The sequence below is a fragment of the Pleurodeles waltl genome, chromosome 12 (assembly GCF_031143425.1).
Source record: "Pleurodeles waltl isolate 20211129_DDA chromosome 12, aPleWal1.hap1.20221129, whole genome shotgun sequence".
NCBI lineage: Eukaryota > Metazoa > Chordata > Amphibia > Caudata > Salamandridae > Pleurodeles > Pleurodeles waltl.
In genome coordinates, this window is record NC_090451.1 from 533,380,221 (window position 1) to 533,668,578 (window position 288,358).

Sequence of the window (288,358 nt, forward strand, 5' to 3'; positions counted from 1 at the left end):
ACACAGATCGCATTTTGTTCTACATAGTTTGGAAATACACACCTCTTGGCAATTTCCTAGAGAGAGAAGCATAAACTGACTCATTACCCATGGTTATATTCATAGTAAAACAAAGTGGCTGATGTTACCTTTTTATTGCAAAACCTAAAATCGATCTCGGGATTTAGATTACCGTTTGTCATTGGGACATCAGAAGTATTAGGTGAAAAGTTGACAACTTCTCCAAAGAAAGACCGGCAGGCGGCTCCCTAGCAGCAAAGTCAAGACCTCATGGGGGCAGAACCCATCTGCAGGATTCAACAGGCAGACAGAGGACTGGCTGCCAGGCTTGCAAAAGCAACGACCTGCAGCCAGCACGACCCTCTCCTCACAATATGAGCAACATTGATGGGGTCATGCACAAGTTCTATGCTCAGGGGCTGCTCACTGATTGGTTGATGGTGGGCAAGTAAAAAATAAAATAGCAACCTGCCACCTCTGTGTTCATCTGTTGGGCCACTCATCTCCTTTCTGAAGTCACTCGTGGTGGTATCTGTGGCACAGGAAAACTAAAAAAAAATGAAAGGTGCCTCCCAAATACACCTGCTGCAGTCTGTCCGGCAGCTAAAGTGTGCTGTTTGTTTCACTCTGATGAGAGACCACGTGGTCTAGGACGGACAACCAGACCTCGAGGCTGATTCTGGCTAGATCTGATGCCATGGGCAGGTGCAGAAAGACTGCACAGACTAGCTGCAGCCAAAATGACAATTTGTGACACTTATACCAATTAATTTGTCAAAGGCATGCTTCAGAGCAAGCCAATGTGAGCGCACTGGCAGGCTGTTTATACAGTGGAGGTTCATCTCTGGAATTAGCGTACCTCCTGGAGAGTGATGCCAGGGGTGCTCCATGCGTAATTAATGCATTTTAGTATGGTGATGCGGACACCAGTTCTAAAATGCGTTGGTCTAACGCCTAATGCGTTGTACTTGACAGAGCTGGCTGCCACTCCCTCCTGTGATCCCAGAATACTTTTTTTTACATTTCCTTATTAGCATGAATTGGCTTGAACTAAGTTTTACACAGTCTAAATAAAAGAATCTTTCGTTGTCTAAATCGGGAGACTGACACCTACATCTGCAGTATTGGCATACATTAATAGAGCATACTTCTTAACTAATGACATAATGAAAACAGGGTTGAAAACAATATTATTTATTTTTTACTTCTGTTAAAAAGTTAGACTTTATTTGTGCCAAGTTCACGCTTGGCATTTGCTCAGTTCCTGTGGAGCTTTGCATTATTTCTTCTGCAATGCATTCAGCCTCTTATCGTTGAGTGGATGTCCTCAGCAGCACAAGTAGCCCACAAGCAACAGCAGGCATCCAACGTTTATCTGTCTCATGCGTGTAGTGTTTTACGGTAGTGGACAAACCTTGTGCTGAGGTTGGGTCTGGTGGCTAACGCTCGTTACGGCAATAAAAATGAGCCAGACATGGTGTTCGTTGCATAATCAACAGCAGGCAGGACAGCCGTCTTTACTACCTCGCTATCTGTCTGTCTCCTGCCCTGCCTGCAGGCACACTTTATTTTATACCCCGATCTCATGTGACCGAGAGTCACTCACATTAATTAACACAAAGGCAGGGGAACTAACAAAATCCCCCACTCATTCCACGAACCAGTTATGGTAGTGCCTGCAACCAGTTGCGTCACTGGTGTGGAAAATGGATTTCTTAACTTGGTGTGAGGGCTCTATTTTATCTAACCCTTAAACTCCATTCTGTATATGTTACGAGTAAAATAGTATGCCTTCGGCATCTGTACTTCTTTCGTTTCTTAAAAATGTGCTGGTTTCTCTTAAATGTTTTCGAAACTTTGCAGAGGGCCTAACCGCCTCTTGTTCTCAGAAATGTTATTTCTATGCTTGAACATCCTGTTCTTGTGGTTCAACGGTGTTACAGGAAATGTTTGCTTGAATGTGTTTGGAAATTATGACGCATGTATAGTGTGGTAAAGTAGGTACTGCAATAAGACATAGGAAGGGGGGAGAAGAGGTCTGTTGCACTTGGCCACAGAGTGTCAGGAACACTCTTTGAGGGCGACCTGCTGCAGCGAAATAAAATGCTATCTTGAAGCCTACTCCGTATCCTTGTATTCTATCTTGTGGACATTCAGCCTCCTATAAGAAGAGGCTCGTAAATTTATTTAACACTGGCGCGACACTACATTCCTCCTTAAAACAAAACAAACATTTTTTTTAAACACAACATAACACATAATGAGAAATAGTGTCAACTGGGCTCACACCAGATGTTCTCGTAGCTTCTGCGAAGGTACCGATTTTCTCTCAGTCTGTATCTGGTACACATAGATCGGGTGGAGTGATCTGCAGTCTGCCAACCTTGAAAGCTTGCTCCTTGACAGTCTTGTTCGAGGACTGGACTCAGTTCGGGGGATGGAGATGACAGAGCTGGCAACTAAACATCGCTGTCATCGGAATTCAAACTGGGACTAGACCCCTGGATAGATAGATCACTCTCCCACGGGGGCGGGCAGGACGGATGGTGAAATCTTTTGAACACTGAGATGTTCCGAGTGATGGTGGCCGTCCCTCTCTGTGAAACGATCATGGAACCCTGTCAGCGAGTGTAGTGCTTTCCTCTTATCTAGTTTCTAAGCACTAACATAACACACCAGAAATGCACTTCTGAGGTCAAAGAAGACTTTTATTGTTGTTAATTCTTCCCCAACCCCAATTTTTATGTATGACGAATTAGTAGCTTTCAAGTCCGCGTTAATCAAACAAAATATATCAGTTTGCAATATACACAGCAGGTTATATTTATAAGATATTGAATGCAAAGCAAAACAAATACTTCACCGTGTGGGAACTATCTACAGCTTCATCTTTCTAAGGTCTGCAAGCTGATGACCCCTGTCAGCCGCGAGAAAGAGATTCATCTACCCACACAGGATTGCTGGCAGCTGGCGCCAAGCTCCAGCACGAGGTCCGGCAGATTTGAATCTGACCCTCTGCAGCCTGTTACATTCGTTACAAAGGTGTGCCCCCTCCTCTCAGACCTGGGAAACTAAGCAAGCCTTTTGGAGACTGGCCAGGTCTCCAAGACTACTCCTGTTCCCAAGCTCAAGCAGAGAGAACAACACCATGTACCCTCTCTTATCAGGTCTAGTCTACTGTGAGAAAAACATCTTGGTTCTCTGGTGCAAAAACACAGCTTGGAAAAATACAGCTTGGATTCTCAACTGCAATGTCTAACTCCACGTTAAAGGCAATAGGCAGCTAACCTAGATATCAAATGCAATATCTAGTGTCATGTCAAAGCCAATAAGCATCTAAGCTGAATACAAAATGCAATGTCTTATATCATGTCAAAGCCCATAGGCAGCTGAGCTGAATACAAAATGCAATGTATAATATCATGTCAAAGCCAATAGGCAGCTGAGCTGAATATAAAATGCAATGTATAATATCATGTCAAAGCCAATAGGCAGCGGAGCTGAATACAAAATGCAATATATAATATCATGTCAAAGCCCATAGGCAGCATATCTAATAGCATGTCAAAGTCAATAGGCAGCTAAATTGAATACATCATGTCAAAGTCAATAGGCATGCAATGTCAAAGCCAATAGGCGGCTAGACTGGATACAGCATGTCAAAGCCAATAGGTAGAATACAGAATGTAATGACTAATGCCATGTCAAAGCCCATAGGCGGCTCAACTGAACAAAACATACCATGTGCTACTGGTGAACATTGAGCAACTAATATGCGCAGTGGTGAAACACAAAGTCATTGGTCAAAACAAACTCCATCAAATGGCAGTACAGCGAGTGATTGTCCAGGGATGTTCCTCAAATGGTAGTCGGAACTTACTACCTTGGGACTGATCCTTGGGGAGCACTAAGCTCCCAACCTCCTTGGCAGAGAACACATATCCAAAAAATTGCAGCCTTGGCCTCAGAAATTGGCACTTCTGGCAGTGAAGGGATAGACCAGAGTTTTTCACTGTTGTGAACTCATCCAAGATGTTGGCCATGGATTTCTGTTGCACTTCAAACGTGAAGGTAACAATGCCAAGTTCTACGGCTGCTCGGCATCCTAGAAGCATTCCATGGCCACGTTCCGCAATGTAGACTTGTGTCTCGATAGAGCAGGGTCCATTGGTAATAGTCGTTTTGAACTGACCTCGCAGGGCAATTGGTGCTTGTTGTCCATATGCATACACCTTGATTGTGGCTAGTTCGATTCTAGTGGTCGGGTTCATTTGGTCATAAATATCAGAAGATATGATATTGATGGAGGCGCCGGTGTCAATGACGGCCACAGTAGGGTGCACACCGACGCGTATTTGGCAGCGCGGTAGGTGCTGCGATGTTTTCATTGCTTTCCCGATGGCGAAGATGGAGTGGACGGTATGTTGCTCATCATCGTTTATATCACTGATTCTGTCTGGAGTGTTCTGGGCCATGTTGACGTTAGCTGAGGTCATTCATGCTGTGCTTGAACAGCATACTCTTGCAAAATGGTTGATTTTGCCACATCCTGCGCATTGCTTACCTCTGGCTGGGCAATTGGCAGGTCGGTGTGTAGCCCCTCCACAGTACCTGCAGTTTCGGGATGATGGATGTGCAGTCTTGGATTTTTGCTTGGAGGGTGTCCGCATGACGGCGTTGACTGGTTCTTCTTTGATGGGTCTTCTGCAGTCAACTCTTGAAAACCACGTGGCACGAGCACAGCTGCAGGACACTCGGCCTCCACGGGGTTTCACGGAACATGGTGGGTTGGTATGCACTTCGTTGCCAGTGTAGTGTTTTACGGTAGTGGACAAACTTTGTGCTCTGGTTGCGTCTGGTGGCTAACGCTCATCGCAGCAATGAAGATGAGCCTGACACTGTGTTTGTTGTATAATCGCCAGCAGGAAGGACAGCCGTCTTTACTACCTCGCTATCTGTCCGTCTCCTGCCCCGCCTGCAAGTGCACTTTATTTTATACCCTGATATCACGTGACCAAGGGTCACTCACATTAATTAACACAAAGGCAGGGGGGCTAACGAAATCCCCCTCCCATTCCAGAACCAGTTATGGTAGTGCCCGCTACCAGCTGCATCACTGGCGCGACACTACACATGCGCACCCTTTGTTAAACAGAGACCTGACTCATGAGTCCTGCTTGGGCATGTTTTCATCGCAAAACAGAATATACTATGACAGCCCATAAGTATTAACACCTCCTGAAAGTAAAATCTGAGAAATAAAATGTAATATTTAACTCTGTGGCAGTTAATATTATAAGCAAGCAAAATAAATAAAAGACAGACATAACTAAAACGTAGAAAAGTATAGTCTTCGAGTATGCTCTGCATTTTGCGGGAAATTTCATGTAAAGCTGAAAACATGCTTATTATTGTGCTGGCCTGTATGACATGAAAAAGACTAGTCCAAGATGGCCGTTTCCTTCTCGGGCAGCCCGCCGCTCGAGTGGTGGGCGTAGACCACGCCAGTCCGCTGTCTGTGGCTGCCAGTAGCAGGGCGCTGTGATGGAGAAGGAGGGGTTTTGAAGGATGAGGAGCAGCTGTGGCAGAGCAGGCAGGGAGCCTGGGAGCAGAGGATGGGCAGTGCCGTGATCTGTGCAGGAGGCCAGCCTGAGGTGAGCGTGCGTGCTTGGCATAGGCTCGGTGGACGCTGCAGAGCCTAGTGGCGCTTGGGTCCAGACCCACGTCGGAATGTAATGAGGAGTGCTTATACCTAACACAGACAAAGAAGAAACATGCACATGCAGTGGATAATTCTGGATGAGAGGCGAGGGTCGCTGGGGGGCGGGTGCAGCGCTTTGATGCAGCTACTGTCTTGACAGCAGCACCTGGGAGAGCAGTGGCAGCCCTTTTATACGGGCTGCATGCGAGCTCCTCCTTGGGAACCCTCCCGCTTTGGATCCATTAATACCCACTATGATTGAGTCAGGGCTATGATTCATACTCGGGAGAACGGGCGGCGAGTGATGCTTCCAGGTATTATCCTTTCAGGAATGTGCGTCGCGCTTTTGCTCTTTGTTTTGTAAAGGGAAGATGCATTGTCTTCCTATCGTGCTATTGCTTATACTTTACGTATGATTAATTCTCTGAGGTACACATGACCCCGTGGATGGATTATCCTCAAGGCTTCCTTTGGAGCGCCTTACGGTGCATCTGCATGACTCAGAGCTGCAGTTTCACCAGTTTCCATCCCCGGAGGGAAATAAAAAAATATTACTAAGTAGACAATATTGTGCCGTCGCTTAGCAGACTGGTTACAAAAAAAACTAGACTCTTTTTCAGCCTAAAGCAGCCACCGGAAGACTGCTGCTATACTCATCCCTCTAGGCAGACCCCAAACCCTCCCCCCGCGCCACATACTTAACAAGGGATCTCCAGACTGATTTCATCCCCTCACCCGAAGGTATTCCCTGACCCACTCTACCTCTTTAGTATTTCACAGCAGAGTCGCCCTTCTCCCCCAAGAAAAATAAACTTCCTTTACAAAGCTCAGCAGAAACCTCCTAAGACAGCCCGGCTGACTTTCCCCATCTTTTTCTAAAGAACCGCTGACAGCCCCGCCCCCTCCCCTCACAAAAAGCATCTCCTGGCGGCCTTCCATCCTCACTCCCTACTGCAGCCCCTGGCACACTTGCGCCCCCTCCTCTATTCCAGTGAAACCCCAGCAATCTTCCCTTGCTGTCCGCTGCAGGAACCTCCCTCACATGCTCTTTTACAAGCATCCATTACCCAAAGGAAATACTAAATATACTATACAAGTAACCGCGGCCGGCAGACTGCCACCCCATTCCCTTAAAAAATAATAAAAAAAACAAACTCTAGTAGAGTCCACCCCTCTGCCATACCCGCCCTGGTGCTGACATCGGCTTTACAGAAGCCAGCACACTCTGTACCCTGCGGCCATACGTCTATATTACATACGTTTCACTCTCACCCTGGGGCCGCTTTTAGAGTTCTCTCAGGATGCAACTCCTTGGCCCCGCCATCACTTAGCGGAACCGCCAGCGAGGGCCGACAGAAGAGGGCTGGGTCCTGTCACCGGAGACGGCTGCTGGGGGCATTAGTGAGGGTGATGGAAAGGCGGGGTGCAGCTTTAATGTAATCAGCTGCAACTAAAACTGCCAAACACGCTTAATGACTTAATCCCCATCTGCACGGTTCGGAGTCTGCGCGCCATTATTTACCCTCGTGCGTTGGAATTTTATGCAGCACCGCATCTCGACCGGTTAATGCGCCTGCTGCATAGAAGGGGAATCGTTTCCTTATAACATTGCGAATCCGGGTGAGACCTAGTCAGTGGCTCATCTTAGTCGTTAGGGTATTTGCAGTGTGTTCTGTTTGACGTGTGCGGATGAGTGCGTGAACGGGAACCGGCACCTGAGGTGATTCGGGGCGTGGCGCGTGGGGCACCTGGATCCAGTAACTTGGCGGAGGGAGCTTTTTGTTGCCTCGGCCTCAAGGTGGCAATGATGCACAGAGCAAGATATTTCGGGTACACGGTACATCCTTTTTACACGTAGACGCCCGGCTGGTTATCTCTGTGCAGGATGCGACACCGCATCTAAATGTAATGTATCCATCCTGAAGCTACTCCCAAGTCCTGTGTGCACCACTATATAAAACCCCAATTCCCAAAATAAACGTCTCAAATGTGTTTTTGAAGTGTTTACTGCGATTTTTATATGCGGCTGATTCGTACAGACTTGGAGACTGGGGGACCGGAAAAATCAGTTCTTTCGGCCGGTATCAACAGTAACGGACGTGTTGGAACCTGGCATTTTTTTAACACTGGTTTGTTGGTTTCACAGCCAACAACATAACCACTGGCTCAAATCACACATAAAGTGGGGTACACTGCGTTTTTGTATGAGAGATGTTATTTTGAGGGATGGGGAACAAATGTCTGACTATCGCTGATAGAGACTCTGAAGATATAATTTTCTTCAAATAAGGAAGAGTGTATTTATTTGCCCTTCGCCTCCTTGTTTCGGATCCCATTAGAAACCGTAGAGCCGCTGTCTAAATCCACTCTAGTTATTGTGTATACATTCTGATTCGCACGGCTTTACGTGGGGAGGGTCCCTCCTGGTCCAAGACCCGGCAGGTACCGAAAATTGAATTTGAAATGGGTTTCTATGGATACTCCATTAACTTTACTCTTATAAAACTGATCGTTTTTGCAACAATATCTGTAAAAAAAAATAAAAAAAAATAAGATAATATGTCAGTGAGCTATGTATGTATGCATACCTTGTTTCTACACTACAAACCAAGCCAAAAGGCACAAAGTCAAAGACCAGCATAAAGGCAATGAGAAGCAGTAGAGAAACCTGGGGTGTGGACGGTTAATACACTGTGAAGTAGTGTACTTTAAAGAGGCGAGTTTTGAACTCTTTCCTAAATCTGAGGGGTGGTTCTTGTGGATACAGGGCTTTTGTTCCAGATCCAGGGATGATAGATGGAAAAAGCTTGCTGTCTTGTTTCTTTTTTCTTTGTTATACTCCTTAGTCCACAGTCTCATGGTGTCCTGGTGCGGGTGTGCAGAGAATCTTCAGGCATGGTGAATCTGTCTGCAAGATGAGCAGGGGTGCTGTTAGTGATGGCTTTGCAAATGATGCAGCAGGTTTGTAGATGGTGTAGGCCAGCAAGGGAAACAATTGGAACTCCCCTCAGGATGGGAATGATGTGATCCTATTTTATTCTGAGGTGTCCTGCAGCGTGATGGATGCCCCTACTGGGTGCCAGTGTTGAGTCTGGGAGACCATGGAGTTGGGTTTAACCACCAACCAGATGCAAGAGTACAAGTGCTTAAACAGCAGTTTTGTGCAAGCAACTGTTTTTCTTTAGAAGAGAGAGCCGGTACCAGGCTATATTGTTTTTTTCCATCAAGGCGTTCCTTGAGAGTGAGGTTATTGTCCAGGGTGAATCAAACTGACTTGACATTCAGTCAACGTCAGTTTCATGTTATTGAACTAGGTTTGTACAATAGTTTTTTTGTTCTTGGCAAATAGCAATTTCGTCTTGGTTGGGTTGAGCTTCAGGTAGGCACTTTTAGATCTGTTTGGATTATGTGCAAGCGGAGTTTGAGATACTGGACGTCTGAAGCAAAGCAGACTTTCAAGCAGAGGTGTGTGATCGACATATTGATGAATCTGAGTAGAGCACCGAGTTTCTCCATGTAGAGGTTGAAGGTGACTGGAGATAGTATGGAACCTTAGGGAACTCCACAGGTAATGGGGACTTTTGTGACCTGGAGATGCCCGTGTGAATGAGCTATTGTTGGGTGCAAAGGTAGGAGGAGAACCAGTGAAGGACATTGCTGGTGAATCTCATTCAGGACTTCACGGTGTGTAGGTGGGTGGGATGGTCAAATGTGTCAAATGCAGTTTCGAGGTCCATCAATATCCAGAGGCAGGCATCATCTTCATCTGTGCTCATGAGTGCATTGTGTGCGATGAGTAAGGTAGAGGTCTCTGTGAAGCAGTGTGATCTGAAGCCAGAATGGTTGTTTGGTGGTTTCTGATTACAATTCACACAATTTACTTAATCCTGCATTCCCCTAGAGTATTTTCTTTTCCCTGGAAGTTTTTTCATGTACCATATTATCTTGCATAGTGCTTGCAGTGAACTGTGACAACTCTTGGTGTCTGGGATAGGTGAGGTGGTTGATGGGTGTTAATAATTGGCCAAGGTTGGGAGCTCTGGATAAAGATAGTGCAAGTTTCTCACATTTCCTGCCAGTTGGTCATAAAGGTGTTCAGGATATATGTTCATCTAAACCATGGCATGCTCTGTAGAGCTCACAGAATAATGGCCAAATGTGTTAGTTATTGTGATTGTATGGGAAAGTATGTGAAGGAGGTACAAGGCTCTCGAAATATTGACTGGGCGAAAGAAAATGCAGTACTTATAAGGGAGGGAGGGTGTAAGTAGTGTTTTGGGTTGTGGTGAAATGAAGGAGAGAGTGAAAAGATGCACTGAAAAAGTAAGGTACTGCATGAGACATGCAGGTGGAGCATTTCAGAACAAAGTGGGGAGGAGAAAGACGTCTGTGTCTAGGAGCAAGAGACTGCAGAGAAAAGTGGTGCAAAGGGGAGTAACTGAGACACTACAAAGACCACTAGTTAATTCACAAACTCATGTTTTTTAGAACAAAAACGTTTTCATTTTTAATTATTCACTACAAAATTATTATTTCTCATTTATTTGTTGCTACTTCTACTTACAAGCGCTGACAAAACCAACAGGTCTGGCTTGTTTCAGGTGCATGTCTGTTATGTATATGTCCGTATGAAATAACAGAAATCTCAGAGAGGCACCAAAATGCAGACCATCTGGCACAATCTAAGCAGCGCAGGATTTAATTTACGTGTTTTAAGACGCAGCCTTCATTACATAGGCTGCCTGTTGGAAACGATTCCTAGTCGTGCTTCTTCAGCAACGTCCCTGTGAGAGTCCCCATTTCCTTTTTCATACCACTTAAATCCTTGGTCTGGGCAATAATAACATTAGTTTATTGGAAGCTGCATCTGAGCAGATGTAACTGCGCAAAATGGGTTTAAGTGGAATGGAAGCGATGCCGTGCAGTAAGGCCTCTTTTTTTTTTTTTTTTTAAGAGCAAGATGATGCAACTTGCCATTTTGTAGGGGTATGCATGCTCTAGCACTGAGGCTTACCTATAAATTGATACCAGCGCCAAATTCAGTTTTATTTACCTATCTGACATGAATTGGTTAAACAAAAAAATAAATAAATAGAAGTGGAGCAAAAGAGCTTTTAAGGCGGCTTGGAGGGCAGCAATTTTCTTCTTGGTCCTCTGCAAAAAAAAGCAGAAAAAAAATACTCTGTGGAGGAGAGGGGGATTCGAGTTGGAGAGTGCGAAGCAATCGGGAGTGAGTGGGGAGGGGGAAAAGTATTATTCTTAGGGGAAGCACATGAGCAAGAATGCATCTGTGGGTGAGAAGCACTCAAATGAGTGAGCGTGGCATGAAGGGCGAAGGGGAAGCACATGGGTGAGGGAGTGCAACACGGAGTGCGTAAGAGAGGGTAGAAGGAAGCTACACATGAAAGGCAGCTGGAAAACACATACACTCTCATGGAATGCTTAACCAAGAAGAAAAACGTAGTTCCAAAAATGCAAATAGTGGAATGACACACAGCAGAGGTACACGTCTGTCCACGCAAAGCAACAAATAAAAAGCAAGCTGGTGAGTGACAAGTCAGCCAATGGTAGGCAATAGGTGGTCTCTGCAAGTTCACAAAAGGTCTTTAACAACCAGACAACTCGACCTGAAAATGATTTGCATTGGTGAACCTCATTATATACTTAATAGCTGTGATAAACCTGGTCAACCCTAATTCTCACCAGAGTGACAGCACTTACAGGAAACCAAACACTTAACACAACCAGGAGAGGGCATGGAGGAATTACACCTTGAAACAAATGCGGACGTATTCATGCTGTAGCAGAGCAACGGAAATGAGAAGCAATGCACAGGAAGAGCAGCAACAAAATGTTGTGCACAAAGGTAGCTGGCCAGCAGTCGCTTCCAGCGTGCAGAACTGTTGCTGTCATCATATCGTCTGTTAGTTAAATCGCAGTAACGTTAACATATTTTGGGCAAACATGATGGAACCTAACGTTTGCATATTAGCAATTACCTGGTTTTAACATAGCGCACTTCAGCATGTTGTATGCAATGTATATAATTATTACCCACTTCGATAGCACTTGCTTTATAGAGTTCAGAAGAGGGGTTGCTGCGATTCGAACCCGTGACCGGCCCATCGGAATGTTTTCAGGGGTGAGCCGTAATGTCCTGCTGGGCTCTCCCGCCAGCTATTAGGAAACGCTAGTAGGTTTCAAGCAGATGGAAATGCTGTGATGAATTATTTTACAGTTGGACTTTTTATGGCCAGAAAGCACAATTTCTCCATGACTGCTTCTGAAGTTTGTTTTCAGGTGGTTTAATGCTGTACTTCGCAGCAAAATGAGATTCGCATTTGTACCACAGATTTTGGACTTCACAAATCCTGACTGTAGGAAATAGCACGCCGGTGGGTATTGTGATGTTGACAACGGTAGCAAAGCGCTATTTTCATTCTTTGCTTTTTTTCAGTATTAGATGAAGCATGTATTGCATGCCGCCCCACGGGAAGTCTTGCAAGAATAGTTTATGATGCACATTGCATATTCTTTTCTTTAATGTCTACGGAACATTTCGTTGTTCCTCACTTAAAAGAAATATATTTCCACGATAACCAAAACCTTTGGAAAAAAGTTAACGTAATTTTGGTTTAAAACACTGATGAGCGAGCTTCTCTTAAGTGTCTGATTTAGAAAAGGACGCCTCTGACATTTCCCGAAGTAAATGAAGGAGGCAACGAGCTAACTGTTAGATTTTGTAAGAAGATCCTTTGACGGAGCTGTTTTGTTTTGCACAATTCTGGAGCTGTGTCGTTGGTGTGTTCTTATATTTTTTGGGTGGTTCACTCGTTTTCTTCTTCGGCCCTTGCTTTCATTGATTCTGTGTGAGGTCCAGTGAGGTAGGTTCCTGAGCTCAAGTTTTGCTCTGCCCAGCAGTATCCAGCCTAGAAGCAGTACTGTTGCCCCTGAAGATGAAGCAATGTAAAGGAGCATCCCGACACTCCCAGCTGAAGAGGGAAAAAATACGATCTCTCCATCCAGTTACTTTCCAACATATCTCATGCACTCCACCCAGCAATATTCCAATACACCTAAAAAAGAGACACCAATATCGATGCCTCAACATGTCTAAGGAGGGAACAACCAGTATATTCCTACCCACCAATGTCCTGATACACCACCCTTTCAGCAATATCCAAACATGCTGAAGGGAGTAGGTGACTTGTATGCCACCCATCAACTTCTGAACATCCATAATAAGGAAAAAAACACGAGTTAATTCTCCATCTAGAAAGACAGCATACCTAAAATAAAAATACTCAACGTGTATATTCCTACCCAGAAATCTCTTACTTTATCTAAAGTGTGAAAACAATCATGTAACTCTGCATTGAGCAACATCATAAATTAGGTAGAGCAAAACAATCGGTTCATGCCACAGCATCCCTAGAGACAAGGGAAACCAGCAAATACATTCTGGCCAGCAATGGTCTGGCATTTTAAAGAGACGGCACAATTTCATCTTGCAAAATCCCATCATGTTCAAATGGAGAAGTCAACCTGCATGACACTGAGAACTTCCCAATGTACCTAGACTGAATAACTGATCCATACATGCTACCCATCCAGTAAACCTAAAAGAAAGCATATTTAGCGAAGCCAGTAGAGCAAGGTGTTATTTTTTTTTTTTTTTTTTATTTTTTTTTTTTACAGATGAGTGCATTAGGAAAGGGAAATGGGGTAAAACAATACTGCAGGGGAGAAGCAATATGGCAGGTGAGGTGAAGAAACAAAACGATGGAGGGGGTAGAGAACACAAGTGAGAGAGCAACACGAGTGAGGGTGGCAGAGTGAAGCACATATGGTGAGAGTAGGAGAGAGAGTGCAACATGGGGAGGAGAGAGAAAAGCACAGATGGACAAATGAAAACACATGGAGACGATAAAAGGAAGCATAGAAGCCAGCTAATCAAAGAGATGGTAAAGAGGCTGTGTTGTGTGGGAGGGACAAACACAATATGGAAATGCTGAAACAAGGAAAGCTATCCAGTAGAAAGTAAGCAAATAAGAGTGACAGTAAAGCCAACCAATGGTAGGTTACAGGCAGACTTCAAGGCCTTGTTTGTTCTTGGTAAGCCCACAATATGCCTTTTGTTATTGGACCACTTGCTCTGTCTGGTAGGCTTGACCGGAAAAAAATTCACGTCCTGGGTACTGAGTCTCATCTACCGAGAAAAGCCACAGCATATTGGAGAGAATCTGCATGCACACTCCCACCCAGCAGTATCTCAACACACAAAATTTAAAAGAAGCATCTCCACTAAGGGCCGTCCCACCTTAGCTAAACAGAATAAGCATTGGCAAAGCCAATAGGTTTTGCCTTTTAAACCTATAGGCTTTGGCATTTTCTATGCTGATGCTGAAGCTGCGCTGTAGCGGCAACGATAAACAAACCTGAAAAAGAGTGATGAAATGCCATATGGCAGCTCAGCAGGAATATGTATACAGCATGACGTAGTCACCATTTTATTTATTTTTTAATATTTACCACACCAAGCTGGCAAACACAATATTTGGAGTGGTAATTTACAAAAAAAAATCTAAAGGTAAGCAAATGCGCTTTTGCAAAATGGAGTGGTCTTCCAGCAAATGGCAGTAGCCGGACTTAAAAAAACAACAAAAAAACATATATTACCTACTGGCGCTAGCCATAAGGTAGTTATAGTTGGTACCTAATTCCCCATAGATGAAGCATTCTTTGTTTTGCCAGTAACTTGATGAATCTTGATGACATTTTCAAAACTTGTACCCTGAATACTTCAGCTGCTGTGTTGAAAGTTTTGGGATGGTACATCCAGCTGGGGCTGAGAAAAAGGTTGGGGTGCGGATCACAAAAATGTGATTTCCCTGTGCAATTTCCCATAGGTATTTTGAACAAGACTACAACCCGAACCAATGAAGTTAATGATGCGAAATTAGGCAGAAAGCTAAATTTTGATCCAGAAAGATCTTTTTGTGATTTGGTGTGAATCCGTTCAGTAGCTTTGGTGTTACTAAAGGAAACAAATATGTAGGTACCTATTGTCGCAGATCCACTGCGGATCCATCTGTGGGGGATCTGCAGATCCTGGGTAAAAGCAAGGCCCTAATTGGCTGGCTGCAGCCTGACAGGAAAGTTGTGACGACCCTTTTTTTTTTGCTCTTAGGCCCAGGGAGGGCAAAAATATAGTGTAAAAACAAATGAGGGATCTGGATACAGGTATCCTGACCCAGTAGGACACATGCAGTGATTTCTGAGGGAACTCTAATGTGCAAAAACGTGCAATTTCTTTCCCCCCCCCCCCCCAATCTGCAGGTCTACCTTGGGGCTCACTGTGACAGCCACCCCATCCCCAACACCCAGTGTAAATGTGTGATGGATCTAAGCCGTGCACAGCAGTACTTATATTATTGTACAGTAATTATATATTACTTTACGTACAAAGACATCCATTTAAAAAACCCAAAGGTTACAGGGACGTTCTAGTTAGGTTCAGGTTTTATGCACACAAAACTATAGCAATTCAGCAGTTCTAGTTATACTTACCTGAAGAAACTATAACTCGTTCCCGAAAGTAACTTGAGGCTGTGAGTTATAGTTACTTAACATAAGTATAACTGCTGAATTTCTATGTTTTTGTGTGCCTAAAACGTGAACCTAACTATAACGTCTCTGCTGTAACCTTTTGTTTTTTTTTTTAAGTAAAAAAATAAAAATAAAATTTTATATATATATATATATATATATATATATATATATATATATAATCATTATTATTACTTTTTTTTTATTTTTTATTATTTTTTTAGGGAGAGGTGCAATTGAGGAGCGAGTGAGGGGACCAGGGGGGGCGATGTAAACATTGGGGGGAGAACCAGGATGAATGTGAGGCAGTAGTGGAGGAGCTTATGGAGGGGGGAGAAAAACAAAGCAACAAAAATTAGATAGGGGACGCAAGTAATGGGAAATTGAAAAAGGAGGTAGAAGTACGGAGCGTGCAGGGAGGGGGCTTGTTATCTGAGTCTGAAAGTGGCACATAAGCACGAAAGCACATGCGCACTCCAGTGATAAAGAAACTAGTTCTGTGAATGTGAGAAGTGGAAGGGTGCATGGTATGCAAATAAAATGAGCTAAAAAAAAGGTCTGTAGACAAGACCTAAAGCCAACATTTTCATTCCACATATAGAAACACCACAATACATCTAAATACTGAAAACCAGCACATACAGTCCCACCCAGCAATATTCCCATCTTACCTGAAGGGAAAACTCTCCCTTACACCGCTAATCAGCAAGGTCTAATCTTAACTATAACCTGCACATCTCATTCAACAATGTCTCATTTCTAATGAGAAATGTAAACTTACTTGTAAATCCCCACCTAGCAAAAGTCTGACTGACCTGTCCTAAAAAAAAAAAAAAGAAAGAAAGAAACTGAGTCGTACATCTCCAACAACTATTTTCGGAGTGTATCAATCAATCAAAGAGATTTATAGAGCGCGCTACTCACCCGTGAGGGTCTCAAGGCGCTGGGGGGGTGGGAAAGGAGTAGGGGGCTGGGGGATCACTGTTCGAAAAGCCAGGTCTTGAGGCTCTTCCTGAAATGTAGGTCCTGGGTCTTGCGGAGGTGGTTGGGGAGGGAGTTCCAGGCCTTGAAGGCTAGGTAGGAGAAGGATCTGCCTCCGGTGGTGGTGTGTTTGATGCGAGGGACAGAGGCGAGAGATAGGTCGGCGGAGCGGAGGTGGCGTGTGGAAGGTCACTCTTTCGTTAAGGTAGGCAGGGCCGGTGTTGTGGAGCGATTTGTGTGCGAGGATGAGAATCTTAAAGGTGATCCTTTTGTCTATGGGGAGCCAGTGGAGGGATCTGAGGTGTGGTGAGATGTGTTCGTGTCGGGAGGTCGAGGATGAGTCGTGCTGCTGAGTTCTGGATACGCTGTAGTTTGCGCTTGAGTTTTAGTGTGGTGCCGGCGTAGAGGGCGTTTCCGTAGTCAAGCCTGCTGCTGATGAGTGCGTGAGTGACTGTCTTTCTGGTCTCTGTGAGGATCCACTTGAATGTTTTTTTCAGTATGCGGAGTGTGTTGAAACATGAGGAGGTGAGGGCGTTGATTTGTTGAGTCCTTGAGAGGGATGAGTCCAGGATGATGTCGAGGTTGCGTGCGTGGTTTGCGGGGGTGGGTGCGGGGCCTAGCGTGGTGGGCCACCATGAGGGGTCCTAAGTATTTTTGTGTGGGCCAAAGAGGATTATTTCGGTTTTGTTGGAGTTGAGTTTAAGGTGATTGGCTGTCATCCATGCGGCGGTGTCGAGGAGTGCATTGTGTAGGTTGGATTTGGCGGTGTTGGGGTTGCGGGTGAGGGAGAGGATGAGTTGAGTGTCATCAGCGTATGAGAGGATGGTGATTCCGTGGGGTTTGATGATGTTGGCTAGTGGGGTCATGTGGATGTTAAATAGTGTGGGGCTGAGGGAGGAGCCTTAGGGGACTCCGCAGGTGATTTTGGTGGCGTGGGATTGGAAGGGGGGGAGACTGACTTTTTGGGTTCTGTCAGTGAGGAAGGAGGTGAGCCAGTCCAGGGCTTTGTCTTATCCCGGCGTCGTGAAGGCGTGTGCTGAGTGTGTGGTGGCAGACAGTGTCAATGGCTGCGGAGAGATCCAGGAGTATGAGTGCTACGGTTTCGCCCATGTCGACTCCGGATCTGATTTCGTCGGTGCATGCTATGAGAGCGGTTTCTGTGCTGTGGTTCTTGCGGAACCCAGATTGGGAAGGGTCGAGTGTGGTTTGTCTCGAGGAAGTGGGAAAAGCGGGAGTTGACTATTTTTTCCGTGACCTTGGCTGGGAATGGGAGGAGGGAGATGTGGCGGTAGTTGGAGAGGTCGTCTGGGTCGGCTTTGGTTTTTTTAGGAGCACAGTGACTTCTGTGTGTTTCCAGAGGTCTGGGAAGGTGGCGGTTTAGAATGAGCTGTTGATTGTGGCTCGGAGTATGGGGGCGATGGCAGGGCTAGCTCTGTTGTATATACGGTGGGGGCATGGGTCGGAGGGGGAGCCAGAGTGAATGGAGTTCATAGTAGTTTCAGTTTCTTCGTCGGTGGTGGGGGCCCAAGTGGTGAGTAGGTTGGGGGGTGTGTGTGGTGGGTTTGTGTTTGGTGGGTGCGTGGTGTGTGTAGGATGTGTGTGGTGTGAAGCTGTTGTGTATGTCCAGGATTTTGCGGTGGAAGTGATCTGAGAGGGAGTCGCAAAGGGTTTGTGTGTGCGTGGGGTCCTGGTTGCTGGCCTTGGGTTTGGAGAGCTCTTTGATGATGATAAAGAGTTCCTTGCTACTTTGGGAGTTGTTGTCAATGCGTAGGCAAAAGTTTTTTGTAAAAATTGTGCTTTGAAGAACAAGTTTGGGGGTGGGGTGGGGGAGGTGTTGGCAGTGATGCATAAAATGCCATAATCCACTTCTACATATAAACAACCACATCTTGACACGTTTTGGAAGATCTCTCAAAACACACCTGCTCCCTTACAGTTAAGAACCACATCTGCAAACAAAACCCTGACCTAACCCCCTCAGTCACTCATGACTGATAACTGCCTAAAGAATATTACTCTCTTGAACATGTGTGAAGCACCGCACAGACCAAAACAAACCTCTGTTGCAGCCTCCGTTTAACAGGATTGCCCGCTAAAGTTCGGCGGTTGCAAATCTCAATTCTGTGAGGACAAAGTCTGCTAGATTTCTGTGTAGTTTTCTAATAACACCTTACAGTTTTAAAAATATTTACCCAGTATAGCACTCTTGAAAGTGTTTGAGTGGCGGGGAAATTCACCACACAATATTTTGTTGTTTGTTTTATGGTGGCATCAAGTTGTTAATTGTGCAGCAAAATCTTTCCAATTTTGGTTGAAACACCTTTCTCCCTAGGGAGATCTGAGGAAAAAATCATGACCTGTTTCAAGACTTCAGGTGTTATTTCTTCAGTGGAGCCTACACAAACTGCGCGATGCTCCCTCAGCCCAACTGGCATGCGCTTCACTCTTCACAAAAGGCTGTAACTTTGAACAAGGCCGAGGGAGATTGGAGAGGTCCAGAGTCGGGCAAGGCACGGTCTCAGCCCAGGTCACTGGCCCTGTGCGCGGTCTACTGCTACCGCTGCAGGCCTGCAAGTCTGCAGGACACCTGAACGTATGGAGCACCACAGAGGCTTCCATTGAAAACCTTCCCAGGATGGTCCCTGTGTTGAAGAATGAGATGGGGCAGGTAAAAGACACGAGGCAGAAAACTCCATCCTGAAATTGTATTCCCCTTGACTAAGGTAATCGGCTCAATCCAAACATTAAATGCAAAATATGTAAAAGTTATGAAAGAAAAAAGGCATCAGAGGCCTGCCGATCGCACACGACACAAGCAGCCGGTTCAACTGGGGAGAAACTGTAGGCCGTGGGCATAATTCAGAGTTCGTTTGAATTAGTAGCTGGTAATTATGCCCCAGAGTAAATCTGATACCTGCCGATGGCGCCAACACACGTCTGGGGAATCGCATCTGGAAATACTTCTTCCTGGTGCATGAATCGTTGCCTCTCAGTTACCAGTTTACCTGTCTTTACTTACAAATATTAAAAGCAATGTGCCACGTGTGAGTTATTTTAGAATCTGTGCAAACTTGGCTAATCCTGGGCAACCAAATTGATAGTATTAAAGTTTGGAAAATCTGTGTTAGGAAAACTAAGGCAGTTGGCGTCCTTCAGGATCTGTAAAACCAGTGGCAGCGGGAGGTTTTAACAGGGAGGGGGCGGGCGGGAAGCACACTCACACTTTCACGCATGCACGCACATCCAATAACAACACTCATCAACATTCAAACATGCACGCACCAAACATTCATTTAAAACGATCTCTCTTTCTCTTTCTCTTATTCTTTCTCTTTCTCTCCCCTCCCCCCCCCCCCTTTCTCTCTCTCTCTCCCCCCCTTATTCAGCGTTGGAGGTCCCAGGAGGGTTGAGATTGCTGCCTTCCCTCACTGGCTGACCTTAGTTCAACCAATGAGGGAAGGCAGCAGTCCCAACTTCGTCACAGAGTGGGATGGGGTCAGTGACACTGCTGACCCCTCCCCACTATTTGACAAAGTGTCACTGATTGACACTGGCCCTGGGCGCTTCAGGGCTTAAACCTGAAGCACCAAGGTTGAAGTCAATGTGTGACGCTTTCCTTGTCACCGGGGGTGGGCCTCGAGGTACCTTTGCTGACTTGAGGCGGTCACGCCCATAGGAGCTGTGACCTCCTCAGCCCAGCAAAGTTCAGCTCAGGCAGCCAGGAGTGTGCGCAAATCGCGCCTGGCTGCCTGAGCTGAACATGAAGAGTGTCAAAAGGTGGGGGAGCTTGGCCCCTCCGCCCTAAAGGACAGTCCAGCTGTTGGAAGTGGGCCATGATTTACTTCCAAATTTTGACAATCGAACCAAGTTCCTATCATTTTTTTAATCCCTCCTTGCACAACACAGATTTGTGTAAATGGAGCGCACTCTGAGGAGCCGGTGTACATCACAAGCCTGAGAGGAGTCTCTGCCTCCATGCTGCTGGTCTCCAGGAGGACTCTACAGCGGACACAGAGGATCTCAGGCAGTGGTGCGTCCTTTAGTAAGCGGGGCTGTTCATCCCGGCTAAGCCTTCTGCAGATCGTTGATAATAGCGAGTTTTGGGAGGTGATGATGATAATCTCGTAGCCATAAATAGTCAGTGGGAAGGGGTAGGTAAACCATGCTGCGCGACTGAAAGTCCGACCAACACTGTCATGCCCTGTATGAAAGATTTGAATAGTGTGTGTCCCGCCATCGGTGTAGTGTTTACTTCCCAATTCTACCCGGCTACACTAAGCGCACGATGCAGCCATGCAGTGTTTCCAGAATGTTCTCGTCTTCCCGCTCTATCTGCCACAAACTGTGGAGTATTTCCAGTAGGTCTGCCTGCTCTGGAATATATTGCAAATGGTGGATCACTAAAGAGGCGATTTTTCACTCTTATGTTCAAATCAGAGACGTTTTAGGAGAGGGCTGAGAAAGCACTGAAGGACCAAAGTTGTGAAATCTCCTTCCAGTTTTGTATTTTCTGCTTTGCGTTAAGTGCAAACATCAAATCATGGAATGCTTTTATCGGTATGTCTGCCTTCATTCCTGATCTCATAGTATAGAGTTTGCCATATGCAAATGGTGCAGTTTTGTACAGTTGTTGAGCGTGCACCTTCATGAAGCACATACTACAGTCCTCCAAAAACACTTAGTAAACGAGCTCCACAAGTTGCACAGTACCTTGTGCTTACGTCCTTGTAAACATGACTTCACCATTGGAAAACTGTATCTGGAGCGGCAGCACCCTGTTTGAACCTGGCTAATAGGAGTTGGTGTTTCACAACGTCATGCGCTGCCCATATATCGAGTAACGGTAGGCTGGTAGGGTTCCCTTATCGACTGATAGCATGAGGTCATAGGTAATAGTAGCTGGAGCATCTTGCTTACCATGTGCAGGTCTAAAACTGGACTGGCAACTATCCAGGCTACTGGCAGCCTCCAGGTGCTCCTGCCCTCTTTTGCTCTGCGTGTCGGGAGCGCCTCTTGCAAGCACTGGAGTATTGGAGATCAGCCTTGTTGGACTTCACCTCAGGATCCAAAGTCAGACTATTTCTGGATAGTTCTGATAATGGCATCTTTTAGCAGGGTCGGAGTGACATTAATTACATTGAAAGGGTATTTGTGAGAATGGCGCTGCCTGGAATATTATTTGATAACTGTGCTGGTGTGGATCCAAGTCGCACGATATCCAACTTATAGTGTGATTTCCTGTTTCCTTCGGATGTGTGTCGGCACAGCATAGTCACATACCGTCAACTTAAAAAAAGAATACTGATCTTTCACATTATTTTATCAACTTCTGTCAACTTCTGTCCTCATGTTCAAGTTGCACAAGATCCTGTGTAAACAGCTTTATCTCAAATTTTGTTTAGGTCAAGCACACAAGCGTTCTGGCCTGTTGTAATACCTCTGTGGGCTTTTAACCACACCCACCGCACGACTATCACTATCACTCGTTCTCGGGCTTGCCTTTCAAAAATCCTTTGTTATCATTGGTAAATGCTTTACGTTTGTCCCTTCTTGGGGCAGTTTTGTTAACGCCTTGACCATCGCCCCGTTACATGGATAACTGCACATTTGCCGATATGTTTGACTGCGAGCAAACTTCTTTTTCCTTTTGTGTCTCTCCTTGGCGCTCACTCTTATGGCAGCCGTGGCACTTTGAATTTTATGACAACTGTTTTACTTTTCATTTTCAATTTATGTGGCAAGAAAAGTCCAGTTAGGAATTTACAACGCTAATAGCTTTAACTCAAGCAAACGCGAGATCCATTGCATTGCAAATGCTTGTTTAATGTAAGTTAAAGGCAAAAGACACGAACGTGCTAGTAAATGGATCTCCAAATGGGTTAGCTACGGGGAGATTCTCTTAAACTAATCTCTAAATGTTTGTAAGGTATGAAACAGTGTAGATGATTAAATAACAGAAGCGTTCTGGTGATGTAAAGCCTGGTGAAATATTGCATGTAAGATTTCCATATGACGCTGTGCAAGGACACAATTTCCAAGTCCTGGGCTCTTCTTTCACAAATAGCTGTTTTCAGAAGTGCAGGTTCTCTTGAATCAGAAGTGAACCGTGATTACAGCTCACAGGAATTGAAGCACAGTGTCCATTGTGACGTGGAGTCCTATGGTATCCTTAGTTGTTGTATGTAAATGGCATAACAAGAACCTAACCGGAATACAACAGACGGCAGTACATGGTCTTAGGCAAGCTTAGTCAGTGAGCAATACGGGAGGAAGGGATTGTGGACAGTTAATGTATTGTGATGGTGTGTTCTTTAAAGTGTTACGTTTTCAACAAGTTCCTAAGTTGCAGCACCGCTAGGAGAGTCCTGATGGATCTGTGGCATGTTGTTTGGCATCCTGTGTGCATAGATGGAAAAGACCTGCTGCCTGTTTTTTGTACACTTCTTAATCTGTATTCTGATGGGGTCCTGGCAGCGGCCGGCCGTACGGAGAAGCACCAGAGATGGTCAGCTAGTCTGCAAGATAATCTGGGTGCTAGTCGTGCTGGGAGGAGTGTTTATGCTCCTGGGATATTCAGTGCCCGAGCTGATGGATAGAGACATCTGTGTGTCTGTCTCATCTTTTTGAACTAGTCTGGCACTAAAGCTCGAGATGATGACCGATGATGACCGTGGCAGCCACCACATAAAATTCATCCCTCCTTGCTTTGGAGGGCCATGGATTTTTGTTCAGCTTGTTTGGTATGTTAGAGGAAAATTGCACAAACCCTCTCCCGATGGTGTCTTTACCTTGCTTGACATGTTTTCTGGAGGGCAACAGATTGGGAGAGAGAGCTAAAAGCCTGAGTAAAGTTAGAGGTAAAACGTAATATAAACGTAAATCTACAATTTTCATGTGGGTGTGAATATTGTACACATTTACACACGTACTACCCTTTGAAGCAACATTGCAATTTTGACAAGTGTATGAACTTGGTGGCGGAGCCATGGAAATGCAATGCACATCAGGTTTATACCCAGACAGTAGCATTTTTTGTATTAAAAATCATTAGGAATGCACTTCCATTTTAGGTGTGGCCCTAATGTACATACTCACAATCCCACACATACATATACATGCATGGTAGGGAAACCTGGACACAATTCCAAACGGTGGTGAGCTCTGCATGTGCACAGGAGTGTGTTAGAGTATGTTATGTGTTGCGGAGGCAACATATTTAAATATCTTTGTGAATCTGAACTCAATGCTCTACATATGGTAGACCCATGTTCAGGCCAGATGAGATGGCATGGCCTTTAGTGTTTGAGGTCATGGAGTGCAGAGACTGTGGAAGTGGTCAGAAGGGATCCCATTCAGTATGATTAGATGCTTCCGGTCTCTTGGGTTTATATTTGCAGGGTTTTCATTTGCTGCTGCGAGGCCGCCCATCTAGGCACCAACTGGGTTACAAAGTGAAATATGTGCTTCACAGTATTATTGTTCTGTACAGATGCCTGTGCATGATTTGGGGATACCATTTCCCATGAGTAGGATCAATTTGGGTATGGTTACTTGAAGACCTGGTGGAATCTGCCTGTCTTGACTCCGACAGGTCGAGGCAATGGCACAGCACTTTACAAACACAACATAACAAATTGAGATTTTCCTAGCCTTGGTGTCTGAAAGGCTAGATTTTATTAAAGACACGGAGGCGAGTATTATGCAGTCTTTTCTTGCTTTAATTTCTAACAGCAGCCAAGTAAAAGAACTACAGTACCCAGAAAAAACACAAACTACAACAATGACATCATAGCTGAACAGCCAATACGGTATCATACAGCAATACTAATATCTTAACTGCGAGCAACAAGTCCTCTTTTCTTGATGCAAAACTAAAGAGGAGAAGTAACAAACAAAACGGCATAGAAAATGGAAACCAAAGTCATAATGTCCATGCAACAATCTCGAAAATGGCGAAAGCGGAGTGCCTTCTGGGAGGAATAGACGTTGCAGGGCGAATCCAAAATCGGTAGGAGTTGTTCGTGTGCATCATGCCGAGCCAACACTGGAAGAGGTAGTTGGCACTGAAAGAAAGATACAGGGTGGGTTAAAACAGCGGTGGGATAATACTCGCCTCAGTGTCTTTAATAAAATCTAGCCTTTCAGACACCAAGGCTAGGAAAATCTCAATTTTATTACAAGACCGGAGGCTCATATTATGCATGTTCAAAGCATAGCAATGACTGAATCTGAAACATGAGAAATCGGTTTACAATAAAAAGTTCTAAACGTACTTTAATTCGACCAATCTGCAGACTTGAGAATATCCTGTAGAGAGGATCCTGCCCAAAAGGCGCGAGAGGCCATAGCACCTCTGGCCGAATGGGCACCGAAGGAACTTATATCAATGCCAGCTAGGGACATGACCCATTTAACCCAACGAGCCAGAGTAGGGGAAGAAACAGGGTTATGTGGTTTCTGAAAATAAATAAGTAGTTGGGAGGCAGAGGACGATCTCAAATCTGCAGTACGAGTCACATAACTTTTCAAACAATTTCCAACACATAGTTTGGGTTGAGAGGGAAAAAATTGATAATTGACACAAGCTAAATTAGTCTTTGTACGTCTCTTGACCTGGAAAGAAACACCAAGGGGGGAGAAGAAAAAGGAAGTAACATCCAACGCTTTAACGTCTGAGACACGTTTGATAGAGACTAGACATAAAAGCATGGTTAACTTGGCCGAAAGCTGTTTGAGAGAGAGCAAATCATTATTAGGCCAAGAGGTGAGAAATCGTAATACCAGATTAACATCCCACATGACAATATATTTAGGAGACAGTGGAAAAACGTATCTTACTCCCTTTAATAATTGGCATACGAGAGGATGTTCCCCAATTGGCCTACCATCGACTCTTTGATGTTACGCAGAGGTGGCAGATCTGTACATGTTAATAGTGCGATAGGCCTTACCTTGAGAGGCTAAAGAAGCCAGGAAATTTATAACTAAAACTACATTCGCTGAAAAGGGATCTGAATTCCTGTCCAGACACCAGCTGCTCCAAAGGGCCCAAGCGGACTTGTAGGCTCTGGAGGTTCCAGGGGCCCTGGCCTGCTGGATGAGTCTAGCAGCATCTTCCGAAATTCCTGGGGTTCTCCAGGACGACCTGAAATTCTCCAGGCTATGAGGAACAAGGAGCCGCTGAGAACTAATTGATGTTGTTGGCCTTGGGGATCCAAGAGGAGGTCGGGAAAGTGAGGAAGCCAGATGGGTTGATCGATTGCCTACTCCAATAGAGTTGGGTACCACGGTTGGGTCTGCCAGAAAGGGGTTACGAGTACCAGAGTGGACAGTTGTCTGCGTACTTGAGCAAGAACCCGGGGAATGAAAAGGAAGGGAGGAAATGCATAAAGAAGGGATGACGGCCAAGTCTGAAGGAAGGCATCTGTGGCTAGAGCCTGCGGATCTGGCCTCCAACTGAAGTAGGAAGGAAGGTGAGAGTTGAGGTGAGAAGCGAAAAGATCTATGGACATTTCGCCAAAGATGGAAGAAAGATGCCTGAATATTGAAGGGTGCAATTGCCAATCGCTGGAATCGTGAAGATGTCTGGAATACCAATCCGCTACTGTATTCAGCCTGCCTGGCAGAAACACTGCCTTGACTGAGATCCGACGAGGAAGACAATACTCCCAAAGATGCTTCGCCAATGTGGAAAGAATCTTGGATTTGGTACCGCCTAGGTGGTTGATATACCTGACCGCGGACAAATTGTCCATCCTGAGGAGGATGGTGCAACTTACTCTGTTTTTTGCAAAAGTGCGGATGGCAAAGGAACCTGCAAGCATCTCTAAACTGTTGATGTGCAAGAAGGACTCCTTCAGAGACCATGCGCCCCCAGTCGAGAACTGACCACATCTTGCGCCCCAACCAGTCCGACTTGCATCGGATTCTAATACAAGATCTGGGGCGGCAGAGAAGATAGTTCTGCCGTTCCAGGCATCTAGATGTGTCAACCACCACAGAAGTTCTTCCTTGGATTCGGCGTCTAGGACCAAGGGATCCGAATAAGCGAGACCCTTGTGAAGATGACAGATCTTGAGCCGCTGAAGGGCGCGATAATGTAAAGGACCTGGGAAGATGGCTTGGATAGAGGAAGCCAAAAGTCCTACTAGACGTGCCAGAGTTCTGAGGGAGATATGAGGGAGAGGTAGGGATTGACGAATCTCTTTCTTGATTAAGGATACTTTGTGTTGAGGGAGCTGCAGCACCGACCGAGTAGTGTCTATTAGAAAACTGAGAAACTCCAACTTTTGAGTCGGAATTAGGACCAACTTCTGCACATTGATAAGAAAGCTTAGGCTGAGAAGTAGGTTCTGACAAAGTTGAAGATGGTCTAAAAGCAGACGTTTGTCCTGTGCCATCAACAAAAAATCATCTAAATAAAGGATTAGACGAACCCCGTGAGAACGGAGAAAGGCTGCGACGGGTTTGAGAATTTTGGTGAAACACCAAGGTGCGGAAGAAAGCCCGAAGGGAAGAACTCTGAATTGATAAAAGGAGTCTAGCCACTGGAATTGAAGGAATTTCCTGTGTGAGTGATGAATTGGCACTGTGAGGTAGGCATCCTGAAGGTCTAATCTGACCAGCCAATCGTGCTGAAGCAGAATGTCCCTGAGATGGAGAATAGTTTCCATCTTGAAGTGTCGATAAACTATAAAGTTGTTGAAAGCTTTTAGGTTCAACAGCAGACGAAATTTCAGATTTTTCTTTTGGACGAGGAAGATGGTGCTGAGGAAACCCGAAGGGTCGAACTGGACGGGTTCTATCGTGCCTTTGGAAAGGAGAGAGAGGATTTCGACGCGCAGAAGCTCGGTTTGATCTTGGGAAAAAACTAGGGGCAGAGGAACGCAGGATTGAAATGGGGTTTGATAAAATTCTAACAGGTACCCTTGAATGGATTGAATTACCCAGGGATCTGAGGTGAGAGAAAACCATGAATTCAGAAACAGAGCCAGTCTGCCTCCTACTGGAGGAAGGCCAGAACTGGAAACACTTACCGGAGGTTTGGTCTCCTCTGTTGGCGTAGCCCCTGTGACGGTAGCCTCTTGATCGACGGGGATAGAATCTTGGTTTATATCCCGTGTAGGTCTCAAGCTGGGATTGCTGATTGTAGAAGTCTCTGTTGGCGTATTGGCCTCTGATGGAGCGGCCGGCAAAGCGACTCCTGCCTTTGCCGGCCCCGGCAAAAACCCGAGATGAAAAGATCTTTTTCATAGAAAGTTGGGCCTTGTCCAGGGAGGCAAAGGTGGACACATATTTCCCCAGATCTTTGATGAAAGAGTCCCTGAATAATTGGCCCTTAGCCAACGGGCCATCATCCTTGGAGGCTAAAGAGGCCAGTTTAGGGTCAATCTTCAATAGTAGACTTTTCCTCCTCTCAATAGATAGCTGAGTATTGGCATTCCCCAGCATGCAGATAGCGCGTTGCGCCCAGTTCGAAAGAACCTCAGGATCTATAGGACTGTTGTCCATTTTAGCCTCTTCCGCCAAGTCAAAAATTCTGGTGAGAGGACCCACCAAATCGAGGAGCTTGTCCTGACAACCTGACCAAGCTCTATCAACGCCCTTCTTGGGATCTTTGCCAAATTTGGTGAAAAACATCAGCATGTTGGGATCAATAACTGGAGTTGCCGTAATGTTATCTGGTAGTGAGGGACGAGGACACTCCGACTTAAGCTTATTGCGAGTAGCTTTGTCGAGGGGATGGCGTAAAAAGAAAGAAACCTAATCAGCTACATGATCAGATGGATATCACTCCTTTGAATTTGGATGAACCATGAAGGAAGGGTCGAATAAGGGTTCGCCGGCATGGTCAACCAAAACATGAGACACAGGGTGAACGGCACCACCGTCACTCGGAGAAATTTTACGCCTTTTCTCCAGAGGCCCACACAAAAATGGATCTGCCGATCCATCCATATCGTCATCATGACTAGAATCATCATCATCATCATCAGTGTCTCTTAATTGTGTAACATGCACTGGAGAAGGAGGGGGACCCGATTTAGAGACCTCTCGGGTGGAAGGACCAGAGGAAACGCCTTTGGACGGCACTGGGAGGGTGGCCGCACGTTTCTTGCCTTTATTAACTGGCAGTTTGGAAGAAGACATAATTTTGGAAAAGGAGGCTTCTAAATTTTTTGTGATATCTGACATGGAAACAGTCACTGCCTGTTGTACAGAGTCCTTAATAATGGACTTTAAATTTTCTTGAAAGACTTGGGAATCTTCTTCCTCAGTCATAATGACAAAGCCAGTAAAATATACTAAAATAAGTATATAAAATAAGTATATAAAGATAACAAACCTAAATCTGTAGGAAACTGGGGAAACGGGTTAAATGTGAAGAAAATGGGAGGGAGTGGCTGAAGGGGCAGGAACCAGGAAATAGGGGCGGTTACCGAAATGAAGACAGAAGCTGACTGACACCGAAAGCGTCAGAGCGGTTGAAATGAGGTGGAGAAAGGCAGCCGGGAGAAAAAACGAGCGAAAATACGCTCGAAATGCCAGAATATTAGACGCAGTGTGGGCCCTGTCAAGAAAGGTATGCCGAGTATGACAGGAATGTCAGGAATGGCCGCGCGTGTCTACAACGGCCGAAAAACGACAGTTGAAAGACGCGCTGCAGAGAGAAAGGAAGACGCGCGTTTAAGCAGGAATAGCAAACGCGCTGTTATACAGAAACATAGCACATGTAAATACTTGAAAACAGTTAGTGTAAACAAAATATAGAACAAATAATAAAGGTACTTATCTTGACTGCGAGCAGCAAGAAAAGAGGACTTGTTGCTCGCAGTTAAGATATTAGTATTGCTGTATGATACACTATTGGCTGTTCAGCTATGATGTCATTGTTGTAGTTTGTGTTTTTTCTGGGTACTGTAGTTCTTTTACTTGGCTGCTGTTAGAACTTAAAGCAAGAAAAGACTGCATAATATGAGCCTCCGGTCTTGTAATAAAATTGTATTTGTTCCTAAATCTGTAGATCTGGTAGGTGCAACTTTTCAACATCGTGGTATTTACAGGTCTTTACCATAAGTTCATAATTCATGTTTTACTGATACATTAGTAAAAAACAAACGAAGTTTGTCCGTACACATTGACGCATATGTACAAATTATGTTAAGGTGTCATCTGTAGTAATGTGGTCTTTTTTTTTTTTTTTTTTTTCGGCCTCGTCTCTAGAAAGGGAAAGATTGCCTATGAGGATGTTTTGTTTTGAATTCTGCATGTTGCTGCATCTTCACAGCACTTCTTCACCAGGTTGACTTAATGATGCAAGTTCTGATCCTTTGTTATATCAGCTGTTTCATTGTATGTTTTTGTTAGGAGAGCCAACCCTGGAGTGTTTCTGATTTGTGCTATTCCATCTGATTGGTCCCTGAGTAGGCGGGAAGAGAACTGTTAAAACTAGAAGTACCAAAGAAACTGGTGCACTGTCCGTACTAAGCACTGTAGAACATCTACGTTGTCTCTGTGCAAAGCCCTTAGGACATCCTGTGTTTGTAATTAGAAGAAAATATGCAGCAGAAAGTGAAATCTGGACCAAAAATTGAGATAGGAAGCCCATTGGAGGGGGATAGAAACCTGGGCCTGACACAGTGCTGGAAATCATGGAGGGTCTGGTGGAATAATGCATTCTCTGCAGGAATCTGTGTTCGAACCAAGGGCCACAAGTTCGAATCCCAGTAGCTCCACTGCGCCTTTCATTCTTCTGAGGTCCATAAAATGTGTACCACTGAGTTGGGTAACTCTAAACAGCTGTTAGCTGTCAACACCAGCAAGAAACTCTATTGGAGTGAAGGTGCTCTGCATACATGCCTGTTATGTTATTTGACAGAAAGTAGGTCCTTACTCTGAAGCCAGAACTACCTCCTCCTACCCCATCATCTTAAAGTAATCAGGTACTTCCAGCCATCTCCTTCTTACTGATAGTTTTGCCCATGAGCCCTTGATCTTAATACGGGGGCTTTACGTTAATCCATGTTCAGGTGGTGCGCAAAAAATGATAGTTTGTTTCTCTGCTACATATATACATACATGCCAACCCTCCGATTCAAGCGGGAGACTACCGATTTCAAGGCTTGCCTCCCACCTCCCGATTCCTGCACCCAGAAACCCGATTCAGAGTTTTGTAATACAGCCAAAAAACAAATGTTGATACCTGTAGGAAGTTGGTTCTGTATGTACTATCTCAAAGTGAGAGATAGTGTGCACAGAGTCCAAAGGTTCCCCTTAGAGCTTGATAGTGGCAAAATTAGATAATACTAATGCTCTATTTTGTGGTAGTGTGGTCGAGCAGTAGGCTTACCAGAGGGCAGTGTTAAGCATTTGTTGTACACACACAGGCAATAAATGAGGAACACATGCTCAAAGACTTAACTCCAGGCCAATAGCTTTTATATAGAAAAATACATTTTCTTAATTTATGTTAGAACCACAAGATTCAAGATTTGAGGTAAGTACATAAAATGCAAGGTACTTCACACAGGTGAGTATATAACTTTGATTTAAAACAGTAGTACACACAGTTTTGGTTAAAATGGCAATAAGCTATTTTAAAAGTGGACACTGAAAAAATCAACAGTTCCTGGGGGTGGTAAGTTTGGTTAGGTTTCTCAGGTAAGTAAAGCACTTACACAGTCAGTCTCCTGGGCTTAGGCAGCCCACCGTTGGGGGTTCAAGGCAACCCCAAAGCCACAGCACCAGCAACACAGGGCTGGTCAGGTGCAGAGGTCAAAGGAGGGCCCAAAACACATAGGCGCCTATGAAGAACAGGGGTGCTCCGGTCCTGGTCTGCTTGCAGGTAAGTACCTGCGTCCTCTGGAGCGGACCAGGGGAGTTTTGTAGAGCACTGGGACACACACACACAAGCCCACAAAACACACCCTCAGGGGCGGCCGGGTGCAGTAGGCAAAGTAGGCGTCGGGTTTGCTATACAAAGCAATGGAGGGACCCAGGGGTCACTTAGGCGATGCAGGCAGGGCACAGGGGGGGCCTCTTCGGCCAGCCATCGACTGGGCTAGGATGAGGGCCACCTGCTGGTCACTCCTGCACCAGTAGGTGGTTCCTCTCAGTCCTGGGGCTGAGGGTGCAGTGCTTGGTCCAGGCGTCGGGTTCCTTTGTTACCAGGCAGTCGCGGTTAGGAAGAGCCTCTGGATCCTCTCTGCAGGTGTTGCTGTGGGGGTGCAGGGGGGGCCGTCTCAGGGTGTCCACGTTGTTGGAGTTGCCTGGGAGCCCCCTCTGTGGCGTTTGTTGTCCAGGACTCGAGCCGGGGGCGTCAGGTGCAGAGTGTGAAGACTCACGCTTCTGGCGGGAAGTGAGTCTCTTTAAAGTTGTTGCACAGTTGCTGCTGTTTCTGAACAGTGCTGCTGTTCTCAGGAGTTTCTTGGTCCTTTAGGTGCAAGGCAGTCCTCTGAGTCCTCAGAGGTCGCTGGTCCCGTCGGATGCGTCGCTGTGCAGGTTCTCAGAGTCTGCAGACAGGCCGGTAGGGCGGGGGCCAAGTCAGTTGGTGTCTCTGTCGTCTCTGCGGGGCTTTCAGGTCAGCAGTCCTTCTTCTTTCTTCAGGTTGCAGGAATATGATTACCTGGGTTCAGGGTCGCCCCTAAATACTCAATTTAGGGGTGTGTTTAGGTCTGGGGGGCAGTAGCCAATGGCTACTGTCCTGGAGAGTGGCTACACCCTCTTTGTGCCTCCTCCCTGAGGGGAGGGGGGCACATCCCTATTCGGGGAATCCTCCAAAACCAAGATGGAGGATTTCTTAAGGCAGGGGTCACCTCAGCTCAGGACACCTTAGGGGCTGTCCTCACTGGTGGGTGACTCCTCCTTGTTTTTCTCATTATCTCCTCTGGACTTGCCGCCAAAAGTGGGGGCTGTGTCCAGGGGGCTGGCATCTCCTCTAGCTGGAGGGCCCTGGGGCATTGTAACACGAAGCCTGAGCCTTTGATGTCACTGCTAGGTGTTACAGTTCCTGCAGAAGGGAGGTGTTAAGCACCTCCACCCAGTGCAGGCTTTGTTTCTGGCCTCAGAGAGCACAAAGGCTCTCACCCCAGGGGGTCAGAAACTCGTCTCAGTGGCAGGCTGTCACAGACCAGTCAGTCCTGCACTGAAGGATTAGGTAAAATACAGGGGGCATCTTCTAAGATGCCCTCTGTGTGCATTTTGTAATAAATCCAACACTGGCATCAGTGTGGGTTTATTATTTGAAGTTTGATACCAAACTTCCCAGTATTCAGTGTAGCCATTATGGAGCTGTGGAGTTCGTTTTGACAAACTCCCAGACCATATACTTAATATGGCCACACTGTACTTGCATTGTCTAAGAATAGACTTAGACACTGTAGGGGCATATTGCTCATGCAGCTATGCCCTCATCTGTGGTATAGGGCACCCTGCCTTAGGGCTATAAGGCCTGCTAGAGGGGTGACTTACCTATGCCACAGGCAGTATTTTGTGTGCATGGCATCCTGAGGGGGATGCCATGTAGACTTTGCCTTTTTCTCCCCACCAACACACAATCTGCAATGGCAGTGTGCATGTGTTAGATAAGGGGTCCCTTAGGGTGGCACAACACATGCTGCAGCCCTTAGGGACCTTCCCTGGTCACAGGACCCTTGGTACCACTGGTACCTTTTACAAGGGACTTATCTGTGTGCCAGGGGTGTGTCAATTGTGGAAACAATGGTACATTTTAAGTGAAAGAACACTGGTGCTGGGGCCTAGTTAGCAGGGTCCCAGTACACTTCTAGTCAAGTCAGCACCAATATCAGGCCAAAGGTTGGGGGGGGGGGTAAGTGCAACAGTGAGCCATTTTCCTACAATACCTGTTAAGCATACTCCAATCTCCCTCTCCAAGAATTACCTCTGACATGAAAGGTTAACGCTTTGCCCTTAATTCTTGGGGGGTAGATTAGAGTATGTGTCAGGCCTGACATTTTATTTTTGGCAGTTTTTACATAGCGCAAACAAAAAAGGGTTTAGAACACTGTTATTGTTTGCTGTCTGCCAGTGGTTCCCAACCTCTTGACCTCTGTGGACCCCCGCTTTATCATTACTGGAGCCCGGGGACCCCCACTAAATCATTATTGGAATCTGGGGACACCTCACTTAGCCATTACTGAAAACTGGGAACCTAATCTGTTAATATTACTTCATTTTCTAAGCAGTTGCGGACCCCCCTGAGAATGCTTCAAGGACCCCCAGGGGTCCCCGGACCACAGGTTGGGAACCACTGCTGTATGTTATTAACTGCCAAAAATGACTGATTTTCTGTCACCATGCACACCCATACTACCGATTCGGGTAGATTGCCTCTGCTGCACTATGTCAGTGGGGAAAATACATTCTCCTGGCAGATTTTGTCAGAATAGGATTTTTTAATTTTCTTTCTGGAATGTAAGCAAGATTGGGGTAGTGTTTGGTGTAGAAAGAAATCCATTTCGGAGTTGTCTACTTTACAAGAAAAAATCATGTTATCTTTACTCATTAGCTCTCTGAATTTTCAGATTGGTAATGGTGACTCTGCGGGTTAATCTTTGACCACATGGGATTGCAAACCAGGCTATTGCTACAAAATCTTAAAATTATACTTAGAGGTGGGTGCACCAGGAATTGTACACAAGGATTCAAATCTGTATAAAGTGGATAAGCAAAAACGTATTTAGCCCAGAATTAGGATCGACCACAGTCTTGGGGTGTCAGCAATTTTTAAATCATTGTTAACAGCGAGGGAAATTGTCATTGTGTTTTAATTGTGGAAATACAGATATTTATTTTACCTGCGTACAGTGCTATAGAAAATTAATTACACACGATCCTAAAACCTTTAGACCGTGCAGGTCTACACAAATACAGTGAGGGAGGTGAAGCCATTCCAGTGGCAGGGGAACCCTGGAAAATGAATCGCTTTCTGGCAGGGTCCCAAAAATGGGGAACTTCCTCCCAACAAAGGTACACATGGCCTGTTCCCTCACATTATTCATGGCCAGCCTGAAGAATGACCTACTCGGTTGGTTTCGAGTTCTTGCCTTGTGCGCCTGTCTTCATTTGTAAGCAATCCTAACAACATGTTGCAAATTAAATGTTTCGCGTAACCTGCTTGCATGTGTGTTCTTGGTATGTTGAAGATGATGGATTTTAATGTATTTCTCAATTATACAGAGCACTTAAAACGCTTGGCTAGATTTTCATTTGTGCTATACAAAAACGAAAAAAGATGTAAATACGCTATAGTGTTATACTGCCTCTGCTTGCCGTTGCTTTATCTTTTCAGGGTCTTTAAAAGCTGAGGCTGGCAGCTGTGAAGTGCGTTTTTACACTGCGCAAAACACTAAAATAATTTGCGACACGTTTTTAAGCCACTCCGAGTTAAGGCTGCAGGTTGCGTGCCCTTGAAGCACGTACAAGAGACGTGCTCAAGTTAAAAAGCTGTCCTTCTGGAGTGCGCGTGATGAACACGTGCTGGTGGAATTTCACACTTTGGCTACAGCACACCTTCTGGACGGTTAAAGAAGTGTTTAAAAGTCTTGTAACGTCGACCTAAGATACTTGAGGCTTTCAGTGGTTGTGTCTGAAAGCTTTAATCGCCGTAAGAGCAAACTTCCTCCTTTGACTACTCATACTGCTATTACATGGATATAAAACAAATCATTCTTGTAACTCCCTTAAACTTCCGAACTTCTTTGAGTGATAGTCACGTCCTGCTGTAAGCTTGTCTGAAGGTCTCTTGGAACGTGAAGCTTGACTCGCCCAAAAGCCATCTGATGGCAGATGGAAGCCATGGTCTACTGGCCTGGTGAATTCTCAGTGCCTGGAGGTCATTTTGGGGGGCTTCGCAGACGAGTAGAGATTCAGTGGATTATTTACTTTTTAAGACGGCAGTTCTAGTTTTTACTGTAATTAGGAGTATTACTGTTCACACTTTGTACTGTGACTTGATATCCCCTGGGAGCATTAATATTTATGGCAGAGTAATTCTAGCTTTCATGTGCTTCCAGGGAAGTTGAGAATAACCTCAGCCTTAAATATGCATGACACAACTAAGCCTGCATGGGATTTCCTAATTTAGGCAATATTTTAAATTAAGGATTTACGTAATTGTGTTTTTAACTGTACATATTTTAAGAAGGGACAGATTTCCTGCTATCTGATTTTTGCTTTCGGCCATTTTTAGGTAAGCCTGTTGTCTCCAATTCCATCGCAAAAGACTAGAGTTGGATATCTAGCTGGTGATTAAAAACTTTTTTTTTTTTAAATGCAGTATTAGCCAAAAAGATTTTTTCGTCAGCTCCTCGTCAGTTCCTCAGCCATTCATTGGGACGCATACCTTCTGCAGGCCTAGTTGAACTATAGTACTTCCCCTATGTACAGGGAGAGGGATAGTGGGGTATGGGGAGACTTGGCCACACCTGGTTAGAAGTCAGTGAGTGGGGTTAGTGAAGGGAGACCTGGTAGGTAGGGCCATAGTTACATCTACAGTGGCTTATAACCTTAAAAAGGTAACTTCTAGGCTTATCCATGCACAGGATATCTGGATGTTCCCATTGTGGAACAGGTGTGGTCAGAACAGTCTTCCCCAATTGATATGAGCTTCTTGGGGCTCTTCTTCGTTTGCCAGCCCCTTAAGAGTGACTGTCTGGCTACTCATTTCACATGCACCAGGAGGATGCAGACTTATCGGGTCTTGGCAGGAGAAGTACACATCTTTGCCTACATGTATGCATGCACTTGCCCGTATAGTCTTTGAAAGCTGATTACCGCTTAGGCTTCACAATTAAGGAGGGACAATGAATGTTGCTGCAGTATTGAAAGGACTTCTAGGAGTATTTGAAGAAGTTACTCCGTTTCAGAAGTGAGCAGTCATTTCCAGTGGACACTCAGTTGGATGATGACTTGGAGTCCCAAATGTTTTATTTAATCGGAGGGGTGGGAATCTTGGCACAGGAAGCCTTGAGCACGAATGCTTTCTAATTGCCCCTCTGGGATGCTGGATTTGTTCCCTGTCAAGTAAGCTGATCACCAAAGACTTGAGCATTGTGTAAAAGTTCTATCTGTCCTGAGTTTTTACCTTTTTGTGCAATGGATTTCCACTAAGAGGAGCAGGGAATTTGCTAAAAATAATGCAATTAGAGGAGGTTTACAGGCCTATATTTCTTTGGATTGAACCTCAAATCCTCACCATCCGAATGACCAATGATAGTGCCAAAGTTTCCAAAACCTTTCTGAGGCACTGAACGCTCCCATACATGGGTGAATTGTCATTGTTTTTAACTGACATCGGTGCAATCCCGAAATTCGACATGTTTTGCTATAAGGTGCGTAGAGATTGTTTTTTTTTTTCCCAGCTTGTTAAACTGGCTGAAGGTATTAATGTGCGACTTTCCCATAACAGCATCACAGAATTTGTCTGTACTGAAATTGTTAGTTTGAAAGTGAGTGTTATGGAGGGAAGTGGCTCTGGTGCATTGTCAAGCTTCCTTCTTTTCTAATTAAACTGCACTTTGGAGGCAGAGCAGTAGTCTGAGGCAAGAAACCCAGGACCAACTTCCAATTTAAATGTATCTTGATTGCGTTCAGGATCTCTGTTGGTCACCAAATATTTGCATTCTGTCAGGAAGGTTGATCTGAAAGTGAAGTCTTCAGTTACAATAGATAATAGTTGAGCACTACAAAAAGTCAGTTCATACCTAACCACGTTGAAACAAATTATCTTTATCCTATATAAATTTAAAGAGTTAATTAAAAGAAAGCTTTTAACTGTTGCTGTGCTATGAGCTTGGATTTCTTTTTGGCCCACCTGTTAAACCTGGCATCCTTGGGGTGGCCGCCTTACCCTAGACTTTTTGCCTTTCCGACTTTCCCTCGTGTTTTGTTTCTGTAGCTTTTGTTGGCCTTAGGACTCTGAGCACTTTACTACTGCTAACCAGTCCTAAAGTGCATGTGCTTCTCCCCTGAAAGCATGGTAACATTGGTGTATCCACAATTGGCATCTTCATTTTGCCTGTAAGTTCCTTGTAGAGTGGTGTATCATTTGGCCAGGACCTCTAAATTTAATGCTACCAATGGGCCGGCAGCACTGATAGTGCCACCCACTAAGTAGCCCTATAAACATGTCTCAGGCCTGCCACTGCAGAGCCTGTATGTGCAATTCCACTGCCACCCTGACTTGGCATTTAACACCCCTTGCCAACCCCTACACTCCCCTTTTCTTACATCTAAGTCACCCCTCAAGCCGGCCCTAGGGCAGGGTGCCATGTAAGTAAAAAGGCAGGACATATACCTCCAGTTTCCATATCCTGGTAAAGAAAAACAATTACAAGTGGTGTGCCATCATTGTGAGGCCTACCCCTCTCATAGGCCAGCATTAGGAACTCCTCATAATATATATTTAAGTTGTAAATCCTGATCTGAGAAGAGTGGCTGGGTCATGTTTAGTATCATTGGAATGGCAATAATAAATCCTCTTCACTGGTAAGGTGGAATTTATTACTACTAATCTAGAAATGTCACTTTTAGAAAGTGGACATTTCTGTGCACTCAACGCCCTGTGGGCCTACAGCCTCCCTCCAATAGACGTCTGGCTTAAGTGGGGTGATAGTTTCACTTGTGCATTCCCTTCAGACACCCACTACGCAGGACACTCTGTCATGTCTGCATACTGATGGGTCTTCCTGGGGAAGGGGCTGGGAGCATCTCACACCTACATTTCAAAGGGTAAGGCTGGTTAACTCCCACCGGCTGTCTGGAGCCGACTGGCTTGAAAGGGGGACGTGCGCACTTCACAAGAATTTTTTTTTGGTCATCTCCCACATGAAAGGCACTTTTCTGTATTAATGGTGGGCCTTTTGACCCACTCAGGAGTACACCTCTGGACCCCACAAGACTGTGCTTCAGCAAAGACCGATGTGTGCCAGATTCACCTCTCTGCCCGACCTGCCTGTTCCCAGGAACCGCCTCTGGCCTGCTGTGCTGGCCTGCTGCCTGTTGATCTCTGCCTGCACTTTGGAAGGATTCATAAGCAACCCCAGAGTGACTCTAGGACCTGCCTGGCATGCCCTGTCTGTCCAAGGATCCTAAATCAGCGCATGACTGCCAGTCCTGACCGGCCCTCGTCAGGGTGGTACAGATACATCTCGGCCCCCTCCCGTCAGTTTGCTGGGCTGTTAACTATGGAATCGGCCCCAGAGCCATCACTCCCGGTGTCCATGTTAAGCTCCCTATACTCCACGAGGATGTGGCTACTGGATCAGCAGCGCTGCCCAGATTCGCTCTCTGACCCGGCTGAACTTGACACCTGGGGTTGCATACAATTGAGGAGCTGGCCTGCTGTCACCCATACCAGTGATTCCCTCCCCTCGCCTGCTGCTCACCTGATCCAGCGAGGCCGAGGGCTGTACTGGGGCTCCAGAGCGCCCTCAAACTCCGTGCCGGATCCGGACCTCCGCGGACTCCCCCTTCCCGCCGCTGGAGTGGGGGAGAGTGCGGCCGGGGGATCCCTACCATAAAGACCCGAGGCGAGGTCCCTCCACCTTCTTCTTTCCTCGATCACTGTTCTTTTTGCTGCATCGCAAAAAGAGGACTGGTCTTTCCCTGTAACCCCTTCCCCGGGCCCTCCAGCCAAGAGAGCGTGACCGGGAACCTCTGCCTAAAGACGAGGTGAGCGCCGCCAACACCCACCGACCATACCAAGGGTTCGAGCTATGGTTGGGGCATTCTTCTCCAGATGCTCACGTAAAGGAGAGCACGACCAGAAGATTACTGTATCACCCTAAAGAAAAGCGCCACGCAAATTACATGTGACACTGCGAGTGTGCCAAGCCTGCCGCCACTGATCAACAAATTATCGAGTACTGATCCCAGAGTGGTGTTATTGAGCACTCCTTCCAGATTATTGTTATTGAATACTTATTCCTGAATATTATTAGTCAGTACTTACTTCAGTGTATTATAATGGAGTGCCCATTTGCTAAAGTACTAGTAATTGGATTATTACTGTTTTGAAATATACCCAAACATATAAAGATCATATATATATATATATATATATATATATATACATACATATATTTCTAATACCGTCTGAAGTCCTTTTTGTGGCGGTTCCCTGGGTCACTGTGGGGGAGGACTTGCACAAATACTTTACACATTGCCTATCCAACCTACCAGGGGGTGAGGACAGGCCAATTTAGTGGTGTATCTGACTTACCCTGTCTAGAGGGGGTGGGTTCTGCTTGACTGAGGTTCACACCCTAGCCAACCAGAAACCCCCACTTCTAACACCACCCCAGACCCAATGCTGTAATGCACAGTTTGAACCCCTACCCCTTAGTAGGCTGGTGCCAGTTAAAGAGCATCTGTCCCACAACTGGATCCAGAAAGAAGTCTGCAGTCAAACAGGTGTCTCGCTTGGGCAGTTTTCTGCTTTGCAGAAGAATTGGAAAAAGAAAGTAGAGACTCGACTTTTCAAACCTCTAAAGCTCTGCAAGTATCAGTCACTGTTATGCTTACTGCCATAGTCATCACTGAACACTCAGGTTAGATTCAGTGGAGCGCAACCTAAGATTGTGACACTGACCTGGATTTGAGCCCAGGAAAGAAAACCGGCGGCACACTTTCCGAAAATAAACATGCTGTGCTACTACAATGAAATTACTACTTACACAAAAAAGGTGATGGCGGGAGCACTTGCAAATCTAAACAAAAGGCAGTCGTGCTGGGAAGCATCCCAACCACTGTTCCACTCTAGACAGGCCCGCCTGATACATTTCAGTCTTGGCCCGGTCCTCCTGGAGATAGTCTAACCTGAACTCCCAGGCGAGACCTCCTCCATAAGAGAACTCAACCAACCCAAGACAAGTTTCAGCCTTGCTAGGCCTGGTCAGTGAGGAGCAGCCTAAAGTCCCATCCAGGGAGATACTTCGAAGGTACAAGCGATTGAGGCTGCTCAGTGGGGACACAGAGTACGTACTGACCATCACCTCAAAAGCCTCCTGTCCAAGCCTTCCATCATGTAGTAAATCGTGACTACAGCCTCCATCAACCACTTGCAGGTTGCTGCAGTAAAGAGGAGCAAGGCACTAGCACTGTTTTAAAGATCACCAAGCTAATATTAGCTGGACAGTGATTATGTCTGGCTAATCAAAATAGATAAGATACTCTGATTAGTTTGTAACTTTACCTGGTCAGGGCCACTGTAATTATGCGATTGTGCGGCCGCTGCATTTTTTGCATGATTATAGATTTGCCGCATTTGCCACATAAAATGTGCAGATTAACAAAAATAAAGATTTCCAGCCAAACGGTACAAAAATTACTAAAACGCAGTGACACGTGTTCTTGCACCGTGGAAGACCCTATGCAAAGGTTGACTGGTCACCCTTCTTTCGTCCTTTACTATCTTTGGATGTTAAAATGGTACCATTGAGGTTCAACGAATGCCCTAACAGTGTAAAAATGACAAAATAATGAAGTAATACTATAACAATATGCGCTGCATAATTTTCCTTTTCATGCCGTATAATTTTCTCTACCCTGCCCCATAATTTGGCCCTCCTCTGCCACATAATTCCCGTGTTCCCTTCCGTTTCTGAACACAAGGATTGATGTTTACTCCTTCAGAAGGGGCAGCCAGGTAGGGCTGACATCTGCCGTGTTTGCAGTCCTCCGAGGATGGCTCTGCAGAAGCATTGGTTGCGAAGCAGAAGTAATTTTCTTCCATCACAGAATATAACTTCAGAAACATTATGCAGCTGCAGACATGGGCTCTTCAATAATGATGTGGAAAGATATATTTCACACCTCATGTCCCCGGGAACTGACAGAAATGCTGGAATAATGTATCCTTGTCCTTTTCAGTATGTCCTGGAAATAATTTTGAAGTATGACGTACCGGCCACTTGTCATCCCAAAGTATTGTTGCTCGTAGATGAGGCACACGGTGTTCTTTTCTGAAGAATTATGCCGCCTCCACCCCCCAAAAATTCCGTGCTGTAAATGTTACAAATATACAGAGGCTGGAGAATACAGGGAGTGCAGAATTATTAGGCAAATGAGTATTTTGACCACATCATCCTCTTTATGCATGTTGTCTTACTCCAAGCTGTATAGGCTCGAAAGCCTACTACCAATTAAGCATATTAGGTGATGTGCATCTCTGTAATGAGAAGGGGTGTGGTCTAATGACATCAACACCCTATATCAGGTGTGCATAATTATTAGGCAACTTCCTTTCCTTTGGCAAAATGGGTCAAAAGAAGGACTTGACAGGCTCAGAAAAGTCAAAAATAGTGAGATATCTTGCAGAGGGATGCAGCACTCTTAAAATTGCAAAGCTTCTGAAGCGTGATCATCGAACAATCAAGCGTTTCATTCAAAATAGTCAACAGGGTCGCAAGAAGCGTGTGGAAAAACCAAGGCGCGAAAAATCTGCCCATGAACTGAGAAAAGTCAAGCGTGCAGCTGCCACAATGCCACTTGCCACCAGTTTGGCCATATTTCAGAGCTGCAACATCACTGGAGTGCCCAAAAGCACAAGGTGTGCAATACTCAGAGACATGGCCAAGGTAAGAAAGGCTGAAAGACGACCACCACTGAACAAGACACACAAGCTGAAACGTCAAGACTGGGCCAAGAAATATCTCAAGACTGATTTTTCTAAGGTTTTATGGACTGATGAAATGAGAGTGAGTCTTGATGGGCCAGATGGATGGGCCCGTGGCTGGATTGGTAAAGGGCAGAGAGCTCCAGTCCGACTCAGACGCCAGCAAGGTGGAGGTGGAGTACTGGTTTGGGCTGGTATCATCAAAGATGAGCTTGTGGGGCCTTTTCGGGTTGAGGATGGAGTCGAGCTCAACTCCCAGTCCTACTGCCAGTTCCTGGAAGACACCTTCTTCAAGCAGTGGTACAGGAAGAAGTCTGCATCCTTCAAGAAAAACATGGTTTTCATGCAGGACAATGCTCCATCACACGCGTCCAAGTACTCCACAGCGTGGCTGGCAAGAAAGGGTATAAAAGAAGGAAATCTAATGACATGGCCTCCTTGTTCACCTGATCTGAACCCATTGAGAACCTGTGGTCCATCATCAAATGTGAGATTTACAAGGAGGGAAAACAGTACACCTCTCTGAACAGTGTCTGGGAGGCTGTGGTTGCTGCTGCACGCAATGTTGATGGTGAACAGATCAAAACACTGACAGAATCCATGGATGGCAGGTTTTGAGTGTCCTTGCAAAGAAAGGTGGCTATATTGGTCACTGATTTGTTTTTGTTTTGTTTTTGAATGTCAGAAATGTATATTTGTGAATGTTGAGATGTTATATTGGTTTCACTGGTAATAATAAATAATTGAAATGGGTATATATATTTTTTTGTTAAGTTGCCTAATAATTATGCACAGTAATAGTCACCTGCACACACAGATATCCCCCTAACATAGCTAAAACTAAAAACAAACTAAAAACTACTTCCAAAAATATTCAGCTTTGATATTTATGAGTTTTTTGGGTTCATTGAGAACATGGTTGTTGTTCAATAATAAAATTAATCCTCAAAAATACAACTTGCCTAATAATTCTGCACTCCCTGTAAAGCCTGCAATACAGTGTGACTCGGCCGGGGCAAAAAGGTGTATTTTTTTGTATTTCTTTTTATTTTGCCATTTCATGCAGAGCCGGGAGACCAATCAGGATCTCGCGTGACTTTTGCACGCGAAGCTTGCCCTCACTTTCACTTTTGAAATTGGATACTAGCCAAGCACATGTGACTCAACATATGCAATTTTGCCCAATGTTTGTGATGAGGTTTCCCCGAAATAAAAAGAATGAACTGTAATGAAGCTCATGTTCTATTACACGGAGCACAAAGTGCCTCATGTGAAAATACTTGTTTCACAAGATATCCGTCAGTTGCACAGAATTTTGTAATCTCGGGATGGCAATGTACCCCGCAGGTTAGAAAAAGGAAAACTAGGCCTCTTGTTACAGCACTCTCAGTTCCAGAGAGCTTGCTGGATCGGGCTTGTGGCGTCCCTTCTCCTTGCCCGGTGCTCACTGGCCAGGGACTACAGGGGTGATCCTCGTGCTCTGCACAGTTCGTTTTCGGTGCTCCAGGCCTTACAGGCTCGCAGCGCTAGTGCTACTGTTCCATAAGCGCTACTTTACATACTTACCGCTTCTCTTACAGAGTGTAGGAATTAAGCTTTATAGAACTGTGCCCAAGCCTTGGCTCACAGGCCTTACAGGCTCGAAGAGCTTTCCCAAATTACTCCCCGCAGCAGATGACGTGCGTTTGCAAAGCGCATAGTCATCCCATAGGGCCTGATTAACCGGGCATGAATTGTGCATCAGGTTTCCTGTCTGTGCCACAGCACACCCTTGCTCCAGTGTACCTCTTTTCACTAAATATGCGCTTCCTCGGTGCAGGCGCTATCTGTGACGGAGCCCATTAGTGAAAGAAAGCTGTGCTTGGAAAGCGCGGCTCAGGCTTCCACGGAAGCCAGGCAGGCCTCTGTGCAGACAGGGCAGACGCCCACCCACTCATCTGCAGGGATGCCTGCGGGGTCTGTGCACACCTGACGCCTTCGCATAGGCGCACAGTCGATGTGCCTCCTGACTGTTTCTTTCGCGTTACACCGCGCCTGTAAGTGTGCGGGTGCGATATCAAAGGGCTCCCCCAAGAACCCTTGTGCTCGTGCGGGTGTACATCCTGCACCGGTACAACCTATGGGACAGAACCGGCGGCCCCAGGATTGCGGATTCGTTCTGTAACACCAAGCTGCCCCAGGGGTTAAAACATTGGGGGCGTACACACTCAGTGAACCCCTGTTATTCAACTCCAGATGTCTGTTACCCAGCCCAGTGATTTAATTTAGTCACACATAGCACACACAGTAGGACTTGTTGTTGCTAAGAAAGTTCAAATCGGTGGTACACAATGTCAACCAAGGCAGCATAGACCCACCAGAACTCCAACCTGTGACCCAGTGCTTAATTTGTAAATGAAAACGTGCCAGTGCCAAAGCCCTCCACTTAAACACTCGGCTGCTGCAACTAAATGCGGGAACACGAACTACTGAGGCAGCGTAATCCTGAAGCCATCTCGGGCCTCTTCAATCCATTTAAAGCCACTCCCTGCTCCTTCAGCCCACCCTTGCAGCTTTCTGCCATCTCTTTGTGACTCTTTCTTATTTCCCTTCCTCCGTCTTTCCCATATGTGTCTTTTGCTCGCAGCAAATGCTTGAGGCAGAAGAATAAGCACCGGCCCTCAAAAATAGGCGCCGGTGCTCTGCAGCGGAAACAACAAGCACAAATTAAGCACTGCTCTGACCATGAGCTCACGACCCATTACTGCATTGGAGATTACTGGAGCACTGGGCCACTGAGCCGGCAATCTAATGAGCCACCAGACCAGATGCACAGTTAATATTTCTGTACAGAAGCTGCGTTTTGGGGTTAAAAAGACACTGGTCCTCTTACGCAGAACTTGCTTCGGGTTAGCAGGAGCCAGCCGTCTTCTGCTTGGTTCTCAGGTCTTATAGCGCTATGCCTCTCCCTTACAGGTGGGGGACCGCATCGATACCCACAAACAAAAAACAGTTCACACTGGTTTTCCCTCTATGATCCACTGCTTAGAGCAACATACTTTATGTTCACAGTAAACAAAGCAGACTGAAACCTTCCTGCAATAGAGAATATAACAATTCTCAGGCCGTATTTATTCACAACCATATAAACACGACATAAAAAACATCATCATATGTACAGTATTTCTTTTCATCCTTAAATTTCCATAATTATTTACAATATGCATCTCAAATCTTAAAAAGGAGTCATGGTGGTCCACCCACCAGGCACCTGTGGCATCGTCTGTAAACTGGGGGCCGTGTTCCCCCCCAAAACCAATTACGCTTCACAAGGCGAGACTCACCTGCCCCCTCAAGATAGAGGGGGCGCGGGCCAGCATGAAAACTGTCCCCCAATCCAACCATGCCAGAGCCAACCCTAAGCAAGGGATCCCCCCTGGCACCCAATGGGAATGATACTGGGCAACCGGGCCATACCTTGGTCCCCTGGCGCAGTCTCATCCCCCCAAATAAAAAAATTCCAGGGCCATGTAATGGAGTACCGTGGGGGGAGCTATGGACATTCGCAGTAGCGGTCGTCCCAAGCCCCTTTCCTAAACCCACAGCACCGCCACCCTGGTTTGAGCCAAAAAGCTCATGATACCGTCTTGAGTTCGCCTGCACTAGTATTCTTGATGCCAAGGTTATCCACCTGTTTTGTGCCAAAACATGACTCCTTCCCTCCTAAGGTCTTCCTAATCCTGCTATTCTTTGGGGATGGGTGGGCGGGAAAGAATTCCTCCAGTCCTCTGGAGGAGTGCGTCGATCGTCAGGGGCAGCCCAGGGTCAAGAAAACAACCTGACCCTAGAGGGACTTGAGTCCCCCTTTTAACTAACTTGGGCTGCCCCTGCTGATTACCTGGGAGCCCCCACCACACCCCCTCCAGCCAATCGGCTCACCCCTCAGGGAGAGCGCGATTTTCAAAAATTTCGCGGCAGCCACAGTTGGGCTGCCGGCCGAAACCGGTCCGATCCGGCCCGCACCTGTATTGGGGGCGCACTATGCCGTGGTGCGCGCGCCCCCTGCCCAGGTCGCACGTTTCACAGACCTGTGTCACATAGAGCTGCGCCTCGCCTGCTGTACATATCTCGCAGAGCTGTGCCTCACCTGCGTCTCGTCTCGCAGAGCTGTGCTTCAGCCGTGTCACATGTCTCGCATAGCCATACCTCACCCACGTCACAGGTCTTGCAGAGCTATGCCCACTTTTACACAGATGCATACAGGTTTACACAGTTATTCCTCTTGTTATGCAGGAAGGGCTGATTAAAACCCTGTGAGGCAATGAAGGTGAGGGCCGGCATGCACCTGCTGAGGTGGAATCCCACCACAAACCCAGTGGCGGGTGCATCTCCGGCCCATCTTGGCATGAAACTGTTGAGAGGTAAATGGGTGGAATCTGTGCAGTCTGCTCGGAGGGAAAGGAGACGGGCCCCCTGCTCCCGGCGTGACTGGGGCAGACTGTACTCGGTGCCACTGGAGCAGGAAAGGTCAGGCTAGGCACCAGGGGACTGCGGTGATGTCAGTTGCTCACCTAACCCATCTTGATACTCAGAACAAGGAGTCTAACACGTCAGCAAGTTGAGTCCTGGTATGCAGTTCTGAATTATCCAGTTTTAAGATAACCACCTCCTGAATACACGTCTGTCTGACGCACCCATTACTCATGTGGAGTAACCTTTTTTGTAGTACTGTATTTACTGGCATTTTCAAAGTTGTCCTCTCATATACCTGGCTTACTCGGCTTAATTTTCTGCTTATGTTGGTTAGGATAATCTTGTTTCTACCCCCACTGGTCCCATGCATTACATATGCAGTTAGTGATTTTTCAGAGTCTACTCTTCCCTGGCACTGGTGGCACCTCCCCACTCCCTGCCATCTCTGCCTCACTTTTTCCTTTGTGGGTCACATAGCTCGGTTTCCGGCTTGAAGGCAATCCCTTCTGTTGCAGATCTTGTGTGCTGGAGGCGTTAATAATGTACAGCGAAGGAGGGATATTGTCCCAGTGCCAGGCCAGTCCACCTTCTGTTCGGTATCACTTATCGGAGGGAGGAAGAGGGGTGAATTCAGAAAGACCCAGCATCTGTCTGCTCAGTGGGCCTCTGAAGTGATTCCAGCTTTATGGAACCTCTAGCTAAAGTACTGACCCGGAAGAAGAAACCTAGCGGGACGGGATGGAGGCGACAGGGAATGAGAAGGGGCTTACTTTGAGGTTTAATAGAAAGCTGAACTAGGGAATGCAAGAATGTCCTTGAAGCCGCCCTAAAGCTATTCTGGCTGAATTGCAAAGCGCACAGGACAATACTGTTAGAGTAATACAGACTTTACTGGCAACCACAGCTGTGAAAATAAATATGGGTTCTAGGTTTACTCAGCGGCGGTGGCCGCAAATGTCAAACGGAGGCTAATTGTTTTATTTTTTCATTTTTTATTTTTATATAAAACATACCTCTTCCTATCGCCACTGCTTCCTGCCACCTCGGTACCTCTTCTTCTGATGTCCCAGCATTCACTGGGACACCAGCACAGACTCCCCAGAAATCCTGGCCCTGCTGTCATGCTAAACTTAGCATGAAAGCAGCATCAGGATTGGTCGGAGCAGCTAGTACTGCTACTCAGACACTGCTCTGGGGTCTGTGCAGTTTCTCCAGCTCGTCTTCATCACAGCTGGGTTGGAGAAACCAAAGTGTGCATATGTGTTTGGCCGGCCTAAGATGGCTGGCCAAACATACATGCACACTTAGGGGCACTCCCTCCTCCTCCCCTCTCCCATGGTCAGCTGTACCCCTCCCTTCACATGCTGCTGGTTGAGCCAGCAGCTGAGGGACAAAGCAATAAAAAAATATTGTTTTATTTTTCAGCTCCTGGCTTAGCCGGGAGGGGGAGGGGGCTGGAGATGAGGGGACGGGGGTGAAGTGCCTTTGCCATTGCGAAGGAGCCGCCCCTGGGTTTACTGGGAAGCTGGACAGCCCTGGCGCAAAAGGGCCTACTGGGTAGCTCAGCTGTGGCAGCACTCGCTCAAGTGAATGCTCGTGAGTGAAGATGACGGACACTTGATAACGGGTCAGGGCAGTACAGAGCGTACCTTGAGAGACGCTGTGAAAAATAAATCAACATTTGAGCATGGCCTCCATTTCTTGGCTTAGTGCCCAGGAAATGGAAATATGTTTGGGCATCTGCTAAATTTTAGCACTAACATATTTTGGCAAAGTCAGGAATAGAAGTCAAATGTGCAGGACCACATCTGTTGGCAAGGTTGGTGCGGTCTGCCCATCTCGGCGAGTTACATTGCTTACCTTCTTGTGAGTCCAGTAAAGTTTCTGAAGAGCGCACACTACTTAGATTGAGCCAGATTCTACACACACTCAAAGTTTTTCACGTAAGGTACTAAAGACAGATGGAGACGGAGGCCTTTTGTCATGTTCCTGCTGCAATAGGTAGTTACTGGATAGGAAGTGGTCGATGCTGCTGTTTGCCATTGGTGTCCCAGAGACTGAGATGCAATTTTATTCCACCTGAATAACAAACTTATCCTCTTTGTTATTTTTACTTTCTGGGGTAGCCACAGGAAGAAGTCAAGGAGTCACTTTTATACTTTCCTGGTTCAGCAATCATTACATATGAATCAGGATAATGGTGATGTCTATAAACTGTCTGGTTGCCTGCTGATATCTGTTATTCTTTATCCACTAAAAGACTATTTATAAATTTGTTAGCACATCATTCTATTGCAAATGTATTATTAGGTCATGTCCCAAGTTGGACTAGCCATGCCTCTTTTAGAGGATTCTTGGCTATTTGTCATAGCCTGAACCCACCAAAGAGCCGCACCTCAATTCCATCTCATCCAAAGTGCCACTTGGGGTACCAGAAAATGGACCCACCAGAACAATCCAGACTTATATGGCTACTGCAGGACATAGCTATGGCAGTAGTGGGTTTGCTTGAAGCGCTAGGTATTGTAGTACATCTATCAGAATGCTACAAATCACTGGCAGAGCCTTGGAGAAGAACATGTCCCGGTTTGAAATAACACGTAAAGGTGAAGTGACCACAGACTAAAAATGGAGACTTTCAGGCCACAGCAGTGAAGCTTGGGAGAAATAGAGACTAGTGCTTAATTTGAACCAGTAGTTTCCGGTGCTCAGCACTGGCACTTAATTGTCAACACCTGCACTTATGAAAGTCTGCCACATGCTGGCGTTGTCTGTCTGATTTAGAACTTGCCACAACAGTGATTTATCAGTTTACTGTGCATCAAAAATGACTGATACCTGCTGCCCAAGCCATCCTTCTGGCATTGTGGGCCTGGAATGGTCTGCATTGTCTCACTTGTAGGTGTGTGATGGCAGTAGTTCTGTTAGTACTGTCATTGGCAGCTCTGGAAGGGGCAATGGGTGGTGCATACTGCAGTAGCCACTTGATGAAGGCCCCAGCACTATTCTTTTTTTTTTTTAAACAAATTAAGTACTGATCAAGGCCTGAGTCTTTCTTCAGGTAGCATGCCTGAATTCCACCTTCCTGACCATCTCTCTCACTGAAGAACAGCCTTCTAAACAAACGATTCAGTGGGGTGTGAGGGAGCTGTGAAGCACATAGGTGAGAAAGCAGCATGGAGAGTGGAGAGCAGAGACTCACAAGGGGCAAGAGACGAACACTCTGCTGTGGGAGTGAAGCAAACCAGCGAGGGAGAGCACTACCGAGCTTGTGGGGGGGCAGATGGAAGGAAGCAAAGCACATGAGGAAAATATGCACTCGGATGGAGTGCTTAAGCTAAAAGTGATTTGCTAAAAAACAGCAGTGGTAGGTATAAAAGCCAGCCAATGGGAGATAAGGTAAAGAGGATGTGGTCCTGGGAAGGCACAAGATTCACAAGCTGCAACACTGAAAGCCATTGAATAAGATGCAAGTGAGGGAAATTAAAGCCAGCAGGTATTGGCACAGCCAACAGGTCTCACCTATGTAAGAGATATTGGCTTTGCCAATGTCTTTTAGCCATGTTGCATAGCAGCGCGGCTCGTATTCAACATGGCAAATAGTGGTGTGGCTTAGAATAGAGTGGCATTGAGTGGAGTGGCATAGAGGAGAGTGGAGTGGCATAGATTGCCATAGATAAGATTGGTATTGAGTAGAGTGATATGGTGTAGAGTGGCATAGCGTGGTGTAGAGTGCAAAAGGAGTGGTGTTGAGTAGTACAGTATGGTTATAAGTAAATAAAGTGTCAATAGTGGAAGCAGATAGTTTGAAAGGAATATATGTAAAAAGCTGTATGCCTGTGCTAAAATCAGGCACTCATGTTGCATGTCCAGGAGCAATAACATTTTAAAACCAGCATTTGCAGTGCAATGGGTCTCACTTTTGCTCGAGATAGAGCTATTAGCAGCGTAAATTCATAACTGGACTTTTCTTGACACACAAATTGAAGCTGAAAAGTAACTTGACATGCTCGAGCTGATTCAAAGCGTCACAGCCGCCATGAGCATGAGCGCAAAGGAGAGATAAAAAAGGAAAAAGAAGTTCGCTCACAATCAAACATATTGGCAAAAGTTCAACTATCCATGTAATAGGGTCGATGGCCAAGGTGGTAACAAAACTGCCCCAAGGAGGAACAAAAGTAAAGCGTTTACCAATGATAACAAAGAATGTTTGAAAGGCAAGCCCGAGAACGAGTCAGTGATGGTCGTGCCGTGGGCATGGCTAAAAGCCCACATAGATATCCACACATCAGAAAAGCAGTGCTTGGGTGCTGCCAAGATTGCTGTGTTCCAAAAAGACGAAGAACCTATATGTGGAAGAACACATACTTGCTCCAGAGAGGAGCTAATGCAGGAAAGGAAGGGAAGCCTACAGGAGCTAAACAATTGAAAAATTGAAAATGAGAGTGACAACAAAATAAATGGTATACTGTGGGCAGGTTGCAAGCCCACTGAATTGTAAACAATACATCTTACAGCACAGTTCATGTGCTGTGTTGGTGAGACCTAAAACTGGTAAGCAGTGGGCAAACTGTATCCCCAGGAAGCTCTTGGTAAGCCCATAATAGGTACTTTGCAAGCAGACAGCTGTGCTTTCTGGTAGCACACATGCCAAGGTTTTAAAAGTATAAAGTGGGAGATTATGAAAAAACAATAGGAGGTGCACATTTCCACCACTGACTTCTTATATTAAAGTAGTGGCAATAGTAGACATGAGACAGAACAAGATAAAGCCATGTCTTGCTTAAAACATTGTCTGTTGGGACGCATGTAGTAGGCTCGACCTAAAAAGATTCTACATTCACCGCCCCACATATATTTGTCATTCCTTGAGGTAAAATGATCACATCTATTGTGGAAAAAAAACATAAGCTGTGGCAAAGCAAATGGGTTTCACCTATGCAAGAGTTATTGGCTTTGCCAGTGTGTTTTAGCTGTGTGGTACACCAGTGTGTCTGCTGCTCAGCATAGCTAAAAGTTATAGTTTAGAGGAGAGCGCCACAGAGTGTTGTAGAGTGGAATGGCAAAGAGTGGAGTAGAGTGTTATAGGGTGGAGTGGCAGAGAGTGTTGTATATTGGAGTGGCGTATTGTAGAGTTGGGTAGAGTGGCATTGAGTAGAGTGTAGTAGCATTTAACTCGGCAGCATCATAGAATGCAGTGGCGTAGATTAGAGTGGTGCATAGTAGAATGGGGCGGCATTGAATGTAGTGGCATAGAGTGGTGCAGAGTCAAGTGGATTAGACTAGTGCAGTGGCTTAGAGTGGAGTAGTGCAGAGTAGAGCGGCATAGAGTACAGTGATACAGAGTGGAGTGGTGTTGAGTAGATTGTTTCATAGTAGAGTGGAGCGCAGTTGCGGTGCAGGGTAGAGTGCAGTTGCATAGAGTGTAATGGCGTAAAGGGGTGGAGAGTGCAGTGGTGTAGAGTAGATTAGAGTGGCGTACAATGGATTTGCGTAGAGTGGAAGGGCATGGAGTTGAGTATTACAGAGTAAAGTATGTTGGGGTAGTGTGTATTAGCATTGAATGCAGTGGCGTAGAGTGGAGTTGTGCAGAGTAGATTGGTGTGGCCTAGACTGGAGCGGTGTAGAGTGCAGTGGCAAAAAGTATATTGGCATAGAGTAGAGTGGTACAGGGTAGAATAGAGAGGCGTACAGTGCAGTGGTGTACAGTAGTGTAAAAGGGGAGTGCTGTAGGGTGCACTTGTGTGGAGTGGCATAGAGCAGAGTATGCCTGGTATGGTAGCGCACTGCCATTGCAGACAACATATTTTCGATTGAAAGGACCATTACATTTGCACAGACATACATTTTTACTAATACAACCATACAGTGCACAGACGAAAATGTGTGGAAATTGCATCTGCTAATGTAATGATTTGTTGTGATCATATTAAAGTATTTGTTTCCAACACACTTCAGAAATAACAAAAATGTGCTTCATTTGTGTTCCTAATTCTACTATATTCTGAAATACATACACAGTTCATCTAAATGTTGTTGTGTGCTAGTAAGGAAACTCTTTCCTACCCAGAGTATCCATCAAGATTGTCGCATAAATCCTCTCACTATGAAGTCAATGAAAGAAAACCCTCAGGAAGACTGTGTCTGACATTTAACCTCGTTCTTTGAATGAATAACAAATGTGACTAGATACGAACAAGATTTACAGGCCTGTTTACAGAAAAGGAGCACTCAGAAGGATAGGGTTAGTAAAGTTTGGGCAAGAGAAGGCACAAACTCAAGCTGGACAGCCTAAAACAAAGCTAGCAAATGTAAAGCTAGAAAATGTGAGTTACAAACCTGGAATCAAATGGCAAGCAAGGGGCAGAATGCATTCCTAGAGCAACTTTCTCAATTTCCCCAAGATGTCTTTAGCTGCAACCTAAAAACTAGGGAGGCCAAACCGTTTCATTCTGTGGGATGGGTCCTAGTTGGATGGGAGCACAGCAGTTGCCTGTGCCTTTCTGCTGATCAGACAAAGCACGTAAAGGAATTATATAGCGCTGGGAAAGGAGATGTTCGCACTTTTAATTCAGGTATACTTCATTTGTACTTTGTCCGTTTACTTTGGCAGCACCTGCCTGGCATGGCATGCCAGTACGTGTAGTGAATCCCGTATCGCATTACTTTAATTGGACAGCGGTGAAGTAATCTTCAAACATGCCCTGGCAGTGCTTGTCCCAACGTGCTAGTTAGGTTCGAGCTGATAAGAAAAATGTATCTCCTTTGGGAGCTCCAGGTTTTGTGATGTGAGAACGCTTATTATTGCTCCTGCAAAGGAAACTGTCGATTAGCTGAGAGAATGTCCAGAGAACAGGCAGTCCGAAACCATCGGGTTTTACAGGTCAGTGTGCCGGTTAACAGCAGGGCCATTTTGTGTAGGTGTTTGTAAGTTGAAAAGATGCTTGAACGTATGAGTAACAGAAGAGGTAACACATTGGAGGCAGTAGGGCGTACCTTCTTCTCGCACACAGCGAAAGGTGCCTTGGCCCTTGCTGTACCTGTGTTGTATGTTAGTGAAGCTTGGTGAAAGCCTTTTCAGAGCAGTGTGCAGGGAATAGAGAGATGGTATATGGGGCCTGATTACAACTTTGGAGGAGGTGTTAATCCGTCCCAAAAGTGACGGTAAAGTGATGGATTTACCACCAGCCGTATTACGAGTCCATTATATCCTATGGAACTCGTAATACGCCTGGTGGTATATCCGTCTCATTTGGGACGGATTAACACCGCCTCCAAAGTTGTAATCAGGCCCATAGTGCCTTGGAGCTGCGCAGGGTCTGTGTGGAAGCAGCCTGAGTCCAAGGGAGTTGCAGTGCAGGGTCCCAGGGCAGGCTGCCTACTGTACCGAGGAATGTACTTGCCAGTCCGCAGAAGTGGTATTTCAGCATTGCAAGCTTCTCTCACACTCAGAAAAGGTGCAGCTTGGCCAGCAGCAGTGCAAGCTTCCTGCCCTCGCAGAATAGGTACACATGGCAGCCCCCACAGAATCCACACACAGAAGCGGCACGGTGCTGCACAGGACAGGCCGTGGTCAAAGCAGACGGCGGCGAGTGCTGCTAGTGATGCCTCACTTGAACCAGTGACCTAACGGAGCAACTGTGGAGTAAGCCGGCTTGCAGTATCATGGGGCCCATTCCATAGAAATGGTTATGTTGCGGTATGACTAGATGAAGTCTTTAATGTGGAGATTGTAGAAGCAGTGATCATTGGCCAGTCAAGTGAGGTTGTGAGCAGATGTGTCCCAGAGAGGTGCCTCCGCTGAAGAATGTACCTCTTCACTATTTAATGAAGATGGTGTATTCAGGTAAGATTAATAGGATACTGTTACAGGCCTGTTCGTCATGCATGGGACAGTCCTAGCTCAACAGTAGATTTCCATTCGTTTGGATAAAGAGTCTGTGTGGGTGGAAGGTCTTCTTGTGGGCTGGTGGGTTGTCAAGAGCACAGAGGTAAATGCCGGTGTATTGTTGGACTAATACCCTTGAAATTTGAATTAATTTGAGATTTGGGCCATTTTGTTCTTGATTAGAGCCCTCTTGCCTTTCTGTTTGTGTCTTTATTTATTTATTTTTTATTTTTTTATTTTTTTTATTAATGTAGTTTCAGCGGAGGGACCACAAATGATTTGTACCAGATTCTAAATCCTATATTTGTTGAGGGTTCTTTTATGAATGTCATGGAAGGCAAAGGTAGATAAGAGGGCATTCCCTGCCACCCCAAAGTACTGCACCCCACAGCCTGCCCCCTCTTCCAAGGATGATAGCTTATGTTGCACTTGGTCCGCAGAAATCTCCTCAACACCTGTTATGGTTTAGATTGCGCCTTCTTTTTTTGATCAAGTGGCCGTCACAAGAGAAAACTTCCAACTGTTTGCTTGACTGGTCTGCTGCTGAAGTAAGGCCAATGCCATCCTGTCCCAGAGTTCCTCTGCACCCCCTGCTGGGACTCTGCTGCTTGTCTGTACCTTTGTCTCATGAAACTTCTTGCAGGAGCTACAGGTTTTTATGGTGCATATTCTGGTGATGTCCGCCTAATCTGCTGCTCTATTAGGTTGCACCCGTTTAGCTCATGTTTGTCCATTTCTTGCTGCTTGACACTTTAGGTTCCTCTCCATCGCCTGCCAGCAGGTGTGAGTTTGCCTGACAGATGGTTTTCGCGGTGGGCAAACAGGAATTGCTGGGTTGTGTAAATGTGTGATGACGGGTTTAAGACTGTGATTGTTTTTGGAATCGCAGTGCTGCATGAGCAGTCTCGATCACCCTCGTGGGTATGGGTGGGAGATTTCGCAGTGTGATCTTTGTAAATCTAATATTTGCCTGGAGTGTTTGTTACTGGACTTGGTTTTAGAATTGTCTTAACTGTTTGTTCCCTGTGCACTTTTAATCGTGACCGATTTCTCATTTTCTAGCCATTTTTCTCTTGATCCGTGTGTTCTTTTGCTGGCGTTTAGCAGTTCGAAGTATCAGTGTGTCCGAGGGTCCCTGACCAGTGTTCGTGTGCTCCCAGCCTGTGCCTGAGAAGAACACACAGACACACCCCTCACTGCAGAGACATTTACCACAGAGCCCAGCACCCTAAAAAGAGTACAGGACATGGTGACTAGAAACTTGCTGGTCCTCCATTGCACTGCCCTCAGCATTACTCAGACGGCAAAGCTCACTTACTTGGTGTTTGGTAAAGGTAGTTGCCAAAGGGATACCAGAGTCGGAGGCAGGACTGGAAAGAGAAGTGAGTAGTCATTGATGTGCAAAGTGAGCTGCCTCACTTCAACTCAAGAAAATGAAAGCCTTATACTTCCTAACTCGCCCTTGCGTATTCTTCCCCTGTGACGAGCTCACTCCAAATTCAGGGGAAAAAACTTCCATATCCAGCCTTAACGACTGCCCTGAACTATCCCGCTCCCCGTATAACCTCAGCCTTCACCAGTCATTTTGTTCAGCTTCTAGGGCCCACATTGCTAAAAGCATCCCTGTCTCCGCCTGCGCTGCTTCTCGCTCGCAGCCACCGCCACCAGTTAAGGTGGAGCCAGATGGGAAACAGCATAGAGATCCATGTTGCCACTGGGATAAAACACCTACGGGCCGATCTTTACTGTAAGTGCCAGGACTGGTTCGGTAATGAAATAATTGTGGCACAGTGAGTCCCAGGTACCACTGCACCCCTAGTGAAAGCTGCACCCTTGGCACCTGTGGTTTAAATGTGCAGGTACTGCCCAGTACTGAGTACCTGCACTTTCCTTCATTTGAAAGGAAGTGTACCTGCACTTCTCAACACAGCAGCAATACATGTAATGGTAGAGTACTGGCACTTCTCAAGGGCAAACAGGCACTTTAACTCATGAGTACCTGCACTTCTATAGGTACCTTTGAAATTCTGGCTGGCACAAATTCGTATGCTGCAAAACGCTCACTATCACTTCTACCAACAATGTGAGCGTAAGTAGCTTTGCAGCAGGTAAGCCATTTTTCATTAGATCAAAACTATTGAATATGACTTTAGTCAGTACGGGCCAATATTATGGTAATTGGTGCATTTGGACATGACGCTTCTAAGGGGATTTCCATGAAACCTTTTAGCTTTTTCCTCTCCCTGTTTTTGCTGACTCGCTGTGCGTGGCCTTAGGACTCTGGGTACTTTCCTCCTGTGCCGTACGGGGAAAGTGCGCACGCCTTTTCTACTCATGCCGGGAAAAGGTGATTATGTTATTGGTTGAGGTGCCATACCCAGGAGTGCCCTGTAAAAAGGTACACCACATACCAGATTGGTTATGGCCCTGGCCACTAGTGGGACGTTGCACTTAGTGAGCAACCCAGCAAGGTATCCTGGCCAACATGTAATGGGCCTGATAGTGGAGGCCTGTGAAGGTGCAGGTGTTGCTGTATTCGGGGTGAAATTTTCTCCTTTGCGGCCAGTCCTGAGTAGGCCTTCTTCAACCCCTGGAGCACCCACTGGAGAGCAGAGCAGGTGGTAGGTAGAAGGCAGGGCAGGTACACAAGGGTGTCCCATGCCCTGGTAGGGGAGGAGATTGGCTCTTCCTTGAGGGTTTGCTGATCCTCTGAGTGGCCTTAGGCCCCAGGACACTTTCCCACTGTAAGTACAGTGTGAAGGTGTGCATGCGCCCTCCCTACATAAGTTAGAAAGAGGCGCATACTACTATTTGCACACTTGCACATTGGTGTTTTTGTGTATATACTGAGCCTGGCATGGCTTGTCTATATGCGCACACTTGCACATTAGTGTTTTCATGTATATACTCAGCCTGGCAGGGTTTGCCTATAATCCATGCTGCAATAGTGGATTGCAGTGGAGCAGCCTCATCATGTTTACTATCATTAGATTCCCAATGACAAACCCTTTCCAGTGGTGAAAGTGGTTTTGTCATTAATATCTTGGAAATGCCACTTCTAGAAACTGGACATTTCTATGTTCTAAAATCCCTTTTTGTGTGCCTTTTCAATTCAAGCTTCATGTCACTGGGGCTTGGGGGTAAACACATCTCTGCATTCCCAAGCAACAATAAAACTTGGACAACTGAAACAACAGACCTCTGCCATCTGAGGGACTGGCTGGGTAGATTGGAGGGAGAAGTTTTGACTCTTTTGACTCTTGGACCCAGATCATGGCCCCCACTAAAGATAAGGAACTACATTCCAGGGCCTCATGGCAGACAAGACTGAAGTTTGAGGGAGACAGCTGCAATTCAAAGCGGAACCCTTTGAACCACTCCAAACTTCAAAGGCGCACTTCAGAAAAACTAGGTGGACCACACTTCAGCAGTTTAGAGATACACTTGCAGGAGCACAGGACAGAGTCCCCGTACTGCGTGGTGCACACTGCCAGAGGAATCTGTTGTGCACAGGAGTATTTACTGTCCTGGGAAGGAATCAAGCACTCTTCCTGCATTATGGTTGGCATGGGCAAACTACTTGTTGCAGTGTGACACTCTGAAGTGTGCTCTCCAAGGGCTTGTTGGCTTTCCCCCTGTTCTGCGTGGATGTTTCAGGGACATCAAAGAGCTCCTGCGAGGGACCTACATTGTCTACTGTGTCATCTGGAGAGCGATATCTCCTGCGCGTCTGTCGTCTGCTGGATTCCCCCTGGTAGCAGAGGTGTGAGCATTGAACTTAGTATTGGACCTAGAGACTAGATTTTCCTGATGTGGGACCTGCAAAGTACAGCCTGCACTCAAGGAGCGTGGCCCTTCATCGTGGGGCCACTACACGCATAAACGTTTGGTTCATAGTGAACGGCTTACTGGTTGCGGGACTCCACGTGGCCTGCTGTTGTCGAGTATGCTGCATTTCTCTCATGCGTCAACTGACTGTACGCTCATTGCGTGCGGTGTCTGTGTCACTGGTTGCAATCCTTGGCGGTGGGGGGCGTACCCGGAATAGCGCCATGTTTTACATCATGCAGTACCGGTGAACAGATGCCTGTGTGTGTGTGTGTATGTGCACAGTTTCTGTCTGGTGCAGCTTAAGTCATTGATCACCAGACTGTTGTGCCTTATTCCAGGGAGGTCCGGAACGAGAACTGATTGTGTTCAGAAGTGTTTGGTGCCCGATGACTCTAGTCGCACCAGGTGTGGTGTCTCATTCCAGTAAGCCAAGCATTGGTAACTTTTCATGTGCAGCGGCATTGTCTGGTGCGACTCCGTCATTGAGCACCAGAGATTGTGCCTCATTCCAGGGAGGCACTGCATTGGTAACTTGTTGTGTGTAAGCGGAACTGTCTGGTATGTATCAAGTCATTGCGCACCAGATGTTGGGCTCATCCGAGGGAGGCCTTGCATTGAGCACCTTGCATCTGTGTTCCGAAGCGTCTGGTGTGACTTGGATTATTGCGCACCAGACTTTGCGCCCATACCAGGAGGGCACGAAATTTGTTAAACTCTTTGTGTGCAACTAACTAGGACACCTGGGGTGGTCCATTTCATTCCTCCTCAGACATGATGCCTCCTGTTCTGTGCCAAATTGGTAACTATCTGTGAAGTAGAGTGTCTGGCTTGACTGGTTGCCACTGTGGACAGCGTGTCCCAAGGCTACCCTCTCAATGTGTGTTACAGACAGGGGCCTGCGCCGGAAGATCGGTAAGAAGACCTCTGTGTGAACTTCTCGAGTGGGGACCAAATCTCCATTTGCCGACTGTTGCCTCATCAACCATTCTCTCCTTCTTCCCCCGTACCTTTGCCCCAGAATCTTGACTAAGTGTAACTATGTCCACGAGCAGCCTAGTATCTAGGGAAAGGTTACTTATTTTCTAACTCTGAGGGAGGCGGGAATTGGAGGGTGGAGGAAGGTTTAGGTTCAAGAGGGGTCTGCGAACTAATTTACACCTCACCTGCCGGTTGTCAGAGGACCCCATTATGGTGCTGGAAGTGAGTGCATGTGGGCGAGCGTGGCTGACATTCCTGGCACTGCGTAACAGTGATTGAGTGTGTGTGGGTGTGTCTGGGCTTGATTTCTCTATGTGACCAGACTGCCATGCACGTTGCTTACTAATATGTTTGACACTGACGTATACTGGTGCGGCCTAGGCCACAGAGCTATTCAAAAGTGCTGTAGTGTCTGTATGTATACATTGCTGATATTGTTGGAAACCAGGATGCATCCTACAACTGTTTTACATTGAATTTGGGTGATCGTAGGGATGAGTCTCATGCTTCCAACACAGTAGTATCGCATGTGGGTGATGGGAGGGAAAGTATTACTTTTCTCATGTATACATACTTCTTAGTTCTTAAGAGTGTTGGGCCTTGTACTATTAGTGATATTTCTGAATGTGATGTATGCCCAGATTTACACGATGTTCATGTGGTATTAATTCATGTGTGTGTTGAATACAAACTTTAATTACATGCAGCTCGTGTGAAGGCTCATCTGTGATGCTCAGTGTACTTATTGTATAGTCATGCCTTGCTAGTGCTTTACACATTGCCTCTGTGATAAGTCAGACTGCTTTGTGCGAAGCTACCCAAGGGTGAGCGGAGCATATACAGTGAGTGTAATCACCCACCCCTGACAGGAGTGGTAGGTTCTCCCTGGCTGGGGTCTCGCCTCAGCCAACCAGAACGTGCCACCTCCAACAGTGCAGCTGTAGTAAAAACACATTCATATATTTGTTACTACAGTGCAAATGTCAAATACCAGATTATTACCACAGTACAGAGCAAATGACACTGCTTGCATTTAAGAGTTACTTTACACATGGAAGCAACTCTCCCCAGAGTGGAGGCCTCACCCATTTGATTTTTACCTTGCTGCACAAATTCAATCACTGCTTCCTGGTTTTGGCTTAATAGCTTGCTTCAAACTACGTAATTTAAAACTGTTTTGAAAGTGTATTTGTTTACCGAAAAAAAGTATTTAACCAAAACTAGGATGCAAAGGGTTAATTTTGTTTAGCAAAGTAAAATTACATTGAAGAGCCCCGATAGCATTTAGGAGAGTTGTTTTTCTTTGTAAAATCCTTGTAGCATGCAAACTGTGAGCCAGTAAACCGTGAATATTTTGCTGTATTATGGTGCTTGTAGTTAAGTTGTTCCTTTTTTATTGTAGTACTAAATGTGCGAGCCTGTAATTATAGCTGCTGTTGCCGTTAATAAGTGTAATTGTGCCGCATTTATGGTATGTGTGAAGTCATTCCATGAGGATGAAGGGGGTGTGCGCGTGTTACATATAAATTAACGGGAAGCAATGCTTCTGTGAGTCAAAAAGAGGAATGCAGCTGTCGTCTGTTGGGGGTTGCAGGTTGTGTTCAATGCGGGACGCGGGGAAGCTCGGTTTTCCGTGGTCTGGGCTGGGGAGGGACGCGGGAGGGGCCCAGGCTCTTTGGAGATCCTAGCTTTGATCTGTCGTTAGTCAGACTTCTCCAAGGATGAGCTCACTTCCCAGGGGATTGCCTGCCAGATGTGCAGCTGTCAGATGGGGGATTACAAGAGGGAGGCACATCTGTGCCGAACGGAACCCCTCGCTCCCCAGCTCTTGGGACAGGCGAATCTGGAGCAGGCTGATACCCCTCACCGCCCAGCCGGGCCCTGGAGACGGGCAGAAAGAACTGACTGAGCGTTCCCGCCCTCTCAGACGCAGCGAGGAGACTGGCAGATGAGGGCCGCCCTCACTTCTCAAGGATGATCAGGGGAGGCGGAACAGACCTTCACACACCAGCCCGTCTCAGCGCAGCCTGGGAGCCCTCACCTCAGCTGGGCTCAGGAAGCCGGCAGGCTGCGGCCCCCCGCACATTTCCTCTCACAAGCCGACCGACAGCCGCTAGCACCGAGATAAGCTTTGTAAGTAGCATCTTTGCACGCACACAACTTCGCCCTGCTTTCATTTTATCTGATTTTGTTTATGAAAAACATAACGGGTGCCGCCGGAGCCGAAGCATCTCGACATTTGAAGTCTGAGCACGACCTTAACCCACTGACAGAATGGTATTGAAATGTAATTGCGCTTACATAGCGCTTACTACCCCGTTGGACCATTCAAACGCTTTGTGGCGAGTAGCACACAACTCCAGAAACCAATTTTAGTAGTTAATCCATTGCTCACTGGTTACTGCGGATTACTGGTACTAGTTTTATGCTGTCAAGGACCATGTCCCATGCATTTACTCCTTTATTTGTAGAATATGTAATTAAAATGAGTTATCTATGACTATCAGTGGCGGCTATGCCTTCCTGCAGATGGCTGGTGGGGGGAATAGACCGGTTAGAGGAGGTTAAGCATTGTTAGGCAGCAGTGATGCGCTTTATACAGGAAGTTGTGATCAATGAAATGAGTTTTTGGACAAATTGCAGAAATCCAGTAATAGGGTGATCTTCAGGCTAGCCTGAGGAGGCAATACCCTGAGAGGAGTGAGGTGCGCGGAGGGTGGAATGTAAGAAGAGGGTCACTGGAGAGAAAGGAGATGAAAATAACCTATAGTTTTAGGAAGGAGCAGTTTTTGATACAGAGTTTTAGGAATATGAGTGTTTTTTTTTTTTTTTTTTTTTTTTTTTTTTTTTTTAGAGAGGATGTAATCCGAGGATGTACAATTATAGGTACAAACACGATTCTCCGCATGTGAGATTGTTTATTGAATAGCACGTCTTACTCCTATGTGGGACTCCTATCCTCACGGACAGTATGTTACACCGGGTGGGAGTTTAGGTGGAAGTGTGATGTCTGCTTTGCGCAAGTGTAAGAAATATTTCCTTCCCATGGGTGATGGCCACCGAGGTGCGCTTGTCATGGTTTGGGATGCTGGTGGTGTGATGGATGAGTGTTAGAAAGATTCATTTTTATATTTCGTGACATGCTGGCAGCACTAATTAGTTCTGCGGGTCCCTCTATTGTGTTGGTAGTTTTTCTTTACATTCTCAGTCCCATTTCCTATTATGGCAGGAGGTCATCCAGTCTGGTTTTACGCATGTGGGAAATGTCCCTTTTGCAGGGAAGGGTGACTGGGAATCGGAGATGAGCCCATTTAAACTCGATTACAGTGTCCTTTATATGACTGACATTATGAGGTGTCAGTTAAGGAGATTGGCCAAGATGCACTCTTATAAATATCCGTTTGCTCTAATGGATTGGTGGTGTTCAGGGTACGTGACTGTGGAACTTGCAGGGTGGACTACGTAGGAGTCCTCTTGTGACCAGCAGTGTGTGGGAGACCCCTCCAGTTTTCACTCAGTGGTTAGTTAGGTGGGCTGCAGACTGTATCTGTGCCTGCTTGCAAGATGATTCCACAGGACATTTTATACATCACGTGGCTGCCCTGCTGCAGGTGAGGAATCAGGTATTGAACTGCTCTGTGGTATCATACAGTGACACAGATTACCTCAGATTGAGACAGGGACGGCCATCGGAAAGACTAGTCAGAGAGGCCTGTGGGGGCAGAGACCAGCTCAACTACCACTTGGAAGTAAAGATGAAGCTAGAGCCCAAGTGCCTCATTAGGAGGGCTGCACATTTTGGCCTGGTGTACCCCGGATCCCCTCCTGAATTATTCAGACCGGGGGCATAGTGATTCTGGAAAAATCTGCAAGTAATACTTAATTGCAGAATAATAAAAAATCGTTGCACACTACAACAATTAAAAGTATGTATCAGTAGTTAAAAACAATATTTTGACACAGCGCCCCTTATCATTAAAATAAACAGTTATACCCAAATAAGATTGAGTTGCAGGGTTGACGACATATCCTATATGACATGTGTGAGCTCCACAGGGTTAAAATACATATGGTCAAGCAGGGGTGTGAAATTTAGTAAAATATCTACTTGTCCCTGGGACAGGTTACTTCTTAAATCTACTTGTCTAGTAAAAAAAAAAAAAAAAACGACTTGTCTTTTTGGTGCCATGTAGTGCGGCAACAAATTATGGCAGCAATCTTAATATGTAAAAGCGCTGATAATTGCCTCCTCTCGGATTATGTCGGGGCTATTACTATAGTAGAGCTTGAATACTTGCAGTTTCAATCCCTACTGTAGCAATTCCTTATTTTGCCACCTTTCCACAGATCTACATACTGGGGCTGGAGGAAGCATTATACAATAGTTCCAGGGCTGAAATGCCTTTGAGTCTGCAAATCTATTAACTTGCATGTTTTAAGAATGTTCACCAACTCTTTTACAATCTTTTCCCATACTGAGGAAGGTTGGAAATGAATTCTTGACAGTGGCAGAAGAAGAGGTTGTTCCAGGATTGGGAAAAAAGTGGTTGGAGGGAAAGGGAACTTGTAAACGCTCAGTTTTTCACAAGAGCAGATCTACGCATGCATATTTACTTGTGCTAAAATACAGTTCACAAATATTTTCCAGGAGTACGATTTCCTGATCTACTTCTGTAAGTTCTTGTGAATTCATGAAATCCACTAATTGAAAGACCTTAACCATAGGTGCACTTTGTGACTTTCTTTAAAAATTGGGTCCCTAATTAGGTGTCTGCAGTCAACAAAGACTTTTTGTTTTTATTAAACTTATATTTCTCTCTCTCTCTATCAACTGCTTTTACTGTAAGTAATCCCATTCTGCTCTTCCAAAAGGAGACTATTGGCACACAAAGTAGTTTTGTTCAGTGCCAGGAACCACTGTGGCAATCAGTGGCGTAAAGAAATTGGCGGTCCCCCTGCAAAGAACATGGAGGGTCCCTCCCTCCAGACTCAAACAGGGCAGGTGGTGTGTTGAGGGGGCCTCTAGATGGGGGCTGAAGGGACTTTGTTACGCCACTGGTGGCAATGAGTGCTTTTTGAGACCAAAAAACTTTTTTCTTTTTGCCAGTGTTTATTACAGTGGTAAGGGTCTGGCAGCTCCCACAACAATAAAGTGTTAAAAAAGCTATGTCAAAACAAGACACACATTGACGAAACCAAAAGACTCACAAAAAAATGTGAGATCGGTTGACTTTGCCAGCGGTTGTTTGTTTTCATGCTTCCCATAATCTTGTTGAAAATGGTTACACTGATTTTCCATTCCATTTTTTTTTTTACTGGAACCACTGTCAGTAGTGAGTGTGACCTTAAAACGTTTATTTACATTGCCCACCCTAATAATGAAGGCTTTTAATTAATGAACCATAAATACAAGTTTGAACAGCCTTAATATATGGGCACACATATTCTCTCAACTGCAGACACTTCCCTTCTCTTTAAACTGGCAGCCAAAGGGTTTGTGCTGCAGGCGGTTGGGGCTACTTGTCCCAAGGACAAATTTAAACATGAAAACTTCTTTACCTTGACCCTAAACAATATGTCCCAGGCGATAGGGATTTCACATCCATGGGTCAAGAGATTAAAGCTATACCCCCAATCGATAAAGTGCACATTTTGCATAGGTTGTAATTAAATTGAAATCACCAGAGTAATTTCAAATAACAGCCACTATCACCAGTTTACTAGTAGATCGTAACCGCGAGGGTGTTCCTGTGAAGAGAGGCTTTCAAAATGTGCCATAGAATAAAAGGCAATGCGAGTGTTCAAGCATGATTCAAAAACCCAAAGAATGTAATGCCCTTGCAGGAAATAAGTATGGTTGTGGTACATGCTAAAATGTAATGGGAGAGAAAAAGATTGAGGCCTCAAAAATATAAGAACATGATTTGCAAAAAATACAGTATTGACCAATCACTAAAGTGCAGAACAGTGCAGCTCATGTTCCATGCTCCACTGTGCTCAAATGACATGACAACTAGTGGCAAGCTCAGAAGGTAGTCTATAAAGCCAAAGGTTAAATCACACAGGGACACCGTGTTTATTAACTAGAGCATGGGTCTCCAACATTTTCTGTAGTGGAGCTACGTCTGATCAGTGAAAATCATTGTGAGCTACAGAAGGCTAAACAACTCACACATTATTACCAGACACCCATGTGCCAAACGTCCTTGACTTTATGCTTAATGTCTATAGAGCCATCAATGGTTTGAATAAAATACTTTGACTAGGGGCATTATGACAGGGCTGCCATATGTGCCAGTTAGAGCTTGGTCTTTGGGGATGTATGAACATGTGCGCATATGAATAGGATACATGTGTATGGGTAACTGAGAGCTTGTCATATGTTGTGAAGCAGGACATACCTTTCGCCATATGAGGCGCCATTACATGTATAACACAAACATACTACTTTTTTTTAAACTGGAAATATTTAAAGTACAAAAATGTTCAGAATGTGGAACATTTTTCTGCAATCTAAATTTCTCCCATGGCTGTATTTTTCAGTTATAAATATGGCACACTGTTACTACTGGCCACCTAGAACAAGAGGCCTGCTGTTTGTAAATGCAACACTTTGGAAAAACATGAGAAAATTCAAATGAAAAGTTACCTTAAATACAAGGTAACTTTTCATTTTAATTTTCTCTGATTTAAAAGCATTGAGAAACATCATTTTGTTCTCAAATCCAGTATTGAGTTGACAAGGCCTTTTATTTAAGCTTTAAGTACCTCAGTGCTTCACCTCTGTGCCCTGGGTCATAAATCTGACTCCAGCACTGCTCATTATCAGGCACTGCTATCTGCAGCCTGATGATGATAATGTAAAAATAAACACAGCTTTCCCTTCACTTTAAAAGGGAAATTGTGGCCCTGTGCTTGTTTCAAAATGAACTCCATACTATGAATTACTCTGAAGGGGTCTGTGAGCTACTGGTATCTCACAATCAACTGGTTGGAAACATCTGATCTAGAGTGTAGTATAATGCCCCTTCTATTCTGGGATCCATACTCCTTAAATAACTAGTCCGCTTTTAAAGCGTTTGAAAAAATAAAAATAAAAATAAAACCAAAAGTTAAAACACACTAAAGTGCATTGTTTAAGGGGGTGAACAGCCCTTTCATGTGCAATAGAAATGTTGTGACTCTAGAGGTAAGCTGTATGTTGTGCCTGTTCAGAAGTGCCATCACAGCTGGGCAACAGGATCTAATTTGTGAAGCTCTCGGAGAGGGACATATCAGTTTCTTTCTCTTAGTAGTGACCGCCAGGCAGATGCAAAAAAATGTAGAACACTTTTTTTCACCAGGCCACATAAATGATAGTGGGGATCCGGCCAAGTTTGCTTCCAGGCTGGCACCAAGTCTATAGATGGAAAAGCTCCCATGTGAAATAGCAGAAGAGAATGTTGGACAGAGCCTGTAATATGAGTTGTTAGGTAAGGTTGAGGGCTCCAAGTGGTGTAAGAAGGGAGAACTGACCATCCATGACGTTGTCTGGCCAACTCTGCTTTGTCTAGCGACCAGGTGTACAGTTTAAATGCCTTATTAGCGTTTTTTTTTTTTTAAATGCCAAAAAATCGATATTTGATTGTGTAGGTTCAAATTAGTCAAAGCTTGATTAAGTGCAGTTGGCTAGGTACACCTATCACTAGGCTGAGACCCCCATTCCAGCCAGCATAGAGCAGCCAGCGTGTCCGCTGGAGCGGCTCTCAACTTTCAACATAATTTTATTATTGACCCCCACCTCACCAGTACTTGGTGGGAAAAAAACAGTCTCACCTGGGCTTGCGAGATGTACATCTGGGGATGAAATATGTGTTTAAACAGGACTGATTGGAGCTGGTTAAGCAAGGGGGCATCTTGCCCTTTTAATAGCTTAAAGCCTTAGATGAGTGAGGGAAGAAATTTCGCTCTGATAACCTGCAATAAGTAGTGCTGCGATGTGCTTACTAGCTTTTTATGTAGTTGTAAGAAAGCAAGTTGTAGTTTATGGGCCAGACCTCTCCTTTGCAATAGATGCTCTTTATATGATAATCTTGCATCCAGCAGAACTCACAAATATTTGTAGTGTTGGGCCAACTTCACCGGCTTACCAGCAGCATTCCACTTGAACTTAATGTGACTAGCATTTGACTTAGCTGAAAAGCAAATCACTTTTGTTTGATCAAGATTAGGTTCAAGGTCCAGCATTGCCATGTAGTCCATCAGTTTGGAGACTGGGTGCTGGAGACCCAACAGCGTCTGGCTGAGCAGCACAATATCATCCACATATTGTAAGCATCACACTAGTTTGTTTGTTAATTTGGGTGAGTCGCTTACCACTTGTGCTAGTTGAGAATCTAGGTCCGCCGTGCAGATGTTAGATAGGGTAAGCGTGAGCATACAGCCCTGCTTTAAACCAATGCACGCTGAGATCTTCCTGGTGATTCTGTCGCCATTATCTATCTTTACTTGCAGCCACGTGCCTGGGTGCACCTTGATCATTGTGTTAAAGCTTGCTTTGTTGGAGTTCCCAATGCACGCTGAGATCTTCCTGGTGATTCTGTCGCCATTATCTATCTTTACTTGCAGCCACGTGCCTGGGTGCACCTTGATCATTGTGTTAAAGCTTGCTTTGTTGGAGTTCCCAATGCACGCCGAGATCTTCCTGGTGATTCTGTCGCCATTATCTATCTTTACTTGCAGCCACGTGCCTGGGTGCACCTTGATCATTGTGTTAAAGCTTGCTTTGTTGGAGTTCCCAATGCACGCTGAGATCTTCCTGGTGATTCTGTCGCCATTATCTATCTTTACTTGCAGCCACGTGCCTGGGTGCACCTTGATCATTGTGTTAAAGCTTGCTTTGTTGGAGTTCCCAATGCACGCTGAGATCTTCCTGGTGATTCTGTCGCCATTATCTATCTTTACTTGCAGCCACGTGCCTGGGTGCACCTTGATCATTGTGTTAAAGCTTGCTTTGTTGGAGTTCCCAATGCACGCTGAGATCTTCCTGGTGATTCTGTCGCCATTATCTATCTTTACTTGCAGCCACGTGCCTGGGTGCACCTTGATCATTGTGTTAAAGCTTGCTTTGTTGGAGTTCCCAATGCACGCTGAGATCTTCCTGGTGATTCTGTCGCCATTATCTATCTTTACTTGCAGCCACGTGCCTGGGTGCACCTTGATCATTGTGTTAAAGCTTGCTTTGTTGGAGTTCCCAATGCACGCTGAGATCTTCCTGGTGATTCTGTCGCCATTATCTATCTTTACTTGCAGCCACGTGCCTGGGTGCACCTTGATCATTGTGTTAAAGCTTGCTTTGTTGGAGTTCCCAATGCACGCTGAGATCTTCCTGGTGATTCTGTCGCCATTATCTATCTTTACTTGCAGCCACGTGCCTGGGTGCACCTTGATCATTGTGTTAAAGCTTGCTTTGTTGGAGTTCCCAATGCACGCTGAGATCTTCCTGGTGATTCTGTCGCCATTATCTATCTTTACTTGCAGCCACGTGCCTGGGTGCACCTTGATCATTGTGTTAAAGCTTGCTTTGTTGGAGTTCCCAATGCACGCTGAGATCTTCCTGGTGATTGTGTCGCCATTATCTATCTTTACTTGCAGCCACGTGCCTGGGTGCACCTTGATCATTGTGTTAAAGCTTGCTTTGTTGGAGTTCCCAATGCACGCTGAGATCTTCCTGGTGATTCTGTCGCCATTATCTATCTTTACTTGCAGCCACGTGCCTGGGTGCACCTTGATCATTGTGTTAAAGCTTGCTTTGTTGGAGTTCCCAATGCACGCTGAGATCTTCCTGGTGATTGTGTCGCCATTATCTATCTTTACTTGCAGCCACGTGCCTGGGTGCACCTTGATCATTGTGTTAAAGCTTGCTTTGTTGGAGTTCCCCCAAAGCTGCTTAAGTCCGGAGTGTTTCCTTTTAGCTTTTTCCTGCAAGGAGGGAGAATGCAAGAAGATTAGTTGTAGTGTTCATTCCAGGCACATATCCAGTCAGTGTTTTTGGAATAATGTTGGCTACGGAGGCCTAAACTTCCAGGTCTGTAAATAAGTTGGAGGCGAAATTCTTGGCTTCCACATCTATCAAGGCAGTTAATTTGTAATTAGCCGGATCGGGCCTTGAGGTGGATTTGAAGATGGGATACAGGATACTGCCTCCCCACAATGTTGGTATGGCATTGGGTGGTAAGGGCCTTATTAAACAGCGAGGTATAGAACGAGGCGCAGAATATTGATCCTGTATAAATAAGCTGTTATGAAGTCCATTCAGGCCGGGCCCCGTCTGATGACAATTTCTTGAGAGTGAGCCGCTCTTGTGAAACGGGCAGTCATTGGGCATCTGAAGAGGTTGGCAACGGACATGCCACAAGAATATGTTCTGTATTTATAGAGGCGGACGACATTGCCTTTGCTGTCTGATCTCCTGAGAATGCTGCCGCTATATGGGCTGACCAGTCTGCTTTCGAAATACCTGTGTCATGATGGCGAAATCTCCCATTTGCAAGGGAATTAACTTCAGCCCAAAAAAGGTTGCTGTTTTTCATTTTACTTGCATAAAGCAGCTTTGACCATACTTGAGTCTGGTAAGAGTTCTTAGCTGACCAAACAGCCTTTTTATACTCTTGCCTTAAATATGCAGTTTGTTGCCTTGTCTATAGCCAGTCTGTGGATCAAGTTGCCGAAGCTTTCTAATTGCTCTGTTAAGTTTCCTCTTTTCCAGTCGGAGTGATTTTGAAAAGCAGGCTGCCCCCTTCCTTCGAGTTTTGCGAGATTTGGAGCAATTCCTTGAGAAGCACCCTATAAGCGCCACTGTAATAGTCTCCCAACTCAGTAAGGGCCCTTGTAATGGGCTCTTCTCGGCTACTAAATTAGATATGAAATGCATTATAGGCTCAATATCAGCTCCTTTCCAAACTAAGCACCTAAGATTGTAAGTGCTTGATGTCTTGAGTAAATAGTTTGTGTAGGGGGCTCTGGATGGATATAACTGCGAGTCTGCAAGTGGTCGCTCTCCCCTCTCTTACACTATAATGTGTAATCACTGGAAACAACTCTGAATCCACAAATGTATAGTCCATGATGGAGGAGGTGTTGTTCATAACCCTAGTAGAGGCCGCGGTTTGGTCCAGGGGAAGGTGGCCATTTAATGGTTAAAGATCCAAGCTTGCCAAGGTGCATTCCTTCCCAAACTGATCAAATTTGAGATAAGGTGAAATTGCCAGCTGGATTTTTGGAATGGCACCCATCAAAGGGAGTTGACTTTGATTAGTGTTGCTTTCCAGTAAATGCATATTAAAATCCCCCGACAGAACCAATCGTGCTTGGGGAAATGTGTGTTGTAAAATTTTTACTAGCGCTTGTAGGACTTCTAGCTTTCCCACTTTACCTTTCTGATTTGGATGAATATATACCTTACATACTAAGAGACTGAAATAACAATCTAGAGGTAATGTTGGCAGAGCTGAAATTGTAACACATTGTGCCCATGTTAAGCCCAAGTCAATTGGATCTTGCTGCCACAGCAGATATCGACATTCCGCCTGTAGCTCTACCGGTCCTAGAGGTTTTTGTTGCTTCTAGATGAAATGCCTTGAAGCTTATAATTCAAGTTGGCTTTTCTGACCAGATTTCCTTCAGCAATAAAAAGTCAAACATTTGTAGATAGGTAATGAAGTAGTCCACACCCACCTTACTAATAAGGCTGTTTACATTCCAGGAGCACAGTGATAAAGCACTGGGGCTATGGCTGCGTGGACTACGTTTATGCTACCACCCTGCCCCCTGATGCGACATGTGGATGAGTATAAAAAGAAGCTTGCCTCATGTAGTTAGGAGGTGCTGGGGCTGTGGTTTGTTGAATCCTGATATTCTGTGAAATGAAGGGTAATTGGTCAGTAGGGCCAATTGCTCCCTTTAGTTCCCCCGTGCTGAAGATGCCTCTCTTTGATAAATGATTCAGTTGTGGGTGGAGGAGGCTTGGTTAGAGCTCTGTAGCAGGTCTTAACAATTCAATACCCTATCTGGAAAAGCTGCAACAGTGTTGCCATACTGCTGTGGCAGTCCTTGGCTTTGACCAGGTGACGACTGTAATTTCACTTCCTGCTATGGCTGGATTGGGTTTAAATTGGACACATTCAATGTGGTCTGATTGAAGATTTTGAGGTTATATAAAGACCAGGCCAGTTTTAAGATGGCCGCCCAATTTAAAGTATTGCGTTTTTCTCAGGTCCTATAGTGCAGGATCATTCAGATCGTGACTAATTCTTGTTCCAAGCTATCTTCAACTAATTAAGGAGCCTTCTGACTAAACTGGCCAAAATTCCAGATAGATTGGGCTGTGTTTTGAGTTGTCTGTTCCCTTCCGGCGTTAGCCAATAGCTCTCAGTTGTGATTTGCTGTGGCCACCTGTTCTTGATGTCCTGCCAAGGCTTCTAAGCTTAAGGGGACACAGAGTGCAGATCTTGGTCATTAAAGCGGCTAGCACTGATCAGCGCACTTTGTGCATCATTGCTGCAACTGGAAAGAATCAAGATCCAAAAAGGCAATGGTTGTCTCACTTACAGAGCAAATCTGAAAGTTGGAGGAGAGAGTCTGAGATACCAAGAAGCGTTTGCACAGCTTTAACCATCGCTTTGTGGGGTTCCCTGAGCTGAGGGGGTTACGTGACAACCTCTGAATTGTTTCTGGAATGCTGGCTCAAACAGACCATAGATCCAAATGCACTATCCAAAGTGTTTGTGGGAGGGAGCGCTCACAGGTCTCTGACCACTAGGCCCCTGCCAGGCACCCCACCACAAACAATGATAGTGAAACTCCCGAACTAAAGAGACTGGGACACAATTCTGTGGATGGTGCGCGAATCAGGAGACCCGAAATATGATAACTTTGCCAAAAGCATCTTCCAGGACTACACACAGGAAGTCCCGTTACTCACCATTTTCAAACAGACACTGAGGGCCATGGAACTGCACTACACGCTCCTATTTCTTGCGAAATTGATGGTTCTGAGACCTCAGAGCTGGAGTCTTCGGTCCTGGCAACCGACGCCCTTCTACCCTGGGACCGTAGAGCTGGAGTCTTCGGTCCTGGCAACCAACGCCCTTCTACCCTGGGACCGTAGAGCTGGAGTCTTCGGTCCTGGCAACCGACGCCCTTCTACCCTGGGACGCAGAGCTGGAGTCTTCGGTCCTGGCAACCGACGCCCTTCTGCCCTGGGACCGTAGAGCTGGAGTCTTCGGTCCTGGCAACCAACGCCCTTCTACCCTGGGACCGTAGAGCTGGAGTCTTCGGTCCTGGCAACCGACGCCCTTCTACCCTGGGACGCAGAGCTGGAGTCTTCGGTCCTGACAACCGACACCCTTCTACCCTGGGACCGTAGAGCTGGAGTCTTAGGTCCTAGTTACTGAGCCCTTCTACCCTTTGGATAGGTTCTGTACTCTGATGTGTTGAAGGGGAGATGAGCGTGGTGCAAACCTTTTCTGACCGCTCCTCAGACCGTGTAGATAGTTGTATTAATTTGCATATAATGCATGGGAGCCTGCAATCCCTGTGGAACACTGCTTCTCTAATTTCCATATTACAGGCGACTTGTGACGTGTTTACTTGGCTGTGATAATAAATTATGTAACCACAACTCTCTGCCAGAGCAAGCAGCCAAGGTGAAAGCCGGGTCACGGAGCATCTTTACAGCTGTATTTTCAACTAGGAAAATAAAAAACGTACCAGGCTGTTTGTTTCCCCCTCACTTGGGATGTACATACTTTATTTAGTTTAATTTATATTTCTGAGATAAACTAAGATGACTGCCATGTATTCTTGCACACACTCAGCAGCCATATTTGAATGATTCTTCTTTTGGTTCAAGAAAAATTAATCAAAGGTGGCCACAACTGTAGTATGTGCATATATGGTGGCCATCTTATAGTGATTTTTGCAAAAGCGAGAGACGAATCATTTTAAGATGCAACCTATTATGCATGCAAACACAGCTGTCATCTTGGTGGGGGTAGGGGAAGGACGTTGATAAAGCTAAGACGTTTTATGGGACAGAACTATGGTCTTTGCCAATACTTGTGAGCTACATACACAGACCAAAAATTGCTTATTTTCAGTTTTTATGTGCAACTATCAATAAAAACGGAAAACTGTGAGTTTTCAAATAACACAGGGAGTTGGTCATAGGAATTTGTTTGAACACAGAGTATGCCAAACTAAACTGAAGTACTGAGCTAAGCAATGCAGGCCTTACCGAGAATGGGCAAAACATCCGCAAAACAGGGCCAGTTAACGAAATGTTTAATATTGGGACTACAAGTGCACGCAGCCCAAGCAGTGTTGGTCCTACTCTTGGTCCTATCGGAAGTCCTATTAAACTTAAAGTCCACCAGACTCAAAATCGGGTTGGCGCACCTTGAGTTTGGCAGACAGGATTCTCCATTGCTGTTGTAATATAGTGCCTGTCCATCAAACTTCAAATCGCCATCGAGGGCCACATAATGCAGATCCGTTCTGACCCGGCTCGTCATGGGATCAGTCCATCCTGAACCTCTGTCTTAACCGTCCATCCTGCGGCCTACTGCTTTTTTAGTTGGGAAATTTGAAATTTACACTTCGAATCTCACTGACTAAGGCCCTGGGGTTTTAACAGATGGCCTACTCACCTTGAAACACACTTGTGCCAGACGGGTGCCACAGGGACAAACCTAATTCAATGCTCTCATGGCTACTGTGAGACACAATCATTGAAAGAGCTACCAGAGTGTCCAAAATACTGGTTAAACGCCCACCGAGGACAGACTGAGTGACAACATTGGAAACGGAGGCGAACCATTTTTGGACAACCAAAGTTCGACTAGTCCAACAGTTTGACGAGGGAGAAGTACGAGGTAATACTTCTCCTACTCTGTCCTGCTTACCAAGGCTTTCTGACCCCTTGTTTCCTCTTATTCTGCAAAGAAGTTGAGGCTTCCTGTAAGAGAATGTACGGGGTAACGCGCTGCCTCTCCCTGATCGGGAGGAAACGGGGGCTAGCTAGGAACGGAAACTTCAATGCTGCAGCTTGGGTGAAACATGCCTGTGCAACATATTTGTCTGTCTGCTTAAAAATACAGATCTGTCTAGGAAGCGGTTTAGAAAGCAATGTACAGGATAATCATTTCTGTACAATTTTACTTACTCTTATATTTACATTGGCAATGGATGCCTGACTTGTCATGCCAATGAAAGCATATTTATTGTACAGTCGAGACCGGGGGATGGAAAAGTGATGTGTCAGGATGGGGTTCCGGGCATCACCGCTGAATCTTCCATCCGCCAATCTCCGGAGTGAGGAACTCGTGGCAGGACTTATTTTTAACATTACTAATGGCAAATGTGTGCCCTGAAGTTGTTGCTCACCGCACCGAGGTAATCTGTTCTGCTTCGGTTTAGCTATTTAATCTCCATTTAAACAGCACGAGGTGCACCATATGATTTTTTTTTTATGGCTTTGTTTATCACTAAACCAGGAGCAACATGCATAGATTAGTAGAAAAATTAACAGTTGCCTTTCCTGGGGCCTCGGTCATGTTAGGGGTGTCTGTGGTGGGGTTGGGGTGGGATGAAATGCTGAATAAAATCGATAAGATCACACCAAGCATGTGCAGTTGTAAACTAGTCCCCTCTCCGTAGGTCTCCTGATTGTACGCAAAGTGTCCCGCGGATGTAGGAGCTTATTGTTATTAAACTATTGCACCTTTATATGCCAGCACTTCGTTCTTTAAATGACAGGTGGCACTGATACCGGACAGTCCTGTTTTTTAACTTCAGAAGGATAAAATGTTTCTGCTTATTTGAAGTGCTGTAAATGGAAATGTAACAAAAATTGGCAAAGCCAATAGTTCTCAGCAATGCAGAAGTTACTGGCATCAATTTGGATGACTTTTGGACATGTTTTATAGCAGCACATCTGTTGAGAATGGCTGAAAGTCACAAAAGGCGCTGGCCACGTTATAGCAGGATAAGGAACATGCAGGGGTGGTAGACCGCGCGTGTGCTCTGTAGCCAAGACCTAAAATGAATGTGTCCTTGTGTAATGTAACTTGCTCATGCAAAGCACTTCAATACCCTCAGGTTGAGTTTGTGCTACAGAAAACTGCAAAAAAATAGATGTGGAGCTCATCACTGTGCCTGTGTAGCATGGCTGCCGACAGTGCAGTAGGGGCTGAGAGGAGACCGGAGATGGACAGAGGAAAGACTGACCACTTGTGAGGGAGGAGAGGAGTTGTTAAAAAAGTACAAATGGGGACTGGGTAAGAGGGAAAAGAAGCAACAAGGATGGGAGAGTGGGTGGAAGGAGAAAAGAAGCAACACAAATTGGGGGGATTTGGGTGGAAGGGGAAGGTAGCAACTGAAAACACAAACACAAACACAAGCACTCAGTACTCATGGAGTGCTTAAACACAAATAAAATAAAAAAGTAGCTCCAAAAACGGGACCAGTGGATGGGCACAAGTACTAGGTCCATGCTCCTGGGAGGGCCAAACACAAGATGAGGCATGACACATGCATGCCATGACAAATGAGAACGAAGGATATGAGAGCAACGTTAAAGGTAACAAATGGCAAGCTTATGGGCGGGCTGTAGCCCACGTGCTGTAAACAAAATGTCTTGTAGACTCTGCACAGAGAGACCTAAAATGCAGGTACTTGCTACCCCGGGCTACCTCTTGCTACTAGGTAATGCTGGTACACTTCCATTAAAGGCATTGCTTGAGGGCTGAGAAGTGCAGGTACTCCCCCTCTCAAATTAAAGACGTGTAGGTGCTTGGTACCCGACTGCACTTGCCTTTTTAAAGCCCTGCTTAGTCACTTAGTGCATTCTGTAGACTTAATGGCTTCATGACGTTTGAGCAGAGAGTATCTTAGTTGCAGACGTGCAAGGAGGCAGTTCCTGGACATTTATGTTGATGTCTTTGTGCAGCGGGAAGTTTTTATCACTGCCCTACATTTACTGTTTCGTTCCTTAGTCCAGTGGATGGCCCAGTAGAGTCCTTGGTACTGTTAAGTAGATGCTGCTGGAGGCTGCAAAACTGGCAGTGGCAGCGATGTCTCACTTCAGTGTATTCAAAGACTGCCTGGAGTGGCTGTTTGCCATTCTTGGGAGCATTGTGCAGGCGGTGTGCTGACTCAGATGAATGGAAGTGGTTAGGGTGCAGGCGAGAGGAAATATGCTGGGCAGGGGTGGAAGAGTTTGGTGTTGAGCTCAGATATGGTACATGTTCTCTTGTTTTCTTCAATCGCACCGAGCTGGTAGCTTTCCGTAGTCCATATATGGAGTGTTCCAGCGTTTGGGCTTGATGATGAAGAAGCCTCCATCACCTCTGCTTGGTTCTTGGCACCAGTGGAGGATTAGCACGCCAGTAAAGTGCTGATCGTGAGGGATAGTACTTGCTCAATGTTGTCCTGGGAGTGTTCGGAGGCAGACCCTTTCAGGAAAAGTACTTTGAAATTGATTCTAGGCTTAGTGTAAAGCCATACGAGGTGTAGGAGGCTGGGCTGGTTTGTAGTGAGTACCAAGGGGTACTTGCACCTTGCACCAGGCCCAGTTATCCCTTATTAGTGTATAGGGTGTCTAGCAGCTTAGGCTGATAGATAATGGTAGCTTAGCAAAGCAGCTCAGGCTGAACTAGGAGACGTGTGAAGCTACTACAGTACCACTTAGTGTCATATGCACAATATCATAAGAAAACACAATACACAGTTATACTAAAAATAAAGGTACTTTATTTTTATGACAATATGCCAAAGTATCTTAGAGTGTACCCTCAGTGAGAGGATAGGAAATATACACAAGATATATATACACAATAGCAAAAATATGCAGTATAGTCTTAGAAAACAGTGCAAACAATGTATAGTTACAATAGGATGCAATGGGGAAACATAGGGATAGGGGCAACACAAACCATATACTCCAGAAGTGGAATGCGAACCACGAATGGACCCCAAACCTATGTGACCTTGTAGAGGGTCGCTGGGACTATAAGAAAATAGTGAGAGTTAGCAAAATAACCCTCCCCAAGACCCTGAAAAGTGAGTGCAAAGTGCACTAAAGTTCCCCTAAGGACAAAATAGTTGTGTTAGAGGGAGAATGCAAGGAAAACACAAATCAGCAATGCAACAACGATGGATTCCTGACTGAGGGTACCTGTGGAACAAGGGGACCAAGTCCAAAAGTCACAAGCAGCTCGGAGGTGGGCAGATGCCCAAGAAATGCCAGCGGTTGGTGCAAAGAAGCTCTTACTAGGCTGAAGAACTGTGAATACTGCAGGAACGACAAGGGCTAGAGACTTCCCCTTTGGAGGATGGATCCCCCACGCCTTGGAGAGTCGTGCAGAAGTGTTTTCCCGCCGGATGGACGCCAACAAGCCTTGCTACACGCAAATCGTGCGTTTGGCGTTTTTGGACGCTGCTGGGGCCCAGGAGGGACCAGAAGGTCGCAAATTGGACCTGCAGAGAGAGGGGACGTCGAGCGAGACAAAGAGCCCTCACTGAAGCAGGTAGCACCCGGAGAAGTGCCAGAAACAGGCACTACGAGGATGCGTGAAACGGTGCTCGCCAAAGTTGCACAAAGGAGTCCCACGTCACCGGAGACCAACTTAGAAAGTCGTGCAATGCAGGTTAGAGTGCCGTGGACCCAGGCTTGGCTGTGCACGAAGGATTTCCGCCGGAAGTGCACAGGGGCCGGAGTAGCTTGCAAAGTCGCGGTTCCCAGCAATGCAGCCCAGCGAGGTGAGGCAAGGACTTACCTCCACCAAACTTGGGCTGAAGAGTCACTGGACTGTGGGGGTCACTTGGACGGTGTCGCTGGATTCGAGGGACCTCGCTCGTCGGGCTGAGAGGAGACCCAAGGGACCGGTAATGCAGCTTTTTGGTGCCTGCGGTTGCAGGGGGAAGATTCCGTCGACCCACGGGAGATTTCTTCGGAGCTTCTGGTGCAGAGAGGAGGCAGACTACCCCCACAGCATGCACAAGCAGGAAAACAGTCGAGAAGGCGGCAGGATCAGCGTTACAGAGTTGCAGTAGTCGTCTTTGCTACTATGTTGCAGGTTTGCAGGCTTCCTGCGCGGTCAGCGGTCGATTCCTTATCAGAAGGTGAAGAGGGAGATGCAGAGGAACTCGGCTGAGCTCATGCATTCGTTATCTAAAGTTTCCCCAGAGACGGAGACCCTAAATAGCCAGAAAAGAGGGTTTGGCTACCTAGGAGAGAGGAAAGGCTACTAACACCTGAAGGAGCCTATCACAAGGAGTCTCTGACGTCACCTGGTGGCACTGGCCACTCAGAGCAGTCCAGTGTGCCAGCAGCACCTCTGTTTCCAAGATGGCAGAGGTCTGGAGCACACTGGAAGAGCTCTGGACACCTCCCAGGGGAGGTGCAGGTCAGGGGAGTGGTCACTCCCCTTTCCTTTGTCCAGTTTCGCGCCAGAGCAGGGGCTAAGGGGTCCCTGAACCGGTGTAGACTGGCTTATGCAGAATTGGGCACATCTGTGCCCAACAAAGCATTTCCAGAGGCTGGGGGAGGCTACTCCTCCCCTGCCTTCACACCATTTTCCAAAGGGAGAGGGTGTCACACCCTCTCTCAGAGGAAGTTCTTTGTTCTGCCATCCTGGGCCAGGCCTGGCTGGACCCCAGGAGGGCAGCTGCCTGTCTGAGGGGTTGGCAGCAGCAGCAGCTGCAGAGAAACCCCAGGAAGGGCAGTCTGGCAGTACCAGGGTCTGTGCTACAGACCACTGGGATCATGGAATTGTACCAACAATGCCAGGATGGCATAGAGGGGGCAATTCCATGATCATAGACATGTTACATGGCCATATTTGGAGTTACCATGGTGAAGCTACATATAGGTAGTGACCTATATGTAGTGCACGCGTGTAATGGTGTCCCCGCACTCACAAAGTTCAGTGAATTGGCTCTGAACAATGTGGGGGCACCTTGGCTAGTGCCAGGGTGCCCTCACACTAAGTAACTTTGCACCTAACCTTTACCAGGTAAAGGTTAGACATATAGGTGACTTATAAGTTACTTAAGTGCAGTGAAAAATGGCTGTGAAATAACGTGGACGTTATTTCACTCAGGCTGCAGTGGCAGGCCTGTGTAAGAATTGTCAGAGCTCCCTATGGGTGGCAAAAGAAATGCTGCAGCCCATAGGGATCTCCTGGAACCCCAATACCCTGGGTACCTCAGTACCATATACTAGGGAATTATAAGGGTGTTCCAGTAAGCCAATGTAAATTGGTAAAAATGGTCACTAGCCTGTCAGTGACAATTTGGAAAGAAATGAGAGAGCATAACCACTGAGGTTCTGATTAGCAGAGCCTCAGTGAGACAGTTAGTCACTACACAGGTAACACATTCAGGCACACTTATGAGCACTGGGGCCCTGGGTTACCAGGGTCCCAGTGACACATACAACTAAAACAACATATATACAGTGAAAAATGGGGGTAACAGGTCCCAGTGACACATACAACTAAAACAACATATATACAGTGAAAAATGGGGGTAACATGCCAGGCAAGATGGTACTTTCCTACACGAGGCCTTTGAGATCGCTTGAGACAAGTAAGTGTTTTTTAGGCTGAAGATAAAGTGCCGGCACTTTTCGAGACTTCTGCTTCTGCAGCCTTGGTATGATGGGAGGACAACCCACAGCTTCAGAGCTGGAGTTGGGAGTGAGGGCTGGAGTTGCATCAAACCACTCCCAAGATATGTACTTCAGATTTAATTTGCCACATTTTCTTCAGAGTTTGACCCTGGGTGTAATTTATCTAGCTGATTGACGATGTGTGGTGGGCCAACAATTAGTATCTTTGATCCGGGCTCATGGACTACTAGATTTGATTGCCCCATCTCGTTTCTGTTACTTCCATGGTTTCCGAAAAGGCTGCTAAATGGGCTGGTAAGTCGTCGATTCTGGGAATGATTTGTATGGAGTTTGCATTGGAGTGGATGTGCAGGTAGGTTCTGTTGAAACTGTTCATAAGGGCTTTCATATAATTCATATTAAAAAGGGGATGGGTTAGAACGAGGCATGTGAGGGGACCTAAGGTGTGTGAACGAGATTTTCTGAGCCTTACTCGGGGTGCAGCAAGATAGGAATGACAAACCTTTGAGTCGTTCAAGAACTTCGCCACTGTCCAAAAGAAGTTGTGGCCCAAAATGTTAAGTACATCGGAGAGGTGTAATACAAATGGCATGAGGGAGCCAAGGTCTGATCTTTCGAACAAGTTGTTTTAAACAGTAGTGCCTGCAATCTCAGTACCGTAGCGTGGGTGAACACATGGAGGGTGCTTTACGCTTCAGTGGTAGTGAATCTGAGATGTGACTTCCTTTTTTTTAAAGGAGTTGATTTTTTTTCGTCGGAGATCTGGTTTGAGCATTAGTTCTTGGGGCCTGCCTTGTACAGTACAATCCTTTTTTTACGTGGATGGTGAGGAATAAGGACCCCGTCTACTTGGATACAGAACAGACAGCTGTTGATGAATGCTTTTAGAGTAGAACTGGATGTCTGCATAAAGCACAGTGGGGCAGAAGTCTTCGGATACTTTGCGGTGTCTGTGACAGTATTCAGATGAGCCCTTCATTAGTGGTAATGGGTGCAGAGTAATTTCCCTGATAGCTGTGCTGGTTTGGAAGGATGTGTTTGTATAGTGCTTCTCATCCTGAGGCTCCCAAAGGATGGGATCCGACCGGCTGGACCGAAACCTCAAACAAATGTAGGACTAAGAGTCACGTTTTTCGGGGTCTTTTCGAAATGTTAAATTTCGCCTTTCGGTGCTGTCTTTTTTTTATGGGAAGTTCATTCCAGAGCCGTGCCTGGTGGCTAGGGAAGCCCTTCCCATCCCAAACTTACCCTATGAATAATGGGTCGTGAAATCAAATTTTTGGTCCTGAATCTTGGATATCTGTTGGGCTGGTAGAGCTTCCCACCTGCCTGAAACATTTCTAACTGAGGATTGATGACCCCTTGTCCGTCCTTTGAACATGATTCGAGCCCTGACTGGGAGCCACTGCTTATCCCTCAAAGTGGTTATTGTGTCGGCTTTGGCTGTGTGTTGCTAAGCTTCTGTGTTTTTGGGAACGCTTTATGTGAAAAAGGTGGCGAGGTTCATGCCAAGTTCTTGTATTTGAGTAACGTATGAGAGGCGGTACAGCTGTTGGTAACTTCATCTGTCTTTCCAGAGAATTACTGTTGATGACTTTAGTTTTGGAGTTTAATGAGTGACTAGCTTTTCCAACAGAGATACGTTGAAGGGTAATGTATGGTACATGGCATGACTGCCAGTTTGTGTGCTTACGCATTATAAAGGCATGGTGATTGCATTGAGAAGTGGTGACTAAGACCAACACTGACTGATCATACGTATAGGTTGGGCAACTGGAATTATGCAGCTGTGGAGGACCGCATTAGGCCAGGATGTACACTGAGTGAAAAGCCAAGTGATGCTGCACAATACAGCACATTCCGGAGCACTGCTACTGGACTGTTTTATCATTTTGACACATTAATACTGTCTGGGCTAAAGTTACACCTCATTAGTACCTTTTTAAAACCTGAATAGAGCAATTAGTAACTGACAGGTTTCCAGTTAACCTTTGCACCATCTTAGTGCAGCATTACACGTGGCGCAGTTCATAGAAACGTTTAGTCTGTTTAAACTAGAAATATTTTATTTGTAGAAATTAGCACATTATGCAGTAAAGATTGGATTTTGTGTGTACTGTATTAAGTCCATTATAAGTCGGAAAAAACCAAGGCCACAGAGATTCATCACTCCAGTGGGACTACATACTCAAAAACACACATTTATAGGTCATTTTAGCTGTTGTGAAAGGCGATATATAACCCCTGTTGAGACGCCGAGGATAAGGAGAGGGTAAAGCAAAGAAGTGTGGGATGAGGGAGTTTGTTTAAGGATTCAATTGCAGGGAAACTCTCCCAGGGAAATGGGCCAAACAGACTGATTTAAATTAGCATATGGCGGATTGTTGGTGGAAGGGCATCTGGCTCCTGTGTGTGTAGGAAATTTGGAAGTGTCATGGATACTGGGATTGGAAGTTTGTAGAAGGCCTGGTCCGTCATTGGCAGCCTTTCCGTTTTTTTGTTGGTAGGCGTTTGCCTCTAAATGTTAAACAGTCCAGTGTGGGAAAATGTATTACCTTACCCAAGGAGGATTGGCGAAGTTGGGTAGATTGACTAAGAGGGTATTAGAGCACTTATTTCTGTTTCCCTCAAGGATATTCATAAGGGCCTTGTTGGTACTGAGATTAAAATTCGGGTGGATTTTGCGAATGTGATTCAAGATTTGCAACAACGTCTTGAGCTCCTTGTTGGACTTAAGAGACCGCCACATTTTCTGGTGGGTGGAGATGCAAAAGGAGTGACATGGATAGCTCGGTTGCTTAGGAGGATACAGGGAAATAGACTCTCACTGTTTGGCATAAGTGACCAGAGGTCCATCCAGTGCCAAATTGCATCTACGTCATTCTGGGACTCGAGGCATTTGTAATAGGTGAAAGATGGCTTTGTGGGAAATGATGCTGGCATGCTTCAGATGCAGAGGAGTCCATGGGGTTGTGCGATGTGGATACCAGCTGGCAACCAGAAAAGGTAGTGCGTCTGTGTCTTTGAACCAAGGGTTGCTGTGAATGCTAAGTTTGCCTTTTCTTCAGTGCATGTTGAGTTGCCCCATTAGGATTTACATGTGAATTGCAACACACCGTCCCCATCACGCACACATCATTTACTCACCACGCAGGAACACCCCCACACACTTAATCATGCAAGTCTTCTGAGAAAATCTCTAACTTCTCCCCGCTTGAGCTTTCCAGAGTTGTACGCAGCAGAGGTTTTTCAGCCTGCCACCAGTGAGACCCATTCCAGGTTGCAGAGGATGATGAACATCCTGGTGTGTGCAACATTTCAGAGAAAACATGAACGCCTCACAGCGCTGCTGAAAAGGCTTCAGAGGCAAGGGTGTTCACTGCATGTAAGTTAATGAAACGGAATTAACAGTTAATCGTGTATATTTTAGCCCGGAATATAGTCTTTGACACCTGAAGGTGAATGACATTCATGGTTCACCGCACCTCCGAGTTTTGGTCCAGTGCAAAATTTATTTGCCATGGTTTGGGGGGGGTTCATTAACAGGGTTGTTACCTGAACCCTTGCAAGACAAAATTAAGTTTAGGTTCCTTGGACTGATACAGCTGTAGGTTCTTCACGACATAAACATGCTTAAGGCAGATGCAACAAAGGCTTACGTCTGGTGGTCCCCGAGTAACGGAAGCAATTGTTCTTGAGAATGAACAGAATTTGAGCACAGACTGACTCTGCTAGTTGGGCCCTGAGCTCTGCTGCGCAGTGGAGCAATTGACTTTCCCTGAGATCGCTCCATTTCCGCGCAAATTTTTAAGGTTGCCCATTCTGTCATTGGGGATACAAAAGCCACTGTTCAGGATAATCGCACCTTATACTCTGCTACAGATTGAGAAATGTGTACACAAGCTACAGAATTGCTGTTCAAGGTAGAACATCCTTCGGAGCTGAAAACCCTGTTGCTGACCTCTCTGGAGATCCTAATCCATAAACTTTTGGCAAATGTAAGAAAATTTACTGCACTGAAGAGCCCACAGTTCTTTTGAGTCAAGGGCCACATCCCAAGCTCTCACAGTGGACGAGGTGATTCAAAGAACTGCTCAAGGTGAGTGTCAGTAAGTTGTGGTGACAGCGCACAGAAAGAACAAGTGGAGAGAAAGCCAGGTAAACAATCGCTCGCACAGCTGAGGGCAAGGAAAATGTGTAAGCGTTAATAAACAGTAGCAACAAAATGCCTGTCTGCTTAGGGAAACTCGACAGGGGCTACCGCATCGCCATATAAGAGTCTCACACGAAGCGGAGTGTGCAACTGGCACATGTCTGGGAGGATATGTTTAAGACTTCCGACACGTGTATGCTGTCTAATGGGATAAGTCCGAGTGACACCAATGGTTGGCCCCATTTTCGTCCATAAAACGTGGACTCCAGTCATCCCAGAGCCATGTAAAATAGAGAGGGAAAGATGGAAAATACCGAAACCCAGAGGACACATAGTACTCTGAAAATATATCTTCTAGTTCGGTACTGGTCAAAAGCTGACATGAGCGAGTGCAGTTATGCATGCTTTTTTAATGTCTGTCACTGACTGGGAAAGGGGCGCAAAGAACCATTGGGAACCACTGCCAGAAGAAGCACCAGAAACACTAGAATCTTATCTTATGTTCAGCGCCACTTAAATGGTTCAATTCAGCAACTACAGCATTTCTGTATAATTATGGATTTGCTGCACTTTCTATATAACCCATCATCATCTGCATAATTTACAGATTTTAACAAAAAAGTGTTTCTAGCTCAAACTGATCAAACGTTTTTAAAAAACGTTACGCACATATTGCCATGGAGTGGTGGTCCTTTTCTCACGCCGACGCAGGCCATCTTTCAGATGCTGATTGCTGTGTTTAGTTGTTAAACTGATATTAATAAGATGAAACCTTTCCCATACTGTCTTTAAATAACGTGTGAAACTCACTAAATAGTGAAGTAGTAGTGCTTCTAAGTGTGCCGTGTTACGCCACGTAATTCCAATGGCCATGCTTATGTTCAAAAAGTTGAAGTGAAAGAGGACATCCTTTGCAGCACTGGTTGAAGTGGGTGGGATCTATTGGGATCAACTCAACCAATCTTTTATTTACTTTTACACTAACAGTTCTCGTAGTTTGTTACCTTGGCCCCAAATTTGCTGATCCGACCTCATTACACTTATCATAAATCCCAAACTTTTTGTGCACTTAAACTTCTGCTTTACAGAAGAACACCGCTTCAGCAGAACTGCCCACTAGCAACACATACAACATCTGTGAATTCACGCCTTGCTCACCCACCAGATCCCAGGGCTCAGGAAGGTGACAAATGAGTACATCTCAAAAGAGGGGCATTGAGCATGAAGGGACAACTGAAGTAGCGTCGGAGTCAACAGGGCAGCCTTTGAAATGGGTCAACTAGGCTCACACTTGGGACATCATCATTAAGAGGGCTGCACTGACGTATGACCTGATACCCGCACACATGTAGGGGGGGTTTGGTCAGGCACAGCCATGGCAGGATTCAAATTTGCCCATGCTGTTCCCCATTTCACCCAGAAATCGACCCTCATAGGTGGTATTGATGTCTTATATTCATGGTTTTAGCAAGGAATGTTCTTTTCTGACATCACTTAGGTAGACATCCCCAGATCATACTCACCCTTGCCCATAAAGGTGGGTGAGCCCTTAAAAGCTCAAGCCTGACTCAAGCCAGATGCCCGGCTCGGACTCTGCTCAGGGATCCTCATAGACCCTCAAGCCCAACACGATCCGAGCCCAGCCCCTACCCCTGAATCAAGAAACTATAAATACGGATGCATTTTCTATTGTCCTCTTTTACCAATTTACACTGCACTGTGTTGGTGTGTTTTTTTTTTTTTACTTGTAACAACTTGTTGGTTTTCACAAGTAGTGAAACTCAGCATTGTTGCAACTCTACAAGCACCAGCATATCTGTCTAAAAGACAGTGTACCCTTGTTTATTTTTTTGTTTTGGTTTTTTTAAGTTGTAAGAGAATGCGGTGGGTGGATGTGGTGTTAATGGTTAGCACTGTCGACCTTAGACGTGGGGAACCAGGTTTGAGCCTCGGTGTGTCGCTCAACATCCCATGATTTTGGGCAAATCACGTTTAAAAGTTTTAAACATTATTGCATAATTAATAAAAATCATTGCAACCAGCAACAAACATAAAAGCGTTACCAACTAAAACGGAAAACCAAGAAATGTCCTACTGGGGCATATAATTCTCATTGATTTAAGCTTGAATACCAAGATACGTTATTGGTCCACTGCTTAAAAAAAGTTCTGTATTTCAACTCAAGGGCAATAGCTGGAGCTGTCCATTCCAGCTCCATGCTATCAAAGTTCTGTATTTAGGCTGATCTTGTAAACTGCGCTAAAAATGTTACTTAGTCATAAACTGAATAGCTCCATCAGCTTTCACATTATGCAGCGCATGCTTTAAAAGGTGTTCCGCTTTTAATATGAATTTTGCTACGTATGCCATGTGTTGAGGTGTCATCCCATAGAGACTAAATAGGATAGCTTGTCGGCAAGATCTAACGCCACTGGAGATAAAAATGTTTTTGTGGTACGGTTTCTGCCAGGGTAACAGTGCAGGGCATATGCGTAGAAGATGTAAGAAGTCTTCCTGATGGTATGCACAGAGCCTACATTTCCCATTGTTTGAGGATTTGAGCCATTTTGGAACTGCATCCAATGAGGGGAGTAGTGAAATCTGGTGCAGCACCCTCATTTTTAGAGATTTTTAAAATATTTCTGCCAGGTGTGGCTGTGCTGTTGGAGCCTTGTATGTGTTAATTGTTGTCCATGAATAGGATGGTAGCCACGATAGCTGCTTGATTTCCTTATTTATTCGTTGCAAACCACATAATCTTCCAGTGCCTCAAAAATATGTACTATTACTGGTGCAGTTGTAGAACGCTCCAATACCTTTGGTCGAGTTTCCGCTATATAAAACTGTAAAAAAGAAATGTTGGTTTTCACAGGGTTTGGATTGCAGAATTGGGCTAAAACTGTAAAAATAGCACCACAGGAAGGAAGATCTGCCTTTTAGCACCTCATCAGTGACCCCCAGCCCAATGCGGAGGGGAAAAGGCTGTGTTATTTACTTTATAATCAGCCTGCCCTGCACATTCTTCAGTTTTTGTGGAGCTGGAAGCTGTGATTACATTTCCATGGTTCCCATGCTTATTTTTTTTTTTTTTTTTTTTTTGGGGGGGGGGGGGCTTTGCTGGTACCTGACCTATTAGAGCCAAGCTGGACACCTTACTTTGCTCTTTCTCAATTAGTCTCATAAATATTTCGCTCGCACCATGCATGGGACAGGCGAATAGCTGAAGGGAGTTCTAATGCCCCATTCACTCTTCTCTACGACGCAAGGCCACGAGATACAGAAAGAAAGGGGGTGTTACAGTGCAACAGAAGAGAGTAGGTGGTCTGTGTGGCCATTTTCACCGGAGTTCGAGTCACGCCGCTTGCTCTCGTGTTTCTTTACCTCGTGCTGGTCAGCAGTTTCAAGACTCTGCCTCGGGCTGACCGCACGGCTGGGGGACACAAAAATACAGACGGTCATATATTCTGAGGGTTGTTTCTGCGGGGTTTGGTACACGGCGGGGGAGCAGTCTGCGGCCGGCCGGTATTTGTGCTGCGTGCATTCAGCTCGTGCGGTTTCTGGCAGTGCGTTCCGGTCCCGCACCGCGCGGGGGTCGGGTTCCCTCTCCGGCGCCCCCGCCCTGCACCATTGGTCCCCGTGTCCTCCCGCCCGGATTTGCCGGCGGTATTAGTACATAAGCCCCTGTCCCGAGCCGTCCTCCGCGGGCGGCGCACGGTGGGATCCGCTGCAGCCGGAAGGATTACGGGTCGCGGCGGGAGCGGGAAGCTTCCCTCCGTTCCCGGGACTGCGAAATCCTTTTCGGAGAAACGGCCGCAGAGGCCCGCGCGTGGTTTGCAAGTTATTCACGTGGGCCTTGCCAGGCAGCCAGCCCGGTTGTCAGGGTCGGCTGCACACTTTAGGGAAGGGGTTGTCAGGCGTCAGTTTAGGGGTCAGGGGTCGGGATGGTGTTTGCTGCGCTGGGGCTGCATCACCTTTACTTTGGGGGCTGGGAGGAGAGGGAGTGAGTCCGAAGGACACGGGGTGATGGGGGAGACGGCAGGTGCCCCCTATCGGAGCAGATCTGGCACAATAAGCCGTGGGGTGTGCGGTGAACAAGGGGGGTTTAGAAGTATTTATAACCAGCTGAACTCAGCAAGTTCTGTACCCATAATCACAGGTTACTACCCGTTTCAAGACGTACAGCACACCCTCCACAGCTGGGGACTAAGGTCATGCTTTGGCAGACAACTTTAAACATCTCTCACACAGGATGAGCAGGAGCACCTGTGCGGCATCAGTGCCCAGGGATCTTGCTGAGGTCCTAATAACGATACAGGGGAAATAAGCACTTTACCATAAGCAAACTAAAGAGAAACGCCTGTTGATGATACGGATGGATGAAAGGAAGCAGATTAAGGAGAAGCAGGTGAAAATAGTCTCAGGTGCACTAGCCTGCTTCCTGAGCCCAACTACCCACTGCAATGAGCAAAGTAAAAGTGACCATATCACCAAGCGATCTACCACTGCACTACGTGTGGCACGTTTGTTATGTAACTTGTGATCCATTTGAACGGTTCTACTGCAAATTGTGGTAAATGCAGTTAATCCTTAACTGTGCCGAAAACATTGTAGCTGCTGATTTGCCTAATTCAGGTGGCCCTGATTATGTCCAAAAGTGGCCTCAAACAAAGTGAGGGCTTTGAGAGCTTCCTAATGGTCACTAGTCTCGGGGGTGGCTAAACTCTAGCTCCTGCCAACTTCTTAAGTACTGTTTCCTCCAACAATGCTGACCACCGTCCAGTGACGGGTCAGACAGCCTCAATCTTTGGTTATTGGAGGCATGTTTCCTGTCCCTAAGGCAGTTTTGTGCCTTTTTTGGACCAGGACAGCAGCTTCCATTGGTGCAGCAGATGCCGTGGCACCAGGACCCAGAGGCCTGAATTGGACCCTGCTTATTGCTGTATTTTATTATTCAAACAGCAGCCAAGGGGGTCCATTTAATTCTTTGCACTAGAGGCGGGCAAGCCACTAGAAGCTTGAGCCAGGGTAGCTCAGCTCGAGGTCCTATTGGAACCTTGAGCCTATAACGAACCGAGCCTGAAGTGGCTTCTGCCTGCCACCCTTCCTCTACCCAGAATGGGACATTACAGCCTGAGCTGCCAACGTTGAAACTGAGGAGTCCGACTCGAGTCTGCGTCAACAGCATACGGTGATTCTATGCAAATCACTCAATCTCCCGTGCCTCTAAAAAATGAATCTTAGCTGGTGTTATGTACCTGGTACCCTCAGAGCAGTGCATAATGTGATGTAATAATGTAAAAGCTTCCACATGTCAAAACACTTTTTAAATTTGAAGAGACGTCATATTTTACAGCATGTTTGTTATATGATTTACATAGCAAACATTTTCAAGGCTAGGCTCATGAACAGGCTCTGAGATCCGAGCCAGAACCTTGACTCTGCTCCGCCCTTCCTGTTAAATGAATCACTGGATAAGTAACTGGTTCCAATATCAGTAGAGCTGATAATGTGAACAAGGTCTTCTCGGAAATGTAGCCTGTGAAGGAACCTCTTGAAGCAGCTAATGGATCCTGGCTGCCTTGGATCCGGTTCTGCATCCGAGAGTAAGGACTGGATGTCGCAGTCTGGGCTTCAAGTGTACTGAAAATACAACCGCAGGCTACAAGACTGTAGAATCCTAAACTGTAGCCGCACTAGAGCGATGGTCTTGACTTGGGAACACTAGAAGAATGTCCCTCTCCTCTCTAAGTCAAAGGTGTCTTCCCTGAAGTAGCTAAAGTCTCGCCCGTGCATTAAAAACAACCGCTTTGATCCTCTGAAATAAAGTTGATGCCCAGTAATGTTAGAAGAGATGGCAAAAAAAGTTATTCCTCATGATTTGTGATCATAAAATTACATTTGAGGTTGGTGTGGCTAAAATAAATGGCCTTTCAGCGCCTTTGAATGATGTTTGACTCTGAATTGCGCTTTTACCGATAGTGTTTACAATTCAGTGTTTTTTGTGTGTGCGGATCTATTGAAACCGTTTTCCAGCGTTTCGCATTACAATGAATTCCTTTAAAGAGTTGACTTCAACTCGAGGACGTAATATGTGCTCCATTAAATATAAATTAAAGAAGTCAATCCATGCTAGATTGTGGACATGTGATTTTATTTCGGAACCTAGGGTTGATATCTGTTTGGAATAGAGGCGTGCTTGTTTGACAATTAGTTGCACAATGATTGTGTGCTTGCGTTGAAGCTGATGTGAGGCGTTGTGTGCTCTCCACCTGCGTGTGTGTGTGTTCGGGTGGGGACACTTTGGTGCAGTTGCCTTCTCACAGCTGGGAAGATGGTGGTACCACCGATGGACATCTGCAGGGTGGCGGTACCCTCATTGCACGTTTGTGTGGAATCCTCTTCCCATTAAATGAGGCAGTGTCAGCTGACACCATTGCCACGCAGTCCTCGCAGCTGTAGAGGGTTGGGTAATTCGATACCGTTGTGTTAGAGTTTAAATGTTCATGTTCGTTTTGGGAGCGAGATGATCGTGACGCTCCCTTGAATTTAAGAAATATTGACATAGCTATAGCTTGAAAGTCTTTCCATCTTGTTAACTAATGGTGAATACTTTAGTGTTGTTCATTCTGTTATTAATTTAATATTTGATCTGATGAAGATGAAACGGTTTGATGCCTTCTGGCACTGTGTATAAGTGTTGCTCGTTTAGTCTGAATGCAGCGGGATACACTAGGTTGTCATAGGTCGTCTCGGGGTCAGGAGGTGGAGAGAGGCCTATTGGGTCCCGCTCACCTCTCTATCACTGCAGAATGACCGAGAGTGCAGCACAAACCTGACCGAACTGAGAGAACCGTGTGTTCAAAGCGTCACATCCAGCGTTTAGAGTACGACCTCCATAATGAGATTAGCATGTGTAACGCACCCTAAGAATTAAATCCACACTCGGCTCCAGAGGCCAATTGTTTTCTGATGAGCGGTACGAGGTGATGGGCGCTGCTGGGGGGGGGGGGGGGGGGGGGGTCTGGGGCTCATCTGAGCAGTGCCAGACATCATGCAGTTCCAGCCTGTGTGTTTTGGACCTGCTCGCATCGCCGAGCAGGGACAGCCATTGGGTACTTTCAGCCTGTTAATTCAACACTGTGAACTGACTCAATCAGTGCGCGACATTGGGGATGTGCTTGAAAAAAGTATCTTTTTCTGTCTGTGTGTTTTTCCATGTATTTTCAAAGGGCATCGGAACACAGACAAGTACGTGCTTGCCTTGTACATGAGGCTGGGGCCACACAGCGTGTGCTCTCTCTGAAAGAAATATTTCTGCCCAAGCCTTAAAACTGATGGTGAGGGGTTGAGCAAATTCTGGCCTTGGTCGATAGATAGCGGTATACTTTATAAGGTGTCATGGCTTGATGCAAAGAGGCCTGAAGCAACCCTGCACCTATGGTATAGACAAGCTGCCTTCGCTCCCTGACCCTTAGTGCTTGCTAGACCATGTCTTTGATAGTGTACCAGTGGGTTTATGGGGTGGTCGATGTAAAGTAGAGAAAAATCCATCATTTTCGATAGCTGGCTCACTGTGCCCATAACCAAATGCTGTAGTTGATTTGCTCAGTGGACAATGAAAGTATTGTTTTTCAAGGGTGATGCATGATCTAAAAACAACCTTGCAGTATTTTTCTACTTCAACAGTGATGATATTGTCGGGGATTTTGACAGCACACAAAGCAGTATAGCAAGAGCATTAATCAATTTGTCTGCATCGGCAAGAACTCCGTTTTAGTGGCATTTCGTTTAAGGAAGCAATTTCCCATCCATCTATGGATGTCTGAGAAACATTTCCTGTACGATAAAATTCTTCATTTTGTTTGTGCATGTCACCAGTAGGCAGCAGCAGTGGCTCATATTGCTGTAAGGTGCTTTTTTTTGGAGAGGGTAAATAAGTTTGTGGCCAATGGCGAACATCAGCTCTTTTGAAGGAAGGGGGAGGAAGGGAGTTTTTTTTTAAGTTTCTACTGATGTTTGCAGGTGGAAAGCACCGGTAACTCATTTTGTGGGGACTGGGGGTTATTTTTCATCATCCAACTTTGATCGAGAGCAAGAGAGAAAAGGGCAGAAATGGAACAAACATTAGCAACATCGGCAGTCTTGCCTTTTTAGCCTGCTGGCTTTGGAAGTGCTTTTGGTTGGTGCTGTGCAGCGTGTGCAATGAAGAACAATTCTGCATGAATGCACACGTTTGCATCAAGACGTATGTCTGTTCATGCTGCATGACATAACCACCATGCTGTTTAGTTTTTTATTGACCCCAGATGGAAAATGCCACTTGTAGCAGTAAAAAAAGAATGTAAACATATGTGAAAGCACTTTGTAAAAACAGAGAGGTCTGCAGCAAATGGCAGGGACTGGACAAGTGAAATAAAATGGGGGGCATTCTGAAATAACCATGACTGGGTAGGGATTAGGACAGTGAGTAGAAGTGAACAAAGTTGGGGTGGGGGCTATGGTGAGTGGGCCGTGAACCAACAAGGAGGCAAATTAAATAAATTAAAAAAGCTGAGTTTTGGAAAGTAATATGAGTGCAGTGGGAGGTATTTGTGGGTCGAAGTAGCACACAAGGAAGAGAGCAAGAAAATGCATAAACGTGCGAGCAAGATGGCGCTGGGGAGAATGCTTTGCAGTTTGCTCCTTCCCGCTCCAGTCATCTGAGCCTTGCAGACAGAAGGGTTGAATTCGGGCGGTCGGCCCGTGGACTAATGCTGGTGTAGCCGGGCTGAGGTATGAAGTGGCGTGCCTGATTTGTTTCTGTCCTGGTGCAGGGGGCTGTGAAGTGTTTTCTCCAATCCGGTGTTCCGCGCCCTCTTGCTGGCGCGCGGCTCCTCTCAGTGGTGGCTCTCGGATTACATGCTGGGAAGCGACACAAAGGTCAGCAAGCTCTGGCTGGCAGGCACCGTGGATGCGGTTTCAGCTCAAGGCTCCGTCGGGCCAGTGGCGTAGCGTGGGGGTGCAGGGGGGGCCGGCCGCACCGGGCGCAACATCTGGGGGGGGGGGGGGAACTCGAGTGCTAAAATCCACGGGTTAGGGGGCGCAAATTACTTGCCTTGCCCCGGTGCTGACAATCCACGCTACGCCACTGAGTCGGGCAGGAGCCTAGAAAGAAACCAGAGGGCCCAACCGAAATCCCCATGAAGACCCGAGGACCAGATGCTAGAAAGCATCCGGGTGGAGGAGACTCTGGGAGCTCTCAGGGGTCTGCCCCTCAGCACCGAGGTCTTGCCTTAACGCTAGGTATAAGGGATGGCATTCAAACTTGGGTGACAGCTGAAACAAAATCCCGGGGGTAGGGGGGGGGGGGCGTTGGGGGGGCACCAGCAAGGTTCTGTTGCTGGCAAGTTGGTGACATAAGCCGCAGGGGGCACTACTTTCGTCCCTTGTAGGGGCTTTGAAGGGAAAGAGATGAGTTATTGGTAGGGCAGGGCCCTCAGACTTTGGGGAACATGTTTTTCCATTGACTGACGGGTCTGATTCGTCCAACTTCAGCAACGCGTTCTCTCTTGATGATAATGTTTCTGACTTCGCCATTAGTAGTGCCCCTGGGGGTTTTCTTGTTGCAACTGCACGGAGTGGTGGGCGACCATGGCTGCGAGTCTGATGCGAATGTCACTCACAAACTCCTATGGGATTATTCTGTCACACAGCAGGTACACCAAGAAGGGAAAAGTGACCTGACTGTAACACCAGGGCCCCGGTTTTAAGAATTTACGATAGAATGGCCTCTCCTTCAGCACCCGAACCCGCTCTGTCACTCATACTGCAGTCAATTAAATATTTACAAGAGGACGTACGGAGTGACAGCAGTCAGGCACGGTTAGCGTCCAAAAAACATTCAAGGTTCTATCCATAAAGTGAGCAGAGCATGTTCTGAAGTTGGTGAACGGATTTCTGAAACTGCTGAACAAGCCAGGCGTGAGAGTCTGAAGTGGGGGCGGTGAAAGTCTGGCAAAAGTCCCAAGATACGCCGATGATGGACGTTATGTGGAAGCTGGAAAATGTTGAAAATCCCCAGTAGAGTAATAACCTTCGATTTCTTGGGATAGCTGACCGGGCAGAGGGAGACAACATCTGTTACTTTATGTTGACTCTATTGAAAGGGGCATTCCTCGAGCTCTCACATTGGGACTGGGATTATGAGGTCATAGTTTTCACCGGTTCCCTTTCTTGCTTACGAAATGCCAGGACACAGACCCTAGGAAACCTAGGGCTATACTGGTGTATTTTGGGCATTTTCTACTATGTCAAGTTATTTACCATAAAGCTCACCCCAGTGCCAAAAGGGAAGCTAAGGGGCACTCCTTTTTTTTGTTAGAGCTGACTTCTGTAATGCTACGGTGAAGCGACTGTGGTGTTTGAGGCAGTTTATTGATTCATTTCAGAAAGTGGAAGGAGATTCTGTATTGCTGAATCCGGCCCGGCGGAAGGTCAGGCTTAATGGGAAGTCTCAGGTTTTTAACTCTGAAATAAAAGCCCAGGAATATTTAAAGGAATGTACTACCCGGGGGTATGACAGCAATTGAAGAGTCATGTATTAGGGTGCCCTAGTTCGTGTGGGGTGTGTGGGGGGGGGGGGGGGTTGCATGGAGCTTGACCACCTATAGGCGGAGGCTACTACTTATCTCGTTTCTTCTCTCCTCTTTTCTTCTTTTTGTCTTAATGATGTTGGCTGCGAGTTTTGGGGGGGGGGGGTGTGGGGTGGCAGCCGAGGCTCACTTTTGGGTGACATCTTTCAGGTTCCCAGGCCTGATTGCTCAATGTGGATGGGGTGTGGCTAGGGTGAGGGATTGGATTGAGGGTGGAAAGGGGTGGGGAAGGGTGGTAACCCATGAGGTTGGTTGTATGTTTTTTGTTGTTGTTGTTATTGGCTTCTATTTCTTGTAAAGGGGGGGCCAGTGGAGTCGTCCTGGGGAGGGTCTGCTCATGATCATGGCCCACAGTTTTTTTTAAATTTATATTCTGATTGCTTCCATTAATATCTGTGGGCTTACTTATCGGGGAAAAAGGGCAAAAGATTACCTTTGAGCTTCAGATGGTAAAAGCAAATATTCTATGCCTCCAAGAGGCACACTTAAAAGGTGCCTAGCGGGACATCCTCAAATCTTTTGGTTTCAAATTAGATGGGGGGACTTTGCAAGGGGTTAAGACTCAAAGAGTTGCAATCCTCAACAGGCCTTCAATTCCAAATGCACACATGTGGATAACCGGGGTGCTGTGTGATCTTAGAATGCCATTTGTTAAATGGAGTATTTACACTCCGTTGTGTGTATGGCGCAGTGGTGGTTGATCCCACGCTGTTTGCCTGGCTTAATGAGTTGGCTTTATGGCCCTCCCCCGCAATCGTCTGTTGCGACTTTATTATAAACGCCATTGGTGATTGGTCCGATGAGTCTCTTAGAAAGTATTCTGGTCGGAAATAAAGGGTGTTTCTGGGAGTGTGTAACGTGGTCTGGGATTATGGAATAGTGGATGTGTGGTTGGGAAAAAGGACAGCGGATCCTGGGTTTACCTATTTCTCTGCTTCACATCAGAAACATGCCCGTTTGGATAATTATTTTGTATCGCATTCTCTTTCAACATTCTAGAATTGTAAAATTTCCCTGGGTGATGTTGGATCATAGTATATTAGTGATAGAGGTGGAAGTCGAAGGATGGGTTAGGCAAAACCTGAAGTGGAGCTTTAAACGTTCCTTATTGTGGGATGAAGATTATGTAAAACATATTAAAAATTGGACACCGATTTTTATGAAGGATCATATTAGGAGTGCTCCCATCGGGATAGTCTGGGATTCTTTTAAGGCAGTTATCCGGGGTGAGACCCTCCGATTTAGCTTTAGTCAGTTAATGAAGTAAAAACTCAAAGAACTTGAATTATATGAAGCCCTTTCTACTGCTGAGACCAATTGGGTATTGGCTACTGTACCAGGGGATAACGTTCAAGAAGTCTTGCATAGAATGGCAACTGCTATTGCAGAAATTACTGCAATATCGGTAAAAAAGGCAGCTGATACATTTTTGGCTTGGAAACAGAAGTCTTATGAGTTCGGAGAGAGGGTGGGCCACTTGCTTGCTATCCCTACCGAACAAAAACACGTCCAAGGGAAAATTGGAGGGATTAGTGATCCTGTTTTTGGGCTAGTTTCCGATCCTGAGGGTATTGGGGGGACCTTTCAGATGTTCTACTTGGATCTCTATACTGAAGATTCTATATGGGAAGACGACGAGGTGTTACAGTTCTGGGACCAGGTCTCAGTTGATTTCCTTGGGGTGGAGGATTGTGACGCTTTGGAGGGTGAACTCTTCTGAGAGGAAGTCCTCTGTGCTATCTCTAGCCTGCCTTTGGGCTAAGCAGTTGACACGGACTGTATTCCCTGTGAAATCGATGGGGTGTTTTCCTCTACCTTAAAGGATTGTCTCTTGGCTTTATTCACACATGTATATAGTGGTACTACCACTCAATCTTGGTCTACTGCCAATATTGTTTTTTTTTTCCCCAAAAAAGCAAGTCTCTGCAAGATCTTGGCTCATACTGCCCAATTATTTTGATGAATAAGGCCACAAAAATCTGTTAAATCATGGCTTTTCATCCTTCAGGGGTTATCAGTAAAGTTGTGTCCCCAAACAGCATGGGTTTATACCTGGGAAAGAGACTACCGATCATGTATGAAGGGGTATCTCCCTCTTGATTTCTCCGCAGTCGTTGGGAACCCTGTGGCGTTAATCTTGTTGGCCGTCGAAAAAGCATTCACTAGGGTCTCCTGGCGATATCTATAGAACGCTATGCAAAGAGTTTGCATAGGGCCAGGATTTATTAAGGCAGTTTGCGCTCTGTATTACATTCCGGTGGCTAAGGTTAACGTGATGGGCAATCAGTCGGGCCCAGTGCCGATTCAAAGGGGTACGCCTCAAGGTTGCCGTGCTCCCCTTTTCTTGTTTCGATATAGATTGACCCTTGTATTCGGAGACTGGACGGTAACCCCTTAATCTCGCAAGTCTGTTTCCAGGGTTGGGAGACTAAGATCCTATTTTACACTGATGATGTTGCTTTGGTTATGTCAGATACCGGCAATAGCCCTTAAAGAGATTGAAATAGAGTCTTGAGTGTCATCTGAACAATGATCAGACTCAAATTATCGATAGTAATACCCTGTTGACAGATACCGGAGTAGTAGGGAGTGCGGTTTACTTGGGGGGGGGGTCAACATATTAGCTGATGTGGATAAAATTGTTGGCCATAACCTTGGTCCTCTAATGAAGAAAGCAAGAAAGGATGTTTTCAGGATTAATAACTTGCACCTCTCCTTGGTGGGTAGATGCAATATTTTGAAAATGCTGTTTCTTCCCAGGGTGTTATATTTTTTTCCAGGCCATCCCTCTAGAAATAGAGAATAAATGGTTCAAGAAGCTTGACAACGTCATCACAGGTTTCTTATTGGCTTATACCAAGGCTAGGAGAGCTATGCAGTTTCTCACACTTCCGCAAGAGAGGGGTGGCTGGGCAGTCCTGAACTTAAATTATATTGCTGGGCTACAGTACTACAACAGAGCTGTATACTATGGCAAGACAAGGTTGTAGATGACTAAGCAGTAGTAGGCATCCCCTCCCGCTTTGAGTTATTGCTGGGGAAACAGGCATGGGGGTGTATATGGAGACAAATTAAAAATGGCTATTTCAAGACTCTGCAGGGAGTGTTCAGGATATGGTCTGTACTGCATAGGGAACGGGCATCAGTAGATTGAACTGTAATACCCCACGCTGCCCCAACCCTTTATTACCAGATATATTTCAAGATCTTTGTATGCTAAGATGGAAGGTGCTTGGTCTTAGTCGGTTCGGGGATTTCTATGATTACTTAGGTATTGTTTCTTTTGAAGAGTTAAGAAATTTGCTTAAGATGGGGCATGTGGAGTTTTTTAAATACTTTCGGATCCAAGATTTTCTTAGACGGAAGGGTGGTGGCCCTCTCGGGTTCTCCAGAGTAGATTTGGTGGAGGCTTTAATAAGCTGAAGGCTTTGCCCCATCGGAGAGAGATATGGCTTCCTGAACTCGCGTACGAGAGATGATCTGGCAGAGCATGCTTTAAAGTGGCAGGAAAAATTTGCAACGCAGATGCCCACTCTGCCAGAGTCTCTTCACCTGGCCCAACTGGTTATTCTCTTTGCAGATACAGCACTGTAAAACCTGTTTCGACCTTTTTATTCCCCAGGGAAGATAATTAAGTGGGGAGGGCCGAAAGGGATTCGGTGACCTCGATGTTAACTCCTCGGGGCTGAGGTTTATTTATTAAAAAAGAAAATAAGTTAACTGACTTGACTGCTGAAAGCAAAATTAGGAAGTGGTTCCCTGAATGTGGGCAGTGGAAGGATATCAGTAATCAAATGAAAATTGTAGTAAACTACCTATGCTCAAGGGGTAGGGACTAGTACAAGAAGAGTGAAGAAAAGCCATTGGAAAAAAAAGCAAACAAATGAGAATGATAGGAAAGCCTGTTACTGGCAAGCAATGGAAGCAGGGGTCAGGCACAAAGCACACTGTAAGTTTTGTATGGTCCACAAGAGGCCTGTGACAACAAGCGGCTAAAAGCTGTCCATAGGTAAGAGCTAAAAAGGAGAAGGAAGAGAAAGGAAAATAATGACATGGGAAACAAATCATGCATTTGTGGTGAGCGAGCCATGGACCCTAAAGCAAGCAAGAAACATGGGGCCCATTTTTTTGCTTTCATTGTAAACAACTAGCAATAATTGAGATGCACGGAGGCCCTCAGACCGCTATGTCCGGTATCAGTGCACCTGCTGCACTTTTGACAGCAATGCCCCTGTAAGCAAGGTTCAAAAGCACCTGTAAGAGTGAGATAAAGAGACCAAAATTATAAGTTGGTGAAGAAAGAGGTATAAATTGGAATCAGTAAGAGGCTATCTTGTTTTTTGCTGGACTGGATTGTAAGAGAAGGTTTGGCCCATGCACTTATATTTTTGCTCTTTCAAATTATGCATGTAGGCCAGTGTCAGTAAGAGGTAGGCTGTGTCTAGCATTTACAACGTTGTACGACTGAAATTAACTTTACCACATGAGTTCTTGTCCAGAATTGTTACTCATATTAATTTGAAACACCCTGGTAGGATTGTGTTGTGTACCAATGGAAAACGTCACTCTCTGGTCAGCACACACCAGCTGTTTTTTGTGTGTTTTTGCAGTGACCGAGTGATTGAAAAGAAAACTGTGTGACTAATCAGGCTTAGCACTTCACCACCACCATCTTCGGTTGTTCTCTGATCAACCAAGCTAGTTTAAGTGGCCATTTTGGGAGACCTTGGTGCTCTAGCCCTACAAATGTCAACTGGAAGTGAATGTATACAGGGCTGTAGGCTACCATTATGCCACCAAGTGCTGCAGAGCTGTGCCACTGGCACACCTAAGGCAAGCCCTCCTGTACTTGTCTGTTTCAAGTCTGGCCAGTTGCTAGCTATGCTGATTAAATCTGCCATGTCAAGGTGATTTTTTTTAAACATCAAGGAGCCGGGAAAGTACTTAAAAGTAGTTAAAGCTCCCTAAAAGATAACTACATATGTGCAGAGAGGCACTGATATCTGCCATGCACACTCCACCCCTAAGCCATCCTTTCGATTGGCCCTCTCAAACATTAGATCCTTTCCGAAACACAGATGGGGGTGTTCTTATTACTAGACGATCAATTGAACAGTCTCTTCCTCTGAAAACATGATTGAGGGAGTGCAAGAATCCAGACCCATGTATTGCCACCCCTCTGGACTTTTAAGGTTCTGTGCTGCTGTGACTGGGTAGGCAAACAGAAAGGAGGGGTGGCTATTCTATATCTACCTAATTCGAATATAAATGTTAACACCGAATTGATCTCATTAATCCCGGAGTCTATGGTCTAAAGCTGGCTCTCTGTGCCATCCGTTTTCAGGGCTTTCCTAGTAGCATATTGACCCAATTCAGAAGAAAGTTTTAGAGAGAAGTTCCTAGAGCATGTGGGCTGATGTCTCTTAGTTATGCTAGTGTTATCTCCTGAGATTACTTAGACTATTGGGGGGAAAACACTAATGATTCTAGATTTTTAATGCTTGCTGACGAGCTAGGGAGGCAGGGTTCAAGCAGATGACATATGAGCCAATGCATAATATTAGTCATGCTTTGGACCTTATCTTTAACAAATCTCTTAGTGCCCGAAGAGAAAATAAAAGCACACCAGTAGTTCGATCTGACCATTTTCAGAATAATTCTTTCCTTCACCTGACTTCTCAAAAGGGAAGAACTTACCTCCTGGTGGATCCCTGGCAGGCACAAAATTAGACTGAAGTATATAAAAAAGTGATGACAGTAATGCTTTAATTAATCTCAGCCACTGTTAATTACTCAGGCCACATCGTAGTCCATTGTTATTTAACACACCGTGCCATCTCAGTTTGGGCCCAGCCATAGGCATACAGTCTCAGCCCTGCTGCAATGGGAACAGTCCAGCCCAAACTGCCAGGCCAGGCTCTCCCTGAACCGTAACACAAGCAACTTAGGACCAATTGTACCCTAAGCAGGGCTCATCAGCCAGGTATAGCTTAATTCCAAAGACGCATTGTTTGCAACATGGGTCCCCGTGAGCAGCAAGCTTTGGCAGAAGCAGTTAAGCTTTGGAAAACATGGTTAAAATGTTCACACTGGTCCAGTAAATTTTCTTTCTCCTAGTAATGTTAACGTTTTGAAACAACTGTGTTTTCCAAAAGTTTGCTAGGCGATGGAGCTATAATTTTCCCTCATCCTAGGTTCCAGTGTTGACTCTTTGAGCAGTGCAACCATCTTTATGGCGGATTCAACAAGTGGATTCTTTCTCTTTGTAGGGACTACAACCATTTGTTTTGGGTAGACCAGGATGAGGGGGGCTTCTTTCACACATTGTGCAATAAGTGGGATTATGGACAATCGGATTTAAAAAAAAAAAAAAAAAAATTTAAGTAATTAAGAATGTGTCTGATCCCCAGGTTCGGATCTCCCCCAATTTGTGCAGGATCTGCCGGTCTCAAGTCTCTCAGCGGAAGATAAGGCCTCTTTAGAGCCAGATATTTCAGTTGAGAAGTTAAGGGCAGCCTGCCCCAGAAAAATCCAGGTAAAGCTCCTGGACCGGATGGCTTCCCACCTGAGTACTGGTGTCTGGTGTGGCTGTAGGTTGGCCAGCCTATGCTGAAAATATTCCAAGAGGCCTTGGGAAAGGGCAAATTACCCCTGGATCTTCGGACGGCAAACATTGTGGTGCTACCCAAGCCAGGTACTGCTGGCCATTCTTGGGAGGACTTTCGCCCCATTTCACTCTTTAACACAGAGGTTAAGATGTGGGCGAGGGTGCTGGCCAACTGACTGGTAAAGATCATTACCCAGCTGGTACACTCAGACCAGTCTGGGTTTATGCCAACACGAACTACACAGCATAATTTGAGACAAATGCATAATGCTATTGCTCTCAACAAAGCAGAGGAGGAACACAGGGCCCTGCTTTCTGTTGATTTTCAGGAAGCTTTTGATTCAGTTGACTTTGCGTACATGTTCACCCTTTTCGAGTGAATTGGGTGTGGACCCCAGTTTTGCAGCTATGTAAGACTTCTGTACACTGATCGCAGGACTAGGGTGCGCATGGGGGGGCAGGTTTCAGAGTGGTTTCCGGTGGAGAGGGGTACGCGCCGAGGATGTCCCCTGTCTCCATTGTTATTTGCAGTAGTGATAGAGCCACTGTCAGCCTGGGTGAGAGTGGAACCATTATATAGGGCTTCCAATGGGAAGATGCTTTATGTGACAGAATATCATTATATACTGACAATGTGCTCCTGTATCTGGGGAACCTGGAGGCATCTGGACCGAGGGCACTGGAAATCCTGGGAATTTTTGAGGGGTACTGGGGGCTTTGTATTAACCCACAGAAGTCTGTGATCAACCCCATAGCCCAATGCCCAACTAAAATGAAGTGGGCGAATGGCCTCGCAATTCAAACAGAAGGGTTGAAATACCTGGGAGTGTTTGTTACAGGGAAAGAAACCTTTCCCATGAGAGGAACTTGACACAGTTGCTAGAGAGGCTGTCCAAAGACATTCTGATCTGGCAGGCGCTCCCTTTGTCCCTACTGGCATGCTTGGCCATATTCAAGATGGTTGCACTGCTGCGCCTTTTGTACCAGCTACAGAACCACCGGTTTCCCATTCCTAGGTCCTTTTTTTCAGAAAGTGAACACCCAGTTGCGCACGTTGCTGTGTTGGAGTGAGGTCCTGCGTATATCCCTAGAAAAATGCTGCTTATTGGTGTTTGAGGGGAGCATTGCCACACGGGAAATGAGGTTCTACTACTGGGCAGCACACCTTCTTATAATTAATGGCTGGTGGTTTGAGGTTTTCACAGACCCGGCCTACGCTCTTAAGCGAACAGTCATAGGAGTGCAGGGTCTCCCACATCTGTTATACGGGGGCTGCGGGGAGGGAACAACTCGGGTGGTGCTAGAGGTATGGGAAGAGGCAAAAAAAGGCTACAGGTGGAAAAATAGACTGACTTTAGAAACACCAGTATGGCAGGGCACTTACCTCCTGCAGGTCGTGACCATGTAGGGTTTTGCGGCCTGGGACCTGGTGGGGATTTCGACCCCTAGGGGTTATACTGGACAACGGCATATTGAAATCCTTTCAAGACTTACAGAGTAACTTTGCGCTACATCGCACACAATTTTTAAAATACCTACAACTCTGGCATGCCCTGACGCCCACACTTCTGGCGCTTCCAGGGGGGCTGAAATTTTTATCCCTAGAGGCCAAGCTCCTGTTGACACATATGAAAGACCAAGGCCTGTCTTCACCGCATGGGATTTCTGGCCACCAGCTCTTGTTTACGCTGTGGGGATACACCGGAAAATTGTATTCATATGTTTTGGCACTGCCCTGCTCTCTCTCTGCTTTGTGGGAGAGGGTTCTGGGACAGGTGGAGGTGGTCTTGGGTTTGAAAATCCCAAGGAATCTCAAATTGATCCTTCTGCATGTCACTGATGGGCTGGGAGGCACAAGATATCAAAAAGCTCTCCCTTGGCTAGGATTGGTGCTGGCTAAAAGATATATCGCCAAGGCATGAAAGGTGACACACGCCCCCTCAGTTGAGGCGTGGGCCAGAGGCATGGATTTCGGCATAAGACTAGAGAAGCCTTTATATGCAGGAAGGGGATGCCACCAAAAGTAATATAAAATGTGGATTGGCTGGGTGGAGGCACGGGGGATACACCTGGATCCAATTTCAGATAACCCATGGACTCTTAATAATTATTGCGGGGCACTCTTGGACATTGGAAACGAGGAGGCATCACTGTGTTGGGGGGGCGGGGGAGATATGCATTGTTTGTACTGCCGTTCTCAATGTCTGTTCCAGAGGCATACCATGTAATGATACTGATGCCAAAGTGCATGTAAGGCAAATGGGGCAGTGGGTTACTGCTTTTGTCAGAGAGGTCCTTTTGTTACTTACTGTTCTTTATTAGGATTTTAACTTATTAACTGTAGATTATTAATTGGCATCAACCAGCTACAGGCATTCCCCAAGGTAATGGTAGGTCGGTGTCCGCTGCCTTCCCCAGCTTTTCTGGCTGCTGCTGCTGCCCCCTCTGCCTCTTGCCTGGGACGAACTGAGAGTCTCCTGACTCTCAGTCTGAGGCCCTCCTCCACCTGTGTTTTCCTTATTTTTTCTTCTCTTCTCTCTGTCGCTCTTTCACTCTTGCATTTTCTGCCTTTCTCTTCTATCATTTGCCTTTAATTTTCTTCTTTTGTCACTCTTTCACTTTTGCATTTTCTGCCGTTTTCTTCTATCACCCCTAATTTTTCCGTAGTGCTTTTTCCTTTCTCCCCCCCCCCCCGCAAAGCACCTTTCCTGCCCTCCCACCTCCGAGCTGACTGCTCCCCCGCCCCCCCCTCCCCTTTTTAATGTCGACCACGTGCTGCCTGCACTCTGAAGGCAAGCCCGCCTGCGCCAGGACCGCGCCCAGCGCCAGGAACCCTGGTGGCTACGGTTAAGGCTCCCCCCCCCCCCCCCCCCCCCCCCCCAACGCCTTGAGACCCTCCCAGGTGAGTAGATGTGATTTATAAGGATTGATTGAAGGTTAAGATTAGAGTGTTCTTATTTTTTTCCACAGTCTTTCATAATCCTAATGTTGCAAAAAGGGTTTGTTTGTGTGTAAATCAATTCTTATTGTTAAAGAAAACCCCCAACCATGGAGTTACATTTTAAATTCTGAGTTTGTGCTTCTAAACTATACAATCTACCAGTATGGATGGCGTGTGACTCCTACATCTTTTAGTGCTTCGTCTTATGCAACAATTCTTATAGACTGATTCACACACATGATTCATTGCCTCCATGTAATGTGTGTGCGCTGTAACGTGCTCTGGCCCCCTACACTGAAATCAGTCTATAAGAATTTGCCCTGTGCGATAATGTTGATTGCCACCCCCACAATGACCACCTCTGCCACATTCCCTCACTACCACCCTTAAACAGTTTCCCTCAAGTCTCCATAACCACTCTCTCTTTGATGCATTTTAATTATTCTTTTGGCCAGAGCCTGGCGCCCACCTTGGTATCACTTGGGGTCCCACTAGGAGGGCCGCCCCCCAGTTTGAAGACCCTTGTTCTAAACCGAGGTAGCCAGCAGTTTACTTGTAATTAAAACCAGCGACGCAATATGGGGCCGGTGATAAAACGTTTTTGGCTCCGAACTCGGCCCTGCACGAAGCTTCTAATCTGAGTTTCTTTGCGCCCTAGTCCAGGCAGGGCTGGCACAAAATATGGCTTTGCAGATAAGCAAAGGGGCGCCACCTATCTTGCAGTTAACTTCAATCGTTATCTAAAAGCTGCTTTGTTTGTTGTAGCCGGGAATGTCTCAAGTAATTTAGAGCTAACACACGGCCCAGATCACAGACAGTCTGAGGCCGTAAAGTGCATTAGAAGTCCGAGGCCCGACATCAAAAGCATTTCAGAGCGTAACTAGAAGGGAACAATGGCCCTCGTGGGCAGGAGAACGCCCAGGGCAGCACCTTTTTGCAGACGGACTTGCATGTTCCTACAAATCGGAAAACATCCGTCAGCCTGCATCTGGGATGGCCGGTAACGCAGACCACTACACTGACGCCTGTTTATTTGTACTCATCTCCACAGTGATCAGGGTGGACAGGATTTAGCGTTAGCACAACAGCTACCGACTTAGGAAATGTTGAACCACGTTTGAGTCTCGGCGTCGGCTCAGCATCCTGTGATTCCAGGCAAATCACTTCATCTCCCAGCGCCAAATGATTGTGCCCTTGTGTAATGTAACTGGTGCCCTTGTGAAGCACTCCAATGCCTGCCATATAAAACTGCAACAAAAAAACCTGCTGCAACAATCATGGTACGTGGATTGATGGTGTAAGGGTCACACACACCCGTTTGCCTTTTGGCGTACTCAGTGCTCGCTTTGTCATGGTTTTTGCAAAACATTATTGTTGTGGACCTCTTCAACTTTTTTTTTTTTTTTGTTTTTTTTTTATGGCTTAAGGCTAAAAGTAAAAATATTTTTTGGTCTCACAAAGCCTACATTGCCATTGTAGTTCTCAGCCCTTAAGATAACTGCTTTGTTTGCAGCGTGCTCCATGTGAAACGGTAAAATGGCGTCACCCAGAGAGAACTTTGCAGATAGAAGTTGGTTGACCCACTGTCCCATGCTGTGTACTGTAGTCAGCGGGAGAAAAATGTGAATGACACATTAATAGACCAGAGGGTGAACAGGGCTGGCTGAAATGCCTATTCCTATAAATATTTTATGTATACGTTTTATAAAATCAAACACATTGGAAAAAACACAGTGGGGCTGTGGTGCAGGTCGTTGCGACGGTCCAATGTAAAATGCACATTCTTCTGCTCCTAATTTTTTCCCTCTTAGCACATTAACTGCTGTGATATGATAGGGGGACTAGTATGGTCACTCCTGCACAGCACCAGCACACCTCACCTAGACCCCACTCCAAATACAGCAACCTGCCACCCAAGCACATCCAGATGGCATCGAGTGCTACCTGGCCCGCTGTGAGGGACAATGAAGCTCATACAGACGCAGTTAGTCTGTCTCCCATGCAAGTACCATTGTTAATATACTAGATGAAAAACGGAATTGAGAGCATTATGACTCAACTTTTTGATGTACATATGTAGTTTAAGTTTATATAAGAAAAGTAAATTTAATTTTATTGTCATTCATTTTGCGCTTACCATTATTGTGGCATTGTAGCACATTCTCATCTTGACACTCCCACATCTGCCTGAGGGGACCCCATCATTCAACTGCACTTTGTTCCTGTTTGAACAATCCATCTACTAACGTCACACAAACAATTTCTAGTTTGGAAGTTTGTTTAGGAAGAAAGTAAATTAACTTGGATTAAGGACAACCTTTGTTGTGTCTTGCGTGCATGGAGGGATGGATGGATGATTGGTTGGAATAGATTGCTTTCGTTATACAAGCCTCTCAGTCTTGCTCTGCAATTGTGATGCTGTGTTTTCCTCATGATGGTGTGGTATATTTATGCTGGTTTTTGTCTGAGTGTTTGGTGTATGTTGCTATGTTGCATGATCGTGCTATTTGTTAGGTAGCGCTTTGCGAACTAAGGGCAATATGTACGAACACCTTTCACCTGAGAACACCTGGGCCTGTCCAGCATGTGAGTTTTGATGACCATTTGCAGGTGAGTTTGAAACAATTGTGTGTGATGATGTTATTGTGTTGAATCCAATGAAAGCTAGACTGGAGTGTTGGTATTGTGTTGGGTGTGTGTTGTCATGACTATCTATAGTACTGACTGGGTGAATGTGTGGTATGCCTTGGCTTTGGGAGATGTGTGCATCTTAAAAGCTAGCTGCTCCTTAATCCAAAGACATCTTAATGATGGTGGGCCGTTGTGAGCACCCCTAGGGGTGAATGATCAGTCCTTTAGGAGAGATGCAGAGTTAGGCATTGCAGTTTTAGAATGATCATTCTTTACCTGCCTGGAGTGGGTAATGCAGTGGTTTTGTCTACAGCTTGACTTGGAAATACGGTTTAATTTATAGGAAGAATATTTACTCTAATGTACACACGTGATGGTGCCAGTGGTTGTGGCTGTGTTCTGTTGCCATAGTGAAGCATGAGTGTAAGTTGATGAAAGTGTTTTGAGGCAGCAACAGCCCCTTATGACCGGGAAACATTTTGTGTGCGCTAGTGCCAGTGGTTTGTGTATGATGTATGTTGGTGTGTGGAAAGACAGGATTAAACTGTGATATGGAGGGTCTCTTGAGATGCCAATTGCTTAATCTAACTGCATGGTGTGGAGCCGTGTCATATGCAAGATGCAGCCAGTAGTCTGGACTCGAGAAGTGCTTGTGAGGTAGGTGTTTTGCTTCCTATGATCTGCTTTATGGGGGGGGTTCTTCTGTGGAATAAGATTCACAAGGAGCGGCAATGCAAGTTTTAAAATCGCTCACACACAACCCCCCAGCAGTTATTTGGTTGGACTTGGTACATAAAGATTAAAAAGGTACATTTCCTGTCGTTTTTCTCCCATTTTGTAATAGGATTCACACTGGAAAGTTAATTTAGACCATTGAAGCTGAAGCTGTGCTGGGGGATTTAATTTCCAGATAAGTCTCCACTTTATTTCAGTGTGGAACTCGTGTTCTCTCCAGTACTTTCAGCAGCATGAACGAGCAGAACGTCCGTCCTATTTGAAGGCACCAACATGAAGTTAAGGTAGCCTGTGCTGCATTCGGGCAGTAAAAGCAGCACATGACATTGTTTAGAGCCGACAAAGCCGATCCAATGCGTCTGCCCGCTTATCTAGCTTGGGTTCAGTCAGCTGACTGCATTCCAGTTTTTAAACCGGAGCACAAAGGGCTGCATCAGAGCTCCGCTGTCACCAGCCACTCGCCACAAAATGCTTTCTACAAAGTATAGCTTAAAAGGAGTGCATCGCCAAGACGAGTCTTGTGCCGGGTAGAGTGTGTTACATCACGTGGATGAACGAGAACAGCGGCTACGGATCCCGCCCAGCTAAAGCCAAGCTCTCATCGGTTTGCCTCGAGTGGCATGGGGGATCTTGAACCACGCTCTTGTCTCCACAAAGGGCTCACCGTTTTGTTGATCTGCCTGTTAATTGCGGGGATCCGCGGGTCGTACCTAGATCAGCATTTGAATAAACTTTGCTCAGTGATCCCTCTTCATCAGGGTCACTAAGCATGGTCTGTCCTGCAGATGAAATGTACTCAATTCATTCCCCATAGCAGTCGTGGGGCTTTTTGTTCGTAATTTTGGAGAGTCCCCAAGGCCTCCAGAGAGGGTCAGTTTCCATCAATACCTTTAAGGTGGGGCTTCTCGTGTGCTTTAACTGTCCCTTTCCAGGGTGTTACCACGCGTGGTACAAATGCGCTAACACCAAAACTCTCAGAATAACAAAGAGCGGCTGTCCCATTCGCCGTTGTCTTGAGAATGAATGGGAATCCCTGCAGCCAGGGTGCATTGAAGGTGCGAGTGAAGCTTACAGTTTTAAGTTAACCGCAGGCCGGTTCCCACACTAAGCGGGAAATCTTAGACGTAACATCTGGAAAACGAAAACGCTGAATACCGCGGGGCGGACCAAGGGGCAGACTTCCCTGCAGTCCAGTAACCGTGCCAGAGGGCCAGAAGCAGCCTTGGCTGAGATGTTCATATTAGCCAACTCTGGCACGATTTGAGCGAGCTTAGCATGCAACCCCCTGCAGCAATTTTTTGGGGAAGGATGGATTCGCCACTTCCCAAGAAAATTAAGGAACAATGGGATCAAACTGTGGTGTAAGAAGTAGGATTTTTTTCCAATATATCCGACAAAAACATAAAAGGATTACTGTGAGTTCTGAATGAAGTTAACATTATTTTCTTCTACTACAGGGTTTTCTTTAGCGCCATAAGATATCTTTATAGCAGAAAATCATTTATTTGATATAGGAAAATGTATGCCTAGTGTAGGAAGCTGGCTCTGTATATACTATATCAAGATGAGATATTGCCTCGGTCAAGCTTCTTGGGGAACCCATAGACTCTGTTCGGAACTATAATAGATAATACTAATGCTCTATTTGTGGTAGTGGGTCGACCAGTTACGCTTATCAGAGGGTAGTGTTAAGCATTTGTTGTACACACACAGGCAATAAGTGAAAACACACACCCAATGACTTAACTCCAGGCCAATAGATTTTTATAAACAAAATAGTCTTTTGTTAATTTATTTTTAGACCCACAAGATTAATTTAGCAGGTAAGTACATTAAATGAAAGGTACTTTGCATAGTAATACTTAGCATTTTAAATAGATTCAATATCATACACAGTTTTCTTTAAAATGGCAAAAAGCTATTTTAAAAGTGGAAACTGCAATTTTCCACAGTTCCTGGGGGAGGTACGTAAAGTACAGTTTCTGAGATAAGTACCACACTTACTGGTTCGATCTCTGGGGCACAGGTAGCCCACTGTTGGGGGTTCCAGGCATCCCCAAACACCCAGCTAACACAGGACCGGTCAGGTGCAGAGGTCAAACAGGAGCCAAAATAATGTGGGCACCTATGGAGACAGGGGATAATCCAGTTCCAGTCTGCTTGCAGGTAAGTACCTGATTTGACAGAGGGCAGACCAGGGGGGGTTTGGAGGACTACTGGAGGGGCCCCAAGTAGGCATAAAGACCACACCCTCAGCGGCACGGGGGCAGCTGGGTTCAGTGTGCCAACAGGGTGTCGGGTTCTCAATAGAACTCTATGGAGGGACCCGGGGGTCACTGAAGCGCTGCAGGCAGGGCACCGGGGGGCCTCTCAGGCAAGCCACCGACTAGGCAAGGGTGAGGGCTGCCTGCTGGTTGTTGCTGCATCGGTGGTTGGTTTCTCACGGGCCTGGGGGCTGCAGGTGCAGTGCTTCTCCAGGCATCGGATATCTTCATCTCGGGCAGTCGCGGTCACGGGGTCTTGGGGATTCCTTCTGCAGGCGTTGTCGTGGGGGTGCAGGGAGGTCAGCCCTGGGTGGACACAAGGGAGTCACCTGGGGCTCCTCTTTGGATAGCTGGTTTCTCTGGACACGGGCCAGGGGCGTCGGGTGCAGAGTAGTAGGACTCCCGCTTCTGGAGTGAAGTGAGAGTCCCTTTAAAGTTGGTTTCTTGGTCTTTTCTTTGGGCAGGTCTGCTGCCCACTGGAGTTTCTTGGTCCTCTGTGATGTGGGCAATCCCCTGGAGGCTTTTCAGGGGTAGTTGGTCTGGTCCTGCAGAATGGTTTGCTTCTTTTCCTGCAGCTCTTCGAAGCAGGAGACAGGCCTGTAAGTCTGGGTCCGAGTCAGTTGATGTCTCTTTCTCTTCTCTGTGGGGTTTTCAGCTCAGCAGTCCTTCTTTCTTGTGGTCATCAGGAAATCTGATGATTTGGGTTCAGGGTCGCCCCTAAATACTAAATTTAGGGGTGTGTTCGGGTCAGAGGGCAGTAGCCGATGGCTACAGTCTCTGAGGGTGGCTACACCCTCCTTGTACCCACTCCCTCTGGGGAGGGGGGCACATCCCTAACCATATTGGTCCTATTCCTCCAAAGCAAGATGGAGAATTTCTCAAGGAGGGGGTCACTTCAGCTTTGGTCACCTTAGGGGTGGACCTGGCTGGAGGAGTGACTCCTCCTTATTCTTCTCATTATCCCTCTGGACTTGCCGCCAAAAGTGGGGGCTAGTCCGGGGGGCAGACATCCCCACTGGCTGGAGTGCCCTGGGGGCATTGTAACACCAGGTCTGAGCTTTGGAGGCTCACCAACAGGTGTTACAGTTCCCGTAGGAGGGAGGTGTGAAGCACCTCCACCCAGTGCAGGCTTTGTTTCTGGCCTCAGAGGGCACAAAGGCTCTCGCCCCAGGGGGTCAGAAACTCATCTCTCAGTGGCAGGCTGGCACAGACCGTCAGTCCTGCACTGAAGGATTGGGTAAAATACAGGGGGCAGAGATGCCCTCTGTGTGCATTGTTTAATAAATCCAACACTGGCATCAGTGTGGGTTTATTATTCTGAGAAGTTTGATACCAGACTTTCCAGTATTCAGTGTAGCCATTATGGAACTGTGAAGTTCGTTTTGACAGACTCCCAAACCATATACTTAATATGGCCACACTGTACTTACAATGTCTAAGAATGGACTTGGACACTGTACGGGCATATTGCTCATGCAGCTATGCCCTCACCTGTGGTATAGTCACCCTGCCTTAGGGCTGTAAGGCCTGCTTGAGGGATGACTTACCTATGCCACAGGCAGTGTTTTGTGGGCTTGGCACCCTGAGGGGGATGCCATGTCGACTTTGCCTTTATCTGCCCACCAGCACACACAATCTGCAATGGCAGTGTGCATGTGTTAGGTGAGGGGTCCCCTAGGGTGGCACAACAAATACTGCAGCCCTTAGGGACCTTCCCTGGTCACAGGGCCCTTGGTACCACTGGTACCATTGACAAGATACTTATCTGTGTGCCAGCGGTGTGCCAGTTGTGGAAACAATGGTACATTTTTATTGGAAGAACACTGGTGCTGGGGCCTGGTTAGCAGGGTCCCAGCACATTGTCACGTCAGCAGCAATATCAGGAAAAAATTGGGGGGGGTGGTAACTGCAACAAGGAGCCATTTTCCTACACCAAGTATAACCAGCATTAGCAATGCCAATAGGTCTTGCCTAGGCCAATGTGTTTTAGCCATGTTGTTCACCAGCTTGCCTGCTGTTCAGCGTGGCCAAACGTTAGTGGCATTTTGAAAGTGGCACGGAGTGTCGTCGGAGTGTCGTAGAGTGGAATGGTGTTAGAGTAGAGTGGAGTGGCAGAGTGTTGTGTATTGGAGTGGAATAGTGTGGAGTTGTGTACAGTGGCATAGAGTAGACTAGTATAGAGTGCATTAGCATAGAGTGCTGAGGTGTATAGTGACTTAGAGTGCAGTGGCATTGAATTAAGTGGCAAACACTGCAGTGTCGTAGAATGCTGTGGCATAGATTAGAGTGGTGCATAGTAGAGTGCAGTGGCGTAGAGTTGAGTAGCACAGAGTGGTGTAGAGTATAGTGCCATAGTGCAGTGGCATAGAGCCGTGCAGAGTAGAGTTTAGTGCCATAGAGTGCAGTGATGTAAAGTGGAGCAGAGTAAATTGCAGTGGTGTAAAATGGAGAAGTGCAGAGTAGAATGGAATAGAGTGGTGTTAACAGTAGTGGTGTAGATAACAGTAGTGGTGTAGATAACAGTGGTGTTGTAGAGTACAGTGGCTTTGAGTGGATTGACATAGAGTGCAGTGGCTTAGAGTGAAGTGGTGCATGGTAGTGTGCAGTTGCATAGTGTAATGGTGTACAGTGGATTGGCGTAGAATGGAGGGGCACAGAGTTGAGTGTTACAGAGTAAGTGCATTGGCATAGAGGGTATTTGTATAGAGTGCGGCGTAGCGTACAGTGGCATAGAGTGGAGTTGTGCAGAGTAGATTGGTGTGGCGTAGAATGGAGTGGTGTAGAGTAGCGCGCTACACAGTAGAGTACAGAGGCGTAGAGTGCAGTGGAGTGGTGTAAAGTGAAGTGGTGCAGAGTAGACTGCAGTGGTATAGAGTTGGCTTAGTGTGGCGTATTCATGGTGGAGTAGCACACTGCCATTACAGACAGCACATTTTCAATTGAAATGACCATGACATTTGCACAGACCTACAGTTTTACTAATAAAACTATGCAGTGTACAGACAGAAATGTGTGGAAATTGTGTCACCTAGTGTAATGATTCGTTTTGATCATTGTAAAGTTCTTGTTTTCAACACACTTCAGAAGTAACAAAAAAATGTGCTTCATTTGTGTGTTCATAATTTTGGTATTTTCTGAAATACTTGTACAGCTCATTCAAGCGTAGTGTGCTAAAAAAAAGAAAAATCTTTTGTACCCACATGTGTGAAATAAATTCGGTTAGGTTGAAGTCAGTGAAAGGAAAGTAAACAAGAGCCCTTGAAAGACAGCGCCTGACATTTGGCTGCGGTCTTTGAATGCACAGCAAATGTGACGAGACAAGCACAAGATTTAAAGGTCTGTTAACAGAAAGCAAGTTCTTGGAAGAATACAGAAAACACGGTTTAGGCAACAGGAGTTACAACCTGAACCTGGAGAGCCTAAAACAAATACAACCAGCAAATGGAAAGTCAGAAAGTGTGAGTTTCAAACCAGAAAGCCAAGGATAATCACCAGTGAAATGCATTCCTAAGTCAGCTCTCTGAAAGTCCCCAGAATGTCTGGTAGGCTGCAACCTTAAAAATGAATGTGTAGCAGACGGAAGTTTGTGCCACATGAGAAACAATGCTTCCCTTATACATTGTGCTCCAAAGAAGAAAAAACCCTATAAAAACACTTTGCCAGAAGAAAATGCTAATTTATATTCTGTTCCAGGACATAATGCCCGTCACTGTTCTTGTGCCAGTTAAGTTCATAAAATTGTCTGTTACAATATGATGCTAAATAATGCCTCATTGTACTACATATCACATTTCTCTACAGTCTTTCTGAAAACTCCCACCATTAAAAATAGCAACAATTGTGAAACTGTGGAGAGCTTGGCAAGCTTCTGGAATTATTACTTGAACTGATACATAACAGTGTTACATAAAAAAAAAAGGCCGACTATGTAATGCTTTACAATTTATGAACATTTTACATGTTCTTTCTCATTTTTACACTAATTAGTGTGTGGACAAAAGTCCACTTTAGGATCCAAATACAGCAATAAGCAACTAAAAGCTGACCACTCAACCTTAGCTACTCAGAAGTACGTGCCACTGCATTTTAGTAACTTCTGAACCATTTAAACTAGAAACAAATTTGTTTTGGTAAAGTCTGTAAATGATCCAGAAGATTATAGATTATGTTGCTGCCAAATCCGGTAATGCTAGTGGCCCGGGCTATGACCCACACTTAGGACGGGCCATGTGAGCTGTTTTCATGAGCCCGCTGGCACAATCTGTGTGAGGCTGTCTGGCTTTGGGTCTTCAGGGAGTCACTCTTTTCTTTTCAGTAGTTCGGTTATGCCCTGGTCATGTCACAGGACTCTTATGGGAGAAAATATGGAGTGAGTTGAAAGAGGTTGGTATTCTTCGCCCAAAGATATAGTGAACTATTGGAACCGAAATGTGGTATACTTCCACAAACATGCAGTCACCTGTAGACACAAATGGGCCACGCCCTGAGACAAGCGTGGAAGGGCCATATGTAGCAAAGGTTTTTACCCATTCTGTGTCTATGGGAAAAAGTGTTCGTACATATGGCCCGAAGTTCTCTCCTCTCCTGCTGGCAAGCATGTAAAGTCATAATCTGTGCTGTCTCAAGGGCCAGACCTTTCGATAAAAAGCTTAATATGGAGGATAGCTGAAGCAAACCTCAGAATGTGGCTGCATGGACCCACAGAGTGGTACTTGGCGGTCTCACCACTAGTGCTGTGTAGGGGTTGGGATATTTAGGAGTAGAGGGGATTGGTGGTGTTGCTGATGGGTGGGTGTCTCTGAAACTGTTTGAAAACACTGCAGGGCAGCTCAGAAGGGGTCATAGAATATTGTGAAAATAGCAGCATGAGAGGGATAATAGCTGTCACTCTCTGACCCATGAGACAGGAACAAGCAGTTTGTGTGGTTAAAATGAACACGCTTTTTGTCCGTGCCTTTGCTGCCTCAGGGAGAAGCATCCGTGGAAGAAAAAAAAATCTCCTCCAACTCTTTTCCTCCTGTCCTGGCTGCTTTCTTTCATCTCATTTTCCTTTTTTTCCATGCTTTGTTTTTTTTTCACCTCCCCTTTCTTCGTATATTTTCCTTAAATCTCTTTAATTTCTTCTGTTTCTTCCGATTCTCTCCTTCCTTATTTTTCAAGTATTTTCTCGCTGTCCCTCTGGTCTAAGCCCCTTCTCACCTTCAATCTGGTCCAATCTCTTGCTCCCACTTCCTGTCCCCCTTCCATGCCCATGGTCGATGCGTCACTCCTACCCATCCATGTCCTCCAGTATATCTGCTACCACGTCCTGAGACACTTTACTTTGGGGGATGTCTTCTGACAGTTAAGATGTGCACTCTGAGCTTTGGTATATCAGCATATCACTTGCTGCCTCAAATGATGCTGTCACTTATGTAGACAGCTGTTTGTAGTAGACAGAGCTTGGTTCCTAAGTGAGCGTGGTAAGTCCTATACCATGTGTTCAGACAGAGCTGGTAAACAATGCCATTGCACAATGGCTAGATGAGAGAACCTTTTACCTACAGTTTGTCTCCAGTGGTATTCAAACTGGTTATGAGGTCCCTTCTTGGAGGATCTGAGTAGTCAATAAATATGGGGTCATTAGATTATCATGGAAACACAGAGTCCCTAAATTTTTGACAATTTTAGGATGAAACTGAGTTGAAGATCACTTGAAGCTCATTATTAACTAAGTTAAAATCCACTTGATCTGCGGTGACCAGTTCTATAACATCCTGTTGAAGAATAATTGTTGATCGGGCATTGAAGATGGCCTCAGGTTTATGGACTTGTTTTGGGGTAGTGCCCAAGTACAGAATATCAGCGTTATCAATAGTGGAGTTAACAAGTGCTCCTTACCGTGTTCCTAAAATGGGGGGGTGGAAATAGGGTGGATTTATTTATTTAGGCCTACTAGGAGGTAAGATCCTGTACCTCATGTGTTCAGCTTTCCTAAATGTTTGTCTGGAAGCAACTCTATACTACATTTTATCACCTAAGGTTAACCTTTGACTAAAGGGGGAATCCCACTAAGGAGGGAATGAGTCAATGAGCATATCAACCAACCTGTGCCATCAGTCTTCCATTTATTCCTTTATTCAGTTGTCCACGGTTGATATTGGTGCCATGAAGGCAGAAGCACAGAATGTTTGCATTTGCATGCCCTTCGCTGGCATCTATGTCATTGGCATTGAACGAAACTTTAGCCATCGGCTTTCTATGGGGACGACCGAGGATCTGAAATGAACATTAAACAAATGCAGCAACATAGGAGTCGCCCTTGGAACACCACACTTAGGGCCATATGTATCAAAGGGTTTTACCTATTCTGTGTCCATGGGAAAATGCTTTAGTACATACGGCCCTTACTGTGTAGTAGAAGAAATGAGTGAAAAGTCTGAGTGGCCAGCGGGAAGTCTGTGGAACGAAAGATACAAACAAACCAAGTCTGTTCCATCAAATTCCAAAGGACCCATGCAAACTGCATATTAAAGCCTATGTGTCAGTGTAAGACAACATGTTGTACATTTCTTATCGGAATTCTGCAGGCCAGCTGCGAGCCAAAACGTGCGAGTGCTCCTAAACATTCACGCTCCCAAGCAGGCATGGTTATTTGTATTCGCTAATCCTGCACACTTCTTCTCAGGACCTCATTTAAGCTTTGTTCTACATTTTGACATTTAACGAGCACTTACTACCCCGGGCCCGGCTCTAGGATGTATGATCTGGAAGGGCCATGAAGAAGCGTGGGGTTGTCCCAGGGTCTGAGAGCTGGGCCTGGTAATGCAGGGTGGTCTTGTGTGGGTGTGAGCTGCATACTGTGCCCACTGCCAGGATCTGTCTACTCGTTGACCTGTGCACTGCTAGAGGCTTCAACCTATGGGACTGATCCCTTCTGCTCCCTCCACCTCACCCCCTTTCTCTCCATCCTCTCTCCTGACTTCACTCTCCTTTTCCCTCCATTTCAAGAGGTGGTTCCGCTCACCTCACCCTCTGCTTCTCCCCACCTCACTTTCTTCTCAACTTCACCTTACACTTTCTCAGCCTTACCCACCTGTTTCCCTGCTGTGCCCTTCTTTCAACCTTTCACCCTCCGATGTCGCTCCTGTCACTCGCCTCTCCCTGCCTTATTCTACTTTCTCTCTCTCCTGACCTCATCGCCCTCTCACTGCGCATCACCTTACTCTAACTTCACATCACCCTTCTATTTCTACCTCCCCCTTCTCTCTCCACCTCACCCTCTTCTCTCGACCTCACCTTCTTTCTCTTCCTTCTACTTCTCTCTTCCTTACTCTCCCCTCTCCTCCTTTCGCTCTAGCTCACTCTCCTGTCTTTCTAACTTGCCCACCTTCTCTCCCACTCATTTTCATTTTGTTATCACTATCCTCCCTCAGCCTCCTCCATATTACTGTCCAGTCTCTCTGCTTCACCTCACCCATCTCTCTCTCCATCTCACCCTGGACTCTCCACCTCACCCTCTTCGGTCGGCTCACCTTCACCGCTGCTCCCTATGGGTAATGACTTTGTGTCCGTAAAGGAGTGAGGGCTGTGCATTTCTTGCGTGGGTATATGCGAGTGTACATAGTCGGGCCTGACCCTGCTTTGTCTGGATCTGTTCTTCACTGGTGGCTCTCCATATGCTAAACACTGGCCGCACCAGGGCCTGGATTATATTACTCGTACTCATGAGATCTACAAAGACCTGGAGTTCTGCGTATTTTAACTAAATAAGCGAGGTCATATTTGGAGGCATAGTTTTAACTCTTAAAGGTGCCAACCAGAGCAAAAAAAATAAACCAGATGTGAAATGTGGGCCTGTTTCCACCCCTGTCTGCCCACTGTGCCAAGAGTACATCTTCCCAGGATGATGACTAGACTGGTAATTTGATGGCTAATTTGTCAACCACTATTTTGTAGTCAGTCTTTTGAGCAGAAAGTATCTTAAAGGAATCAAAGATAAGCGTACAGCTCATTGTAAGTGCCTTAAAATGTAAATCTATCTCCTAAATACTGACTGGCATGCTTCCCATTCTTTCACTCAGAATCTTATTTTATAAGTTTTTAGGACCCCCCCAGGAGTAGCACTATATTGGGCCACCGGAATGATGCAACAAGCGGAGCACTAAATATGCAGAAGGGCTGATTAAATTACGCCCCATAATGCGTTGTGCTGTTCATTTATTATTTTGTCCTTTTTTTTTTTACGTACACTGTCTGGAAAAGTGTCATCTTATCAGTACCAGTTTAAAACACAGCCACAGCCATAGCAATCTTAAAGGTGACCAGTAAACCTTTGCAAAGGGCCTTCCACTGTGCAGGAATATGCCACTGTGTTTTTAGTAACTTTTGATCTGTTTAAAATGGCTTTTTTTTATTTTTTATCAACGTCTACAAATTATGCCGCAGATGATGGATTATATGGCAAAAGTGACACCCATAATTATGAATAAAATCCTGCATCTCCAGAATCCATAATTCCAGTGACTATAATCCATTTCGGTCTATTCAAGTGAGAAAATGAGAGTTTGTTGGAGAGAGTGAATAACGCTTACTGGTGCCCGATAGTGAGGTGTCTATTTTTTAAGTTCCTTTTAATTGTATTAGCAAGCTCCGCCTGCAGTGAGCACCTAGAGCAGGCGGGACTGCAGCAGCACATGTTGCCAGTGCTGCCATGGAATTGGTTACATTGCTTTCTATGGACGAGCGCAAAGCGCTTCGTCCATTCTGTAATCTCTCTTTGGGCTTGAAACCACGCCCATGCCACGTCAGTCACTTACATTGGTTTGTGGGCTTGCCTTTTAAAATCCGCTTGCTTTCATTTGCGAAAGGCATACATACGTCATGCTTTTTCCGCTGTTTAGCCCACCTACACAGCACCGGTAAAGTACTAAAAACATAAGAGGCTCGATGTTTTTAGCCTGGGATCCGGACTACTTTATCTGTTTATTTCCCACACAGCACGATTGCGCTGCATTTTACATAACACGATCGCGCTGCGTTTTTTTGCTTTACAACGCTAATAGCTCTAACTCGAACAAATGCTAGACCCGTTGCATTGAAAATGCTTGTTTGTATAATGCTCGCATGCACTGCTCCTTTCCATTATCTACTGGTGTTGTGTTAGTGGAACTTAACAATTTATTTCACTAAGGAAGGGTCGAAGCTGTGCCATTATCAGTGTGTTTTGCTTAATAGGGCCACTGGAATTATGTGATTCTGCTGCTGCTGTATTTCCTACATAAATGTAGAATTGTTAAATGTGTTACATAATACAACATCTGCTGCATAGTTTACAGCTGTTCACAATAGAAAATGTTGTTTCTAGCTCAAACAGATCGAAAGTTACTGAAAAATGAGTAGATGTGCTGCTGTGCTGTGGAAGGCCCTTGGCAAAGGTTGACTGGTTTTATTTGCCTACTGCTGTATTTCCGTGGTACTAAGGAGAGGTAACCTTTTCCAAGACAGTGTAATTGTGTAAAAATAATGAAGTAATACTATCAGAAAAATGCACCACAGTATGCTAAGTTATTTGCCTTTCTTTGAAACATAATTTAGTCAACTCTGCCGCATAATTCGTTTTTCCCCAGCCTCATAATTCCAGTGTCCCCGCCATAAATTACAAATAATGTCACACCAGAAAGAAATATAACAAACTACTACAAAGATATAAAATATATCCTGATTGTATGCTTATTTTCACTTACTTTTCTTGCAGTGGCAAAAAATTTCACGCATAAAACCGTTTTCATCTCTTAATTACTTTGTGACAGGAGCTTGCAGTCTCAATATAATGGGGGTATCTCGGGCACCCCCTTCTGTTTACACATGCACAATAATATCAACCATTTCCTGCGACCTCTCCCCTGACTCTAGGCACCTAAAAGTACCCCAAGGCATTGGCATTACTGGTGGAAGTTGCATAGTTATGCGTTGATTTCAAGTCTGCAGGCCCATGTGTTTTTGTTTCATTACGAAAAAGAACAGAAGACCGTTTTCTGTTTGCGAATGGGTCATGGGTGGCCAACAGCGCTATCTTGGGAGAGCCTGGCTACCCTCTAGAACCGGCCTGTGTTGTCCCGGTGTGGGGTGCTGAAGTGCTTACCTGCAGCGTTGTCTTTGTTTTGAGACTGTGTGTGGTGTTTTTATGTCGTGCGAGATGACCACCGAGGTGCCGTTGTCGTGTAATGAGACTGTGAGAGCAAGAGGCACATTTTATAATTCCGTGGCATACTCATAGCTCTGTATATAACACTGTTTGTAGTGTTTTTGTATGTTCTCATTCAAGTGCCTTATGCGGGCTGCACACTGGGACAGTTCATATCCTTGGCAAGTTCAGCTTCGGATCCTCATATACGTTTAGCAAGTTCTCCCTGGAAGTTGGGGCATTATTATGCATCGGAGACGCTCACGAATGTCAGTCTCCGCCCTAATAAAATATAGGGGCCAAAAATGTCCCCGACTGCGCCGGAAGACACTCCAGGTAGACGTTCTTATCAGGGTCATGTTTTTACAACTTCTCATATCGTGTGGAGACTGTGGGTAGATGTGCCCTTGGGATCAAAGGCTTGGCCATCTCTGTTCTCCGTCGAATTCTTTCCCATAGTAGGTTGATAAAAGCTGTTACCCGGCTCCGGAGGGAATGCGGAAATGACGCAGTGTAATCTCCAGCCACAAGCAGTCTTTCCCCTCGGACTCCCTACCCTTTGCCATCAGTTTGAGCCAGAAGTGAAAGCTCAGCATTTTCCCAGCCGCGCAGAACTCCGCGCTTCCTCGAGCTTCTGGACCAAGCGCAAAAAAAACCTCGCCGCAACCATGTTCCCACCCACAAACTAGAACCGCAGCTTCAAATTACGTTCCCATAAAATGCCTCAGATCGCGGCATTTTTGTTTAACGAGCCCACTTTTCCTGAGTACCTCAGTTAGTTTGGCTCGTGCTTTCTACAGCCTGTGTTCATTGAATGTGTGGATTTGGATGACGCGTGTGCCATGTGCTCCTCTTGTGAGCCTGACCTGTAAATCCATGTAAATAGCTGCTGCAGCGCAGTGTGTCCCCACCATAGATCTGTTGTTTTTGTGACTTTGTTTGGGATCTGTTGATGTAAGGTAACCAGATTTGTGCCACCGTCACTGTGTCTTTTAGTAACGAGATTCATGTGTTTTTTTTTTTTTTTCAGGTTTGATTTCCCATCTGCAGCTGGCGGGGCTGGGCCAGCGAATCAGCGAGCGCTTCTTTGCAGACAACGAGAGTGGACTAGGTGGGGGACGAAGGCCGGAAACAGGTGTCATTTATTAATCGCGTTGATCGAGGGAGATTGGTAGCAAGCTGCATCTGAAGAGCCTTTCATCTGCCTGCAGGGAGGGAGTGAGTGAAGGTAGCCTGGCTGTCTCCCAGGCAACTGCATCTACCAAGGCGAGGGAGTAAACTGTACTCGAGATGTGGAGGGGATGCACCGCGGAGCTTCCAAGAATGGAACCTCCTGGGAGCGAGGAGGGGTCCGCGCAAGGAAGAGGCGCCTAGTGTCTGGACCACGACGCCTCTGGCGCTTATTTTTTCCCGAGAAGCCTACAGTGTGGCCAGAGCAGTGTTCCGGAAGAGATCATTTCATGGTGGCCACTTTCGGAGTGATTGCACAGGCTGCTACTTGTTGGGTTTCAGGATAACCCTGGATCGTCGTCCATTCCACATGGACATGTGCGCTGTCTGGGTTTCGATAGCAGAGCCCTGCAGGGTTGCTAGGGACCAGGATTATAGTAGGTGACCCAGGTGGAGCTGATTCGGTGGAACGAGTAAGAAAAACGTTGGCATCCAATGGTCATCCTTGAAATAGCGTGTCTCGTCGAAGAAAGGGACTGCCTGCCCTGACCTCTAGAAAACTAGAGGTTTCTGGAGCTTTCCCAAGCGGGCACGTCTTAACAGGCCCATTAAAGATATTCAGAATTGGCCATTTGTTCCCTATGCCGAACTATCTTTTAGCGGAGTCAGCAGGAGGATCCCAGACGCGGAACGCCAGTTTGCAAGCTCTAGAGGAAAGTGGTGGAGGTGTTGACCCACCGCCACTGGGACCCATTGCCTGCAGCCATGAAGTGCTCCCTACGCGTCTGGTTCCTCTCCAGCACCCTACTGCTAGTGTTTGTCATGTCGCTGCTCTTCACGTACTCTCACCACAGCAATGCTGCCCTATCCTACCTGGACTCCAACAGTGTGGACGGCACTCACCGGGTGAAGCTGGTGCCTGGTTACGCAGGGATGCAGCATCACAGCAGCAAAGTGGTACTGCCCAAGGTCTGCGCCTGCAGCAAATGTGTGTGGGAAACTGGGGCCTCCGAATGGTTCGACAGTCACTATGACCCCACAATCTCTCCCATTTGGACTCTTGAGAACATGGATTTGCCTCTTGACGTCCAGATGTGGTGGATGGTAAGAAAAGACTACATTCAGATTTTTTTGATGCTTTGTTCAGATGGTAATTGTAAGAAAATATGTTGGGCCAAGGGCATGTGCAAGACAACCTTTCCCCTTGAGTTCATAGTTTACAACAAAGTGACTACCATTAAAGATCTCTCATAGAGGAAGACATGATTTAACCAAGTGAGGGAGTGCAGAAGACTTTTTCTCAAGCAAGAATAGATGCAGGAGAAGTGTAAATGAAGCTTACTGAGTAAAAACAAGAGGGGGAGAACACTGTCTTCTACAAGATCAGTAGAATGTCCCTTCCCAACCACATGGGAAAGTGAGGACGTGCAGGAAATAGTATTCCATTGAACAAGATATTGAGGCTGGACTTCAAAGATCTTTTCCTGCACTCAACCTTAATTAAAGTTGGTACAGCCAAAGCATGTAGAAAGAAAATGCAGGTTGAAATGTGTTTGAGGAAGAACAGAACAAAATCTATCCAGCAACGTGCAGAGGTCGTGCAGGGTTGTGCAGGAAATAGTATTCCATTGAACAAGATATTGAGACAGGACTTCAAAGATCTTTTCCTGCACTCACCTTTAATAAGAGTTGGTACAGCCAAAGCATGTAGAAAGAAAATGCAGGTTGAAATGTGTTAGATTTTGTTCTGTTCTTTCTCAAACAAGCAAACATTGGAATATATGTCCCTTTTGGCCAAGATAGACTCTTTAAAAAGCACATATAAGGTGCAAAAGGGTTGAATGTAAAGATCTCTGCTCAAGAGGTGCAGGAAAATATCCCTTCAAGGGCAGAAACTGTCAGTCTTCGAGGAAGTGCAGGCAAACATCTCTTGAGAATGTGTGCTCTGAAATGTCTATGCTATCAAGGACTTATGGTTGGTTGTCGCTGGAGAGAGAGGAAGAGCTGGTGAGATACAACATTCATCAACAGCGGGTAGATAACCCAGGAGAAACGGTGTGTTAAAACAGCTCGAATTAAGAATTGGGTTAACTGCAGAATAAGTTTTGCAGCATGAATCATTTTCTGGCTTTAAATGGTGTGCATCTATTCCACCATTTAGTGTTTGTGTCTGGAATTGTCTTCTCTTTTATTTTTTTGTGTGGGTGTGTTGACCATCCCCTGTATGACATCAGATGGTGCCCCGAAGTTCCTGTGCATGGCAAACGTTCAAGCCTACTCTTGACACCAGCAGTCACAAAGGAGTGGGAAAAGGGAAAGCAGGAGGAGGCGGCGAAGGGCAAAGAGCTCAAAGGTCCAAAGAGGCAGGCCTCCTTGAAGATCAATGCTGAGCATTTGTTGAAGGTCGAGAAAAAGCGATGCAGACTCAAAGCAGACATGGTGGTGCATCTACAGCAGGAAAATGAGTTTGATGACTCCCTGTAGGTGTTTCGCATACCCACAAAACTCTTGGAGCTGAGTGAAGTTGACGACTATGTAACCGACATCAAGTTGCCCTCGAAACCAGAGACACGTGAAGAGGAGCAGGAAAACCTCTTTGACTATGAGGAGGATGAGCCCATCGTGGTGGCGAGAGAAGGCCAATTCGATGCCTAATGGCAGGATCTCAATGCTGAATCACCTGAGGAAAGTGTCACCCGCTAGCCCACGAGGCACTCGCCCCCCAAGACAACCTGTTCATATACAGTGGACTAGTCAAAAGGATAGCAGACACGAATGGAGCCCATTACAAGGAAGAAAGGGAAGAATTGTGCTTCCTCCTGGAAACCCTGATGCTTTCACAGTAGGCAAACCTGTACCTCCCTACGCTTCTCGGCATACTAGATCAGGGTAAGAAAGCCTTCAAGGAATCTGCCACAGCCAGCACAGTCAACCCTCGAGTGTAAGAAAAATTGCAAACACTCCAATCAGGAGCCCCGAAACATTCAGAGCAATGTAACAGCAGACCCTATCATAGTGCTGACAGCGAGGAAAAGGAATAACACCCCTCATCAACCAGGCCGCCATCAGAGAAAAAGAGCAAAAGGCTGGACTTGGTGGGTAGAAAAATGGAAAGCGAAGCAGCGGCACTATAGAGGATTGCAAACTCCAGTGCCCTCCTTCAGAGGTACGGTCACTAACAAGGGGAGGAAATGCGAGTACCCATGCAGAACCTTCCAAAGGAATTCATGAAGGTAGTCATCCAAGAGGGCAGGAACATTGCCAACACCTGCCTCAAATTGGCGCTAGATGTGCCAGATACTGCAACACACAGATGTGCACGGGCACCACCATCAGGAGACCCGCATGGCTGAAGGTCTCTAAATTCAAACCTGAGGTGCTGACATCCATCACAAACATACTGTTAACAGGATAAGTTCTTTTTGGGACTGCTGTGGACAAAACACTCCAGCAAATATAGGTCAATAAAACAGCCAAGGCCATGGAGGAGGGGGGTGAGGAGGGGGGGGGGGGGGGTTACAGTTTAGCGGTTCCTTCAGGAGGGGAGGGAACCTCCAGAAGAAGACAATCCAGCTGGGCCAGCTTCTCACCTGCCCAACAACAACACCAGCAGCATATCTTCAACTAGCAAGATGCACACCAGCTAGCTTAACAGCAGTGGCAGCACCTGGTGAGGCAGCCCTTTTGCACAAGCCCAGAGGCAAAGGGCAGCCCGTAAGGAAGGGGTGGGGAGTGACAAGCAAATTACTCTTCTCCCCAATAACCGCACCACATGACACCAGTGGGGGGGAAGAATAGGAGAAATGGAGGTCAACCACCTCAAACAATTGGATCTTAAACATAATAAGACCTGGTTACTGCTTAGAATTGACCAGGCTGCCACCTCAAGTTTCTCCAAAGACAAGAACCTTAATGGAATAGGAGGTTGCACAGCTGCCAGAAGAGGACAAGGAACTCATAAAAAAATGAACTAAAGGAAGTCCCACCAAAGGAAACAGGTGCCAGCATCTCATCAGCATGCTTTCTAGTACCAAAACCAGACTTGACATTGAGACCAATTCTAAACTTCAGGTACCTAAACAAACTGATACAAACGCAACACGTCAAAATTACAGTGCTTCAAGAAGTGATCCCACTTTGATGCTACATAAACATGTAAACAGTCATGAAGTATACTACAAAGCCTCTGGTTTACCATAAGCCACGAAAATTCATCACCATTCCCAGAACAGGTGAAGGTGTTCCTGGGTGCAACTCTGGACTGCAGGATAGCACAAACATATCCAGTCCCCCAGAGGGCATCTATAATAGCAGACAAAACTCTCCTGTACTGGAAAGGACAGTTTCTGACAGTGAAGACTGTAATGAAATTGATGGACATGTTGGCATCATGCATCTCCCCTTGTATTGCATGCAAGAGTGCACTTGCAGCGTATACAGGGATGGCTCTGCAGCGGATAGTCACAGGCCACTGGGAACTGGGAGGATCTACTGGTTGTCAATCAAAGATCCAGAAGGATATTGACTGGTGGAATCCGACAAACATGAGCGTAGGGAAACCTTTCAAACTGTCAGCTCCCATGGTGACCTCAATGACAGACACATTACACAACGGCTAAAGAGTGCAACATGGATAACCTTAAGGTTGAAGGCCTCTGGAACCCTACAGAAGCTGTGAAGCCCATAAACTATCTGGAATGAAAGATGGCCTTCTAGTACTGAAAGTATTGCAAGCACACCTGAAGGGACAGAACCTGTTTATCCAGACAACACAACTACAATCTTCTGTCTCAACCAGCAGAGGGGAACAAAGTTGTTCCTCCTGTCGAAACTAGTCCAAGAAAAATAGAATTGGGCAGTCCAAAGCAACATGAGCCTGGTAACAATACACCTTCCTGGTAAGCATAACAGAGGGGCAGTCAAGTTGATCAGGCAAGAAAACACCCCCCATGAATAGCAGATAAAGCTGAAAGTACTGGACAGCATGTTCAGATGGTGGGGAACACCAAGCATAGACCCCAGAAAATGCTAAATGCCAACACTTTTATCCAGGTTTTCACAGCAACAGTACAAGGGGAATGCCAGGTTAATAGACTGGTCAAAATATTTGTCTATGCTTTTCCACTGATTCCCCTGATACAAAAAGTACTGGAGAAGACGAGACAGCCATGGGCAGCACTCATACTCATCGCCCTGCAGTGGGTGGGACAAGCTTGATAGTCGGGATGTCCAGAGGTCAAATCATACAAATCGAAGCAACACAGGACCTGTAAACTAAGCACAAAAGAAAATGTCACCCAGAACCAGCCGCACTCAAACTAGCAGCTTGGCTCCTGAATCCCTAGAATTTGGACACCTACATCTGCTCCATGACCATGGAGATCCTGAAGGAAAGCAGAAAGCCAAGCTCTAGGAAGAGTGACGTGACAGTGGACTGGATACAGGCACTGGTGCAGGGAGGAACAGAACCTAGAGACAAAAACAGAGCATGGCATGATGCCAATGTATCTCACACACCTACTGGACAGCGGCCAGACTAGTGCTTAATTTGTAACAAACATAAGGTCAGGGCCCTTCTCAGGAGTCCACTGCAGCTTGCGCCACCTATTACCCTGCCAGTACTCCACCACTGCAGTCCTAAAAGTGTGACCATTTAGGCTATTCCAGGATCAACCAAAACTACATGATAGGTGTAGATGGTAAGAATGATTCATTTTTAATGTATATTGAATTATTAAACACTACTGTTGTGCTCATCATAGAATTAGACAGACAGGGCCACCATGTCGTCGACTAACATTAGTGTTGTTGCTTGGAATTACGTGCTGTTGCCGAGCACTGGAAATCACCGGCCCAAATTAAGCACTGGGTCTGATCTACACATCATTAAATGTCCACCTGTCTGCAAAAGTGGCATGCACCAGAGGTGCAACAGGGAACAGGCTCTTAACATTACCAGTAGTGAAAAGATTCCTGGAGGGATCAGAAAGAGTGGCGCTACCTAGGACAGTATCGACACCAATGTGGAACCTGAACACTGTACTCATACGATTGACAATGGAATAATTTGGGCCAGTCCACAAAGTGGAGTTTAAGTTTTTAACCTTAAAGACAGCACTCCTAATAGTCATCACATCTCTCTGTAGAGTTAGTGAACTACAAGCACTCACGATCCAGGAACCATCCCTTCAAATCCATAAGAGCAAGGTTGTCATACAAACAAACCCACAGTTCCTACCAAAGGTGGTATTGTAGTTTACATCAACCAAAGTATCCATCTACCAGACTTTTTGCAGGATCCAAAGTCACAGGCTGAAAGGGTGCTACACACTCCGGATGTGCGAAAAGCACTCAAGTTCTACCTACAAAAGGAATTTTCAAGGGGATCCAACTATTTGTATCCTTTGATGGAGTAGGGGACAGATCTTTGCTCATAAGCAGTTCCAACAAAAACATCTTTGATCTGGTGTACGAGGAGGGGTAACCTAACCCTGTGCAGACTTTCACTCTTTTGGGTGGAAGATGTTGGTGTGGGTGTTAAAGATTCACAGAAAAACAACTTTGTAGATGTCTGCTGTGGTTACCTTTGCACCTATTAAATTAGTGATGGTTTATAAAAATTTAAGAAATTCCAATAAAAACGTTAGCTAAAATGCCATTATAGTTACAAGGCAAAACCTAAATAAGAACCACTGTAATTCCAAAATTAAAGCAAGATGCACAACATTCGATTCAAGCCCCCACTCTGTGCTGCTCATGACCTCACCTGTGACGTCACTAACATTTCAAAGTTATGGAAGACATCGCAGATATCTGAAATGACACCCTTGATGAAATTAACAATACCAATAACAATCTGGTATGGACAAGGGTATTGTGTGATGCACAGTGTGCGAACTGGTCACGTTTGGAAATGGCCTGCTGTGCTGGCCACTGCCCTGCACTGAAGTGGTGGGCGCAAAGCCTCTTTGCCCCGGCTCTGTGCCCACCCTTGTGTCATCCGGATTGGTTACAAGGCCTGGCCTATGGCCACACTCGCCTTCCAGCCCCCGTGTGGACATAACCAACTGCGTATGACCCATGTGCATTTTTTGTAATTTTACATCTCATCGTATGATATTGCGTCACATGGGCCCCCCCTCCCCTTGCCCACTAGAGAGGGGACCTAGGAGGAAATCGCTATACAGGCTCTAAAGTGTGGACAAGGGGCTTCCATCTTCACAGCAGCGTATTGAGACTCCTTGGAACCCACAAGTCATCACAAACCCTAATCTCGACTCAGATTGCCTACCCTACACCCCACTCACTCTAACTTCAGTTTGTGACCTGCCATTTGCATTCTCCTCGTAATGTTGACACCTGAGGGACAAAACTCTCCAGCTAATTGAAAGCCATCAAAACATCCTTCATAGACAGACCCAAAACTTCTGATTTAAAGGTGAGAGTTATAACCCCAAACAGGTCGTTAAGCCAAGCATGCCACCTTCGACTGGAGGAAAATACAGAAAGAAAATAAAGAAAAGTTATAACCCCCAGATGTTTTTAGAGATTTATGCTTTCTTTAATTTCTGTGGGCAGTGTCATCCTACGGGGCAGTGCTCTGATCGCTTTGGGAAACTTTGAAACTCGTTGGCTCTGAAAACTTTCTCTGTTAGGGGTACAGGTGCCTTGCTTCTTGACCGAGTCCTATTACGTTGCAAACAGGGGGCATTTGGCTGGACTGCTCACTGTACTAAACCCTTTCTTGCATGAAATATACAGATACTCCAAAATAAGTAAACCTAAAATTCTACATCCAAACAACAAAGTTACAGAGGCAGCTCTCAGTCTTCCCGAGTTCAGATGTTCACTTTGGTGATGACCAGGGGTCCCTGAAGTCTTACAACCAGTGAAGGATTCAATCGATTGTTTTAACAAGGCAGGTTTAGTCTGGAGCGTCAGGAACCCAGTGTCTGACTTAAAACCTTTTAAATGTTGCTAATGTTTAGTTTGATTTTCATTGCGACACTGGTCTTCAGACATAAGTCTGTAAAATCCACTACAAGAGAAACGAATGATGGAAGTGTGGGGTAAAAATGGTACAAGAGCACATCATCATGTCATGTCTCTATCAAACTATCCTCCATTCTCACTCTGACTCATCCCAAATCCTTTCTACTACTTTCATCTCCTAAATAACTCTGCCTAAGCTCTTCCCTACGCTTCCACATCGAACTCACCAAACCTCACTCTACTACTGTGACCTCCCACAAAACCCTACTAAATTCTCCCGCATTTATCTCACCCTGCTACTATGCTCTCCCTAACCCTTCCACATACTCTTCCCTCCTCTATCCCCCTTTACTCATCCCAAGCCTTTGGGTTGAGTAAATTAAGGATATACTCCCAATTAACACTTCTGGATTTCTTTCCTCCTCCACCCCTCCATTACTCCAGTCAATCTAACCAACAAACTCTCATATCCGCTGCTCAAATTAACTCATAATAATACTAAAACTGTACTCATTATTTCCCGATACTAATCCATCACTAATTCTTGTTGGGTTTCAGAGTAGCGTGCTACTCTCCGAAAAGCGCTTGGACGCCTCGTCAGGGGTAGTAAGCGCTATATAAGTACGATTACAATACAATACAATACATGAAGGGAAAAAAGAGTGGGTGAGTAGGCGGTTGAATTTAGAGGTGGATGGATGTATGGCACAACAGATGAATTGGTAGATGGTGGGTGGATGTGGTGTCTGGATGGAGGGAAAGCTGAATAGGAGGATGGGTGGTATGATGGAGAAAAGTCTGGAATGATGGAAAGAAGGGTGGATTGAATTGAAGATGGTGGATGAATGTGAGGATGAAGGATGTAGCGAAGCATCGATAGGAGGGGTGGATGGAGAGAAGGAAGGGTGGAGAGAAGAATTAAGAAATAGGTGTATGAATTGTTGAATAGATTGGTGGATGAGAGAAGAAAGGAGGTGGATGGAAGAAAAAAAACCACTGAGAATGCATGTGTAAACTGAATGAGTTCTGGGCTCACTTGCCTCACTCACTGTCATTCAGAATAGGGTTCAAACTTGAGAGGTGTTTTATTTTTCTGTTAACGCCCTTGAATGTAGTAGTGGGTTCCTTAGGGTAGGTACCTAAACTTTAGAGGCTATCTTCTGATCTTTTGATAGTGTGCACCGTTTTCCAGTCGTGGTTGCACCCAGGGGCGACACCTCTGCTATTGTGGAGGAAAGTTGCCCCCCAAGCAGCAGCTGCAAAACTTTTACTATAAAATGATAAACTACGTTTAATATCCTTTTATAATAAAAAAAAGGGCGGGGACATGGGGCTGTGATGAGCACGAAGGGCGCATGTATGTTTGGCCGGCTGTCTCGGGCCAGCCAAACACACATGCACACTCTGCTCTGTCCAACCCACACTGTGTTGTCAGGTTGGAGACAGCAGGCAGAGGCTCTCACCCTGCCTTGGAGCAGTGTTCGGATTGGACACTGGGCAGGCTGGGAGCCTGTGCCTGCAGTGGAGGACTGTACCGAAGTTGATTGACTGGGCGTGGAGAAAAAGTAAAGTTTAAATATAAAAAAAAAAAAAAAATCCTGTAACACCTTCCCCTCCCCCGTGCACAACCCCACCCCGCTTCACCACACCCTGCCCCTTTTCCCTCCTGCGAGCCGCCCCTGGTGGCTCCACGTGAACTCAATAGCATCCCTAGTTCTCAGTGGAATATCAGACCTTAAACTTGGTGCTGATCCACAGCTTTGGTATCTGTGGCTCTGCAGGGGCTACAGAGAGCTCCAACTGGTCCGGAATCAGGGCAGCCTTCTCCAGTCACAATAGCTGAAATTTCAGGAGACTACTTCGTGGTCCTTCTGAACTAGGAACAGGGGAGAAATGAACACCCTAATCTCACAGGTGTGTCAGGTGCTGGATGAAGACAGGTGACCATTTCTGAACGTTAATGAGGACATTTGCCCCAACTATAAGTCACTTTATCCAGATTCCTGCTGGAAGAACTCTCTTAAATCTAAGGGGTGACAAAGGCAGGTGTTACTGCTGAGTAGTAAGTGAGCCCCGACCGGGTATTCGGCTAGACGCTTCCTGCAGTTCCTAGTGGCTCGTCGGACATGTTCATTGGTTCATTCAGATGCTCCGTACTGGTAAGATGTTTACAGTTGGGCAGAGGGCACTGTTCCAGTCATAAACTTCCCAAGAAAGGGAAGCAAGGCTTTCTATGCATTCATATTGTGTTTTTTTCCAAGAAACGCACGAATTCCTAAATAGACAACCAGCTTCATGCATGATGAACATTGCTTTATCTTTGTTTGTGGGGATGGAAGCAGCTCATTTCGATTATATAACCATATATGTATTACTTTGGGCCCTTGAGAGGTGAACGGACTAAGAACGCTAACGTTACCCATGCGATTGGGGCGATCTCGCTGCCAGAGGGTTCCCAGGCAGGCATCACCCCTTGATACAGCAGAACACACTTTACCACCTAAAAAGTATTTAACTGCCACCTGCTAGGTGACCCCCACAAGGGGGCTTTTTAGACCTCCTTACTTAGGTCTCTCATGTTGTACATCACAAATTACCGTCATGAGGACAAACCAACAAAGAGGGCCACAAAGGGGTACCCAGAGGAAGAAATTGGAAAAATTGAAGCAATGCACTAGCTGCTCACTCATGGATACTTTTGATCTCACACCCATCTTGTTTAAACTTCAGTCACTTCTTCTTACCTCTTTTCCACCTTTTTTTTTACCTCTGCACGTTTCCTTTCAGACTTTTTTTTCCCTCTTGCCTTTCCACCTTCTCTGCAATGATTCTTGTTTAGGTCCCGTTGCTTTGTTTGGGTTAGTGCCTTATTCATTGAATGGTAGCTCCTTTCCAGTTTGTGATGCTAGTGCAAGTGTTGTTTTTTTAAATTTTTTTTTTTTAAGTCCGGCCTTTGAGATAGCTTAAGCTATTTCGTCGGTCTATTGTTTAAAAAAAAAAAAAAGTACGTAATATACACACATAGAAGGGCTTTTGGCCATCAAGCGTTATCCATTGGTCAGTTAAACTGCGTTAGTATTTTGCTTCCTCCCTCCAGAGCATATGCCTTGAGGCGGCGTGTTAGTTCACTTTGCCCATTGGCTCCGTTCACTTTGACTGCACAAAGCCTGTGCACATCTTTCACATCCACCTATAAAAGCTCCTATCTTTTCAGTGATAAAACTGGTAATAAGTGTAAACTTTAATTTTAGTTATTTTTATATGAACTTTAGTTGATTTTAGATTAAGTTAAAATAGCTGCTATTTTGCCTTCACTTTGAGTCCCCAGTTAGATTTATTTTCTGTCGCCTTTGTACAGTTATAAAGTGTTGAAGTGACCTTATAACACAACAGCTGCCTGAATTTGAGTGATTGGTTAGCTGGTGATTTATTATTTTCTCCTTCACAATTAATAATAAAATGCATGGCATGAATGAAAGGCTTATATATTAAATAAACCTAGTAAAATTACATCAGTGAATGTTTATTTTTTAGGTTTGAATCTGTTTTATTGTTTTTAACAAGAGTATAATACAATATCCCAGCTACATTGGGAGGCCAGTGAGGGACAATAGGAAAGAGTACAAAAACACAGTGCCAAGGGCTGGCGGGAAGGGGGTTGGGGGTGGGTGGTAAGGTGGTCAAGGGAAGGAGAGTGGGTGCTAAGAAGAGCCTGGATTGCACTGGGTAGGTCACCATGATGGCAATGGAGGAGGAAGTATCAGAGTGGGTCATCTTGGTGTATCAATCAGTAACTTAATTTGTCTGCGTGAGGCGGAGTATTTGGAGGTAGGCTGGACAGGTCAGTTATTTGAACTCGTCCGCAAGTAACCTTATACAACCACCCCCACCCCACCCTTTTTTTTAATTAAAAAAAGCAAGCGGCAGCCAAAGTTTTTTTTTTTTTTCTTCCTGCCAAGACCGAACCTATTGACTTTGGCAATGTTTGTTGATTGTGAATTTAATATAGTCTATCTGAAATCCCAAGAAGCAGAACAGTTTGTTTACTTTTTGCAGTGCAATAATCATAAAACCTAATTATGTTTTCATAATCTAATCAGCGATGTAAGCTGTTAGGCAATTATTTGAACCTAAATTAAAACTTCCGTGGGCATGAAATGGTGACTGGTACAATGTGCCTCAGTTTAACAAACGCAGTGTGTTTTGTTTACTGTGACACAGCAATAGATTAGATTTAGCAAACAAATGACAGGATGTTGAGAAATTAAACCTGGTATGCAATGCAAAGTTTGGAGGGTCGCAGCCTATTGTACTTTTGAAGAAGACATTGGTGGTGTCGTTCCTCAAAGACTAAAACAAAAAGAAATCAAACCAGTATTTTTTTAAATATAAAGTCCTGCAGTTGGGCTAAGAATTCCAGTCTACGACAAAGGAACACACTGTGTAATCAGTGTGGGTCCTTTCTCCATTGGAATGGACTCTCATGTCTTTGTCTGCTTGGCATTATTTCCCTTTTTGAACAGGCCCTGGAGTGACTACTTTAGGGAGGACTGTGCTTTCCTCCAGAGTCGTGTCACTGGAGTAGTGGCGGGTGGCATCTGCTGTCCTCGCACAGAGCACTGGGGGTTCTTGCTCCCAGGCCCCTCCAGCAAGTGTTCCTGAGGACTTCTGGCTTTCAAGCTCATGCTCTGCATTCTGGTGGAGTGTGCTTTGCTGTGACTCTTTTTGTGGCAGGGAAGGATCTACCTGTCACTTGATGTTGAAATGGGAAGTAAATCGATGGATGTTCTGTCTTCCACTCTTGGACTGCTGACGGGAAACTCCAGTTAGAACACTATGTTTACTGATTCCTCTTCTCACTAGTAAACCTTTGGTGATGAAGTGCTGGCTCACATTTTGAAGATTTTAAAGTAGTAGGGGTGGGCTAAACTTCCTCTCTCCCTAAATCACAGTGGCTCATCCTTCACTGCTGTTCCATAGCATCCTGAGAGAAAGGCAGACCAAGTCTGCTTCAACTTCTGCCATCAGAGTTAGTAAAGTTTGGAATCCCAAAGAAGAGGCACTCATCTGTTGTCCACGGACTGTTGGCGAGAGGGTGCAGTATTCTTATCTCCTGTACAGGATTTCAAGTATCTGCTTACCACTGCACTTGTTGAGTTTTCTGTACTTTTCTCGCACATGGAAGTGGATGTAATTGCAAGAGAAGGGTTGACACTATCTCCACATATGATAAACAGTCCGCTCCCTGCACTCTCGCTATTCATAGATAACTGCTTCTTAAAAAACATATCGGCACCTGAACATGGTCATTGTGTCTTGGAGCTCAGTGAATCTCATCCGACCCAAACCATGTCTGGTGTAGGAACGTTGGTACTATAGCAGACATAGCCCCTCCCTGTCCACCATAAACCATCCCCCGCTGGAATGTATCCGTTCATGCTTATCAGTGACATAAAATACCAATTGTCTCCTCTCACCACCCTTTTTCACATCCTTTTATACTTGGCTTAGAGCGTGCTTAGCACTGTACCTGTCAAACCAGAAATCTGCTAGCTTAGCCTCATTCTTCAGAGAAGCAGGACATGCGCCTCTTTTTATTTCTTTCTGCAGATGGTGCGGACTGGAACCTGATTTGTGCTTGAGCAGGGTATTTTTATGGTCTGTTTCGGCAACGCAGGTGTCACCGGACAATTATGCGAGAACTACCAGGAGAGGGTCTTTGACTCCCACATGTTGGGAGCTAGGAATACATGTTTTGATTGGGCAGAAGTTGTGTGCTTCCAAAAAAAAACACACTTGCCCTCCAAAGCTGTGATCATTTTTTTAAATGTATTTATCCAGCTGCCTGAACATCAGTAGCGGCTGTTGACATTTGAAAGTGGTGGGGTGTAAAAGTCTGGGTATTACTTCTATCTAGCGAATGAAGTGAGCAAGCTCAGTGGAGAAACATGGGTCCAGGATGGTTCCTCCTCCCAAGAATTGTTTTAAAAAAGAATGACAAATTGTGCATTTGAAAGGAAATAAATTTAGTGAGAAAGCAAGGTTTATAAAGCAGTGGGAAGGTATAGTCTTGAAATATTAAACACATTAAAAACTGCCTCATATCTTACTGCATTAATATGTTCACCCTTGAATTTATACACTGCAACAACTTCAGGCCCTTTAAAGTGGGTGCTTACCCAGTGTCTTGCAATGCACGCAGCATAAACTTTGGAAGAAAATGCTCTAACCAGGCATCAGGAAGCACCACAGCTGCTGGCTGCAATCAGTCATACAAAATATGGGCACACAGGTCTTTGAGTGGGATGAAAAAAGTGGGGGCTCTCTAAATGAGAACATGCTAAATACATTTCTGTGATTCCTATTGTGCGCCACCTGGCCTGTATTTTGGTTTCTCTTTGAAACGTTGTTGCATCCAGAAATAAAGCACAACAACTGACATACACCTAAAACCTGTCAGTCATTTATCTTAAAGGGCTAACAACCACTGACTAAACCAACAGTACTAACAACAATGATTAGTTATAAATAGTCAACATTAGAAATGTTTCAATTCTGAAATTGTGAGACTGTGAATTAAATATTATTGAGGCCTTTCGAAGGAGTAGGGCCTTCAGTTATGTGTGCTTTGTTAGATAGGTTTACCCTTTTTCTCTTCACAGCTCACCCATCTGCACGTTTTCAACCTTCTCTCTCCTCTTCAGCACCCTTTTTTCACTCTCTCCTGAATGCACTTCTTCGCATCTCACTTATTTTGCCAACGACCCCAAACATACACTTCTCTCAATCACATTTAAGCAATTTATTTCCTTTTGCTTTGGCCCTCTAAATATTTTAACCTCTGTGCACCCTCTTCACACACACTTACACCGAATTTCAATTGTAACTGGAATACATGACCATTGTTCTGTGTGCCCTGTAAAGGTGCCAACACACTGATGGGCACTTTGCTTTACCTTCAGTCTCAGCACCAGTGCTCTCAATCAAAGGCCCTCATAAACACCTGGCATGAGTCAAAGTGTGCATTTTGCAAGAGTAATATAATGTATGAAAAAAATACAGAAGCAGAGCTTGATGAAACAGCTAACTCCCTTGGTGAATGCAACATTAAGTAAAACGTGAAATACAAGAGCAACTAAATTGCTTTTTAACATTCATTTTTTGCATATCAATCCATGTTTTTGGCATTAATGCTAAAGGCATGACGATCTGGCCAGTTTTAAAGCCAGCAGATAATTGCCATTAGTGTAAGCACATATTTTGCCCTTTGCGCTTGAGTCTGATATTTGGATCATTTTCACAAGGGAACAAGAACCCAGATTGTCTTTTGGATCGATACTGTGAGGGAACAAATACAGCAGCTCCACTTCTAAAGGAGCTAGGCATGGGGTGTCACAGTGGGGGAGGTTAGCGTGACAAGGGTTCTCAGTACAATAAAAAAATAACACAAGATTAGCATTATAACACTTACCGAAGCCAAGGCACTAAATCACACCTGCTTGCATCCACTCCTTCTGTGTTACGAGTGGGAAAAAGGTGGGATCTATGCTTGTGAATGATGGATGACTTCCCTCATGCTGGTATGAAGACTCCGACACCCGAAACCATGAAGCTAAAACTGTCACTGGTCTGTAGTGGATGCTGCCATTGACCACAATGGAAATGAAGGGCTTTAGAGCAGTCAGACCTGGTCGTGCGTCACAGTGAAGAAAGTTGATTTATTGCCTGGCTTCCATCTTCTACTTCAAGGTGAGGTGGGCCAGGCAGCCTGGGACAGACGGCCTAGACTTAAATGCATTGATTTGTTTAGAGTTACGACCGCATCTCTGAACAAATCCATCGATTTTATTATTTTTTGCTATAAATGTGAAGGAAGTTTAGAGGCCTGCAGCCCCTCAGCCCTAAAGGAGATACCGCCCCTGCTGAGCTTCAACTTTTAAGGGGCACACACATGCGATTGTACTGCTATGAAAGTGTTTTAGAAAACAAGTGATGTTGTTCTATTTCAGCAGCAGGGACAGGAGGAGGCAGTCAGTAACATACATGGATTTGTCGCTCTGGCTTGACACCGCATTCATAAGCTAGTACTATTGGTATTGCCAGTGCTTATGTAGTGGTGTATTAACCAAATACATCCCATTTCCTTCTGTTTATTGCAAGGTTTTTTTTAGCCTTCTTGTGCTGCTTCTGTAAGGTTTTTGCAGCATGTGTTTGGAGTGCTAGTCAGTGGCACAACCAATATGTAATTGAAGAACTTTCTCAATATAGCCATGAAGCTGGGTGCGAACATTGTTGCTGCTACGTTTCTGGTCAAGAGAATCCATCCTTTGGTCCTGTACTGACTTCCATCCATTCAGATACAAATTCTTGTTTTACCTAAGTAGTAAGTATCTTTTGCCTAAATAAATACTAAAGCTTTCAAGCATTTATCCTTTATTCCTAGGTGACAGTCTTCTGAGTCACTGATCTTACTTTCATTGGTTCCGGTACCTGCTCGATGGTGGTAGATTGCAGTGTCCAGCTCACGCCTCTTGTGATTTCCAGTGCATCCCTCAGTACCACTTATTGCCCTTGTTGAAAAGATTCAAACCAAGTCTGTCAAAAACCATTGGCAAAGCCTATGATTTGACCCTGGAAGGCTAGTGCAATGGTGATATCTTTTTATTGCAAGAATATTCCACAAAAATGAGAAGACGGGCAAAAGCAAAATTGCTGCTGGCTAAACATGGTAACCGTGTGCTTGCAATAAAACTGTAAAAACAAATTTATAATTTTATATAATTTAATTTTACAGTGCAAGTGCTGCCTGGAAGGCAGATTATGTTAGAAAAGTTACAAAAACTAATCTGATTTTTAATCCGTGTCACATGAAAATATGATTCTTAGTGGTGCAAAAAAAAGTACAATTTGCTTTGAATTAATGAAACCGGAAGACCTAGTTTAAACACTCAAGGGTGGATTGAAAAAGGGGAAAAACAATGGAAGGAAAGAAGCATTGGTAAAGTACTGCCCAGCAGTCCTGGCACCCAAGTGTTCTTCTTTTTATCACAGATGTGCACATGTTATCAAGAAAATGCTACCTCACAGTGCAAGGGAGCAAATGACTGAAGTCGACGGACCCATTGCCTCATATTGTGGAACGAGACAGCAAAATGTGAATGACGTTTGAATAGACTAATCGATGATGAGGACTTACCCAAAGCTTCTCAATATGTGTATTTGAAATTTTTTATGATTTTTAGTTACATGAGGCATCAGAACAGATAAAAGCTGAATGTGGCGTAGGTTGCATGGCTTAAAAACGCTATGATGCAGTCAATGCTGTCTGTGCCATAGTGCTTTTTTTTTTTATTAACTTCAAGCCATGTTACACAGCAGCCAGTGCTGCAGTGCAAATGTCTTAAAAAACAAACAAAAAAAGCTGATGACAAAGCTTATAGAACTGCCATAAGCGCGACCTATTGGTTTTGCCACTGCTTGTTTTTTTGTGAGTGAGCTACATTCTCCTTGCTTTTGGTGATCAAGCAATGTACGCAGATATCAATCTTAAGGAAATTGATGCCATCGTAGCTCAGATGTCTGTTGAGAGAAATGCTGCTGTATAAGCTTTGTGAAAAACACGAGATCTAATCGAAGCCGTTTTTTACATTTCTGACAGAATTTCATCTATAACAGGGTCTCTTATGAATGCAGAAAACGGAGCTTGTGTGTCATGTATTCAGGGTATAGGCTGTGGAGGTGAGATTTACTGCTAGGAAAAAGTGCAACACAAGAAGAATGCAACCACTTCGTCTGTCTCGCTTTGTCCTGAAGTATCTCCCTTATTGTGTGGCTCTTGCACATTTATTGCTGTTTAGAACTCTTTATTTTGTTCCCTTTCCTTCTTTTAACCACGCATTTCTTTTATTGTCACGTTTTCCTTACTATTTTTTCATTTCTGATAATTGTACAAAATAGTGTTACATCTGATTTTATTTTTTTTAACCCGTTTGGTGTACTGCGATTTAAAAACACCACAAAGGATGTACATGTGTACCTTTGCTTTACCCTTTGCTGTTCCTTTTTTTATTTTTTTTATTTATGCTTTTCAACACTTCCAGATACAAAAAAAGCTATTGCACCAACATGCAGTAAATATTGACATATAACGCAGAATTATGCAGTTCCATCAGTTATCCACAGCTCTGCTATTTCGAATATCCCAGGCCTCTCATCACACATCTGACCATTCCCACCCACACATGTATGGGCTCACATACCCTCCAGCTCACCAGTTTCTTTACCAACCAAATATTGCTTATAAATGCCCCAGTGCTTCGCAGGCCTACTAGTTGGGGGGAGCAGCTCACTATAGGTTTCTGTTTGCGTGTTACAATACACCATATCCCCATGCCATTCTTCCACAGTTGGCACCGGACCCCAATCCCAGCGCATGGCTATACGACGTTTAGCTAGTAGCAGCCCAGTAGCCACCAACCACCAAATTAATTTTGGTAAGTCTCTATTCCAGCCCAGTAGCCGCAATACAAGTGCACCACTTAGCTGATGCCCACCTATTCCCTCCAGTTCCTCGGACACTAACCCCCAAAAGCGCTGTACCTCAGCACAGGCCCAGGACATATGCAAGAAGCCTGCTGGCCCTCCCTACATCTGGGACAATTGGCATCAGTGCGCAGTCCATATCTGTAGAGTTTGAGGGGGGGTGTAGTATACCCTGTTTGTGTATTTGAAGTGTATCAAGCGATGCTGGCCATTCAAAGAAATTGTATGGGTCAAAGAACAGCAATAGCGCCACTGGTCATCTGTTAGCTGTAACCCCCAAATCCCCTTGCCACTCAAGTCTAGCTTTTGTCAGCTCATTTATACCTGTCTTCTGTAGGTGTGCATATAGACGGGACACCAAGCGCCTGAGCTGGTCATCCGTAACTACCATGGATAGGGCCTGCATATCTGGGGGCTCCTTCATATCCTCCCCCTAAAAGTACCGCCATAGCATGCCTTGCTTTGTAAAACTGGTACCGGAACAATGGGGTCAGCTCATCCGCCCGCTCCTCTATCATTTCCCATGTCTTCATAACACCCTCACCGAACAAATCCCCCATGGCGGTGATATTCAAAGTTCGCAGGGCCTGTATCAAACTTTTGTCTCGCCACAACGCATATCAAGCACACCATTCCGATGCAGTGAGTACAGCAGGGTCAGTCCTATCTATATAGCAGTGCATGCTAGGTCCGTGTGGTAGAGTTCAGAGATGCAAACTCTCCATAGCGCCCATCTGGGACGGAAAACATTTGACTCTGTAACGGAACCGGGCATGCCAGCTCACGTTTTGTTTTTAAGAAAGGAGTTTTGTGGGACCCGTGGATCCAAGTATGAGCGATTACAGTGTAGGCGACCATACAGAAGAACTCCAAATCGGGCGCATTAAGTCTGCCCAGCTCGTAAGGAAGAGTCAGGGTGCGCAGTTTGACTTGTGGTTGTTTACCTGCCCATGCTAACTAAATGAGTAGCGCTCTCAAAGTCACGAAATAGGCCTTCGGCAGCAACATAGGGATGTTCTGAAAAAGCAACAAAAACCTGGGGAGCATCACCATTTATATGAGGGCTATTCAGCCCATGAGAGGCAGCAGTAGTCTGATCCACCTCTCCACGTCACCTACCAGCGTCTTAAGCGCAGCATCAAAATTATCTGCCACCACTACCTTAGGACCTGTGTGGACCTTGACACCCAGGTACCGAACCAAGCCTACCTCCCACTTGAGAGGAAACCCCTCATCCACCGGCATGGTCACCGGCGTCAGGGGGAACACAATAGACTTGCTCCAGTTGACCCTTAGGCCAGAGAAAGTGCCATACCTTCTGATCTCCCGGATGACCGGTGCGACATTGCGCTGCGGGTCCTTGATATATAATAACGTGTCATCCGCGTTGGCCGAGAGCACAAGTGTGTAATTCTAAAAGCGAAGGCCACGATGCCCATGGTACTCTCGCAGCGCACATGCCAAGGTTTCTGCCACGAGCGCATACAAAAGAGGTGACAACAGGCGCCTTTGCCTGGTGCCTCTAATGATATGGAAAGCGTCAGTCACCATCCTGTTAACTCTGAGCCTCCCTGATGGTTCCCCATACAATGCTGACACTAAATGCAGAAAAATATCCCCCACTCCCAATCGCTGTAGTACCGCCTTCATAAAGCACCATTCTACAGAGTCAAAAGCCTTTTCGGTGTCCCAAAAAACGCCCTCAGCTCCATGTTTATGTTTTGCATTGTTCCAAACAGCGTGTGGAGGTTCATAGTAAGGCTGCGGCCCGGCACAAACCCTGATTGCTCCGGTCGGTTCAACTTCTGCATCAGTTTAGCCAAGCGATCCGCCAGAATCTTAGCATAGATTTTAACATCCACATTTAGTAATGACAATGGTCGGTAGGGTGAGCACTGCGTCAGGGGCTTACCAGGTCTAAGCAGCGTGATCAGCATCGCTTCATGCATCGACGGAGGCATAAGCCCTCCCTCTACCATCTCCTCATAGACCCCTCTCAGGTGTGGGAATACCAGGTCCTTGAAGGCCTTATAGAACCGCACAGTGGGTCCATCAGGGCCTGGGTCCTTGCCCTCTGCCATGCCCCTTAGCGCCTTACCCATCTTCTTGAGGGTCAGAGGAGCCGGAAGAGACTCCGTGTCCGTCAACCGAGGCATATCGATATGCGCTAGGTAATCCATTAGTGTCCCCTTGTCCGGGGCAATCCTGGAGTTGTAAAGGGGCTCGTAGTAGCCACGGAATCTGGCTGCTATAAGCTCTGCCTCCTTGATCTCACTGCCATTGTCAGCCTACACTGCTATAATGATGCTTTTCTCTCTATTGGGACAAATCAGATTTGCAAACACTGACCCTGGCCTCTCACCCTCCCCATACACACAAGCTGTGGCATATTTCCCCAGATGCTGAATTAACGTGAGTGCTGTGTCCTGAAATTCAGTCAATTTAGTGCACATATTACCCAGGTTCCGGCTATCAGCCTTATGTAAGGGTTCCTGCTCTAGTTGTGTGAGTTAAATTTCCAGTGAGCATAAGCGCCTCCTAATCGACCTCAGAACCCCAGCATGTTTGGCAATGGTGACACCTCTTATATACACCTTAAATGTCTCCCACACTGTGCACACACTGGCCACAGAACTCTTATTAATCCGAAAGAAGTCTCTAATGGCAGTAGCTAACTCGTCCCGAAAGACTGAGTCCAATAGCGAGTAGGGGGGGGAACCTCCACGTGAACGGGGGAACCGGTCGTGGGTGCAAAGTCATCATCAATGGGACTGGCGAATGATCCGAGTATGTTCTGGGCCAGGGAGCCTCTGACTGCAAACTGCCCAACAGGCTCCGAGAGACCAGCCACAGGTCAATATGTGTATACAAGGTGTGTGCAGCTGAATAGTGGGTGTATTTCCTCCCCCACCCAGATGCCTGTCCCTCCATATATCCACCAACCCCAGCTCTGTTGCCACCGCTCTGGCTGCGGCCACCGGTTTATGGTACCCACCTCCCGATCTATTGAGTGTAGGATTTAGTGTGCAGTTAAAGCTCCCCCCCCCCCCCCCCCCAAAAAAAAATCTGCGGTAGTCCCCCCAAGAAACCTCCTCTGGCAGCTAAATCATAGTATAATTGAGGGTTGTCAAAATTTGGCCCATAAATACCAATGAGTAGGAATGGAGTAATACCCCCACCGCACTGCACCACAATGTACCTACCACCCGGGTCCACCTCAATCTCCAGGAGGCTGATGCCGGAGGACCGGGAAGCCCAAACCAACACTCCCCACGAGTGAGACGTAAACCCCTCTGCCAGAAACTGCCCCTGCAGTCTTCTTGGGGTGAGCATGGGGCTGCCTGGTGCTAAATGTGTCTCCCGCAGAAGAGCTATATCCACCTTGTGCCTGTGCAAATAGGCCACAACATTACGCACCTTCCGAGCATCATTTAAACCTCTCACATTCCACGTGACCATTCGTAACTTGTTAAGGCCTTTGCGTAGATCTGGAAATGAATTGTTAGGTGCCAATAACTACAGAATGCATACAATTCCATGTCTGCCCCTTCGTATCTATGAATCTGCAATTGCTTTGACTAATACGTATATCACAATACAAACAGCTAAAACCCAAAACCTCCCCCTCCCAAACCCCACCCCCGTCCACAGCAGGCAGCACTCCAATGCACCTACCTGACATCTATCTTCCCACCCACCCACCCCAATTTAAGACGAACAACCTTTTCTTAATTCCATAGGTCTTACACACGCTCAGGTGGATGTTGCCCAGCCGCACCGTACACCTCCTGTATGTTGGCCACCCATAATATTACGATCAAAACAATTGCGTATTAGAATAACACATGCCTAGAAACCCCTACTGCTCTCATGTGCAGCTGATTATCTAACGCCATTGTCATTCGCTAGCAATGTACCAATCCACTGTTCCACCATCATCGTTCAGCCTGGTGCTTAGAGTCTAGTACTATATTCTCTTTTACAGTCACAAGTTAATATATATGATTCAAACATTGTCGTCTCGGGAACCAGTGTCCTCCAGTCTGTGGCCCCCTCCATCAGCCACTCTGTGTTTAAAAAACTGAGCACGTTTTTTGTGATCTGTGAAGAATAACGGCTTCCCGTCCACTTCCACACGCAGTTTAGCCGGGTATAGCATGCAATATTCTATGTAGCTCTCTCAGCTGTTTTTTTCCCGGCTATAAACTGCCGCCTCGCCTCCTGTACCTGCAGTGTGTGATCTGGGTAGAGTGAGATACCTAATGCCCTCATGCTGTAAAGTCTTTAGTTCCCTGGCCCGGCACAAGGCCACGTTGCGGTCCCTGAAGTTTAGAAGCCTAGCTATGATGGGGTGCGGAGGGGCACCCGGAGGCGGACGGGCGTCAAAGGAACGATGTGCCCTCTTCACCACAAAGAAAGTGGAGAAGGTGTCTCGCCCCAACAGCTGGACCAACAGGCGTTCTATATATCCTTCCATGTTGTCTATCGCAGTGGACTCAGCGATACCCGCTACGTGTAGGTTATTCGTACGGGATCTAGCTTCCAGATCATACACTTTAGTTTGTAAGGACACCAACTCTTTGCCCATCTTAGTATGAAAAGCGGACAACACTTCCTGGCCATCTTCCACTTCAGAAACGCGCCTCTCCGATTGGTCAAGCCGCTCTACATGCTTATCCAAATGCTCAGTCATACTGTCCAGGCGGTAGGAGAGGGAATCTATTTTACCGTCAAACTGGGTCAAGCTATGCTGCATTGCCACCAGGATTTGCTGCAAGTCTTGTTCCTCTCCCGATGACACAACAGTTCCTCCTGTCAAGCTGAGTTCTGCGCGATCTCCCGCAGGGCTGTTCGACTTATGCCGGTCAAACTGCAGCTTGGCCTGGTTCTTGTCTGCCTTGCCCATTGTGCGCGCTCTGGTGGACTTGAAGTTCACACTTAATAGAATTGTGCAGCCGCGAGACACCCTCCCTGTGGCCACTTTTGCAGGCCTCGTGACCAGACACCAGACTTGCCCACGGTGGGGCTGCCTCACCCCCTCATGCCAGCTGCCCCACCTCTCACCTCCGCAATGTCCCTCCAACCAGGATTCTTGCTGTGGTCATCTCTGGCCCCCCAGGCCGCCTTCAAATGCTCCACCACGCGCCCTGGGGGTGTGATAAGTGTCAATGTGCAGTGGACTGCTTCAGGTATCCATCGCCCGACTCCAAACCTCTAGCACGGATGATGTGAGCAACAGGGGGCCAGATTGCGATTCTGCTCTCTAGGGCATCGCGCCCTTGCCCTTAGAGCAAGTGGCCCCTGCGCACACGGCCCCTCCTTGTACCACTCTTGGCTCAGCCTCGGCCCAGGCCGCTCTCCAATGGGCCCCTCAACTGTAGGACTCGCCGCTTCAGTGCTGTGCCTCCGCGGCAGTGCACAGCCCTCGGGCCTCCACCTTGCGCTCTTCTCACCGCCGCCACCTTGGGTCCACTACAGGCACTGGCCCTCTGCTGCTGTTAACACCGGGGCCGCAGCGGTCACTGTACACCACCACGCCCCGCACGCCTCAGCCGACTACTACGTATCCACTGGGGCCGCTCAGCAGAGGGGTAATCCAACAAGGCCCCACTCCTCGGCACACTCACATCTAGGCCGCCCGAGGGCGCGGCCGGTCCCGCTCCTAGCAGAGAACCCCACTGTGTCCACCGACGTGAACCCCCTTTGCCAGAGCACTATTGCTGGCAACGGCACTGGCTTTTAGGGATTTCCTCGGTGCCTCAACACAAGATTTTGACACAGATTATGCGATGGCCGATGGAGCTCTTCTACCGCACGGCCATTTTGCGGCTGGGCAAGCTCTGCCCCCTACCCTTTGCTGTTTTTCATAGCATCAGGCTACCTATGCATCTTCCAAATCGGTGGCTTTTACTTGGGATTCTGGGACAGTTGGAGGCTGCTATGCCATGATTCCAAATTAAATGTCCAAAAACTCCCTTCTTGAGCTTTGCTGTCTCAAGACAGCGAGTTTGAGACCTCAAGGCTTAGAAATTCAGAATGAAACGTAGCACAAGGGATAACAGTTAATAATATGAATACTTTTCCAACTAGTACTTAAAAAGAAAAAGGATTTCAACACCAGGTAAGTAAATAGTACACTTAATTTTTTTAAATGAGGATACAACATAAACCAAAAGCTCTTTCTTGGCTAGAGAGCCATTCACAAACATGTTGCTTCTAACTAAGCACTAGAAATGGAGCTAAAACTGAGCCCAATAGCCAGTGTCCTCATATAATGGTATGTTACGATTGGTTTCTGACTTCTCAGAAGTGTTTGTGTGGCAGTTCTACTTAATGGAGCAGTGGTACCAAACAAACAAAGTGCATCATTTGTCTAACGAGTACATCCTTGTATCTGTCTGTCTGCCAGTGGCTGAGATAGGCTTGAGGAACCTGAAGAATGGAAACTGTGTTCATTTACTTGGACCCACCACTTTTCACAGAGCAGATTCCCACCCTTAGAATGGGCTTTTCCTGTAGGTGCTTCCAGTGTTCTAGTGATTTATACTGTGTTTTTCTTTTTAAAGAGATGGAGTGTGGTGCCCAGGATCTGATAGGCCATTTCCCAGCTACTGGAATCTAAAGTCCTACAGCCCACTTGACTAGGGCTGGGAATAGTGGTTTGCCAGAAGACCGGTACCCACTAGAAGCTGCCTTAGCCTTGGCTAAGGCATAATTTATGGCCCCTTTCAATCCATTTAGGATTATTGGGTGATACAAAAAGATGCCTCTATGACCTTGCAGATGTCCTCATGGCCCTGCACATTTCAGCAAGCCACCATAATCTTCTCTGTGGAGCTCCTAACCATACACTTCTCACTCCCAGACTGCCATGCCCCTTTCCACCAGATGTACAGACTTAATCCCATTAAGATGCTGGTTAAAAAAGTAATGGACTCCATCAGCTCTTTGTCCACCAGCTAACCTGTACAATTCCGTTTTTACGTAACAGTCCCAGGACGTTCCTCCACCTTTGACTTTCAAGTTTGGTAACACGTAAGTCAAATACTGCTTCTTTCAAACAAACCATCACCGAATCAACCCACACGAAGGTAAACATTCTCCATCTCGTCTTCACCATCAACGCAGTTGTTCACATGTTACCCCTGAGGTCCCTGGACTGTTTGGCTCATGCCACCACCATGCTCATTGTCACCCATGAGCAATCTACCCCCACTATCGAGCAAAAAACACAGTACTGCTGTTTTCATGGTAGTCAACTGGAAATCCCTTTATCAAGACAGCATCACACTAGAAGCGCCTTTGTCAAATCTCTTCTGGGCTCCATAAGCCTCACCCTGAAAGCCATCATTGACAGTTGCTTTGCTAAAAGTATGCTTTGTAAAATCAAAGCTTCCCAAACCGTGATGCGCCCAAGATCTCACCAGCAAGCAGTTGTATGTTTGAAATGTCTCCATCACTCTCAAGGGGATTTTATTCCCACAGTCAGAGGCACCTATAAAAAGCCATCTTTGCATCTTCAAAGCCATCTCACTTCTATCCTTGATCAGACAGTACCCCACTCAACTGGCAAGTGCATCAGTTACCGAACAAGATAAGATGTAGCTCAAATCAACAGCACAAAGCAAGCTGCAGCGGTCTCTACCATCCCTCACACTGATGTAGACTTCCTTAGAATTGCTCCCACTTACAGATACCAGCATCAGCTTCCCCATAGTGTGGTATGATATCAACGGACATTTCCCCAAAGAAGCGTTAACATCTTTAACACAGTAAATGCACCCCTTGCATTTCACAGTTAACTCAAAGTAAACCTTGACCTTTAAGACCTGTACAGCCATTGTCCCATCACAAACTTGCCTTTCCTCAAAATCCCAATCAAGTAAATGGTCACCACGCAACCACAGGACCAGGTTAACGTCAAGTTCTCCTACAAACCTCTCAGTCTGGTTTCAGACCAAGCTGCAACAGGGAGACAGGAAGCTTCCACGTCATGCATGGTGCCGTTCGTGTTAGGTAATAGAACTCCTCGGTGTTGGTCCTGCTGGATCTCCTTGCCTGATCTCTCAGCCATCTTCGATACCCTTGATGCTCAATCCAAGATTAATATGGTCATGTCACTTGTGGTATTTTATAATTGGGTACTTTACTGGTTCATCTATTTCTCTTAACGCTAACTCGACGACATAGGCCCCTCCATTATCCTAATGCTGTTGATAATTTGAGAAGTATCTGAAGAATCTGTTCTCTTCCCTCATGGTCTTCCATCGATACATGGAGTTTCTCTGAGACCTCCTGGCAACAACAGAATCAAAATACCTTACAAGGCAGCAATAACCAACAATCCATTTTACCAGGAAGAAAGCTTCTCATTTCAGATGTTAACTGTAAACTATAGAATCAATGAACGGCTAGATTTGAAAACAATACGTGAAAAAAAGAAAATAAATGAAGACATGCCTTTTGGAGCTCTGCAATTCCACTTTAGAAAGAAGCTGAAAGCTCATCTCGTGAGGGAGCACCTCATCCTGTGCCACTAATTGGATGCCCCCCACCTCCATCTTCTCCTGCACCCACACCTGAAAGCAGTGTCTCCATCCAACTCTACCTTACTTTCAGGGTCTGCTTCAAACACCAAAGCTAAAAGCTGCTCTTTAGGTTCCATAGGTTCCAAAGACCGTACACTCTCAGGCTTGTTACATCAAAAGTATCCACCAGGTTACACAGATCTTGTAGGCTTTAACATCTGATACCATCCCAGGGGTGTGGAATTTATTAAAATATCTTCTTGTCCAGGGGACAGGTTGCTTCTCAAATCTACTTGTCCTGTAAAAAGATCTACTTGTCCCTTTGGTGCCATGTAGTGTGGCGACAAATTATGGCAGCAATTAATAGCCTCTCTGATTATCCCAGGGCTACTACCATAGTAGGGCTTGAATACTTGGAGTTTCAATCCCTACTGTAGCAATTTCCTTATTTTGCCACCTTTCTGCAGATCTACATACTGGGGCTGGAGGAAGCAGTAAGCAATAGTTCCAGGGCTGGAATGCCTTTGAGTCTGCAAACCTACTAACCTGCATGTTTTAAAGATTTTTACCAGCTTCTCTCTAATATTTTCCCATAATAAGAAAGGTTGGACATTTACTCCTGACAATGGCAGAATTAGAACTTCTTCCAGGGTTGGGAAGAAAGTGGCTGGAGGGAAAATGAACTTGCAAATGCTCAATAGATTTTCACATGAGCAAATCTACACATCGTATTTACCCATGCTAAAATACAGTTCACAAATATTTTATAGGGGTACGACATATACCATGTGTGCACTTTTGTGACTTTCTTTAAGAATTTGGCGCCACAAGTAGGTAGGTTCAGATTTGTGACCTGCAAATTGCGAGTCGCAAATCCGAATGTAGGATGGTGTCCTTGACACCATCTGTGATTCGCAAGGGCTTCGCAAATGCCCACATCATGAATAATCATGAGGTGGGTCGCAATTTGCGACCCCCTCGCGAATGGTGGCCTGCTGGAGACAGCAGACCACCATGTCTGTGACTGCTTTTCAATAAAGCAGGTTTTTTGGGGTTTTTTTGTAATGCAGCCCGTTTTCCTTAAAAGGAAAACGAGATGCATAACAAAAACGAAAAATGAAACGTTTTCGTTTCATTTTTTCAGAGCAGGCAGTGGTCCGCAGGACCACTGCCTGCTCTGAAAATATGTTTACAGTGACATTCACAATGGGGGAAGGGGTCCCATGGGGATCCCTTCCCTTTTGCAAAAGTGTTAGCACCCATTTGAAATGGGTGCAAACTGCGATTGGTTTGCGCCCGCGTTCGCGGTCACAAAACAATCCTACATTGCACTGCGAGTTGCAATTAGGAAGGGAACACCCCTTACTAATTGCGAGTCGAAACCCGTTTTGTGATTCGGTAACCAGGTTACTGAATCGGAAAACTGGGTTTGTGCATCGCAATGTGCTTTTTGCACGTCGCAAACAGCGAAAGTCGCTGTTTGCGACATGCAAAATGCTACCTACATGTGGGTCTTTGTCCCTAATTAGGTCTGGTGTTAACAAAGACATTTTGTTTTTATTAAACTTCTATTTCTCTCTCTTTCGGCTGGCTTTACTGTGAGTGATCGCATTCTGCTCTTCCACAAGGAGCATATTGGCACACAAAGTAGTTTTGTTCAGTGTCAGGAACTACAGTGGCAATCAGTGACGTAACGAAACTGGAGGGTGCCCCTTTGCAAAGAACATGGAGGAGCCCCCTCTCCAGACTCACTCAGGGCAGGTGCTGTGCTGAAGGGGCCCCCTGGAGGGCGGCTGCGGGCCTTTGTTATGCCGCTGGTGGCAACGTGTGCTTTAAGAGTTCAAAAACTTTTTGGGGGGGTTTTGCCAATGTTTGTTACAATGTTGAGGGCCTGGTAGCTCCCACAACAATAAAGTGTTACAAAAGCCATGTCAAAACAAGACACGCATTGATGAAACTAAAAGACTTATAAAAATATGTCAGATCAGTTGGCTTTGTCAGTGTTTGTTTATTTTCATGCTTCCCATAATCTTGTTGAAAATGGTTACACTGATTTTCCATTAGAAATATTTTTGGGAAATACTAGCATGCATCAATACATTTTACTAAATGACACTTCATTTGCATATAATCAGAGAGCATTCTGGGAGCATTATACTTAGCCTCTTAGCCTAAACTTTTCAAACATGTGTGTACACGGTTTTTTTTTTTGTACTGGAACCAACGTCAGTAGTGAAGTGTGACCTTAAAACATTTATTTACAGCACGCACCCTAACAATGAAGGCTTTCAAATAATGAACCATAAATACAAGTTCGGACAGCATTATCTTTTGGAAACACATTACCTCAACTGCAGAGAGTTCCACTCTCTGTAAACAGGCAGCCAAAGGGTTTGTGCTGCAGGGGGTTGGGCCTACTTGTCCCAAGGACAAAGTAAACATAAAAACTTGTTGCCCTTGACCCCAAACAAGATGCATCCCTGCCATCCGTTAGGTTAAACAGATTGTATAGGGTGTATGGCAAATATTTGCGCTTAGCAGAAACATGAAGTAGTGCGATTCCCCTCTCCACTTGCAATTAAAAGGAAAACAAGTAGATGTCTAACATTTTAACTTACTTTGATAATTGGCATGTACATCTGGCATTGAGAAACCTCAGCACTAGGGTTATATTTAAAACACTAAGGCAAAAGGTAAACTCATTTGTAGTAAATGGTTGCACCCTTACTTGACAGGTTGCCTTTAGGTTAGAGATGGTGAATCCAGCAAGGCTAGGTCCTTGCCAGATTTTCAGGCTAACCCTTGTGTGCATGAGTTTCAACGAGAGGAACTCCATGTAAATGTATTCTCTTTGGATGTCCTGGTGGATTTACCAGCAATGCGGGCCTCACTCGCACACAGAGCAAGCACGTCATGGCAGGAACTGCACAATCTTCCAGCAGTCAACCACAGCAGACACCCAGGGAGCAGCTCTGCAAGCTCGCAGAGTGGGCAAAACGAAGGCAGCAGCAGGGCAGGGACATAGACAAGGTAGATCATTGTGCGCTGCAAAGGTATCCAGACTCCCCAATTGATTTCACATCTGTTTCTCTCCTTTCATTGAGCAGATTGTTGAATGGGGGATTATATAATAACATGTCGGAGTGGCCAGCAGATTGATTCCTATTTAGGAAGCTCTTGTGTTTGGAGAGGCTATCCTTTTACGCTCGATAAAAAAATTTACACTAAAAGACACTGTTCACAGTAATGAACACACTTTGCATATTCATATACACCTCTCAGTAGTTTGTGTAAATGTGTCAACATCTACTATTCTGAATGCGTGTATCAGTGGTTAGTAACAGTGCTTAATTTGAGCCGGGGGTTGTAGGTGGGGTCCACCGACACTCATTTCTAGGCATCATGACTTATTGTGCACCCCCAGCCTTTGGCGCAGAGCAAGAGGGAGAAAGAGGAATGGGAGAAAGGAACAGTAGGAGAAAGATGGGAAGAAAGTGACAAAGGGTTAAAGCAGGGATGAGAACAAGCCCAAAAAATGAGATGACAGGAAGTGTCTCTTGATTGATGAGAGGCATAAAGTGTAATCGGGGCTGGGGAGCCCTGGTCCCGAGAACGCCAACATTCGGCAGTGCTCGCAGTGGGCTTCGGACAAAAGCCTTGGGCTCCTGCGCTTGTCCTTTTACGGCTTAAGACTGGTAGTAACGCGGCACATAGTTTTTTACAATTTAAGACTGTTAGTAAAGTAGCACCTAGTTTCATAATTCGTGGATAAAACCATTGCTCACTGTTGTTGTTGCATGAATAAGCTGTGCAGCCTCTTTCCACAGTGATACGTGATAACGTGTTTAATATGCCGCTTCATATTGCATTTGTTACCATTTCTAAGCATTATAAGTAATTTCTGTTCTTAATGCCCAATATAATGGTATTCCATGCGAGTGTATTTTTTATTATTATTTTCCCTTCCGGAGAGGTGCTTTTGTTAACATTTAACTAGGTTAAAGAAACGTTAGAAGAAGACTCGTTTCAAAGATTTATTGGACTTTCACTCAGCACTCAGTCCCCCAGCGTACCCCGAAGAGAAAATAAAATGGCATTTGAAAAACAATTTGTTTCCACAGCTTGGATGTCATCAGGCACGACAGGGGCAGGCCAGGTCGAGCAGGGAGCCTCTAATCGGGGACGCTGAGCTAGGACCCACTTTACCGATAACTTAAACAGTTTGTGGAAGAGCTTTTATTTTGTTAACCAGCGGCCACAGTTGAGCTTTTCTGGTGGCGAGTCCATCTGCGGTCTGTAGCTCCCACAACAGACAAGGGAGTGACCATTGTCTGCTGGTTACTAGTCATCTTAAGAGGCTCTTCTCCGGTAGCAGCATGCCCCCTGCCACCCACCCTGCCCTCCCATGGTGCTTGGATTGTGGATCAAAGTGGAGGAGCAGATTCGGTGCACTTTGTTGAAGTCACCATACATTTTGCTGGTCTGGGCTGTTCCTTTGAGACTGTTGTTATTCCTTCACTGTGGAAACTCGGGCTGTCAGGGCTACAAGTGGGGGCCTACCTGCTCCTTTCTGGTTTTGGGCCCTCACTGCTGCCAGTCCATCCGTGCCTGTCCCTACCGAAGGTACTCGGCTGGGAGTAATGGATTACTATGCCCATTCCCTGCATTGGGGAGAGATTACAGATATTCCCACCTGATACCACCCCTGCTCCTATCCTTGTTGCGCCACGTCAGACAGGAGCACCACTGTTTAGGCTTAACATGAGTGTGCAGTCACAGGGCCCCTTGCACAGCCTTGCACACAACAGGGCCAGTGCAGTTATGGAACAGACCTCTGCTAGAAATTCCTTCTCCATAGCGCCCTTGGCCGTGTCACACATTCTAGTTAATACGTGGTTTCCTTATATGTCTATGTGCAGAACTAGGGGATTGAAAGGTGTTTAAATGTTTATTTTCTTGTCATGTAATGCATGTATGTCTTTTTTATGATCTTTTTATCAAAATCAACTACCTATTGATTGCTAAAAATGAATAAAAATGTCTAAATATTATTTAAAATGCCATAGTTTTTCTGAGTTTTTAACCCAACCTCATTTTCTGGAGTGGGTTTTGACTGCTTAGCCCTGGTAAAGTGAGAGGCATAAGTACTAAAAGGCAGAACTTGGTTGCTCAGCTTAAGGGATACAGCAATGTGGTCCCAGTAGTAAACTACAACACTTGAAGATATTGCCAATGCTCCTAGGACAGGCCTCACTGCTTCAAAGAAATAAAATGACCTTTTAGCTGCGCAAAGCCTCCCACCTCAAACTCCACATCTTTATTTTTGTAATTGCTCTTCAATACATAGTTGTATAGTACATACTCATCCCCATGCCGCTAATATTTGAAAACAGTATGCATAGTCAGTGAAACAATGATTTTTAACAGCTATTATTAAATATATATATGTAAATAAATATGAAAATAAACCGATAAATCAACATTTTACCCATCCAGAGCAATACATTCTGCTCTTTCTGTATAAGCATCTCCATTTATACTTGACCTCTACACATATCAGGGCATGATTTGACAGTACAGCTGTCGCCGGACATTTATGTGAGAATCATCAGGAGAGGAGTGTTGGCTCCACCCACATATGGGGAGCCAGGAGTACATGTTTTGATTGGGCAATAGTTGAGTGCATGCACAAAAAAAGTGCTTGCCCTCCATGCAGCTGTGATCAATTTGTTTATTTGTTGAGCTGCTTGAACTTTCAGTGGCTCACACATGCCATTGTAATGTTATTAAAGTGTCTTAGAAAACTAGATAACTTATGGAATTTTTCTCTGGCAGCAGCTCAGATGGGAGGAGGTTCAAGTACATGGATTTTTAGGTGTGGCGTGACAGCGCATTCATAAGCTATACATATTGCTATTGTCAATGCTAGTGACGGAAATGTTTTTGCCTCGACTTGCCTCTTCTAGAACTTTTGTTTGAAATAAAAAACCCTTCTTACATCTTTTCTCGCCATCGTAGGACACAGTATGCATACTGTGTAATCTGAGGAGCATGCTATAGTAATTTACAGTAGTGTTGTGGCTTAGTTGCATCTTGTTTAACCTCATGGTGGGTGCTCCACTGATTTGGATTCTAATGCCAGCATGATGGTGTCCCATTCATTGCCAGACCCACCATCTTTCTTCGCAGTCTGACCTCCCTTATGACCCAAGTTCTGCTGAAGGCTACAAGCTGAGGCACTGATTTGCAGAGCGAACTTTCCACGTGTACAACGATGGTCCCACTGACTTGTATAGAAGCAGCTGTAGAGTGCTTTTAAAACTTAACTCATTTTCTTTTCTTTCTTTTTTTTAATGCTTTTTAGCGTGTTTTAGTTGATAAAAGTATTTTGTATAAATAACCTTAATTGGATATTCTGTGATGCCTAACGCGGCCAGGGTAGGGTTTCCCTCCGCTTTGAACGCTGAGAAAACGAGGGGCGGGCGGTGGAGGGTGTATTTAATGTGACTGGGGCAGAGGAATTGCAGCAGAGGTGTGTTGAACAGTGCAGTTATAGAAACAGTCACCTTCACAGTTTAGAAGCTTTTACTGCTGCCAGCACAAATGGCACAGGTCAGATGGTGTAACTGACCAGGCTGCCTACAAGTGGGGATGGGTGAGACATTAAACACTTGAGCCTGGTTTGAGCTAATGCTAGGCTCCTCGTGGACTCCTGAGGCAAAACGGCTGGAGCTGAGCTGTGACATGTACAATTGCATTCTCCTAACTATAGTGCTGCACAGGAGGGTCTGCATGGTAAAGGAGTGCTTTGCTTTCTAAATGGACGTTCCCGGAGTGTTGTGTTAATTTTCATACAGTAGTCAGACAGCATGGCCGTTACCTGAACTTATACCCTGCATGTACGAAGTGCGGTGGGTGTGTAACCAGTTAGCATGGGACTTAGCAAGAAATTAAATTGTCCGTGCCATTGTGAACCCAACTCTCAGAGGTCGGAAACAATGCCTGCTTCGGAGGATGGTGTTCACACCTCCAGCAGGGTGGCTAGTGATTTAGCATACCAAGCCTATGGACTTCAAAGTCCCTGCTGCCTTTCATATGCGACCTTGGCATTCCCCAGACCTATAGGAGGCCACCCCCTGCCCTGAGGCCCATTTAGCACCAGGACAGGCATGAAATTAGCTATGTTAGGAGGTGTGGAATACACGCAGGGCAGACACACCCCTAAAGTGAGCTGCCTGATGTACCCCATTCTAAGAAAATTCCACCAACTTGGTGATGGCAGAATTAGGAACTCTGGGACAGAGTTATGCCCACTCCCCACACAAAGTGGTCATATCGGGGGTGTAGTGACCCCAAGGGTAAGTAGCCCATTGGCTATACCCTTCACTCGTTGTAAAGCCCCTAAACTCTCCTGCACTCTGCAGGCACCCAAGAAGATCTGCAAGAGCCCCGGACCGTGGAAAACCTGTCACCAAAAAGCACAACTGCAACCGAGCCCCCCAGCCTGAGTCTAAGTGGGCCAACGGGGTCCTGAGACCCTCCAGAGCTGAACCACACCTTGGGTTTAGCCTGATTAGTCCACCAGTTGCCCCCTACAGTCTCTTTTGTGCAGGAACCAAGAACGATGAGGAGTCTTCACGACGCAACCACGCCGGAAAAAAAAAACACTGCACACGCAGCCAAGAGGACCCATGTCGTCTGCTACCTTCAGCTTGTTCCTGCTTTAACCAAACTGCACTTTGAACTCTGAGACCTATAGTTTCACTTTAATCATTAAGAGTATACATTTGAAAGCCTAGAGCCACCTTTTATTGCAGTGCTCGATTCATAACTGAATATTTAGCACAACATATGTAACTTTGGTGATTTAGAAAATATTTGTGCAGTATTTACTTAACTATTTTTTACTGGATCAGCTTATGTTTTATTATTTTGTTTATTGGGTTTACAGCTTATTACACATCAGTCAATAATATTTCAACACCTAGGACACAGCTCACAAAACGTATATAGCGTAGCTGGTCATAACAAATAAACAAGAAATTTTACATTGGATGCACATATTGAGGAACCAATGAATACATACATCAATATGACTGAATTGACATGAACATCAAGATCTGTCATTGTATGACATAGGACACACAGTTTATTGTCACAGGTATTTTTAGACCTCATCACTTTAATGCTTACTTGGGCATTCCTTATTCTCTGCCATGCCCGGGAAGTATGTTCTATGTGGCAACCAGAGGCCTCTGGGCCTTAGCCGTGATTTCCCGTAACACTCCATCAGTCTATTACAATAGCTTAGCTCCCTAAGCCGTCCCCGATGCAACAGTGTACTACATGTAAAAAGCCTTCCTCATCGCTCCTAAAAGCAATTGCTGTGAATCTGTGAGTGCTCGGGTGGGTGGGGGGGGCGGGTGAATCTCCTTAAACAGCCCCATTAGGGCTACCTCGGGTCCAGTACGGAATACAAGTATCCACATATCTGAGGGGAGCACCATGTCCGGTGTAGAAAGCCAGCCTTGGGCACTCCACAGCGTCCATGCTTAGGCATCCATATCCAAGCTGCAATGCTTTAAAATTACTGGTGTGTGATAAAGTTTTGGAGATACTTAAAGTGGATCGTTCATCAATTACTCATGAGAGAACCAGTTTGTGCACAGCAGTAGCCCCATTCTTCGTCTGTTTAACTCATCGCCTAATTCTGCTCTCCCCAGATCTTTTGAGAGAAGGACAACATTCGGTGATGCCTTCTCGACAGCCATTTATGCCCCATACACTAGTTAGTTACTGATGTGATCACCATGGTAAATGATGAAAGTTCCATAGGCTGTTGCGGGAATCCCCGGTATTCACTCATACATGCAGCTCTAAGTCTATAATTTAAAAATATATCCAGGTGCGACTTCTACCAGGAAGGGAGGGGGTGGCGGGGGCAGCACGCGGTGGCGGGGGGGAGGGGGGAATGGCAGTTAAATTAAAAAATATATATATATATTTTTTTTTTACCTGCCCCCCCCCCCCCCCCAATTTATGCGCCGCTGCAGCCTCCTCTTCTTCTCTCCCCAACCAATCACAATGCTTCTTTCATGCTGTTACACAGCATTAAAGAAGTGCTGCGATTGGCCTGAGCAGGCAGAAATGCCGATCAGGGGGAGAGTTGTGCACTGCGCTTGGTCTCCACCCGACTGTAAAATACAGCCGGGTGGAGAGTTTCTAAGAAGGCATGTCAGTTTGGCTGGCCTTGTACGGCCAGCCAAACTGACATGCACACTTAGAAGCGCATTACCATTCCTCCTCCACTTGACGTGAAGGGGGCTGGCCCCACCCCACAAAGGCGGAAAAATAAAGGGGTAATCTAATACTTTTATTATCCCTTTATTTTTCAGCTTTTTGTCAGTGGGGCAACAATGCTTTGCCATAGCAGAGGGGCCGCTCCTAAATATATCTAGCGCTGTATGAGACGGTCTAAATGTGACAGCCTGGTTCAGCTTCTGCTTAGCTCTTAGAGGTCACTGGCTCAGCTCGGCTCTGCCCATGAATTCCCTGGCTAGCCCATTTCTCCATATAGTTCTACTTGCATCACCAACCGTTCTTGCTGTTGCATTAGTTATTGTGCTTAGTAGTGTATGTGCTTTTAAAAGGCTGTCAAGGTTTCTGCTCACCATCCGGATTGCCGGGCCTGGTCTCCTGTAATAATGTGTTTTTAATTAAAACTTGCATATCCCCAAGTTGCCATTCTGGCTTGAGTTTCACAATGCGGATAAATTCAGTAAGAGAAATGTAAAACTTGCCAGCAGAAACCGACGCACACAAATATTGCTTCCATTTTCTTACGATAATGGCATTACTCCTAGTCCTACTCCCTCGCCTTCCTTTTAACCAATGAGGCCTCCCGCCTCCCCTCTAGACCCTCCCTTCCCCTTTCAAAAACCCCCCCCACCCTTATCCCCTCCTGTACAAAAACCAAGCCCAAGCTGCAACTCGGACAGTCCGTACCGGGAGGGTGGGAGGGAACGGAAAAGGAAGGCGAGGGAGTAGGACTAGGAGTAATGCCATTATCGTAAGAAAATGGAAGCATTACCTCCCGTCCCTCCCTCGCCTTCCTTTTAACCAATGAGACATAGCAAGAAAACACACAGGAGACGGACATCGAGTTGCAAGACCTTTATTTAATATCCTGCACCAAGAACATCCCAAACATTATCTCATAGAGGATAAGACCCGGTGACCTAACACCGACTCCAAACTACCCAAGTCCGACAGCCTATAATGACGCACAAACGTCGAAGGAGAAGCCCAAGTGGCGGCCCTGCAAATTTCCACCACGGAAGTCCCCTGAAGCTCCGCCACCGTAGCCGCCATGCCTCTGGTAGATCTCCCCTGAATCCCTTGAGGAGGAACCACCTCTTTCAAGGAATAGGCCAACAGAATTAAAGATCGAACCCACCGACTCAAGGAAGCCGTGGAAGGTTTTTCACCTTTGCGAGCCGGACCAAAATTAACAAACAGTGAATCCCCTTTACGAAAAAGAGCCACCACCCGCAGATACTCCAACAAAACCATGCGCACATCCAACGAATGCAAACGGACCTCCTCCCTTGAGGAGGGATTCGGACAAAATGAAGGAAGGATGACCTCCTGCCGGGAATGGAACGAAGAATTTACTTTTGGAATAAAGGAAGGTACCGGAACCAGAACCACCCGATCGTGAAAAATCTTACAAAAAGGAAAGGAACAAGCCAATGCCCCCAATTCCCCCAACCGACGAGCCAAAGTAATGGCTACCAAAAAGAATGTCTTCAAAGATAGATGGCGCAAATCACAGTCCCCCAAAGGTTCAAAAGGGGGCTCCGTCAACACATCCAAAACCAAGGACAGATCCCATGAAGGAAAAGAACGTACCGGGCGAGGAAATAAATTAACAAGCCCTTGAAAAAATCTCGGCATCAAGCGCCCTTCATCCTGAAGATTACGCCATGGTCCTCTGAATGCCTGAATAGCCGCCCACTGCACCCGAAGAGATGCCACTGACAACCCTAAATGAGCACCGTCCTGCAGGAACTGCATCACCTCAAAGATAGAAGCGCAGGTAGGATCTTACTCACGACTTAAGCACCATGACGAAAACACCTTCCACTGTCTACCATAAGAAAGCAAAGTGGAACCTCTCCTCGAAGCCAGCAATGTAGAACTCAAAGCTACCGGCACCCCCAGACCTGTCAATCCCCGTCGTTCAACTTCCAGGCCGTCAAGTGTAACCTTCTCAATGACCCCAATGGGAGGCAGGGAAACTCCAGGGGAGACGGACAAAGAGGCAGAGGCCACATCCTCCCCTCCGCCATCAGCCTCAACAAGGGGAACCAATTCGCCCTCGGCCAAAGTGGCGCAATTAGGACAACCCTGGACCCCAAATCCCTCACACGTAACAGAAACGCCCTGAGTAGTTGAAAAGGAGGGAACGCATACAAAAGGCCCTGCGGCCAAGGACATGACATCCCGTCCACCTCCCATGCTTGGGGACATCGAAACCGGGAGCAGAAGCGATCCACTTTCGCATTCCCTACTGACGCAAACACATCCAGCACTGGAAGACCCCAAAGCTGAACCAGATGCTGAAACAGAGACTTCCGGAGAGAGAAAAGTTGAGAGGAAGGAATCACTCTGCTCAGCAGATCCGCCCGAACATTCACCACCCCCCGAATGTACGTAGCCCTGAGAGAAGGAACCCACTCCTGAGCCCACACAAAAATCTCCCTGACTAGATTGAACAGAGCCCTTGACCTGGTCCCTCCTTGCCGATTGACATAAGCCTTGGCCACTAAGTTGTCTGTGCGAACCAGAACCGCCGAACCCCTCAGGGAATCCTGAAAATGGACCAGAGCCAGGAATACTGCCCGCAATTCGCGCCAATTCGACGACCGACTCGCCTCCCGAGGGGACCAAAACCCCTGAATCTGAGCCGACCCCATCCATGCCCCCCAACCGGAGAGGCTGGCATCCGTCGTCACCACCACGGGTCTCAGAGGCGATAAAGAAACCCCTATCCTCAGGTGGTCTGCATCCAACCACCATTGCAACTCTCTGTGAATCAATCCGGACCCTGGAACCCTGTCCTTCAGAGAACCGGACCCTGGTGTCCACCTTCTCAAGAACCATGTCATCAAGCACAGGAGATGGAAACGTGCCCAAGGAACCAGAAATATCACCGACGCCAAATGACCCTGCAGACGCAACCATAGAAGAGCTCGGGGAGCAGACCGCAACAATACCTTCTTTACCAAAGCCTGTAGGACACCCAACCGTTTTTCTGACAGTCACCAACCCAAGAAGAGTCTGAAACCGAGCTCCCAGAAAAACCAGATCCTGGGACGGCACTAAGTCTGACTTCTCCCAATTGATTAAAAACCCGTGGTTTTGCAGGACCCCCAGAACATGGACCACCTGCTTCTGCAAAAGGTCTCGTGATTGGGCATGAATCAAAATGTCGTCTAGATAAGGATGCAGAAATACCCCTTCTGAATGAAGCAAAGCCACTAGAGGAGCCAGCACCTTTGTGAAAATTCGAGGAGAAGATTTTAGACCGAAAGGCAGAACGCAAAACTGATAATGGTCCTGACCCACAGCAAACCTCAGGAACTTTTGAGAGGATCTTGCCACTGGTACGTGTAGGTAAGCGTCCTGCAGATCCAGTGACACCAGAAAGTCCCTGTGTCTGACAAATGGAAAAATAGTCTGAATGGACAGCATGCGGAAATGCACTGTCCTGATCCAGGTATTCACCTCCTTTAGATTGAGCACCGGCCGAAATCCCCCTGAAACTTTCTGCACAAGAAACAAGACCGAATAAGTGCCCTGACCCCGTTCGTCTAGCGGAACGTGGGAAATGGCCCCCTTGACCAGTAAGTCCCGCACTCCGTCCAATAATGCTCTTCTCCGTGACCCCTCTGAAGGCAGAGGTGTGGGACGTACCCCTGAATCTGGAGGAACCACCACAAAATCTATGACATAACCATTGGCCACAATGTCTAGTACCCAATGATCGTTTACACTGTCCTTCCAAGCCGAAAGAAAGTGACTCAGTCTTCCCCCAACCGGCCCTCTGCCAGGCCCACAGTGATTGTCAGGACCCCTTCTTGAAACCACCCCGGGTCGCAGGAGCAGACTTCTTAGTTGAAAAACGCGGCTGAAAACGCTGTTTCCTAAATGAAAAGGATTTAGCATCCCTAGTAGGAGAAGATCTGGACTGTTTCTTCCACCCTTTACCCGAAGAAGAACCCCCTTTATAAGGTAAGGCATGCTTCCGTTCCTTAAAAGCCTTGGAAAGCATGGATGGCAATTGTTCTCCAAACAAGGTACGACCTTCAAACGGCAGTCTCAACAAGGCCGCCTTTTCCCCTGGATCAGCCTTCCAGGAACGCAACCAGAGGGACCTACGAGCCCCAATCAAAGACCCAGATGCCAGAGCCGAAGTACGGACCACATCCGAAGACACATCAGCCAACAATCTGGCCTGCTGCTCCATACCAGCCAGGAGCTCCGAACATTCCGCCCCTTCCTGTACAGCCACCGCCAGATTATCAAAGTCTTGAACCAATGACTGTGACGCATAAGCAGAATAAATCCCTGCCCTCAGCGCCAGATTCTCCGCAGCAAAAGCCCTCTTAAGACCCGAATCCACTTTACGGTCAGTGGCATCCGTAGGCACACAATCCTCCGGATTGACTGCCGTTTTGCCAATCAGAGTAGCCAAAATAGAGTCCAGGCGTACTGAAGGAGGCAAAACCTCCTCACCCTCAAGTAAGTAAAGTTTCTGAAGGAATCGTGGAACCTGAGCCTTATCCACATCCTTCCACTCACAAAACACCATATCCCTCACAGGTCCCTGAAAAGGCATGGCAAACTTTGAAGGTGTCTTATATTGAGGAAATAAATGAGAATCCGAGTTTGCAGGTTGAAACACTGGGAAACCCAAATTGTCCCGAACATGTGCCATCACTTCCCACATATCTTCTCTGGAAACATATTTCCCCCCAGATGACGTCGATGGGGCCTCATCCTCACTCTCCGATGAGGATTTCCTAGCTGCTACCGATGAGTGCGCACATTTAGACTGACCAGTCCTGGCCACGCCTGCTTGTAGTGCCCTGGTCACCGCCACCTCAATCATATCCTGAACCTCCTCTCTGGACATGAGGGGAGTACCCCTGCCAGGTACCTGTGAGTTCTCAGGAGTAGTAATGCTAGCCTCACCCCCCTCCTCCTCCGAGGAAGAAGAGACAATCCTACGTCTCTTTGCTGGAACTTTAGGCATGGTAAACAAATAATCACTGACTTGAACCCCAAAAAACTACCCTCTATATAGGCACCTGGTCCTCCCCCCAATCAGGGCTCCACCAATCCCTAAAGAGGTCACCTATTTCATCAAATACATAAAAACCACGGGCCGAACGCCCGTCCTACCTGAGAGCATCTCAGAATTGAATTCCCTCGGTTCCCCGCGGCTCCGCGGCGCTGAAACCCGGAAATCAACGTCCCAGCCACAGAGGGCCGGCTGACCCCGTCAGCCGGCCTCCAGGACACGCCTCTCGAGCAACCATGCTGCTCGTTCAAGACGCGCCCCAGCCGTAGCACTCCTCGCGGAGCTCCGCGTCCCGAGGAGTGCCTCCATCGACGACCTCCAGGCCCCGCCGTGCAGGTAAGAAAGGGAAAGAAAACCGTCTAGCGTGGGCTAGACAAAAGAACAGGGGGGGATAAGGGTGGGGGGGGGTTTTGAAAGGGGAAGGGAGGGTCTAGAGGGGAGGCCTCATTGGTTAAAAGGAAGGCGAGGGAGGGACGGGAGGTAACGTATTTTATCCCTTGGAACGCCCGACATACACCCACCGCAGCACTGATGTGCATTAAAAGCCCTCTGACGGAAGGCTTTAAACCACGCCGCCCCCTTCCCCATCCTTACATGGAGCAGGAGGGCTCCAGTACCCTGTAAGACCCAGGTCAGGACATATCTTCACAGGTGACTCAGACGCCAGTCACTAATGGAAACGCTAGAATGACGTGTCGAGGCACCTCAGCGAGCCAACGACGCCACGGCGTCATGCTCATGGCAGGCGCTGCGCTATGCACGTGCCAGTAGCAGAACACATGTAATACATTTGTAGTCGTAGAGAACCTGTGTTTCCTTTTCCAGCTGAATTCCACCCTGGAATGGATGTTCATTCCTGTTACTGTTAGGATGAAGAGAAAGGACATTGCTTATATTTTCCTTCCTAACCGCCGAACTCATAAGTAGAACTTTGGAGGTGACTTTAAATTTATATTGCTTCAAGCAAGTTCGTTCTTCGTTGCAGGCGTCGGTTTATTCTGCACACGTGGATTTTGAGGTTTCTTTGCAGTACCCTACACGATGCTTTTCAGTTTCAGCCGTCTTCACTGCCCACCCACATCCATCTTCTCTTGTCGGAAAGAGCATCACGTTTACTGCACAATCTGAAAACCCGTATACCCTGCCAGAGGGCTACATTAGAGTGCCCAACAGGCCTGCATTCCTGTCAGTGTAGTAGTATTATTTGGCCCCCGTCTGCCTTTTTTTTTTTTTTTTTTTTTTTTTTTTTTTTAAATAGATCCTTTTATTTATTTATTTTTTGTTAAAAACAAAAACCCAACTGAAATACGATTGGCCAGTATTTAATGTAAACATAATTTAGGTGCAGTTATGTGTGTGTGTGTCTCGATGCATATCACCGCTTTTATTAACAAACCTCCATAATAAAAATAAAAAAAACCTTTTTTTTTGTTAACCCCTTCGCACCTAGAAGCTAAGCCTTTTTTTGCTTATTTAGGGTAGTTCACTCTTAGGCCACCATAACTTTTTGTCCACATAAGCTATCCACGCAAAATGTGTATTTTTTTTTTTTTTTTTTCAATATACTGGGAATTCTAAAGGTACCTAGGGTTTGTGGAATCTCCTGGTGGGAGCCGATAAAATTGACAAACTATAGCTACATTTTGAGTTTTTTGGGAAAAATGGGAACAAATCCTGCAGACGAATGCGTCTATTTTTTTCCCTGAAAATGACATCAACAAGGGGTCGCAGTGCTAAAATCACAATTTTCCCAGCTTTCAGGAACAGGCAGACTTGAATCAGAAAACCTAATTTTTCAACATAGTTTTGGCATTTAACTGGGACATAGCACATATGTTTCCTATTTTTTGTGCTTTCAGCCTCCTTCCAGTTAGTGGTGGCAATCGGTGTGAAACCACAGGTGAATCCTGGAAAGTTATACATTTCTGAAAAGTACACACAATTCTGAATTCAACAAGGGGTCATTTGTGTAGAATATTGAAATTGAGTTGAAAAAAACAGCAATTTGTGTCTACATTTTAATCGGTCACTTCTAAATATGACAGATTTTCAAAAGCAACATACCGTTGCGTCTGCTGGACCCTTCTGGTTGCGGCGATATATAGGGCTCGTAGGTTCACCTAGAGCCCTAGGTACCCAGAGCCAATAACTGAGCTGCACCTGGCAATGGTTTTCCATTGTGTACCGGGTATACAGAAATTCATTTGATAAAATATAAAGAGGAAAAAATTGGTATGAAGGAAACCTATGTATTACTGAACTGGGTACAAGATACAGAGTTTATAAGTAGTGGTTATTTGCACATCTCTGAATATGTGGATTCCCATATTAGCATATGAGTTAGAGGGTATTTCTCAAAATGAATTCTTTCTTACACAGTGCCTTACATTTGGAAGGCGCAAATTCAGATAAAGACAAGTGGTAATAACACATGTTCTACTAATCTGTGTTCCTCTAAGTCTCCTGATAAAATAGTACCTTACTTGTGTGGGTAGGCCTTGTGCCCGCAGCAGGAAATGGCCCAAACCTCAACATGGACATATATCACATTTTTCCACCCAAGACTGACCCTATTTTTGCAATGTGGTTTGCTGTGAATTTTGGGCCCTAGCTCAACTGACACCTAGGGAAACCTGTCAAACATTTTTGAAAACTAGACACCCAGAGAAAACCGGGATGAGGTGAATTGTGTGGCTCTCATCAGGTCTCTTACCCAGAATCCATTGAAACCTCAACATTTGTCTAAAAACACATTTACCTCACATTTCTGTGATGGAAAGTTCTGGAATCTGAAGGGAGCCACAAACTTCCTCCCAACCAGGGTTCCCCCAAGTCTCCCAATAAACATGGCACCTCACTTGTATGGGTAGGCCTAGTGCCTGCAACTGGAAACCCCCCAAAACACAACATGGACACATCATATTGTTCCACCCAAAGCTGACCCTTTTTTCCAGTGTGCCTAGCTGTGAATTTTGGGGCCTAGCTCAGCCGGCACCTAGGGAAATCTAGCAAACCTGTACATTTTTTAAAACTAGACACCCAGGGAAATCCAGGATGGGTGAATTGTGTGGCTCTCACCAGGTCTGTTACCCAGAATCCCTTGTAAACCTACAAATTTGTCTAAAAAAAAAACATATTTTCCTTGCATTTCTGTTATGGAAAGTTGTGGAATCTGAGGGGGCGCCACAAGTTTCCAACCTCCCAGTTTTCCCCTCAGGTCTCCTGATAAAAATGCTACCTCGTTTCTGTAGTTGGGCCAAAGGCTCATGGCAGAGAAGGGGCCAGAACATATTATAGATACATCAAAATGATCTGTCACAAAACAGCCTGTTTTTGCAGGGGACACCTGCGTGTTTGGTCCCGGCTCGTTTGCCATCTAGGGAAACCTGCCAAACCCAGACATTTCTGAAACCTAGACACCTGGGGAGTCCAGGGAGGTGTGACTTGCGTGGCTCCCCCAAAGTATTCTTACCCAGAAATCCCTGCACACCTCAAATTTAGCAAACAAAACACTTTTTCCTCACATTTTTATGTGGGATCATCGTGCCAGCACAAATTTCCTACCAGCATTCCCCTCAGTCTCCTGATAAAAATGATGCCTCACTTGTGTTGGTAGACCTAGTGCTTGCGACAGAGAAGAACCAAAAACTTGAGAAAATTGGGGGGGAAACCAAAGCTGGTCCAAAAAGGGCAGTTTTTAAAATGTGTTTTTAGGCAGACTCTGCTTTAGGCACCCACACAGATGGAACAGAGCTTTTATCAGCACATAAGGGGCAATGCTAGGTGGTAAGAAGTTTGTGGATGCCTATGGATTCTGCAAGTTTTCATTACAGAAATGTAGGGAAAATGTGTGATTTCAGGCAAAGTTAGAGGTTTGCAGTGCATTGTTGGTAAGAAAATTGTGTGGGATACGTGAGAAGCACACCACCATGGGCTCTCCCAGACGTTTAGTTTTCAGATTTGTCTGGGTCTGGTAGATTTTTCCACGTGGCAATGAACCCAAGTCCAAAAATGCAAGTGGGACGATATTGGTAGTTAGCCACGCTCTCTTGGCCCCTATGCAAAGTCAAAACACAAAAAGGTCAAAGACCCTCTTCCTTGCCATTGGGATGAGATGTTTAGTCAAAGGGGGGAGGGGGCAGAAAGACTGTTGCCCACTTCTTTTGGGTATGGGGCGAACCCATGCCCATGATGGTGGGAGCCCCCACTCATTTTTTTTTTCTTCAATTCCCTGGCTTATATTATGCTGTCTGGGGTGGCTGATTTGGGGTAATTACTTCCACCTGTCTCCTGTTTGGGGGAGGCAGAAAGTCTGTGTCCCCATTTATTTGGGATGGGACAGGGCCATGCCTATGGCCAGCCCCCACACCTGTTTAAAAAATAAAATACAAAATATATATTCATATTCCCTGGCGTCTAGTGGGCTTTCTACCCACCCATTAGGTGGAGGGGGCAGATCAGGAGTAAATACCCTATCTGTCCCCGGGGGAGCAGAAATACTTTGGTCTCCATTTATGTGAGGGGAAGGCATGGCCATGCCCAAGGTGGGCAGCACCCAGCCCACTTTCATTAAAAATAAAGAAAAAATCCCTGGTGTCTAGTGGTCTAGAGAGTCTCTTTCTAATGATACCTCTTCCGTCTGTATCGGTGCTTGGTGGGGGTGAGATGATGTAAGCAGATAACCTCCCTAATTGAAAAAGTGGCTGGTTCCGATTGGCCAAGCAGCTCCACACGCAGGCACACCTAGGGAGTGGTGCAGGATCCAAGTGTCTTTGCTGTGAGTCTCACCTGTCATTTGTGTCGCTAGCACGGGGCTGCATGAGAAGAGAGCCCCAGAGATGGGTGTTCAGTGGAGCGGTTCAAACCATTAATTCAGCCGCTTGGACACAGGGCACTATGGCGCATCTGCTTGGTGTAAGCAGAGCATGTGCTGCAGCCATATTCGAGGGGTGTGGTTTCAGGAGGTGTGTTTGGAGTGTTATATTTCGCCCAATAAATGCATTTTCTGATAAATTGTGGGTACAGGTGCTTTCAGTCAGTATGATGAGGTGTCTGTTAGATTTCTCCAGGGACATTCACGTACACAGACAAAAAGCACACATACTCTCTCACTCTCTATTTTGAAAGTCTTCGAAAAAATTAGTTATTTTTACAAAATGTCTTTTTGCTCACTTAGTAGTCCTACAAATCCGCATTTCTGTCCTTTTCCACTCTCCTTTAGGCCCCTCTCATGCACCCTGCTTTTTGTATAATGTATTTGACCATTTTGTGCCAGTGTGATTGTTGGAAAACCTGAAGCTCACCCCGCCAATCTTACTGACCAAGCTACGCCCCTGTTCGAGGGAAGGTGTGTATGTGTGTGTACGGGGAGGGGTTTTTCAGGGTGTTACAGCCCCCTAATGTATTGTCAGGTAAATAGTTGGGTGCAGATGCTTTCAGTTGGGTATAGTGAGGGGTCTGTCGGATTTCACAGTTTCTACAGACGCGTGGGCAAAAACGCGCACACACACATCATGTCTGTTTTGAAAGTATTACAAATTTTTGGTTATTTTACAAAACATTGTTTTTTCTTCCACTTAGGACTCCAAACAATCCACATTTGTCTCCCTTCTCACTGCCCCTTTAGCTCCTCTCATGCACCCTGCTTGTGGTATAATGTATTTTAACATCTTACTGAATAGACCCACGCCTCTGCCACTTGTACTAGAACTGCAGTGCTGTGACTCCAGGCTGCCCTCTGCTTGCACCAGATGTCGCTTCACCACAGTGCCAGATCTAACGGAAGTGACCTCACACAGAAATATTAATTCACACCTCTATTGGGTAGGGACCGCTGTAAATAGTGAAAGCTATTCCTTTGTGATCTCTTTTCTTAACTGCAGTCCCCAGAAAGTAGAGAATATGAAAATAAAACAAAACAAGAATTGGCAAAGTCAATAGGTCATGCCTCTGGGACCTATCAGCTTTGCCAGGGACGTGTCACTATGCTGCATATCATTGGGGGTTGTGGTGGTGCGACTGGAGAGTTTGGGTGGCAGCAAAATGCTTTAACCTTATGTACAACATGAGTTTTCTATTTACCGGTCCAAGATAATGGATGCCTCTTTGATTGGTAAATAAAACAAAATTGTTTTGCTTAAAATTGCAAAATGAATAAAATAAAAAGTCTGCGTGTATGAGGGGGCAAAGGAGGAGTGGGTGGTAGAGCAGGATAGAATCAGCAAATGATGGAAAGAGCATCACAGGGGCTGGGAAAAACAGCAACTTGGGCCAAAGAACACATACTGGAGGAAAAGAACACATGGGGCAGGGGAGGGGAGAACCACTTGAGACAGTGAGCAGCACACTAGGGTGATGGCAACATGGGGGAATGGGGGAGAAGCACACGTGAAACAAGTAGTTCCCTAAATGTGAGTACTGGAAGGACACAAGGTACCCAAATCCAGAGGATTATAAAGAGGCTATGCTCCAGAGGAGTGACAAACAGAAGATGGGCAAGGCAAACCATCAAATAATAAGCAAGGAAATGGGAGTTACAATATAGCCAACCAATGGTAATTAATTGACGAATTTTAACCTCACTATAAATTCTAGATAATACTACAATAGGTCTTTTACAACCAAACAGCAGCACTGTCCACTGGGCTGGATTTAAAAATGTCTTTCTCTCCGATCATCTATCAAAAAATAGACTGACTGCTAAAATCCTAAATTATGGAAAACATAAATATATAGCTTTATTTTCATAAATTTCAGCATTGATTTTTATTTGATTTTTTTCCACCATCTGAATATTTTTCAGGTGCTATTCACAATGGTGAGGTCATATCCTATGTGCAGGGCCATCGGAATTATGCGATTGTGTGGCAGCTGCATTTTTTTGCACAAATGTGGATTTGCCCATTTGCCCCATAATCCACAATCTGATGCATAATCTGCAAATTTTAAACAAATTGTGTTTCTAGCACAAACGGTTCAAAAGTTGTTAAAATGCAGTAACACGTGTAGCTGCGCAGTGGAAGGCCCTATGTAAAGGTTGACTGGTCACATTTCTGTTGCTTATAGCAATATTTGGGTTTCAAGCTAGTACTAATGAGGTGTAACCTATGCCCAGACGGTGTGTTAAGTGTAAAAATATGAAAATAATGAACTAATACTTTGCTTTTTCTAGGTGCATAATTTAGTCAATCCTGCCACATAATTTGGCCCTCCCCTGCCGCATTAATACAGTGGCCTTGCCTAGGTGCTACTTTTCACCTTGTAATTTATGGCAAATGTACGGCAGCAAATTAATAATTCATAAATGTCATGTGTGTATGCAATTAACGTTTCTAAATGTCACGATTTTTTGAAGGTCATAAACGAAACACAATGTGATCCATTAATCTGCGCACACACAGTTTGTTCAGGATTTTATGATGAATTTTGTCTTCTAGTCTATTTTTTTATTTTTTATTTGTTTTTACTTTGAAGCTATCTGGCCCAACCCTTCAAGCTGCACCAAACCTATTGTTTCTCTGTCCTTACATACACAGGCGCTAGCACCCGGTGAAGTATCGTATGATTGTTCCCTTGTCCCGCCCTTGGTTCCCCCGTTTCCTGCTGAGGTGCTGGGGTAAGCCAAAAGGAAGGGGGGAGAACCACATAAACTAAATGGGGCTGTGTTCCTGCAGCCGCCTTCTTGGACTCCAGAGCCCAGTGTAGCCAGTCAGTGCCAAGGGTATCCACAGGCTCACCAGTTGTGGCAGCTGCTGGCCGTGGCTCTCCAAGCACTATTGAGATTTGTTCGTAAGCCACTTGCAGGGAAGTAACCTCAAGGGCTATACAAATCTCAGAATCTTTTCTAGATTCTGAGATTTGGAGAATCTAGGGGAACATGAGCAGAAACAGATTACTTGTCTGAGATGTAATTAGGATTTCCAGAAGACAACATGATTGGGGTTTTTCTTCTTCTAACTGTACCCCATATTTTTCTGCCGCATGTTTGATCACCTGATTATACATGCCTATGTCGTCGGGTGATGAGGGTCTTGATGGGTAAAAGTCCACTCCTTCCTCTGGGGAGTCGGTTTCTAACTCCTACCATTGTTCTGCATTCTCAGCTTCTGACCCTTGGATGCTTTCAGTTAGTTGTTCTCCCTCCTCTTCCTAGAAGAGCTCTTCCTCTTCTTCCTGAGGTTCTGGAGTAAGGAGGGTTCAATTTCTCAAGATCTTAATCCCCGAGATCCTTGGGCATCAAAACCTTCGTTGGGATCCTGAATCCCATCAGACTCTCGTCAAACTCTTCTGCTTTTGAAGAAGGGTGCACATTTCGGCCTCTAGTCTCTTTTGCTTCTTATTGATTTTGGCGACCCATTCTTTGAGGTTGACACTCAAGAGTTTTCCTTTTGTACAACGAAGAATCTTCCTAGAAGTCAATGATTTTTACCTCTTGCCCTGCTTCTTCAGAAACATAATCTTCCTCTTCACTGGAAAGGCCGAAGTCCCTCGGATGGTGCCATCTGCTGGCTCTCCATGCTGTGATGTGCCCTTCTCTGTCTCCCTTACCCTCAGCGTCTTCTGGATTAAGGTTGAGCAGGTGTTGCCATCTTCACTTCGGTGATGGTTAGGGAGACTAATATTGTAGACTGGATGTTTGTCCTTTTGAGAGAACTTGCGATGGCACTTCTGGCAAAACTAAAAGATGTTTTCTCCATTGAGTCCCTTCAAGAAGCCCCCTGAACGGACATTCTCCGAAGTTCTCCCGAATTTCAACGTTCCTTCTCCTAATGTTCCTCTTGTTCTTAGTCGGTGATCAAAATTAATAATTTCAGCTTTCTTCAAATTGTTTGTCATAATCTTCTGCTCTGTGCTCGAGATCTTTCATCAGGCTTCCAGACCCAAGGGTGTAAAAAAAGAATCTGAAAATGGTGACCAAAGGTGAGAGCTTCTGGAGGAAGCACAGTGATGTCACAAGTGACACCAGATGGAGGTACCATCGACGCTCACCAACAAACAAAAAACAAAAGAGAGAAGAAGGACTACATAATAGTGGAGAGTTCCAGACCCAACCACAAGATGACGGAATAATGCACCACATGTGAATCCATAAAAGAGCCACACTGCAAAACGGTAAATCTGTCATAAGACCCAAAAACCTGGCATCAACACATCATGTGAGATGGAATAAATGTTGACACAAAAAGTGGAGTAAAATTGAAAGGTGAGGAATCACTTGATGTGATTTTCCCATACTTGTGCAGATCGTGCTACATTGGATGAAAATAGTGGCATGGGGAAAAACATGCAATTTACTAGCGCTCCCAAATTTGATACTGTCTTGTTTAAATGAGTGTCAGTTGATAACATACCATGTTCATATCAACAAAGTGTCCATTGTAAAACTTTCTAAGTGAATTTTGTGTTTGTGTTCCACTGTTGCAATTGTCTGTCATATATCATATTATTTTGTTTGCACGGCTTTACCATCACCTCCTCATATCGTGGGACCTCCCTACACGCTTCTGGGGAATTTTACATGAACCTGACCCAATCGATTTACTTTTTTCTGTGAACTGGCTGCTGTGTGTTCCCCATCCCATCTTTGTCCTTTCCATTCTTTTTTCCAGGCCGGATCCCATTTTCATATTGGTACCTCCAGTTTCTAGCCCGCTCCTTGGATCCCTGGCTTTCTGTAAGCCTTACACGACCATAATCAGTGTGGGGAAAGAGGCCTGGTGCATTTTCAGTGGGAAATTCGGTCATACAAAGTGAAACAGAGAAATAACCACATATGGTCAAAACGCTGCATGATGTCAGCGCAACACTAAGGATTCATTCGTGTCCACTATTGCCAGCCTCAACGTCTGCCAAAAAGAATGTTTTTTTCCAAGACTAAAGCTCATGTCCTGTTCTGAGGCCGTGCCTCCTCCAGCACCCTTGTCATTAGTGCTGAAAAAAGTCTCTTAAGTTGTGAGCTTCCCGACCCGGAGTAGGGCCATCTTTACATGAAATGATTATTAGGCAAATAAAATTCTTCTACTTGGATACTTTCAAATTCACTGTTTGATACATTCAGAAAAACTAGCACTGTGATCTTGGTATGTTTGGCTCCGGCGTTAGCATTTCAATTTTACTAAGATCATATGTCTAATATTCTTATTAATTGTGACTTTCAACCTACCCTACTCAGCCATTTGTCTGTCGTGACATTCACATTTTTTCATATGCTCACTACAGCATGTAATCGTGAATCATCCCAGTTTAGCCATTGCCTAATTTCACTTCGAGTGACACCAGTCCACCCTTTCACAAGAAGTACATCCAGACACAAAGTAGAGCCCTTTACGGCCAGGGACTACTATACTAATGTGTACCTTTGAGGCCAGTAAATATGTCTCCTTTTAGTCATTTTTAGATCTCTCCTGAGATAGTTCATGCGCTGTCTTTTGCAAACCATTTTGTTTCCTTGCAAGAGCTTAGAGCCTGCCGTTGTTTAGCATTGTTTGGCTTCATCGTCACTCTTTTCCTTGCTTCTCCTTAGTGAGCGCATGTCGGCTTCACTTCTTGTTTGTGTTTGCTTCTCCTTTGGAGCATGGCCCAACTACTACTTCCTTGTCCAGTGTCCTTCCAATGCTTGCATTTTTTAGCTACTTTTTCTTTTAATTGCAGCACTCCATAAGCATGCCTGTGTTTGCAGGCTGCCTCCCCAGTCCTGCTGTGAGCTGTTGCTTGTCCCCTCTCACTTGTTGATTGTACCTGACCCCCTCCTGATTGTTGCTTGCCCCGTCCTCTTGTGTTGTTGCTTGCCCCGTCCTCTTGCGTTGTTGCTTGCCCCGTCCTCTTGCGTTGTTGCTTGCCCCGTCCTCTTGCGTTGTTGCTTGCCTCGTCCTCTTGCGTTGTTGCTTGCCCCGTCCTCTTGCGTTGTTGCTTGCCCCGTCCTCTTGCGTTGTTGCTTGCCCCGTCCTCTTGCGTTGTTGCTTGCCCCGTCCTCTTGCGTTGTTGCTTGCCCCGTCCTCTTGCGTTGTTGCTTGCCCCGTCCTCTTGTGTTGTTGCTTGCCCCGTCCTCTTGTGTTGTTGCTTGGCCCGTCCTCCTTTGTTGCTGCTTCCTCAGTCCCTCCTGCAATTCCTCACGCATTCTGCTTGCCCTGTCCCTCCCGTTCCCCTTCTACATTGTTGCTTTCCCCATCCTTCTTGCCCCTCCTTCATTTTTGCTCACAACCCTCCCATGTTGTTGCTTGACACTCCCTCCTGCCCCACTCCGGTGTCGTTGCTTGCCCCGTCCTGCCCACCGCCGTTGCTTGCCCTGTCTCTCCTGACTCACCCTGGCATTGTTACTTGCCCCGTCCCTCCTGCCCTACTCTGGCGTCATTGCTTGCCCAGTCCCTCCTGCCCCACTCTTGGGTTGCTTGCCTTGTCTCTCCCACTGCTCCTGCATTTTTGCTTGCCACGTTCCTCTCTGACCTTCATACATTCTTGCTCTTTCTCATCCTCCCGCCCTCTCCCATGTTATTGTTTGTTCCATTCCCATCCCACTCCTGCTGGAAAAAAAACATGTTTCCATCCTGGTGGGCCTTAGGACATTCTTTTCACACGAGGTGGAGCAGCAATTAAAAGTTTGAAAATTCCTGGTTTAAGAGAAAACAGACTAGGACAAGCAGAAATTAGAGCAGTTGGATCAGCACTTTACTCCGCAATATTAATGAAGAGGAAACAAAATCACATCGAAGGGAGTGTTTCCTCAGGAGCATTGGTCCCAATCCATTGGCTTCATCAGTGTCCTTACAAAGATCTGCTTGAAAATCAAAATAAAATTCAAAGTAGAGTAGATGTTTCAGGGTTAGAGATGATATCTTTGCTGTCTGCTCATGGTCAAATGATTAATTCTTTGTTGAAAGTTAGGGATGTTTGCCAGTTCTCTTCTTTTGTAATTTGGAAAAAGAAATTACAAGGTTGTTGAAGTCTTCGAATGTTTTTTCTCGATTCTAACTTCTCTGAATGAAGCAGTTTTCTGCGATTCCAGCACCCTTTCCTCTGCTTAATTTATTAAAACATGTCACGGTTGTAAAGAAATGGCTCCCTGTTGCAGTTACCCCCCACCTTTTGCCTGATACTGATGCTGACTTGACTGAGAAGTGTGCTGGGACCCTGCTAACCAGGCCCCAGCACCAGTGTTCTTTCACCTAAAATGTACCGTTGTCTACACAATTGGCACAACCCTGGCACCCAGGTAAGTCCCTTGTAACTGGTACCCCTGGTACCAAGGGCCCTGATGCCAGGGAAGGTCTCTAAGGGCTGCAGCATGTCTTATGCCACCCTAGGGACCCCTCACTCAGCACAGACACACTGCTTGCCAGCTTGTGTGTGCTGGTGGGGAGAAAATGACTAAGTCGACATGGCACTCCCCTCAGGGTGCCGTGCCAACCTCACACTGCCTGTGGCATAGGTAAGTCACCCCTCTAGCAGGCCTTACAGCCCTAAGGCAGGGTGCACTATACCCCAGGTGAGGGCATATGTGCATGAGCACTATGCCCCTACAGTGTCTAAACAAAACCTTAGACATTGTAAGTGCAGGGTAGCCATAAGAGAATATGGTCTGGGAGTCTGTCAAAAAGGAACTCCACAGCTCCATAATGGCTACACTGAATACTGGGAAGTTTAGTATCAAACTTCTCAGAATAATAAGCCCACACTGATGCCAGTGTTGGATTTGTTAAAAAATGCACACAGAGGGCATCTTAGAGATGCCCCCTGTATTTTACCCAATTGTTCAGTGCAGGACTGACTGGTCTGTGCCAGCCTGCTGCTGAGAGACGAGTTTCTGACCCCATGTGGTGAGGGCCTTTGTGCTCTCTGAGGACAGAAACAAAAGCCTGCTCTAGGTGGAGGTGCTTCACACCTCCCCCCTGCAGGAACTGTAACACCTAGCAGTGAGCTTCAAAGGCTCAAGCTTCGTGTTACAATGCCCCAGGGCACTCCAGCTAGTGGAGATGCCCGCCCCCTGGACACAGCCCCCACTTTTGGCGGCAAGTCCAGGAGAGATAATGAGAAAAACAAGGAGGAGTCACTGGCCAGTCAGGACAGCCCCTAAGGTGTCCTGAGGTGACTCTGACTTTTAGAAATCCTCCATCTTGTAGAAGGAGGATTCCCCCAATAGGAATAGGGATGTGCCGCCCTCCCCTCAGGGAGGAGGCACAAAGAGGGTGTAGCCACCCTAAAAGAACAGTAGCCATTGGCTACTGCCCTCCCAGACCTAAACACACCCCTAAATTCAGTATTTAGGGGCTCCCCAGAACTTAGGAAACTAGATTCCTGCAACTTAAAGAAGAGGACTGCTGAGCTGAAAAACCCTGCAGAGAAGAAGACACCAACTGCTTTGGCCCCAGCCCTACCGGCCTGTCTCCCTCCTTCAGAAGAAAACTGCTCCAGCGACGCTTTCCCCAGGACTAGCGACCTCTGAATCCTCCGAGGACTGCCCTGCTTCCAAAAGACCAAGAAACTCCAGAGGACAGCGGCCCTGTTCAACAAAGACTGCAACTTTGTTTCCAGAGGAGCAGATTTAAAGACCCCTGCAATCCCCGCAAGAAGCGTGAGACTTGCAACACTGCACCCGGTGACCCCGACTCGACTGGTGAAGAAACAACGCTACAGGGAGGACCCCCAGGCGACTCCAAGACTGTGAGTAACCAAAGTTGTCCCCCCTGAGCCCCCACAGCGATGCCTGCAGAGGGAATCCCGAGGCTCCCCCTGACCGCGACTGCCTGACTCCCAAATCCCGACGCCTGGAAAAGACCCTGCACCTGCAGCCCCCAGGACCTGAAGGATCGGAACTCCAGTGCAGGAGTGACCCCCAAGAGGCCCTCTCCCTTGCCCAGGTGGTGGCTACCCCGAGGAGCCCCCCCCTTGCCTGCCTGCACCGCTGAAGAGACCCCTTGGTCTCTCATTGAAACCTATTGAAAACCCGACGCGTGTTTGCACACTGCACCCGGCCGCCCCCGCGCTGCTGAGGGTGTACTTTTTGTGTGGGCTTGTGTCCCCCCCCCCAGTGCCCTACAAAACCCCCCTGGTCTGCCCTCCGAAGACGCGGGTACTTACCTGCTGGCAGACTGGAACCGGGGCACCCCCTTCTCCATTGAAGCCTATGTGTTTTGGGCACCACTTTGAACTCTGCACCTGACCGGCCCTGAGCTGCTGGTGTGGTGACTTTGGGGTTGCTCTGAACCCCCAACGGCGGGCTACCTTGGACCCCAATTTGAACCCCGTAGGTGGTTTACTTACCTGCAAGAACTAACATTAATTTACCCCCCCCAGGAACTGTGAAAATTGCACTGTGTCCACTTTTGAAATAGCTATATGTGTTTTATGTAAAAAGTATATATGCTATTGTGATTATTCAAAGTTCCTAAAGTACTTACCTGCAATACCTTTCAAATGAGATATTACATGTAGAATTTGAACCTGTGGTTCTTAAAATAAACTAAGAAAATATATTTTTCTATACAAAAACCTATTGGCCTGGAATTGTCTCTGAGTGTGTGTTCCTCATTTATTGCCTGTGTGTATGTACAACAAATGCTTAACACTACTCCTTTGATAAGCCTACTGCTCGACCACACTACCACAAAATAGAGCATTAGTATTATCTCTTTTTGCCACTATCTTACCTCTATGGGGAACCCTTGGACTCTGTGCATGCTATTCCTTACTTTGAAATAGCACATACAGAGCCAACTTCCTACAACGGTTCACCCCCAAACTCCCCCCCCTCCCCTCCAAAGTCATCTGAGCAGTCAAGCATTTTCCAAACACAGAAAATTAACATTATACAAAACTTTCTTAAAAATTCTACGTTTGTCCTGGCCTTTAATGGAAGAAAGTAGATCTAACATTTCAGATCTTTGAATCAGATCTCTGAGGTTATCAGTACAAAACTTTCAAACCCAAATCCACTGCAATGATTTATGTGATTTATAGAACCCATTCATTAGTCAACGCATGGAAACAGAATTTAATTTTAAAAATTGTACTCGTGATGTTTGTCTTGCAGATAGTGGCTTAATTTCATGTAGAGACTGAAACGTCATTTACGTTTTAGGATAAATTGACGGCCATAAGGGATCTTCCCTTCCCGGAAACATCATATCAGTTAGGGTCCCTCCGAGATACTGGATTAAATTCATAGTCCTTCGTACCATGCACAAGGTATTTTAAAGGAAGGGTCCAGAGTAGCTGCATTAGTTACTGTTAAACCTACCAGTCTTAGGGTGGTCTTCCCCCAAACCCTTTACCTTCACCACTTTTATTTTAGCTGTTCTCCTTTTCGCTGGCCTTGGGGCTCTGTCCACTTAATCACTGCTAAAGTGATTTTGCTCTCTCCCTAACACGTCGTGAAATTGGCCTATACCCGGTTGGCACATTTCATTTTGTTGTTAGTTCCTAGTAAAATGTTACTGCTTGTACCAAGGACATGTAAATTAAATGCTACTAGTGGGCCTACATCACTTAATGTGCCACCCACTTAAATAGCTCTTTAAACATCTCAGACCTGCCATTGCATGGGCAGGTTTTAAACTGCCATTTAGACTTGGCAAAACAAATCTTTTGCCAGGCCCAAACCTTACTTTTTAATACATACGTCACCCCATGTGTCACTTCTCAGGTAGGCTGGGGACAGCCCATAGGGCAGGGTGCATAAAGCACCTCCTCTTAGGATAACTCAGTCATTCATGTGAAATACCTTGTAACAGACAAAACATAAATGCCTGCCAACCTTGAAGATATGTATTATGCCTTTTATGTTTGTGAGATGATTTTCGCAGGAGCAGAGGAGATTGGGAAGGGAATTTAATATGTTTCTATGATCTTATTGATGAACTGTAAACCTGAGAGAACCTGCGGCTATTTAAACTTCTCCAGTATATAATGTTAAAACATCAATAAAGATTATTTTTATAAAAGGGCAGGGTGCAGAGTATTTAAAAAGTTGGACGTGTACTTTTAAGTTTTACGTGCCCTGGTGGAGAAAAACTCAAATTTGTTTTTCACTGTTTATTGACCTATCTCCTGTAGGGTAACATTGGAGTTGCCTTATTACATTTAATAAGCTGTAACTTCCAAATGGGAATATGTAAGGAATTCATGTATGTTGTCTTTGGAATTGTAATGACAAATCCTCTTATTGTAAAGTCGGATTTTAAAGTGCAGTAATGAAATTGCCACCTTTAGAAAGTTGGCATTTTCCTGCCTTACAATATAAAGGATTACTTAAACGATGAATACACTCAATAGGTCACCACAATCAAACAATTTTGATACCATGGGACTTTTGAGAAAACACACAGATCGTTTAATTATATATTCATTAGAAATACATCAGATAAAAAATCATTGCGTAGCACAATGTATGAGATTAACTAAGATAATATAAAAGTCAAATGTGCAAAACAACATTAAAAGAAATGGGAGAATTAAAAAAAACTCCAGTCAATATCTCAATCAAAAGATACACTTCCCCTTAGTGTGTCACTGGATGCAGCCCAATATGTTAATGACATATTAAAATCGTCCATGCACTCTGGGTAGTGTTTGTGTGTCCCGTCGACCTGGTTTTGTGGCCTTAACCCCTTAGCTGCTGGGCCTTCCCTTCCCCGACCCCTCCCCCCCGCCACCCCCACAGTGCTGAGCCTTTTTTGGGCTATTTGGGTAGTTCGCACTTATAGCTTTGTGTCCACATAAGCTATCCAAGCCAAATTTGCGTCCTCCCCCCCTCCCCCAGAGTTTGTGGTCTGGGTTTGTTATGTTTCCCTATATGGCCGCCGAGCCCAGGACCAAAAACGCAGGTGCCTGCCTTACAAAACCATTTTATTTTGTGATAGATAAATTTGATGTACCCACAATACGATTTGGGCTGTGGAATTTGGGGCTGAACTAAATTGGGGAGCTCCCAAGAGAACACTCTCTCTGTGCTTGCCGCTGCATGCACCTTCTCTCTGGGTTGAGCTAACCCGCTATTGTCCCGCTGCACAGACTGTGCTTGCGAAGGGACAGCAGGACTGTCCTCATCCCCTCCCTCATAATCACTGGAAGAGGAGTTATCGAATGGGACTCCTCGGACTGAAAAATCACTCCCAGAATCTGAGCCATTGCCCTATCCCTCAGATGCTGTCTCAGTATCTGCTGTCTCAGTCTCTGATCCTACTTCAGAGCTGTCCTCTATAACCAGAGTTAGGGCGTCAGCAGCAGTCATCCAACGAGATGCCATCTCTGCTACTCGCTAAACTGTCGCTCTGAAACACTAGCCTATGTAGACAGTCACAAAATTGCTGATGGCTGTGTGAGATACCTGCAACAGTAGAGGTCACCTTACCTTTGCTTCTTACCTCAATCAGCATGTTATCTCAAGACTCTCAAAAAAACAAAAAAGACACACTGTTACTTCACCTTGTCACATAAAGACTTTACGACGCATCTTCCCCCACCTCGGATTTCCACACAAGGTGCAAGCTACTATCTCGCTTGTATTATCCAAACTGGATTATGCCAATAGCCTCTACCATGGATCATCTCTATCTGTTATGAAAAGACTACAACGTATCCAGAATTCTGCAGCCAGGCTACTACTACGTATAAAGCCGCAAGCCCACATCTCCCCTGCCTTGAGAGCACTACACTGGTTACCCGTTGCCAGAAGATGCACTTTCAAACTGCTTTGTATCACCCACAAAGCTATACATGGAACAGGACCGCTTTTTATCAGAAAGAAAATTACCAAATACATCCAACAAAGAACCCTCCGCTCAAGACTGGCACCCCGCCTTAGAACCCCACCATACAAGAAAAAGACTGTAGGTGGTACATCCTTCTCTGTCCAAGCAGCCAAACTATGGAATTCATTACCCCCAACTATAAGAGCCACAGATAACTTTCTTGTTTTCAGAAAACTACTCAAGAGTTGGCTCTTTCCTTCATAACCACCTTTTTCAAACAACTATGAACTGCATATGCCTATGTGGATAAATATTTTTTCAGATTATATGTATATTTCTATTTATTTATAGTTTCTTTGGAAAATATGTATTGCTACTGTCATAACAATAAAATACACACACACTCTTTTTAAACCTGTCTGACTAAGTATTTTTTACCCATGATTCTAATTATGTATTGTATGTGCATATGTGTGTGTATTCGTGTGTGTGTGTATAAATATATATATATATATATATATATGTGTGTGTATATATATATATATATATATATATATATATATATGTTGTTTCTGTGCTTGGCATGTTTGTGGATCATTGCATGGCTCCTGGTTTTTGGGTTGTTATACTAGATATCTATGAATTTCTGCTCTCATTTTTCATCACTCTTATGTCATGTCTCTATCAAACTATCCTCCATTCTCACTCTGACTCATCCCAAATCCCTTCGACCACTTTCATCTCCTAAATATCTCTGCCTAAGCTCTTCCCTCCACCTCCACATCTAACTCACCAAACCTCACTCTACCTCTGTGACCTCCCACACAACCCTACTAAATTCTCCTGCATTCATCTCACCCTGCTACTATGCTCTCCCTAACCCTTCCACATACTCTTCCCCCCTCCGCCCCCCCTTTATTCATCCCAAGCCTTTGGATTGAGTAAATTAAGGATATACTCCCAATTAACACTTCTGGATTTCTTTCCTCCTCCACCCCTCCATTACTCTAGTCAATCTACCTAACAAACTCTCATATCCGCGGCTCAAATTAACTCATAATAATACTAAAACTGTACTCCTTATTAAATGATACTAATCCATCACTAATTCTTGTTGGGTTCCGGAGTAGCGTGCTACTCATCGAAAAGCGCTTCGACGCCTCGTCAGGGGTAGTAAGCGCTATATAAATACGATTACAATACAATACAATAGCAATCGTTAGTCTTTAGCGCCTCTAGCGCCCAGTCGAACAATCATTATTGGTTCTCAGACTCCCATAACCTCCTCCTCGGATTCCCTCACTACCACCAATAAAAATGCCCTTCATCTCTTCATAGCTTCCCACACATACATTTCCTTTGTATTATAGCACAGGTAATGGCTGGCTTTACTAATCCACTCAGCTATTCACATATAGTACAGTTTTGATCCTTGCAGTAGGCATATAAACCTTCTCCACTACTTTATGGCATCAAAACTGCCACTAGATAAGTCACATCCTTTTCTAGCAGAAAGATAATCACAGTTTTTTTTTTTTTTTTTTTTAACAGTTATATGGTTTCCTAGGGGCCATAGTTTCCCCCAGGGAATCATACAGCTGTTAAAAAAAAAAAAAAAATTGCCACAACCCTCCCCCCCCACTCCCCCCCCCCCCTCACTCCCCCCCCCCCTCCAAAAGGGATCGCCCTGCTCACGGGCAAACCTGTGTCCATTTCATTTAAAAAAAAAAAAAAAAAGCAACATTTTATTACACCCCTAGGGGGTGCGATCGCGCTCCCCCCCGGAGTAAACCTTCCTTTTGAAAAATAAAATGTGCCCAGCTTGGGGAGGAGGGGGGGGGTGTATGGCCTGTTTGCCAGGGGGGCCAACGCCCCCTCCCCCACTAAAGTGAAATCCCTGGTGTCTAGTGGGGGTTTCCTGGCCCTTGATCGCAGGTCAGGAATAGCGCATGTCGGGAATAGCGCAGTGTTACACAGTATCTGCTCAACATCAGTTGTCACTAAGAAGTTGACAGTTCACCAAAGATTGAGTGTGGGTTATCACCATTTGGAATGTTACTCAAGTACTTCACACATTGCTTCTAATTTAAGCCTGGCTGCTCTGTGCCAAGCTATTAGAGGGTTGAACACAGATCAATTTATGGTTTGTTTGTGACTTAAACCTGACAAGAATTGTGGTTTCTACTTAAGCAGGGCCCCCCTCAACCAGGAACACAATTTCTTGGTTATACGCCCAAATCCACCTCTCCCACACCTCCCATTTTGTGCCAAAAAGAAACTACATTCACCAAGCAGTTAGCCACCAGAAATCTAAAATACACGGAAAAAATTATCAGTCAAGAGGTTCTCAGTGTACATGACTGCAGACACCAAAATTCCCACAACTGACCGCAAAGTGCAACGACTTGCATTTTAGGCAAATAAAAAGAACAAAGTCCATTATTGTCCGCCCAAAGCCAGCTGAAGCAGTGCACAGCCCCCTTTGGATAGGCTTCACTTGATTGGTCGCTTATTATATGTATCACTTATAAGATCGCAAAATCTCCATCCAAATCCTTTAATGATAAATCTCTAATATAGCATCTTAATTTTCCTACAAATGTGTTGTTGGTGTTCGCTGTCCATAATGGCAGGTAGACTGTAGGTCACCCTAATCTCTGCCCCCTTTCTTATCGACTATCACACTCCGGGTTTTTTCTTACTTTTATAAAATGTGCCCTGAAGTGACCGTATTGCAACATGTTGGCATACTGCAAGACAAAGCGAATTGAGGTTAAATATTATGTGTTATTTATTTGGTGGCTCTTCTGTTTCTCGACAATCACGGATCCACAGTCAAGTTATTTCTTTACATGCCGAAGTTTGTGGCTCCATCCAGCTCACTGTTTCTATGGCTTTAAAACAAAAGGCAATATTTCAATGCATGCTCGTGGCCACAGGAGTCAGGTTGTTTTTTTAAGCAAACAGGAATGGTTTCTGTAAGAAATTTAAGAGGAGAGCGTCCGTGGAGGCATGTTTCAAGAAATCTTCCTATCGTGGAAATATGTAAAGAAATTATCAAGACGCGCGTCCACATATTGTGTCAACACCAGAGTCTGGATTCCAGTTAGAGACTGATGCTCAGGAGGACAGTGTGTCTATTTCCACTTGGTAAGGCACTCTCTACTAGATTTTCGAACCAAATCTTGTCCAGAATTCTCTTTTAAATGTATGAATCCATGAAAGATGCTTTGCTGTGGAGGATCTACAAATCATTTGATCCTGGATGCCTACAAACGCCTATCGGTTAGGGATGGCATTCGGTCCCTCCATTGGCTTCCTGTCAGGAAGCGTGTAACATTCAAAGCCCTTTGCTTGGTTCATACTGCCCTACCCTTTCAGGGCCCGCTTGCCCTAAGAACAGCCTTTCAGTGGTATAATCCCAACAGACTATTGAGGTCGTCTTCTATTAGGAAGATGAAAATACCAAGATTTCGGAAAGCCAGCTGAAGAGGGTGGACCCTTTCAGTAGCAGCCGCCAAACTATGGAATACGTTACACCCCTGCATTGCTAGTATCACTTCCCAGACTGTTTTTTCATAAGAAACTGAAAACCTGACTTTTCTCCCTTCCGTGATGGTTGTGTTGTTTTTTTCTCACAAAACATCTTCTTCCTTTATTGGTAGATTCTTTGACTTCCTTGGGTATAACACGCTTTACAAATTTCAAAATACAAATAGAAGAATTGTTGTACAATATTGGTGTTGGTAAGATGTGTAATCCTCCCATGTACTGGTGCGGTTAATGTGTACCATCCATGAGTTCATGTGCGGTGTATTACTATGTAGGCTTTGGAGACAGGAAAGGGGTGACCTTGCATAGTATGTACCAGGCTGTTATTGTAAATTTATGGTCATCATTGTCATGATCTTGGTGCTTCCAAATTCGTACCTGTTCGAGACTCTTCAATAGCGCCAGGGGTAATGTCAATCAAGTGTATAAATTCACTGAAGAAACTCACACTTCTCTAACTAAAACAGCCTTTTTCGCTAGTATTCATAGGTGTTTTGGTAGATGCATTAGGGCCCTGGGGAACACATGTGACACATTACAATATCATGTTCCTAAACACAGCTGTTCAGTCTGACCCTTGCACCAATGTCGCGTGTGCTGTTCCAGCTGTCTGTGTGTGAAGCTTGCACCGCTCCTTCCTGTGTGTGGTATGCAGCTGCTGCCTTTGCTGCAACACACTGGCTCCAAATCTCTTGCAAGTCCCTGTAATTCATCCTTGTGGGACTACCACCACTGTGTGGCAGGGGGCGCTCTACTGCGCTTACAGATAGCAGACCCTCCGGATCAAGCAAGCGTAATGCTGACCCTGGTGACTAGCTGCCTAATGCGCATGATTGAGTCTGCTGCCTCCGATGACTAGCCAATACATGGACACGACTGAGGCTGTTGTGCGGTGGCGCCCAGTGAAGACATTGCTTTTTGTTCGTTCCTTAGCTGGAGGTGCCTGCATGCTGATGCAGGCTCAAGACCCAGGATTAGCTTGCTGTGTGACTGGACCGGCCTGCTAGAATCCAAAGATCAAACTGCAAAGTCCCTTTGCTTGCTGCATCCCCGGGTGCCAAGGTTGGACAGGCCACACAGGACACTGGGATTTTCACCTGGCAGCAGGGGGTGGTGAGGCTGCTCCCCAGCAGGTGTAGACCAATAGTGCAGCTGGGCTCCCTGAAACGGTCTCATCTTCCTTCTGGCTCTGCCTGCCTGCTTCTACGGTACAACAGTATTCACAAGTAACGTGTTCCACTTCACCACCCATCTGTAAAATGCTGCTGCTTCTCCTAGGGTGCTTGTGCTGTAGAACCAGTATATACCACATAGAATGTGGGGCTGCCCACATCCATGCCAGCAAGGAGGGAGCCACCGCTGCTCCTCCACACCTGCACCTTTGGCCCTGCATCCGCCTCTCTGAGTTTGAGTCCATCCCCGCCACTAAAGCCCACCCACCACATGGTGTGGCCTAGCACTGACCCGCACCCCGCCTGGAGGCAAGGGTATACTGGAACGGAAGTGATGCTCTGCCTATTGGTGACCGTGTGAAAACTGGCATGGCATTGTGGGTACTGCCGCTGCAGTTGTGCTTTCCATACTTGAAGGGAATGTGTATGTGTAGAAACCGTACACAGCCACTATTAACGAGAATGTGCCAAAGTGTCCCTGTTGCACAGTGGACAAGTACCTGCACCATCCTCATCTGCATTCAACTAACATTAAAAATCATTAAATACATGACTGAGTAAGAGGTTTTGCAGAATTGATCATGACTTCTGGGGCTTTGCTTTCAAAGAGTGCCACACTGAGGTTCTCCACCTCCTGTCCTGTCTCGGTGTCCAAGGGATGGAGAGCATTCCTCATCTTAGATCTCTTGTCCCCACAGATGCTGCAGCCACAGTTCAAGTCTCACAACACTAACGAGGTACTGCAGAAGCTCTTCCAGATCGTGCCCGGCTACAGCCCCTATGAGTACCGGGACCCTACCGTGTGTCGCCGCTGCGCTGTTGTGGGCAACTCTGGCAACCTGGGAGGCTCTGGCTACGGGAAGGACATCAACCGACATGACTTCATCATGAGGTGAGCAGGGCAGGGACTTTACATTTGATTGGTGGTCACGACAGCGCATGATATCTCTGGGGAAGGGGGGATATTTTTAATTATATGGTTACATAAGACATTTCATGAACTGTACTGGCGATTTCTTCTTGATGGGGATGACGAGAAATACCTTTGTGATGTGGATACAGGAGCCTCTCATTAATTTGGTCGGAAAAGGCTCCTTGTGGTTCGGGTGGGGACAGCACTCTGATTTGATTGTGGAATGGTGCTCCATGAATGGGCCATGGAAGCTGCTTCACCTGAGCAAACGTTGAACTGTTTTGAGATGGTGATGGACTGGGAAGGGTGTTCTCATGATGAGAGGAAGAGGAGACTTTTACAGGGGTCAGCAGCAGAAAGAGCCCTCCTCTGTTGATGAGTGGGGGAAATAGGACATCTTGATAGTGCAAGTGAGCTGGAATGATGGGTGGCGATTTCCAGCAGTGAGCACGGGGCAGAACATTGCCACCAGAGTAATGTAATATTGCTTGAATCTTATTGGCACATGAAGAAGCACAGTGATCTGCGCGGGCATCGAACCGTGCGAATTGTCAAACGTGTAGCAATGTGTAAACTTGAAGGTTTCCCATGCAAGTGTAAGCACGCTTGCCTAAACGACACATGGCTGTTTGTGCATTAACAACGCATGTGCTGAACTACACCTATGCATGGTTAAGGCACAGAAACAGCCATGCTTTGTTCGGGAGAGGACGCAGTGAGGTAAGTGGGACTGGGGCAGAGTTGGGGTGGATTAAGGGATTGGGGTGGATGGAGGGCTGGGGCAGGCTTTTTTTTTCATTTTTTTTTTTTTTTTTAAAGGGTTGGGGAGAGTTTGGATATTTTTTTAAGGGTTGAGGGTGGGGGTTGTTTTTTTTTTTTTTTTTTTTTTAATGTTTTATTTAGGGTGTAGGACAGGGTAGTTTATTTTAAAAGGTGTGGGGGAAGGTTTAAGTAAGGAAGGGAGGAGAAAAGAGTACGGATCGGGAGAGGATGTGGTGAGGTAAGTGGGGTTGGGGCAGGATTGGTGGGTACTTTTTTGCGGTGGGGCGGATTTAGGGTTTAGGGTGGTTAGGGGGTGTCGCAGTGCTTTAGCTTTAGTTTTTAGAGGTGGGAGGGGTCAGGGTATTTTTATTTTTTTTACTGCTCAGGGTGGGTGGGGGTTTGGGATAATTTAGTTCTTAGGGGCTGGGGTGGGGGGATCAGGATAGTTATTAGTTTTTTGTTTTTTTAGGGCTTAGGGTGGGTGACGGGGGGCTCGGGTAGTTTCGTTTTTAGGGTGGGGAGTCGTGATAGTTTCTCTTTTTAGGGCTCGGCTGGTGGGGGGGTCGGGGTAGTTTTATTTTTAGGGGTGGGGTGCTGGGACAGTTTTTTTGTTTTGTTTTTTAAGGCGGGTGGGGGTCGGGATAGTTTAGATATTAGGGGTGGGGGTAGTTTTGGGCCTCAGGGTGGGTCGGGGTGGTATGATAGAACCACGCATGACGTTTTGCTTGCCGTTTCTACACATGCCTTTACAACGAAAATTTGTGGAAACAACTGCATTGTTAAGGCATGCATGGTTCCATCATACAACCATTAGTAGTTGTGTAGGTACTGTCATTGGCAGCGCTGGCAGTTGAAATGGGTGGTACAAGCTGGGGTGGCCTCCTCAGCATACTCAGATGATATTGAGTAAGACAGGGTAGCTCCCCACAGTGTATCTCTGGTTGCAGTGTCTGTTTCCTAAAACTGCTTAATACAAAACTTCAAAGGCAAAGTAGACGTCAAAATGGATGCTGTTAAACAGTTGACTCAGTTTTGAGTATAAATAGATTGTTTTTAGTCTTTTCATCATATAGTTCACTTTTTATCCTAAGATAATTTAAGATGGAACTTCCTGGAGGCCCAAGTCAGTGTCTCATGGAGAAAAGAGCCACACGTGTTTTGCTATTGTAAGGTGACTCGGGGCCATATGTACGAACACTTTTTCCCATTGACACAGAATGGGTAAAAACCTTTGCTACATCTGGCCCTTAGTTGCTTCCCAGGGGCTTCTGGTATGGGACTTTAGGAAGTTTATATTTAGAAATCGATATCCACAAATAATCTGTAGCACAAGCTTTGCTTTGTCTCCTTTGTTTCCAATTAATTGAGCACTTTGAATGCTATCATCCTTTATTTAGCAAACTTGTCAGTAGCTGTTGAAATTGATGCCTGAACTGAACATAATCGATAAGGTGGCATAATGGACTACTCCCACATAGCAACACCTTATAAATTATTCGAAGTTTTTTTTTTATTAAAATCATCCCAGGATTAAAAAATGTTTGACTCTAATGACGGAAATAATATAATCGGAGTATTTATACTCAAAGGGATTTAACTGTTTTTTAACGCCTCGATTGTCTTTGAAACTCAGCTGATTTCTGTGGCACCTGAGCCTCTCAAGACTGATGCTCTGTTACGTCCTCTGCTGGATAGTTCCTGTCGTCTCTGTTGTGGGAGTGCACAGCGGCCCATGTTGACGTGCACTGACTAATGCAGAGTAAGGGCACTGGGATTGTGCCATGCAGCCCACTGATTTTATCCTGAAGTGGTTTTAAGTAGACCGGTATGAGGACCATGGGACCCAGGTTGGTACTACACTTGACAATGTCTTTTGAGATTGGTCAAAGCCATATCCTCCGTTAAAGAAATGCTGTCTGCGTGTTCAAAGGATGAAGTCTAGTCCCATGTAGGTGCGAGTAGCTTCTGTAGATGCCATATGCCTGCTCATACAACCATACGCCCCTTGGTACTGGACGAATGCTTCCTACTAGTTCTGGTTTGTTCATTGCCATGGAGTGGAGCCAGTGCCTCAAAGGTATGGAAAGTTTGGTCAGTATTTCACAGCTTCCATAAACAAGCATTTGCAATGCAACGGGTCTCGCGTTTGCTCATCTTAGAGCTGATCGCGTTGTAAACTCCTAACCCGACTTTTCATCTATCGGCAAAAGTGCTTTTATGTACGTAACCCGAAAAAGTGAAATTAACTGTGTAAAGCGCTCGACTTCTGCCAAGCGAAATCGCGCTAGGAAAATAGAGAAAAAGTAGTCCACGATCCGACAGAAAACAGCGAGCCTTGCATGTTTTCTGTACTTGGTCGCTGCGCTCGAGGAGGGCTAGCCACCGGAAAAGGCATGACGTGTACATGCCTTCCACTAATGAAAGCAAGCAGATTTTACTAGGCAAGCCCACGAACCAATAAAACACACTGACGTGAGGTCGACAGGGCTCCGAACCCTTTTCTAAACACTAAAGCGTCTCGCTGCGATACGCATGCGCGAGCGCATGCAACGCAGGCTCGACCCTAAAAAGGGCTAATCAGACAGAGTCAAATCCCACTGTCTGGGTCTTTACTTGTTGAGTGTATCAGGGTTGTGAACCGCTCCTTCCATGGTTCGGCTCCCACTTGGCAGTGGTTTTTCCTGGAGATGTGGCTCATACCAAATCTGTTGAACAGGCTTCCTCTTGTTCTGTTCTGAAAATAGAAGACGCACAAAAGAAACATTATATTGAATATAGGCTGCTTTTGCAGTTTTGCTGCCCGCTCCCCTCCTAGCTCCAGTCACACTTAGTCTGAATCTCCTCAACAGAACAGAGATCGAAGGACAGGCGTGAGACGTGCACTCGCACCCATTCTGGTCCTTCAGACTTTCTGCACTGTATATTCATAGCATCTGTACTGTGGTTGGAAACATGGCTGCAGTGGGCACCTAAGCAAGGAAGCTGAGCAAAGAAGGCTCTTCTTTGCCACCCCACGGAGGTGCCCTTCTATCACAAGGGCACTAGAGTGGAATTTAAACAGTTAGTCATAAAACCTTTATTTGGATTTGTAAAAATCCATGAAACTATACAATAAAAGAAATTCCACATTTCATCAGCAAAAACGTAATGTATGTAATAATTAAAGTACAAAACAGGAACATTCACTGCAAAGGCAAATCATTTAATACGTCAAACATACATACTGGATTTCACCCCCTTTTAAAACTAACTGAGGGACACAAGTTCATATCTTTTTGTCAGCACCACTGATATCTTTAAAAATTCAGAATTGCCCAAAAAACATCTTCACTCCCCAACCCCTGTAGGTAACATAAACCATCAGAATAAGTTCTACATTTGCTTTCTGCAGCATAAGCAATAGAAACATGTGCCTTGGTACTTCATATGTTGGGCAGAAGAGTAAAAAGTGACGTGTTTTGAAACAAGAGTTGGTCACATCTGCAAGGAGGGTAAAGTCACAAGACCAACAAAATGGGGTGAGGAAGACCACCACCACATGGATCATAGAAAATATGAGAAGAGAAAGATACCGATGGCACAGTGGATTCATCACCCAAGATAAGTAAGGTTCAATGCCCTCTGTTGTCGACAGGGGGACATATTTTACCAGTGCCTGCATGTTTTTAGCTTGCTTTAATCTAGCATTGGACTGATAGTGAAGTGATGGAAGTTGGATTGTCATGCTGAACTTTTATACCTATCATTTCAAAGGTCAGGGAATATCCGCCACCCTTGTTAAACTTAGGCTGTCGGAAAGGGCTAACACTTCTATGCTCTAGTAGTACCTTAGTATCATAGGTATGAATCCTGACACTTAGCACTCTGACACTATGGTGGGACTTTTCTTGTGTTTCACTTTCCTTGTCACCGCATTGCTATTATTGTATTTTATCATCCTAATCATTGCAGTACATGCTAATTTATCTAGAACACAGTTGATTCAATAAAATATATTGAGCCGATTTCTGCTTCTGTTTGTCTTTGCATATGTGAGACAAATATAACTGAGAAAAGGATGAGGTCTGTTGCATCCCGATTTCCCTGAGAAATCAGAATGTCTTGTGCATGGCTGCCACAAACCACTGCCACTTTTAGGTGCTGATGAGGTACTGCTATCTTGCTGGAAGAGTTAACCCGACAGTTGTCACACGGAGTGGAATTGGACTCAAATCCCCATGCCCTGGTGGTGCTGCTGCCCAACAGTCTCATTTAGTATAATGAGAGCCAAACACGACCTGGCACCACCAACGTTGGTCAGGCACTGAATTACAGATCTCCCTGAGTGTCTGCCTCACTATTTGCTAAAGGCACCCCAATACTATATACGGAGACGTCCGTGGTATTGAGAATTTTCCTCCTTGGCTAGATAGGTAGCACCTATTTTAGAATGAAGGTTGTTCACGGTTAAACCTTAAAAGGATTAATCTCTAATTGGTGTCCTTATCTCAGAACCAGTATATTTACCATAGCAAACCTGCAGAGGGTGGTAATTGCAGTAAACATAAGGCCCCCTCACTAATCATTTGTTAAATAATGGACTTACAGCCCAGGTGGTGATGTTACATTTGTGGTCGAGTTTCATCCAGCTTATAGAACAGAAATTTTCTACTCATGGGTCAATTTTTCAGCCGTTGAAGTGAACACTAATACATTTCAGCATTATACTCATGCTAATGCACCTTCACAATACAGAGCATACGCATACATAAAGATACCTCTATCTTTAGAAGACCACCAAAACTGGCTTGATGGCGCCCTACCCCATGCAACACTGCATGTTAGGCTAGGTCTTCTGAGTAATGATGGTCCTACCTGGCATCAATTTGCCACATATACACCACATCCTGATGCAGGCACCTTGGCGATAGCCAAGGTTCGCCGCTTATACATTGAGCTTGTAAAAGTATATAGACTACAGCACAACCGCATCAAGTCACACCAGGCATTAACCCTGCAACGGTGCATTAAATTATGGGTAAAGTACCGGCCAAACTTGAAGAAATTCCGTTTTGGTTAGCTCAAAAAATAAACGTGCTGGAAGCTGTGTTTTCCCCTTACGGGACCTCACGATAAACACAGAATTTTCACAATGTGCTTGCCATTTGGAATAGTTCCCGCAGTGGATAACTGCAACACTTAGGGTACTGTATTTGCCACGCTCTGCACTACCACACAAGGTACACAAACACTTGCCAATCTCCTGGAAGTGTTAAAACTAATTTAAGATTAATACAGGGCTGTCCCGACCCTGGAGTTGGGGATTCAATTAATGGGCAATTTGGCTACAGTGTCCTCAATAATATTAAGTAACCTTAAAGGGGAAGGAGTAGCACTAGCAGTGTGCATGGGGTCCGGCATGTTCCTGTACAGGATCAAGAACACGATCTGCCTGAAATTATTGCCAAAACCTATTTGAGTATAGGTCGGGATAGTTTGGGAGCTAGTCCAAGTAAACCACAGTTACAAGGTAAATCCAATAAGGATTCTACCAAGCAAGCGACTGAGGGTTCTAAAAAATGCTGGGATAAACAAAAACAAACATTTGATAAAAGACAGGGTAGAATCTCTGCAAGCGGAGACCCCTGAGAAATTTTACAATTTAAGAAACGGGGATAATATAAAAACTTCAGATAGATATCAATATACTGATACACGCCAATCTCATTCCTTTCAGGACTCACCGGATAAACGTCATGGGAGGGGTGGGCGATAAGACCAATGAACAGAGTACGTGAAACCAAAAAAAAAGATTCACAACGCTCAGCAGAAATTTTGATTTTAAGAAGAAGAAAAAAATGGAAATTTCCACAACAAAAACTCAAGTTCAAGCAGGAGAAGGTGGCAGCTATTTCTGCACAAAATGGCATGCAAGATGAGCATTTTATTGATGAACAGGAACTGGGCACCAATAGAATCATAGCTATTCAAAGTTGGCACTGCAAGTGACAGGCCTTCGCTGGAACAGTTCTTGGGGTCTTTTGAATGACCTGTGAAAATAGCCTAAAGGCCGAGTCTAGGTTTCTAGATTCCTTGGATGTGATAAATTGGGTAAAATCTGCCTGGCCACCTCGTTACTTCTAAAATTCACCACAACACCATCTGCTGGATCTTCTTTAAGAATAGTCCCTACTCAGTCGACTCTCCTCACGCGATTTATAAAGCTATGGATTATTCTCTGGTTAGACTAATTTTTGTTCAGCCAGTGGATCACCTTATTTTGTTAAGTGATCATGATCTTCGGTTGCTCCAATATGTAGAGGCGGTACTCCTTTCAGTACAACATAAGGGGAAGCCTGAGGGGGTAACTGCAAGATATTTAGCATCAGCAATGTTCTTCTTGAGGACTCCTAAATCTCTGGTGACCCTTCCCTTACAGGACTTACAGTTTTGATTGATTGGTGGACAATGATGTTCCATGTTCCATCCTGAAGAATTGAAGGGTTTGGAGCCTTATTGTTTATCTCCCCTGATAACCCATCATTATTGCCCTGTATGCCCAGATGACCTCTGTTGTGTGTGGGAACTGGAACTTCCCTTCGCTCCATGTTCTGTACCGAATCGCTCCCTATGACTGATGGCTAATTACATGTGCCCGAAACAGAATAAGCATTATTTATGTATTTTTGTAAAAGAAGGCTGCGCTCTTCAATCTTGCACAAACGTGATATTATCAGGGCTAAGGCTACATTTAATACAATAGTAAGGGGAGAAAATCAGTCTCTTTAGTAGCCGCTGGTAGCCGCAAGGTCCCTATTTGCTGCAACTTTTGGTATGTATGAGGAAGGCTTCTGCTGGTGACTTGGGGCAGCTGGGCAGGATCTCTTTGCTTTCAAACTACCTCCATCCCTTTTCTCTTACCACAAACTAACTTTGGGGCTTCTGAGTGAGACGCTCCATCTCCAGTTACAGAGGCGGGGGGGGGCTTTCTTGACCTTCAGACAATAACTGATGGGATGAATCGTCCAACCTATACTTTAAAGCTGGAGTTCCTCTACCCTCCTAGGTGGGAGATTGTGATCTTGCCAAAGGTGTTGCTGGAGGGTAGCAAAAAGATAACCACCTCACCGCCACTTCTGTTTCTTTATTTAGCACCCCCGCCACCCGCTGGAGAAATCCATCAAGTGTAGACTGAGAATTAGAGGTAGTGGGGCCCAAAGATACTGCTGAAGTTGACTGCTTTCCTTTTGTCCGTTTTCTACCAAGGATATTTTTGAGGCCCCACCGTAACCCCACCCCACCAATTTACTTAAGTACCTTCAAATGAGCGGAAAGAGGGTATCCCAGTACGGCCTCCTTCGGCCATTGACGGGCGTAGACAGGCCCGGTCTTGACCCAGGCACATCCTGCGCGCGTCCCATGCTGCAGGCCAAACAGCGCGCTTTAATAACGCATGAATGTCTAAACCTCCTTTTCGCCACGCAGCTGGGGGGTGAAGTCTCACCCTGGCAGGCACAGAGACCAGATAGCATCCTGGCCCTCCACAGTCACATTTAGTCTGAATCCTCTAAGCAGAACAGAGGTCGAAGGACAGGTGTGAGACCTGCACTCACACCCATTCTAGTCCCTCTAACTTTCTGCACAGGCTATTCATAGCTTCTGTACTGTGGTTGGCAACATGGCTGCAATGTAGGGTGACCATATTTTGAGGAGCAAAAACCGGGACAGGTCCGACATAAAAGAAAGACTAAAGACGTTACTCTCGCTTTTATATCTGGCCTGTCTCGTTTTTTTGCGTAGCTTTGTGAATGTGTGCCTATACATGTGTGTAAATGTGTGTATATATATATATATATATATACACACACACACACATTTATAAGACTACATATATAAAATTAGCTATGGCTTAACCTCCCGCACTGCACCCCCAACCCACCACTCTCTGCTCCCCACTCCCTCTCTCTGCTGGGAGCAGACAGGGGACTGGGTTGCCTGACAGTAAACATAAATTCCTTTAATTATTTCATACTTTGTAGGTGTGTTTACCTTATGCTTCCCTAGATGATCTGACCTTTGTCCCAAAAACCGAGACATTTATTTAAATTTAAGAGAGGCGTCGGGACACCGGGCCAGTCCTCTAAAAACCGGGACTGTCCGGGGAAATCTGGGACGTCTGGTCACCCTAGTGGGCACCTGAGCAAGGAAGCTGAGCAAAGAAGGCTCTTGGCGCCCTGCGGAGGTGCCCTCTTATCGCATGGACACCAGAATGGGGTATAATAATTTACATGGGTGTTCAAGGAATACGCAGGCAGCTAGGGTCATGTATACGCAAGGGGGGCTCAGATGGAGAGCAGGGCAGGCACCGTCTATGTTCAAACTCTTTACTATATAAACGTTCTAGACTGTTAAGTATTAACAGTGAGTGCAGTAGTTCAGATTACGTTTTGTTATATTTGGCTAACAATGACCAATCTGAAATACTTGGCGTTTCACATTGCATTCGTTGGCTAGCTGGCCTTGGCGACAGCCAGGGGTGCGGGAGCTGTGCGGGTCAGGCCACTCCTGGCGGCAGGCGGAGGCCTGTGCATTTTACATGAATTAACCAGCTCCCAGTGCATGCAGCCTAAAACACGAGGCCCATTGTGCACTAGCAAGCGTTTCGAAGCCCCGCGCCTTCCGTACCCTCTGCATGTTTAATGATCAGTGAACAGCTCCTACAAGGGGGACCTTTTCAAACTGAACACGAGAAGACGGTACTAATGCCCTGTTATTGTATTGTCGATCCGTGGGCATGTGAGGCTTACCAACGCTCCCAGGTTGAAACACGTTTTCGCTTATTTAAACCAAAATGTATTTTTCTAACACTTTTTTCACTTTATCCCCTTCCTCCCATTTCCTGTGGCACTTCAAGTGACCTTATTGCGGTACAAGCGCTATATACAGTACACATAACACGGAGCACAGCTTTCGGACGCTGACTTAGGTTGGGCTGAAGAGGTGCTGACTTTCACTTAGCGGTCGAAGAATTTTAAACTACGTAGGCGAACTGAGATCCTGAGTGTAGTGTGGGCGAGTTCAGACGTGACTAAAAATAACAAAATATTCTGCGGCTATTTATACAATGTGATGTACCTCAGATGAAAAATAAATGCTTGTTAAAATAGTCTGTGAGAAATGCATTGTTCTGGTAGGAAAGCCCGGTTGGTTGGTGCAGTCACTTCAGATGTCTGTGATTGCAGCCGGAGGGTCGCTGATTTGAATCCTGGTGGGCAATAGGGACCTCTGTATTTATAGTGCTGTGAGGTCCTAGCCTGTAACAATAAGCGCTTTGAATATGAAAGTAATTGTTTAAAAAAAATGTATAGTACATAGTATAAGTTAGGCTGCTGCGATTAAAAAAAAGTGTTAGATGTAAGATAGGCTGCAGAGTAAGAGTGTCGTGAAATGTGCAGAAACTATTCAGATTCATAAGAGATTCAGTGTTTAAGTTAGAACTCTGCTTTCGGAAAAAGTTATTTTTTGATATTAGTGGTTCGCAGCCTGTACCTAGTGCAAACCTTGTTGTATTGGTTCCCGGTAAAAGGACGCATTCCAGAGCTAGTAACACCCTCACGGAGCCTCTGAAACAGAGTAACTGCCACCATGAAACCCCAAAGATTCGATTGGTTAGTGCCGGTGTTGGTTCCCAGGCGCCTCTTACCTGTACCGAGTACCCAGCTGCCCATGTCTGCGTTTGCTTCGGATGGGGCTCCCTGGAGAAGGGTTCGTTGCTTCCTTGTCTGTCCCCTTCTCCCTTTTACATCCGGGAGATGCCTCCTTCGCTTTCAATGTGAGGCAATCCACGCTCGGCAATACATGTCGTGGAGGTAGCGCTTTAACAAGGAATGGGGATTGCGTTGATAAAATTCAAAAACACAAAAGAACGAAAAACAGCCTGAGAACATCCTTCCGAGTAGATGGCGCCAGCTTCAACCTGCTTCTAGAGAGTCGTGGATGCTGACACGTTTACACCGCGACAGTGACATGGGGCGTGGGCGAGAAAACACTGACATTACCCTCAGGGCATTTGCACAGAGATATTGGCTCTAGGACATGGTGATAGTGAAAAAGACCTTGGTCATCAAGACACTGTGACACGGGGACATTGACAAAAACTCTGACAGCAAAATACTGACCTGAACAGTGTGATACTGACACGGCTGTGGAGCACAGGGCATGAAGACATGGGCCAGTGACAATCGGGGAATAGACATGGACATCGGTACGAGCGAAGGTTCTGGCCCCAGCTAAACAATACTGTCCACTGACAGCCTTCAGGGCCAAGAATCTGCACCGAGAACAGAGGTTGTGGTTTGCAAATACCTCCTGACCTCTAGTCATTTGCGACCGATCACCAAAGTGGCGGGTTGTGTAAAGGCCTTTCTTGACACAAAGACCCCGTGCTCTTGTTCTGCTTGAAGAGTGTGTCTCTCCCTACACCCCTCGCAGAATCTTTGCACTTGCATCCTATGTTGGCACCCTCTTACACACAGGAAGTGACAGCGCCGAACTGGTTCGATTGATGAATCTCTCTGCGCTCGCACAGCAGCCTAGGGGTTTTGTTCTCTGCTCAGGCAGTTCGCATCCTGCAGAGAGGACAGCAGAGGCTGAGCTTGCAGCATAGCTTCTGCTGATCTGTGACAAACGGTGAAGCTTCTCTATTTCTCTTTCCTGCTTCCACAGCTGTCTACTGACCACAGGGCTCGAGGCTCAACTTTATCCAGTACATTTTTGTAACCAATGACTGAAAAGGCAGGGATTTCATGTAAAAAGTGAAACTACAAATACCCTGAATCCAAAGGTTGCCTACAAAGCTAACTAGATAAATGGTCATTGTCCTGACAAGAGTTCACCTGGCATCTCTGTACTCCATCTCTCAATATGGGGAACATGGCCAATAAAAACATAATATGGCTGCTGAGCAGTTTTGGTTCTGCCAATTAAAAGGAGAGATGGCCGAGCCAACAAATTAACAGGGAGAGTTGAGCCAACTCTTTGGCTTGGCTGCAGGAGCCCATGCACAACTCTAGTCTTGAACATATTTGCATGTGAAACGTGCAACAAACATCATGTAAAAGTATGATAATTGCTTATATTTTTAATTTCTTTAGCATGGGAGAATGATTCACCTCAATACTCCAGTTTCGATCACTGCATTGAGAGGCGTTTATTAAGTTATAGTTTTTTAAACATAAACTTAAAAATATTCATAACCCACGCCATTACTGAACTAAAAAAAAAGTCGGTTGTTATTATATATGTGGCCTAGATTTTTATTACATCAAAACCAAAGGAGGGGGAGGTAAAAGTGAATTTTATTAGCAGACTGACTCCACTTCCCTTGTAATTATAACAAAACAAGAATGATAGTAGTGCCTAGTTAATTTCTGTTGTGTGTATCCTCTCAGAAAAGATAATCCTTTCAAAGGGACTCTGGCCAAGGAAGACTCTGTGGCCTACTTCCGCAGTGAGGCCTTGACCGGAATGTAACTGCACTCAGCGGGCTCACGCGCTGTAACCGAGGGAGCTCTTTAGATCTTGTCCTCACAGAGGGGATCTTCCCAGTTAAAATTGCCTCAAGGATTACCCCAAGGTTCACATTTTATTTGGCAGTTTCTTTGGAAAGAGGCAAAAACAAAAGATAGATGCCAGTGAAGTCTAACAGCTCTCCTGCATCAAACGGATGTCTCCATGTTTCCACCGGCTACTTACTCCGTCTATTCACCCAAATGCCATGGGTAGCAGAAGTGACATCACGTGACCTTTGACCTCCACTTTCACTCACACATACTTACACTACACACAAATTCTCACTTGCACACACATCCTCTCACATAAACACAATCACACCCTCAAGTACGCATACACCATACATTTAAAAGCATTTTTACTTTCCTCAGCTGCCATGGAAGGGCATATTTAAACTTATTGTCCCTTTTTTTTATTACACTAATAGTGAATAATGTGTTATTATTTACTATTAGTGTAATAAAATAGGCAGGAAAGTGAGTGAGTCCCCACTGAAGTCCATAAAGAGGGGCTGCCCCTTTCTTCCTGGCACTGAATGTGCAACCTCTGAAGCCAGGGGTCGCAAATGTAGTGCCAGGGGTCGGAGCTGCGACCCCTAAATGACTTCCATGCTTATTCGCCCAAACATGTCATGTGGCTTTCCTGGAACCATAAGAGATCGCTGAATTGTGCAGTATGAAATGCAGTGTTAGTCTGGATGGCAATCACCTTACTGGCGGAAACCGAATGTGCTTCAATATGCCCCATTTGCTACACGTTCCCTCAAAGCCTGTTTGAGTAAGAACCCCAAATCCACTGAAAGGCTGCACGTATTCAGGTTAAGTGTAATTTTGGTCAAGGTTTCTGTCCAAATACTATTTTAAATATACCACTTCACACTTATTTTCAATTCTGTCCAGTCCGCCCCAAAGTCACTCACCTCTTGCAGATGACAGTTTTCATGAATTGACAATGTTTTCATGACCGTTACCCTGCACTCCCTTATTAAATGTATATTTTTATCAATGTCCTCATTTCCGTAAATGTATACTTTTTATATTTATTACCAAATATTTGTTGATTTAAAGTAATAAAATACCTAAGTTTAAAAAAAAAATAAAAAAAAAATATATAGGAAATGTATCCTTCAAACCTTTAAAATCTCTCCCTTCTGCTGAAGACTTTTGTTGTTGTTGAGCATTACCCCCAAACATGTATTTCAGGTTACTGGCCTCACCTTGGTTGGTTTGGTTACTAGTCATTGTGAATGAAGCAAGATTTCCGTTATGTACAGAGGTGCGGCTACGTCTCTGCCAAGGTTCATGTTGTGTTACTGCCATCTGGTGGCGGTTTATGCAAACTGCGGATACTGCGCGAACCTTGCGACCTTTATTCCGTTCCAGGATCCGTCGCTCTTTGTCATTTTGAGAGATTGGCTTTCGGTCCGAACCGTCCGACTTCTCGGATGAGGCTTCACACTCGAACTTACTGCGCCTCATCGTGTCCTAAACCTTTCAAGGTGCTTCACCTCACATGCCTTTGGAGGTACTTCTTGGACCAGATAGTTGTTCACCGTGTCCCATAGCAGACCCAAACAATTCTCGTTTGAACCGCGCCTGGTTCCCTTCCAAAGGAAGACCATGACCAATGATAGCTCCTTTCAACCAGTGCTCTAGAGAGGTAAGTAATGCGCAGCGGCAAACCACTCGCCCTGAGCACCCCCTGCGCCCACAGGTTCCTGGTAATTCATCCCGAGCAGCAGGGAGCACATTCTAGCTTTTGGCTGCGAGGTCATGTGAACGACGTTGGCACCAAGATTGATATCTACCTGAAAAACCAAAACGATCCCCTGACGTACACCAGCCAAGAACATTCAAACAGATAACTCTCCGAGTTGCTCTCCTGGTTGCACCGTGAAATTGCTCAGAATTGGAAAAATACCGAGGCTCCGTCGTTATACTGCTGGAGGAGAGGAAGGCCTGCGATCCCCCCGCGAACATCCCAGAATATGAGGAAACTGGGCCCCATACAGAGATATCCAGATCGATCTGAACAGACCAAGCCCCGTGGTCAGTGAACGCAGAGAGCCGCAAGTATCAGGTATGTTGTAATGTTCAGGCCTGGGCTGCAAGGGTAGAGGTATCTTGAGTTCCCTATAACATGTAGCCCAGTGTTGTGGGTGACGACTTGTCAATGTATTTACATTCGGAGTTTTCAGTCTATTTAAACACATTTTATTACACTTTTCCTTAGCGACAAACGACCGAGTTTGAAGGTGCAGCCCGCTGGAACGATCCGTTGGCCCGTTGTACGGACAGGCAAGCCCTGCCCCAGGACCCAGGATCCGGGAGGGCCTTTAAGAAGCATGGGGCGGGCCATTATGAGAAATGGATTTATGTAGCTTCTCCCGGGTGTCTGAGACCTGGGTCCAGGCACGTTGAATAGACTTCTAGGGGGCGAGCTTAATGCTCTGCTACTGCGGGGGTCGTGCTTACTAGTTTTATCTCTATTTCTAGGGGGTTTTGTGTTCCCAGGTTTTTTATGTCTTTGGCTCCCTTTGTATCACTCTCCTTTCACTCTGTCTCACCATCCATTCTCCCCGTTTCACTCACTTCTCTCTCTCTCATCCTCCTTTCTCTTTCCCTCGTCCTTCTTTCCCTCAGTCTCCTTTCTCTCCACCTCACCCTGCTCTTCTCACCCTCTGCATCCTTCTGCCTCACCCGTATCTCTCCAACTCACCCTCCTCTCTTCAACTCACCCTCCCCTCCTCAGCTCACCCTCCCCTCCTCAGCTCACCCTCCTCTTTCTCTTCTTTGGACATCCCAACCTTGTGTCTCTTGACAGTGTCATCCTCTTTCTCTCCGTCCTCCTCACCCTAATCTTCCTTCCCTCACCTTACTCCCTTTCTACCTCCAGGTTCACTCTTTTTATTTCCCTATCCTCTCGCTACACTTGCACTTCATTCTTCTCTCACTTCACCTTCCTTTCTCTGCCGTAGCCTTCTCTTACTCTGTTCCTCACCCTCCTCCTCCTTCTCTTCACCGCACCCCCCCTCTCCTCCGCACTGTCCCTCCTCTCTGCCTCCTCTCTCCCTCTCAGACTCCTACCTGTCTCCGCTTCACCCTGTCCTCTTTGAAACACAGCCTTCTCTCTCCACCTCAAGCTTCTCTCTCCACCTCCTCCTCTTCTGCCAGTCTCACTTCACTGCTGCTGCCCACGGGGTTATACTGTGGAGTATGTGAAGGAACCTTAAGCTGCTTCCGCAAGGCTGCCTGCTTGTGTGGGTATTTGCATGGGCATACATGGAACTTGCAGTCCTGCTGGCCTGTGCCTGGTCCTTACCGGCAGCTCGCAACATTTACAAGTGCTGGAGCACCAGCGCCTGGGTATTCAGTGTCTGTGTGCAGAAGATCTACAAAGACTTGGGGAACATGCACATTGTAAACAGATTCCAAAAGACTGAGAAACTTTTTGAAGTTGTTGATAATGCCTTTTGTTGTCCATTTACTTCAAATATGGGTAATAAGAATTGGAATAACAGTCAGAGTTGGTAACTTGCCAACATCAGATGTGAGCTTGTTCCTTCCCTTAGCTGCGCGCCCTGCCAAGTGCACAGGTTCTGCGGACCATGACTGGAACTGGGATGGTGGCTAGCTTCTCAGACAATATCTGTCTGTCAGTCCTTTGAGTAGAATGTATTTTAAGGGGAACAAAGTGGACATGTATAGCTCATGTGAGTACCTCAAGACTGAACAGCCTATTCTAAATTGTGATTGGCAACTCCCCTCTTCTGCCTTCCTCTGTCTAGACTCCTATTCCATCACCCTCACTGTCTGTCACACTCCCCGCCCGTCACTCTCCTCTCCCTTGTGCTCTACCACTCTCCATATAACACTCCTTCCCTGCACCAACTCAATTGACATTTTCTCATTCTCTCCGCTATTACCTTTATTTCTTATCATCCTAATCATTTGTCAGCCTCATCCTCCACCCCTCCCTACTCCTCACCCTGTACTCACCACTCAGTGCTTAATTTGTCAATAAAAATGTGCCGGTGCCCAAATCCCTCCTCCTAAACATGTGGCTGCTGCAATTAAATGTGGGAACACGGAATACTGAGGCAGCGTAATCCTGAAGCCATCTCGGGCCTCTTCAATACATTTAAAGCCACTCCCTGCCCCTTCAGCTCACTCTTGCAGCTTTCTCCCTTTGTGACGCTTTTTGGTTTTTCTCTTCTTCCGTCTCTCCCATATGTGTCTTTTGCTCGCAGTAAATGCTTGAGGCAGAGGACTAAGCCCCAGCCCTCAAAAATAAGTGCCGGTGCTGAGCACTGGAAACAACATGTACAAATTAAGCACTGTCACCACCTGTCCCTTTCTCAGTTCAGGTCTATCAACCGCATTGCTCATTGTTCTGCTGCTATATCCTCCTTCATCCGCCTCTAACACCATCTTTACCACATTTTCTAATTTACGGCACACAACTCTCCTGCTCCTCTGTAATCAGCCCTTCTGTCATATTTATTCTCTTCCCTTCTACTCACTATTTGACTCTAATTTCATCCACCTCTTTCATTACCATTTCTTTTCTCCTATCCTTCCTTTTTTCCTTACCCTCATCTCTCCTGTCATCACACTCTTCTCGAAGTACCTTCCAGTTCTCATCTCTGTGCTGTTCCCATTACCACTTCCTCTTGTCAAGAATCTCGATTTTTTTTTTTATTAAGTTCATTGCCCTACAGAGCCACAGTCATGGAAGTGCTGGACCTGTTTTTTAGGATTTCTGACAAAAGGGCACCATCGCATCCACAGCTGTGAGTTAATGGATAGTTGAGTACATCAGTAGTCTAACCAGGTTAAGTGCTCTGCCTTTCGTAATGCGCTTAAACGCAATTACTTGAAGCCCAAATTAATGTTTTGTTTGTCAGGGTCCTGGGGCACCTAGAAGCTCCAAATGTTTATATTGTTGGTAGGACATACACATATTTTATGGCGCTTGCTCTCCTAATCTTGAATCCGAAATGAAAGACTGAATAGCAATGTTTAAATTTATGAAACCACAGATTGTTGGAACAACTTGGCAGTACGTGCATTCGCCCACTATATTATCTTATTGGTTTAGTATTGAGGGGTTACAGCGGCCCTATAAACCATTTTTATCTATGTGACATAAAAGTAAAATTTGGTGGCAGAGAAGAAATGCTCAGTCCCCTACCCCCTACAGGGTGCTGCCTGTGTCTTAAGCTCCTTCTGAATATGTTACACTCAGCTGCCCCTCTGGAGATTGGGAGTAGGCCATACAGTCGCAGTCCGAGGTGCCAGGGTGCCACAGAATAGCTGCCAATACTCCTCTTTGTATAGCAGGAACTTGCTCTGCTCCTGCCCATGCTGTATCTGTGTTTTGTTGGTGAAACTTGTAACCAAAAAAAAAAAATAGCAATCCAGAAAATCCGAAACTTGTGGCATCTGCAATGTCGTTTTTCAAACTAGTGTCACAAATGAAGGATAAAGTCTCAGCAGGAACAAAAAAAAAACACTACTAAGATATAACTTGGTTGTGTGTATTTTTTCAAATACTTTTCTTGAGTTTGCAAAATCCTATAAGATTATTTGTGCCATGTGCAGCGCCACTTTTATTATCCACCAGGGAGGACCAAATTATGCTGTAGGGTGTATTAAATTATGCCACAAGAAAAGGCTAATTATGCAGCCTAGTGTGGCATATTCTGAAGCAGTACACGTTAACACTGTATAGGCAAATATATCACCTCATTACTATCAGTATAACATCTAAATACAGCAATACAGAGTTAACCTGTCTCTTTATGGCAAGAGGCCTGCCACCTCGTGGCAACACATTGTATTGTTTTATTGTAATTTTTAATCCGTGTAAACTAGAACCCTTTAAAAAAATAAAAACAGCAAATTATGCAGGAGATGATGGACTACGTGGCAAGTGTGGCCGATCCATAATTATGCAGAAACGATGACGTGCTGAATCACAAAATTCCAGCGGTTCTAGCCATATACCATCTCTCAAGTACTCTGTAATGGGAGCTAGCTGGAATCTTTTGATACAATAGACGTGTCATAGGTACCTGTGCTTTTCACATGTGTTAACAACCACCACCCCCATGAACTTCACACCTATCCAGAAGCACTTCCAAGTAGCCCATCACACTGGTGTTTTTCATTGAAGTTGAACAGCTAGACTCAGAAAGTGAGCCTGGAGGCTCACAGGGAACATAAAGAAAAATAATTTATGTTTTCTACTTGCATATGGGCTCTGGGTGGGCCACGGAGCTACTCTGGGTGGGCCTGGGCCACCTGCCCACCACCCTCCCCCCGCTAGAACCGGGCCTGCGTACATGAGCAGTAGAACCAAGTTATTGCACAACATCAATCCACTTTTATCCTTACATGCATGAGTCTTTGGCTAGCAGATTCTTACCATCCAAGTTCTGCCAGAGCCCCACCTGAAGTGTGGCACTTCTGTTGGTTATGTGCAGAGCGCACATTCAAAGAGTGGCTCCTTAGCACTAAAGTCATCAATAAATGGGGCTGTGTGCGTTTCTGGAGGTCAGATGATTGGGAACAGTGCATGTGTGTCTGCTTGGGGAGTGTGTTCGGCAAGTCAGGGGCTAGACACAATTTCCTCTCTTAGAGGGCTTGGCACTGAGCTCCGAGATCATGCCCTGATTACTGTCCTCCATTTTGCTGCTATGAGAAGTTCTAATGAAGGCGGTGAAAAGTAGTCTCCTGTATGTAGGCCCTTGAACCCAATTATCTCGTTTAAACCGCCCGCCGTCTGTGCCCATGCTCCACTACTCTCTACAGCGCCAAAGTCCGCTTTATATAACTGTTCAGTCCATGTACCTCTAAAGCATGCACTGTACCCGCTATTTAAAGAACGTTCTTTAGGGTGAGCGAGATTTGTTCTGTCTCAGTTCTGTCACTCCTCGAGAGGACTCTGGAGCAGGCAATGACACAGCCACTCAAATAGCATGAACATGTTTGCTTGTTGTCAATATAGCTGGTCTCTTTTGTTCCCCTCCACAGCACATTGATGGTGCCCCAGATGTTCTTTACACACGAGGCACTCCCTTGTTTTTCCAGTGACTTTCATATCCCGTTCTTATACCCTTGCATCTTTTGCAAAGCCCTGAGCTCTAAGAAAGCCAGTTTAGATCTTCCAGCCATCAGCCCAAAGGTTGCTGGGAGTTGTAGTTTCTTTTCACATTGAATATTTGTCTCTACAAGTGCGAGCGCACTTACCGCTGAAGCCTGACAAACCGGGACTGACTGAAAGTTACCTCCATGAAATTGAGCGGGTTGACAACTGTGCAAGTAACTTAATTTGTTTTTTCAATATATGGTCTTTACAAGTATGTGTAGCACAAAGCATTGCAAATTAAATAAAGATTAATCTTGACAGATTAAAAAATCTAAAAGTAGCTCTAATCTCAAGCAATACTGTGCACTTTATGCCCTCCGTCCTAAGCATAGTGTCAAACAGCTTTTAAAGATAAGTTACAGAACTTTGAGATGGATCGCAAAAAATCTCAGTAAATATATTTCCACAGGATGCAGAGAGACATTCCAGATGGAAGTGCTAAACTTTAATTTGTTCAGGCATGAAAAGAACAAACCAATATGGAGAATCAGGGCTTGTGCGAGGGTATTTGGTTTTCCACTCTTTAAGCGGTTTAGAAATGCGGCCTTTCAGGTTTGGCTTCGCCATTCTAAGCAACCCTTGCGGAGCTCGACTGCCAATGTCACAAATCATTGTGGTGCAGGTAGGGGTGTGCTTTGGAACAACTATATATTGCCAAAGTCCCCAGATATCACTCTTGGACTTCTCGGCTTTGCCAATGTTGTTTCTCGATGCTGTGCACGAATTTGTGCGGATAATAATCCCCACAAATAATAATGCGGGAGTGAGGGAAGAAGGGCAAAGCAACACACGAGGTAGAGAGTACTGTGGAATGCCTGAACTTGAGGAGAAGCAGCTGAGAGAGTGAAACACACGAGGTAGAGAGCACCACGGAATGCCTGAATGTGAGGAAAAGCAGGTGAGAGTGTGCAGCACAGGAGGGAGAGAGCACCACGGAATGCCTGGATGTGAGGAGAAGCAGGTGAGAGAGAGTGCAGCACACGAGGGGGAGAACACCACAGAGTGCCTGGACATGAGGAGAAGCAGGTGAGAAAGTGTAACACACGAGGTAGAAAGCACCACGGAATGCCTGGATGGGAGGAGAAGCAGGTGCGAGAGAGTGCAGCACACAAGGGAGAGAGCACTGTGGAATTCAAATGCTTGGACTTGAAGAGAAGCAGGTTAGAAAGTGCAGCACACATGGGAGAGAGCAATACATTGCAAATGGACAAGGGGCCAAGCTGCCAGGTCGCAGGCACCGGAGACAGGTGTGGGCCGGATCGGAACGGTCAGGGGCAGATGCCAACAGTGGCCACCTTTTTGAATTGCCTTCTCTCCCATGGGGTGCAACCATTGGTTGCTCCCATCGGTGGCAGGGTCGCCCGGGCGGTCGTCAGGGGCGGCAGGGCATGTTAAGTAGTGGGCAAGGTTGCCCAGATTACACATCTGTAAGGAAATGCCTCCTTGGCATGGTTACCCCCTGACATTTTGCCTTTGCTGATGCTAAGTTTTGATTTGAAAGTGTGCTGAGGCCTCCTAACCAGGCCCCAGCACCAGTGTTCTTTCCCTAACTTGTACTTTTGTTTTCACAATTGGCACACCCTGGCATCCAGGTAAGTCCCTTGTAACTGGTACCCCTGGTACCAAGGGCCCTGATGCCAGGGAAGGTCTCTAAGGGCTGCAGCATATCTTAGGCCACCCACCCTGGGGACCCCTCACTCAGCACAGACACACTGCTTGCCAGCTTGTGTGTGCTGGTGAGGACAAAACGAGTAAGTCGACATGGCACTCCCCTCAGGGTGCCATGCCAACCTCACCCTGCCTATGCAGTATAGATAAGTCACCCCTCTAGCAGGCCTTACAGCCCTAAGGCAAGGTGCACTATACCATAGGTGAGGGCACCAGTGCATGAGCACTGTGCCCCTACAGTGCCTAAGCAAAACCTTAGACATTGTAAGTGCAGGGTAGCCATAAGAGTATATGGTCTGGGAGTCTGTCATGCACGAACTCCACAGCACCATAATGGCTACACTGAAAACTGGGAAGTTTGGTATCAAACTTCTCAGCACAATAAATGCACACTGATGCCAGTGTACATTTTATTGTAACATACACCCCAGAGGGCACCTTAGAGGTGCCCCCTGAAACCTTAACCAACTACCCGTGTAGGCTGACTGGTTTTAGCAGCCTGCCACACTCGAGACATGTTGCTGGCCACATGGGGAGAGTGCCTTTGTCACTATGTGGCTAGTAACAAAGCCTGTACTGGGTGGAGATGCTTATCACCTCCCCCTTGCAGGAACTGTAACACCTGGCGGTGAGCCTCAAAGGCTCACCCCCTTTGTTACAGCACCACAGGGCATTCCAGCTAGTGGAGTTGCCCGCCCCCTCCGGCCACGGCCCCACTTTTGGCGGCAAGGCCAGAGGAGATCATTAGAAAAACAAGGAGGAGTCACTGGCCAGTCAGGACAGCCCCTAAGGCAACCTGAGCTGAGGTGACTCTGACTTTTAGAAATCCTCCATCTTGCAGATGGAGGATTCCCCCAATAGGGATAGGAATGTGACCCCCTCCCCTTGGGAGGAGGCACAAAGAGGGTGTAGCCACCCTCAGGGCTAGTAGCCATTGGCTACTGCCCTCCCAGACCTAAACACACCCTAAATTCTGTATTTAGGGGCTCCCCAGAACCTAGGAACTCAGATTCCTGCAACCTAAGAAGAAGAAGACTGCAAAGCTGAAAAACCCTGCAGAGAAGATGGAGACACCAACTGCTTTGGCCCCAGCTCTACCGGCCTGTCTCCCCCTTCTAAAGAAACTGCTCCAGCGACGCTTTCCCCAGGACCAGCGACCTCTGAATCCTCCGAGGACTGCCCTGCTCTAGAAGGACCAAGAAACTCCCGAGGACAGCAGCTCTGTTCATCCAAGACTGCAACTTTGTTTCAAAGGAGCAACTTTAAAACAACTGCGTTTCCCGCCGGAAGCGTGAGACTTGCTACTCTGCACCTGACGCCCCCGGCTCGACTTGTGGAGAAACAACACTTCAGGGAGGACTCCCTGGCGACTACGAGACTGTGAGTAGCCAGAGTTGCCCCCCCTGAACCCCCACAGCGACGCCTGCAGAGGGAATCCCGAGGCTCCCCCTGACCGCGACTGCCTGCTTCCCAGATCCCAACGCCTGATAAAGACTCTGCTCCCGCAGCCCCCAGGACCTAAAAGATCGGAACTCCAGTGCAGGAGTGACCCCCAGGAGGCCCTCTCCCTTGCCCAGGTGGTGGCTACCCCAAGGAGCCCCCCCCCTTGCCTGCCTGCATCGCTGAAGAGACCCCTTGGTCTCGCATTGGTTTACATTGGAAACCCAACGTGTGTTTGCACACTGCACCCGACCGCTCCCGTGCTGCTGAGGGTGTACTTTCTGTGCTAACTTGTGTCCCCCCCCCCCGGTGCCCTACGAAACCCCCCTGGTCTGCCCTCCGAAGACGCGGGTACTTACCTGCTGGCAGACTGGAACCGGGGCACCCCCTTCTCCATTGAAGCCTATGCGTTTTGGGCACCACTTTGACCTCTGCACCTGACCGGCCCTGAGCTGCTGGTGTGGTAACTTTGGGGTTGCTCTGAACCCCCAACGGTGGGCTACTTTGGACCCAAACTTGAACCCCGTAGGTGGTTTACTTACCTGCAAGAACTAACAAACTCTTACTCCCCCTAGGAACTGTGAAAATTGCACTGTCTACTTTTAAAATAGCTATATGTGATTTATGTGAAAAGTGTATATGCTATTTTGATTATTCAAAGTTCCTAAAGTACCTACCTGCAATACCTTTCATTTAAAGTATTACATGTAAAATTTGAACCTGTGGTTCTTAAAATTAACTAAGAAAAGATATTTTTCAATACAAAAACCTATTGGCCTGAAATTGTCTGAGTGTGTGTTCCTCATTTATTGCCTGTGTGTGTACAACAAATGCTTAACACTACTCCTTTGATAAGCCTACTGCTCGACCACACTACCACAAAATAGAGCATTAGTATTATCTCTTTTTGCCACTATCTTACCTCTAAGGGGAACCCTTGGACTCTGTGCATACTATTCCTTACTTTGAAATAGTGCATACAGAGCCAACTTCCTACAACATCGCTGTCTGGGTCCCCCCCCTGATGATCTCTGATGCCATCCTTGGCCTGCTCAAGCACCTGAGTGCTTCCCTGTTCCCCACCCTCCCATTCCTGTGTTAAGTCCACTAGGGGTACGTTCAATCATTGTTTCTAGCGGAGGAGGAGTCATGTTTGGCCACTAAAAACAGGTAGACAATCTTGGCATCAAGAATATGTGTAGGCAAATTCAGGATGGAATTGGATTGTTTAAGCATTTAGCTCAATCCGGGGCAGGGGTACTGCAGTCACCACTGGAAGGCTGGGAACACCTGCTACCGTGATTGTCCATAACTAGCTGGGGTACTCATTACACGGCCCTGGGGATACGGGGGTGGTGGGCTAGTATAGGGACCAAGGTGTGGCCCGGTTGGCCAAGGCCCACCTCTCGATGGGTGCCAGGGGGAATCCCTGTATGGGGGAGCTCTGGCATGGTTGTTTGGGGGTACAGCTGTTATGCTGATCCCAGCTCCCTCTGTCTTGAGTGGGTAAATGAGTTCACCTTGTAGAAGACAACCTATGGAGAGACCAGCAGGGTGTTGTCCGGGGTCCAAGTCAATTGAATCAGTCAGCACAACAAGGGCCTGAGGGGTGGTCAATCATGACTCCTTAATTTGATATGAAATTTAATGTATTCATGTATTAGCTATGGAGTATTTGATAGGTGATTTTATGTATTCGATATGCCCATGCGAACAATATGCTGTACTATACTTATTGTGGTATTTATGTGGAAAACAAAACATTTGTCGTGTTTATGAATTGTAATAAATACGGCTGGAGAATGTTATATTCTCTAACGCAAGAAACTGGCTTGCATTGGGTCCTTCTTGTATAATTTGCCATATGAAGGGTGAGTAATTGTATGTCTGGTTGAAATATCACCAGTCTCGCTGCAGTCCCCCACCTGTGCAGGGGGTGGCGGGTGTTTAGCAAGAGGAAGCAGCATCGGAGGTAGACAGCTAGTAAATGCATTAACTCTCATGGAGTGTGGAAAGAAAAGAAGTCGTTACTTAAGTGTGAGCAGTGGAAGGATACATGCCATCCAGTTAGAAGTATGCTGAAGAGACTGTTCAAGCGGAGAGACAAACAAAAGGCAAGCCACTGAATGAGAGGCAAGCACATGAGAGCAACGGTGAGAGGGTTGTAAGCCCCCAGTAGGCCTTTGGCTACCAGACAGCTTGTGCTATCAGGTACTGGAGACATAAAAACTGCCCCAAAACAATGGAAAGTATTTTTATTTTTTTAAATTTTTTTGTGTGCACAAAATCTGCATCAAGAGTTGGATGGAAAGTAATCAAAACTAGATCCCCTTTAAGGATTGCTGGAAACTTCTTGCCAGCACAGAATTTCTGGGATTCCCCACACTCTTTAGCCCACTCTGGACGCATATTTACCAGCTACCACTGGTTCGAGGCGTGGACATTAGTGGCTGAGTTGTCGGCAATAGTTAGGACGAACTATGACGCTTCTATGAACTGTGAGCGTTTTCCTTGATCTGGGATTCCTAAAGTGGGATTCTGACGGTTCCTTTGGCTGTTGGGCAAGTCCAGGTTAGGAAGTGTGCAGGAAAAGGGATCATTTAATTGGTCAGACGCTGTGACTTCCGATTCTTGCCGAGGGCCCACCGAGGAGGAGCTTGGGCAGAGTGGGTCTAGCAAAGAGATTGTATCCTCAGAACAGCTCCTGTCCGAGGTGTAAGGCAGTTATATCCCTGCCTTACACCTCGGGCACCACAAATCACATCCAAAGCGTCCAATAGCATTCTGTGCAGGGACACAAACAGATGGAGGGAGTCCACACAGTTGTCATTCTGGAGCAGAGGTTGGCAAAGCAAGACCTCGATGTAACTTGTCAGCCCGTGACGCACACGTGTCACCAGCACTGTTCTTCACCTCCAGCAACCTGCGCAGGCGCAGAGGCGGCTGTCAAAAGAGCCGCTCAAATAGTTATTAAGGACGTACAGAACGCTGCCTGCTTGACTGTCATTCAGTCCCAGCATCTCTGGTCTCTTGCAGCCTCTCACACTACCAGTAGCTCACTCATTGCCTGATGAGGTACTGTACTGGGCGTGCATCGGGGATGCTGCAGTTCTCTACTAATCATGGATCTGGTTACCACGAATTGAGATCCCAATAATCCCAAAAGGTGCTCATGAGTCTGGGATCTGCCCGCACTACGGATCTCCTAACACGTCTGTTTTATTTTCAATCACCGAGTCTTCCCATCTGCACTGCGCGAGCCCTGGTCCCAGTGAATGTTAATGTGCAGAAACCGGTGCCCCTGCCAAGACTTTCTGCACACCAGGCCTGATGAAATGCTTTCTCGAAGACCTGCCTAATTGCACAGTCTCCTTGAAACGAGTAAAATCAATGTGTGCTGATCAGGTAGATGCAGTGCGTCTGAAGTCGCTCGCTTTTGTCTCCCGCCCACTCCTGCGGCTGCTTTACGTCTTTATTCGTTAAAAATCTGTTATTTTCCGAGATGGTTTGCCATTAAGTAACTAGGACATGGAGACTACGGACTGAAGGAAGGACCCTCTATGGATCAAGCAGTGTGATCTGTGGCACTTGATTAGCGTAGATCCTACCAATAGATAGTCCAGGATGCCCTCCTTCCTGGTGTAAGCCACTGCAAAGAAGATATTATTGTGACAGTTTCAATGGTTTTTAAGACAATTCGTGGCCCTTTGGTGTTACTGTCCGTGTTTAGGGGTGTCCGACCATCCTGTGCCGTAGTGACAGGGCTCCAGCTGCAAAGCCCGCTCAAAGTGCTGATTCACAGATGTGCCTAGAATCGGCTGCTAAACCACACATCCAGCTTTCTCAGCCCCAAGTACCCTCGGGCGCTAAGGCTGCAGTGCCTGTTATGGGAGTATTTCTGATGTCCAAGGGATGAAATTGCATCTGCTAAGAAAACCGTGATTGGCCTCACCGCAACCAAAGGTAGGCTTATAGCGCAGGTGTGATATACAGGGAGTGCAGAATTATTAGGCAAGTTGTATTTTTGAGGATTCATTTTATTATTGAACAACAACCATGTTCTCAATGAACCCAAAAAACTCATCAATATCAAAGCTGAATATTTTTGGAAGTAGTTTTTAGTTTGTTTTTAGTTTTAGCTATGTTAGGGGGATATCTGTGTGTGCAGGTGACTATTACTGTGCATAATTATTAGGCAACTTAACAAAAAAAAATATATACCCATTTCAATTATTTATTATTACCAGTGAAACCAATATAACATCTCAACATTCACAAATATACATTTCTGACATTCAAAAACAAAACAAAAAAAAATCAGTGACCAATATAGCCACCTTTCTTTGCAAGGACACTCAAAAGCCTGCCATCCATGGATTCTGTCAGTGTTTTGATCTGTTCACCATCAACATTGCGTGCAGCAGCAACCACAGCCTCCCAGACACTGTTCAGAGAGGTGTACTGTTTTCCCTCCTTGTAAATCTCACATTTGATGATGGACCACAGGTTCTCAATGGGGTTCAGATCAGGTGAACAAGGAGGCCATGTCATTAGATTTCCTTCTTTTATACCCTTTCTTGCCAGCCACGCTGTGGAGTACTTGGACGCGTGTGATGGAGCATTGTCCTGCATGAAAATCATGTTTTTCTTGAAGGATGCAGACTTCTTCCTGTACCACTGCTTGAAGAAGGTGTCTTCCAGGAACTGGCAGTAGGACTGGGAGTTGAGCTTGACTCCATCCTCAACCCGAAAAGGCCCCACAAGCTCATCTTTGATGATACCAGCCCAAACCAGTACTCCACCTCCACCTTGCTGGCGTCTGAGTCGGACTGGAGCTCTCTGCCCTTTACCAATCCAGCCACGGGCCCATCCATCTGGCCCATCAAGACTCACTCTCATTTCATCAGTCCATAAAACCTTAGAAAAATCAGTCTTGAGATATTTATTGGCCCAGTCTTGACGTTTCAGCTTGTGTGTCTTGTTCAGTGGTGGTCGTCTTTCAGCCTTTCTTACCTTGGCCATGTCTCTGAGTATTGCACACCTTGTGCTTTTGGGCACTCCAGTGATGTTGCAGCTCTGAAATATGGCCAAACTGGTGGCAAGTGGCATCGTGGCAGCTGCACGCTTGACTTTTCTCAGTTCATGGCCAGTTATTTTGCGCCTTGGTTTTTCCCCACGCTTCTTGCGACCCTGTTGACTATTTTGAATGAAACGCTTGATTGTTCGATGATCACGCTTCAGAAGCTTTGCAATTTTAAGAGTGCTGCATCCCTCTGCAAGATATCTCACTATTTTTGACTTTTCTGAGCCTGTCAAGTCCTTCTTTTGACCCATTTTGCCAAAGGAAAGGAAGTTGCCTAATAATTATGCACACCTGATATAGGGTGTTGATGTCATTAGACCACACCCCTTCTCATTACAGAGATGCACATCACCTAATATGCTTAATTGGTAGTAGGCTTTCGAGCCTATACAGCTTGGAGTAAGACAACATGCATAAAGAGGATGATGTGGTCAAAATACTCATTTGCCTAATAATTCTGCACTCCCTGTATAAAGTCATATTCGAGGCATGTGTGCGCTGTGGGGTAGACTACAGAGCAAGGGTTGCAGGGAAGCTGGCAGACAGGGGTTGTGGCATGGTTAGGCTCTCTAGTTTGACCCACCGAGCGTTTACCCTATTTTCAGACCACTAATCAAGCCTGCAGAGGGCATGGAGGCTTCCGTCTGAGGTTCTCGGTCTTCCTGTGGGAGATCCTGAGAACAGACAAGGGTTTCAGAGACTGGATTTCAGCAAATGATAAAAGATCTTCCCGAGATTGTTGCCAGGTGAGTGATGGGAGTAGATGGGTGCTAATGATTTTCGGCATGGGTGCCTTTGCTGTGGTTTCTTTCACCCAGGTGTTTGACTGTTACACACTAAACCAAGGAGCCTGCCTTTAGAAGATCCTGGGTTTCTGAGGGCCCTGAACTTCTGCCCTTATCGGTCCGCATACTCTCCAATAGAAGAACAGACTTTCTGCTTAGTAAGTGCTTATGTGGTTCTACATTAACCATGGTATAGCTCTCTGAGGATATCGTTTAGACTTCTCCTATGGTCTTGCTTAATCAGTCATTCGTGCACGCGGGCTGCAGCAAAGTCTTCGTCATCCCTTACCACTACCTAATCAGTAAAAATAATTCTACAGTAAAAGAAGATTGTTGGTAAGCCGGGTGGAGTGAATATTCTAATTGTTTAAGGAAGCTGTCCAAATAGTGCAACACTAGTCAATCATACTTGGAGATTTTTCGTAGTCAAAAAGCTCCTCTAAGTGGCATGTGTGCCGCAGATACATTGCTATCATTAACAGAAAGGATAAGCAAAGCTGCCAGAAACCTCCACAATCATGGTCGCATAAAGCCTGGAAGCTGCTTCAAGCCCACATACTGATGGCCAAGAGTAAATGTACCTTTTGCCTCAGATGCCACTAGGAAATATGAATGCGACTGTTTTGTTATAGAAAAAAGTCATATAGGACGCTGGTTTAAGGCCTTAAGGTATCCCCTCTAATTTCACTCAAGTGGGACCGACTGCCCCATCGACTACGATCGAATTTGCTGTCTCCAAGCCGACTTTCCAAATACGTTATACAGGAGGCAGCACATTCTGTTTGGAGCAAGATTGTGGAACCCTCTCCCCTGCTAATTCGTCTGGAACTGTCTTACACATTTTAGGAAAGCAGTAAAGACATGGATTTGATTCAGCATTGGTTGTGCATCACAAGTTTGCGGAATAATTTTAATGAAGAAGTAACGGAGATTCAGTAATATGTGCTAAAGTGATGTCCAAAGGAATGGGAGACTACGAGAGAGTTGTTGTGTTAGCTGTTTGTCTGTGGTTGAGGGTATCGTGCTTGTGAAGAGGATGAAAATATTTTCTGTTCCATCCCTGGAAGGTCACAGAGTTGGAATTCAAAGGACACGAGAAAAGAGATATGAGGATGCACAAAACGAGGGACACCTACAGCGTCTCTGCCTTCAAACATAACCTTGTTTATGCCAAATGCTGCACAGCCTGTGCTTCCTCTGAAGAAAGCCACTGTGCCTACGAGGGACCCATATCACCAACACCAGGGACCAGAGGACCATGTTGTGGAATTCCCATTAACACAGTGTAACAATTATTTCAGCCTCGAGGTCGGGTAAGCAATTCAGATGGTTGCTTCTGGACTTGGCGTTCCTTCGAGAGAAGGGTCATGGGGTGTTTGTGAAGTGGTATATTTAATTTATTGTGCAGATATTAAAATCCATTGCAAGTTAAAACCGAGAACAATCGAATAATACAAACACAGATTGAAAACCCCAAGCTACCAATAAAACACGATACTGATACCGAACATTATAATCACAGTAAAATACTCGATTAGTTTGTAAACGTTGTGGTCTTGTTGGTTAGTTATCGATGGAATGCACAGATGGTGGAAAAGATCAGCTTAGTGAACAGCAAGAGTTGCACGCGGTGGTAAATTGACGCATTGATGGCACACTGTGCAGTTATCCCCATTGCTTTCGCACGATGTAGCCTGGGAGAGGCTGACCCTGGAACCAGGCACCACATGCTTTGAAAACATATAGCGACCAGGGACAAGGCCCCAAAGGGGATGTATAAACTAGTTAAGCGCATGGATTATGCTGTCGTTGAGGTCTACAATATTTGTCTTGTACAATGTATTTGTCTTGAACTATGGCTATTTCTGTGTTTTTGTAGGAGAGGCATGGCTTTATGACTTTTAAATAAATACATTTTTCCCAGAATGGACTGGTACACCAAACTTGAGGAGCCCATCTACACAGCTGTGGGCTGTCAGCAGACACATGCCAAGGTCTGGGGTAAATGGCTCGAACACTACGATCTCGGTTTGAGAGATCCACTTAGCTAAGTGGAACAATGTATATGTAGATCTACACAGATGGCTGACCTGATCGGTTCCTGTTTTGTTTTAGTTGTATCGCCTTATTTTTTGATTATCTGCAAAACTAATAAAATTGTTTATAAAATATACTTTTTTTTTCTTTGCTTTGTGTCAAATATTTTAATATAATTCATTGCTCCTTCTGAAGTGTTTCAGGCCTCCGGCTACAACTGAAACAGACTGTTGTGCAGGGGGTGTGGAGATCTCAACCATGAACATGCTGTAGTGTTTGTTCAAAGTGTGTGTATGTGGGTGGGGGGGGGGGGGGTTGTCAGTTGCTGAATAGAAACAGCTTGTATCTTTATCAGGTGTCTGTGGCCCAAAGGCTCATTTTGCCAGCCACATCTCTTTGGTATTGACTACTTTTAATGTCATCTGATCAAGATCAATAACTTAATGTCAACAGTTCTCTTCTTTGCTTGTCTCTTAGAATGAACCAGGCACCCACTGCAGGGTTTGAGATGGACGTGGGCAGCAGGACTACCCACCACTTCATGTATCCGGAGAGTGCCAAGAACTTGCCTGCCAATGTCAGCTTTGTGTTGGTGCCTTTTAAAGCGCTGGACCTGCTATGGATTGCCAGCTCGCTCTCCACCGGTCAAATCCGTTTGTGAGTACAGGAGCCATGTGCTCAGAGGTACCGATAAAATGAGACTGGGAAGGGTGTATGCCTGGTACGGAGTGGACAGGAGACGGGGTATTGCCATGGTCAGATTTACGTGCTGTTGCTTGCTTGGAAGCAGTGACTCTGGAGTAACATGAATTGAAATCTTATTGAGGCCACTTGAACCTTACCTCACGTCTAGATTTCCGAAGGGCGCTCAAGACCTGGCTGTTCGACTGAGCCCACCAGGACCTACTAGTGCCTGGATACCCTACTGGGTTATTAGCAGTGCTATATAAATCTAGCTTGATTGACTGAATGTTAATTCCCATCACTCCCATTGCGGACATCACATCTCAGGCAATCAATGTTGTTCAAGTATGCCTGCCCAAACATCCAGCATGAAGGATGCCAGATCCATTTCAAGCATCACTATTAGTAAATCATAATAAAGTGAAATGTTTGTGTATCCCTAACCTTAGCCCAGTTATCTATGGCCAGATCCTTTCAAATCTCTGCAGCTTAAGGAGTCCGCTCTGTCATTTAGGGCCTGAGAGCAGGAGATCTGTGCAGGTGTTTGCCCATCCACGCCAATCGAAGGGAGGACCTCTAAACCAACTGAGTCAGTTTTGATTGTAAAATATTTGACTACCCCTAAACTGTGATATAATCACTATGCTATGGGCCGTCATAGGATACATACAACTAACAGTGTTTGTGTTATCCTGGATGGCTGGTTAAATGCTTCAGAAAACCACACATGGATTCTGGAAGCTGGGGCAGAGGAAGAGGTTAGGAGCCCCCTGCAATCGTTGGGGTCTCTAGGATAGCCAGTTCTCACATAGTCTCTATATCTATTGGCTAGAGAGCCCCTCAACCACTGATGTCCACTGCTATCTTTTTGTGTCAGATTTCTTATTGAGTTTATATGTAGGTTCAAAAAAGCTTACAAATCACGTTTGGTGCACATATCTCTAGTTAACCATTGAAGCAACATCACCTACATACTCTTGTGAATGCACGTTTATTGAAGGATGACTCCACTGAAGACGGGAGAAAAGATTGACCTGCAAAATAAATATCAGCATAAATTGTGGACCAGGATCCACCTTTTAACATAAGCAAAACTAAGGTCTATGTGGAGGTTAAACTTTACACTCTTAAGAAATAAAAGATGCATGTGTATTTATGCTAACAACCCATTCAGTTGGCAATATTAGGTTTGGCTTACCCACGTAGGGGCAGCTTCAGAATCAATGATCTTCCAGTATATGATGTATTATGTATTATGTATGTGTATTGTATTGCTATAGCACAAATTTAGCCAAAAGACAGCGGAGCGCTGTACAGGGTCATAGAAAAGCATACGATCAATTACAAGCCTAAGGTGTAGTGCTGGAAAAGTCTAAGTAACTATTTAGTACAAACTGATCAATAGAGCAGTCCCCTTTGGCCACTTGTCTGGGTACCTGAATGTGTAGTCTGGACATTTTATTCTTTCTTGCAGTGAGCTGACCTATTCCTGGGTGCCCTCCTTCCTTAAACATGTTATTTTACTGTTTATTGTGCTACCATCCACAACCCATATATGTTGAGCCTAGGTACTGAATAATCAGTGAATCTAGGTCAGGCTTCTTTAATGAGTAGCTCTCCAGCTACCGATAAGTTTACTCCCCCGTGTGCAGCTTGCAATACTAAATTGCAAGCCTTTGCTTGGTTGAAATATTACATGCATACCAAAGTAGAAAATCATGTATTCAAGAAGCATATGTGTGCATTTTCAGAACTCACAACCTAATGTCTGGGGAAAAAATGCTGAATTTGCAAATACATTTAGAGCTGACAATTCAGCGATACATCAGGCGGTGTTGGAAAGACTCGGTATGAATACTATTATCTTGGTGCCATGGACATTGCAGTTCTGGCTGTTATGTTTTACCTACCAAGAGGCATTCCACATTGAAAAAGCTTTTTTTCACATCACTGCTGTCAGCCACGCCCGATGAAAGGCAGTGATCATTGCAGGTAATCTTACATATGGTGGCCACTAATGTAATGTTGTCTGATGTGTTCACCTTTAATTTTAGTAGCTCAGGTTGATTTTCATTGAACATCAGTGGCTCCTAATATATAGAAAAGGTTGGAGTACCCACTACCTAGGTACTGATGAGTCAATGAATCTGCTAGACCTTGGACATACTTTGCCTTGAGTGAGACCTCTCTCTTATGATGGACCAATGGAGTCAATCCTTTGTTACGTTTGACATCTCTAGTGACTGTGTCATCCCAGACCAACATCTACCTGTTTTAATGTGTTAAGCATTGCGTTGGTTGTTATATTATTAAATACTCTGATTTCATTGTTTACTTGCCTAGCCAGCTGTGTTCAGTTCTAACATGTTTATGTGCAGAGCAAACCACTCCTCGGCCATTTGCCCTGTGCCAAAAGACCCATGTAAAGGCTTCCCATCATGCAACGCATGTGTCTGTTATAAGGGTCTCCTAGGGCTGAACTTCTAGGAGATGCCTTTCCTTCGTGAGTTTTTTCCATCCCTCAGTGTTGGATACTGAGATATCTGGTAAAGAGGAATACTCTTCTGAGCCCTCCCTTTGTGCTGCAAAGTGGGGTAGTGAACCTTCTGTGTGCGCCAGAGTGGGGTAGGCAAATGAGTAATGTAATTGAAGGGTGAGATCTATTGGCTTTGGCATAGCTGATATCTTAATATCGAAGCACAGATGGTTTATGAATGTTTGGTTCACGTTTATCTGTCTACCTTCTGTCTAGGGCGCAAGGTGCCCTATACACTGTAAAATGTGCTTAAAACAGCATCTGTAACATAAGTTGTCATGCTCTAACAGATTTCCTAATGTTTCTTTAGCCACTTGGAAACATTTTTAGCCTGTCTCACCTCTCAATTTGAGGTAAATGATCTTTCTTTTTATCTGCAATTGTGAATGCAGCATACAGTCGATTTCCCATATTTTGAAGACATTTGTATTTTTTGGAAAGTGAAAGAAAATCGATAGTTTTTTTACGAAGGTTGCAATCTTTGCCTTTCCACTTCTTTCCCAGAAATCCTTTTAAGGAACCTGTATGTGAAACCTTCACCGCTCTATTCCTTTTTAATTAAAACATGCAGGTCCTCGAGGTTTTCAACATACCTACCCCATCTCGGAGTACTGAAGGCTATATAAATAGTATAATAAAATACAAACGCAGTTACCAAATTATTCTGGTTCTCAATGATGATTCATTCAAATTTTCCAATTTAAAATAAAATCGACGAGACTCATTTTTTTTACACCTCAGTTGTTCTTAGGAAATATCAATTGGGGTACTAGTCAGAAAGATGCTTCATTGATTTCGATTATGAAGGTAGGAAAGAGTTCATCTGATTTAGATTTGGGCCTAGAGCTTGGCTCAGTAAAATATTTCTTGTGGAAATGTTTCTTCCAGGCGATTCCTCTATATAGTTTAGAGTATATGGTTAGTTAACTGGGATTTAGTTAAAAACTACACATTGTAGAGCAGTGGTTCCCAACCTGTGGTCTGTGGGCCCCCGGGTTCGGCAGCGCCTCCTCAGGGGGTGCGTGACTGTTTAGGAAATTAACTAATATTAAAAGAATTAAAAAGTATTTATAAAAAAGTGGCTAAATATATAATTGAAGATTTTCAAACAAACAGTGAATGTCAATGAATTTGAAATCGGAGGCTAAAAATTAAATTAGTATCCTCAGATTTATTTGTGGGAGCAGATTATACATCAAACAGAATGTAGCATGGATGTTATGTGGCTTCAATTGAATTTAGAAAAGCTCCAACCTCCCTATTAAAATTATTTTTTTCTAGTTTTGTTTGCAAATTAAATAAAATGTGTTATTATTTGTATATGTGTGTAATGGAATGCTTGTTTCTGTATTTTTGTGTGTATTGTTTTGCGGTCCGAATCGACAAAGTTTAGGCCTGGGTACCCAGCCTGAAGTAATGGCTCGGTGGCGGACTCCCCGGATTCCAGTAATGATTCAGTGGGGGTCCCCGGGTTCCAGTAATGATAAACAGGGGGTCCACAGAAGTCAAAAGGCTGGGAACCACTGGTGTAGAGGATTGCCCAGATGGTGTTGCTTTAGCCACAATCCTCCACTTTTAAGCAGTCCTGTAGTTGACGTGGCTTGCTGGTTACCTATCCACTCAAACAAGAGTGGTTTACGTGCACTCTGGCCTCCCCATCTTCCATTTATTTTAATAAGAAATATGTGTGAGCCGATTTGTGACACAGTAACGTTCTCAGGCCCCAGGAGATATGTCTGTTTTTGTCAGTACAAGGGTTCAGGATTAAGGCTACTTAATGCAATATCAGGGTTTCCACCTCGTGATGTCTCGCAGTGGGCGCTTTGTAGGCCATCAGTATAGTGCAAGGTAGCACTTCTGAGCACCATAGGTCAATGGGAGCAAAGGGCTCTGGCGTCTTTCAGAAAATAATACCTTGGCCCCTCGGCATTTCCAGTATTTAGTGCTGTAACATTTAGGGGGTGCCCTTTGGGGACAATGGGCTCTAGGTCCGGTGCTCCTTTAAACAGCTCTGGACACTAGGAGATCTGCACTCCTGAGGGCGCCGCGTGCCTGTCACTGGAGCTCGGAAGGTAGTGTGTGCAAAAGCTTCTCCGTCCCTTAAAATAGTGGCTGTCAAAGCTCGCTGACCGTTAAAGTAAAGTATGAATGTAAGGGCCCATCATAATATTCAAAGAAAACATCTCCAGCTCGGACGTCATTTAGGGATCGCCTGTGGTCGCAGCTGCGGCCCCTGGCACTGTCTATGCGATTCCTGGCCTCAGAGGTGGCAAAATCAGTGCCTGGAACACAGGGGCAGCTAGGCCTTATGGGCGTCGGTGGGTGCTCCACTTTTTCTCTAATTTTTTTATTACACTAATATGAATGTTTTTTTTATTCACTATTAGTGTAATAAAAAGTGGAGTACAATTAGCTGGAATATGACCCTCTTGGTAGCTGAGGTAAGTAAAAAAAAAATAAAAAAAAATGTTAATGTATGTTGTGTGTGTATGTTAATTTGTGTGTCTGTGTAAGCATGTGAAATTGAAAAACAAAGGGCTTGTGATGTCACTTCCACTACCCCTGGCATCTGGGTGAATTGACGTTCATGATCTCCAGGGCCTGGAATCACTGGGACCCCTTGATTTAGTCGTTAAGAAGCATCTGTGCTCTCCAGGTTGCATTTGGGAACACTCGAGGCATTTTCATGAGCGAGTGCTAGGAGTACCAGCGCTTCTAGCATTGCTTGTGCCAGAGATGATATGCCCTCAGAGTGTACCGGATGCTGGAACACAACCTGCATCCGCAATGGAGGCTGGGTACGGAAATGTGAGAACATGATTGATCATTCTGCGGCAGACGGTTTTCATTAGATATGCGTGAAGTTGTGACTGGTTGGGAGGACCCAATGTACTCTGCAGTGATGGATGCGGGGTGTGATTGGTGCCACTTAAGGGCAAGTCTGTGCAGTGCGTGTGATGGATCTTCTCACCCCTCTCTGTCACTAATGATACCGTTCTCCCCTTTACAGCACCTATGCGCCCGTGAAAGCCTTCCTGCGGGTGGACAAGGAGAAGGTAACGCCCGGCGTCATCTACTCGTTCAACATGCAGTGTCTAGCCAACTCAGTGCCTTTGTGTGAGAGATTTTAGTTTGTGTTTAACATGTTTCCACTCGCCCTTCGCTGCAACTCAGATCTGTTAAGAAGGGCTGTTAGGAGATTATCCAGAGATTATCCAGACGCACACATCCAGAATGTGAGCGCCTGGATGACGTTTTCATCTACCCTGAATCAAAGGATCAGAGTAGCGCTTTGTCTGAAGCAGGAGGGCGCCCTAAGAAAGACCAGGATGGTGGGATCCACGGCAGACATTCAGGACATTATCCTGGGCAGCACCAGTATAAATCAAAACTGTAGACACTGTAACAAGACATGAAGACAAATTATATGAGATCTAACTAAATACTCTTGTTCTGTAAATCACACAAAACATGGTAAAGTTCCCTATTTTCAAAGACTGATTCTCCACCTAAAGTTTTTGTTTCACTGGTGGAAAAATATAATCTTACTACAGTTTTCTCAAAGCAGACTTTACATCTGACTTTTAAATAATGTGTTCTTGGTCTTAAATTCTTTGAATGCTTCCAGTGAGGCACCAAATGAAATGGTTAAATGAAACAACTGTGAAGAAACGTTATTTTCTATTGAAGCCTGGACAAGTGGTGACTCCAGCAGCCTCTCACTAGGCCTAGCTTGCAAGGCTAGTTAACTGAGTGTAACTGAGGTGCTTAGAGAGCAGCATTTACGAGAGCTCCATCCCATTCATGGCTAGTGGGGCTGTGACCCTGAAAATTGATCGATTCACTCCCTTCAAATTGCACCATTGTGGCTGATGTTTAACTGTGAGTAAATCTGCCCACAGACGGGTTGTTACCGTTTCAGAATGGGGGATACCTGCACAGAAAACGGGTGAACATCCACAAGTTGGCAGGTTTGGGGATGGTTCTAAAACAAATGTAGATAGATTTCCACCCAGAAATCTTGTGTAGAGTACTGCTGTCAAGACCAGGACTATATTTATTTTCATTGTTTGAAAATGGGGGGGACACCCCCAAAGTTGGTGTGGGTGTAAAATAAGTTTCTTAATGGAAATAAATTTCCCTATGGGAAACCATAAAAAGTTAATCAATGGTAATACAATTGTGCATTACATTTACGAATGCTGAAAGGCAGAAGTGTTTCATTTGTTGCATAAATGTATACATTTGAGTAGTCCTGCTATTATCGCTGTTTCCCAAGACTACTGTAGGAAGTCTTTGTAAATTTCAAGAAAGTTAGACATTTAGAACAAACTTAGAAGTAGCCCAGCAGGAGCACATTTCAGATTTTCACCAGGCTGTTGACTAATCAGGCTTGCAGTGCACTCAGATTAAACGCAGAGGTAGACTCAAAACCAAAAGCAGCCATTTAAAAACATTTCAAACAACCTCCACACTGCTGAAGATCACGTCTAGAAGGTGGCCCTGTAGTCATAGTTGGGCAAATGGCAACGTAATCTGCTCTTAAAACAGCCGCCCACGCATGTAACCCATCAGGAAAATGCCATAGTGGCAGAATGGCCACGACTAAAACTCACAGTAAACTCCTCTAGCAGGTCTGAAGAACAGAATTACACCTCTTATTTCAAGAAGGTGTGCATGTGAGTTTGTGTTCTTAAGTGCTTGTCTTAAATAGTTTCCAAAGATACAAAAGAAGATGAATGGATTTCCGAAGGATGGAAATTCAAGAATTGTGTTTGTAGGAATTTGGCTCTGTACGCACTATTTCATAGTAAGGAATAGTATGCACAGAGTCCAAGGGTTCCCCTTAGAGGTTGATAGTGGCAAAAAGAGATAATTCTAATGCTCTATTTTGTGGTAGTGTGGTCGAGCAGTAGGCTTATCAGAGGGTAGTGTTAAGCATTTGTTGTACACACACAGGCAATAAATGAGGAACACACACTGAGACAATTCCAGGCCAATAGGTTTTTGTATAGAAAAATATATTTTCTTAGTTTATTTTAAGAACCACGGGTTCAAGATTTACAAGTAATGCTTTAAATGAAAGGTACTTCACTTAGGAACTTTGAATTAGTAAAATAGCATATACAATTTCCACATAAATGACATATAGCTATTTTAAAACTAGACCCTGCAATTTTCAACAGTTCCTGGGGGAGGTAAGTGTTTGTTAATTTTTGCAGGTAAGTAAACCACCTACGGGGTTCAAAATTGGGTCCAAGGTAGCCCACCGTTGGGGGTTCAGGGCAACCCCAAAGTTACCACACCAGCAGCTCGGGCCGGTCAGGTGCAGAGGTCAAAGTGGTGCCCAAAATGCATAGGCTTCAATGGAGAAGGGGGTGCCCCGGTTCCAGTCTGCTAGCAGGTAAGTACCAGCATCTTCGGAGGGCAGACCAGGGGGGTTTTGTAGGGCACCGGGGGGGACACAAGTCCACACAGAACGTACACCCTCAGCAGCACGGGGGCGGCTGGGTGCAGTGTGCAAACAAGCGTCGGGTTTGCAATAGGATTCAATAGGAGACCAAGGGGTCTCTTCAGCGATGCAGGCAAGGGGGGGGGGGGGCTCCTCGGGGTAGCCAGCACCTGGGCAAGGGAGAGGGCCACCTGGGGGTCGCTTCTGCACTGGAGGCCGGATCCTTCAGTTCCTGGGGGCTGCAGGTGCAGTGTCTTTATCAGGCGTCGGGTCTTTGCAGCAGGCAGTTGCGGTCAGGGGGGAGCCTTGGGATTCCCTCTGCAGGCGTCGCTGTGGGGGTGCAGGGGGGTCAACTCTGGCTACTCACGGTCTCGTAGTCGCCGGGGAGTCCTCCCTGTGGTGTTTGATCTCCACAAGTCGAGCCGGGGGCGTCGGGTGCAGAGTGCAAAATCTCACGCTTCCGCCGGGAAACGTGTGTTGGTTCAAAGCTGCTTCTTTGTTGCAAAGTTGCAGTCTTTGTGGAACAGAGCCGCTGTCCTCAGGAGTTCTTGGTCCTTCTAGATGCAGGGTAGTCCTCTGAGGCTTCAGAGGTTGCTGGACCCTGAGAACGCGTCGCTGGAGCAGTGTCTTTAGAAGTGGGGAGACAGGCCGGTAGAGCTGGGGCCAAAGCAGTTGGTGTCTCCGTCTTCTCTGCAGGCTTTCAGTTCAGCAGTCCTCTTCTTCTTAGGTTGCAGGAATCTATCTTGCTGTGTTCTGGGAACCCCTAAATACTCAATTTAGGGGTGTGTTTAGGTCTGGGGGTTAGTAGCCAATGGCTACTAGCCCTGAGGGTGGCTACACCCTCTTTGTGCCTCCTCCCTGAGGGGAGGGGGGCACATCCCTAATCCTATTGGGGGAATCCTCCATCTGCAAGATGGAGGATTTCTAAAAGTTAGTCACCTCAGCTCAGGACACCTTAGGGGCTGTCCTGACTGGCCAGTGACTCCTCCTTGTTTTTCTCATTATCTCCTCTGGCCTTGCCGCCAAAATTGGGGCCGTGGCCGGAGGGGGCGGGCAACTCAACTAGCTGGAGTGCCCTTGGGTGCTGTAACAAAGGGGGTGAGCCTTTGAGGCTCTACGCCAGGTGTTACAGTTCCTGCAGGGGGAGGTGAGAAGCATCTCCACCCAGTACAGGCTTTGTTACTAGCCACAGAGTGACAAAGGCACTCTCCCCATGTGGCCAGCAACATGTCTGGTGTGTGGCAGGCTGCTAAAACCAGTCAGCCTACACGGGTAGTCGGTTAAGGTTTCAGGGGGCACCTCTAAGGTGCCCTCTGGGGTGTATGTTACAATAAAATGTACACTGGCATCAGTGTGCATTTATTGTGCTGAGAAGTTTGATACCAAACCTCACAGTTTTCAGTGCAGCCATTATGGTTCTGTGGAGTTCGTGCATGACAGACTCCCAGACCATATACTCTTATGGCTACCCTGCATTTACAATGTCTAAGGTTTTGCTTAGACACTGTAGGGGCATAGTGCTCATGCACTTGTGCCCTCACCTATGGTATAGTGCACCCTGCCTTAGGGCTGTAAGGCCTGCTAGAGGGGTGACATATCTATACCTATAGGCAGTGTGAGGTTGGCATGGCACTCTGAGGGGAGTGCCATGTCGACTTAGTCTTTTTATCCCCACTAGCACACACAAGCTGGCAAGCTGTGTGTCTGTGCTGAGTGAGGGGTCCCCAAGGTGGCCTAAGACATGCTGCAGCCCTTAGAGACCCTCCCTGGCATCAGGGCCCTTGGTACCAGGGGTACCAGTTACAAGGGACTTATCTGGATGCCAGGGTGTGCCAATTGTGGAAACAAAAGTACAGGTTAGGGAAAGAACACTGGTGCTGGGGCCTGGTTAGCAGGCCTCAGCACACTTTCAAATCATAACTTGGCATCAGCAAAGGCAAAAAGTCAGGGGGTAACCATGACAAGGAGGCATTTCCTTACAGTGTTCCTATGTTTTAATGAAAGACCAAATAATTTATTTTTATTAAATAATATTTTGTATTGTATCACCTGGATGTACATAATTTTCTAACTTAATATATACATCGATATTTCCTAAAGAAGGGGGTTCCACAGTAGTTTCAGAAGGGCCAAATCCGCGCTAAAGTCATGAAGGCTGCTTGAGGAGGAGTCTTTACAATCCTTGAGGAAACAAACCATCCAGTACAAGCCCTGTGGGAACTGAAGGAGATAACACCCTGGAGGATAAGTCCTTGGGCAACTGGAGGATATGGCTCTTTGAAGATGAGCCCTCTTTCTGACTTTCCAACATGATTCTGGCCTTGAAGGTGACCTTCTGGGCAATAATCCAAATTCTGAATACAGTTGGCAAGCTCTGGAGCTTCATCCTCTTTTGCAGGCTTTCTCCATCAACGAGTTTTCACACACTTTTGAACGATCTCCAAGAGTCAAATTTTTCTCAACTTGACGATCTTCCAATACCAAAAAGTACTAGAGGCAACCCACCAATAGGAGGTAAGTAACACGCTAAATATATACACTAGTTATCAGCAATAGGCATAGAAAGTGATAGAAAACAGTGCAAATGCAATTAGACAATAGTGACCCTAGGGGGAGCCCAACCCATATACTAAAAAAATGGGATGCGAACACAGGACCCCCCACCTATGTAAGTGGAATGTGTAGAGGGGAGTTGGGGGTACTAGGAACCCCAAAGGTAAGTACCTCAGTACCCCCTAGCGACCAGGAGGAAAGGAGCAAATTACTAGATTTTCCCCCAAACCACTCAAGAGGACGAAAAATAAGAACATGCAACACCCAGACAAGACTGCAAGAAACCAGCGATGGATTCCTGAAGAGGAAGACCCGTGGAAGAAGGGGACCAAGTCCAGAAGTCCTAGAAAAGTCCAGGAGGAGTATGAGCTACTACCCACCCATCTGTAGATGCAGGAGTTTGTCGACGGTGAGACAAAGATGGTCAGTAATGCAGCCCTGGAGCAGGTGAAGAGTTCCTGGAGGATGCAGCCGACTTCCAGCGCCAGATGAAGAATTGTAGTCCGGTGTTGGAGCAGAAATTCCACCAACAAGCCTTGGAAAAGGCAGATGTCGTGGTTGGCGGAAAGTGGAGCTGCCAAGGACCAGCAAAGCCCAGGAGGACCCAACCTAGGAGAGGGAGTTCGAGGGGGCCCTTGCTGACACAGAGAGCACACAGGAGCAGCGGCAACACCCACAGGAGTCCCACAGGGTGGGGACACAGGAGTTGCAGTATAGCCCACGCAGCACAACTGGAGAAGAGCCCCACACCTCAGGAGACCAACGCAGAGGGCTGTGCGTCGCAGGAAAGATTCTGGGGTATGGAGCTACACGGTGCCTGAAGATCCCATAGAGGAGATGCAAACAAGCGTGGCAGCTGCAAGCAACGCTGTGCACGGAGGTAGTGTCCTGCGTGGGAAGGCAGGGGGCTTACCTCCACCAAAGTTGGGCAGCAGGCAGAGAGGACCAAGAGGACTACTCTGCGCCAAAATCCGTGATGCAGGATTCACACAGCTCAGGATGAGAGGAGATCCACGCAGCCTGTGGTCGTTTCAGTAGGTTCCTGCAGATGCAGGGGAGTGACTTCTTTCTCGTGCAGACTGAAGACTTGCCACCCACAGGAGATGCACAGCTGGGGAAATATTGCAAGAAGGTGGAAGGAGCCTTGTAAACAATGTTGCCAGAAGTGTCGGTTCTTGGAGGGTTCAATCGCGGTTCCAGTGGCTAGAAGTCGAAGTGAGGTTGCAGAGGAGTCCTGCTGGAATATTGCAAGCCGAATCTGAGGACCCACCCAAGAGAGGGACCCTAAATAGCCCTGAAAAGGGGATTGGTCACCTAGCCAGGTGACCACCTATCAGGAGGGGGCTCTAACATCACTGGCCACTCAGATACTCCCAGAGGTCCCTGCTAACCTTGGATTCAAGATGGCAGAACCCAGGGACCCTCTGGAGGATCTCTGGGTACCATCTTTGGGGTGGTGATGGTCAGGAGTGTGGTTACTCCCCTTTCTGTTGTCCAGTTTCGCCCCAGAGCAGGGACTGGAAGTCCCTGAACCGGTGTAGAAGGGGTTTGTGCACGGAAGGCACCAAATATGCCCTTCAAAGCATACCAGTGGCTTGGGGGATCTACCCCTCCCAAGCCATGTAACACATATTTCCAAAGTGTGAAGGTGTTATCCCCCTCTCCCAAAGGAAATCCTTTGTTCTGTCTTCCTGTGCTTCTGCTGTCAAAGCAGCAGGAGGGCAAAAACCTGTCTCAGGGATGGAAGCAGCTTGGGCTGACCGGAAAACCCTAGAAGGCTGGTAGAAGCAATACTGGGGGTCCTCTAAGGAGCACCCACTGTGCATGTAATCATGCTTCCAATACTGGCAACAGTATTGGGGTATGATTCAGACATGTTTGATACCAAACATGCCTAGGTTCGAAGTTACCATTATGTAGCTGGACATAGGTAGTTATCTGTGTCCAGTACATGCATAAAATGGCGTCCCCGCGCTCATGAAGTCCATGAAAATTGCACTGGAGTTCGTGGGGGCACCTCTGCTCATGCAGGTGTCCTCACACACAGGTACTTGCACCCTGCCCTCTGGCCCGCCATTGGGTTGACTGATAATGATCTGGTGCAGTGACCTGTAGTGAAAAAGCTGCAATGGCAGGCCTGCTGAACACTTTGCAAGGTCTCCTCAAGGGTGGCATAGTACATGCAGTCCATGGGGATCGGCTGGAACCCCAGTGCCCTGGATACCATATACTAGGGGCTTACATGGGAGCGGCAGTATGCCAAATGTGGGGTGAAATTGGAACAAGTTACTAAGTTAGAAGGGAGAGAGCATAATCACTGGGGTCCTGGTTAGCAGGATCCCAGTGAACAGTCAAACACACTGACCAACACGCAAAAAGTGGGGGTAACCATGCTAAAAAGAGGCTACTTTCCTAAGGTACCTTTAAATTAAAGTTTTCAAATGTGACTTGTGCCAAAATGTTAGACATGCAGAACAGCATGTCATGTTTATGTTGCGCACCATGGAGGCTACCTAATACCTGAAGCCCCGCTTTACATGTTACGAGTTGCATCAACAATATTACGTCTTTATGACCTAAAAGCTCTGTGTAGTGTAGCCTTCTGCTTTAGTAATGCATCACGTTACTGAAACACAACCTTAAATGTCCGTGCATAACTAACATATGAACATGCACAGATTTAAATGTCCAAGCATAGTTTTCATAGTCCCAGCTATAACTTCATAAGCCGTGTGTATCCTCAACATTCTCAGCCCAGTCTCCTTTGCCTTTCCATTATATGTGTACGTTGTTTCCAACCCGCTATTACCTTAGGTCTGCTGCTTTGGGAGTGCTAGGTGCCAGGATGATTCAGTTACGTATGGCAGCCCTTAGTGTGCCCACTATAGTGGTGACCCATCATCACGCTGGCCTGTCACTGCTTTGTAAATGCAGATGGCTCAGTTGGAGGACCAAACCTGATCCACCCGTACAGTAGGCTCCCGCCTCTCCCATATGGGATTTTATTACTGAGCCAAGTCATGCTGGTCTGATGGAAGGAAACATGATCATCATCATCAATCTTTATTTGGACTTTACACCATAAAAGGCAACAAATCCATCACTATAACATATACCATGACTATGTTACAGACTATAGGCACGATCACACCAGCCACATATTACACTAAAATAGTAATTAAATAAACATTAAAATACCATTCTTTCCTTTGCTAAATCATGGACGTTATACAATAAAACAAATAAAATATATACCGATACAAGATTCCCACACAGGTTAGTTAAAATACATCCTCCAAAGTAAAACCATTAAATATACATAGTATGCTACAGTTATGCAATTGAAAGGGAATTTAACAGTCTCCGCCCTTATCTCTCATCAATGAAAATAATAAATATAACCCAGTATTGCATAATAATTACTTCTCCATTAATTTAATCAAGATTACTCTATCATTTATACTCATCTTATACTAATATATTCTCACATTATTGTGAGCAATAGGAAAGAGACTAGACAAATTGGATAGAGACATTTGACAGTGCTAATCTCTTTCTTGTTCACCACATTGTAAATACAAATCTAGAAACTGCAAATGCTATAGCTTGGCTAGTATCGGTTTTTAAAATGTTGTGTACCTCTCTGTGCTTTAGGGTCCCGATACTCCTACACATGGGTGCTATCCATTTTTTTTTTAGCCCTGCAATAAGCAGGGCTGAAGAAAAGGACATGAACTTCTGTTTGTCTACAACCACCACATGATGGACACATTTGTTTTCCATTGGACCCTGTAGTTGCCTACCTACAGGTATGTGAGCATATGGGTAGAGTACCTAACCTGAATTGAACATAAAGTTTCCTGGCCGAACTGGGTTCAATTTTGTCCATAAATCTTTCAAATTTATAGGAGTCCTTAAGCAAGATGAAACTGCCTGTCAATGATCCCAACATGGAGCTAGCCAGCATCTTATTTAAAACATACGTTTTATAACCTTTCTTTAAGTCAGCTTTAGAAACTTGTGAACAAGCACTACTGCGGTCGACCCACAGACTGCCTCTCCCCATAACTTTCAAAATCTCTAATAAAACTGACCCAGGGTAGTGTACCTAAACCCTTCATCCCTGGTATTTCTTTCAGCGCTAGCCTGTAGGAAGGAAATATATTCTCAAACCTTGCAGTGTACCCTTTAGCCGCAAATGTATGGCTGCTGGGGGATAAAGAAGTGAAATAGGGTGAGCTCTTAAACACCGAACTATGCAACAGCCTCCAGTTGACTACTGAGTAACTAAAGAGTGGCATAACAAATACTAGGAACTATGAACAGCTTTCTTTAATTTCAGTTCCTGATTCTGCCCCTTCAGCCATCATTGCCAGAGTTTGCCAAGTTGCTAAAATAAACAAGGAATATGCTGAATTCCGTAGGGAACTGAGGTGATTATAAAATTATTGAGAACAGTGGTCTCTATAGTAACAATAGCAAAGAAGAACATATTTTCTTGATTTAAATTTCTTTCTATTAATCAGGCCATAGAACATCAAAGATAATAGCCTATTATAATAGCAGATTCAGTGATCAATTTTTGAGGTGCAATAGGTGCTCAGTACCCCAAGTTTAGTGATACAATTATGTGACGTGTACAACACAAGTATCATCAACTATAGACACTGCCCATGCACAAAATTTAAATTAACACCGGTCTTGTGCCACGGCGTTTCAATACAATATACGTGTGGGATCATCATCAGTACTGAAGTGAATATAGGCCTGAGACTGAGCTAAAAAATAGATAAAACCGACACATAAATATGAAATAAAAAAGATCACATTCAGAAATAAAGATAAAATAAATTAAATGATCTGACCACAACCAGACTATGTTTGCACAAAGGTTACCATGTACCTGGGACTACTTAAAAAAAAAAAAAAATGAAATAGGAGAACTCGTCCACCGGGGCAGTCTGCCTATCAAACCAAGATGGCCACGTTACACTGGAGAGGGTTGATAAGATCAAAGGGAGGGAAAGACAGTGGGGGCTTCCATGAGATCAAAATAGAAACATTGGAGGAAATAATAGTCTGCCTCTCAAACCATGGTGGTCAAAGGGGGTGAGTTGTAACCAAATATAGCATAAAGGAATCAGACGATGATTACAAATATCAAATTCCCAAAGAGAGAGAGGACTCAATCAGCTGAGGTAGTCTCCCTCTCAAACAGCAGCGGCCATAATGGAAGGGGGTAGATTGTATTAATTAATTACACAAGGACGCACTCACAGGGAAAGCTGGGCCTACTCCAAGAGAGGTCAGTAATATAATTTGCCAAGTTGACCAAAGTGGATGAGTCCCCTTAACCATGATTCTTTGTCCCACTGGGATTCATCTCCTTAGGACATCATATTATTAACCTTCCTTGGAGCATGCCCAGCTGTCCCTGTTAGCGTGTCCTCTTTCTGCTAAATAATATAACCTGCACCCTTCCAATATGGCCACGTGGTTTGAGAGAGAGACTAGCTCAGCTAATTGAGTCCTGCCTCTCTTTTGGAATTTAATATATGTAGTCTTTGTCTGATTGCTGTGTTCTAGATTTGGTTACAACTCACCTGCTTTGACCACCATGGTTTGAGAGGCAGGCTATTTTTTTTTTTGTATGTCCCTATTTTGGCCTCTCTGGGAGCCCCCACTGCCTTTTTCCTCCTTGGAGGGTGACAACCAACTCCCTTTGAACATAGCTGCTTTGGTGTTGGGAGGCAGAAAGCACAGTGGAGGAGGAGTCACAGTGCCTGGTTGCGGACTGATCATTTAATTGGCAGCATACTCCTTGACAGACCATCAGGAGGAATTCCCCATTGAGGAGGGTTCCCTTTTCCTCATATCCTGTGGATGCAACATTGAAGGTCCGGTAATCCCCATTTTCTTCTCAGCATTACCCGTAGCTGCCCGATCTCCTGACCCAAATACCTTGTATTTCCAGTAAAGACATAAGCGTCTGTCCCATTATGGAAGCTACTATGGAACCTGATGGCCTTGTGGCCTCTTAGGTTGGTGTCTCCTCTTACCATCAGCTATTAGTGGAATGCTTGGTTTACCATATGGGTATGATTTGGATGGTCTTATTTACTTAATTTTATGGCAGTTACATACAGCACTTGTTCTAAGAAATTCTGGCTGGGATAGTACTACATTTTCAGGATATACCTTACTACTTGTGAGTCACTGTTTGATTGCATCTTTATTTTTTAATGTTATATTTTTAATTTCACATTTGTCTTTTTTTTTGTTTGTCTGTTTTTTTTTTTAAATCTCAGTCTCAAACCTATATTTACATCAGTCCTAATGAGGATCCCTCACACATATTGTATTGAAACGCCTTTGACAATTGGCACAAGACCCATTTTAATTTTCAGTTGATGCATGGGTAGTGTCTACAGTTGACGATACTTGTAATGTACACTTCACAAAATTATATCACTAAAGTTGGTGCACCGAGCACCTGTTGTACCTTACTAATTATTAATTGAATTTGCTATAGATTGTTGCAGTTATATGGTCTGATTACTACAAATATATGTTCAAATCATGAAAAAATCCTCTCTTCTTTGATACAGTTACCACGGGGACCACTGTTCTCAATAGAGTTTGCAAGGCTGGCATGATGAGATTCAAATGAAAAATCAAGACCTGCCACTTCTAGCTCTAATGACCACAGTTTCATGCGATCTGTCAGATTGCAGTGCTTTGAAAATAAGATCTTTCTCCTACAGTCCTTCAAGATACTCCAGTCCCTTTAGCCTGCAGGCATGACTTCAGCAGCTCATTAGCAGTGGCCTGAAAGAACACACCATACTGTAAATGGTTGTTCCCTTTTTTCTCCTTTTAATCCTGGGCCTGAAGTCTTATAAGCCACAGTCTGCCTGCCAGTTGGCAGTGTGTTTGGCTCTTGTGCGTTGCATTCTCTCCCATTTCCTGCTCGTTCCTTTTTACCGCTATGGATGTGCTGGTCAATCTTGCCCTAGAACAACACAAATACTAGTAGTCTGTGCTTAATTGGAGCTGTTGGTTGCAGGTGGGCCCACCAGCGTTCATTTTGGGAGTGGGAGTAGAAAATGGGAAAACAGTGACAAAGAAAGCAGGGATGTAGAAGCTCATGAAAGAGTGAGCTACAGGGATAGGCACGGTCTGGAGGTGAACCAAAGGGACACGAGTTGGAATCAGGACTATGTAGGTTTGTTATTTGGCACCCTCAACATTCAATAGTGACGACCGTGGACTTCTGAGCCTTATTCTTTTACACATGAAGCACTGCTGATAGCTTCGGATAACACTGTGACCAGTTAGCAGTACTTCACCATTAATGAATACTGAAGGTTAGTGTGTGGTATACACAAGGAAATGCTGCTAAGAGACATGTTGATAGAATGATGTGCAGAGGGTAAATTTAGAGAGGTCCGCGCAGAAGTAATCATTTTGGTCTTTATTTTCATGACTTCAGGAGCAAATGGCAAGGATCCCTGAGGTGCGTTCCAGCTCTCTGGTTAGAGCGGGAAGAGAGCAAGAGAATCGGTGTATTTTGCTTGGTTCAATGTGTCTGCATGATTCCGGTCGTCCTTGGATTTTTCCCAATTTCTGTTGTGTGACTGCAGCATAGGACATACATTTATAACTGATTTTTGTGTGTGTGAAGGGTAAGAAAATGGGTAGGTAGGGCTGATCCACCTTGGGTGCTGCACTTGTTTTCACACATCTGTCCGATCTCCTCTCTCTACTCACTTCCCTTCTGTCCTCACATCACTTAAGTCTAGTGGCTATATTCCTGTCTCCTGACCGTTTCTTTCTTCTCGTCCTTCAGGTGCAGATTTATAATCCTGCCTTCTTCAAGTACATCCACGACCGGTGGACAGAGCACCATGGCCGGTATCCGTCCACAGGAATGCTTGTGCTCTTCTTTGCGCTCCATGTTTGTGATGAGGTGAGAGCCTGTTGACAGGAAGATTTGACAGGTCAAACTGCACGTGTGACCGGTCAAACACAGAGAGCATGTTTCAGTCACTTGAGATTCTGTCCCTCCTTCACAGTTTCTCACACATTCTTCAGCACACACCAGGACCATAGCTGCACTATGACCTTAATGCACTGTCTACCCAGTCATCCTTTGTGTAAAAAATACACACTAGCAGGAGCACTCAACATGCAATTGATGGACGGATATACAACCGAGTTTGGGATGAGGATATGATGTGTAATTTTCTTGTGATGAGGGGTTCTAGTAAAAAGAAAATGCCACGTACCTGAATGACTGGAGTGGATTTGTGTAGCAGCATTTCTAGACTATTCTAATAATTTAAATGTAGCATATACTATAGTGTATTTATGGACGCACAAAAGGACTTGAACTACGACTATAATATAGAAACATACATATTGAGTGCTCCGCTAGTATGTATTTTCTGTGATTAACTGGCCTGTGGAGTTTGAGTTTGTCTCGCACATCTTGGCAACTGGTGTGTTATGATGCTAGAGCACCGTTGCTGGCTTTATAGTACAATGCTCAAATTGTGAGGGATGTGCAACTGAGAAATCACTATTGCCTTCTTTCTGTTCCAGCATGCTCTGTGTAAAGTGGCTGATAATGCTTTCTTAACTTAGATGGAATGAGACTGGTCATGGATTAGTCTCCTGTTGCCTTACAGCATGTCTCTCCAAGGTGCCAAATCACACTCATCCTGTACATTCAGTACTCCTCCATGTTTCAGTTCACATTCTAGCTTGATTTTTTTTTATCTTCTGTGTTTTTCAGGTGAATGTTTACGGCTTCGGGGCAGACAGCCGGGGAAACTGGCACCACTACTGGGAAAACAATCGCTATGCTGGCGAGTTCAGGAAGACTGGGGTCCATGATGCAGATTTTGAGGCCCAGATCATCAACCAGCTGGCCATATCGGGCAAAATCAATGTCTATCCAGGCAAATAAAACCTGCAGGACCAAACATACATAACCCTGTGCATAACACACACTCCGCAGGCTATAGAGTCTGTTCCACAGTAGATGGAGCAGATAATCAATCACCCTGAAACCAATCAGCACAGTTAATGGTTTGGGGTTGCTGTCTCTTGCAACCAATCATCACCGGACCCATGCTTGAGCCTTGAACAAATGTCAAGGAACAAACGTCTGGGCCAGAAATGGTACATCCATTTGTGCAATTTTTGTTTTTTGAGGGAGGGGAAAGCCAGACTGAGTGAGGAGACATTTCAAGTGTGAAAAAAAGAACAATATAACCACTACCCTGGTAAGGGGTTTAAGCCAAATGCTGTTTCTTGAAACATTTTTGGGGGCACCAACTAGTGTTTTTTTTTTTTTTTTTTTAACTTTCCTCTCCTCAGCCGATTATATTCACAGGGCCAAACAGGAGCTGCATGTTTTGTTCTTTACCACTCAAAGTTTTTTGAGAAGTTTAATTAGTAAGTGCACTCCGGGAGCAGCTTTGCACTGTTCAGAGTGTATCTTTTATTTGCAGTGACACTACTGGTGGAAGATGCAGATTTCTTAACCCAGCCAAGCTGTGGACAATGTGGGAAATGAAGGATGTTGTCCTAAGTCTTGCTGGTTAGAAGTTTTTTTGTTTCCTGTTGACAATCGCTCCCCAATGAATAAGCGCACCCTGATGTGTTCAGTCTCTGTCCAGCTCCCTGTGGGTTCCCTGCGGTTAGCTACTCCTCACCCCATCAGGGAAACCGCCCTACCTCAGTGGTGAGTTGAAGTTGGTTGCCCTATGGATCTTCTGCTACCATTGGATGTAAAGCAGACTGAGCCATACCCACAAATACTCATCATGAGGTGCTTCTCTGCAATGGAAGAAGTGACCAGTTCTGTTTTTTTCCAGTGAAAGTGGGAAGTGCCCTAAACATAAAAAGGTGGTTTCACAAGTATTTCTGAACATTTATCCTTTTGCCAACTTAAGGCCCATAGAAGATTTCTTAAAATGTTCTGTTATCAATATCACATTTCTGTGCTCACTTCTAACCTCAAATTCCAGTGTTTGGTCATTTGAAAGAGGTGGCATTCATTTTGATTTTTTTTGTTACTTGAGAGAAGGGTGACAGTACCGTCATCCCCAACAAATACCATAGCGGGGTCACTTTATGTGAATTGTTAGTACAGCGAGCATATACCCTCAAGACCACTTGCATCTGTGTGTCCTGACTCCATATCGGTATAGAGGATATTGCTACTATGGACCTGCCCTGACCACCTCCATTGATTGCCAAAAATAAAGGGGATCCTTTTTTGTGCCATTTCCACTGTTGCAAAACCAACCAGGCTAACAAAGCAAAAAGACAGTTTTCCATAGGAAAGGTTTATGGGAATTGAAGCATACCTGTAAGGATCCAACACCTTTTGTGATGCTTAACATATTATCACTTTAGTCAGAGAAAAATCTGAACAATTGTAGAATTTGAGTACTTTTGGCAGATGTTCTCCTCTTCCCAAAAATATGAGTGAATTGGCAATTATTAAGGGACTGTCCCTAAAGGCTTTAACTTGTGAAATTGGTGGAGCAATTGCTACCATTATATTAAACTCTGGTGAATGTAGCGGCTGTGGCTTGGCAAAGTGATCAAGCGCTCTGTCCAATCAGCTCCATGGTTAACCCCATAACAGTTTCACTGGGTGCTCAGTGTTTTACTTTATCAAATGCTATTGTCCATAGGGATTCTGGGTGAGAGCATTTTATCAGAAGTGGCCACTGTATATTTCCCCAAAGGAACAATGTGTTCATCCTCAAAGGTGAACCAGAACTGGATGATTGAAGATTGGATCTCTTCGCCTTCCATACCTTTCTCACCTTTCCTCTTTCTTAACAATGCATGAAGGGAACACCAACTTGCCCAGTACCGCAGGCCACCGAAGTCTACCAATTAAGCAGCCAATGTTTGGTAAAGAAACCTACATGAGTCCAACCGCGCACTTCGGTCTCTACCTCTAAGTCCATGTTTGCATTCAGTCGTGCACATATGGGGGGAAGGGAGCCCACAGCAGTAGGAATGCAGCAGCTCAGCTGGATTAGCAGTGTGTTCAGAGCACATATCCTGTCTTTGTACAAGAATGCCTCTTCCTTTTGGAATGGGCCCCAGCCTCACAGACAATCCTGACGTAATGAAGCCTGAAGCTTTTTGTATTACTTTTACATGTATTCCAGTATTATGTTTCATGCTGTATTTCGATTAGTGGTGAATGTGTTATTTCATTCCTATGGTTTCCGCCTCGCCTCCAACAATTTGCGCACTGGCTTTAACCAGCTTTGGGAGGCGTTCAGCACTGGAGACGCGTGGGAGGTAAAGGGCAGCAAGAAGAGGCAGTAGACGTGTGAGTAACCCAACGAGCAGTAAAAGTTAGGAGGAAGTGGAATTTGTTTTTTAATTACTATTTTGATGATTTTTCAGTCAATAGGTTCTTGACTGTAGTATTTCCCACAACAGATACTCCCAACACCAGGCAGTATTAGACCCTCTGTGCCTGTATTGGCACTTAAAGCCCAGGGTAGTCTCTGTTTCAGGGTGCATGCCTTGTGTGCTGGGGTATTATTCACCTGATCTTTGGTCTGAATAAGGTGACGTTGAATTACAGTATTATTAGTTACCACTTTAGAGTGTCAGATTGTGCAGTGCATGTCTATTTGAGGAATGCTGGAGAGAAAAATAATTACTTTGTTGGTAAAATGGGAAGCGGCTTCATATATTATGTCTTTCTTCATCACAAATTCGAAGTATGGACTGAAAGAGCCTCCTGCCTCTTCCAGGCCTGACACATAATCCAGATAAGAATCATCTGCTCTACAAAAGCACTTTCCTAGTAGTTTCAAACCTCAGCACAGTCTGTGACACTCCTCCATGTCTGAAACTAGTGCAGACTGAGGCCATCATGTCCATATGTGACACTGGAGTTGACAGAAGGGGCTGAATCTTTACGAGACTGACTGGAGAGTTCTTCTTTCTGTAGTAGAATGAGTCACTCAGCTGCAACACTGCTGCAATGAGGCAAATGCTCAAAAGCACGGGTATGGCAATCCCGTGGCGTAAAGTACTGATGGTAAATCCAACCCATGTTTGTTCTGTGCCACTGGGGAAATATGCTAGTTTCTCTGTGACAAGCTGTGTGTGACACTGTGTTGGAATCTTCTCAAGCTGGACTTTGGAATGGTCTGAAACCTCTATTTCTAGAGGTTTTAAGTAGTTTAGTATTACAAGTGCATGTAAGGTATAGGGCGTGGTTAAGTATCTCATTCCCAGTTTTGGACCATTTGAGGCTTCTTTCTTTCTAGCAAAAACGCCCACACCCAACATGAGGCCCCACCGTATTTTATAGTGCACGTAAAGGACGCATCCCAGTGACTTCTGCTCCATGGTTGTCGTACTTGCTGAGTTTTGGGAGATTATTGTTTCTTGTGCTCTGGGTGTCTGTTTCAGCCTTCCTCTTATAACAGTACAATTGAGTGAGTTTTGCTGAACATTGTCCAAATATCTTCTCTACCTTTGAAGTTGACCCTCTCTTTTCTTCCAAACGTGTATAGGAAATCAGCACCTGAAAGTAATTCCGATCATCATTTCTAACCACCATTGTGCCCAGAATATTCCAGCACTTGTAATGGCATGGAAATGTGTCTAGGGGGATAGCTAAAAAGAGAAGTCGCTGTTGTGTATCATCTGCTCTTTTAAATCTATTGCATCTTTGTCTGAATGTTCTGGCACAGGTCTAGGTCTACTGCCATCGTGTAGTGCCTCCAAAAGCTAGACCTAAAATGGCATCCCTGGGTCTTTGTTGAAACCTGCTCAAACTGTTGAAGATTTCATATCTTCTAGGTTAGGACGTGCTTGTGTCCAAAGATGGCCAGCCATTCCTCTGTTAATAATATGGTAGTAGAAGACATGGTGTGCTCTTCTTACAGTGCCATGAGACCTCCTGGTACTGAAGAAGGGAGTCCATTATTTGCTATGAGGTAGTTGCAGGAAGGGAGGTAGGCAACCTACTTATTTGTAGAGAAGACGCACTTAAACTTGGCACTGTCGCAGGAGTTCTGTAGATGTAGAAGCCCAGTGGTTGCTGAAATGAGTTTGTATATATGGGGAGAGGGCATGTGAGGTGATGGTGGCGGGCATACTGCCATGAACACTGTTACTATTCCAGTCCAAGGGACTCTGACACTGAAGTCTATGGTACCATTGACAACTCTTTACGACAGAGCTTTACATTGTGGTTTTCTAAGCGTAAAGCAGCTTAACTGCTTTTCAGGGTGGTCCCCTTTGAAGGAGGAATAACACCTCTTCTGGAAAGCTGATATTCTTTCATCGCTTCTTGTTTATGAATGGGGTTGATTCCTGGGCCGGTACTCTCATCATGCAGTTGTAAAAGGTGATTCCATCTCAGAAAAACTGCAAGCTTACTCTAAAGTACAGTTGTTTTTGCATCAGTGGGGACAATTACAAAACCAGCGATTTGTTTTTTAATGTTCGCCATATCCAGTTATGCAAGTTGGGGGCCTAACCTGGCACAAATGTGAAAAACTTTTGTTCTGTCATCATTACTAATGAGCATCAGAGGTCATAATGTGTGTGGAAATGCACCCAAATGTGAGACCAAAACTGCAGTAAAGACTTAGCCTGCTGTTGTTGTCAGGTACCCCCTAAAAGAGTATGGAAATGACTCTTTGGCTGTCATGACCTCAAATAACGACTTGGAACTGTGACCTAGTGGTTTGTGCCTACATGTGACTCCAGAAGGACAGGGGATTCTGTGAATCTGATCTGTGATAGACATCCGACTGTCATTGAAGTGGTAGTCAGGAGAAGGATTAACTAGTGTCAATGTCTGTGTTTATAACCATCGGACGTTTCACAAAAGAAAGCGCCGCCACCATCCTCCTTGTTATTGCCTAATACAGTATTATTTTTTTTAAAGTGGAATGGCCACCATATCTCTTTTCTATGACTCAGCAAGAGAAGAGTTTTGAAATGTTTTGCTTTGGACACTTTGGCCCGTATTTATACTTTTTTTAGCGCCGCATTTGCGTCGTTTTTTGACGCAAAAACGGCGCAAACTTGCAAAATACCATTGTATTTTGTAGGTTTGCGCCGTTAGCCGTCAAAAAGCGGCGCAAATGCGGCGCTAAAAAAAGTATAAATACGGGCCTTTGAGTTTGCTGGACCGCGTCTTATTTTAGCTTGCCTACAGGCACACACGGTGTTGTTTCAAAATATGTTTTTTTCACTTGCATGAAGTTACACATGTGTGCTCACCCTGATGTATAAAGCAAAATGGTATGTTGCTTACACATGGAGTGATGATGTAGCTTTAAAGGAGGCTGCAGAGATGCCACTTACTGACGTTGGGATGGAATTTGGGTTATTTTTTTCTACGTTAGCCTTTTGACTCATACTTTGTATTTGTTATCGGTTTGTTTCATGATTTGCCAGGGAATGCGCTCCTTTTGGGCTGCTCCCATTTGTGCCACAGTAGGTTGGGGTATTGTAATCTCATGATCTGACACTGTCTTGCAGAATTGTAGAGCTCTAGCCTGTCTAGTCCCTGCACTTTACAGAAACCTACCTGTTTTGACCTTACTGTATTCCTCAGACCTTGGTGGGTACTGGATTTGAAGAGCCTTGCAGTCCAGTTATTGTGTCAGCTCCTTCCTCTCCTGGTTATTTGTCTGCTGCACATTATTCAAAGTATAGAGTAGTAGAGAAAACATCGTTAAAGACCAGTTACTTGCCAAGCTTCTTAAAATTATCATGTGATTCTCTGCATATGTCTTGGTTTCATTTTTTTTGTCTTGAAAACAAAATGTATCCATCATCTGCAGTAAAATGCAAGCATCTGTGTCGATGTGGGCATGCATGGAACCTCTATATACTATTGCAGAGCTTTTTAGGAGTTACTAAGGCCTCTAAATGGGAGATACAGTTGAGCAAGTAATGGAGCTGTTTAGAGAGTAACTGGGTAGCAAGTAACCCATTTAATGTTTAGGTTGTGAGAAAACAGGAATAATGAAATAGTATATTCCTTTGACTGGACTTGTGAAAGCCTAAGTTCACTATAAAAGTATTAAATTGGTGAGGTTCATTTGATTGGCAAATTACTACACATTGTAGCTTATGTTTAGTTGACGCTGCCATGGATTAGTTTATAAATGAAGTCATACTTAAAGAACACATTACAATCTGTGCAGTTTCTGCAAAAATGGATGAGGCGCTTTCCAAGAAGACCACAACTCTTTCCTACCACAAATATTTATGTGAAAAGCACTTAATGCAGACTAGGTTCCAAGTCTTAACAGTCTGATTAGACTATCCAAATTTACGATCCTTGGTAATATAATTTGTGAATTAAAATGCTGCACTTTAAGCCCCTAGACGGGACCTCGGTGAGCTCTGACTCCTGTAGTGCAGTGTTGGGAGGTGAGGGGAGTTTGAAACCTGGGTGTTGAGGGAGAGTTATTGTGGTAACTAAGAAGCCATGGCATCGGGTAAGGAGAAACATCATCTGCCATGTTCCTGGATTTGGGTGGGGTGGTAGAAGGCAGAGAGACTGAACAGTGGCTAAGATTCCTGATCCGCAGTGATGCAGAATGTGTTTTAGCTGGCTTCTTTTCCTCCCTGTCCACCCTCCAATACCCCATGCTTTCTACTGTGTTCAGCTTTCTGTGCTTATCCAAGGTCCAGTTGTATTTCACGGGCACTTCTGTACCGTCTAGCTATTGCAGGAATGATTGTGACTCCCCTTTCTGGGGATTTCAGGACTGATTGTTCCTTGTGTAGCGATTTCTGGACTGAATAGTGTTCCTTCTGAGTGGTTTTAAGGACGGATGCCTATCACTTGAGGGGGGATTTTAGAATGGCAGCATGTCCCTTATTTGAGAGTGTTGTCACTGTTTTCTCTCGGAGGGCTGATAACTGTCCAATTTGAGGTTTTCAGCTCTGATGCTCATCTCCTGTGTGGGTATTTCAGGAGTAATGATCGTTTCTGTGAGAGCTTTTCAGACTGGCGCACTTCCCCTATGTTGGGGATTTCTGGACTGACGCATTTTCACTTTGTGTATTTTTGGACTGATAATCATTCCCTGTGTTGGGGATTTCCAGACTGAGGCTCCCCACTATGTGGGGCTTTCAGGATTACTTCCTCACCCTCTGTTAGTGGGTACAGTCTGCACTTCTTTCAGGAATTCCTGTCCCGTACATGCGGATTATCACTGACACCCATCCCTCATGTGGGGAATTCAGGACTGACGCTGTTTTCATAGTTCTATGGGGAATTCTTTTTCAGTATTATACACACTTCTTGTAGTGTTCATATTTCTGTTATGCGTTATAAATAATTGCAGACAAAAACGTTTGTTGTATAAAATAAAACCATGTTACCTGTAAAATTTGTTGGTGTCGATGTTTTTCCCCCTATGTGCTTTCCAGGGTGATCCCACCAATGACTGTTGCAAGTAATTTGCGCAGTATCCCTGAATATAAATATTTTTGTTATCAACAACAGTTTAGATACACTGATAAATGTAATAGTTTGCGGTTTCTACTGTGAGCACTCATAATGATGAAAACAATCAATGTCTTGACAGGGCAGCTGTTTGTCACTACTTCTTTAAAAAAAATTACAGTGAGCTTCAGAGGAGTAATCGTCCCTTTAATCATGGTGTACAATCTTTGGAAGTTCTTTTGGTGCAATGCATAACGAACTACCTTACATTCCAAAACTACAATGAATTGTCATGTTTTATGTTGCTTTGAACCATTTACTACAAATGAATTCCAACAACAATCTATTTTGCATTTTAGCACATGGATTGAAATATGAAATAGTAATGCTAAATAGTAGTTCACCAAGGACTCAAAAGAAAACTGGATGGAAACAGTAAACAGATTACTAACAACAAAAAATGTTAACAAGCAGGTCAATAAAGTAATCGCCTACCTCCTCTATGTTAAACATAAAATTGAAATAAGGATATCAATCTTGGGGCAAAGTACGACACAAAACAACTGCTCGGTGTCAAGTGTGTGTTCTTATGTACTGTGGTCTGAGCATTAAAGCTGTGTGACAAATGAATGTAGCAGTTCACAGCTAGAACCAAAATTGGCATTAAAAACCATGTTGTAGTTCTATAATGATGGCAACTTTTCAGCTTCAGTGATAGCTTTTCAGGGTCTCCTCAGCACAAAGATGGTTCTGGGGTACCTGTACAAATAATTAAAAATAGGTTGAACATTGTATGAGTTATCTGAGGGCTACAACTAGGGTAAATATTGGTCAATAGTTTTGCAGCATGGATCCTTTTCTGGATTCACATGCTGTGCCTTATTCCGTCATCTAGTGGTTGGGTCAGGAAACGTTCTAGTCTTTTGTTTGTTTTTTCTATTTTGGGCGTCGTTGACTACGGTTTGATGCTAAGTCAGTCCTCCGTGTGATGTTGGATGGCGCTCTGGAAGTTGCTGCACGTGGTCTCCATCTTCAGATAATTTTTTCCAACATTGGATGTGGAAGCATGATGGAGGGACTTCGAAGAGGTTTCGAAAGGTTTTCAATTTATTATTGAAATTGAAGGAAAGGCAAAGAAATCGTCGAGGAAGGTGAGGAAATCTACAGAGGAGAGGGATGACCTGCTCGGCCCGACAGGGGACACCACTTGTAAAAAGAACCATAATCTGAGAATGAAGAGAGAAGTGACGGTCAAGGATCATGGAAAAAAAAAAACATTTTAAATTTTGTCCCAATTGCCATCATAAGTTTCCCAAGAGAGACCCCCCCACCAGGTCTGAAACCTTTGGCTGCTGAAGGACCACAGGGATGAAGATTGTGAGGCCTTTGCGGAATTCATGCCAAAGAGGCTCAAGGTACAACGCCAACAAAGACTCGCACATTACACTATGGCGATGACATAAAAACAGGAATTGGCCTCTCAAATGACAAGGAGGAAAATGTTGAGGAGGCCGAAACATCAAGAGGAGGAGATTCATGTGTTAAGCCTGTCACTGAAAAAACTCAGGCACAGAAGAAGGGGACAAAGGAAGCCAATAGAAAAAAAGTAAAGCCGCCAAAAGTCACAGAAACGAAGTTCTCAGACCATAGATTGCATAAAGCAGCCTCAACACTGAAGCAGTTGTCGACCAAAGGTCAGCTAAAGCCAAAAGAGCCACGTGAATCCCGAACAAAGGAAACAGAAGGGTCAAAGGCTCACTTGAAAGCTGCGACGCAAACCTCAAATTGAGAGGGAGTGAGAGAGAAATCTAGAGCGATGGAGACAGGGGAGCCGTTGACGCCACTCAACACCAGGCAAAAAGCGCTTGAGGTTGAGAAGAAGAGCAGAAGGCTTGAGGCCGAAATGGCGGCCCTCATACAGAGGAAAAAGGAGTTTGACTCCTTGAAGAAATTTCACATTCCTACAAAACCTTTAAAGGCTATGGAGGCCGAGGATAAGCAATCTGCCCTGGCGGCTCCAGCAACACTGCAACCCCATAATGAAAAACAGGAGTTCTTCAAACTCCGAGACCGAGTATGCACTGGCCTTTGACGACTTCAGCCGTTTCAAGGCCACATGGCAAGACCTTGACGCAGAATAGCCTGAAGAGGGTGTAGACGACTACCCTTCAAGGATATTACCTCCTGATGACCTGTTGATGTACAGCAACATTGTAAAAAGAGTTGCAGAGCCCTATGGGGTCTAACGAGAGTAAGAGAAGGGGGCGTGGCCAAGATGTCGATCGGAGCAGATGCCTAAAGTCCGGCTGTGCTCTGGGCCCAACAATAATCATCCAGTAATTGCCCTACCTGGACCCCCAACCAGCCTGAAATGGGGGCCTCCGGTGCCGACTGTGGCCTGTCTTCTGACAGCAGTGGCCTTCCACCACACGAAACAGCAGGAAGACGAGAGCTGCCATGGCCCGATCTGAGTGCCTGGCCACTTAATTCAATGGAGGGCTCTCAACACTCGACATCTGAGCAGAGACCTAGGGACCCAAGCGACAAAAGAGATTTCCCTGCGGGCCCAGACTTCTGGCGCTGATCGGAGCGGTGAGATTGCACAGAAGCGGTGCGGACATCTCTCACGGGCCCCGCTGGCCACCGCCATGGCTCGGAGTAGTATCTTGCCAGAGGCAATGGAGAGGATGAGGCATGGCGACAAAGTACACGGTGAGCTGTAGGGGCACCCCCAGGACGATTTGGTTGCCCGCGGCCTGGGTCAGGCTTTCTGAAATCAGTTTGGGCTGCTTGTTGCGACGCACTGAGCTCTCAGCTTGACTCTAAAGCCTCTAACAAGGCACAGCTGGCAGACCAAATGTGGACCTCTGAGACACAACTAATTCAGGAGCTGAGACCCATCCCCAGCGGGGAACGAATGCCTAGCAGACACCCACCCTGCGATTGTACACCACAATTAGCCTGCCTCCTCTGGGCACTTGGGGGCAGCCTCCTGATCGTGGGCCCTCTCCCCAGAGCCTTGCGCTGCAGCCCCATTGTGGGGATGGAATTAATAGTACACAGGCATCATTCAGAACTGGACTGGTCATGAGACATTGCTTGTTTGCCTCAGATTACGCTGGTTCGTCCAAAGCAGATGGTGGGGGGGGGGGGGGGGCGGATAAGGCACACTAAATGCACTTATCCATTGACATGTTGCACAATGTGGGATCTGCACACAATTGATCTACTGGGGGGAGCCCCTGACTGCAGGACACAGACATCTCAGGGAGAGACACTTTGAGACGCTGTCTCTGCTTCCTGCACTAAGTTGCCATGAGCACGTTGGACTGATTATATGACCTTCTGGAGTCACCAGTGCGATAATCCTTCCCAAAAAGGCTCTGACCCCAAGAGGTGCCCTCAACTTACCCCACCTATGCAACTCGGCCCATCCTCCCTGAATGTCACTAACTGGAACGCACCTCAAAGTTTGCAGTGATCAGTCTTATCACGGTCAAACTCAGACCACGTTTTGAAGTTACTGGCCACCTTAAAATCACTTAGGTCTATCAGGCCTCAAAATGGTGAAACCTAAAGCTGTGAAACTCTCCCTGCCCTCTGCTGAAATTCTGCCTAATTCCTCCACGGCCCCCACTGATGGCGCTATCACTCTTCAACAGATGAATGCCACTCTTCACACTCACTCTATCCAGTTCGAGAAGCTATATTGGATATGAAAACTACCCTGGAGACCAAAATTGATACGATATCCTAGGAAGTGGATCTCCTCATAGCAGGTCATCGTAAAATGGCTGACCGAGTAGACGACACAGAGTCCTCACTAGCGATTATGCAACCAACAGTTCAGAAATGCAGTCCCAGGTGTCGCAACTATGCGCTGAAGTGTCCTCCCTCCATCGTAGGGCAGAAGACGCAGAGGGACGCTTTTTTTTTTTTTTTTTTTTTTGTAATAGCTTTTCTATGTGTTTTTCTGGTTACTGCTACAGACAGTGTGGATTGAGTGGACAGGGATATAGGGGATGGGAGCTCACAGATGCTTTTTCTCTTTATCGATGCAGTATGTCAATTACTGGACACATATTTCAGGCGTATAAAATACCATGAGTACCTGCATCACCACGGTTTCAAAGCAATACAAAGTCTAAACATGAAATGTGAGGGGCATGGTGACGCACACCAAACAGCGGATTCACACATTCCTGAAATGTTGCCAAGCACACTCAAGGATACTGCAGGAAACGCACCCCCTAGACAGGGAATTACAAAGACTCAAACCCAAATGGAGGGGGCAAGCATATGACACGGCAACGTTGGCATTTGACTGGGGATTCTTAATATGGATGGCTCCTGGTATCCTATTCACCATGGAGTGTCTTACCATAGATAGTCAATACGTAATCGTGAAGGCTTACTAGATGGTAATTCAGTGGCAATAGCCAGGGTATATGCACTTAACTTGGGATACAGAGGAATCCTGGAATCTCTCACACCTACACTTTTCCAAGATCCTACTAACACTTGTCTATGGGGAGGCGACTTTAACCGCTTGCCTGATATATATCCCTGGACAGATCCCACCCACCACTTCTGAGTGCACCCAGCAGAGTTGTATTCCAGGGGCTCTGCTCGATATATGGCACTTAAGACACCCGCAGGAATGGGAGTACTCCTATTCTCCTACATAGCTTACATACTAGAATAGATCTGATCTTGGGGCCTGCTCACCTGGCCCAAGAAGTTGTGAGAGCAGAGTATTTGGCCAGGATCCTGTCTGATCATTGCTTCTGCAGGTAACACTGCAGTGGGGCAGACCACACACAAGCATCTCAATGTGGTGCCAAAGTCACCCTGAAACATTAACGGATTCCCTCATTCCATCAAGAGCTAGCAGACTGCATACTTTAATACTTCGAACGAAATAAGGCAACAACCTCATCATGGGCCACGGAGTGGGAGCACACAGTGATTGTGTGATGCCACTGCCTGTCGACTTCAGGGGGAATCAGACACACTCTGACTCATGAACTGACCTTATTAGAGGCCGACTTGCAGACATTAGAAAGGGATGTTACACACGGCAGCTCACAACCTGATACCCTCCACGATCTACGCATCCGTCATAGGGAAGTAAGACTCTCACCTGTGCAGCTCATTACATTACCAGACTACACGCGGAAGGGGACCACTCCGGCAGATTGCTGGCGTGGTTGGTCCATGGGGAGCAACACCACACTCCCATATCAAAATAGACGCTGGTGTGCTAGTTAACACCCAGACCTCCACTAATGACGCCTATTTGGCTTATTACCGCAAGCTCAATGCGGCAGGACCCGAGTCCTCACCTGCGAAACTGGCTTCCTTCTTGGACAACCTCCCTGACCCAACTCACTCCACTCCAGAAACAGTACCTTGATGAGCTCATTGGTCTCGAGGAGGTCTGGACTGCATTGCGCCAGCTAGCCCGAAACAAAACACCAGGCATCAACGGACTGCCAGCAGAGTACTACTCTACATTCGCTGCTCAAATTACGCAACGATTCTTGGAAGTGCTACATGAAGTAAAAAACCGGGGTCAACTCGGACTCCCAGCGGAAGGCGCTTATAGTGGTTTTGCCCAAACCCGGTAATGATCCCCAGGACATGCACCATTATAGGCCTCTGTTGTTACTTAATCTAGACTGCAAACTTCTGGGCAAAGTGCTTGCCAAGAGGTTGCTCCCACTGATTAGTCAGCTGGTCCACAAGGATCAGTCGGGCTTCATCCCAGGATGCAGTACCTTTTTTTTAATATCGGGCTCCTCCTGCGTCTGCTGAGTGGGGCTCCATGTGAGGACTATGATAGAGTAGCAGTATCCTTAGACATAGAAAAGGCCCTTGACACTCTCGGATGATCCTACCTAAAAGAGACACTACACAGCATGGGCTATGGTCCTAGGTTCCTGGCCTGGATAAGCATACTGTACTCTAACCCCATAGTCCAAGTGAAAACAGGCCACATTATCTCTGACAGTTTCCCCATTTGCTGCAGCACTAGACAAGGCTGCCCTGTCCTGCCGCTGTTATTTGCGATAGCAATCGAGCCCTTGAGCTTCTCAACTGTGCCTTTGTGCGCAGCAATGGGGAATCCTGAATCTGGATAAATATAATATTTTATCCCTTTATGCTGATGACGCACTAATATATCTTCGCAGGAGCCTGTCCTCCCTACCAAGAGTCATGCAATTATTTGATGCTTTTGGGGACGTATCTAGTCTGTGGGTGAATTGGACGAAGTCCTGCCTATTCCTCTTAACCCCCATCCCAGAGCAGCAATGGACCGCCCCCCGGGAGATCCTTTGCCATCGAACCATGTCCCCTTCAAATACTTTGGCATACAAATTTATCACACCACCACGATCCTCAGGGAGGGCAACCTGGACCAAGCTGTTCGCGAGGTACGAGGATCACTACCTTTCGGGTGATCCTTACCATTATCACCCCTAAGACATGTGGCAATCGCCAAGATGCTAATATTCCCCAGACTGCTGATTTTGTTTTAACTACGGTTAGTACTGCCCAAATCATTCTTCCACTCGCTACACGGCCTGATGTTAAATCTACTATGGGGGAATAACCAACTTTGGGTCGCCTTAACTACCGTGCACAACTCTCTCAAGGCAGGAGGTCTTGGTATGCCCCCAACTGTACTTTGCAGCTGCACAACTGCAATGGCCACTTCGCTGGTTACAGAACTCCCCCACAGCAGAGAGAATAATGGTACTCAATAGATTGGGCTCGACTGATGTATTGACATGGTTGTCAGATTGCACATATTTATATGCTTTTATAATTAAAATCGAAGCCAAAAACGACACCTGCCCTCCCTGAGCAGAGACAACAAGCTGCTAGCACAGTCCCCAGTTTCTCAGTAATGTCCCTCCCGTGCACCCTGAGCCCTAGACTACACATGTCACCCCAGCAGTCCCCTTCCCCAGCCTTCCCTCCAGGCGCGCCGGCCTCAACACAGTGCAACAATTCACATCCATTTATTACAACAATAGGGATTGGGCCCACTAGATAGCCGGCTCACTTACCTTCTGTCACATATGCCATTTCCTGATGATATCATGTCACGCACCTCCTTACAACATTGCAGTAGGGCCCCTGTACCATAACATACACTCCTTGCTGTAATGGAGTCAATCTCTGTAAAAGTTGGGATCTTTGTAATCGCTCATGTTAATGACATTATTTATTACTGTATGCTGCTTTCATGATCCTCATGCCACAGGACTCCTCCTTTCCTCCTCTTACTTTATTAATGCTCTCCAACACCCTGTGTTCTGTATTGCTTGATTCTATTGAAACTGCAAATAATAAAAACAGATACAAAAAAAAAAACTAGAAGAGGAGAAGGCGGGAGCATGCTTTCTCCTAGAGATTTTGCTGCCAGCCCAGAAGGAAAACGTATACCTGCTCATGCTGCTCAGCATTCTTGAGCAAGGTAAAGAGGCCTTCAAGGAACCTGCCACGCCAAGGGCAGTCACACCTAGAGTGGAGAAGAAATATACATTCCACTTAGGATCCAAAGTACATTCAAGGAAATGTTCCTGCAGACTCCATTATTGTTGCTACTTCGAGGAAGAAAAATAATGCCCCCACTTCCATGGGGCCACTGCATGAGAAAGAAAGTGAGAGGCAACACTTAGTGGGCAGGAAAATGGAAAGGGAGGCTGATACCCAATGGATGATAGAAATTCCAGTGCCCTCATGAACCTTTATGGACATCAACAGTGGGAAGAGGTGGAAAGTCTCATAAAGAAAACCTGCCTGATAAATTCCGGAAAAGGGCCAAGGCAGTTATACAGAAGGGAAAGAATATTAGGAACACCTGTCTCAAGTCAGTACTGGATGAGGCGAATACAGCCAGCAGACATATGTGCACAGGAACAACCCTAAGGAGGCATGCCTGGCTCAAGGTTATCAGGATTTAAACTGGAGGTACAGGCCTCCATAATAAACATGCCCTTCACAGGAGACACCCTATTTGGACAAACAGTGCACGACACCCTGCAGCATATCAAAAAGGATAATGAGACATCAAGGACAGTGGGAGCACTCCTGTTCAGGGGCACACCCAGGAGGGGAATCTGAAGTAGAAGACCTACTGGTAGGGCACCCTTCATGGCAGGGCAGCAACAGCAAAGTACCTCAATCATGCGTAACAACTGCTAGCATACTAGTAGTGGCATCACCCAGCGAGGCAGCCCTTTCGAGGAAAGGCAAGAGTAAGAGGCCAGCCCCTCAAAAGGGCTGGAACATCAAACAAGTGACTCTTGCAATGAAAACACCCAACAAATAAAAGCGGTGGGGGCAGAATAAAAGGATTACTCCAGGATAGAGGAAAATGACAGACAAGTGAAACTTAAATATAATATGTTACGATTATTGCATAAAGGTAAACGACGTCCACAAACACCTCCAAAACTGAAGACTTCCAGGCGAGAGGAATTAATGTAACTCAAGAAAGTCAAAGAATTAATTATAAAGAGGACTTTAGAACGTGCATCAAAGCAAGAGGAAAACAAGGGGAAATACCATATTTTCTGGTCCCAAAACAAGATCTCACCTTAAGCCCAAATCTGGACCTCAGAGTTACAAACAAATTCCCTTGAACACATTTCAAAATGACAACATTGCAAGAAGTAATACCACTCATGAGAGAAGGAGGTTATCTGGCCACCTTAGATCTAAATGATGCATTCCTACAAATACTGATGAATGAAAGACCCAAAAGATACCATTGTTTTGTCCTAGACAAAAGCACTACCTTCGGCATAAAGTCTGCGCTAAGGGTCTTCACAAAAGTCCTCACGGTGGTAGCAGCACGCTAAAGGAGACAGGGAATTCATGTATATCCTTACATAGGCAATTGGCTAGTAAAAGTAAAATCAAGAAAGAAGTGTCAGAAGGACATACAAAAGGTGAGACACACAATACAACTCCTAGATTTCAAACTAAACCACAAAAAATTATCACCACAACAAGATCAAGTGAAGCTGTTTCTAAGAGCTATGTTGAACTCCAAGACAGCAAGAGCATATACCCTATTTAGAAGAGAGCAGAGGTGATTGAAAAAAAGACTCGCCTCTACCAGACGGGTCACTCTCTCACAGTGAGGACTGTCATGAAACTCATGGGCATTATGGCATCATGCATCCCATTGATCACACATGCAAGACTGCACATGCAACCCATTGAGGAATGGATCTGCAGCAGATGGTCACAAGCCACAGGCAGCTGGGTAGATCTAGTGGTTGTCATAGCAGGAGTACAGAAGGAGATACAATGGTGGAACTCAACAAACATAAATGTAGGGAGACCATTCAAAACACCAGTTCCAACTGTGACCATAACAATGGACACATTCCAGAAAGGGTGGGGAGCACATACAGGAACCTTGAAAGCACGTGCGCTACGGAATGACAGATGCAGGGAAGCATATTCATTACGTGGAGATGAAGATAGTCTAGCTAACCCTAAAGGCGTTACAGACACATTTAACTGGCCAAAATGTATTGATACAAGTGGACAACACAACCACCATGTTCTATTTCAACAAACAAGGGGTAACAAAATCTTTCACCCTGTCTAAGCTAGTCCAAGAGATTTGGCAATGGGCGATACAACAACAGATATTTGTGCAAGCATTACACCCACCAGGGGAGCGCAATACAGTGGCAGACAAATTAAGCAGAGAGGAAACCAACTCATATGAGTAGGAGAAAAAGCAAGAAGTCCTGCAAAGGATTTTCAGCATTTGGGGCGTGCCAAGCATAGGCTTGTTCGCCACACTAAAAAAACACAAAATGCCAACACTTTGTCTCCAGGTTTTCTCACCCCTAGTCAAAAGGGAATGCCCTGTTTATAAGTTGGTAAGGGAAATTTGCATTTGCTTTTCCTCCAAATCTCCTGATCCCGAGAGTACTGGAGCAGGCCAGACAGTTGGGAGCAAGACTCATCCTCATAACACCCCCAATGAGCAAGACCGACCTAGTACTCGGATCTGCAAGAAAAGCGAATGGGTCAGCTAATCGCAATCAAACCAGTAAAGGACCTTCTGAGAATACACCATGGGGAGGTGAACCACCCTGAGCCAGTATCACTTTAGCCTAGCAGCATGGCTCCTGAATACGTAGAATTCGGACACATACAGATCCCCCCACAGATGATGGAAATCCTCAGGGAAGCTAGAAAACCAAGCACACGAAAATGCTACACGGACAAGTGGAAAAAATACATCCATTGCTGTACAAACAACAATAGGAGGGATTCAAGAACACATCAGGAAACTGTGCTAATATACCTGACCCACTTGCTGGACAGTGGCATCATCTATCCATCACTGACGTACAAACCCCCAGTAGTGAGGAGATTCTTAGAGGTCTCTAAGGATGGCACCATCAAGATCTGCTCCAACACCATTATGGAACTTGAACACTCTGTTAATTCAACTGATGTCCGAACCCTTTGAACCCATGCACAAATTGGATCTAAAAACAGCCTTTTTTATAGCAATCACACCTTTACACAGTCAGCATGTTACAAGCACTGACAATTCAGGAAACGTACTTGCAAATCCATAAGTACAAGATAGTCCTTAGACCCAACCCACACTTCCTACCAGCAATAGTAACACAGTTCCATGTCAACCAAAGCATACAACTGCCAGCTTTCTTCCAGGAACCAAAGACACAAGCCAAAAGAGCCATATACACTCTAGATGAATGAAGGGCTTTAATGTATTGCCGGCAGGAAACAAGGGAGTTTTGCAAGGTAAACCAGTTATTCGTTCACATTGAGGAAATCTGTGCAGCAGCAACATGGACATCTCCACACACCTTCACAACACTGTGTAGACATTTAAATGAATAAAGACTCACAGGTGGGACAGAATGTACTACGTCACTTATTTGCTAACTTATCCACATTTGATCCCAACCAGCCCAAGGAAGGGGATACCACTGTGTAATCTAAAGCACAGCATGTGACTCCAGAAAAGGATTAATGCTGCAAAACAAAATGGTTACTTACCAGTAGGAGTAGTTTTACAGCTTGAAGTGTTTTCTGGATTCACATGCAACCCACGCACCATCCCAGAGATGGGATAGGAAGCAAACAGGTGGGAGGGAAAAAAAGAAAGGAAGAACAAAATAAAAATCTGAATATGGTGACCACGCACAGGAACTTACAGTGTGCCGTCTGACGTCACAAAGAGGATGGACTTAGTACCAGATGGTGGTCAACAACGTCTAAAAGAAAGGAAAAAAAAAGACTAGAATGTTTCCGGACCCATCCGCAAGATGATGGAATAATGCGCAGCATGTGAATCCAAAAAACTCTTGAAACTGCAAAACTATTCCTACTGGTAAGTAACCATTTCATTACCTTTGCTTAATTGAAACGACTAGTGTGGGCACCCATCTGGATAGCCCATAGGTGAAAATTTCAAAACTCCTGATTGGCAAAAAGGGGGTTAATGGAAATGATTTAAAACCTGATAAATATAGAAAATGATGAGCACTCAAGTAAGTACTGTTGGAAGCTGGCTCCTGGTATAGTGTACCAAAATGAGTTATACAGTGCGAAGAGTCCAAGGTGTCCCTTACAAGTACTGTAGACAGGGGCTTGTTCTAGCAATTCCAAGGTGCTCTTTTAGGGGGTAGCTTGGTCGAGCAGCCTTAGGCTTAGCAGAGAGGAATGTAAGGCTCTTTAAGTAGGCACACAATCAATAAATGGCACACACAATTCAATAAGATCACACCCATTCATAAAAATATCAGGTATGTTTGTCATTAGGCACCAAAATAAATGCAATCAGATAAGTATGTTTTGCAAGAGAAATCTTTACAGGTTTGAAAAGTTGACAGTGCAATTTTCCGAAGCTGCAATTTTAACCTATGCAGGAAAAACATTTGGCAAACAGGTACTCATCATTGACTTACAGGGCCAATCTTCCAGACTTAAGGTGAGTACAGGGCCGTGTCCTAGGCAAGACCAACAGGTCTCCTCTGGAGGCACTGGGGTGGCTGGGTGCAGCCCTGTTGAAGTCAATGGGGATCGGTCGGGTTAGAAAGGCGCTGCAGATCAGAACTTGATGGGGTGGGGGGCAGTCCAGGTGAAGCACACCAAGGGAATTCACAACTTGCAATGTTCGGGGACACCTTTGGTCCTCTTCTTTTGAGGCCAGGGTGGCCAGTTGCAGGGGTGTCCTTGGGGGTCAGGTTTATGTCACCAGAGGCAATTGTGGAAGAGGGGGCATGGACTGGGGGTCCAGTCCAACCAAACCAACAAGTGGGCTTAGGTCTCATGAGGCTGGCGGCTGTGGGGACACCTTTGGTCTTCTCCTCTGTCCGGGGCAGGCGGGTGCAGAGGTGTCCTGAGGCATCAGTTCTTTGTCTCCAGGTCACTCGCAGTAGAGGGGGGCCTGCACAAAGAGGCTGCAGGCATTGTCATGAAGGCCACAGTGGGATGACCCAAGGTGGACCCTGTCTCTGGAGGGTCTGAGGACCACCCTGGCACCATTTGCCCACTTTGACTCAGGCTAGAGGGTATGGGTACAGTGGTGCTTTCCGGTGTTGGTGTTCCAGAGTCCTAACAGTTTGTCTTGTGTGCCTGCAAGATGCAGGGGAGCAGCTCCGCTACTCCACCGGAGTTCCTGGTTCTTGGGTAAAGGCTGGCAGTACTCCCTGGCTTTTGGAGGCACAAGCAGCTGCAGGACTTGGCATCTTTGACGCAATTGTCGTAGTCAGCAGTCATGCTGGCATGGCTGGCGCAGAGTCAGTCACTGGTCTTCAGTTCTTGCTTTTATGTCTCTGTAGTGTCCTTCTTTCAGGTCAGTACGATCTGATTTCTTTGTGCCAGGGGCTTCCCCAAATACTGAATTTAAAGGTGTCCGGGGAGTGTAGGGCAGTAGCCAATGGGCTACTTACCCCTGGGGTCACTACACCCTCTATATGACAACTTCCTGTGGGAAGTTGGCATAACCCTTTTACAGAGTTCCTAATTCTGTCATCACCAAGATGGCAGACTTCTAAGTTTGTCCACATCAGGTAGCCCAACTTAGGGGTGGAACTAGCCTGAAAGTGGGCACACTTCTCTCACTACTAATTTTCCCACCTTTCCCGGCGTCAGACTGGTCCTGGTTCAGGGGATCAGCTTCTCCTCATCTCTGGGGGAAGCCAGATCCGCATACTAAAAGTGGTGGCCTCTTTGAAGTGCCCTGACCTTAGAATGCAGATTTGCAGGTCATCCTGGTGGGAGGGGTGTGTAACAGTAGGCTTTGTTCCTGACCTCACCAGTGGTTGGTAGGTTTGTCGGGGGGCACCTTGTAACTGCCCTCTGGGTGCATGTAATAATAAATCTGTGAGAGTTTATGACAGCAAGATGTTTGATACCAAGCATCCCTAGTTTCAGTGAAGCCATCATGTAGCTCGGGCACTCATATTGACCAGTGTCCAGCCTATGTACTTAAAATAGCTTCCCTGATCAGTCACTGTCGAAGAATCGACAAAGACATAGCGGGGTCATATCTGCTTGTAAAGATATGTTCACACATGTAATGTAATATAACGCACCCAGCCTTAGGGCTGGCAGGCCTGCTGTTGGGGTATATTGCTTCGACCGACCACCGACAGCGGGCCAGCATGTGAGTACACTTGCCCTAACCCAGACCAAGACGAAACATAAGGCCTCGGGGACACCACTGCCGGAAGGCCATGGCTCCACCCAGAAAAAATAGACCGGTGACCAAGTAACACCTTCGGCACCGAAAAAGGTCACAACCGCTTCGAAGTCTTTGGACTCGAGTTGAGACACAGGCTCCAAAACCATACGGCACCGACCCATCGAGTCGAGATCCCAAAAGTCACTTTCGGAACCGAGGCCATCTTACACCACGGGGCCTTCGGTGCTGAGGAAACCAGCTTCGGAACCGAAAAGACAGTCATACACAGAGGAGCATGGACTTTCTAAACAGCTTAAAGAAAGCCATAGATTTGAGGAAGAGTTACAACAAATGGATGAATTTGATGACTGACAAGCCAGGGTACAGATCCACAAGGACACTGGCAAGATCCTCACAGCACCACCCCTCAAAATTAAAAGAAAACTGGCTTTTCATGGACGTTTGGACACTGATCAGCCAACGGCTAAAGTGCCAAGAGAGAAATCTCTGCCTCACCAGTTTTTCTCCTCAGCAGTCTCCTCCTCACTCTCCTCAACGAACTGTCTCTCCACCTACTACACCCACTGCACAGTCTCCTACACATACTATGCAGTCACACCAGGACACAGATCGATGGGATCTTTATGATGGCCCTCTATCAGATAACAGTCCAGAGTGCTACCCATCTAAGCCCTCTCCACCTGAAGATAGCACATCCTATACACAAGTTTTAGCCAGGGCTGCAGCTTTCCACAACGTTAGCATGCACAGGGAACCACTAGAGGACGACTTTTTATTCAATACATTGTCCTCAACACACGCCACATACCAAAGCCTACCCATGCTCCCAGGAATGCTTAAACATGCCCAGCAAATATTCCAGGAGCCAGTTAAAGGAAGAGCTATAACCCCAAGGGTAGAAAAAAAGTATAAACCACCACCCTCGGGCCCGGTGTATATCACAGCTGCCACCCGATTCGGTAGTAGTCAGCGCAGCGAGAAAAAGAGCTAACTCGCAGTCCTCTGGAGATGCACTCCCTCCAGATAAGGAAAGCAAAAAGTTTGATGCGGAGGGCAAAAGGGTGGCGTCACAAGCTGCCAATCAGTGGCGCATAGCTAATTCACAAGCCCTCCTCGCTAGATACGATAGGGCTCATTGGGATGAGATGAAGGACATTATTCAACATCTCCCCAAGGAACACGAAAAGAGAGCTCAGCAGGTAGTGGAGGAGGGACAAGCGATAACAAACAACCAGATAAGATCTGCGCTAGACTCAGCTGATACAGCCGCAAGGACAATAAATATGGCTGTTACCATTAGGCGGCATGCATGGCTCAGATCATCAGGTTTTAAATCTGAAATCCAACAGGCTGTCCTCAACATGCCTTTTAACCAACAGCAATTATTTGGCACACAAGTGGACACAGCCATAGATAAAATGAAAAAAGATGCCGACACTGCGAAAGCGATGGGAGCGCTATATTCATCACAATACAGAGGCACATTTCGGAAGCCTCAATATAGGGGAGGCTTCAGACCACAGCCCTCTGAGCCATCCACCTCTCAAGCCAAGCCCTCATACCAACCACAGTATCAAAGAGGTGGATTTAGGGGGTCCTACTGAGGACAATTTCCCAAGTCTAGGGGAAAGTTCCAATCCTCAAAGCAAGCCACTAACAACAAACAGTGACTTTATCAACACCTTCTTCCAACACACTTCCCCTGTGGGAGGAAGACTGGATATGTTTCACAATCAATGGTTAGAATCACAACAGACACATGGGTACTATCCATTATCCAACATGGTTACTGCATAGAGTTCATACAGTTTCCTCCGGACATTCCCCCAACAGCACACAAACTTTCATCGCAACATCTTGCAATGTTACAAACAGAGGTACAGGCACTATTACTCAAACAAGCCATAGAACTAGTGCCTCATCATCAAAAAGGAACAGGGGCTTACTCCCTGTACTTCCTTATTCCCAAGAAAGACAAAAAGCTAAGGCCAATATTAGATCTCAGGACTCTCAACCTCTACATCCGATCAGAACACTTTCACATGGTGACACTACAAGATGCAGTCCTTATTGCTGTGAAAGGGAGAATTTATGACAACACTGGTTTTAAAATATGCGTATTTTCACATACCCATCCATCCAGCTCACAGAAAATACCTCAGGTTTGTTATAAAAGGAAAACATTACCAATTCAAGGTATTACCCTTCGGGATAACAACAGCCCCCAGAGTCTTTACAAAATGCCTTGCCGTAGTAGCAGCATACATAAGGAGACAACATATGCATGTATTCCCATATCTCGACGATTGGCTAATAAAAGCCAACAATCAAAAACAGTGTCAGCATCACACATGTTATGTAATAGATACCCTATACACACTAGGGTTCTCGATAAATTACCAAAAATCACACCTGCAACCATCGCAAATTCAGCAGTACTTAGGAGCTGCACTCAATACCCAAAAGGCGCTTGCAAGTCTAAGCCCACAAAGAGTGCAATCGTTCCACACCATGTTGCCAAAAATCCAGCCAAATCAACACTACAATGTCCGTTTCGTCATGAAAATCCTAGGCATGATGGCATCATGCATCGCGATTGTCCCCAACACACGGTTACACATGCGGCCCTTACAACAGTGCCTTGCAAAACAATGGTCGCAGGCACAGGCTCATCTCCAAGATCTAGTGTTGACAGACCGCCCAAAACACTATTCGCTTCAGTGGTGGATTCCCACAAATTTAAACAAAGGGCGGCCTTTTCAAGACCCTGTGCCTTACTCCATTCTCACAACAGATGCATCGATGATTGGATGGGGAGCACACCTCAAAAATCGCAATATTCAGGGACAATGGCACAGCAAACAGAAGCAGCTACACATAAATCACTTAGAACTGCTAGCAGTCTCTCTAGCACTAAGCCTGTCAACCTCTTCTTGCTCACAAACAAATTCTTGTCAGAACAGACAATATGACAACAATGTACTACCTAAACAAACGGGGGGGACCCACTCATCACAAATTTGCCTCCTAGCAGAAAAAAATTGGCATTGGGCAATTCACAACAACATTCACCTGATAGCTCAATACATTCCAGGGATTCACAATCAGTTGGCAGACAACCTCAGTTGAGATCACCAGCAAACTCACGAGTGGGAAATTCACCCCCAGGTACTCCACAAATACTTTTTTCAGTGGGGGACACCAGACATAGATCTGTTCACCACCAACCACAACGCAAAATGCCAAAACTTTGCGTCCAGGTACCCACACCCTCAATCCAAGGGCAATGCTATATGGATCAACTGGTCAGGGATATTTGCTTACGCTTTTACCCCTTTCATTCCATTTTTGGTCAACAAACTGCGTCAAACCAAACTCAAACTCCTACTTATAGCACCAACGTGGGCATGCCAACCATGGTGCACCACACTGCTAGACCTGTCAATAGTACCACACGTCAAACTTACAAACAAGCCAGACCTGCTGATGCAACACAAACAGCAGATCAGACACCCCAACCCAGCCATGCTCAATCTAGCAATCTGGCTCCTGAAATCTTAGAGTTTGGCTATCTAAATCTTCCAACAGAGTGTATGGAAGTCATTAAACAGGCAAGAAAACCTACCACCAGACAGTGTTATGCTAACAAATGGAAAAGATTTGTTTTCTACTGTCAAGCAAAACACATAACACCTCTGGATGCGTCCATACAAGACAATGTAGGTTATTTACTCCACCTACAAAAAGCAAATCTAGCCTTTTCATCCATCAAAATACATCTCACAGCAATTTCTGCTTATTTGCAAAATAAACAGACCAAATCCCTATTTAGAATACCAGTCATTAAAGCCTTCATGGAAGGCCTAAAACGAATCATACCTCCAAGAACTCCACCAGTACCCTCGTGGAATCTTAACATTGTACTTACACGACTCATGGGTCCTCCATTTTAACCCATGCACTCTTGTCAGATCCAATTCTTAACCTGGAAAGTAGCATTTCTAGTAGCAATCACTTCATTAAGAAGAGTTAGTGAAATACAAGCATTCATTATTGAAGAACCTTTTATACAGGTACATAAACATAAGGTTGTACTCCGCACAAACCCTAAATTTCTACCAAAAGTCATCTCACAGTTTCACCAAAACCAAACAGTGGAACGCCCAGTCTTCTGGTAATCCTATATCCAAACAAGGCATAGCCAGATGGATAGTAAAATGTATACAAACTTGTGACCTCAAAGCTAAAAGACAACTACTCATTACGCCAAAGGCACACTCCACAAGAAGAAAGGGAGCTACACTGGCGTTTCTAGGAAACATACCAATGACAGAAATTTGTAAGGCAGCCACTTGGTCGTCACCTCATACTTTTACCAAGCACTACTGTGTAGATGTTAGCAACACAACAAGCCACAGTAGGACAGGCTGTACTAAGAACATTATTTCAGACAACTTCAACTCCTACGGGCTAACCACCGCTTAGGGGAGGATTACTGCTTTGTAGTCTATGCATAGCATGTGTATCTGCAGCTACACATGCCACCGAACGGAAAATGTCACTTACCCAGTGTACATCTGTTAGTGGCATGTTCCGCTGTAGATTCACATGCTCCCTCCCTCCTCCCCGGGAGCCTGTAGCCGTTTAAGTTGTCATTAAAAATTGTACATATATATATAAACATTCCTTTATTTAAACTTTGTAGATACATCTCTATTCCATTGCATAGACATCTCTCTCTTTACACTCTATCACGCCTACCTTACCCTTTCTGGGAAAACAATCTAAGATGGAGTCGATGCCCATGCGCAATAGAGCCGAAAGGGAGGAGTCACTTGGTACCGTGACTCGAAAAGACTTCTTCGAAGAAAAACAACTTGTAACACTCCGAGCCCAACACTAGATGGCAGGACCTGTGCATAGCATGTGAATCTGCAGCGGAACATGCCACATACATATGTACACTGGGTAAGTGACATTTTCCATACAAATCTAATGCTACAGCCCTTGGGGACTCTCTTTGGTACCCATGCCCTAAGTACATTGGGTAGCATTTACTGTGGACTAACAGTGGGGCCAAAGGGAGTGCCAGTTTGGGAGGAATTGTAGAGTTTTAGGTAAAGAGAACTTGCACTGAGGACCAGGATAGTAGGATCGCAGTGCACTTTCAGATGGAATTGCATCATATACCAGCTAAAAAGTGGGAATGACCATGTTAAAAAGGGACACTTTCCTACAAGTATCAATCCATGGATTACTCTACATTATATGAAGATGGGGGCAGTGGTCAAATCACTAGGCTGCTTCTAGCTAAAAGAGAAGTTAAAATAATAAGACAGAAATGCACTAAAGTTAAAGTGTGGGCTAACTAAATGTCGGTTTACAAAAGCGTGATAGAATTGGATTAGGAAGGCCTCAATCAAATTGCATTTCTTTTTACATACATTGGCTACGTAGGTGTTCTATTGGCCTACTCATTTAGTAATGTGTTAACTATCTCCATCCAGATTTTCGATGAATTCTTGGTGAACTACAGTTTACCATTCTGATGTTTACCTAGGGGACTGTGGCATAATGGGTTGCAGGTGTTTCTTATGAGTTGCACACGAAATGAAGTAATTTCCTACTAACACATACCAAAAAACATAATTGTGTCCTCCTGCTTGTATATAAGACACTAGTGTTGAAGCAAAATCAGCTCAGCCCAATCTGTGTAAAACCAATCACCAGCCTGCTCCTTAAATAAGTAAAGTTGTTTATTACGTGCACATGGAGACTGAACAGCCTAAGAGATCAGGCTCGAACAGTGTGAATAAGAAATTAATACACAATCTTATATATCATTCAACCACAAGCAAATTCGTACATTTAATTGGTTCTTGACATTGCTGTATAATCATTTCTGCAAGATTGCTAAAGTTCTTTATCATCAATTCTTCATAACGCACCATATATGGATAATAAATCACACACAAGGAACTTGCATAATATGTCCTACGTGTCTAATATCGCATGATACATCTATAAACAGAAATATGAACAATAAGTCCACAGGATGGTACTTTTAAGACGGAAGATTGCTTCAGCTAGCGGGCGATTATATTTCATGATGGCTGTAGAAATAGCAAGCCTTGCAATTTAATGCATTCCAGGCAGAATCAAAACATATCAAAAGCACAGTTCATGATAGGTTATAAGTTGTTCAACAGAAACAGGCCTAGTTGTCATTGGGTATCACAGGGCCCAATAGGCCCAAAATGGGACCCAGGAAAATGCGATTCCACATTGGGCTAAGCTGATTTCGCTTCAAAACTAGTTGTGCATGTGACATACATTGGTAACGCATATTGTTGCAGGGTACATAAAAACTTAAAAATGAAAAAAAAGGCAAAGTCTGCTTTGAGAATGCAAAAACAGCCGTTTACTGTTGCGAGAGGGCGATCGCCCCCTCCTCACAAAGGCAGGCAGTCGGTCTCAAGTTGCTGTGGCACAATAAGCCTTTTATCTACAAAATCACACTGCTTTATTACAAGACAGTAAATAATGATTGACTGGCCAGTCATAGATTGAAACAGAAAACATTTGAACACCTGTGACCCCGTAACCCCTTAACTCCGAACTAATCTTTAACACATTCGTCACTTGTGGTTTTAACAATGCTGGACAAACTAACGATTCTTCACTCTTGAATACATACATTTCTATAGCAAAAACAACTTTATTACCATGTGTGCCTTATCATTGTAACCCTAAGACCTCTGTGTAGTCTGAGCCAATTAGATTGCTTGCACTCATTGTCTAATCAGGTTTACAATCTATGTAGAAACACAAAGTACGTACCAGTGAGCCTGTGTGCTTAGAGTTATAAATACCTTCATGTTTGCTAAACATGAGTTAGCTTTTAGCTACAATTCTTTCAGGTTATTTATTTCAGTATGTCTTCAAGTGAACTCTTCACCTTATCCTGGTCAGCATTGGATTTGGGCCTGCAGTGTTCTTTTATTTCATACACCTGCGTAGCGCATTTTGGCATTGTCTGTTACGTTACAGGAAATGTAGAAAATGCACATCAAAATGTAACATTTCTCCCTCTAGTTGATTTTTTAACTATTCAATCTAAGCCTTGGCCTTCTTTTGGCACTAAGTGATACACATTACCCTGAGAATCTACTACACATGTTGGTGTCCTAAACTGGAAACATCCCTCCTGCATAAGCACCTAATCTTTTACAACATGGTAGAATCAATTGAATGACACAATATATTAATGATAAGACTACAATAGATGGAATCAAAGTTCCCGACAGTTCCCACATCCAGGATGGCAGTAATGTCAACCACCCACTAAACCAATTATCTTGGGCACCTCCTTCATCTACCATATTGTTTTGTTGTAGAATATGCAGTGTCTGTATAACCTCTAATAAAGTTCCATTATCTGCATCATTGGCTGGAATAAAGGTACAACACACTGTTCCAATTAATTTACAGATCCCCCTTTGCATGGCAGTCATAAGAGCAAGTACATAGTGGTGTTGCATTACCATTATTCTCATCACACACAGCTCTTCCTTAACAGCATTGCACCCATTTTTCATAGTGTTGATAGTCTGAAGAAGTTCCCATTGAGTTATCTGCAACTATCAGGTTGTTGCTTTGGTCTGAACAAATGACAGAATACTTACAAATAATATCTGTGTATTATTGAACAAACGTCACTCCTGAAGAATGCCACTCCAAATACTTGTACCATAATACTCTGCAGTTCTCTTCCATTGATTATGATACAGCAAGGTCTGTGGAGATTAATCCCAGGGATTATCAACAATGGAGCGTGCAAAGTCACAATAGAGCAAAGTCCACCCCCAGTTTGGTGGCAACTGGGCATACAGCAGTTCTCCACACTGCCAATAACAGTCCATGAAGTTGGAGGTGCCCCACTGCATGTCGGTGTTGTCTATTGTAGTCTTACAGCCAATATTTGACTCCTCAAGAGTGCCATTTCCTCAGAAACATGAAGAAACAGAAGTTAGTCTCATGACAGTCTGAGGATTCAATTTGCTATCTGTCCAAGCGTAACATGAATTGTTTTCATCCAAAATATGTGTACACTTCCTTATTGCATCCTGGCTAACATTAATACCTTTCCATAAAGATATAAACCTACAAGAAAATTTGATATCAGGATGCTATTGATCATGGGTAAAGACTGAGCCGGTGACTCTAAATCCTGGACTTCTGACACAATCTGGGGGCAAAGGATATACTAAATAACTTTTATACTCAGTGGACAGGCGTGTTACTCCTGAAAACCTAGATCTAGGACCATCTGAATCCAATCTGCCGTAGTATGACTACCTGACTTCTTCATGCGTGATATCTCTTCTTTGATATCCTGTCTGTGAGAATGTACAATACATTTGCTAAAGAATCATATTTCGTGGGGTTAACAAAGAAACGTGCTACTTTAACATGTGTAAACTGCATTTGGGCCTTAATCCTGCATAAGTAAAGGTGTAATAAATATAAGGCTGTACTTGGGGGAGTACTTCTCTTGTTAAATATAGCCTATTTGGTCCCATAGTACGAGGAACTAGGGAGCACACAAAACAAGATTTACTAGTATTTTCCAAACCTATGTATAACATATGCTGATACCACATATTTTCCAAAAAGTGAGTATGGGAGATATTATTATGATAAGAAAGTTACCTTCATACATATAAAATATTATGACTAAATAACTCGTAGAAAAATAGAAAGGATAGAATCAAGAGACAAAAGAGAAACAAAAAAAGATATTTTGTGTTGTTGTGTAACTGTGCAAAAGCAGAGGTAGAGGGGAGTATTTTCAGATGACAGTCTTCTTTCCCCTTCTTGTTCCATTTATATTGGTAATAAGTCTTAATGAGATGCTGCACTCTGATGAATGTGGGTGCGGTGAATCCAGAGTTTTTTTGCCGTCTACCTTGAGGGTGGTAGTGGTCACCATGGACACCATGTATGATCCATCGTAGTGTGGTTCTGTCCATTTGAGAAAGAAATATCCCACAAAGAAATGTATCTCCTATGTGCTCAACTGGGAGGTCGACCATTGGCATGCTTCTCCTTTACATTAGTCACTTGCTTAGAAATGAACTTTACAATTTTGATTACCTTAAAATATATGCTAGAATGTATGCATCTGTGGTACTTCATCTTACAAAGGCATTTTTTTATCACTTGATTGTGTCTGCCTTCCTGCTGGGTAAGGACTACAAGAGCACACCTTTCAGATTCATGAACAAAGAGGTGAAAATAAGTAGTATAGTCAGATAAACTCCAAGTGGGAGGTATGCACACAGAACGTGACAAAATACAAGAAAGCTGGTTACATGATTTGATATCACAATAGTAGCTCAGGTGTGTCCTTGCAGGTAAGAGTCAACAATATTTTTTATCAATAAAATAAATTTAGGACCACAATAAAAAAAAATTGTGTGTCTTAAATCCAATTATATTCTCCTATAAACAAGAGGTCACCATAAACAATTATTGAAGAGTAGCCATTTCAATACTGTTACAGTCAATAACTTTCCCTTCAATGTGCTCAGAATGATAGCTGGGTCGGAAACAATTGGAAATTCCAGTGCCACTACATCATTCTAGGGGCACATGTCTTGAACCATGTGCCAAGTGTTACCCTGAGACGCCTTAACTGAGTAAAACGGGGTGTTGCAAGGAGACACTCCAGGGTAAATTATTCCTTGCTCTAGAAATGCCTGAATAGTAGGGGCAATGTCTTTGTCTGCTTCCTTAGAAAGAGAATGCTGTCTCACTCTGTGTAAGATAGCACCCTTCTGTAATGTAATTCAGAATGTTGCAGTAATAAAAATTAGGCTTACATCATGAGGGCCCTTAGTCGATAAAATGTCTGGTAAACAGCCACCAATATACCTCTCTCCTACTTCTATCTCCACTGTTTTAGTGAAAGGAACCCTCATTACTTCCCTAGTGAATACCCTTTTTAATACAGGATCTAGTTGCATATATATATATATATATATATATATATATATATATATATATATAGAATGCATACCCTTTGTCATTGATTGCTATCATCACAGTGGGATCCTCATCTGGCCTGTGCATCATTGACAATACTGGGCACACAGAAATGCTCTGCAGGGACCTTCATTGAGCATATGCTCCCACAGAATTTATCTGGAAAGGATTCCCTCCTCTCACAACCACACCTACCTGTCCACTTTAATGTGGAATCACTATTAGTGGTGTTTGATCATTTTGCCGAGGCGGCACCTGTGTGCTTGTGGCATAACTGGTGGCTCCATATTTTGTGATGGCGCCTGAGGTACATATTTGATTTGCAGTTTGGGTTGTGATTGTACTGCTATATTCCATGGCTGATTATAAAGTCCTACCCTCCCATTTTGCTCTTCCCGTTTCTACAATCACTAATAAAATGTCTATACCTCTGACAGTAATGACATACGTGATCCAGTCTTTGAGGACCCATCCTACCTCTTTCTATTCCTCCTCTACTACTCCCTGTATCCTTACATTGTCCTGTTGCTGTGGGTATTGATGTTGAGTGGTCCCTGGGACCGATCTCACAGATATTAGTCCTCTAAGTGCCCACTGCCGCTACATTTCCTTCCGCTGCTGCTTTCTTTGCCAACCTCTGCTTTACTAATTTGGCTGCTGCTTTGTTTATCATTTCATGTTTGTTCCTCTCTTTTTCCAGTTTCTTTTTTGCAAAGTGAATTATATGTGCTTGTATCTCTGTCCAGGGCCTGGCTTCCAACACCACTATATTATCTTGGCTATCCTGTAGATCAGAGTGTACTCCTTTTTTCACCATTTCTCTTTCATCCATTTAAGGAACTGGGCAGGGTCCTCATTTGGCTACATTGACTGAGTCATAAGAGATCCAATATAAGGCCTATCAAGATACATCTTCCTCAACTTATCCCAAATCGCTATTCTTACTACATTAAATGGAAACCAATCATATCTAGTTTCAGTAAGGGTAACATTTCTCACTCCAGCCTTTTAAAAAAACTGTGTCTGTTCATCTCCTATAAGAGAACCAAGCAGACGTTTTATGTCCCCTGCTGCTAAGGGAATACCTGCAGTTTTTTATTTTTCAAAAGCTCTAATCCAGTGGTTCCCAACCTTTTGACTTCTGTGGACCCCCACATTACTGTAACCTGGGGACCCCTACAGAATCATTATTGGAAACTGGGGACCCCGGCCTAAAGACTGCTGATGATTTTAAATGCAAAACAATACACAAAAAATACAGAAACATGCATTCATCAAAGACATACACAGATAATAACACACTTTATTTAATTTGCAAACAAATATAAATAAAAAAATTAATTTCAAGAGGAAGGTTGGAGCTTTTCTAAATTAAAGGGAAGTCACACATCATCCATACTATATCCTGTTTGATGCACCTGCACTGCACCCACAAATCAATCTGAGGATGCTAATTTAATTTTTAGCCTCCAATTTCAAATTCCTTGACATTTACAGTACGTTTTAACATTTTCAATTGTACATTTAGCCACTTTATTTATATATATTTTACAACTCTGTTAATATTTAATTTTCTAGGCAGTCGCAGAATTCCTGACAATGCTTCGCGGACCCCCAGGGGTCCCTGGACCACAGTTTGGGAACCACTGCTGTAATCCACTTCCCTGCTCCCTCTGTAAGCAACAGCAACAACTTTCTAAGGTTTTTCTTGCCCACTTGTGGCCGTGGAACATAATGAGGTGGCCTAGGTCCCTTATGTATTAGTGTCATCTGATGTAAGGGAGTTATAAAACGCTGGGGATTATGCTGTCTAGTATATTTTTGCCATACACACAAACACTTCTGCATGTAGGGATAATCCCAGTCTGGATCTCCCTCCCCTTAAAGAATGCAATCTTCTGCACTCACCATATCGGGTGGATCAAAAGATCCTTCATGTGGACATGGACTATTTTGTGATGTTAGTCGTTCAGTCCAATCCACTAAATTCTCTACATATGGCACAACATTGTGCCAGCTATTCTCTCCTTTTGCAACTATCCCTTTAGGAGTGAGATTTGTACTGTGCAAAGCTGAATGAATACTCGTTTGCAGCACTGATTTATCCTGTAGTGTCAGTCCACTCATAGATTCACAAGATCCCTTTCCTGGGTCTGGTTGTGGGCCATGTGTTCTCAAACTGCAATCTCTCAAGCTCTGTTGCTCGAGCTTTCCTAACTATGGAAAACCTCTACTGTACTCCCTCTCTAATAGCCACATGATAATATAGTCCTCTTGCACTTTTTTGTATGTTCCAGATCATTAAGGGGTCTTTCTTGAATATCAATATCTTAGATAGAGTGCCTAACTCTTGGAGGTTGAAGCAGCTCATCAATAATATCCGCACACTGACGTATAAGCTCTGTTTTAATTGTTACTTTCTTAGAATCTCCCCTTCTCTCACTTTGCCATAATAGTTCTTGAACACTTTGGTGAAACTACTACGTTCCACTTCTCCTTCTGCCAGTGTGGTAGACTTGTTGTTGTGTTGTGTCTCGGGTTGCAGCAGTAACTATGCAGAAGGAAGGGCCTGCTGGTGCTCCCTGGGCATGGCACAGAGCGTGTGCGGTCACGCTAGATGAGCGAGCTCCTCACAGCCTCTCCACGTCAGAGAAGGGGGAGGAGCACAACCACGAGGAAACCGGCGCTTCCTGGCCCCCTTGTATGCAACAATCAAAGAAGAGCACTCTGCATGCGCTGTGGTAAATAAGCGCTCGACACGCTCTCCAGTAGGAAAGCACAAAGCACTCTTCACACGCTTCAGTCTAAAGCAGTGGTCTCCAAACTTTTTAATGCCATTTCCCACCAGCTGAAAAGTAAAAATCAATGGGCCCCCCCTCAGAATGTTTCACCATTATTTTATAAAGATGGCAATGTTTACATATGTCTAGATCTATTTAAACATTGCAGTTAAGTACTGTTACCCTTTTAAAGATGCCATAACTTGCTTCTGCTTAAAGCAAAGGCCTGTTATCTATGTAATGCTTCTTTTGGCCAGAGCCTGGCGCCCCCCCCTGGGATCACTTGATGCCCCCTAGGGGGGCCTGCCCCCAGTTTGAAGACCCCTGGTCTAATGTGTAGCACTCCCTAGGTGCTCTATTTCCATGACCAGGGGCAGAACTAGCACTGGGGGGGGGGATCCTCTGCTGACCCCTGGGAGATTACTGGGCCCCAAGAAAGGATGAGGTAGGGCCAGCACAAGAGGTTCCTGACAGTCCAGTGGCAGTCCTCCTGATGACCTAGCAGGCCACAGGTCAGCACAGCAAGCAGGTTATTCCTAATGGTGGTGATAACCCGTTCTAACAGCATCCGGGTACATGCAGTGTCTAAAAATGTGGAGGACAACCCTCATGTACTTATACTCATTTTGCTCAGCTTCCACAAAGGTGAGTAGGGGAGCTCCAACCAGCACTAACTGGTTCCAGGAATGCCCCCTTCTCCTCCAGCACTGGCTCCAGACATCATCAGGGGGTAAATGAGCCCTTTGTGTGAGGGCAGGACACAGTCTATACAAATGTAAGGGCGCCCCCCACAGCCCAGGAAGTCCATTCAGTACACAGATGCAATCCTGTGACACCTCCACCCTCCCTTTGTACTGGCTGTCTGAAAAGGATGCACAAAGCCCAGCTGTCACTCTGCCCCAGGCGTGGATTGGAGTCAAGCTGCAAAACACCAGAATCATAGAAAAGAGAAACGCTCACTTTATAAAAGTGGCATTTCTATAATGGTAATAAGCAGTATTTCTCACTACCATTCCAAACATACTAAACATGCCCACGCTATTCCTCATAGATTAGAAGATACCACTCAGACATATGTCAGGGCATTTCCAATGCAGTCCTATGAAAGGAGCAGTGCTCACAGTAGTGAGAAACTAAGGGCCCGATGTATCAAGGTTTTTAGCATTTGCAAACGGTGCGAATGCCCGTTTGCGAATGCAAAAAGCCCTTTCAGAATGTATGAAAGACATTCTGAACGCAATTTTAAGGAATCGCTAAAATAGCGATTCCTTAAAATTGCGACCCTGTTTAGAGAGTCGCAAATTGCGACTCTCTAAATTAGAAATCGCAAATAAGGATTCCTTATTTGCGATTCCTTAGCACATGTATGAAGCAATTCCTAAATGCAATTTGGGCATTTAGTAATCGCTTATTACCACCAAGTTGAACTTGGTGGTAACCATGTTCAAAATTTAAAAATGCATTTAAAATGCATTTTTAAAATGTACATGTAAAGCACACATGCCCTTTTGGCATGTGTGCACCTTACATGTCCCCCCAAAAACGTTTGGGGTGCAGCAGAGGGGGCCTTAGGCCCCCAGCACCCTGGGGTTTTGCATTTCCAAAATTGTGATTTCTAGTTAAGAAATCGCAATTTTGGAAATGCAAAAAATTCGCAGATATGTGCCAACAGGCCTATAGGTGCGAATGGGGCCGGTATTGCAATTTGCGATTCGGTAATAGCATTTGTGATTTTTAAGAAAACGCTATTACTGATTCGCAAATATGATACATGGCATTTTGTGAGTCGGAAATAGCGATTTCTTAAAAATTGCTATTTCCGAATCGCAAAAGGCCTTCATGATACATCTGGCCCTAAATGGGCTGTTTGTCACTACTAGGACAAGTAGTACCTACCTACCTACCTACCTTTTACATATATCGCACCCTGTCAATAGGGCTAACTAGGGCACACCTTAGAAGTGACTTAGGTGTAGCAAAAAGGAAGGTTAGGCCTTAGCAAGTAGTCTGACTTGCCAAGTCAGGGTGGCAGTAAACTGTGCATGCAGGCTCTGCAGTAGCAGGCCTGCAAAAGGTTGGAAATGCTACTTCTGTGGGCGGCGCAAGCTGCACTGCAAGCCCACTAGTACCATTTAATTTACAGACTCTGGGTATAAGGAATACCACTGTACAAAGGACTTGCAGGTAAATTAAGTGTGCCAATCATACCAAGTTTAGAAGGGAGAACACATGCACTTTAGCTGTGATCAGCAGTGATAAAGTGCTCAGAGTCCTACAAATCCAACAAAAAGATCATAAAAATAGGAGGAGGAAGGCAAAAAGTTTGAGGATGATCCTGCAAAAATTGCCAGGTCCAACAGTGACAGATACAATACTTGATTGGGAGAATAATTGGAGACACTATGGGGGTCATTCCAGCTTTGGCGGGCGGCAGAGGCTGCCCGCCAAAGTTCCCCCGTCGAAAGACCGCGGGGGTCATTTAAACTTTCCCGCTGGGCCGGCGGGCGAGCGCCAAAAGGGAGGCCGCCGGCCCAGCGGGAAAGACCCTGCAACAAGGAAGCAGGGTGCGAAGGGTGCAGTGGATTCCCTGAGCCAGGGGAAAACCGGCGGGAAACCGCCAGTTCCCCCTTTCTGACCGCGGCTTTACCGCTGCGGTCAGAATGGCCCTGGAAGCACCGCCAGCCTGTTTTTGGTGCTTCCGGGTCGGAATGACCCCCTATATGTATAACGTAATACTGGGCGACCATTTAAGTGTAAGGTTAAACGCATATGTTTATTGTTCTTTGGGATTAAGTTAGGGTGTTCTATGCAAGAACGCTCTGCCTACATCTCTCCTAATAGTTTGGACTTTAGTGCTAGTTTTTGTGTGTGATGTATCACACATCAAACTATTATACAGTGGTCCTTTGACAGGAGTTAGAATAAAGGGAGCTGTGTTAGATTTATCTGAATTATGCAAAGGGATGAGGCAGGGCTGCCCTTTGTTGCCCTTGCACTTTGCCTTTGCTATTGAACCCCAGGCTCTACATTTCAGGCTGGCTGACCGCACATCAGATTCCAAGTGACCTGAAGTGGTTGAGCTGCTGATGTACAGAAGGTGGTCACTGGTGTAGAGGGACACCTTATCTTCAAAGATGTCCAGTCCCAAGATTATATAAGTTCTACATGAGTTTGAAATACTTTCAGGTCTCTGGGTGAATTGGAACGAGACACAATGGTTTCAGCTGAGTCAATGACCAGGAGGGGCACATGGTCAGAGCAAGCAAGGGTTATAACCACTGATGAAAACTTCAGGTACCCAGGTATCAGGATTGCTAAAACAGAGGTGACTACATAAGCCGAAAACGTAGAACCATTACTCCACCAAATACGAGTAGCTGAATCTCCCCCTTTCAAAAATGTAACAAAATCCCTTTAGATAAAATTATTTTCGTCCCTCAACATCATATATATCTTTCAAAACTATCCATTACTGTGCCTAACAAAATTCTTGACTCATTAACTCAACAACTGTCTTCATGTGGTGGTGGGAGGGTGGCCTCCAATGGTGGTGTTTGTCAAATGCTGCAAGTCCATTTATAGAGTGACCCAGCTACTAATGGACAATGACTGGATATATGGTCCAACAAGTGGCCTAGCCTATAGGATGGAGTTATGGGCATCCTTCCCCTTCTGCACTATTAATATGTCAGCAGCCTGCCTCAGTGGTCTTCATTTGGCTACCCAAACCGTTATTGATAAAAAAATAAAAAAAAATCAGATAACGAACTTAAGTAGTATAGTAGAGTGTCGGAGAGTGGAGTGGCATGGAGTGTACTAGAATTAACTGGCTTAGAGAGGAGTGGTATAGGGTGGAGTAAAGTGGTGTACAGTGGCATGTCTTACAGTACAGTGTCATAGAGTGGAGTGTCGTAGAGTGGAATCAAGTGCCATAGTGCGGAGTGGCACAGCATAGAGTGGAGTAAAGTGTTGTGGAGTGGAGTGCCCACAGAAGGCAAAAGGTTGGGAACCACTGGAGTAGAGTGTTGTGGTGTAGAGTGGAGGGGCATAGAGTGTCATGGAGTAAAGTGGGATAGAGTGGAGCAGAGTGTTGTGGAGTAGAGTGGAGGGTGTAGAGTGTCGTAGAATGGCAACTACGCCTCCTAAATCTAGGCCACTCTACTCCCCTCTACAACACAACACTCTACGACATGCTCTGCCACTTTACTCCACGCTGTGCCATTCCGCTACACCACTCCACTCTGACAATTTACCCCACTCTTTACTACTCCATGCCACCATATGGCACTTTACTTCACTCTATGCCATGCCACTCTAAGGCACTCTACACCTTTCCACACCACTCTACTCCACTTTAAGCCAGTCCACTCTACTCCCCTCAGTGCCACTCCACCCTCTACTCTGCAACACTTTACTTCACTCTACAACACTTTACTCCACTCTATGCTATGCCATTCTACAACACTGTACTTCACTTTGCGCCCCTCTGCTCTCCACCCTTCCACCCCACCCTACACCCCTCTACCCCACTCTATACCCCTCTACTCTACTCCCCACAACTCTGACACTCCACTCTACACTACAAACATTTAGCCATGCTGAACAGCAGTCACTCCTGTTTACAACATGTCTAAAACGCACTGGCAAAGCCAATAGCTCTTGCATAGGCAAGACCTATTGGCTTTGCCAATGCTTGTTGGAACCAATACTTGTGATCCCTACTCTCCTGAATACGGATACAGAAAGTGAGACCACCTCTAAGAGTCAGGGATAGATTGAGTTTTTATGTAGAAAGGGTTTTTTAGGGTTCATGAATGAGGTAGTTTAGGCGTGGTGAGGTGTCTTGGGGCCATGGATGTGTGGTGTTAAGGGATGGTAGAGTTTTTTAGGGCTCAGGGATAAGTTTAATTTAGTGGTGGTGCATGATTTTAAGGGATCAGGGATGAGTGAGATATAGGCCTGGAAAGGGGACTTTAAGGTTCAGGAATGGATGGAGTTTAGTGGTATTGAGGGGGGAGGTTAGATTAAGAGATGGGTTGAGTTTAGGGGTAGGGCTTTAAGCGTTCAAGGATGGGTGGAGTTTAGGTGTGGTGAATGGTGTTCAGTGTTCATTGATGGTTGGAGTTTAGGATTAGAAAGAGTTTTAGGGATCGGTAGAGTTTAGGCATTAGAGATGGGTGTAGTTTATGCATGGGAGGCATTTTTAGGAAACACGAATGGATGGTGTTTAGGGGTGGTGAGTGTTCAGTGAAGTAAAAGCATTCAAAGTAATTGTTTGACATTGTAAAATATATAAATCCGAAATAATGTCCTCTGACTTAAAGGATTGAAATAAACACCTTCAACAAAACAAATTCTGAAAGTAAGATTTGCAGCCATTTCATTTGCACCTTAATAAGTATGCAAAAGCCAATTTTGAAAACTGTCATTCTATGAATTGGTTTCTATGAAATGGTAAATGCCATTAATCCTGAAAATGTACATTAAACCATTTATATGAGATGGTTTCTCAGTAATGGTATTCTATTAAATAGTTTTTTATGAAATCACATAAAACTGCTTGAAATAAGGAGGGCAGTATTGGCCCCCAAGTCCTTTGAGATTAATGAGTTCTGGACAATTGTAATCAACAGAACTCTGGAACTTGGATCTCTGCAATTATTTATTCTTGGAAGCAGGGACACAATCCTATAATACACGAAACCTTGGCAGATAGAAGTTCAGCCTTTCTGGAAGTGAACAGAAGGAAATGAATTTGCAGGTAGTAGATCACATGGTCCATGAATGATGTCCCACCTAAAGGTCCACAATTGCAAACGACAATAGATTTGATTCAGACGCACAGAAAAGGGATCCGTGATGAATGCACTTTTGTACAAACTCACATAACTTGAAGAGGGGGCCTTTCCATAGAGGAAAGTACAACAGAACATGGATTACCCACTAGGTAGGGACCTCCCTTTGTCGCCTTTGTTGTTGAGTACTTGATTCAGTGATTTTGCTTCTTGGAGAGCACACAGGAATGAAACTAGAAAGGAGATGTCGGGGTAAACAACAGATTGGGTGCAATCATGCAGGTGATATATCCAATATATGTACAACTCAATAACAATTCCTGTTCTATCAGTCTGGTATCCTCTGCTGCTACTGCACATATTGCAACAAGCTTCCCTGAATTTGTTTGGGGATGGGCAGAAAATCTTTAGATTAACAGTAGTCAGAATGCACACTACTGTGTTATAATGTGTTGAAGAATTATGTGCAACTTTTCTGCTGTTGCAAAACAACAAGTATGCTTTTGAATTTTGATTAGCATGTTCTCCATCAGTTGATGATTGTTCCACATGCTGATTCTAGATGCCACATTCTAATAGTAGGCGTGTTTTCTGCTTCTAAAGCTGGACAAACACTCACCTTCCATAAGTCACAAACTGCAAAAAAATGTCAGTTCCTAAAACCATGTCATTGGTGGCTCTGTACTCGTCTTTCATTTAAAGGGAATTGCTTACTAGCTTAAACATAGAGAAAGCCATGTCGGTTTAGCCTGCAGTCCCCATGAACAGAAGATATTGTGGCCAATGCCTTTTTATATCTTAATTTCATGGGACTCAGTAATTTTCTGTGTATGTGACTTAGATAGCATCAGCCTAACCATAAAAATAATGAAGCACTGTTTGGAACTAGGATTTTGTACGGTGGGTGGTGTGAGAGAGTGCAGATACTGCATCACAGGGTGGTTCATAGTGGCAAATATAAAGTGCCTGGGTGAGGCTTAAAAAGGGGGCTATAAAAAAGGGGAGAGGCAGAGAGTGGATGGGAATGAGGGTGTTGGGGGAAGGGGTTGGAGTGGTAGCGCTTTACGGATGATGTAGCATCCAAACAGTAACTCTGTAATAAGTTGTTGCACAATAAGACTCATCCTGCACCATTTTACAGAAAGTTCCTTTTTTTGGTTCAATAGGCATTTGCGTCCACTTTTTTTTTTCTTGGGGCACGTTGGTATTGAGAGAGCGTAGTTTAAATAACATATATTAGAATGAAATGCTCATATCAATGCTTAACGATGTTGCATAGAAGACAACAATAATAGTGATTTTGCTTAAACGCGCATCTGAATTATGACTATAATGTGTGTGGCCACCAATATGTACACGTGAACTAATAATGATTGAGTAAAACTGTTTATGTTATGGTTTATATTAACATTTATGATGTTGCATTTATGTGAAAATCTCATAGGCCTTAAGTTAGCGTGGGCTGTGGGTTTTAGCTGCCTGACTCTCATATTAAAAGCATTTTTTCTGTTTTTCAGTGTGCTGACTCGCAAAGGGCCATGACCCTGCAAATATTCCTTTTCTTCATTCCAATGTATCAGTATGAATTCTGTTCTCATCCGCATGCTTGCTGCTTTAGTATGAGTTTATATACAAAGTTGATACAAAAGTAGATTAATGTAACGTTTAAACCATGGACAAAGGAACTCATGACCCGAGAAGACATGCCAAACGGTGAAGTAACCCCCGGATGTGCCACCTCCGAAGGCTTCAATTATGAAGACCAATCAAAGTGTTATGAATTATCTTGGGGTGATCATTAGAATTACCTAATGTATAATTTGATAGGTTAAAGATAGTGGGGTATAGTAAATGTCCAATAGAATTTTGGGGGAAGGTATTACGGAAAAGGGATAAAAACCCATGTCACAGAAGGGTCGAGGGAACTAGGTAGGGAATGCAATTGATTTTATCCAGAAACTCTGTCACTCTGTTTGGTGACTGAGACTTATTAAAACCATCTTTGCCCATAGACTGCCCTATACACGTCTCCTTCTTATGAGGGAAGTGTCCCCTGTCCTTTAGACGAGTTTAGACTGATGGCGTTTTGACTGATGTCCTGAAGACAAAGACTGAACCCGTGTGCTGCCCTAATCCTTGGAGGATAATTATGAAAATGCAATTTGTAATTTGTCTGTTTGCTTTTCCTTTCTAGATACCAACTGCTCATTTTGATAGAGACCATAGCTAGATGTTTTCTAAATTGGTGTTCTAAATTGTTTTGCATGAAGCCCAACATTCTGATGCTAATTAGTGGTTAAGATAGGAGATCACTCTGACTGACGCAAATAGACAGATGACTGACGTTGCGGTATGCTAAATTGACACATATATGACATTTGCTGTAATTTAATCTATGTTCACGCCGTGCTATGTTCTTATGTTTGTGATTCTTGCATTAATGAAATCTTATCACAGTTGCCATATTGTGACTATGTTCTTATGCTTCCTGGTATTGAGATTAACTCATCTGCTCGTAGATTGTAATCAATAGGGAATAAAATTCATAAAATTACTATCAAAAGGTGTGGTTTTTCATGACTGAAATGTCATGGTTGCGCCGACAATTTGATTAATGTCTTTAACCAAAGTAAAGTGCATTGTGGTGGTAAATATTGATGACATTATTGATATATTGCTTGACATATTGATCAGTTATCTCGTCCTACGGTGTCTCACCACTGGGTCACAAGATTCATTGGCCTAAAACGAGTACTAATGTGTATAAATTACCATAGAAGGACGCGTTAGCAGTTCTGGTAGCAGAGCGACGGTTTGGCCCTTGGGGGCCCTAGGACAGAGAATCATTGTTTAATTTGTTTTTCTGTAATAATGCAAATTGGAGATATGATGGGTTTCTAAGTTTACCATGGCTTTCCCGGGATCTCGGAGCCTGCCTAAGTGAGTTGGGGATGTTCTCAGCGCCATAAATGTGTGGTTTAGGGTTCTTGCGCTTGCTTAGCTTATGCCTTTTTGCAGGTGATTGTGAGATTTGTGTGTATTTAGGCCAAGTAAATGTTGTTTTAGAAGGAGTGGGCGTACTCCGCAGTATGAGAGTAGGGAAGTCGGCGTACTTCATATGAGTGTGGCGCTTGGTGCTCAAAATTATCCACGTGGTTGGTTGTTTATGTACGGACCCGTCGTGGTCTAAGACTCCGGAGTATGTTGACAAGTGTAGAAGACACTTGGATTTATGTTGTAATCTGTGTGGTTTAATACGTCAATCGGGCGTGGTTGACAAGTCAGGTTTGAGTTGAAACGTATGTGTGAAACCTTCGATGGAGATTTGGCAAGTTCTAAAGTGCACTAGGATGAGCCATTGACAAGTCGAGAGTAGAGTTTGTGGGTCGAATTCTACTTGCGTATGCGGGAGCTGATAAGGAGAAAGTAGCGGCCGAGGCTTCAAGTGAAATCTCTGTAAAGTTCTGAAGCAAATGTGTTACCCTTCCTGTAGTAAACCGGCAGATTTGTGTTGTCATTTAAGGTGCTTGCAATAATTTGCATTAGTATGTATGAATTTAGTGAGGAGCGGACAAGCCGCACGACTTTGTCAGCTGCAGAGTGTGTGAGTGTGACGTCAGTGGTGCCGCGCTGAGATAGGTCAGTTGTCGAGAGGGGTCACGCACGGATTGGCTGCCGTCCGTGAGAGGCAATAGGTTGAGAAAGGTGGGTGAAGAGTGTCCTGGGAACTAAGTCATTTCTGATTAAAATACAAATAAGAGAAAACTGCAAAATGAATTTTGTCAAGGCTTTTAAGAGCGCTCTGAAAGGAGATGCATATATTGTAGCAACTGATGGGGAGCCTACACCACCCGAGGGTACTCCAGCTTATATAGTCATGAAAGAAAAAGGTGTCGCACCATGTTTATGGATGAAACAGTGGCGCAAATTAACAGAGAAGGAGGGATGTTTAGCGTTTCCGGAACATGGAACGTTCAATACGAGGGTTCTCGAAAATTTGAGGTGGATGTTAAGTGTACAGAAACCACCTACGAGGCCAGCTCAGTATGAAGCTTTAGCGGTTTGGGATCTAATGGCTCTTAAACAAAGGCAAGAAAAGTTTCAGAGAAGACTGAGAAGGGTAGAAAAATCTTATGCAGAGGCTATATGGGATAACGAGAGCAAAATGTGGAGAAGGGGGATTGTTGATGGGATAAAATTGTTCCCAGCAATAGCACAGGGAGAAGAGACGCAGGGAAAGAAAGCCTCCTGTAAGACAGACAAAGACTCGAACAAATCTAAAGAGAATAAAAGACCTTGGGAAGAGGAAGATGATTCAGACGATGAGGAATTCATGGACAGATTATTACATGATCGCCCGCAACCTTATGCGGTGAGCGATAGTGCTCCAAGCACTAGCATAGACCCTGGGAACCAGACGCAGGAAAAGGGAGTTGCTGATACGGTACAGACTAGTGATACGGCTTCAATACAGAATGGTGTCAGTGTACCCACTGCACCAGACATACCGATACAGTTGCAACCTCCACCACAGAAACAGAGAATCTACCCAGACGTCCCAGTACTTGAGACTACTACAAATCTGATAGTGCCTCCAGACCCCATATACATGAAATCAAAATTAGTGCAGATTGAGTCAACCCCCGAAATTACTGTCCCAACCACAGCCACAGCTGATACCAGGGTACAACCCAGTAGCTGGTCCGCCATTAGTACCTGTCCTGGGTACTTTGGAACAGACCTATTGGGTTACTGCTCCACGGAGTCTGGGACCGGGTCAGACACCTGCTGCCATATCATTGCCGATTACTGTGGGTCCACCAGTCCCATTATATGCGCAAGGCAAAACGGGCGTATGTGACCAGGGAGTGATGACTCAAGATGTGATAAGAGGAGGGTCCATGGGAACTCCCCAGATAATGGCCCCAGGAGAACAAACAGTTGAACAGCCGAGGTCTTTAATGGACCTTAGCCCAGTGGGAGCACCCATAGAAGCAATGTGTCAAGCAGGGTTAGGGGTTTTAGCCCCGCAGACAATGAGTACAAACACCTTACATTCACCGATGATACATGCAGGTAATATCTCACTGCAGGGTTTCACAGTCCAACAGCTAAACTAATGGCTAGAAAAGACTTATACTTCACAAAAGGCCGCAGTGACTACAGTTGAACCAGAAAAAGAAAAGCAAGATGAGTACCTAAACTTTGTAAGGTTAGATGCAGAAGCTGCTGAATTAGTGGAAGGTACGATGGGAGTAAATAGATTGGAATCATACACGGAAGCAGAATTAAGATTCCTATGCCCCAAGATTACCAAAGAAGTAGGCAAGGTGCATCAGAGATTAGCGAACCTGGCAGATAAATACAATATTGATATCGGAAACACTAAACACCTGAAAAGAAGTTATAGGTTGGATTTTGACTCCAAAGATTTTGAGCACATGAGGTCTGTGGGAATGAAGGCACATTTGAAAGAATTATTGCAAAGTGTGCAAGTTTGGGGAGCACTGGAAAAATGGGAAGGCAGGTGGGCAAAGAAAAGAGATAAGGAAAAGGATGACAGTCCAGGGTCTAATCAAGCTAAGGCCTCACCCGATCTGAAATCAGTAAAAATATTACCCATGAGAGAAACAGCTGGTGGTGTCTTAGTTCATGTGCCACGGACCAGAGGAGACATTCTATCTTTTACCAATGATTATCCTAGATTGAGGGAGAAGCCGATTGAGTGGTACCAACAGACAGACAGGTTTGTGAAACTCGCAAAATGTCTTTGGGAAGACTTGAATACCTTGTTTGAAATCATTGTTCCGCTTGATTTGTGGCTTGAGTGCAAGAGAGGAGTAGATTGGCAGACGAAGGAGCCGGCAAGGGATAAGGTGACCGGGGCACCCTCTGAAGAGGTGATGAAGTATTATCATAAGGTGATTGAGTTTTTGAAACAGAAGGTGTCGCCGAAGGTGACAGATTGGCAGAAAATCGACCGGACCTCTCAAGAGATTAAGGAGTCAATACACGCTTATTATGAGAGATTGCTAAAGGCATTCAAACACTACAGCGGTACTGAGACTATTGAACCGAAAGACATGAATCGTCTTGTGTTCAGATTCGTCAAAGGGCTGAGACCAGAAGTTAGCCAGATGATTAAGAATCATTTGATTTGTTGGCAAGCGAAGCCGATTGATGAGATGTTGCAGTATGCAAAATACTGTAGTGATGAGATTGAGCTGAAGCAGAAAAAGCTGAAAGAGAAAGTGGTGGTGATGCAGATAAGGGCTGCACAGGCAGGAATACAGGGAAATGGAGTTCAACAGATGATACAGCAGCAACCGCAAATGAATGGGGTGTTTCAGATACAGCCAAAGCTGAAAGAGAAAGTGGTGGTGATGCAGATAAGGGCTGCACAGGCAGGAATACAGGGAAATGGAGTTCAACAGATGATACAGCAGCAACCGCAAATGAATGGGGTGTTTCAGATACAGCCGAGAGGTCGAGGCCGAGGGTTTGTAAATCGTAGTCCAGATCAGAATACTGTTGTGATTCAAACGACGTGCAAGGGGCAAAAAGGATGTCACCATGTCACGCATGCGGGGGCGTGGGGCACTGGAAACGGGAGTGCCCAAATATGGTGTAGGATGGTGTTGTTCAGCAAAGCGCTAACGTTGGTACATTGCAAAATGTAAGAGGCCCAAAAATAAGACATCAAAACCCGAATTTTCAGAACAATCTGGTACAAATGCAAGGGGTACAGCCCATGCAACAGATGCAAATGCCGCGTTTACAGCCAGCACAAATGCAACCAGTACAACAGCAGATTCCCGTGGTACCTAGACAGCAAATGCAATTACCGATGGCTCCGATGGGACAGCAACAGGTGATGCTTCCTCAACAGGTCACAGGCCAGGTAATGAGTCAAAATAATACAGTACAACAGTTTCCATTGCGAGGTGAAAATGGCATGAATGGAGAGTGGTCAGATGATAGCTCAGAAAGCGAAGAGTGCAGGCTTGCAGCATCCTTAGAGGTGGATCAGGGGGGTCCATATGTGGAAGGAAAGGTGATGGGCTACAAAGTCTTGTTTCTGGTTGACACCGGAGCGACACGCTCTACAGTCAGGAGTGCGGAAGTTCAAAAATTACCACTTTCGGGTTGTACCATAAGGGTAGTCGGAGTAGCAAACCAATATCTGACAAACCTGATTACTGATCCAGTGCAGGTTGAGATCGGCAACTTTCAGGGACTACATAGGTTTGTAGTCTGTGATTCAAGTCCAGTATCCCTACTGGGAAGGGACTTACTGTGTAAGACAAAATGCTCGATTACCTGTTCCAATGACGGAATCGAAGTACAGACAAATAGTGACGATGAAGGAGACGAAGGTCAGTTTTTAGAGGAAGAGACAGGAACAACAAATGAGGATTACCCTTTAATTACCCTGTTCCCGATGCTTACCATGATTGAGCTACCTGTTGAGTTACAAGGAACTGTGACAGAGAAAGTGTGGGATCTAACAGGAAAGGAGGTGGGACTAATAAAAGGCGTAGAACCAGTTAGAGTCCAGGTAAAGCCGAATGCGGTGTTTACTCAGGTGCCGCAATATCATATGGCACAAGATGTCCTCATTGAGGTGTCACAGATAATTGTAGATTTTCTAAGACAGGGAGTCCTGAAAGAGGTTTTGAGCAGTCCGTGTAACTCTCCCATAATGGGTTTAGAAAAGCCCTGTGGAAAGGTTCGAATTGTGCAGGACTTGAGAAAAATAAACGAAATTGTGATAAAATGTTGCCCCGTAGTGCCCAATCCAGCAGTGATCATGTTTCAGGTTCCCTGCGATGCTGAATGGTTCACAGTTATAGATTTGTCACAGGCTTTCTTTTCGATACCTCTTCATGAGGACAGCCAATTTTTGTTCAGTTTCAAATGCCTGGATAAGGTGTACAGTTGGTGCAGAATTCCACAAGGGTTTTCTGAATCACTGTCCATCTTTAACCAGATACTGAAAAAGGATTTAGAATCCCTAGTGCTGCCTTTTAATTCAACTCTAGTGCAGTACATCGATGATTTGCTGATTGCATCCAAAACAAGAGACAACTGTAAATACGATACCATTGCCTTGCTGAATCATTTGGGAAAGATCGGACACAAGGTGTCGCCTGAGAAGCTGCAATACTGTCAGAAAGAGGTGAAATACCTAGGGCATCTAATTGAAAGAGGGTCCAGGAGAATATCAAAAGAAAGAATAACAGCCATTTTGAAGATGAACTCTCCAATGACAAAAAGAGATGTCAGTATGTTTTTGGGAATGGTGGGCTACTGTTGTCAGTGGATACCCAACTTCTCGATCATCTCGAAACCCTTGATAAGACTGACAGGAAAAGAGATCAAGGATGAGCCATATACCATAGCTTTGTCCAAAGAAGAGCTTGAGTCATTTATGGAACTGAGAGAATGCATGTGCAGGGCACCAGCATTGGGTATGCCTGACTATACAAAGCCTTTTCTACTGTTTTGTCATGAACGTGATGCTTGTTCTTTGTCTGTTTTGACACAGGTCCATGGAGGTGCAAATCGCCCTGTAGCATATTTTTCAGCTACCTTGGACTCCGTCGCAGCAGCCTTACCGGGTTGTTTGCGCGCAGTTGCAGCAGTTGGTCAGAGCCTTACTCAGTGTGAAGGCATAGTCATGGGATACCCCCTAACAGTAATGGTTCCACATTCAGTTGACATTTTGTTGACTCGAACTAAAACTCAGCACATGACAAATGCTCGTCTCACTAAATATGAGACAATCATATTGGGGTCACCAAATGTCTCTTTAAAGCGATGTACTGTATTGAACCCGGCAACTTTACTTCCTGTTGAAAACACTGAAATCAACAATGAGGAAGAGTTTGAACATGACTGTCTTGAGGTAACTGAGCTATGTACCAAACCACGTCCAGATATTCAAGACACACAGTTAAAAGAAAATGACTGTATTATGTTTGTCGATGGGTCCTGTTTAAGAGATTCTGTTGGAACATTGAGAGCTGGCTATGCGGTATGTACCATAGCTGGTATCATTGAAGCTTCCTGGCTCGAGAAAGTGTTTTCCGCACAAGTAGCAGAATTAATTCCCCTTACTAAGGCATGCCACACGGCTGTGAATCTGAGAGTCACTATCTATACTGATAGCAGATACGGATTCGGAATTGTACATGATTTTGGCCAACTTTGGTTACAGAGAGGTTTCATGACCTCTTCCGGTTCTCCTGTGAAAAATGGTGAACAAAGAAAGGATTTGTTACATGCAATTCAGTTACCTCTTGAAATTGCTGTGGTGAAATGCAATGCTCATGTTGAGTCGCAAGACTTTGTGTCCATGGGAAACGGTTATGTAGATCAAGTCGCAAGGTTTTGTGCATTGAACTGTATATCGTTCAAGGAACAGTGGAAATCGTTACTGCAAACTGACAATGACACATGTTTGAACCTTGCATTAAGGGTGGTCGATACTCTAGATGAGTTAAAAACATTACAAGGACGTGCAAGCAAAGAGGAAAAACATTCCTGGCAAAGAATACAATGTGTACAGAGGGCTGATGATTTGTGGGTCTCAGAAGAAGGAAAATTAGTCTTGCCAAATAGCCTTTTATCTCAGTTTGCCAGGCTATACCATGGACAGGCTCACCTTGGGAGAGATGCAATGATCAGGTCATTTAAAATCGACTGGTTCAACCCAAAATTCAGACATGCCGCAGAGGTTACCTGTCACAGGTGCATCATCTGTCAACAGATGAATGCTGGAAAAGGAACTGTGGTAACTTTGAGACACATTGGGAGAGCTGGCGGTCCATTCAGCAAGATGCAAATGGACTTAATTGAAATGCCTGTTTGTGGAGGATTGAAATATGTGTTGGTGATTGTGTGTGTTTTCAGTCACTGGATTGAAGCATACCCCACACGTAGGAATGACAGTCTTACAGTTGCAAAATTGCTACTTAGGGAACTAATACCAATGTTCGGGTTTCTGGTCTCTATAGAGTCAGATAGGGGCAGACACTTCGACAATGAGGTGATTTAGCTCCTGTGTGTCGCACTTGACATCGAACAAAAGCTGCATTGTAGCTATCGCCCAGAAGCATCAGGACTAGTGGAGCAAATGAATGGTACTTTGAAATCGAGAATGGCAAAAATGTGTGCAGCCACCAATATGAAATGGCCAGATGCATTACCCTTAGTGCTGATGTCAATGAGAAACACCCCTGACAAGAAAACGGGACTATCCCCCCACGAGATCCACATGGGTAGAGCTATGAGGTTGCCAGAAGTACCTGCAAATGCTCTAGTGAATATCACAGATGAAATGGTGTTGGACTACTGCAAAGGTTTGGCTGATGTGATTAGCTCTTTCTCTCACCAGCTGGAAGCTAACACATTACCACCGATTGGAGATCCAGGCCACACCCTACAAACCGGTGACTGGGTGGTTGTCAAGAAGCACGTGAGAAAGTCGTGTCTGGAGCCACGTTGGTAAGGGCCGTATCAAGTAATCCTGACAACTACTACTGCTGTAAAGTGTGCAGGAGTTCCAAATTGGATACATGCCAGTCACACAAAAAAGGTAACGTGTCCTGTTGAAGAGGAACTTGAAGCTTCCGGCACAACAGCTCCAGGAAGAGAAGTCTCAGAGTTAGAAAACAGTAAAGAAGGAACTGAGACTGCCGGAGGGCCCACTGAGAACAGCCTCGTCCCTCAAAGAGTGAATGAGTTCGAGAGAGGTGACAGAGTGCTTATCTCAGTAGAGGCAGCAGGAGAACTAAATCAAGGAGAGGTTCTCCCAGAAGTAGACAGATACGGGTTAGAACTCGAACCCGGTACAGACCCAGAAGAAGAAGGAGAAGAAGAAGAAGAAGGAGAAATAATAGAGAGAAATCAGAGCGTGCCAGAGTCTCCCAAGCCAGCTACAGGTCCATCAAGTGAAAACACCATATCACAAGAGGAGGGTGCTGTCCAGCGTTCTGAAAAGACACACTGAAAGAAGATGCATAAGGGTGATAATTGGCCAGAGAAACCACTCTTTAGGATAAGAGACATACCAAGTGAAACAATAGCAGAGGAGAACGATACATCCCGAGTGGAAGACCTAAGTGAAGAAGAACAACAAGGTGAACGAAGGCTGAAAAGAAAGAGAGTTGCAAACAGAAGATATACAGGTCCTGAGTGGGCGTATGCTACAACATCTGAGTGGCAACAAGAATTCCTAGCATTCTGTTTCGATCGAGAAGTACCAGGCCAGTACTACGGTACCTGAACTAATCCAAAGAAAGACTTGGTTAAAATTGAAAATCTGAAAACTAATAAAGAGACTTTATAAATTACCGAAAAGTGACACTAGAACCGGATTGACTTTGAGAAACCTGATTATGACAAGCTGCTAACCTGATTTGAAGAAAAAAAAAAAAGGGGGTCCTGGAGTGAGTGAAGACGCTGTAAATACACGCAGAGAGCAAGAGAAAATTCTAAATCATTCCTGAGTTGATTGTTAGTCTACTATCTGATTCTATACAGACATGGCTTATAATAGAGGTACTAACAAGGGAAGTAAAGTGTGTGGTTGGCTAGGTCTTATAATCGGTGTCGTGTGTGCAATAATAATTGTGGGAGTGATTGTGTGAATGCCATGGAAAGAGAAAGAGACTATTAACGCTACTTCAAAACCTGAAACTACAACTCTAACACCGTGGGAAAGATTTGAGCAGGATGCAAGACACTTGCATGAGGGAACTAATTCAAAAGGGGAACTTTCTACTAATGTCTTCTATCGCTTGCTGAATGAGTATGTGGAAACCATGGATGCGAAAGATTGTTATGTGTGCACTAAGATTCCTTCATCTGTGCAGGAAGGAGTCACTTACGATAGCCTTCCTCTAACATACGGGATTAGTTGTAGTTTGCTATTAACAAGGTTCTATAATCAAGAGCATGTGCAATACTTTTATTCAAATCTGGATGTTGTGTTTTCTTTTGTGCCTGTGATTTAATTTTTGAATA

The 288,358-nt window shown here is 45.3% G+C and overlaps 1 protein-coding gene across 4 annotated transcripts; it reads left to right on the top strand.

Annotated features, from left to right (window-relative positions):
* Positions 1–5,532: 5,532 nt before the first annotated feature.
* ST3GAL2 (ST3 beta-galactoside alpha-2,3-sialyltransferase 2) lies at positions 5,533–241,301 on the top strand. Of its 4 annotated transcripts, none has more exons than XM_069217523.1 (7): positions 5,533–5,654; positions 120,905–122,148; positions 185,581–185,774; positions 216,750–216,929; positions 222,503–222,548; positions 235,347–235,466; positions 236,295–241,301. In XM_069217523.1, the coding sequence occupies exons 2-7, from the start codon at positions 121,810–121,812 to the stop codon at positions 236,466–236,468; spliced, it is 1,053 nt and encodes a 350-aa protein (XP_069073624.1). In that variant the 5' UTR covers positions 5,533–5,654; positions 120,905–121,809; the 3' UTR covers positions 236,469–241,301. The 4 variants fall into 4 exon arrangements, with proteins under 4 accessions (XP_069073624.1, XP_069073625.1, XP_069073626.1 ...); XM_069217524.1 differs by lacking the exon at positions 5,533–5,654 and adding an exon at positions 60,876–61,209; XM_069217525.1 differs by lacking the exon at positions 5,533–5,654 and adding an exon at positions 92,538–92,672.
* Positions 241,302–288,358: the final 47,057 nt, after the last annotated feature.

Bases quoted from the DNA above. Each gene is read 5' to 3' on its own strand.
- ST3GAL2 (XM_069217523.1), top strand. From the start codon at position 121,810: ATGAAGTGCTCCCTACGCGTCTGGTTCCTCTCCAGCACCCTACTGCTA. The intron at 122,149-185,580 runs GTAAGAAAAGAC...TTGTCCCCACAG, and splicing joins ACGTCCAGATGTGGTGGATG to ATGCTGCAGCCACAGTTCAA. The intron at 222,549-235,346 runs GTAACGCCCGGC...CTCGTCCTTCAG, and splicing joins TGCGGGTGGACAAGGAGAAG to GTGCAGATTTATAATCCTGC.